General features: G+C 41.2%; 3 protein-coding genes and 1 long non-coding RNA gene across 8 annotated transcripts in view; 2 read left to right on the top strand and 2 right to left on the bottom strand.

The window, feature by feature from the left end:
* LOC132436230 (zinc finger protein 271) overlaps positions 1 to 34,428 on the bottom strand; it is a 51,082-nt gene extending 16,654 nt beyond the window's left edge. Inside the window, exons 1-4 of one of the 2 annotated variants that reach the window (XM_060028895.2) lie at positions 34,360 to 34,428; positions 32,552 to 33,045; positions 32,135 to 32,276; positions 28,472 to 29,463 (exon numbers count right to left, since the gene is read on the bottom strand). In XM_060028895.2, coding sequence (XP_059884878.2) covers positions 28,472 to 29,463; positions 32,135 to 32,276; positions 32,552 to 32,959 — 1,542 coding nt within the window. In that variant the 5' untranslated portion in view covers positions 32,960 to 33,045; positions 34,360 to 34,428. Of the gene's footprint in view, positions 1 to 3,745; positions 3,849 to 28,471; positions 29,464 to 32,134; positions 32,277 to 32,551; positions 33,046 to 34,359 lie in introns of those variants that run through there. The other variant, XM_069541330.1, reaches the window with a different exon arrangement.
* Positions 15,770 to 22,814, top strand: ZSCAN30 (zinc finger and SCAN domain containing 30). Its single transcript, XM_060028897.2, has 3 exons — positions 15,770 to 16,180; positions 16,456 to 16,594; positions 21,883 to 22,814. Exons 1-3 carry the CDS (start codon positions 15,773 to 15,775, stop codon positions 22,812 to 22,814), a joined length of 1,479 nt encoding a protein of 492 aa, XP_059884880.1. The 5' UTR covers positions 15,770 to 15,772.
* A 149-nt stretch (positions 34,429 to 34,577) lies between the features above and the next one.
* On the top strand, positions 34,578 to 101,359 carry LOC132436608 (uncharacterized). Its single transcript, XR_009521816.1, has 3 exons — positions 34,578 to 34,771; positions 44,175 to 44,257; positions 101,179 to 101,359. It is a non-coding gene; the product is annotated as an uncharacterized lncRNA (long non-coding RNA).
* Positions 101,360 to 127,923: 26,564 nt separating this feature from the next.
* Positions 127,924 to 287,263, bottom strand: MAPRE2 (microtubule associated protein RP/EB family member 2). Of its 4 annotated transcripts, none has more exons than XM_060028893.1 (8): positions 287,222 to 287,263; positions 259,945 to 260,006; positions 196,936 to 197,063; positions 165,723 to 165,868; positions 162,639 to 162,852; positions 141,205 to 141,344; positions 136,240 to 136,398; positions 127,924 to 128,130 (listed from the first exon to the last, which is right to left on the bottom strand). In XM_060028893.1, exons 3-8 carry the CDS (start codon positions 197,054 to 197,056, stop codon positions 128,056 to 128,058), a joined length of 855 nt encoding a protein of 284 aa, XP_059884876.1. In that variant the 5' UTR covers positions 197,057 to 197,063; positions 259,945 to 260,006; positions 287,222 to 287,263; the 3' UTR covers positions 127,924 to 128,055. The 4 variants fall into 4 exon arrangements, with proteins under 4 accessions (XP_059884876.1, XP_059884875.1, XP_059884874.1 ...); XM_060028892.1 differs by lacking the exon at positions 287,222 to 287,263 and adding an exon at positions 285,720 to 286,427; XM_060028891.1 differs by lacking the exons at positions 259,945 to 260,006; positions 287,222 to 287,263 and adding an exon at positions 225,783 to 226,049.
* Positions 287,264 to 288,358: the final 1,095 nt, after the last annotated feature.

The following is a 288,358-nucleotide window of genomic DNA, read 5'->3' as shown; positions in this document are numbered from 1 at the left end:
CATGCTCTGGAGACAAGGCCATAAGTGTAGCTGGACAACCTTTTGGTGAAGAGGTTGGATGTGTGATTCATGGATCCAATCAACCATCTCAACAGAAACCAGGAATAGAAATGGGATTATCCATAGGAAGGATCTGTGGAGGACCCTTGTATCCAATTGTGTGGATCCCCTGATATCCATGGAAGACCAACATGGCTCTTGAGAATGTTATAGCACCAGAAACAACACCGCCATCTTGGACCGATTTTTTTTTTTTTTTTTTTGGCTGTGCTGCAGGGCATGCAGGATTCTAGCTCCCTGACCAGGGATTGAACCCACGCCCCCTGCAGTGGAAGCGCAGGGTCTTAAGCACTGGACAACCAGGGAAATTCCTGACAGAGACAGGACAAAATAAAGGAAAGCTGTCAGACTTCTGGGATTCTACATCCAGGGAATGGACTACCCAGAGGGTGGGTCCACTACTGAGGGCTGAGACACCAAGGCCACCTCAGCTGAGAGTGGCTCAGGGGCCAATGGGACCTATGTGGCCCAGAGACTGGGGTTGATAGTGTTTTCACTGACCCAGAGGGCATATCAAGCCACAGAGTAATTTGGGAACTCTAAAATATTTAGAAATTAAACAACCCATATCTAAATAACCTATGGTTCAAAGAAGAAATCACAAGGGAAATTAGAAAATGTTTTATGCTGAATGAAAATGAAATGCAACATATAAAATTTTATAGGGTGCAGCTACAGCAGTGCTTAGAGGAAATTTTTTAGCTTTGAAATGCCTATACTAGAAAAGAAAATCTCGTATCAGTAACCTAAGTTTCCACCTTAAGAAACTTAAAAATGAAGAGCAAACTTAACAACAACCAAAACAAGCAGGAGGAAGGAAGTAATAATGATTTGAGTAGTAATTAATGAAATAAAAAGCAGAAAAACAATTTTAAAAAAAAAACCAAAATTTGGTTCTTTGAAAATACCAACAAAAATTGACAAGCCTTTACTAGACTGACCGAAGAAAAAAGAGAGATTAACAAAATCCGAAAAGAGGGGACATCACTACCAACCCTATAGAGATTTAAAGGGATTATTGTTATGCCAACACATTACACAACATAAGTGAAATGGGCAAATTACTAGAAATATACAAATTACTAAAACTGACTGGAAAAGAAATAGAAACTGTGAATAAATATATGAAAAGTAAAGAAATTGAGTTAGTGATAAAAATTTTTCTATCAAAGTAAAGCACAAAAGCACAGGCTCAGATGACTTCACTAGTGAATTCTATCAAACAGTTTAAGAATAATACCAATCCTTCACAATCTCTCCCAGAAAATAAGTGGGGCCAGTAATTACTCTGATACCAAAGCCAGCAAAGATATCATAGGAAAAGAAAACTACAGACCAATACCTCTAACAATATGGACACAAATATCTCAATCAAACAATAGTAAATTAAATTCCTTAATATAGTAATAAATTATACACCATAATCAAGTAGAATTTATCTTAGCAATACAAGGTTGGTTTAATATTCAAAAATAAATTAATGTACTTAGAGACTTAAATACTTCACTCTGAATAATGTTCACCAATAATAAAATGTCTGAGTGTTGGCATAATCACACAATATAATATTATTAGAAGTGAAAATGTACAGTGTATATCTATAAAACAATATGAACAAATTTCACAAACAATGTTGAAGTCTGACTTAAAAGAGTGCATACTGAGTTCCATTTATATAAAATACAAAAATAGGCAAGGCCAACCTATCGTGCTCAATGTTCAGTGTAGTCTATCTTTCAGGGCTAGAGGAGGGTAGCGGCTTGAGGAGAGCACAAGGGGGTTTTCTGAGGACTGATAATATCCTGTTTTTTTATCTGAGTGCTAGTAACATGAGTGTGTTCAGTTTGTGACAATTCAACAAACGGTACATGCACATATTTACTGGTAAAATCAGCATTACTAACTGATACTACTTGGCTGGTCTGCACTCAAAGCATGACAACATAGACCAAATGCACCATTTTTTATTATAATGCTTCATCTTATTTTCTGAGACCTATCCAGTCTTATTCTCGCCCTGTCAGCTATTCCTCTTTTCTTTTATCTTCAATTTTTCTCCCCACTCACACTTTACCTTTTTTCTACAAATATAATTAGGTCTCTACCCTCCTCAGAAAACAAAGAAACACCTTTCAATCCTGTTGCCTAGACCAACCAGTGTCCTCTCTTTTTCCTTCCTGCATTATCACATTTCTTAAAAGGAATTATTATCTATTCTCAGGGCCTTACCATACACTTCTTAACCCCTGGCAAGGACATTCCTCAGGTAACATCTCTCTCTGACCCTTCTTCTGCCCTTCGCCTTAATTCCAGCATCACCTTAGTTCTCATCATCTCCAGCTCTCTGGCACAACTCCTAGTCACCTGTTCCCTCTCCTGAGATGCTCTCCTGGCTTTGATGTTTGAACCAGCTGGGCCCAACTTCTCTGAGAAGCCCCTCTTCTTTACCAACTCTTCCTCTTCCCACCCCCAGGTACTAGTATTTCATAATTCCCTGTTTATTTTCCATAAGATCTCCCTTGGTAATGTCATTCCCTTCCCCATCTTCAATCATATTTTCAGATACTAGCAAATCTTGCTAAGTTCACATTTTTAACCACCTCTCCTCTTTTTTGCCCTTTAATCCTTTCTACAAAGTACTGTCAGATACTGCCCTGAAGTACAGTTCTGGCCATCTCACATATAAATGGTCTGCACCGTTCCTAAATGCTTTCCTAATTCCTTAGCCTGGCATTTGAAACTCTCCAAACTTGACCCCAACCCATCCCTTAGCCTAGGTTCCGGCCAACCAAGATGCTGGGCTAACTCCCCAGCGTGCCCTGTACGTCCCACCGCTGGGCTCTCGCTCCTGCCGCTCCCTACCTGGGAAACCTGCGCTCCTCCAAATCTCCGTTTTAGCCGGTCGGCAAGGCTCAGCTTGGGTACCGCATTCTACGGGAAATTACTGACCTTCTTTGGCTCGGCCCGGGTCCCCACGCCCTTGCAGTCGACGGTAGGGTTGATCTCCGCCTTGTCCCCTCGCCATGCCAGGGTACAGCCTCTTCCCCTACAGTCATCCCCGTAACTTTTAGAACTGTCATTGCAGACAGTCAACGTGTTTGTGGTGTGTGAATGTGATCTGGTCCTCCTCCCCAAATTTACAGATGATGGGTTCTATTTTTATCCCCTCGATGCTATACTAACCTCTATCTCTATTTCTTTTTTCCTCTTTCAGTCGCCCGTCAACCGTTTTCGACCTGGTGCTCTCCCCACCAGGTCCCACCCAGAGACGCGCTGCTCCTCCCGGACCCCGCACCGGTTCTCCGAACCCTGCCGCGCGCCCGCCACAGAGCTGCAGTCCTCCGGGCGGCCTAGAGGGGCGCGCCGCTCTCACTTCCGGCGCGCGCGGCCAGAGGCCGATCTGCTCCCCGCCTGGGGTCGGTCCCCGCAGCCCGCGGAGCGAAGGGTGAGTGTGGTGGTCCGGCAGCACGGCCCTGGGTGTTTCCCAAACCGCCCTTGACCGGCCTCGGCCTTCCTCGGCCCCGGGCAGAGCCTGCGGCTGCACCAGGTGGCCGCCCCTCGATGCTACCGTCCGTCCGCCCATCTGTCCATCAGCCCATCAGTCCGTCCGTTCATCTTTCATGCATTTGTCCGTTTGCCGGTTCATCTACCCGCCCTTGCGTCGACTGACTCCACAAGCACTTACCGGGCGCCTCCTGTGTGCCAGGCCGCTAGCAGAGGAGTCGGAGAGGCACGAATGGAATCTCTCCTCCCACTTCACGCGCCCAGAGATCGCTTTTGAGTCCGCTCTCAGCCGTCCTTATTGACTTCCCAGTCTAGGTTAGATTTTTTACCACTTTCAGAGCACTTTCTGCTCTCCCTTTTGTAGTTCTTATCACGATTAAATCAGGTAGTTCCGTGCGATTTTTGTTTGACATCTGCTTCTCCTTACTATTTTTAAGTTCTGTAATGCAGGGACACTGTTTATAACTCTTTGCTCAGTGCCTAGCACAGTGCCTGCACAAAGTAGACACTCAATAAATATTGTTAGAGAAATGTGCGAAAACCACAGGCTGTCCTTAGCAGTGCTCTTGGTTTGGTGGGGGAAGGCAGATGTGAAAGGGCAGTTCAGCAGAACACATCCAAGAGTATGGACTCTGGAGTCAGACCATGTGGTTTCAAAACAGTCCAGACTACATCACTTACTAGCCATGTGACCTGAGACAAATTACATAACTTCTCTGTTTCTCTTCTGTAAAACTGTAGAGCATAGAGTGCTATGAAGGTGAAATGAAGACACTTAAAACAGGTAGACAGCACTTTACTATGATAAAAGCTCAATTAGTGTTTAAGTAAGCAGACAATGCAGATACATTATACTGCAGTAAGCAGGATTGTCCAAAAGTGCCGTGGAGGTTCTTGGGTTGAATGGACTAAGAGGTAACTGGAACCAGGATCTTATCTCCCAGAGGTGCTTCCAGCCCCCCAACTGGGTTCCCTAGACAACTCCATAAACAACTGACACTTAAATCCACACTTCTGGTCCAAAGCAGTCAACTTATGCCACACATTGGATTGGGTGTATACCACACATTTGATTGGGTGATGGTGATACAGTGGTGAGCAAAAATGTTGGTGTAGCTTACAATCTAATCATGGAGAAGATATATATTACCCCAATAGTCCTACTGAAGTATATATACTGACAAAATGAGAGAGGTGCTCTGAGGGAAAGGAATGCAATTCTCTTTCATTGTGTCTCTCATGACTCCTTGACTGGCCCAGGGTTCTCAAGCCTGCCTACACAACAGAATCACTTGCGGAATGTTTTACAGATCTAAAACCCCACCCACAAGTTTCTAGCTCAGGCTGGGATGAGGCCCAGGCATCTGCAAAGTGAGGTGACTGCAGTCAAAGAAAGCCTCACCTTGGCTAAAGGATTTTGTTTTGTTTGTCTTTTATAATTTTTATTTTATACTGGAGTATAGTTGATTAACGATGTTTTGTTAATTTCAGGTGTACAGCAAAGTGATTCAGTTATACATATACCTGTATCCTTTATTTTTTTTTGGCTATCAGATTTTTTCACACACACACACACACACACACACACACACACACACTGTATTTTATTTTTACAAGAGATAAATAAACAGACACCAAGCATTGTAAATGGATGACCACAACAAAATCAACAATGATTCCAATTACCAAACACGAAATACTCATACTATGTCATAATATTGACATTCAGTCCAGTAATCCTCCACTGTAACAGCTCCTTTACTTTGCAGTGAAAATTGATTTGTATATTTTTTGCTTCTGAGTCCTTGTGGAATTTTTTTTTTAATATTCAAACAGAAAGTCACAAAAATTATAATCATCCTCATCAGTTCACTCGGTCCCATGTAATTAATTTTTTTTATCTTGATCTTTTGTTAGCACTTTTATGAATTCATCAATTTTCCATTAGGGTTCTGAAAATGCTTATTCATTCAGTTCAGCAATATAGTCAGTTACCAGAAACCTGTACTTGTCAGAGTCTTTCCCATGAATTCCTTGAACATGAAACCCTCTTATAGGAACATTTTTGCAAAAGCATCAGAGTACACCCAGAACTGTCTGTAAATGACAAAAGACTTAAGAATGACCACGGTTAAAGATTTGATGAAAGTTCATAATAATGCAATTGACAAGGAAATTTAGTTATTTCTGAGATATACATTTTAAAGTAATAACTAGAATTATGACATAAAATTATACTAGAACATATAAGATTTTTAGAATTTTCACGTAATGTCTGAAACAGTTATATTAACATATTTCCATACAAATAACCCAAAGAAAGTTTAGTATTAGTTGCTTTTTCTGTTTGTTTGTTTCTTTGTTTATACTGCAGTTTCTTATTAGTCATCAATTTTATACACATCAGTGTATACATGTCAATCCCAATCGCCCAATTCAGCACACCACCATCCCCACCCCACCGTGGTTTCCCCCCCTTGGTGTCCATATGTTTGTTCTCTACATCTGTGTCTCAACTTCTGCCCTGCAAACCGGTTCATCTGTACCATTTTTCTAGGTTCCACATACATGCGTTAATATACGATATTTGTTTTACTCTTTCTGACTTACTTCACTCTGTATGACAGTCTCTAGATCCATCCACATCTCTACAAATGACTCAGTTTTGTTCCTTTTGATGGCTGAGTAATATTCCATTGTATATATGTACCACATCGTCTTTATCCATTCATCTGTCGATGGGCATTTAGGTTGATTCCATGACCTGGCTATTGTAAATAGTGCTGCAATGAACATTGGGGTGCATGTGTCTTTTTGAATTATGGTTTTCTCTGGGTATATGCCCAATAGTGGGATTGCTGGATCATATGGTAATTCTACGTTTAGTTTTTTAAGGAACTTCCATACTGTTCTCTATAGTGGCTATCTGTATCAATTTATATTCCCACCAACAGTGCAAGAGGGTTCCCTTTTCTCCACACCCTCTCCAGCATTTGTTGTTTGTAGATTTTCTGATGATGCCCATTCTAACTGGTGTGAGGTGATACCTCATTGTAGTTTTGATTTGCATTTCTCTAATGATTAGTGATGTTGAGCATCTTTTCATGTGTTTATTGGCAATCCATATATCTTCTTTGGAGAAATGTCTATTTAGGTCTTTTGCCCATTTTTGGATTGGGTTGTTTGTTTTTATTAATATTGAGCTGCTTGAGCTGTTTATATATTTTGGAGATTAGTCCTTTGTCAGTTGCTTCATTTGCAAATATTTTCTCCCATTCTGAGGGTTGTCTTTTCATCTTGTTTATAGTTTCCTTTGCTGTGCAAAAGCTTTTAAGTTTCATTAGGTCCCATTTGTTCATTTTTGTTTTTATTTCCCTAGGAGGTGGGTCAAAAAGGATCTTGCTGTGATGTATGTCATAGAGTGTTCTGCCTATGTTTTCCTGTAAGAGTTTTATAGTGTCTGGCCTTACATTTAGGTCTTTAACCCATTTTGAGTTTCTTTTTGTATACAGTGTTAGAGAGTATTCTAATTTCATTCTTTTACATGTAGCTATCCAGTTTTCCCAGCACCACTTATTGAAGAGGCTGTCTTTTCTCCACTGTATATTCTTGCCTCCTTTATCAAAGATAAGGTGACCATATGTGCGTAGGTTTATCTCTGGGCTTTCTATCCTGTTCCATTGATCTATCTTTCTGTTTTTGTGCCAGTACCATACTGTCTTGATTACTGTAGCTTTGCAGTATAGTCTGAAGTCAGGGAGCCTGATTCCTCCAGCTCCGTTTTTCGTTCTCAAGATTGCTTTGACTATTCGGGGTCTTTTGTGTTTCCATACAAATTGTGAAATTTTTTGTTCAGGTTCTGTTAAAAAGGCCAGTGGTAGTTTGATAGGGATTGCGTTGAATCTGTAGGTTGCTTTGGATAGTAGAGTCATTTTCACAATGTTGATTCTTCCAATCCAAGAACATGGTATATCTCGCCATCTGTTGGTATCATCTTTAATTTCTTTCATCAGTGTCATAGTTTTCTGCATACAGGTCTTTTGTCTCCCTAGGTAGGTTTATTCCTAGGTATTTTATTCTTTTTGTGGCAATGGTAAATGGGAGTGTTTTCCATAATTTCTCTTTCAGATTTTTCATCATTAGTGTACAGGAATGCAAGAGATTTCTGTGCATTAATTTTGTATCCTGCAACTTTATCAGATTCATTGATTAGCTCTAGTAGTTTTCTGGTGGCATTTTTAGGATTCTTTATGTATAGTATCATGTCATCTGCAAACAGTGACAAGTTTTACTTCTTCTTTTCCCACTTCGATTCCTTTTATCTCTTTTTCTTCTCTGATTGCCATGGCTAGGACTTCCAAAACTATGTTGAATAGTAGTGGTGAGAATGGACATCCTTGTCTTGGTCCTGATCTTAGAGGAAATGGTTTCAGTTTTTCACCATTGAGAATGGTGTTTGCTGTGGGTTTTTCATATATGGCCTTTATTATGTTGAGGTAGGTTCCCTCTGTGCCCACTTTCTGGAGAATTTTTATCATAAATGGGTATTGAATTTTGTCAGAAGCTTTTTCTGCATCTATTGAGATGATCATATGGCTTTTATTCTTCAATTTGTTAATATGGTGTATCACATTGATTGATTTGCGTATATTGAAGAATCCTTGTATCCCTGGGATAAATCCCACTTGATCGTGGTGTATGATCATTTTAATGTGTTGTTGGATTGTGTTTGCTAGTATTTCGTTGAGGATTTTTGCATCTATATTCATCAATGCTATTGGTCTGTAATTTTCTTTTTTTGTAGTATCTTTCTCTCGTTTTGGTATCAGGGTGATGGTGGCCTCATAGAATGAGTTTGGGAGTGTTCCTTCCTCTGCAATTTTTTGGAAGAGTTTGAGAAGAATGGGTGTTAACTCTTCTCGAAATGTTTGATAGAATTCACCTGTGAAGCCATCTGGTCCTGGACTTTTGTTTGTAGGAAGATTTTTAATCACAGTTTCAATTTCCTTACTTGTGTTTGGTCTGTTCATATTTTCTATTTCTTCCTGCTTCAGTCTTGGAAGGTTATACCTTTCTAAGAATTTGTCCATTTCTTCCAGGTTGTCCATTTTATTGGCATAGAGTTGCTTGTAGTAGTCTCTTAGGATGCTTAGTATTTCTGCGGTGTCTATTGTAACTTCTCCTTTTTCATTTCTAATTTTATTGATTTGAGTCCTCTCCTCTTTTTCTTGATGAGTCTGGCTAATGGTTTGTCAATTTTGTTTATCTTCTCAAAGAACCAGATTTTAGTTTTATTGATCTTTGCTATTGTTTTCTTTGTTTCTATTTCATTTGTTTCTGCTGTGATTTTTATGATTTTTTTCCTTCTGCTAACTTTGGGTTTTGTTTGTTCTTCTTTCTCTACTTCCTTTATGTGTAAGGTTAGATTGTTTACTTGAGATTTTTCTTGTTTCTTTAGGTAGGCTTGTATAGCTATAAACTTCCCTCTTAGAACTGCTTTTGCTACATGCCATAGGTTTTGGATCATCGTGTTTTCATTGTCATTTGTCTGTAGGTATTTTTTGATTTCCTCTTTGGTTTCTTTAGTGATCTCTTGGTTATTTAGTAACGTATTGTTTAACCTCCATGTGTTTGTGCTTTTTATGTTTTTTTCCCTGTAATTCATTTCTAATCTCATAGCATTGTGGTCAAAAAAGATGCTTGATATGATTTCAATTTTCTTAGATTTACTGAGGCTGATTTGTGACCCAAGTTGTGATCTATCCTGGAGAATGTTCCATGTGCACTTGAGAAGAAAGTGTAATCTGCTGTTTTTGGATAGAATGTCCTATAAATATCAATTGAATCTATCTGGTCTATTTTGTCATTTAAAGCTTCTGTTTCCTTATTTATTTTCATTTTGGATGATCTGTCCATTGGTGTAAGTGAGGTGTTAAAGTCCCCCACTATTATTGTGTTACTGTCGATTTCCTCTTTTATAGCTGTTAGCAGTTGCCTTATGTATTGAAGTGCTCTTATGTTGGGTGCATATATATTTTTAATTGTTATATTTTCTTCTTGGATTGATCACCTGATCATTACGTAGTGTCCTTCCTTGTCTCTTGTAACATTCTTTATTTTAAAGTCTATTTTATCTGATATGAGTATAGCTACTCCAGCTTTCTTTTGATTTCCATTTGCATGGAATATCTTTTTCCATCCCCTCACTTTCAGTCTCTATGTGTCCCTAGGTCTGAAGTGGGTCTCTTGTAAACAGCATATATATGGGTCTTGTTTTTGTATCCATTCTGCGAGCTCGTGTCTTTTGGTTGGAGCATTTAATCCATTCACGTTTAAGGTAATTATCGATATGTATGTTCCTATGACCATTTTCTTAATTGTTTTGGGTTTGTTTTTGTAGGTCCTTTTCTTCTCTTGTGTTCCCCACTTAGAGAAGTTACTTTAGCATTTGTTGTAGAGCTACTTTGGTGGTGCTGAATTCTCTTAGCTTTTGCTTGTCTGTTAAGCTTTTGATTTCTCCATCGAATCTGAATGAGATCCTTGCCAGGTAGAGTAATCTTGGTTGTAGGTGCTTCCCTTTCATCACTTTATATCATTCCACTCCCTTATGGCTTGTAGAGTTTCTGCTGAGAAATCAGCTGTTAACCTTATGGGAGTTCCCTTGTATGTTATTTGTCGTTTTTCCCTTGCTGCTTTCAATAATTTTTCTTTGTGTTTCATTTTTGCCAATTTGATTACTATGTGTCTTGGCATGTTTCTCCTTGGGTTTATCCTGTATGGGACTCACTGCACTTTCTGGACTTGGGTGGCTATTTCCTTTCCCATGTTAGGGAGGTTTCGACTATAATCTCTTTAAATATTTCTTGTGTCCTTTCTAGCTCTCTTCTCCTTCTGGCACCCTAATAATGTGAATGTTGGTGCATTTAATATTGTCCCAGAAGAGTCTTAGGCTGTCTTCATTTCTTTTCTTTCTTTTTTCTTTAGTCTGTTCCGCAGCAGTGAATTACACCATTCTCTCTTCCAGGTTACTTATCTGTTCTTCTGCCTCAGTTATTCTGCTATTGATTCCTTCCAGTGTAGTTTTCATTTCAGTTATTGTATTGTTCATCTCTGTTTGTTCTTTAATTCTTCTAGGTCTTTGTTAAATATTTCTTGCATCTTCTCGATCTTTGCCTGCATTATTTTTCCGAGGTCCTAGATCATCTTCACTATCATTATTCTGAATTCTTTTTCTGGTAGGTTGCCTATCTCCACTTCATTTAGTTGTTTTTCTGGGGTTTTATCTTGTTCCTTCATCTGGTATATAGCCCTCTGCCTTTTCATCTTGTCTATCTTTCTGTGAATGTGGTTTTTGTTCCACAGGCTGCAGGATTGTAGTTCTTCTTGCTTCTGCTGTCTGCCCTCTGGTGGATGAGCTATCTAAGAGGCTTGATGGGAGGGACTTGTGGTGGGTAGAGCTGACTGTTGCTCTGGTAGGCAGAGCTCAGTAAAACTTTAATCCACTTGACTGTTGATGGGTGGGGCTGGGTTCCCTCCCTGTTGGTTGTTTGGCCTGAGGCAACCCAAAACTGGAGCGTAAGTGGGCTCTTTGGTGGGGCTAATGACAGACTCTGGGAGGGCTGACACCAAGTTGTCCTTCCCAGAACTTCTGCTGCCAGTGTCCTTGTCCCCACGGTGAAACAGAGCCACCCCCCGCCTCTGCAGGAGACCTTCCAACACTAGCAGGTAGGTCTGGGTCACTCTCCCCCGGGGTCACTGCTCCTTCCCCTGGGTCCCGATGTGCACACTACTTTATGTGTACCCTCCAAGAGTGGAGTCTCTGTTTCCCCCAGTCCTGTCGAAGTCCTGCAATCAATTCTCACTAGTGTTCAAAGTCTGATTCTCTAGGAATTCCTGCTCCCGTTGCCGGACCCCCAGTTGGGAAGCCTGACGTGGGACTCAGAACCTTAACTCTAGTGGGTGGACTTCTGTGGTATAAGTGTTTGCCAGTCTGTGAGTCACCCACCCACCAGTTATGGGATTTGATTTTACTGTGATTGCACCCCTCCTACCGTCTCACTGTGGCTTCTCCGTTGTCTTTGGATGTGGGGTATCTTTTTTGGTGAGTTCCAGTGTCTTCCTGTCGATGATTGTCCAGCAGCTAGTTGTGATTCTGGTGTTCTCACAAGAGGGAGTGAGAGCACGTCCTTCTACTCCACCGTCTTGGTTCCTCCTCCCCTGTATCTATTCTTTTTCAAATGCTTTTCCCATTAGGTTATTATAGAATATGGAGCAGAGTTCCCTGTGCTGTACAGTAGGTCCTTGTTGGTTATCTATTGTTTTTGTTTTTGTTTTTGCTTTTTCTTTTTTAAAACTAGTCAGAGGAACAGGATGAGATTTGCAATTTGAAGAAGTCACTGTGGTTACACTATAAATAGACTGTGGGTTATTGTACAGTGTAACAGGAAGGATAGTTGCTGGCATGAAGAAGGTGGTGGCAGAGATGGGAAAGAGCAGATTCTGGAAATAGGAAATAAAATCAATAGGACTTAATTTGCATTAAATACAGGAAGGAGGTATTAGGAATGCTTCCAGGTTTCTGGCAGTGCAGCCGTATTGTTGTTCCTACTTGCGAGAGGGGAATCACTGGGAGAGGAGCAGGTTGGGGTGGGAGGAATCATCAGTTGATCATGGATGTGCTGAGTTTGAGGTCCTTTTGAGAAATTCAAAAAGAGTTATGATGAGGCTTCCATGGTGGCACAGTGGTTAAGAATCCGCCTGCCAATGCAGGGGACACGGGTTCAAGCCCTGGTCCAGGAAGATCCCACATGCCACAGAGCAACTAAGCCCATGTGCCACGACTACTGAGCCTGAGCTCTAGAACCTGTGAGCCAGAACTGCTGAAGCCCGCACGCCTAGAGCCCATGCTTCGCAACAAGAGAAGCCACTGCAATGAGTAGCTCGTGCACCGCAACGAAGAGTAGCCCCCACTTGCTGCAACTAGAGAAAGCCCGCGCGCAGCAACAGAGACCCAACGCAGCCAATAAATAAATAAATAAATAAATTTTAACAAAAAGAAAAAGAGTTGTGATGGATGTGAGTCACAATGGATAAATAGGGCTGGAGCTCAGATGAGAGGTCCAGACTAGAGATCGATGGTAACCGAGGGTAAGGATGAGATTGCCTGGGAGAGCATGAGAACAGTGGTGGACTAAGGGCTAACCTGTGGACCTCTGATGTAAAGGAGGATGGACTTGCGAAGGAGATGGAGAAGGAACACCGATAATTCCTCAGCCCCCCAATGGAGGACAAGTTGCTGAGGCATAGTATTTATACTGATGCATAGATCTGACAATGCATCATCATGGGATTTCTTAAATGTCAATTGTTGTAATAAGAACTAAAGAAATGTATTTAGTATTTTCCAAATACTACAAAATTAAGCAGAAAAATGTCCCCAAGTTTCTCTGTGTTTAGGTTCCTCCTCTCATTATTCCTTAACTCTGCCAAGGCTCTGGCCCAGGGTTTTTACCCTGGCCGCACATCGGAAGCATTTGTGGCACTTATTGAAGCCCCACCCATGGAGATTCTGATTCAACAAGTCTGAGGGCCATGCATGGCTGTTTCTGAGCCATAGCCATGAGCCTGGCCTTTCTGAATCACCTGCAGTTTCCTCAGTGGGCCACATGCTCCTTGCCTGAATGACCTCCCTCTACAGCTCCACCCAGCTCACTCATACCAGACTCTGCTGAGATGGTTCCCCCAGGCAGTCAGTTCTTCCTGGTCTTAGTCATCTTACCGGGCTACCTTGTCTGCTTCCCTCCATCCTTGGATGTATTGCACTGTGTTTGCCTGTTTCCCTGTCACTTTCCCTTATTAAACTAGGAGTCCTTGAAGACAGACCTCTGAATCCTGAGAGTCCTGTTCAGTACACTGCCTAGCACATAGCTCAAATATTGTTGAGATAGTGGATGAAGGAATCCATTCCTCTTTCCTTTGTGCTGTCTCAGAACCTTGTGACTTAAAGTCAGGAAAAATTCTTCCGGGCTTCCCTGGTGGCACAGTGGTTAAGAATCCGCCTGCCAATGCAGTGGTCACAGGTTCGAGCCCTGGTCTGGGAAGTTCCCACATGCAGGTGGAGCAATTAAGCCCATGTGCCACAACTACTGAAGCCTGCACACCTAGAGCCCATGCTCTGCAATGAGAGAAGCCACTGCAATGAGAAACCTGCGCACCACAACGAAGAGTAGCCCCTGCTCTCCGCAACTAGAGAAAGCCCGTGCACAGCAACGAAGACCCAACACAGCCAAAAATAAATAAAGTAAATAAATTAAAATTAATAAATAAAGAACTAAACATTTTAAAAAAACAGAAAAATTCTTCCTTTTTTTGTACATTCACCCTGGCCATTCTCCATTACCTTTTCCTAACATTTTCACCCTTATTTTTTTATTTTTATTTTTTTTAGAAAGCAGATTTTTTTTTTTTTTTTTTTTTTTTTTTTTTTTTTGTGGTACGCGGGCCTCTCACTGTTGTGGCCTCTCCCGCTGCGGAGCACAGGCTCCGGATGCGCAGGCTCAGCAGCCATGGCTCACCGGCCTAGCCCCTCCGCGGCATGTGGGATCTTCCCGGACTGGGGCACGAACCCATGTCCCCTGCATCGGCAGGCGGCCTCTCAACCACTGCGCCACCAGGGAAGCCCTAGAAAGCAGATTTTTAAAATTTTTATATATTTATTTATTTATTTTTGGCTGCGTTGGGTCTTCGTTGCTGTGCGTGGGCTTTTTCTAGTTGTGGCGAGTGGGGGCTACTCTTCGTTACAGTGCGCGGGCTTCTCATTGCAGTGGCTTCTCTTGTTGCAGAGCACGGGCTGTAGGTGCACAGGCTTCAGTAGTTGTGGCACATGGGCTCTAGGGTGCAGGCTCAGTAGTTGTGGCACACGGGCTTAGTTGCTCCGCAGCATGTGAGATCTTCCTGGACCAGGGCTTGAACCTGTCTCCTGTATTGGCAGGTGGATTCTTAACCACTGTGCCACCAGGGAAGTCCTTCACCCTCATTCTTTTTTTTTCTTTTCTTTTTTTTTTTTTTTGCGGTATGCGGGCCTCTCACTGTTGTGGCCTCTCCCGTTGCGGAGCACAGGCTCCGGACGCGCAGGCTCAGTGGCCATGGCTCACGGGCCCAGCCGCTCCGCGGCATATGGGATCTTCCCAGACCGGGGCACGAACCTGTGTCCCCTGCATCGGCAGGCGGACTCTCAACCACTGCGCCACCAGGGAAGCCCCACCCTCATTCTTAATTTATAGTAGCAACCAAGATTGTCCTGGGCATTAACCCATTCTGTAATTTAAAAAAACAAGTGCTTTAGAGTTGGGCTACTCTAGGTTCATGTCTTGACTTTGCCATATACCAGTTTGGGGCCTTGGGCAAATTACTTAACTTTCAAGAACCTCAGTTTCCTCATCTGTAAAGTGGAGCTGATAATACATACCTATTAGTGTTATTTACAAGTGTCAAAAAATTGTATTTGTAAAGTGCCTGGCCCATAGTAGGTTTATTAAGTGCAAATTCCCTTCTTTGGGGAGACCCTATGGCTTAATAGAAAGAGCTAATAAGTCCTCTGGTTGCAGAGAGCCATTCTGCTGCTTACTGGCTGTGTGTTTTTGGTCCCCTTGTGATTCTCAGTAGCCTCATTTGGAAAATGGGCATAATTATGATTATCCTTATAGAATTATTAGGGAAATTATATTAAATTTATGTCAAGTATCTAGCTAGTGCTTGGCATCTAGTAGGTGCTCAGTAAAATGGTGGTTATTATTCTGAGAGCTGATAATATACTATAGTATTTTTCCTGATTTCCATGATTTATAAGCATTAGTTATTATCCCTAATGTTGTCTCTAACATTGTTACCAAAAGTTGAATTTATTTCGGTGGTACTTTAACTTTTCCGTTTTACATCCTGAGAAAAATCCTGAATCATCTATAAATGTATTATTTACACGGAAGCTCCCTTTTAGTCAGTTTTCTTTACAGTGCTACACTTGGTGGCAACGGGTTTTCAAACACCTGAATTTATATTCTAAACACATTTTTTTCTCTGTGTGATATTAGCATTGTCCACCTCAGGAGCTCTCTGGAGAACTGGAATTCAGAAAGAATCTCTCAGACACTAGACGTCCATCCCCTCCCCGCTTCAACTAGGCAGCCTCTTCAGACTATCTCTGCCCAGAATGGCAGGAAAGTCGGCAGCCTTGGTCTACCATGCTCCAAAAGAGCAGGAAGGACTCATAATTGTGAAGGTCGAAGAAGAAAATTATGTTTGGGGGCAGGACTTTGGCCTTCAGGGCAATGCCTATAGTCAGGAGGCCTTCCGCCAGCGGTTCAGGCAGTTCGGTTACTCTGACTCCGCGGGGCCCCGGGAGGCTCTGAACCGGCTCCGTGAGCTGTGCTGTCAGTGGCTGAGGCCAGAGGTGCATAGCAAGGAGCAGATCCTGGAGCTGCTGGTGCTGGAGCAGTTCCTGAGCATCCTGCCAGAGGAGCTGCAGACCTGGCTTCGAGAGAACCAACCAGGGAGTGGAGAGGAAGCCGTGGTGATGCTGGAGGAGCTGGAGAAAGAGCTTGACGAACCAAGGCAACAGGTAAGTAGGTGTTTTATTTGCTTGTTTTACCGACTGTAAGTTAATGAGGAAGCCATTCTGAGCGGCCTTGACTGGGCTTCCCGAGAATTATAAAATTTTTGTCCTTTGGGTTATTATTTGTGCACTGGGATCAAGTCACTAGAGCTTTTCGTCTTGTTGTTTTCTATCTAATCATCTGAATGAGTTTCTGATTCTGGCTGCCCTGCCCTGTTAATCTAGGGGTTTTCCTCTTGTATGTCCTCAGGATCATAGTGTTGGTACTTGATTACTCCTAGGACACAGCTCATGGCCAAGGAATGATCTGGAAGGAAATGACATCTGTGGAAGCACTGAAGTCGCTGAGTATCCAGCTCGAGCCCTTGGAGAACCAGGGCAAGAATGAGATTCAGGAGCCCCAGGGTTACTGTGAGAGAGGTGAGGCGCCACAGTCCATTGGGGGTTGAGGGCGGAGGTGAGGGCTTAAATCCGTGGCATGGGTCATTTTCTTAATAACTGCCTCTTATGACTGTCATTAAGTGCTGCGAAAAAGCCCCCTTGCCTAGAAATATTCTTCCATTGGCTCTGCCTAGAACCTGAAATTCCAATATAATTTCTAATTTGGGGTTAAGAATTAAGGTCTCTAATAAAATTCTCTAATAACCTCCATAATATTCAAAGAGCAGTATTCTGGTTTTTTAATATTATGGTCCTACTGACAAGGCAGTCCCTAAGATGGAGATGCATAATGTATCAATAAGAGAAACCACATAGTAACTTGAAAAGGGAAAATTTAATGTTAAGAATTATTAATTATGACAGAGGATTACTTACTAATTAGTTTTTAAAACCCCCATAAAGTATGCAGAAATAACACATACAGGGAGTCTCTAGGGTTGAGGCAGAGCGCCCAAGAAAGGAACAAATCTGCAAGAGGGTGCTGCATCTTCCCCCTCCCTTGGCAGAACTGAGATCCAGATCTTGTTGGAGAGGACACAGCTATGGCCCACTGGATGGAGATGTTCCCTGAGTGCTTGCTGGCAGATTTGCTGGGAAACTGCTCTTTGGGGTATGAAGGAAAGCCATTCATGGGTGGGGGGAAAGTGTGTGTTCTAGGGGGCAGAACTCACTGAGAAGCTACCCTCTGGGGTGCCAGGAGCGCCCCCCCCCACCATGGGGAGGTGCCATGACACAGAACTTGCTGCAAAGCCACCCTCAGGGATGGTGCCCCTGAAACTGATTGGCACTGCTGGGTCCCCCACACATTGCAGGGAAAAAGAGAGCACACCAGCACCAGGAAGAAAAGCCCCTTCCTCCTCCAGGGTCTGTTCAGCCCCTACTGTTAAAGTTCACATCGTTGTCAGCTGGCCAGGGAGAAGTGTAGCACAGGCAGGGCACTGAAGGGTGGATTTGAAGCTGACCAAAAGGGCTTTGATTATGTTATTGGCAAAATCATCCCTATGGGCAGCATGTACATCAGGCCTATTAACTTGTTCTCATTAACAAGTTTGTTACAGCCAACTACCCTTCTGATTTCATCTTTACCAAGCAATCTTATTAAATTCCTATGAAGCTTAGCTATAATAAAAACGTACATTAGTCTAATCTGGTCTGTGTGACAGTTAAATTACTCATTAATTTTTGTTATGGTTTTATTGCTCAGTTTCATGAGCTTGGCTAATGAGAGTTAACCCCAAGAGGTAAATCTATGCATTGTATGATGATAAAGTTAGGTTTATGAGGCCACAAGGTCAAGGGCTAGATCTTGGACCTTGGCATTCACCAAAGGTATCCATGCATCTGTACACTGAGACCTCCTAGGAAACTCCCTCCCAGCCCCGCCCCCCCCCACATCATTAGCCAAGTAAGCCCACTTAAATATTTTCCGCGTCAAGCAAAAACTACATTCAAGTGGATTTAAAAAAATCATCTCCTCAAGTCCCCTGCCTTAAAGTAGGTAAACATCTAAATCAGTTAGGGTCGATTACTTCTATTTCCTTCTTTTAAGGTCTTGAGGAACAGAGACTGTGCTGTAATTTTTTAAGTCGTTCTTGAGCTTTTCATACTGATATTTGTTGTGGCCTGAATTATGTCCCCCCAATTTCTATGTTGAAGCCCAGCCCCACCCAGTACCCCAAAATGTGACTGTATTTGAGATAGGGCTTTTAAAGAAGTAAATAAGTTAACATGCGATTGTTAGGTTGAGCCCTAATCCAATATGACGGTGTTCTTGTGAGAAGCGGAGATTGGACCATAACACAAATCGAGGGACAACCGTATAAGGACACAGTGGGAAGGAGCCACTGCAAGCCAAGGAGAGATAGACCTCAAATGACACCAAACCTGCCAACACCTTGATCTTGGACTTCCAGCCTCCAGAATTGTGAGAAAATAAATTTCTGTTGTTTAAGCCATCCAGTGTATGGTATTTTGTTACAGCAGGCAGACTGGCAAACTAAAACGGTATTAAACTTCTTCTCTGTGTCCATATGAACTACTTCCAGTTTTAATTTAATTCCATTTTATTTTATTTGTTTAGCAGAATCCTCATAAAACACACCTGTTCTTGAAGGTAATGAGTACACTGCCCTTTGACTTTCTTTTAACTAAGCATCTCACTGCCTCTGATTCCATCTGTGTTCCATCTCTCCGGTCATCACAGCTCATTCCTCTGGATGTGCTTCAGTTTCTCCACATTCATTTGAAGTACAGGCATAAAAAAATAAAGTACTCTAATGAAGATCTGGTCAATTTACAAGGTAGATTCACACACAGCCCCAACTCTTATTTGTTGCACTCTATATATTTTTATTTGTTTGCCCCTTCACAGTGGTATTATGTTGTTGACTCAATCAACTTATGGCCACAGTGATTCCATCTTCCAGCCTTCCTTGGCCTTAGCAAAATGTCCTCATCCTCCGTTTATGCCTGATTTCTAAGTATATGGTCTTGAATGGCCTTGACTGGGTTTCTGATAAATCTCATTATGCTGATCTTTTTTTAGTCTTGAGGGTCTTAGCTCCACCTCTGAAGAATTAATGTGGATCATTTCACATCTTTTACCTAGGTCAATAAGGATTAAATCATTGGAGGAATCCACCTTGATAGGATTGTAAGAGTTGCCATGTCATTTTTATAACCTTACACTCTTGGTTATATAATATAATATATAATTTTCCTTAGCTTCTTCACTAGCCTAGCAGTATGTTTTGCTAGAAGAAGAGCCTGAGATGGAGATTCGAGTGCAGGTGGTTTACTGAGGGCATGCTCCTCAGGAGAACTCTGTGATGGAGTGAGAGAGGTAGGGTTAGGAAGGGAAAAGATCAAGCAATGATATGGTCTCGGGTAAAACCTAGCCTTGGCTTAATCCATGAGGTGGGGCTTTGGGAGGACCCCCTGGAGCATAATTGTACTGCTGAGTTGTTCCTTCTTGAGGCGGGGTTGGGGGGCAGTGAGGGTGGAAGTAATTTCCTAGGCCAGGTGGCTTTCATCAGCCAGGGCAACGCTCCAGAGAAGAGGGAAGCTGTGGGTCGTTAGGAGCCAACACTCACAGCAGCTGGGGGAAGGAGGCACTGTGTTGGTGAAGGGGATCTGAGTGGGTAGTGGAGCATCATCTATATAGTATTAAGGCTGAATCATATTTGTCCATGTGCAATTAAAGGCCAAGTCCGAGTTAAGATGATTTTAGACCATACAGGTCACTGAAAAGGTAGGGAAGTAGTGGGATGGGGTGAGGGGATGTTATATAGAAGAGCTCTTCTACAGAGGAACCTGTGGCTTATTTCTCTTCCAAAGAGCTTCCTATAATCTGTACTCTGCCCTCCAGCATCTGGACTTTGGGCTTGATTGTAAATTATCATTCACTCTTGGAAGATATCAATTAGATTATTTGGATTATTTTTGTACCAATATTTCTAAATATTCAAGTAATCATCTCATATTCTACTTTTAATCTCTGTCATTTCCAGGAATTACTCTAGTTAACTGTTTATCCTAATTTTTAAAAATGTAATATACATATATAGTTGAAAGAATAAGAGTCTTGGTATTTTCCTGATCAATACATCTAAGGTCAAGATTTTTCCCTGGTCTCATAATTTGTCCTCATGTGATTATAGAATTTGAAGAAGTATTTTAAATCCTATAAATTACATTGCTTTTCTAATTTTCACAGCCCTAAATTTGTCCCTACACAATTTTATTGCCACTTTATACCCTTTATAATGTATACTCTTTATAATTTGACCTATTTACTACTTTCACAAGATTTCTCATTAGGTTGTCAGGTCTCTGACTTTAACCAAGTTGGTGCTTATTATTCTTCTGCCTTTTTTATATATTATGATTTTATTCATAAATTTTCCCTTTTTGAACGAGCATAGCCTTGAGTAATTTAAATTTCTATTTAAGATCCAAGAACAGTGTGAATTTTAGTGTTCTGTCCTGATCTAAGAGGCAGTGTTGTCCATCTGTGATTTCTGGTAAGGAGTGAGGAAAAGGGAAGCTGGATAGCCCCGTGCTTTGGTCAGGTAATCATTGTGAGCCTTTATTGTTGTGTTTGAAGTGTGATGAACTCCAAGAATATCAAAAAGAAGTAATTGTTTTTATAGAAAAACATGACTTTTCTGAAGCTAAATAAAAATGGTTTTTAAATTAATTTTTTTTTCTTAGTGCAACTACAGCCCTGCTTCCTTCCAGTAGGGAAAGCAGATGACATAGGGGGAAAGTGCAAGCCTTGATGTTAAGCATCTTTGTTAGAATCCTGACTCTACCAGTTATTAATTCTGTTCCCTTACCTCAGTGATATAGCCTCTCTGAGCCTTCGTTTCCTGATCTGTAAAATGCATATAAGTTTAGAGGGCTTTGGGGGGGACGAAAGTAACTTAACAGTTCTTCAGATTTTCTCCACTCAAAATAATTGAAGTTACCTCAGCCATCATCCAGTAGTCTCCTATTCTGAGTTACTAGAAATCTAAAAATGAGAGGGGCGTGTCATGTGAGAGCGGAAGGTTTGGCACCAGGCAGTCACATCTGCCTCTTGTTTCCATCCACCATCTTTGACCATTTATACATAAAAAAGTGAACATAGAAGACTCCCACCTGACCCCAGAATGAGTCAGGAACTCACAATATTACTTTTCTTATGCTCTGCATGTCTTATTCTATTTGCTTATAATCATTTGATCAACTTAGAACCTGCCAGAATCTGCAATTTACCTTTGTACCACCTACCTCTGTCCAATTCTAACCTCTAAAGCATTTCCTAATTGTATCTCCTGCTCTCCTATTTTTGTAGAAGCACTGCTGATTCAAGACTCTTAGACATCTGTCTTTATTCTAATTACTCTTTATCTCCTCTTTTCCTTTCCTTCACTACCTAAAAGCACATCTTCTCCTCTAACCCAAGATTGTCTCCCAGCTTCCTGGTCTCTCACTGCTACTCCTGTTTATCACTATCTCCTTTAACTAATTTCTTGCTCTGTTCACCATCCCTCCTTTCCAATGCTGACTCTCATTCTAGTCTATATTACTCTCTGAGGGTGCCAACTCTCCCTACCACAGGCCACTTTTCTAAATTCTAGGTTGGGAAGCTAGTTTTTAAGAGTTTTCTTTCTAATAGGTAAATACCTATTTCATTTGGTTTATTTTCTGTTTCTGCTACAGTAAGTTCTTTTCTTCCAACATGGGGAGCAAATGACACTTGCATTTTCTGTTCACATTTTTAGATGGCAAGCTGGTGGCTGACAAATTGTTGACAGCAAAGCAAGAAATGATTGAATGTGTGGCATCAGCAGCCATGATATCCTCAAGACGACTCCCTGGGGAAACTCCTTCAGGACAGGTAGTTGAAGAAGCTTTGGGAGGTCTGGACAATTTTGAGAAGCCAAAAGGAAGTGCTTCAGGGGACAAAATGTGTCAGCTCCCTTCCCAGGAAAGACATTTTAGCCTGACAAGCTTCAACAAGGAAATCTCCACAGAAGAGAGTGTCCTGGAATGTAATGAAGGTGAAGGAAGTCTCAGTCTGAACTCAAATGTTATAACACAACCGAGAATTCACGCTGGGGGAAAGCTCTATGAGTGCTTCGACTGTGGGAAAGCCTTTTGCCAGAGCTCAAAGCTGATTAGACATCAGAGAACTCATACTGGAGAGAGACCTTATGCATGTAAAGAATGTGGCAAAGCCTTTAGTCTGAGCTCAGACCTTGTTAGACATCAGAGAATTCATAGTGGTGAAAAACCCTACGAATGTTGTGAGTGTAGAAAAGCTTTCAGGGGCAGCTCAGAGCTCATCCGGCATCGGAGAATTCACACTGGAGAGAAACCTTATGAATGTGGTGAATGTGGGAGAGCTTTCAGCCGGAGCTCAGCCCTTATTCAGCATAAGAAAATTCACACTGGAGACAAAGGCTATGAATGTATTGAATGTGGTAAGGCTTTTGGTAGAAGCTCTATCCTTACTGAACATCAAAGAATTCACACTGGAGAGAAACCTTATGAATGTAATGAATGTGGAAAATCCTTCAATCAGAGCTCAGCCCTCACCCAGCACCAGAGAATCCACACTGGAGAAAAGCCTTATGAATGTAGTGAATGTAAGAAAACATTTAGGCATAGATCAGGCCTTATGCAGCATCAGAGAACTCACACCAGAGTTTAACTCTTTGGGTAAGAGTTGTACAACTATGAAATACTAGGAATTCACTTTGGGGGTGAATAATGGGATAAGTATATATGATATATATGTGATATAATGGGATATATGATATATATATATGCATGTGTGGCAGGGGAGTACCTAGCCTGGTCCATGAGTCACTAGAGGCTTCCTGGATATGACGAAATCTCAGTTGAGGCATAAAAGATGGGTAGAAGTTAGCCAGACCGAGGCAAGAAGGAAGAGAAGAATGTTACTGGCAGAGGTTATAGCACATGCAATGGCATGAACAGAGGATCTGGAGACATCCCTTCCTCTGAACTCTTCTCTCTGGCAGGAATTTTTTCTTGGGGGCCCCTGGTTCAGAAGCCAGGACAGGTGTTTGTTCCTCTCTTCCTATTTAGTCACTGAGTTGGGTGGCCTATCCCAGTTCTCTTGGAGTACTTAGGAGAATTAGAGTGATGGAAGACTTTGCTGCGTTGTATGGAAAAAGGCATGTTTGTACACCAAGGAAAGAATACATGTTGGAGGCTAGAGGGACAGTGGGGACTGAAGTGCTTGTGTCCCATGACCCTGGGGCCCAGGAAATGGCAAGCTGACAGGAACACGGGAATGGGAGGTCTGCCTTCCTCATTCCCTGTTCCCTCCTCTCATCACCAGACTCACAGATGCTAAGCTATGTGAGGGCAATGAATATTTATTGAATATTCCTCAAAACTCTACTTCTCCAATTTTTATTTTGGCAGTTTTAATTAACTCACAATTGCTGAGGGCAGTTAATACCTAAGAGGAAGTTTGAGTCCTCTTCTAAGATGTCCTGATTTCCCTTCCTGATACTGTCACTTCTGAAGAAGATGTGATAATCAAAGCTGTTGTGGGTAATAGGAGAGGTGAAATTAGGGAGACAGCTTTTGTGTCCAGAGGTTGTAGGATTATTAGTGAGGCCAGTCAGAAGTCTTAAAAGAGCCTTCAAATGGATAGAGAGTTGCCTTTTCCTATGGGTGACAATCAAATGATTTCATGTTTTTAATACCACTTAATGTTTTTTTTACTGATTGTGAATTAATTGTAAATGTTGATAGTACAGAAAATGAGAAAGTATAAATCACCCACGATCCCACCATCCATAGAAACTTTGTTAACATTTTGGAGTACTTCTAGTAGATTTTTTTTTACCCCCCAACCCTAATATATGTGTACTTTTTTTGGTGAAAATCTTGTTTGGTAAATCATTTTTAGTAACTGATTTTAACACTTATACTTTTGATTATATACTTCAACTGTTTATTAAAAAATTTTTTTTGAAGTATAGTTGACCTACAATGTGGTGTTAATTTCTTCTGTACAGCAAAGTGATTCAGTTATACATATATATATATATATATATATATATATATATATACATTCTTTTTTAATATTCTTTTCCATTATGATTTATCTCAGGATATTGAATATAGTTCCCTGTGCTATACAGTAGGACCTCATTGTTTATACTTTAACTATTTAGTATTAGAATGTAATACAAGACGTCTTCTAATAAATTTGAGTTTTAAGTTTTGCTTTGAAACTAATCATTCAGTAATAGGGAGCACCGTAACACGAATGGAGATGTGCTGGGAGAATGGGGGAAGGAGTTGTGGGAAGAAGGCAGGGAATTGGTGGTCTTAGCTTTGATTCCTGGGCCAAAACATGTCTGGAAACGATACCTAGTCCCTGGGGCTGCAGTTCACCAGGTGAAGTCACAAAATTGAGGGGACATCTGGAGCTGCACTGTGGTTGAAAGAACATGGGCATGAGAGCAAGTAGCCTCTACAAACAGAAGCATCGTCCACAAGAATCAGGACGCTTCCCCACCTTGGGAGCAAGAGCCTGGGAGAATGCCACAGCTTTCCCCTCCCCTCTCAGCAGGTCCTTAATAGACACACATGTGCAGGAACACCCCATGACCCTTTAGATCTATCATCATTTGTGCCTGCCAACAAGAGAGCTGTGAACGATAAAGTTACTGAGCAGCAACATCTGGTTTTGGGCCATCAGAGAGCAGGGGGTAGGTCTGCCTACCCCGCTCACCCTTCCTCTTGACTTTGCAGAAATGCTCTTCAGGTCAGTTCCTTCTGCATGGAAATGATTGGCAATCCTCCTTGCTCTGAGGATTCACTTTACGGGGCAAAAGAAGCAAAGTTGTTCACAGGGGGGCTTGGAGAGACCAAGGTCAGACTTGCTTAAATTTCTAATCCTCTCATCTGGACAGTGTTAACTGCAGCCTGTGGAAGTGAGGAGGGAGGAGTGGAGAGGTAGGAAACTGATATTAAGCACTTTGCCTAAATTCCACATCTTTTTAAATCCATGAATCTGCACAGGACCCATTTAAGGTAAACAGTGGACTGCCTCTATGCCAAGAGAAATGAGGGCTCTGAGCAGAAAGGAAAGGGATGGATTACTTTTCCTCAGGCAACTCTGGTGAAGGAAACAATTACCTTTGACATCCACCTACTTGGTGCCCCCCCTGTTTCATATAGACTGTTGAAGCTTTAACTGTAAGAGATCACCTACTTCAGCTTTCTTAAACTGAGGGTCCAGAGTTGTCAGGTGACTTGCTTATGGCTGCAGAATTCACGGAGAAGCACTAATGAGAACAGAAGTCTTCACTTCAAGGCTATTGCTTTTCTCAACTATAATCACTTTCATACAAATAACTTACATTTGCACAGAGATTTATAATTTGCACTTTTTTTTGTTGTTGTTGTACACTAGTCAGATGAGTATATCTGCCATTGTCACTTACCAGTTAGGAAGTCACAGATCAGTTAACGAGTTAGCTAACTGCCTAGGACTTGGAAGGCACAAAGATGCCATAGAAAGCACATGCTTTTCTTGATAATTTCTCAGCTATCCTGGGCTTCCAGTCCCTTTTAAACCTTTTTTTCTCTAACTTTAGAAATTTTAGGTATTTATTGTAGAAAAAATTGGAAGACACAAACACAAGAAAAAATTAAATCTCCTATAATCTTATTACTCAGATATAACCAGTATAGCATTAACATTATATATATTTCCAATATTTTTAATGCATAAATATATTTTTACACAAATCGTATTGTACATATCGTCTTATATTTTTACTTAAGATATGAACACTTTCTTATTTAATATTAATCAACATCACTTTTAACAGCTTTTAAGACTTTGTATACATTCATGATGGTTTCTGAAGCATACATTTCCAGGTAGAATTTTAAAGTCAAAAGGCAATGTTTAAGGCTTCTGGTATTGATTGCCACAGACAGCATCTGCTCACATCTCACCAGCAGCATTAGAGCCCCAATTTCCCTGAATCTTTGTTAGTTTTATGAGGGAAAAAAAGCGCCATCTCAACTCTTGCTTTAATATACATTTTTAATTCTAGCAAGGCTAATATTTACTGTCCATTGGCATTTATTCTTTTGTAATTTGCCTATCTAAGTACTACTTTTTTCTATTGGGACTTTTTCATGGGGAGATAGTACAGAGTAGTGGCTCCCCAGACACGTTCTGGATTCCTACTGCCTGGGTCTAAAGTCTGAGCTCACCACTTTGTAGCTACATAACCTTGAGTAAGCCATGACCTCAAGCCTTCATTTCTTCATCCGCAAACTATGGGCTGAGAAGTAATACATATACACAAAGCCCTTTGCAAGTACCTATTGTTTCTTACCGATATATGTAAGAACTCTCTATATAAAGAATATTTGCCTTTTGTAATATATGTTGTATCAATTCCTACTTAACATTTGTTTTGCCCTTTTCAGTTTGATTGGATCTTCCTCTGTGGAAGAGGAAAACGAGTTGAATAGCTTTACCACGCTATTTTGTTATTTAACCTAGCCCTTTCTTTTCTCACATTCTCTCCAAGCAGGGGCATCTAGTCCTCCTGCCATTCTTACTGGTTAGTACATGCTCATGCCCCAATAGAAGCATTACTTCTCTATTTATCCTCATGAAAACTCTTCCTATGTGCAGGACTCGAGATTCCCAAAGGCTTGAATTTTTGGTAAGGTGTGTTGTAACTCTGACCTATTAGGTATTTTAAATAACATGTCTTTCTGTTGCTGACTAACCTATACACCTTTCTGCATTGCACTGAGAAGCACCAGTCTAGGGATCCTTTTCCTGCTGGGTCCCTCAGAAGAGGGCAGTCTCTCTGGATGGACCGTGACTATTACTGTTATTTCCCTTTAGCATGGTCTTTAACAAAGTTCACAAGACTGAAATACTGCTGATATGACAAAACTGAACACATGTGAGGCGCCTGGAGAGTAACAGACCCAGCAGTGGAGGAAGTTTTTAGTGCCTGAGCCTAGGGGTGTGCACTAGGAACTGTGGGAGTACAGACCCAGAAACAAATGATACGGCAGCCGTAGCGGCTTCCGACCCAGAGCCTGGGGAGTTAGGAGGAAGCCGACAGAAGCGCTGGTCACATCTCAAGAACCAAAGGAGTCCTTATGTCTGCGAGGGTGAGATTTGGAACTCTTTAAGACTCTTAACTTCTAGACTGGGCTCTGCCCTCACCCACATGGAAGGCCTAACCTCCAGGCTGGACAAGGAAGCTACGTTTTAACCCTTCCCTGGGGTCATACAAACCAAGACAAAGCTCCTCACCACGCCATGCTCCAAGGACTCCAGGTTTTGTCTATTAACAAATTTCTCCACTGGCTCACGTTTCACTATAGGCACTGTAGTAAACAGAGATTCTGGCTACATGCATGCTTTTCCTACAGACAGGAATCCACTTCAAAAGGAACTCATAAAGGAATACTCCAGGCAAATTGGCCTTTTCCTTTCCTCAGATGTGCCAGACTTTCTTCCTGGCCGGCCTACCTTCCTGGCCACTCATCCTTCAGATAATTTTTCTCAGAAGCCTCCCCTGATCCAAGGTTGGGCCAGGTACTCCTTAACATCACACAGCACTGATCGTACCATAGTGTCACTGCCTGTTTGTGTTGTCCGTGAAACTGAAGGTATGGTCTTATTTTCCACTGTATCCCTAGTGCCTGGCACAAAGCAGCCACTCAAAAAATAACTGTTGGATAACTTAATTTGTATTTCCTTTTCACTATCTCACTTCTGGTCTGCCACGGGCTCAATAAGTCATCGATGAAACTGTTTCCCCATATCTTGCTGCCCTGCCACTGTTCTTAACTGGTCAGTACAATTTTTGCATTCCTGAGACAAAACGTCCCTCATACTCTCCACACCACCCTCCAAATCTGGCCCACTGACAATTAGATGCAGTGACAGAGTTGCTGTGCCCTTTGTGACATTCTCATGGAAAAAGATGTTTCAATGCTATAGTCCCATCTTTCACAGTTCCTGAGTATTCTTACTGGTAAGAGAAAGGTGGAAGCAATGATTCTTCTGTCTGCTCTTCTAATTAGTCACAGGAAAAGCTTTCAGGGGACAATGTGCATGAGCACTGGCAAGTGCTGTATAAAGTCAGATTGATTCGAGACCTAGTACTGTACAACCACCTCCATGGAGTCTTACTCCAAATTAAATTAAACCCTTTTGACTAACAAAGATAGAAGCCTGACTGAAGTATGTACAGTATTGATTGTATTCATAAGTCACTTTACAGTGTGGACTCTCTGATGGCGCATGAGGACTGATCTGTGCCTGAAAGCCTTCCCACATTCACTACATATGTAAGCCTCATCCCCAGAGTGGATTCTCTGATGTTGAACAAGGGCTGAGCTCCTTTTGAAGGTTTTGCCGCATTCATTACACTGATAAGGTTCCTCTCCACTGTGAATTCTCTGGTGTCTGATGAGGTTTGAGCTCAGACTGAAGGCTTTTCCACACTCACTACATTCATAGGGTTTCTCCCCACTATGTATTCTCTGATGGGTTATCAGCTCTGAGCTCTGCCTGAAAGCTTTTCCACACTCATTACATTCATAAGGTCTTTCTCCTGTATGAATTCGCTGGTGTCTAATAAGCTTTGAGCTTTGGCTAAAGGTTTTCCCACACTCATTACACTCGTAGGGTTTCTCACCAGTGTGAATTCTTTGATGGATAATGAGATATGAACTTTGACTGAATGCTTTGCCACATTCATTACATTTACAAGCTTTCTCACCAGTATGGATTTTCCGATGTCTAATGAGGGCTGAGCTCTGGTTGAAGGCCTTCCCACATTCACTACATTCATATGCTTTCTCACCACTATGAATTCTCTGATGAATAATAAGATAGGACCTCAAACTAAAGGCCTTCCCACACTGGCTACATTTGTACGGCTTTTCTCCAGTATGGATTCTCTGATGTTGTGTTAGAGCAGAATGCTGTTTGAAGCTGTGCCCGCATACATCACACCTGTAAGGTCTCTCTTCTGCAGGAACTTTCTGATACGTTATAGAGTTTGTATTTAGAATCAAGCTTCTCTGGGGCTCAGGATGGTCTTTGTTTCCTAGAGATTTGTGTGTGAAGATTACTTGACTAAAACTGCCCCCTTGGGAAGGGGATCTTCTTAATTTCTCCCCTGTAGCACTTCCTTGCTGCCACTCTGAACTGCTTTCATGTTCACTAATTCCTCCAAATGAAGGCTCCCGGGGAAGTCTTTGCGATTTCTCTCCTGAAATGTCCTTCTTTGTTGCTGATCCATTGTTCTCACAATCTGAAATGATAACAGCAAAAAACCAACTTTTTATTTCTCCACTTTCAATACTCCCTTTCTATGTGAGAGAAAATAGATGCTTCTACTTACAAACATAAAGCCATCTGCATGTATCTTTTCTTTAACTGGTCAAAATAGGGTCCTTCCTCCTTTCTAATACTAAGGCCTACATCTACAGTTTGAAATTTATCCTTTCCTGCTTCCTCTGAGACTTCAGTTGATCAGTTACCCACTATTCCTTTCCTATTGTTTTCAATCTCTTTCTCTGCTGACTCCTGTTCATCAGCATTTAAATAAATTCAAGTCTCTCTCATCTTTTTAAATCAAGCTCCTTGCCTACACATCTCCCTCATGCAACATCACTCCCACTGAGAATAAAGCTTCTTCAAACGGTTGTCGGTACTCGTTCCCATTCTGTAATCTGGTTTCTGCCATACCTGTGCACCTCCCACCCCCCAAACTACTCTCATCAAAATCAACTTCATAGTTGCTAAATCCAATGGCTTCTTTCTGGATCTTACTTAGTTGGCCTCTCTGTAGCACTGACACTGGGGACCACATCTTCCTTCCAGAGCCATTCTCTTCCAAATACATTAGCCTGATTTCTGTGGTTGTTCCTTCTTAGATTCAAGGTCAATCACTCGAACACAAGTTCCTCAGGGTTCTGTTCTGAGCTCTCATATATCCTCACTCCACCAACTCTCTATGTCCTAAGCTTCAATCACTACTTATGTTATAAGCTAATATCTCCCCAGATCCCCAATTCTATCCCAGTTCTATGAAGCTCTAGACTCTCGTATCCAATGCTAATTGGCCATATTACTTGTAAATATTTGACAAGCACCAAAATGTCCCAAACTAAACGCATCATCATATGTATTTTTTTCCCTTATGTTTTCCCACTTATATGAATAGCACCGCCATTAACCAAGTTGTTCAAGACCGAAACCTGAGTATCACCCTCAACTCCTCTCCCACATGCTCCACGTTTAACAATGACCAGCTACTGCAATTCAAGTTAAATGCAGAAGAACAGGAGTCAGCTGTGATCTTTCCCACCTCTCACCACAATACATCTTGATTTATTCACTGTGGCCACTTGGATTACAACTGTCTCTAACCAGACTCTACTCTTGCCTTCCTCAAATCCATTCCTGCTCTGCAACTGAGTCCTAAAACACAAATCTGATCATGTCACTCACTCGTCTAAAACCCTTCAACTGTTCCCCACTATACTGTGCAAACGAATGAGGATGACAGACACGTTTTCACAACCTGTGTCCCAGTTTCGTCTCTAGTTTCCCTCTAACCAGCTCTCCCCTAGGAGTTCTCTCTTCAAGTTAAATTGAATTACCTGCAATTCCCGGAATGGATTGTAATCTCTCACCTTCAGGATTTTGTGGACTTTGCTCATGTGATACTGTAATGTGGGAAATATAGATTTGGCCTCATCCCCAGTTCCTGGCACAGAGCTTTTAAAACCCCTGAAAATTTCCTCTGTGGTAGAGATGAGAAGGTGCCGGAGGTTATGCTAATGAGTTGACTCTTGGAGGGCAGGGCGGCTGGTTGATTAGAGTGTTAGAACTTTTGGACCCATCCTCTGACCTCCAGGGAGAGGGGCTGGAGATTGAGTTAATCAATCACCAATGGCCAATGATTTAATTAACAAAACCTCCATAAAAACCTTAAACAAAGGGGTTCAGAGAGCTTCAGGGATGGTGAATGCACCCAGGAGAGTGGTGAACCCCAAACTCCAGAGAGACAGAAGCTCCTGTGCTCAGGACCCTTCTGGACCTTGTGCTATGGACCTCTTCATCTGGCTGTTCATTTCTGTCCTTTATGATGAACAGGTAATGGTAAGTAAGGTGTTTCCCTGAATCCTGTGAGCCATTATAGCAAATTATGAAACCTGAGGAGGGGGTTGTGGAAGCACCAATTTGCAGCCATATCGGACAGAAGTGTGGATAATCTGGGGACTCATTACATGCAACTGGCATCTGATGTGGGAGGCAATCTCTTGGGACTGAAATCTTAACCTGTGGGGTCTGCACTGGTTCTGGGTAGTTAGTGTCAGAATTGCTTGATGGGAGGGAAAACCCCACATATGCAGTGTCAGAAATGTTGTGAGCAGAGAAACAGTTTTTCCCTTTAGCTCGGGAATCTCCTCCTCCCACCTATTTACCTGGCTTTCTTCTACTCAGAGTTCAAGTCCTAGCTTAGATGTCTCTCCCTCCAGGAAGTACTCCTTGGACCTCTAAGGTGGAGTTAGGGTGGGTGCCTTTATATGTGCCCCCATAGTACATTAATTATTCTGTAATTTACTACCCTATACTGTATTGTAATTGCCTTTTTGCTTGTCCACCACCCCATCTAGGCTTGAAAGTTCTTTCAGGATAGAGACCCAGTGCCTACCACAATACAGACGTGTATTAGCACCTTATTAAGTCATGAAATGAAGGAATAAGTGGATAAATGATGGGGAAACTGAAAGAAGGAGGGCTGACTGCAATGCATCAGGATTGCTGAATACAAAGGTGCTCAAGAGTGAGCACCTCCACTCGAGAATAATAAACGCGAGGCTCACATGGGGCATGCTGTAAAATGTTGTTAATTCTCTACCCTCAAGACCAGAGGCCTGATAACAGTTCCCAGATGAGTTTCTATTTCTTACCGCTTCTGGGGGAAAGGCAAGGTTTCCAGGGTTTCAGCTGTGTCTTTAAAGGCTGGAGTTCGATGTTTGTTAACTCCTGGGATGCTCCAAGACATGTCAAATCTGTCCATGGCACTGCTGGTCCCTGTGGACTAGCTGGGACCTGAAATCAGTAAAATTTGTGAGAAAATTTCTTTGTGAGAAAATCCCTAGGGAAAATGCTTAGTAAAAATCTCCAAGAGGTCACCGAAGACATCTCCAGGGATGACGGATAGGAACAAAAGAACTGTTTAAGGACAGAGACAGGTATGGCCCTGGTAGTCACTTCAGGGTTATGGTTCAGTAGAGACAAATTCTCACCCCATTCTTATGATGCCGCCACATGCTCCAGGAAGTAGATTCCTTTTCCCAAAACATATCACATCTCCCTGTTCTCACCTGCTGCCCTGGATCATCAAATTCCCTCTCCAAATCCTCCAACAGAGTCACAGCTTCCTCGCCACTTTTTGGACTGTGTTGCTGAACCCAGATCTGCAGCTCCTCAGGCAGGATGCTCAGGAACTGCTCCAGCACCAGCAGCTCCAGGATCTGCTCCTTCGTATGCAACTCTGGCCTCAGCCACTGACAGCAAAGCTCCTGGAGTCGGCCCAGAGCCTCCCGGGGCCCAGGTGTCTCCTGGTAGCAAAACTTTCTGAACTGCTGGCGAAACAATTCCTGGCAGGATCGGGTACTCCCATTCTGCTTAAGTTTCTGACCCCAAGAAAGGCTTTCTTCTACTTTCACTAGTATTAGCTCTTGTTCCTGAGAATTCTGAGGTACTGGGGTTGAAACTGCTCTGGATTCCATAGCCGTTCTGGGCTGAAACAGCTTAGCAAAAAGCTCACTACAACTGGGTCCTCTACTTCAGTTGCTTTTGAGTAATCTCTTCTTTCCTGAAGGATATAAAAGCACTGTTAACTTACAGCAGTGAAAATAAACCTCTAAGAGCTTACAATAATAAAGATCAGTCATCGCTCTAAGAACTTACAATAATAAAGATCAGTCATCGGAGTAATATACGGAAAGGGATCAGGTTTGAGACTGTAACTAAGTAATAATCAAATGACAAAACTAAAAATCACCTCATTCAACGTCTCTCATTTTGTAGAATTCCTACCACATTTATGCTATGAGAAATTATTTTAGAGGCAAAAGAATGCAATATTAACATGAATCACATATTGAGGAATTTCCTTTTCAATTCTCTTTCAATCCTGTTTGTATCAAGCAGAATAGTCTGTCTTTAACACCTTCTGAAGATGTTACTTACAGAATTCCCTTTTAAATAAACTATAGGCCTCAGACTTCCATAGGTAACAGTATCTAGCTAGGATTTGATATGCGGATTTTTAAACGTTTATTTTTAGTTACCTTTAACCTATGGCACATAATGGTGCTTTTCATTTAGGTAGTAATAAAACATTTTTAAAAATCCATATTAAACATGAGTTGATTTAAATAAAAACATTGTTGGACGTTTGCCATTTGATTAAATTTAGTATTTAATGCGCTTCTTCAACATTGAGGCACTTATTATGGGCTCTGTCCCGAGCCAGGTATTAAGATACAAAGGTTTTTGCTCGTGAATAAATGAGTCTACCTAGAAATTAACCAAGACGTATTTGTTAAATGCTTACCATGTGCGCAAATGTCAGATATTATAGAGACACAAAAGCAAAAACGTTAATCTCAACTCTCAAAAAGCTTAGAAGATAGGGGAGTAAACATTTTAAAAAGTGAAATATGGCAACAAATAATTGTTTTTAATTTTGTAATATATAGACCGATCATGATCTGATCTTTGGATGGGAGATTATTGATAGAAAGGTGTACCCCTGAATTAGCAAGACAGATCAGTACATCTGAACACTAACACTACAGTTAACTTTAGAGAACAGAATATTTAGCCTACAAATCCGTGGTTTATTAACCAGCCCTGCCGCACTAGCCTTTCTATTTTTATATCCCGGTTAAATCGCAGCATCTGCGAAATCACGGCGGTAGGGGAATAACTGCCCTTTCCGCTGGAAAGCAGGGACAGTGCTGGTCTCCTCTGCGTCCCCAGGACACTCGGAGACGCCGCCCGGACAAGGTGCCGAGACCCGGAGATGGGCAGGCCGAGGAGCGGGGCTCCTCCACCCAGCACCCACTGCCCCGGCCGCGCGCCCTCCCCGCCCCCGCTCCGTCTCAGGCCCCGTGTCCCTCACCGCGAAGCTCAGGAGCCGCCAGGGTACGAGCCCCGGACCTGCAGCTGCGAGCCACAAAGACCGGAAGTGCGCGCTCGCGGCCTTCCGCTCGCGCGCCCCCCCCCACCCCCGAACCTTCATCCGTCCCGCCCCGTGCTCACAGTCAGCCAATCAGCGCGTGACTCCGGCCCTCCCACCGCTTTCCCGGGGTGGCTGCGGGCCCCGTGGAGTATCGACGCCAGGGCTCGGATGCTCTAGAGGCGGGGATCTTAGGGGGACGTCGCCATCCCCTAGGGCACTGTTGCACGCCTCGGCCACCTCCTACCCTGGCTTTCTTCCTCCTGATTTGTGTCGTGTCATTTTCCTGTAATTCCTGTGCATTTCCCGTACTGCCGACAGAAGTAAACCCGTGGATGAACGCGCTGAACAAAAAGTAACAACCATTTATATTCCTTTTCCCTCTGCGTATCGTTTGAGCCTTCCAACTGCTCTGTGCGATAGCTATTTATGCTCATTTTACAGCCATAGACTCTGCCCAATGTCAGGCAACGTGTGACAAGAGACGCCGAAATCGCCGTAGTTCAAGGACACTCTGGGGCCCCAGACATTGCACCTCTAATGCAGGACTTTTCCATTTTTCACTGGAACTTAGCTGGCTTAAGTTCTATGGTTTATATTTTTCTTTGGCTGTTCAGTAGATTAAAAAATGGTGCCTCATTTTTTTTTTTTTTTGTGGTATGTGGGCCTCTCACTGTTGTGGCCTCTCCCGTTGCAGAGCACAGGCTCCGGACGCGCAGGCTCAGTGGCCATGGCTCACGGGCCTAGCCGCTCCGCGGCATGTGGGATCTTCCCGGACCGGGGCATGAACCCATGTCCCCTGCATCAGCAGGCGGACTCTCAACCACTGTGCCACCAGGGAAGCCCACCTCATATTTTCCTCACATGTTTACTGACCATTTATGGTTCTAAATGGAAATGGCTTTTCCCTTTTTTTTTTTTACATCTTTATTGGAGTATAATTGCTTTACAATGGTGTGTTAGTTTCTGCTTTATAACAAAGTGAATCAGTTATACATATACATATGTTCCCATATCCCTTCCCTCTTGCGTCTCCCTCCCTCCCACCCTCCCTATCCCACCCCTCTAGGTGGTCACAAAGCACTGAGCTGATCTCCCTGTGCTATGCGCTGCTTCCCACTAGCTATTTTACGTTTGGTAGTGTATATATGTCCATGCCACTCTCTCACTTTGTCACAGCTTACCCTTCCCCCTCCCCATATCATCAAGTCCATTCTCTAGTAGGTCTGTGTCTTTATTCCTGTCTTACCCCTAGGTTCTTCATGACTCTTTTTTTTCTTAGATTCCATATATATGTGTTAGAATATGGTATTTGTCTTTCACTTTCTCACTTACTTCACTCTGTATGACAGACTCTAGGTCCATCCACCTCGTTACAAATAGCTCAATTTCGTTCCTTTTTATGGCTGAGTAATAGTCCATTGTATATATGTGCCACATCTTCTTTATCCATTCATCCGATGATGGACACTTAGGTTGTTTCCATCTCCGGGCTATTGTAAATAGAGCTGCAGTGAACATTTTGGTACATGACTCTTATTGAATTATGGTTTGCTTAGGGTATATGCCCAGTAATGGGATTGCTGGGTCATGTGGTAGTTCTATTTGTAGTTTTTTAAGGAACCTCCATACTGTTCTCCATAATGGCTGTACCAATTCACATTCCCACCAGCAGTGCAAGAGTGTTCCCTTTTCTCCACACCCTCTCCAGTATTTATTATTTCTAGATTTTTTGATGGTGGCCATTCTGACTGGTGTGAGATGATATCTTGTTGTAGTTTTGATTTTCATTTCTCTAATGATTAATGATGTTGAGCATTCTTTCATGTGTTTGTTGGCAGTTGGTATATCTTCTTTGGAGGAATGTCTATTTAGGTCTTCTGCCCATTTTTGGATTGGGTTGTTTGTTTTTTTGTTATTGAGCTGCATGAGTTGCTTGTAAATTTTGGAGATTAATCCTTTGTCAGTTACTTCATTTGCAAATATTTTCTCCCATTCTGAGGGTTGTCTTTTGGTCTTGTTTATGGTTTCCTTTGCTGTGCAAGAGCTCTGAAGTTTCATTAGGTCCCATTTGTTTATTTTTGCTTTCACTTCCATTTCTCTAGAAGGTGGGTCAAAAAGGAACTTGCTGTGATTTATGTCATAGAGTGTTCTGCCTATGTTTTCCTCTAAGAGTTTGATAGTTTCTAGCCATACATTTAGGTCTTTAATCCATTTTGAGCTTATTTTTGTGTATGGTGTTAGGGAGTGATCTAATCTCATACTTTTACATGTACCTGTCCAGTTTTCCCAGCACCACTTATTGAAGAGGCTGTCCTTTACTCCACTGTACACTCCTGCCTCCTTTATCAAAGATAGGGTGACCATATGTGCGTGGGTTTATCTCTGGGCTTTCTATCCTGTTCCATTGATGTATCTTTCTGTTTTTGTGCCAGTACCATACTGTCTTGATTATTGTAGCTTTGTAGTATAGTCTGAAGTCAGGGAGCCTGATTCCTCCAGCTCCATTTTTTGTTCTAAAGATTGCTTTGGCTACTCGGGGTCTTTGGTGTTTCCATGCAAGTTGTGAAATTTTTTGTTCTAGTTCTGTGAAAAATGCCAGTGGTAGTTTGATAGGGATTGCATTGAATCTGTAGATTGCTTTGGGTAGTATAGTCATTTTCACAATGTTGATTCTTCCAATCTGAGAACATGGTATATCTCTCCATCTGTTTGTATCATCTTTAATTTCTTTCATCAGTGTCTTATAATTTTCTGCATACAGGTCTTTTGTCTCCTTAGATAGGTTTATTCCTAGATATTTTATTCTTTTTGTTGCAGTGGTAAATGGGAGTGTTTTCTTGACTTCACGTTCAGATTTTTCATCATTAGTGAATAGGAATGCCAGAGATTTCTGTGCATTAATTTTGTATCCTGCTACTTTACCAAATTCATTGATTAGCTCTAGTAGTTTCCTGGTAGCATCTTTAGGATTCTCTATGTATAGTATCATGTCATCTGCAAACAGTGACAGCTTTACTTCTTCTTTTCCGATTTGGATTCCTTTTATTTCCTTTTCTTCTCTGATTGCTGTGGCTAAAACTTCCAAAACTATGTTGAATAAGAGTGGTGAGAGTGGGCAACTTTGTCTTCTTCCTGATCTTAGTGGAAATGCTTTCAGTTTTTCACCATTGAGGACGATGTTGGCTGTGGGTTTGTCATATATGGCCTTTATTATGTTGAGGAAAGTTCCCTCTATGCCTACTTTCTGGAGGGTTTTTATTGTAAATGGGTGTTGAATTTTGTCGAAAACTTTCTATGCATCTATTGAGATGATCATATGGTTTTTCTCCTTCAATTTGTTAATAATGGTGTATCACATTGATTGATTTGCGTATATTGAAGAAACCTTGCATTCCTAGAATAAACCCCACTTGATCATGGTGTATGATCCTTTTAATGTGCTGTTGGATTCTGTTTGCTACTGTTTTGTTGAGGATTTTTGCATCTATGTTCATCAGTGATATTGGCCTGTAGTTTTCTTTCTTTGTGACATCCTTGTCTGGTTTTGGTATCAGGGTGATCGTGGCCTCATAGAATGAGTTTGGGAGTGTTCCTCCCTCTGCTATATTTTGGAAGAGTTTGAGGATAGGTGTTAGCTTTTCTCTAAATGTTTGAAAGAATTCGCCTGTGAAGCCATCTGGTCCTGGGCTTTTGTTTGTTGGAAGATTTTTAATTACAGTTTCAATTTCAGTGCTTGTGATTGGTCTATTCATATTTTCTATTTCTTCCTGATTCAGTCTTGGCAGGTTGTGCATTTCTAAGAATTTGTCCATTTCTTCCAGGTTGTCCATTTTATTGGCATAGAGTTGCTTGTAGTAATCTCTCATGATCTGTCGTACTTCTGCAGTGTCAGTTGTTACTTCTCCTTTTTCATTTCTAATTCTATTGATTTGAGTCTTCTCCCTTTTTCTCTTGATGAGTCTGGCTAATGGTTTATCAATTTGGTTTATCTTCTCAAAGAACCAGCTTTTAGTTTTATTGATCTTTGCTATCATTTCCTTCATTTCTTTTTCATTTATTTCTGATCTTATCTTTATGATTTCTTTCCTTCTGCTACCTCTGGGGTCTTTTTGTTCTTCTTTTTCTAATTGTTTAGGTGCAAGGTTAGGTTGTTTATTCGAGATGTTTTCTGTTTCTTAAGGTAGGATTTTATTGCTATAAACTTCCCTCTTAGAACTGCTTTTGCTGCATTCCATAGGTTTTGGGTTGTCGTGTCTCCATTGTCATTTGTTTCTAGGTATTTTTTTATTTCCTTTTTGATTTCTTCAGTGATCACTTCGTTATTAAGTAGTGTATTGTTTAGCCTCCATGTGTTTGTAGTTTTTACAGATCTTTTCCTGTAATTGATATCTAGTCTCATAGGGTTGTGGTCGGAAAAGATACTTGATACAATTTCAATTTTCTTAAATTTACCAAGGCTTGATTTGTGACCCAAGATATGATCTGTCCTGGAGAATGTTCCATGAGCACTTGAGAAAAATGTATATTCTGTTGTTTTCGGATGGAATGTCCTATAAATATCAATTAAGTCCATCTTGTTTAATGTATCATTTAGGGGTTGTGTTTCCTTATTTATTTTCATTTTGGATGATCTGTCCATTGGTGAAAGTGGGGTGTTAAAGTCCCCTACTATGAATGTGTTACTGTCGATTTCCCCTTTTATGGCTGTTAGTATTTGCCTTATGTATTGAGGTGCTCCTATGTTGGATGCATAAATATTACAATTGTTATATCTTCTTCTTGGATTGATCCCTTGATCCTTACGTAGTGTGCTCCTTTGTCTCTTGTAATAGTCTTTATTTTAAAGTCTATTTTGTCTGATGTGAGAATTGCTACTCCAGCTTTCTTTTGATTTCCATTTGCATGGAATATCTTTTTCCATCCCCTTATTTTCAGTCTGTATGTGTCTCTAGGTCTGAAGTGGGTCTCTTGTAGACAGCATATATATGGGTCTTGTTTTTGTAACCATTCAGCCAATCTGTGTCTTTTGGTGGAAGCATTTAATCCATTCACGTTTAAGGTAATTATCGATATGTATGTTCCTATTCCTACTTTCTTAATTGTTTTGGGTTTGTTATTGTTGGTCTTTTCCTTCTCTTGTGTTTCTTGCCTAGGGAAGATCCTTTAGCTTTTGTTGTAAAGCTGGTTTGGTGGTGCTGAACTCTATCAGCTTTTGCTTGTCTGTAAACGTTTTAATTTCTCCATCAAATCTGAATGAGATACTTGCTGGGTAGAGTAATCTTGGTTGTGGGTTTTTCTCCTTCATCACTTTAAATATGTCCTGCCCGTCCCTTCTGGCTTGCAGAGTTTCTGCTGAAAGATCAGCTGTTAACCTTATGGGGATTCCCTTGTGTGTTATTTGTTGTTTTTTTGTTTTCTTGCTGCTTTTAATATGTTTTCTTTGTATTTAATTTTTGACAGTGTGATTAATTTGTGTCTTGGCGTGTTTCTCCTTGGATTTATCTTGTATGGGACTCTCTGTGCTTCCTGGACTTGATTAACTATTTCCTTTCCCATATTAGGGATGTTTTCAACTATAATCTCTTCAAATATTTTCTCAGTCCCTTTCGTTTTCTCTTCTTCTTCTGGAACCCCTATAATTCGAATGTTGGTGTGTTTAATGTTGTCCCAGAGGTCTCTGAGACTGTCTTCAGTTCTTTTCATTCGTTTTTCTTTATTCTGCTCTGCAGTAGTTATTTCCACTACTTTATCTTCCAGGTCACTTATCCGTTCTTCTGCATGAGTTATTCTGCTATTGATCCCTTCTAGAGTATTTTTAATTTCATTTATTTTGCTGTTCATTGTTGCTTGTTTCATCTTTAGTTCTTCTTGGTCCTTGTTAAATGTTTCTTGCATTTTGTCTATTCTATTTCCAAGATTTTGGATCATCTTTACAATCATTATTCTGAATTCTTTTTCAGGTAGACTGCCTATTTCCTCTTCATTTGTTAGGCCTGGTGGGTTTTTATCTTGCTCCTTCATCTGCTGTGTGTTTTTGTGTCTTCTCATTTTGCTTATCTTACTGTGTTTGGGGTCTCCCTTTTGCAGGCTGCAGGTTCATAGTTCCCGTTGTTTTTGGTGTCTGTTTCCCAGTGGCTAAAGTTGGTTCAGTGGGCTGTGTAGGCTTCCTGGTGGAGGGGACTAGTGCCTGGGTTCTGGTGGATGAGGCTGGATCTTGTCTTTCTGGTGGGCAGGTCTACGTCTGGTGGTGTGTTTTGGGGTGCCTGTGAACTTCTTGTGATTTTAGGCAGCCTCTCTGCTAATGGGTGGTGTTGTGTTCCTGTCTTGCTAGTTGTTTGGCATAGGGTGTCCAGCACTGTAGCTTCCTGATCGTTGAGTGAAGCTGGGTGTTGGTGCTGAGATGGAGATCTCAGGGAAATTTTCACTGTTTGATATTACGTGGAGCTGGGAGGTCTCTTGTGGACCAGTGTCCTGAAGTTGGCTCTCCCACCTCAGAGGCACAGCACTGACTCCTGGCTGCAGCACCAAGAGCCTTTCATCCACATGGCTCAGAATAAAAGGGAGAAAAAGTAGAAAGAAAGAAAGAAGATAAAATAAAGTAAGGTAAAATAAAATGTTATTAAAATAAAAATTACTACAAAAAATTTTTTTAAAAAGTAAAAAAAAACGGACAGATAGAACCCTAGGACAAATGGTGAAAGCAAAGCTATACAAACAAAATCTCACACAGAAGCATACACATACACACTCACAAAAAGAGGAAAAGGGGAAAAAATAATAAATCTTGCTCTCAAAGTCCACCTCCTCAATTTGGGATGATTCGTTTTCTGTTCAGGTATTCCACAGATGCAGGGTCCATCAAGTTGATTGTGGAGCTTTAATCCACTGCTTCTGATGCTGCTGGGTGGGATTTCCCTTTCTCTTCTTTGCTCTCACAGCTCCCGGGGCTCAGCTTTGGATTTGGCCCCGCCTCTGCGTGTAGGTCGCCGGAGGGCGTCTGTTCTTCGCTCAGACAGGACGAGGTTAAAGGAGCCGCTGATTCGGGGGCTCTGACTCACTCAGGACGTGGGGAGCGAGGGGCACGATGCGGGGCGAGCCTGCGGTGGCAGAGGCCGGCGTGACGTTGCACCAGCCTGAGGGCCACCGTGCATTCTCCCGGGGAATTTGTCCCTGGATCCCGGGACCCTGGCAGTGGCGACCTGCACAGGCTCCCCGGAAGGGGGTGTGGACAGTGACCTGTGCTCACACACAGGCTTCTTGATGGCGGCAGCAACAGCCTTAGCGTCTCATGCCCGTCTCTGGGGTCCACGCTTTTAGCCGCGGCTCGCGCCCGTCTCTGGAGCTCCTTTAACCAGTGCTCTTAATCCCCTCTCCTCGCACACCAGGAAATAAAGAGGGAAGAAAAAGTCTCTTGCCTCTTCGGCAGGTCCAGACTTTTCCCCGGACTCCCTCCTGGCTAGCCGTGGTGCACTAACCCCTTCCGGCTGTGTTCACGCCGCTAGTCCTCTACCTGCGCTCCGACTGAAGCCCAAGCCTCAGCTCGCAGCCCTGCCCGCCCTGGTGGGTGAGCAGACAAGCCTCTCGGGCTGGTGAGTGCCGGTTGGCAACGATCCTCCGTGCGGGAATCTCTTCGCTTTGCCCTCTGCACCCCCGTTGCTGCGCTCTCATCTGCGGCGCCGAAGCTCCCCCGCTCCGCCACCCGCAGTCTACGCCCGCGAAAGGGCTTGCAGTGTGTGGATACCTTTCCTCCTTCACAGCTCCCTCTCACTGGTGCAGGTCCCGTCTCTGTTCTTTTGTCTCTGTTTTTTCTGTTTTCTTTTGCCCTACCCAGGTACGTGGGGAGTTTCTTGCCTTTTGGGAGGTCTAAGGGCTTCTTCCAGCGTTCAGTAGGTGTTCTGTAGGAGTTGTTCCACGTGTAGATGTATTTCTGATGTATCTGTGGGGAGGAAGGTGATCTCCTCGTCTTACTCTTCCGCCATCTTAATAAATCTCAGGCTTTTCCCATTTTTAAAATTGAGGTGTTACTATTTTTCTTTTGTATTTGAGAGAGGTTTTTATTTGCTGAGGATATGGACTCTCATTTGTTACAAATATTTCCCCTCTTATTAGTATTTAATTTTTTTGTAAATGTTAGTACAAGATGATACATGCATAGAAACACATTCTCCTTTGTGAGCTAAGACAATTAAAACACATATTTGGAAAAAAATATTCACTAGCATTCAGAGTGGCTCACTAAATAATTCTTAATCGTTGTGCACAGACTATGGTAATTTTACAAAGCAAGAGAACAAATAATACAACCTTGTGTTTCAGCTGTTGCTGCCTAACAAGGCCCTCCAATAGTTAGTGACTAAAAACAGCAGGTGTTTTATTGCTCAGAATTCTGTGGTCAGGAATTCAGACAGGGCTTAGCAGAGATGCTTTATGTGTCTGTCCTCTTGGCCTAATTGGGACTGGAAGGTCCAAGATGGTGTCACTCACATTGTTGTGGTCTTGGTGCTGCCTTTTGGCTGGAGTTACTTGATTCTCCTCCATAAAGTTTCTTTCCACGTAGTGGCCCATCATTCGGGAGTTAGCCTAGGCTTTCTTACGTCATCCTGGTTTCCAGCAGTGAAGCAGGAAGGGAAGATGCTTGATCTCTTAAGACCTAGGTCTGGAACTGGCATTATATTTATATATGCATAATACTTCTTCTGTATTCTGCTGGCAGGACTAGTCTCATGGGAAGCGTCTTGAAATAGACTACCTTTTAACAGGAAGAACAGCTTGAACATAGGAGGAAATTTAAGCAGTTATTGCATTCAAAATCTACCACACCTGGTTATATTGAGAAGTCTACTATTTAGGCGCGGAGCTATTGAGAGAGAGAAGAAATGCTCTCAATTGCAGTGGTAGAAAACCTTACTAAATATCCTTAAAGTTTAAGCCTTTTTATTACTTAACAAAGCTAGGTGCATGGAGGTCAGGCCATCCCCAGGGTTGGTTAATTCAATGAATTGACAATATTGTCAAGGACCCAGGTTCCTTCCCTCCTTTTGCTCCTCCGTCTTTAAGTGTGTTGGCTTGTTCTCCAGTCTGGTTTTCCTTATGGTCCTAAAATGGTCTCAGTTACAGATTACAGATAATACCCAGAGGCAAGAAAAGGGGGACACCCTTATATTCAGTCTCTTTTTAAGACTAAGGAAAACCTTTCCCCCCAGCAGATTTTCCCACATATCTCATTAGTTAAAATTGTTTCACCTGTTCATGCCTATCACTAACAAAGGGGTGAGGCCTCCAAGATAGGCTTGGCCAATTGAGATTCATATCCCAGCCTCTCCTGAAAGACACAGACAGTCTGGGGAAGGTGAACAAAATTAGGATTATGTCAAAAAGACAGAAAAAGGGGTTAGATAGATGAATAATGAGTGTGCAACAGTAGCATCTACTTCAGTAGGTAATCTTATTATAGGTAATAGGCCTATATGGGTAAGAAAGTGAGACACTTTGAAAAAATTCAAATTCCTATCATTCCTTACAAGATGGTACAGATATTTAAAATATAAAGCAGTTACTTAGTTGCAAGAGATGTAGACTAGAGATTTATAGCAAATTTCTAGGGCTTGGTTTAAATTCCTAGTGGGATAGCAACTGATTACTTTTAAGAGCCTTAGTTGACAATTTCCACTTACATAGTGTCTTAGCCCATTTTGCTATAACAAAAATACCATAGACTCAGTGGCTTATAAACAACATAAATTTATTTCTTACAGTTCTGGAGGTTGGGAAGTTATGATCAAGGCATCAGTAGATTCAGTGTCTGGTGAGGACCCACTTATTCATAAACTGGTGATTGGTGAGTAAAGCTATTTATTCAGTAAAGTCCAACTGCTTGAATTATGTAAATATCATTTAGCAATGCTATACTTCATGGTCTTCATCAAGTGAGGTAAACTTAACTGTAAACCACTGTTCAGTTGTAAAGATAAAGAAAATGGCTTCTGATGCTTAAAGGAAAATGTATCATTCTTTCACTCAGCAAATATTATTGAATATTAGTATATGTAAGAAAAGTGAGGGAATCAAATGAAATAAAAGATAAGTTTCCTCACTTCACTTAACAACTATAACACCTAGAGTATAAACTTCATGAGGGCAGGGGTTTTGTTTTTCTGTTGTCGTCTCCCCAGTATGACTAGCAAACAAATACACAAGAGAGAGCATTGGTTCTGTTAAAGTGATTCAATAAGGAGGTCGTTTGAGCGAGGTGGCTCTAATGCCTTGGCAGCCTGTATAAGCAAACCAAAACCTAAGCCAGAGTTGATTCGTGTAAATACCTCAAGGTCAAGAAAGTGAAACTTAAGAACAGCTAATCACGAAGAGCCAATTAGGCTTTCTCAAATGAGGCCATCACTTAAGCCATAGTCAATCAATTTCCTTGCTTCGCTTCCACGCCACGTCTGCTCTATAAACCCTTCGCTTTAGCTCCTGCAGTGGAGTGCTCCTAGCCATTTTCAGTTTGGTGCTGCCTGATTTGCTTTGATGTTTGCTCAAATACACTCTTCAAAATTTACATGATCCTTAGTTTACCTTTTAACAATACCAAAACTAGTGATAGTAATTGAAGGATTCAAAGACGTAGAATATTCAGAAAGGAAAATTTTGAATAATCTACTTAGACTCTTTATTTTAACCTAAGATTTATTTTAATCAGGTTTTGACAGACGTGCAGACAACAACCTTAGAAAGAAGAGTTTATGACTCACAGTTACCCAGAGGATGGTAGGCACCACGTGCCACATGGGGCCATACGGCGTCACTTACAGGGAGAAGTAGAGAGAACTGGGACTAAACCTTTGTTATAGTGCTGAGAAGAGCTAGGTGGGGATGTCTCCTACGGAGTGGGAAGCAGAACACACAGCTGATGCTTGTGATTGGAGGGTTTGTGACAGATTTCCGAATGCCTGATGGTGGAGGTGTTTGTAAAAAACCTTGCGTCATTAGCATGGCTCCATGACTCCAAGATGCCAAATCATTAATACAGAATATCAACAATAATTATTACACAATTAAATTCTATTACTGTTACTGTTATTTCACCAATTTAGCTTTGTATTTTTTTAGAGACATAATAGATGTATTAACAGAACAAGACAATGCTTATTTGTAGCACACAAGACAGTAAACAAAGGCCTTATTTACTGAGTTGTTTCTCTTTGCCTCAATGTCAAAGAAAGCCGTTGAGGTTGCTCATGAGGTACATTCTTTCATTTACCATGCCTAGAACAGAGATAAAGCTACAGACAGGCTCCTATTGTTGTTTACTTTTTCTTTTTTCCCTTTATGGGTTAACCACAATGACAGATCTCATCCTAGCTCTTAATCCTGCCAGCCACTTCGGAAAGATCTTCCACCAGGATTCTGTTCTGCCTTAGGGGTGATTCAACAAAGAAAGATACATTCTAAGATTGGGGGGGGGGGCGGGGAAAGGCAATGCCTTTCTAAATGAATGGATTATGAGTAATGAAAAGAACATCTCTACTAAAGAAGCTGAATGAAATATTTTCTAGTGGTTTTGTGGGTAGGAAACATTAAATTGTGGAGGGGAGGTTTTTGTTTTTGTTTTTAAAGCTGTAGGACTTAGGTGTTAAAAGGCACGTCATTTCATTATAACTGTTATTTGTGGTAAGCTGGACCTGTTTAAAAATCTAATTTGGTTGTCTTGAGCTTGTATTATTTACCTATATTCTTTTGTTGTTGTATTAATTGTTACTAGAAGGAGATTGATGTTTTAATTGAATTTTTAATCGAACAGTGAACTTATTGAATCTTCATTGGGTTTCTATTTGGCAACAATGAGAAGTTCATTTCTTTTAATCTTGTTAGGTAACATGGTGGGAAATGACTAATATATATACTACCCAGTATTACCTCTAGGCCTCCCAAATGCCAACATATACTTTTATTTAAAAAACATTTTTCAGGAGGTACAGTCCAGTTTGCTTACTTTTTCTGGATTTGTATTGCTTTTAAAAATTCCTTATTTTATATCATCTTTTTGTGACTGGGATTATACTGCTGCAGGTAATAACACTTTCATATTGAGTAAAAGAATTTAGAACAGAAAAAAAAAGGAAGTATGTATCCTTATCTCCACACTTCCATAATTCCCCAAAATCATACTTTAATGTAAAAGTAAGTGATAGCTTTAAAATTTTTCAGTATACTCTCTTCTTATTTATTAATCCAGTTTCCTCTTACCATTCCAGTGAAGTTGAACCTTAGAAGATAGTAACCTTGTAATTGCCAAATCCAGTGAACGCTTCTCAATCCTTATCCTTCCTGATAAGGACTCAAGCACTTTGTCACTGTTGACAGCCTATCCTTTTTTTTTTTTTTTTTTTTTTTAGTTTCTAGGGCACTGTTTTTCTCTACTACTCCAGCCGCGCGTTGCCTAGCTAGCTCCTCTTTACCACCTACTTCCTTCCTTCAGGCTTCTGCTGAGCTCATCTTCAACACTCTCCATATGTATTCCCTCTGTTGGGGGAGTGATTTCACTCTTCTACTCATACATAAATGATCTCCCAATTTGTATTTTCATTCCTGACTTGTTTACTAAAGGAAAACCATTTCTCTATTCATGACACTTCTGACACCAAATGTGTGGGTTTTCATTACCCAGCAATTCTCCAGTTCTCTGGGGACACAAACTAGCTGTCCTACAGTTTAATTCAGTTCTGACACTAACTACCCAGTCAGCACAGACCCCACAGGTTAAAGGTTGAGTCCCATAATACTGCCCCCAACTTGAGACAACAATTTTTTTTTTTTTCTTTTTTTTCGGTACGCGGGCCTCTCACTGTTGTGGCCTCTCCCGTTGCGGAGCACAGGCTCCGGACGCGCAGGCTCAGCGGCCATGGTTCACGGGCCTAGTCGCTCCGCAGCATGTGGGATCCTCCCGGACTGGGGCACGAACCCGTGTCGCCTGCATCGGCAGGCTGACTCTCAATCACTGCGCCACCAGGGAAGCCCCCGAGACAACAATTTTAAGTAGTGGGTTCCCAGCTTACCCACACTTCTGTCTGACTTGGCTATAAATTGGAGGTTCCCACAGTCCCTCCTGCACAGGTATGATAATTTGCTCTAACGGCTCACAGAACTCAGGGAAATACTTGACTTACTATTACTGATTTATTATAAAGGATACAAATGAACAGCCAGATGAAGATGTATATAGGGTGAGGTCAGGAAGGGTCTCAAGGTGTGGGAGCTTCTGTTCCCATAGAGTTTGGGTTGTGCCACCCTACTGGTAGCTTTCTGAACCCATCATTTAGGGTTTTTATGGAGGTTCCATTACAAAAGCATGATTGATTAAATCATCGACCACTGACGATTAACTGAATCCCTAGTCCCTCTCCTCTCCCTGGAGGTCGCTGGGTGAGGCTGAAAATTCCAGTCCTCTAATCATGTCGTTATTTTCTCTGGCAAACAGCCCTTCCAAGAGTCACTCCATTAGCATATACTCAGGTGTAGTTGAAAGGGGCTTATTATGAATAACAAAAGACACTCCTTTCACCCCACCAGTCAGGAAATTCCAGGGGGTTTAGGAGCTCTGTGTGAGGAACTGGGGATGAGGACCAAATATGTCTTTCTTATTATATCTACCAAGCCCCAAATCTTAATTTCCAACCTGTGAGGACATGTATCCTGGACAGTTTACCAATTCTTCAACATTCACACAGCCAAATCCGACTTGACTACCTTCCTTCATTTTTAATCTTATTAATAATTGTTATATTATGGAATTATTAGAATAATTACTTATTAACTTGCTTTTTTAACCTCGCACATCATGGCTAAGTAGAAATTTTAGGGCCAGTGGAAGGGACTGGAAAAAATTGGTCATTTAAAAACTTTGGTCGTATTGAGGCAGGAGATAGATGGGCCCCAGGCTGAGCAGCCAGAGTTTGTCCCCTGTGACAGATACTCCAAAATAGCAGGAGGGAGGAGAAACTGAGCCCTGCCCAGATAAGAGATAAAAGACCACATATTCCTCATTCTCCAAGTCAAGGAGACCTTCCTGACTACACAGGCGCAGAAAGTCTCCTTGGAGGTCAGTAAGGGAGGGGGCACCACCCCATAGTAAGTGATGCCAACCTACACATAGGCCTCTTTGCTAGAATCCATCTTGGCTAAGAGATGCACGCACACACGCACGCACGCACGCACGTGGGAGGACCCTGAGATATACCAAATACGGACTCAAAACCAGGCAAAGGAAGATGATTGGTCAAAGAAAACCCAGAAGAAATGCCCCATAAAAGTGATTCAAACTACCAAGAGGTGCAACTCCCTCTGAGCCCGCCCATGTGTCTATCCACAAGTACTCTTTTTCCTCCTAGTAAACACTTTGCTTGTTTCACTACTTTCCGTGTCTTTGTGGGAATTCATTTCTACAAAGCCGAAAGGCCAGGGCCTTGTCACTGACCACTGGTATAGTGGGTAGGATTCAGCACTCACTGCCGCGGCCTGACTTCAGTCTCTGGCTGGGAACCGAAATCCTACTTCAAGCTGCTGCGGGCCAAGGCCACCTGAGATCAGTATTGAATCATCATCTGAAGTAGCTCAAATTTGTCTTCTTTTCCTTTTTGCTGTTTTAATTCAAACCTTTATTATCTTTCTAGTAATAGCTTCTTAATCGATCTTGACTCACATCTGCCCTCTTACTCCGGTGCACCTTGCAGATTGCTGCCAGAGTCTTAACATGAATCTGATGATGTAATCATCCTATGTAGAAATCTTTGCTGCCTTGCTGTGTCCTCAGAATATAAGGTGCACACCATTACCACGCCATTCAGCATCTTCCTCCTTCTGACCCACAGTATTTTCTCTTGTATACTAGGGCATCAAAGCTGAGGCATCATCTCTCTCATCCTGCTCTCATCCTGCTCTGTTCAACATTTTGCCTTTGCAAGATGTCTTTAATAAGTTGTCTTTAATAACCTTTTTGCTTTTGGATGTAATCCTGAGCATCCTTCAAGGCTGCTTTATGTATTGTTTTCCCTTTGAAACCTTCCTCAGCACCCTAGGAAGGGCTCTGTTATGAGTTGCTCCTCTTGTATATGTCAGTATTCCTAGGATCTAGCAAAGCACTTTGAGCATACTGTTAGCTTCTTTTTAAAATTTGAAGTCCTTATTTTTAGAAACGATCCTTAAAAATGTAGTTTTTATTGCCATTTAGTTCTTTACCTGGTACATTTCCTTTGTTTGATTTCTTAGCAAACGAAACTAACATCATCATCACTGTCATCAACAGTTTGACAAACATTTAACAGATGTCTAGACTGCTTGCATGCAATTAGGGGGCAGAAAGATTTAACAGTTGGTCCTGCACCACCAGCTCAGTCAGCTCCGCGGTAGCCTTGAAGTGATGTTGCGTGATTGTACTTCTTCTAGTGCTGTGCTACCATACAGCCCATGGTGAGTCCTAGCAGAGACTGTGCACAGGAAGATGATGTGCTACTAAGTCTCCAAGTTTCATTTGAAATTCAAGGTCTACCCTGATGCACACTTCACACATTTCTAAGCTTAGTGGCTACTCCCTTATATAATTTTAAACAGGTCTCAAGTCAATTTTGCAGTTAAACAAGTCTAGTCAGTTTAGTTTTGTGTTTAAATAGCAACAGATTTCTCAGTCTCCTAGGAAACTGCATGGCAACTAGGAACTCTTTAAATATAGAGCATGCCAGGATCTCTTAAATCTTTAAAAGCAAGGACACTATTAATTAACAGTTTATATAGGTAAGCATGATGACATGGCAGAATGAAATAAAGCCAACTAATGACTGAATCTAACCAAACCAAACCAAGCAAACTCAAACAAGTAATTATTTATCTTTAATATCTAACTGGCCCAATATTTTACCATAATTTTATTATTCTATAAAAGGATCACATCCTACAGGTATAATAAAATATATAAAAATGTTGAATGTCAGTCAAACAGAAGTACCTATGCCATGGGATAAATTCTTCTGTTTTTACCGACTTGTATACTTGTACAAAGAATGAGTAATTTAAACGACCTTAAAACCCTCACTAGTTTTTGTAGTTATTTGATCGTATTATTGTTAGTATCTATGTTAATAATATAGATATATAAAGGGTTAGTATTATAAACTGTAAAAGTATATCACATAGTAATCATGTTTATTAGACTGAAAGGTCATCAAATGTGCATATGAGAGGTGTTCCATACTGCTCAAAGCATTCTTCAGTTTCTCTTATTCCCAAGCGCCCCTTGTTCCTTTACCTCTCTCCTCTCTGGCTTGGCAGGAACCTTGCTAGTTTGCGTTGTGTTACACCTGTTGTGAATTAACAAGCAGGTGATAATTAGCAACAGTGGTGACACTGGATCTAGCTGTAAAATGGTTGAAACCATCCAATGACCTCTACTGCTTTGGACATTCAGTTTGGTTGGAACCAGTAGAATAGCTAAATTTTTGTTTCCCACAGTCCAGCAATTCTTTAGTGGTTCTAAATACTCAGGAGAAACAGTCACAGGATTTTCGCGACGTTTTCCTGGAGCCTGCTGCCACCTCTTGGCCAGATAAAAGCAGGGCAGCTTTTGTAGGATCCCAGTGGAGCCTGCAGTACAATTAATTCCTCATTCCCACTAACATTTAATACTTTCTGAACAGAGTAATTTGGATTTTCAACATCTAGAGGATTCATCAAATATTTGAATTATAAATAAAAATCATATAACAGCCAAAGGGACCAAATAATCTGAAATACTTCCCACAGAGTTATACAAGGATGCTACAAAGGAGTAAACTCTATTACAGCTAATTTTGAATTATATAAACAGAAAGAAAATTAGCCTTGGAGAATTTTATAGTGAAACTCTTAAGGATCAATTCCTCTTATGCTTATTCAGTCTTATAAGTCTGTCATCTCTTTTTAACAGAGAAAGGTTTATCGCAGGACCAAAAGGGATGTCGGCTCCCCTGGCCCCGAGGGAGCCACCAACTGATAAACCTTTCTCTGTTCCAGACTCCGGCGTTTTGGTATTGTCTGGCGTCATTGGGCACACGGACTTGCATCTTGGTAACAAAAATATCAATAGAGTCAATATGTGCTACATCTAAATTTTTTGATATCTAATCAAATCAACAATGTCTATTAATCATCATCAAGCCAAACACTCTACTAGGTTCTGTGACTACTACAGTGAATAGAAGACAAAGGGTCCTGCCTTCTGGAAACCTGTATAGAGGGTGTCATGGAGACATCAACAGAATTCTAGAACACAGTAAGGTGCATTATACATAGAGTACTTTGGGAGCATGCGGGAGGAACTCTCAACCCCATCTTGGATTATGGAAAATAAAAGACAAAGCAGATTAATGTAAATAGTCTTTAATAGGCACACCAGTTTGCAGCTGACAAATACAGACAAATTTATGTCTCCCCTAACAAAAACTTAAGCCCCAGTTTTATATTGTCAGGTTTCTATCCAAAGTGTGTATTATTCATTGTAAATTTCCCTTTTTCTTCTCTCAAGGTAAAATACTTAAATTTGGAAAAATTGTGTACTCTTTCCATAGTTAAGATGTAAATCATTTAATAACTAAAGCTTAGAAATGACTAGAAGCTATGAAAGTTATATTTATAGTCTCTCTGGGTTTAACATTTAGTGTCTTAGGAATGATCACTTTTACTTTTTTATGATCACTTACCAATGTGGTAATCATGCTGCCCTCCCATTTTATAATTTAGGCTTATGTTCTGTAAAAAATTGCTTCTTTAAATAGATTTTTAGCTCTGTAGGTCTGAAAGCTTTAAGAATATAATTCCCTTCAGCTTTTAAATTTATTTTGTTTAAAATGAAAGGACAAGGAATACAGTGTAGAAGTTCCTCAGAAAACTAAAAATAGAATTACCACATGATCCAGCAGTCCCACTCCTGGGCATACACCCAGACAAAACTAATTTAAAAAGATACATGCACCCCAATGTTCATAGCAGCACTATTCACGATAGCCAAGACATGGAAGCAACCTAAATGTCCATTGACAGAGGAATGGATAAAGAAGATGTGGTACATATATACAATGGAATACTATTCAACCATAAAAATGAACAAAATAATGCCATTTGCAGCAACATGGATGCAACCAGAGATTATCATACTAAGTGAAGTAAGTCAGAAAGAGAAAGACAAATACCATATGATATCACTTATATGTGGAATCTAAAATGTGGCACAAATGAACCTATCTACAAAACAGAAACAGACTCACAGACATAGAGAACAGACTTCTGGTTGCCAAGGGGGAGGGGGTGGGAGAGGGAAGGACTGAAAGTGTGGGATTAGCAGATGTAAACTATTATATAAAGGATGGGTAAACAACAAGGTCCTACTGTATAGCATGGGGAACTATACTCAGTATCCTGTGATAAATCCTAATGGAAAAGAATATAAAGAAGAATGTCTGTATGTGTATCACTGAGTCACTGTGCTGTACAGCAGAGATTGCCACAACTTTGTAAATCAACTCTACTTCAATAAAAAAAAATTAAATAACATGAAAGTTATCAGTCTGGGATGAATGAATGAATGACTAAAATAAACAAGTACATAAGTAAACAAATGAATAAATAGGTAAACACACACAGTACACAGATGATAAGCTGTTGGAATATTTCTCTCAAACTTTAGGTTGCTGCTGTAGTAAACTGTAGCTCTTTGGTATTTCCTACTAGTCATCTTCCTACTGCAAAAGCTGCTTCCCCCACCCCTGCCAATTGTCCACCTTCATTGTTGTCTTTAAACAATATATTTTTTCTCTTTAAAATAGTGTGGCATTTCTAGACCTCAGAATTTCATAAAATTCAGTTGTTAATGCCTTTAAAATTTGCTAAAATACTTTTATGTTTGTTCCTATTTTTAAGTAAATTTAAACTAATTTCTTAGACTGTTGAGTGGGAAATCATTTTTCAGTATTTTGACTCAGGGGCTCTTGGTAGCATCTTAAGACCTCCCAGTCTCTGATTACGTGTTTATAAGAATATTTTCAGTCTATTCAAATTGCTTGGGATACCTTTTAATGGAGGTTAAAATGAATAAAATAATCTTTTCCTAATCTGCTTAAAAGTTGTTTTTAATCTAATATTTTGAACAGATAAATTTTTGAATGATTCAAAAAAGTAACAAAAAGTATAAAATGAAAAATTTTTTCTTATCTACTCAGTTCCCACCTACCTGCCTACCCCTGGATAGCCAATATAAGTGGTTTATTATATATCATTACAGAGTTTCTTTTTGCATATAAGCAATATATATATATATATTTATGTTTTCTTAAGTTACCCTTTACTCAAAAGGAAGCATACCATATATTCTGTTTTCACTTTACTTTAAAAAAAAAACTAATAATAGTTTTAATAATAGATACCTTTCTGTATTATTTAGCTGAAGAACTTTTCCATTTTTTCACAACTGCATAATATTCTATCATGTAAAATTTACTGAACTATAACTTAATCAGGTTATTGCTGATGGACATTTAGGTTGTTTCCAATTTTTTGCTGTTATAAACAGTGCTACAGGAATAACCAGGTATGTTTTTAGAGAGGATTATTGATCTTATTGTTTTCTGTGAATATTTTTCCTCATTTATTCTTTGCTTTTTTGCTTTTCTTCTTTTTTTTTGAGATTTTTTTGGTTTTGTTTTTGTCATGCGGAACTTTTTGATTTTATATAGTCAGTTTTGTTAATTGTTTCTTCTATGGCTTCTTTGTTTTGTATCATGGTAAGAAAAGCCTGCCTTACTGTAAGGTTAAAAAGAAGTTTCTATTTTCTTCTAGTACTTTCATTGCTTTATCTTCACACCTAAGTCTTTGATCCATTTAGAATTTATCCTGATGTAAAGTGTGGGTCTAACCTTTACTTCCAGGTGGCTGTCCAATTGTTACAACACAGTTTATTGAATATTCCAACTTTCCCTGACCAATTTCAGATAACACCCTTTTCATATACTTAACTCCCAAATGTATTTGATTTATTTCTTGGCTTTCTATTCTGTTCCTCTGGGTTTGTCTGGCTATATATGTGTCAGGTTTTCTAATTGCTTTTGATTAATTAAACAGTATGATTTTTGTTTGCTTTTGTTCAATAAATTATATGGCTAGTAAACATCCTGTGCTTTGGGAGGCATATTTTGATTCTCAAGGTAGGGTGTGAATAAAGTCAGAGAGTAGAACTGCCCATGCCTATCCTTGATATGCTCAGTGTCTAGTTCTCTTGTTTTCAGCCTGCAGGCCAACGTTTTCTTAGATGTGTTGGAGAGATGCTTAAAACATTTTATTAGTCATATGGGCTCCCTGATAAGAGCTGTATGATTTGGACATGAAGTAGATCGTGTAAATAATCAAAGATGAAAAGAGGACTTGATCTTGCCCAGCTCTACAACAAAGGAAAGTCAGAAATATGCAAATAATCACTTAGTACTCATAGAACAGTTTTTCTTATAATGTATTATTTCAGTTATTTCTTGCCATGACGTGGTAGATAATGTTATTTTGTTTAAGGATGACAAAACCAAGGCACAGATTGGTTAAATGAGCTCAAGTTCACACAGGGGGTGGTGGAGCCTGGATTTGAACTTAGGCAGAGCTTTTTCTTTGTTTTGTTTTGTTTTCGAGATAACTACAGATTCACAGGAAGCTGCAGAATAGTACAGAGAGGTCCTGTGTACCCTCTACTCAGTTTTCCCCAGTGATTACATAAGATGTAACATAACCACTGGGGAAACTAGATACAGGCATACTTCAGTTTATTATGTTTTGCAGATAATGTTTTTAACAAACTGAAGGTTTGTGGCAACGCTGCATTGAGCAAGTCTATCAGTGCCATTCTCCCAACAGCATTTGTTCACTTGGTGTCTCTGTGTCACATTTTGGTAATTCTTGCAATACTTCAAACTTTTCCATTATTATTATATTTGTTATGGTGATCTGTGATCAGTGATCTTTGATGTTACTATGGCAAAAAAATTACAACTCGTTGAAAGCTCAGATGATGGTTAGCATTTTTTTTTTTTTTTTTGCGGTACACGGGCCTCTCACTGCTGTGGCCTCTCCCATTGCGGAGCACAGGCTCCAGACGTGCAGGCCCAGCGGCCATGGCTCACGGGCCTAGCCGCTCTGCGGCACATGGGATCCTCCCGGACAGGGGCACAAACCCGAGTCCCCTGCATCAGCAGGCGGACTCTCAACCACTGCGCCACCAGGGAAGCCCGATGGTTAGCATTTTTAAGCAATAAAGTATTTTTTAAATTGAAGTATAGTTGATTTACAATGTTTTGTTAGTTTCTGGTGTACAGAAAAGTGATTCAGTCATATATATATATATATATATATACACACACACACATATTCTTTTTCATATTCTTTTCTATTACAGTTTATTACAGGATGTTGAATATAGTTCCCTGTGCTATACAGTAGGACCTTGTTGTTTATCTATTTTATATATAGTAGTTTGTATCTGCTAATCCCAAACTCCTAATTTATCCCTATCCCAACCCCTTTCCCCTTTGGTAACCATAAGTTTGTTTTCTGTGTCTGTGAGTCTGTTTCTGTTTTGTAAATAAGTTCATTTGTGTCATGTTTTACATTCCACATATAAGTGGTATCATATGGTATTTGTCTTTCTCTGTCAAACTTACTTCGCTTAGTATGATCATTTCTAGGTCCATCCATGTTGCTGCAAATGGCATTATTTCGTTCTTTTTTATGGATGAGTAGTATTCCACTGTGTATATGTACCACATCTTCTTTATCCATTTCTCTGTTGATGGCCATTTAGGTTGCTTCCATGTCTTGGCTATTGTAAACAGTGCTGCAGTGAACTTTGGTATCTTTTCAAATTTCAGTTTTCTCTGGATATACGCCCAGGAGTGGGATTGCTGGATCATATGGAGACTCTATTTTTAGTTTTTTAAGGAAACTCCATACTGCTCTCCATAGGGGCTGCACCAACTTACATTCCTACCAACAGGGTAGGAGAGTTCCCTTCTCTCCACACCCTCTCCAGCATTTGTTATTTGTAGACTTTTTAATGATGGCCATTCTGACTGGTGTGAGGTGGTACTTCATTGTAGTTTTGATCTGCATTTCTCTAATAATTAGCGATGTTGAGCATCTTTTCATGTGCTTTTTGGCCATCTGTCTTCTTTGGAGAAATGTCTGTTTAGGTTCTCTGCCCTTTTTTTTTTGATTGGGTTGTTTGTTTTTTTGTTATTGAGTTGTATGAGCTGTTTCTATATTTTGGAAATTAAGCCCTTGTCAGCAACATTGCTTGCAAATATTTTCTCCCAGTCTGTAGATTGTTTTTTGTTTTGTTTATGGTTTCCTTTGCTGTGCAAAAGCTTATAAGTTTGATTAGGTCCCATTTGTTTATTTTTGCTTTTCTTTCTAGTGCCTTGGGAGACTGACCTAAAAAACCATTGGTACGATTTATGTCAGAGAATGTTTTGCCTATGTTCTCTTCAGGAGTTTTGTGGTGTCATGTCTTATATTTAAGTCTTTAAGCCATTTTGAGTTTATTTTTGTGTATGGTATGAGGGTATGTTCTAAATTCATTGATTTACATGTGGCTGTCCAGCTTTCTCAACACCACTTGCTGAAGAGACTGTCTTTTCTTCATTGTATATTCTTGCCTCCTTTGTTGAAGATTAATTGCCTGTAGGTATGAGAGTTTATTTCTGGGCTCTGTATTCTGTTCCATTGATCCATATTTCTGTTTCTGTAAACAGTCAAGTATTTTTAAATTAAGGTGTACCTTTAAAAAAAATAATGCTGTTGCACACTTGAGAGACAACAGTATGGTGTAAACATAGCTTTTTAAAAAAAATTTGTATTGGAGTATAGTTGATTTACAATGTTGTGTTAGTTTCTGCTGTACAGCAAAGTGAATCAGTTATACATAATCATATATCCACTCTTTTTTAGATTCTGTTCCCATATAAGTCATTACAGAGTATTGAGTAGAATTCCCTGTGCTATACAGTAGGTTCTTATTAGTTATCTATTTTATATATAGTAGTGTGTATATGTCAATCCCAATCTCCCAATTTATCTCTCCCCCCCCAAACATAACTTTTATATGCACTGGGAAACTAAACAATTCATGACTCTCTTTGTTGCAATATTTGCTTTATTGTGGTGATCTGGAAGTGAACCTGCAATATCTCTGCAGTATGCCTATAAAAGGGTTACATCTTATGTAACCATGATACAATATTAATACTAGAAAACTGACATTGGTGCAATGTGTGTGTATAGTTCTATGCCATTCTATAACATGTAGATTTGTGTAACTGCCACTGCAATTAAGATACAGAACTATTCCTTTACTGCAAAGATTTCCCTAATACTATCCCTTTATAGGCATGCCCACCCCAACCCTAACCCTGGTAACTGCTAATCTGTTCTCCATATTTTTAATTTTGTCATTTTGAGAATGTTATATAAGTGGAAAAATATAGTATGTGACCTTCTGAGGACTTTTTTCACCCAGCATCATGACCTTGAGTGCCATCCAAGTTGTTGTATGCAGTTTGCTGCAGACAGCGTATATCTGGGTCACGGTTTTTATCCACTCTGCCAATCTCTGTTTAAGTGGGGAACTTAGACTATTTTCATTTAATGTAATTATTGATATCTTATAGCTTAAGTATTCATCTTATTTTTCATTTTCTGTTTGTTCTCTCTGTTTCTCCGTTTTGCCTTCCTGTGGGTTGCTAAAACATTCTTTGGAATTCCGTCTTAATTCATCTATAGTGTTTTGAGTGTATGTCTTTGTATAGCTTTCTGAGTGGTTGCTCTAGGCATTGTATTATGATACATAACTTATCACAGTCTACTGGTGTTGGCCTTTGCCATTTCAAATAAAGTATAGAAACCTTACCTCCACCATTTATAATGTAATTGTCTTAAATATTGATATTTCCTCTACTTACATTTAGAACCACATCAAATAATGCTATAATTTTTTTACTTCAACCATTAAACACAGTTTAGAAAACTCAAGAGGTGAAGGAATGTCTATTTTATTTACCTAAATTTTTACTCTTTTTGTTCTTTCTTCCTTCCTGATGTTCCAAGTTTCCTTCTTTTATCATTCCTTTCTGATTTAAGAACTTCTTTTAGCCATTCTTTAGGGTAGCCTGCTGGCAACAAATTCTCTTACTTTTCTTTCATCTGAGAATGTCTGATTTTCCTTTCATTCTTGAAGGATATTTTCATGGATATAGAGTTTTTTTCTTTCACTGCTGCAAGAATATTCAGAGTCTTCTTATGTGTGTTTTATATATAATGTCCCAGGATTTTAGCAATGCTTAGCAGGAGGATTAGGGAGAGGTACATTTATGCCGTCTTGTCTTGGAACCAGAAACCCATTGGGCAGTTTTTAATATTTAGTGTTATTTGTATTCAGATTTGGAAAATGGAGACTCCAGGAGTCATCCAACATGTAGTTGATTTTTTCAAATATTCTAGAATTATTGTCGGTGGTACTAAAATCATATGTCCTGTATATATAATGGAATATTACTCAGCCATAAAAAGGAACGAAATTGGGTCATTTGTAGAGACATGGATGGATCTAGAGACTGTCATACAGAGTAAAGTAAGAAAGAGAAAAACAAATATCATATATTAACACATACATATGGAATCTGAAAAAATTCGTTTAGACAATCTTATTTACAAAGCAGAAATAGAGACACAGATATAGAGAACAAACATATGGATACCAAGGGGGGAAAGCGGGAGGGGTGGTGGTGGTGGGATGAATTGGGAGATTGGGATTGACACTATTGATACTATGTATAAAACAGATAACTAATGAGAACCTACTGTATAGCTCAGGGAACTCTACTCAGTGTTCTGTGGTGACCTAAATGGGAAGGAAATCCAAAAACGAGGGGATATATGTATACGTATAGCTGATTCACTTTGCTGTACAGTAGAAACTAACACAATATTGTAAAGCAACTATACTCCAATAAAAATTTTTTAAAACATCATATGTCCTGAAGCCACCAGAAAATGATGTCAAGAACAAAGCTTAAGATATTGGATGCAAACTCTAGATGCATTTCTAAGAAGTGTACAATAATTTATTTACCAACAGAAAAAGATATTAGAGTACAAATAAAAAAGCCAGCTGAATATGTCCAGTGTTTGTCACTCAGTCTGTTTTAGATTGATTACTTTCTGGGAGCTTAATGGAATAACTCTTTGAGAAAGGAAAGGACTCCGTTCCAAAATTACGCGTGCAGGGTTTTAGTGAGACACACACTCATTAGTGTTGATTGGAGTTAAGTAACTCATATCACCTAGGGCATTTAGCTCACTTTGTTAGTGTCTAATCTGGTGCCAGACTCCCAAAAGGCCCTGAATTTGGCAAGGCCACAGTAAGATGAAATGCATAGCTGTTTCTTAAAAACAATAAACGCAGTCCAAGCTGTTCTCTATAAGTTTTAAGCTTAGATTTAATCAAGTCCAGCCAAAATTATTCCACCCAGGAGCTATTATCACATTCTTCCTTTTGAAAGCATCTAAAACCACGGAACTGTTGGCAGTCACATCCAATCCTTTAGAAACGAAAAATTCTTATAGCCTCCCAATTCCTAGCTCCAACTTCCTTTTCCTGTTTAACATGTTTGTGGAGTTATTTGGGAAAAAAGAGATTTGAGTTTTAATTTGTAAATCTTCAATTTAATGCAAGGTAACTTTCTGGTAATGAAAAGGATACTGAATCTGGGAGAAAAAGTAATTGGAAAGCTGGCTTACAAAGGGATTAATACAGATTTCTCTCTCTCTCTCTCTCTCTTTAGTTAGCAAAAGATAACATAAGAACAAAACCCAAGAGATAATGGCAGTAAACTCAGACTGACTTTAAGAACTACCAGTTTTTATTTATTTGAATACTTTTTGAGCTGAAAAACTCAAAGCTGGACTTAGCCATAATTCCCCCTCCCCCATCCAAATCTGTTTCTTCACCTTTTTTAAAATAGATGTTTACATGAAAAAGAAAATACTTAAAGATGTATATGTTCTACTAATACCTTGTCAGAACCATCTGTGGTTTTGTTTGGGATCTCTTTCTGTTTATGCAATAGCCACCTGCAGCTTAATAAACAGATACTTTTTAATTGGTTGGGCAGTTCACGTTAGGGAAGGCCTTTTAGAGCTGATCATGCGTGGTACAGGATGTGCTCATTCTAAACAAAGTTGAGAAATACATGGAAGCATGCTTTTGGCTCTTTCTTAAATCAGTACCCTGTTTCTCTTTCCTGAGTTCACCCATTTCTACCTATCCCGAGGCCTGATTGTACTTTCACAGGGCTGTCGGCAGATCTTTGCTACCATTAGCTTAAGGTATATATACAAAATGATTTAAGTAAGGTAAGGTTCCTCCCAATGTGTTTTGCTTTTTAAACAGGATCTTTGGAAGATAAAAAGGTGCTTTTCCTCTTCCACTCTGCCTGCCTGAGGCCAGAAGGAGTTAGTTAGCATGCCATCTTGAAGGAGTATGGACCCCTGGTCTGTGCCTGTTTGATATACACATTAGACTTTTTATGAATTATGGAAGCACTTCTGGGAGGAGAAGGGCTCCAACGTGAACAAATCACTGGAGTCTAGCCATCCGGGGCTCTCAAGGGAAGAGCTTAAGCTAAAGGCCTTCCCTCTCTGGGCCATCAATCCAAATCAAACAATAAATTGCAAGTGACCATCTGCTCTCTTAATCATGTGCTTCTTTCTTTCCTTGGGCAGGCTGTCATCCTCTGGTCTGGCCCCTTTTACTAATTAGCTGAAGCTTGATCTTTAGGTGAACCACAGTTTCATTTTATCCTGAATGGAATATGGGTTTATTTATTCTTCCACTTGGTTAAACCATTTGAGGGAAAATTTAAAAAATTGTTGTTACTCTGAAGTTTACAAAAGCTGGTTATTTAGAATCTGGGTTGATATTTTACTTTTGCTGGGTACCTTTGAATGCTCCCAAATGAATGGTTTTATTTTATTCCTTTTCTCAGCTTGGCAGTGAAAATGGTAATGTTTACGTTTACTGTTTTTTAGAGCTGGACAGTATTCTTTGTTGTTTATTAAGTTTATTAAGTAATACATATATATCACAAAGGATCTAGTTATATTGTATAAAGGCAAAGTTTAGATAACTGGTGCTAACAGTTTGGTATGCATCCTTTTGCTATGTTTATACGAATACAAGATGAACTCAGTATTTAAGTGTAGCAAAGCTATAAGGGAATATTTCTATAACGTGGTGGGGTGGAATATTGGAGTGAAGGAGGGGAGCTTTGTAGGCAAGATGGAAAACCCGGAAGCTTAAAGTCAGATCTGAACTACATTAAAAGTTGAACTTTCTGAAGACGATAACCAGTTTGGGAAGTTGTTTATGATTCCCAAACAGTTGAATGTTTATTTCACCAAGCACAGTGTTTTCAAGGTCCATCCATGTTGTAGCATATATCATGCCATTTAGGCAAGGAATTCCAGAGTCATGGGGACCTGGAGAATATTCTAGAATGGGGATGCTTTGTGCTAAGAGGAGTGGAGAGGAGGACCAGAGTGGGGGCTCAGGGTCCTCATACAGCACGTGAGGAGGAGCATTACGTTATTTATCGAAGCAAGTTATTAGAAATGTTGAACTGCCTAACAATAGAGGGGAGGTTGAGTGTATCCCCTTAATAAGAAGCCATAAACCACCAAAAACTTTAATCTTGGAGGTTATATAGCAACATGGAAAATGTTTATTGTGTATAAAATCCAATGTGAAATGTCCAGACTGTAAAATTGAATGGATACTATGACTTTAACTATAATACATAAAACAACAACTAAAGAAGTTCCACTTCTAGGAATGTATCCCACCAATATACTCTCATATCTGCATAAATATATGAGTACCAGAATGTTTGTTGTGGCATTGTTTGTAATAACAAAAATTACAAACAAGTGATTTGGTATTTTATAGGGACTGGGTAAATAAATTATGCTACATTGTACACTGAAATAACATGCAGGCATTAAAAAGAGTGAGGCAGCTTTAAATACCAATACGAATGCATCTCCAAGAAATATTTTAGGTGAAAAAAAAAAAGCAAGGTGCATATAATATACTCCTTTTGGTGTAAAAGAAAGGATTTTATATATATGAAAAAACAAGACTAGACGGGGATAATGCAAATGATAATAGTTTTAAGGTGGCAGGGATGTGCATGGTGATTTTTCTTCATTTTCTAAACATTCTTTAGTGCTTTTTTTTTTTTTTTTTTTTGTGGTACACGGACCTCTCACTGTTGTGGCCTCTCCCGTTGCGGAGCACAGGCTCTGGACGCACAGGCTCAGCGGCCATGGCTCACGGGCCCAGCCACTCCGCGGCACGTGGGATCTTCCCGGACCGGGGCACGAACCCATGTCCCCTGCATCGGCAGGCGGACTCTCAACCACTGCGCCACCAGGGAAGCCCTCTTTAGTGCTTTTTAACGTAAAAAGGAAGATTAAGGAAAAATGAATGCCTAAGCAGCCATGAGAGGGAGGTTTCATGGGCTTTAATCACCTCTTCTTGTGCTGCTGAATTCTGGCACTACTTAAATTTCAGCAGACTTGTTCATATCACAAGTCTTCATTGTCCCTGTTGTGTTCAGAGGCAGAGTGTTATGATTTGGCTTCTATTAATAGTCATTTAAACATTGAGTATGTCTGTACGTTATAAAATGATGAAAAATATGGTTTCTGAACCTCATTATTGGGTTGCACGATGTAGCTACACTCAAGAGAGAAGGCTGAATTCTAGAGAAATCTCTGGCTTTGGCTAAGATCTACGAAACGGTTCATTTCTGTTAATGATTTCTGGCACATTTCTTATGAACAAAATAAGGCACCTGGATGCTTTTTTTAGCTTTTCTAATTGAGCCTTAGCTTGCATCATTTTATCTTTAGATATTGTACTTCCTTTCATACCTACCCTTCTGACTCTTGATAACTGTTTGGTCCTAATAGAAGAATTAAGGCAGATAACTTCTACAACAAAAGGATCTGGTACTATTTTGAAAAGCCTGGGGTATTGTGGTGATAAAATCAATTAAATCTTCTGAGTTTCTTCATTCTCTGTGTTCTGCAAGACTTAGCAAACTCATAAATATCTATTATTGGCCTGCTTGGCTATATAGGTGACATTTCAAGGGCTAAGCTGGTACTTATTTCCTATTAGCAGCACCTATGGAAGTGCCTGACTTATTAGTCCATGTTAGCTTTCCAGTTGGTGCTAAATTTCTACCCTAGTCTTGCGTTCCAGTACTTTTAATTTTTTTCCAAATTCTTGGTAATAATTACATAAATAAATTACTCTTTTTTTTTGCACAGATGAAAAGGAAATGATCCTAGATTGATTAAATTTTATTCCAGGCACAGGCAAATTGTTTATGATTATAGCTTCCTTAATTGGCACATAAACTAACCTTTAACTGTAGCTTATCTCCTAAAAGATATGATTCATTAAAATTGGAGAAATTCTCTTGGTTTATGCTTACAGTTTTCATGTCCCCTTTGCTGATGCTTCATTCAAATTAGTAAGTAATCAGATTGCCAAGTTATGCTCACAACTGGTGTTCTAATTAGTTTGGGATGGCAGCTCATTCATTTGAACCCACATAATAAGCTGGGAAAAGGGTGTTATATTTTTGAATTGAATTGTTGTCTCAGATCAGAATTCTGTTGCATTTTTTACCTTCTAGTTTTTGAATTTAAAATCTCTCTATTCAAGAGACAGCACATTCTGTATATTTATTCTGTAAACTTTGCCGTTTTTTCCTCTAGGAGGTTATCAGATTGATAATGGAGAGAGTAAGACATTTTATAAGCAGAGTTCCTGACTGGTTTAAAAATTATGTCTTTTCCCTTGTAAAATTTGGCAGGCAGCAGAGTATGTTAAAAACAACATGGGTTTGAAGTAGGCCAAGGTTGGAATGCTAAAGTACTAATTACTAGTTACTTTCACACAAGTTACTAGATGTGTACATTGGCAAATTAAGCTTTCTAACACACAATTGCTTCAAATATAAAGTAGGCGTATAATCTTTGTCATGCTAGGAAGTTGTGAGACATTATAAGAGAATATATAAAACTCTGGCGTGTATGATTTTCAGTTTGGCCTTCAATTCAATAAATACATACTACATTCTCAATATCTCTTAAAAATAAATCTTCTTGATGACTTCTTTTTTTTTTTTTTTTTTTTAACTGCTCCACATGGCATGCGGGGATCTTGTTTCCCCAGCTAGGTCTCATACCCATGCCCCCTGCAGTGGAAGCTTGGAGTCCGAACCACTGGACCTCCAGGGAACTCCCCTTAATGACTTCTAAATAAAAGGATACGTCACAGAATACTGTGCTATAGTAAAAGAATAATTGATATTTTATCATCTGGAAACCTCTCTTATTCAGTATTTCTGCATATCTATTATATAATAACGATGATTAATGTTTATTAGTGTAACCCTGAGCCCAGAGGATCCTCCCAAATGATTAAAAATAGGGAATTCATATGATTTCCTCTTTAAGCATTTTTATTATGTTCTAATTCCTTAAAAGTCAGTAATCCAGTTGATTGGGTTTCCTTTTGGGTACAGGCAAAAAGTTCATGGTTTAATACTACGTATTACTTTTAACAATGATAAATATATATATGAAAACTATCTGCTGACTAGAATATAGCTTTTCATAATCATGCCAGATAACCAGTCCATTGAAAAGTACTAAGAATAACATAATAATACCACCCATTACCCAGTGCTTCCAATGTGCCAAACTCTTGTATGTTTCTCATCTGATCTCAACATCTAATCTTAACGTTAACTTGGACCACAAGGGATGTGTAGTATTATTCCAATTTCACAGATTAAGGAAGTCAGAGAGGTTAAATAAATTGTTCAAGGTCATACAGGAAGTGAGGGACAGAACACAGACTTGAGCCTATAGCTGTCTTACTTAGCCACCTTACTCCAAAGCTCGAGCTCTTAACCTCCGTGGAATTCTAGACTGCCTTTTATAACTAGCTTCTCCTTAGTCTTTTTCTTATGCCTTGTGGTCAAACCCCTTTCTCTGAATGATTCTGTGCTAGGAAAATGGATTGTGCCTTATTATTATGTGTTCTGATATACAAGTCAAGACTATTTCAGCAGGAGGGAAAATGTACTGGCAAGTAGCAAAACAACACCACATCTGTGAGGCTGATGGGGTAGAAAGGTCACACCAAACTTAGCATCATTGTTGAAGATGTGGGGGTTCAACAGTGTGGAAAGTCCATTGTGAGTCATTTCCCTATGTCATGGCCAGAATATAGTAATGGAAACGGTACATTTCACACCCAGTAGAAAACAAACTCAAAGAATGGGAGGGCTTGCTGGTAATATCTGCAGAGAGATGACCTGGCAACATTAACCTGTGACTGAGAAGGATTCTAATCTCTCAGTGGAGACACCCCTAAAGTTGGCAGCCATCTAGACTGTTGTATGTGGGATATGTGTTTTTTTTCTGGGCAGAGGGTCCAACAGCACTGTCAAGTTCTCTATGGTACTCATAATGAAAATAGTTAAGAATTAGCTCATCTAAATTTAGCCTTACAAAGTGATTTTAAAAAAGTTATAAAGATATAATTGAAGATACTTTCTGAGGATGTAATTATGTATGGTTTTATGTTAAGCACTCCAGATAAAGAGAACTTTATGGGCAATATTACCTAATGTTTAGGAGCAGTAAGTTTTGGAAGTCAGTGAGTGGGTTTGAATCATTATCACTGTCCTAGCCATTTCTAACTTAACTTCTGAGGCTCAACTTCCACATCTGTAAAATGGGAATAGTAATATATACTTCAGTGGGTTGTTATGGGGATTATATGAGGGAAATTGAATTATCTGAGCAAAGAAAAATATAAATTATCCAAATAGAGCAAACAGTATGATAAGGGTTCATAGGTATTCAGTACATGATTATAGTCAGAGTCCCATAGCCTTTATTTCAAAACTTAAAACAGCTAAGTGAATCTAGCCCATGTCCAGGACACAGAAAACATAACAAAAAGAGTAAATTAGTTTAAGTCAAGGAAAGTGACTTTTCAGCAAAATTGAGGCAGGAAGTGTGAGAGAAGGCAGAGAGTTTGTTGTAGATGAAGCAAATATCCAGGTTACCTTGGGAAGGCTGGGTGGAGGATTTAGGAGTGATCTGATTGAGCAGTTGCTGGAAGAATGTGATGCTGCTTTGAGGTTACCTCAGATGCAAGAGTGGGTCACACACCATAGGTACCATGTTCAGAGCTTCAGTGTTTAATTATGTAAATGACTTCTTGAGGGGATATTCCAGCTGCTTGCAAAGCCATGCCTCATTTATTATGTCATGAACACACACAAGCCCTCATATTGAAAAATATATTAGTTTGTAATTGGGGTGAGGGTGGGAGATGAAAAGGAAGGCCTTGATAACTAAAAATTCTCCAGAGGTCCCATTGCCCTTAACAACAGTCAGAAGACGGGCAGGCACAATCCTTCACCTCAAGCAGGAGAGAGACTCCTTCACAGGTCAGCTTTCCTCAGCCTGCTTTTAAAAGAAGGTGTTAGTACGATATAAAAGAAATGCACTTTCACAATAAAATTAAAAATTTCCCAACAGAAATTGAAGTAAGAGAAAATTTTTAATGACAATCAGCAATCTTCAAAACTTGAAGATGGAAACTAACATTTTAAATTAGCTATTTCCTTAATGTAATAATTTATATTAAATTTCCCAGCATGGAGCTTGGTACATAGTAGGCTTCACATATTTTTTTCTCCCCTGCCCTTTCATATCTTTCCTGTTCAATGAAAACTTCAGAACTCAGTAGGGAACCTGGTCACAATACTACAGTGGTGTTCTCTAATGAATGACAAGGCACATTTATGTGATAAAATATCTTTTTTTTAAAACTTTCAAAATATATCCTGCATAAGATTTTCGTGCCGTTTCAGAGCTAAACATTCTCTGTTCTCCAAGAATATGAAAGCTGAAGACTTTTAACAAATAGAAACGGGATTTTTTTTTTTTCTTTCTCTGCAGTAAAGGCCATAGAAAAGTTTATGGACTTGTCCTTGGCTTTTATGAATGGGACATGAAAACACCCACTTCCCTTTCCCAGAGACTGTTTCAGGGAAAACCTCTTTTCTCATTCTACTTATATTCTAAATCCTTACACAAAACTATTAATTTATATTTGCTGATTTGACTGAATGTATAATCTCAATCTTAAGGCATTTCAAGTTCTTTTTGGCAATCACAGGAAGTTTCCATGTTCTGAAAGGGATGTTCAGTTTACTTTCTTCTTTAATTATGAGTTTTTAAACCTATCAGAAGTGATACGTTTTGATTGAAAGGATATCTAGATACTATGATGGGGTGGTGAGGGACAATCAAATCATGAAGACTGTTCAGCAAGCAGCAAGTTAAAATTGACCTCCCGTCCTTGGTACTATCAGAACACCAATAGCCAGGATTTGTCTACTTTATTCAGATTTAAAGGGATAAATTCCAAACCTCATAGTAGTATCCCATTGCTTATAGTGACAAAGATCATTACTTTTCATCCAGATGACCCATAATTTTGTGTTATAAGAGGACTTTGGGCTAAATTTTTATATCTATAGTCATTAATTTTACATGAAACATGATAATTTTCTAGTGTTTTCTCTTGTTTTTTAAACAGCATATTTTAGTAGCACAGTATTGTCCCAAATTATCCCTTAGGGGACACAGTAACTTCTAGGCTTATAGCAAATTGGGAAAAGATGCTGGATAAAGATCTAGAAACCTTAATAAGGTGTCTGAGAACATCCAAATGCCAGGATAGATTTGGGACCCTCAGCGTCTCCCTGTGTTTCCCTTGTTAGAAGTCTCACATAGAACTATGATGAACCTGGGATCCACTTGGATGATAGTGGCAAAAGTAATCTGCTCTGGGTACCAGCCAGACTTGGAGAGCTTCAGGAGTCCCTGAAAGGGCGGATGAATTTTTGAGAGCTCTTATCACAGTTAAAAGCTCACAGGAGTGGGTGGCAAGCTGTGGTCTCTGTGGTCAGACTGTCTGGTTTCAAGTTCTAGTTCTGCCATTTACTGGTTGTACAACCCTGGGAAAGTTATTCAACCTCTCTGTGCCTTAGTTTTCTCATCTGTAAAGTGGGAAGATGATAACAGCAGAGTTGTTTCGAGGATTGAATAAATTAATTTTTAAAAAGCCAAATAGGGCCTGGGACATAGTAACTGTGCATGTTTAGAAAAGAAACTACCAGAGAAGAGGAAGATCAATATAGTCTAGAGCAGGAGGTGGTAAATTATCACCCGTAGGCCAAATCTGGCTTGCCTCTCTCTTTTTTTGTAAATAAAGTTTTATTGGAACACTGCTACACCTATTCATTTATGTATTGTCTATGGCTGTTTTCGTGATACAACAGAAGAGTTTAGTAGTTGTCACAGAGACCTAATGGCCTGCAAAATCTAAAATATTTACTATTTGGCCCTTCACAGGCTCTGAACTATGGTCTTCATTCTTTTACATTAGTGTATTTCCTTTATTCAATAGTAAATGCTTTTGCCACAGATCCAGCAAAAGTGCTTCCAGCCACTCTTTCCCTCTCCAAATGCGTGGGAGTCCGTAGGTCATGAAACTCCCACGAAGCAGCATATTATACCAAGCCAACAGGCCGCCCATGTCACAGAATGAATTGTGACTGGATCTTTTGTGGTGGTACTGTGGACCATTGAGACTAATATGACAATTACCTTCTGAGTATTTATGTGAGATAATTTAATTTTAGAGCTCATAAACAAGATCAGAGTTATGTGGTTTAACAAAAGGTCTCCTTATGTGTACATACTCTTGCCAAAAACATGATGAAATCCTGAAACACGGCAAACTTAATGTGCACTTTTAGATTTACATGTGGCAAACAGAATTGAGTAGCGTATCTGTTCGTAAATATTCCTGCTGCTATTAGCTATTAGGAGGCACTTGGGAAACCTGGATAGTTCTATTCAATATGAAAATGATTTCCTCCCTCACTGTGGAGCCCCCTCCCAGTAAATACACTCATACCAAAACCCTGCAGGTGATTTTTCTTTTTAAAATTTTATGTTCACTCGTACCTGGCCTTGCTTGCGCTGCCTGCTCATTGTAAAAGGAACTCCTGTCTTGAGGCTGCCCTGGTGCCGTGTCTTCCAGAGGCTCCAAAAGCATAGCAGGATACAAGAAAAGTTAAGTCTGTACTGGTACTAGGTTAAAAATCAGATTTGGTTTATTTACCTAACTTTTCAGGTAACTTTAACATTAAAAACAACCTTTTTTCTTTCAACCCAATTTGAAAACACCAGGCCCAGTCATGCCTACACGTCAACTGGAAAAGAATTGGTAGAGGAAAATGTGTTCAAATTAATTCAAAGTTATTGAAGAGATACACAACCACTCAGCAATGCACTGATAATCAGGGGCTTTTTTTTTTAAAGGAGATGGTTTTATTACCTTTGCTGACAGCAAAGGCCACCAGTGATCAGTTTGGTTCAGCAAGTACTTATTTAGTACAGATTCAGTACAAAGCTTGTGTGGCCATACTTCTTTAAATTAGATATAGTGGAACCAGTTTTCTAATTACCTGACTATAGATTCGAATAAAGATATTTTAGCAATTTTGATTTTTAAACATAATATATATAATATAAGCATTTAATCACTGTAAATATAATAGTATGTATGAAAAAAGGACGGTAGTCATCTTATGAAAAATGCATACTGTATAAAACCTCACTGATAATTAAAAGAAGCAGACCAAAATAAGATATCACTTTTTACTTACAGATTGGCAAAGTTTGATAATGTGCCATGTGTTGGGTATGAGGGGAAATGATGACTCCCATACACTGTTGGTGGAAGTTTAAATTTGACAAACCTTTTTGGAGGGCAGTTTGGCAATAGGTACGAAAATATATTCCTTTGACTCAGCAGTTCTGCTTCTAGGAGTTTATTCTACAGATATACTCACACATGTTCAAAGATACGTGTACAACGATATTCATTGCAGCACTGTTATAATGGTAAAAAGCTGAAAACAGCAGAATTTATAATGCATTTGTTATGGACTGAATTGTGTTCCCCCCAAATTCATATGTTGAAGTCCTAACCCCCAGTATCTTAGAATGTGACTATATTTGGAAATAGGGCCTTTAAAGAGGTGATTAAGTTGAAATGAGGTCATCAGGGTGGGGCCTTAATTCAATATGACTGGTGTCCTTATAAGAAGAGAAAGAGACCAGGGGGCACACACAGAGAGGAAAGGCCATGTGAAGACACAATGAGAAGGTAGCTGTCTGCAAGGCAAGGAGAGAGGCCTCAGGAGAAAACAAACCTATTGGCACCTTGATCTTGGACTTCTAGCCGCCAGAACTGTGAGAAAGTAAATTTCTGTTGTTTTAAGCCACCCGGTCTGTTGTATTTTATTGGGCAGCCCTGGCAAACCAATGCAGCATCCATCCAATGAAGTACTCTACAGTTTCAGTGTAAGGTATATTATCCTCCCATTTATTGGATTCAAAAACATTTTAAAGATATACTATGGTATGCTTGTATATTCATAAACATTTTGCAGTTTTTTGGGGGGAAAGTCCTCCTAGTGGGGCTTGGGAGTAGGTGAGGGAGGCTTTTATTTTTCATTATATACCATTTTGTATTGCTTGAATGTATTTCTAAGAACTTATAGGTTTTATAATAATAAAGCATCCGGTTAAAATAGATAAAAGCAAAACAACATTCTGCCTAGAATATGAATATTATTTGACAGATAGGGGATGGAGTACTCCCCACACACCATACATACTTATAGAATAGTGTTTGTTTTATTGTCGTTTTTTCCCATTGAATTTCAGCATTGAGGAATTTATCCTAAGGATAGGATCAGAGATAGGTAAAATGATAGATGTTCAAAGGTGCCCAATGTAGCTATGCTTATGAGAATGAAATATTGGGAATTTAAACAACAGGGTGTGGTGTAAGACCTAGAGTTAAGTTTCAAGATTATGTACTGCCTTCTGCTATATTTAAAATAGATAACCAACAAGGGCCTACTGTAGAGCACAGGGGACTCTTCTCAATATTATGTAATAACCTAAATAGGAAAAGAATTTGAAAAAGAATAGATACATGTATATGTATAACTGAATCACTTTGCTGTACACCTGAAACTAACACAAAATTGTTAATCAACGATATGCCAATATAAAATAAAAAGTTAAAAAAATAAATAAAAAGATGATGTGCTGCCTTGACATCTGAAACTGTGTGTGTGGAGAGGCTTGAATGGCTTAACTGCAAATCCCCCCCCCCACCCCCCCTGCCCAATTCTGCTCCCTCGGATAAGATACACTGGCCCAAACCTCTCCTTATCGGGGGGCCAGGCACAGTGCTGCTTATCCCTGAGTAGTGGGTTTCAGTTTCCTGCCAGTCTGCAGGATTATTCAGAGAAGCCAATGGCACCCTCCTGCAGGAACTAGGGGTCACCTCACCCTATTGTTTCAATGGAGCCTGCCTCTCACAGACCCTGCTTTTTCACTCTGTTCCTGGGGGGTAGCCCCCAGCCGGCTCCATGTGTTATGCAGTGTCTTCCCTGGGACGTGAGTATATGGGAGCAATAAACTGTTGTTGGTCTCATCAGTCCAGGTGTCATGTATCTGGCCATCCCTGTCACCCTAGGGCAGGAATCCCTCCCTCACCAGTGGGGTGAAGTGGAGGTAAATAAAACACAGGGGATTGATGAATTAAATTATGGTACATCCAAAAGCCAAAAGGCTATACAGTCATTAAAAATCTTGTAAAATATTTAATAATATGTAAAACTGCTTATAATATATTAGGCTTAATAAGTAAACACTTTGAGATGTTGTGTCATCTGTCAATCTCTTGGTGGTTTTGAGAACTAAATGGACACAGGGGACAGTACTTGGAGGAACAACAGAAAGTCCCCCAGGACTCCAAGAGTTTGATTAATGGTATCAGACTTTTAGACTGGAAATCCACGGAGGTCACTTCTTGCCCTGATGTGTTGACTCATCTGAAAAATGAAGAGGTTGGACCGCTTCCTTTTTTATCTCTGAGGTCTCTTCTAGCTGTAACATTGTGATTCTATAGGATCAGTTTCAAGGGGAATTGCATTCCAAGCAGCAATGTTAGAGTCACATTACAGTCCCCTGAGCGTAGTGACAGTACTTCCTGCATTGACACAGGGACCAGGGCCTCTTTTGGGACTGCTTGTGTATGTAAGACACACACACACACACACACACAACAGAGGCACACGTACAGTCTCTTTTCTACTCTCTGTCTTGGAGAATATATCAGTAATTACCTGCACACTAATATGCCTAGTCAAAAATTGGCTCTTGGGTCTCATGAAAGCCCAGGACCATCATTATGACGTGTCAGAGCATTCCACAGTGTTGGTTGGGAAATGGTACTCCAGGAATAGGGATACAGAAATAAGCCCTATTCCTAGGTATTTTTTCTTCTCACCATTTTTGCCTTTCAACATTCTAAAGAACTTGAGCAGAAATATTCATAGTAGTCTTTACTGCTTAGATTCTCATAAAAGAAAGACTAAAGCCCAGACAGTTGAGACCTAGAAAGGAAAAGCATATAATTTTTTGAGCGATCAAATTTCATTGGAAATGATTAATTTCAGAAGTATTTAAACTGATAATTCCATACCATAATATAACATGTAATATGATATAGAAGGGAATAAAGTAGTAAAGGGAAGGTGTAAGAAAACTATTTAACAGACTTGGATTCCAGGAGGCCCCACAGAGGTCAGAACTATTCTAAGGTAACACTGGAGCCCGTTTACATTTATCCTGGAGAGAGAAAACCTGAGATTCTCCAGTAATTTAGGAGGTAGTTTAACATGGTGGTTGAGAACATGATTTCTGGAGTCAGACTGTAATAGGGTCCCAACAGGAATCAAACTATACATTCAAATTAGGTTAATCTATGGAGGATTTAATTCAGGGACAGTTTACAAGGATAGAAATCCCATTGGATAGTGTGTACCCAGAGCTAGTAGCAATATAGCTGTTACCAGCTCTGGCTTGAAGGGATGAAGGAGTGGGGGCATTTGGCTCCTGGAACCCTTCAGGAGAGAATCATCTAGAGAGCCACGTCTTGAGAAGAGCAGTGATATCACTTGAGGGGCATAGAAACTTGAGGTGACTCCACAGGCAGGAAGCCCAGGGAATAAGCAGCCCAGCCTTAGTCTCCTTCTTCCCTCTGACCTCCTGCCTCGGCTCCTATGGGCTAAACAACTGCCATCCAGAAGGCAAGGAAGCCCATTGATGCGATTCACAGAGGTCAACCGCCTGGGTATAAAATTGGCACAATTTATCACATTGGTGCAGAGATTAGGGTGGAAGGTAGATCTGGGGGGGCAAACGAAGAGGTTCAGCGTGAAGACCCATCTGAGTTTGGGTTGAGGCCTTGCTAGTTCTTAGCTGTGTAACTTGGGGCAAGTTACTCGGTCCTCGTAAGCTTATTTCCCATATGTAAACTGGGCTTGATAATCCTATCCCAGAGTCATTGTAAGGTTTAAGTGAGCTAATTTAGGTCATGCTCTTTGTGTGATACTTCACTTGTAGAAATGAACAGTAAACGCCAGCTATTTTCGTTGTCATCACCATATCCTCCTCCTCCTCCACAGATCATGTTTCTCAATGCACGACTACCCTGGGTTTGATTTCAAGGATCTATTGACTAAGACAAGGATCCCTTAGGGGCGGGTTTGATCCCTTGCAGAGGGGAAGCAGTGTCTCACGCTGATTTTTATGTCCTTTCAAGCCAGGGCAACAGATTTATTGTTGAAATGACCTGATATTTAGTTACAAAAAGTTTTTTTCTTGTGAAGATAACTTTTAAGATCTATTCTCTAGGCAACTTTCAAATATGCAGTATGGTATTAACTATAGTCACCATGCTCTATATTACATCTCCAAGACTGGCTTATTTTATTTATTTATTATTATTTTTTTTGCGGTACGTGGGCCTCTCACTGTTGTGGCCTCTCCCGTTGCGGCCTCTCCCGTTGCGGAGCACAGGCTCCGGACGCGCAGGCTCAGCGGCCATGGCTCACGGGCCCAGCTGCTCCGCGGCATGTGGGATCTTCCCGGACCGGGGCACGAACCTGCATCCCCTGCATCGGCAGGCAGACTCTCAACCACTGCGCCACCAGGGAAGCCCTGGTTTATTTTATAACTGGAAATTTGTACCTCTGAACACTCTTAACCCCCCCTTTTTTTTTGTTTTTAATGTTTCATTTTACATGAATACATAATGTTGTCAGAATGTGATAATGTCTATTGTCTGGTAATAAGTTTGGAAAGTCCATCAGACACAAAATATCACCATAGCGGGGAAAAGGACAATCACTAAACATGTTAACTGCCATGATCCTTGGAATAGTTTCTGAAAAACTGTGTGAACTTTTTCTGGAGCCTACCTGTGTGCAATTCATTTTATTTTTGTTTAAAAATGTGCTGTTTTAAATTTGTGTTTAGAAAAGGTATCTGTGCATCTCATAATAAAACACAAAGTGAATAGTACATGACATTTCATTGAATGGGAAAACATTACCTTCTTGACAGTGAGTACAGCTTAATTCATCAGAGAAGGAAGATGTGTGAGAGAATTTCTTAGAGGAACATGTCTTTATAATTATGATTCCTTGGATTGTGGTTATTTTTATCATAACAACCATATATTGAAACCGTGTGAAATGAGCCAGTTAAAAATCAGGGTTCTGGGCCTCCAACTGAGGTGTCCTCCATTCACAGTTTGTCAAGTAAAGTTCTTATTACATAACCCCAAACGTCTATGGCAACAATATCCCATGATCTCTTCATACTCCCTCATAGCCTCAAAAAGTTACTATAACATGCTGCACTCGGGACCCAAGGATTAATATGTGTCTGAGACTTCCGTACTTTAGGAAGGTCAATTGAGAAGAAAGTCTTTTCATTTCATTTCATTTCATTTTTTAATTTCAGAGAGTACTAGTTATCCCATTGCCTTTGTTAGAACTGCTTAAGGGTTACACTGCCCTTTTTCACTTTAAACAGTTAATGTCAGAATGATACAAGAGGAAAGTAAAGGTTAAAAATGAAAATGTATGTCAATATTGCATGTTTCTTTTTCTAAGAATTCAAAATACTTTTCATGATGTATAATAATTTCATAAAATATCAGATTTTAAGTAAAATCCATGTTAATCCCCTTCCCTCACTCCTCAAACACACACACACACACACACACACACACACACACTCACGCACGCATACATACACACACATCATGTGCCAAAAGGGAAATCAGCCATTGTCCTTAGAAATGGTGCTGGTTTGGTTAACTAAAAACTCAAGTACATCCCAGACCTCATCCAGCGTCAAAGCTGAAATGTTGTGGAAAATCAACTCCAGAAGAGCATGGGAGATATTTCCTAACTTCACCAAAGTTTTTTTTTTTGTAATGGAAATCTATAGTAGTGATTCATACAGTCTCCAAATTGCAAATTGATTTCGTTCCAAAAGTTCACTTGTAAGCCAGTTGTCATCGCTCAGAACTCATTTTTCCATATAAGCAATGTTTTACTGTTCCGTTCCCAGGCTGGTTCCTGAAAGCTTATTTAACACATGTGCAATTGAGCAATGCTGCTCTAGACTTGCAGATTATTAGTACCTGAAGGATCTTCAGAGGTCTTCAAGTTGAGTAAAAACATTAACTCATACAAAGGATGGGAGAAGGTGAGTGACTTGTTTGGGGTTATCCAGCAGAGCCAGGACTGGATCCATGTCTGACTTTCAGGTTGTGACCTTTCCAGTGTCCTGTAATTTATAAAATTAGACCACTATTTACCAGCTTATATCTCTAAATAGTTTACTTCTGAATAAGTATGTATCGCTATAGCACTTAGAAAATGCTTTCCCACATAGTAGGCTCACAAAATCTTCACAACAATCCTATGAAGATGGTAGAGCAGATGGTCTTCCCATTTTAAGGGTAAAGACATGGAAGCTGAAAGAGGTGAAATAAAGTATCCGTCGACACACAATTAGGAAGTGGAGGACTTCGGACTCAAGCCCAGCTCTTCGGAGTCTGAGGCCGGTGTCTGCTCCTCCGTAGACATTCTGGCAGGAGTGCAGCCCAGGGCTCGCTTGCACACCAGGTGTCCCGAGCAGGGAATGGCAGCTGCTGTGCAGGCTGGAGGCTGGGTCAGTCCTGGAGCTGAGGGGCACCTGCCGAGGGAGGCTGCACCGCTGATGGGGCAGCAGAGGGGAGGAGAGAGGATGGGAGGGGAGATCAAGGGCTCCGGTGATGGTATAGCTTAGGGCAGTTCCCGGCGCCATGGTGGGGTGTAGGTGGTGCTCCGTGGCAGGAGGTTGAAATGAACGGGTGAGTTGTGCTTGTTGATCTGTTCACATCACTTTTCCTTAGGAACTGCCTATACATAAAGGTGAGCTTTAATATATCATCTAGCATATGGTCGACAGTTTAATTTTTTAAGTTTGTGTGGATTAGACCATAGTACCTTGATATAAGTAGGCACTTGTAACGTAAATCCTTATTGAATTAACCTAACTGGAATTAACCTAAAACTTCTTTATAAACAGATGAAATGGCTACAAAGTGCCTTAAAACAAAACCAAAACCAAAACCAAAACTAATCCCCGCTTGAAGAGCAAGTGCTTAACTGGGCAATATAAGCTAATAATTTTACTAAGTCTCCCTTTACAGCTTTATGGATTTTAACCACTACCTTTTTAGAAAGAAATATTTACCTATAAAAACAAACCTAATGAATATGGAAGAAAAATTGATGACGGCTACAGGGTTTTAAAGGCTCTAACATTTTTGAGCATTCTGAATGTGATTTTTTAAATTCCCTGAAAGGGAGAGCAAGAGAGAAAACTTTAGGAAGAGTGTGACTTTTCCCTGGCGTGTGTCACTGCTGCTTGCCACTCAGCCCTTCAACCTGCTGGATAAAGGTGTTGGCAGGTGTGGGTGTGGTTGGGAGCATGAAGATTCCTCCTGCCTGTTCAGTAGTAAAGATGGAGTCAGATTCCAATGTACACTGGTGGACTAAGGGGGGAAGAAATAAAGTCTGTAGCAGCAGCCTGCAGTCTGGAGGCTCGCTGCAGAACCGACAGTGCTTCCAGAACAACATCATGTTTCAGTGCCACGTGCCACATTTCTAAGCATTATGTCATGTCGGGATTTAATTTGCATTCCTCAGTGCTTAATTTTCATTGTGAGGGTCTGTTTGCTCACTGATGCTTTCAATTTATTACCCTCCTATTGCAAAATGTAGCACTCAAAGTTGCTGATCCTGTTAATGTCAGGAAAGGGAGGGGAAAACCCACATGGCAGGACATGGAACTAATTTATGAAATGATTGGAAACCTGCATCTGCCTTCTCCTTTATGTCATTCATTTTACCCCCCAACTTCTTTGTCCCACTCTTTCCTCTAATTTTTGGTTTTTTCTTGTTCTATATTCCTTTTACTTTCTCTAACTCTTGTCTTTCTCCATCTCCAGATTTCACCTTATCTCCTAGTTCTTTTTATGCCTCCTTTATATATATTCCTTCCTCTCCCACTCTCTCTTCTTATTCTTTGAGTCTCAGGATTCTTTCCCATTCCTCCTCCAGAACTCACGCACAGTTACCCCCTACCCACCTACTGTCTTTGGTTTATTCATTTTTCTTTCTTTGTCCGTAATAATGCTGTTTATTTTTAATTATGTCTTGTACTATAAGAAAGAGAGTCTGGTTCTAAGCTTGTGAGCTCTATCCTAAGGTGCCATTTGAGAAGAGGGGATAATTTTCACAATCTCATGGTCTAGGATTACTGAACCATCTCAGAGACATTGGAAAAAAGGTAGTGTATGCATCCAACATACTTGCCACATTTGCATTATTATGTCTGCTAATAATAACTATGTAATGATGAGTTACATCTACTTTGCAGGTCTTCCAACTTGGTTATGTACTAGTTCAAGCAAATGGCATAGTTTCTATTTTGGAGAGGCAAGGCAGCACAATATTGTGAGAAAAAACATGGACTTTTGAGTCAAACAGATGTGAATTTAAATTTTGGTTCTGCCCTTAATTAGCACTATAACATGGGCAAATTATTACCATCGTTATTGATTTTTTTAATTATGAAGTATCTGAAGCTCAGAAAGATGTATATACAATACCATGTTTAGCCACCATTGTAACTTTGTCAGATCTTATCATTTTGCCATATTAATTTCAGATCCCTTCCTTTTTTGTTAAGAAATAAAATGTTACAGCAATTACGTAGTTGCTCTGATTTGCAGTTTCTTCTACTCTGAAATGTGTCTAATTATATTTCTACTCCAGAGTCGTTAGAATTAAACAGCATGACATATCTAAAGGGTCTGCCGTATTTTAAGGCATGTAGACAAGTTGTTATGTAGACAATCATGAATAAATCACTTTAGTGGCCTTTTAAAAACTTCAAATGAATTAAAAAAAAAAAGACAACATAATTTTGCTAATTCTACGTAGGCCCTAACCTTGATTTTGTTACTAGAAAAATAAAGATGATTTTCTCTACCACTGACTTAGAAAAATAACTCCAAATTTAGTATTTCCTGAGTCTAAGTTTTTCTAAGTATTAAACTTTCACAAGTATTAGAATTTTTTTCTTCAACATCTTTATTGGAGTATAATTGCTTACAATGTTGTGTTAGTTTCTGCTGTATAACAAAGTCAATCAGCTATATGCATACGTATATCCCCATATCCCCTCCCTCTTTGTTTCCCTCCCGCCCTCCTTTATTTTTTAACACCTTTATTAGAGTATAATTGCTTCACAATGGTGTGTTAGTTTCTGCTGTATAACAAAGTGAATCAGCTATACATATACATACATCCCCATATCTCCTCCCTCTTGCGTCTCCCTCCCACCTTCCCTATCCCACCCCTCTAGGTGGTAACAAAGCACCAAGCTGATCTCCCTGTGCTATGCGGCTGCTTCGCACTAGCTATCTATTTTACATTTGGTAGTGTATATATGTCAATGCCACTCTTTCACTTGTCCCAGCTTACCCTTCCCCCTCCCCGTGTCCTCAAGTCCATTCTCTATATCTGCATCTTTATTCCTGTCCTGCCCCTAGGTTCTGCAGAACCTTTTTTTTTAGATTCCATATATATGTGTTAGCATATGGTATTTGTTTTTCTCTTTCTGACTTACTTCACTCTGTATGACAGTCCCTAGGTCCATCTACCTCACTACAAATAACTCAATATCGTTTATTTTTATGGCTGAGTAATATTCCATTGTATATATGTGCCACATCTTCTTTATCCATTCATCTGTCGATGGACACTTAGGTTGCTTCCATGTCCTAGCTATTGTAAACAGAGCTGCAATGAACATTATGGTGCATGACTCTTTTTGAATTATGGTTTTCTCAGGGTATATGCCCAGTAGTGGGATTGCTGGGTCGTATGGTAGTTCTATTTTTAGTTTTTAAAAGAACCTCCATACTGTTCTCCATAGTGGCTGTATCAATTTACATTCCCACCAACAGTGCAAGAGGGTTCCCTCTTCTCCACACCCTCTTATTGTTTGTAGCTTTTTTGATGATGGCCATTCTGACTGGTGTGAGGTGATACCTCATTGTAGTTTTGATTTGCATTTCTCTAATGAGTAGTGATACTAAGCATCTTTTCATGTGTTTGTTGACAATCTGTATATCTTCTTTGGAGAAATGTCTATTTAGGTCTTCTGCCCATTTTTGGATTGGGTTGTTTGTTTTTTTGATATTGACTTGCTTGTAAATTTGGGAGATTAATCCTTTGTCAGTTGCTTCATTTGCAAATATTTTCTCCCATTCTGAGGGTTGTCTTTTGGTCTTGTTTATGGTTTCCTTTTCTGTGCAAAAGTTTCTAAGTTTCATTAGGTCCCATTTGTTTATTTTTGTTTTTATTTCCATTTCTCTAGGAAGTGGGTCAAAAAGGATCTTGTTGTGATTTATGTCAAAGAGTGTTCTGCCTATGTTTTCCTCTAAGAGTTTTACAGTGTCTGGCCTTATATTTAGGTCTTTAATCCATTTTGAGTTTATTTTTGTATACGGTGTTAGGGAATGTTCTAATTTCATTCTGTTACATGTAGCTGTCCAGTTTTCCCAGCACCATTTATTGAAGAAGCCGTCTTTTCTCCATTGTATATTCTTGCCTACTTTATCAAAGATAAGATGACCATATGTGCGTGGGCTTTTCTCTGGGCTTTCTATCCTGTTCCATTGATCTATATTTCTGTTTTTGTGCCAGTATCATTCTGTCTTGATTACTGTAGCTTTGTAGTATAGTCTAAAGTCCAGGAGTCTGATTCCTCCAGCTCCGGTTTTCTTCCTCAAGATTGCTTTGGCTCTTCAGGGTCTTTTGTGTTTCCATACAGTTGTGAAATTTTTTGTTCTAGTTGTGTGAAAAATGCCATTGGTAGTTTGATAGGGATTGCATTGAATCTGTAAATTGCTTTGGGTAGTAGAGTCATTTTCACAATGTTGATTCTTCCAATGCAAGAACATGGTATATCTCTCCATCTATTTATATCATCTTTAATTTCTTTCATCAGTGTCTTATAATTTTCTGCATACAGGTCTTTTGTCTCCTTAGGTAGGTTTATTCCTAGGTATTTTATTATTTTTGTTGCAGTGGTAAATGGGAGTGTTTCCTTAATTTCTCTTTCAGATTTTTCATCATTAGTGTATAGGAATGCCAGAGATTTCTGTGCATTAATTTTGTATCCTGCTACTTTACCAAATTCATTGATTAACTCTAGTAGTTTTCTGGTAGCATCTTTAGGATTCTCTATGTATAGTATCATGTCATCTGCAAACAGTGACAGCTTTACTTCTTTTCCGATTTGGATTCCTTTTATTTCCTTTTCTTCTCTGATTGCTGTGGCTAAAACTTTCAAAACTATATTGAATAAGAGTGGTGAGAGTGGGCAACCTTGTCTTGTTCCTGATCTTAGAGGAAATGCTTTCAGTTTTTCACCATTGAGGATGATGTTGGCTGTGGGTTTGTCATATATGGCCTTTATTATGTTAAGGAAAGTTCCCTCTATGCCTACTTTCTGCAGGGTTTTTATCATAAATCGGTGTTGAATTTTTTCAAAAGCTTTTTCTGCATCTGTTGAGATGATCATATGGTTTTTCTCCTTCAATTTGTTAATATGGTTTATCACATTGATTTGCGTATATTGAAGAATCCTGGCATTCCTGGAATAAACCCCACTTGATCATGATGTAGGATCCTTTTAATGTGCTGTTGGATTCTGTTTGCTCATATTTTGTTGAGGATTTTTGCATCTATGTACATCAGTGATATTGGCCTGTAGTTTTCTTTCTTTGTGACATCCTTGTCTGGTTTTGGTATCAAGGTGATGGTGGCCTCGTAGAATGAATTTGGGAGTGTTCCTCCCTCTGCTATATTTTGGAAGAGTTTGAGAAGGATAGGTGTTAGGTCTTCTCTAAATGTTTGATAGAATTCGCCTGTGAAGCCATCTGGTCCTGGGCTTTTGTTTGTTGGAAGATTTTTAATCACAGTTTCAATTTCAGTGCTTGTGATTGGTCTGTTCATATTTTCTATTTCTTCCTGATTCAGTCTTGGCAGGTTGTGCATTTCTAAGAATTTGTCCGTTTCTTCCAGGTTGTCCATTTTATTGGCATAGAGTTGCTTGTAGTAATCTCTCATGATCTTTTGTATTTCTGCCGTGTCAGTTGTTACTTCTCCCTTTTCATTTCTAATTCTATTGATTTGAGTCTTCTCCCTTTTTTTCTTGATGAGTCTGGCTAGTGGTTTATCAAGTTTATCTTCTCAAAGAACCAGCTTTTAGTTTTATTGATCTTAGCTATTTTTTCCTTCATTTCTTTTCATTTATTTCTGATCTGATCTTTATGATTTCTTTCCTTCTGCTACCTTTGGGCCTTTTTTGTTCCTTTCTCTAATTTCTTTAGGTGTAAGGTTAGGTTGTTTCTTTGAGAAGTTTCTTGTTTCTTGAGGTAGGATTGTATTGCTGTAAACTTCCCTCTTAGAACTGCTTTTGCTGCATCCCGTAGGTTTTGGGTCATCGTGTTTTCATTGTCATTTGTTTCAAGGTATTTTTTGATTTCCTCTTTGATTTCTTCAGTGATCTCTTGGTTATTTAGTAGTGTATTTTTTAGCCTCTATGTGTTTCTATTTTTTACAGTTTTTTTTCTTGTAATTGATATCTAGTCTCATAGGGTTGTGGTCGGAAAAGATACTTGATACAATTTCAATTTTCTTAAATTTATCAAGGATTGATTTGTGACCCAAGATATGATCTATCCTGGAGAATGTTCCATGAGCACTTGAGAAGAAAGTGTATTGTGTTGTGTTTGGATTGAATGTCCTATAAATATCAATTAAGTCCATCTTGTTTAATGTGTTTAAAGCTTGTGTTTCCTTGTTTATTTTCATTTTGGATGATCTGTCCATTGGTGAAAGTGGGGTGTTAAAGTCCCCTACTATGAATGTGTTACTGTCGATTTCCCCTTTTATGGCTGTTAGTATTTGCCTTATGTATTGAGGTGCTGCTACTTTGGATGTGTAAATATTTACAATTGTTATATATTCTTCTGGATTGATCCCTTGATCATTATATAGTGTGCTTTTTTGTCTCTTGTAATAGTCTTTATTTTATTTTTAAGCATTTCCAATGACCCTCTTAATTCTTTTTTTTTAAATTAATGTTATTTATTTTTGCTGTTTTGGGTCTTCCTTTCAGTGCGTGGGCTTTCTCTAGTTGTGGCAAGCGGGGGCCACTCTTCATCGTGGTGCACAGGCCTCTCACTGTCGCGGCCTGTCTTGTTGCAGAGCACAGGCTCCAGACGCGCAGGCTCAGTAGTTGTGGCTCACAGGCCCAGTCGCTCCGCGGCATGCGGGATCCTCCCAGACCAGGGCTCGAACCCGTGCCCTCTGCATTAGCAGGCAGACTCTCAACCACTGCACCACCAGGGAAGCCCAATAGTCTTTATTTTAAAGTCTAGTTTGTTTGATATGAGAATTGCTACTCCAGCTTTCTTTTGATTTCCATTTGCATGGAATATCTTTTTCCATCCCCTCACTTTCAGTCTGTATGTGTCCCTATGTCTGAAGTGGGTCTCTTGTAGACAGCATATGTACAGGTCCTGTTTCTTTATCCATTCAGCCAGTCTGTGTCTTTTGGTTGGAGTATTTAATCTGTTTACATATAAGGTAATTAGCGATATGTATGTTCCTATTACCATTTTCTTAATTGTTTTGTGTTTGTTTTTGTAGGTCTTTTCCTTCTCTTGTGTTTCCTGCCTAGAGAAGTTCCTTTAGCACTTGTTGTAAAGCTTGTTTGGTGGTGCTGAATTCTCTTAATTTTTGCTTATGTGTAAAGGTTTTAATTTCTCCTTCATTCTGAATGAGATACTTGCTGGTTAGAGTAATCTTGGTTGTAGATTTTCCCCTTTCATCACTTTAAATATGTCCTGACACTCCCTTCTGGCTTGCAGAGTTTCTGCTGAAAGATCAGCTGTTACCCTTATGGGGATTCCCTTGTATGTTATTTGTTGCTTTTCCCTGCTGCTTTTAATATTTTTTCTTTGTATTTAATTTTGATAGTTTGATTTATATGTGTCTCGGCATGTTTCTCTTTGGGTTTATCCTGTGTGGTACTCTTTGTGCTTCCTGGGCTTGATTGACTATTTCCTTTCCCATGTTAGGGATGTTTTCAACTGTAATCTCTTCAAATATTTTCTCAGACCCTTTTTCTCTTCTTCTTCTGGCGCCCTGATAATTCACATGTTGGTGCATTTAATGTTGTCCCAGAGGTGTTTGAGACTGTCCTCAATTCTTTTCATTTTTTTCTTTATTCTGCTCCCTGGCAATTACTTCCGCTATTTTATCTTCTAGCTCACTTATCCATTCTTCTGCCTCAGTTATTCTGTTACTGATTCCTTCTAGGGTATTTTAAATTTCAGTAATTGTGTTGTTCATCACTGTTTGTTTGCTCTTGAGTTTTTCTAGGACTTTGTTACATGTTTCTTGTGTTTTCTCCATTCTGTTTCTGAGATTTTGGATCATCTTTACTATCATTACTCTGAATTCTTTTTCAGGTAGTTTGTCCAGTTCTTCTTCATTTATTTGGTCTTGTAGGTTTTTACCTCGCTCCTTCATCTATAACATATTTTTTTGTCATTTCATTTTTTTTTTTTGATGGGTGGTTCTGTATTCCTGTCTTACTGGTTGTTTGGCCTGAGATGTCCAGCACTGGAATTTGCAGGCTGTTGGATAGAGCTGGGTCTTGGTGCTGAGGTGAGGACCTCCAGGAGGCCTCACTCTGATTGATATTCCCTGGGGTCTGAGGTTCTCTGTTAGTCCAGCTGTTTGGACTCAGAGCTCCCACCTTAGGAGCTTGGGCCCGACCTCTGGCCTGGGCACCAAGATACCGCAAGCTTCATGGCGCAGTTGGAAAAAAAAAAAAGGAAGAAAGAAAGAAAAAAAGGAGTAGTACAATGTGAAAGAATAAAAAACAAAATAAAATTAGAAAGAAAAAATATATTAGGAAAAATAAAACTATAATTGAAACAACTGCAACAAGGTAAACTAAAAGCACAACAGAAAAAAGAAAGAAAAAGGGGGGGAACAAATGAAAACGAGAGAACAATAACGAAGTATAAAGAATAAAATAAAATTAGAAAAATAAAAGATTTTTTAGGAAAAATAAGAATATAAAAGAATCAACAACAATAAATCAACAAGGTAAAACAGAACCCCAATCTAAAAGGGGAAAAAAGAAAAAAAAAAAAAAAACCTTGGCCATGGGGGTGGAGTTTAGGTGGGTGTGGAACTTAGGCAGGGGTGGGGTTTTGGGTGGGGCGGGACCTAGGCAGTTGGTGGGGGGTGACATTTGAGTGTGGGGCAGGGCCTATGCAGGGCGAGGTTCAAGCACTTGGCTACTTTGTAAAAAGTGGAAGAGTTACTTTTCCTGGCACATGAGGTTTGAAAGTCTTTCTAAGTGAATTTTCCAGATGTTGGGATGGGAAGTGTTTCCTTCAGTAGTTGATTCTGCTGCAGCAGCAGCTGCCCTAAAATAAGCTGTTGTCCAGGCAGATGAGGAAAGAGTGTCCCAGGTGGGGAGAGGGTGGCACGTCAGGGAGGCGTGATTGCCAGGGAACCTAGGAGGATCACTGCCTAGAAAATGCTAAGGCTGTCTGAAACCAGCTAAGCAGTGGAAGCTTGTCATTAGTTTGTGTTTATTAAGTGCTTACTGAATGCCAGGTGCTATTCTATGCACTTGGGATTCAGGGATGAACCAACGGTCAAAAGCCCCTTTGTCATGGAGGTGACATTCAGAGGGACGTGGAGATGAGGAGATAATAAGTAAAAGAAATAAGTAAATTTATAGCATGTTAGAGGCAGTAAGTGCTATGGAGGGGAAAAAACAAAGGAGGGGAGGGGGTTAGGAAGTGCTGGGTGGGGGCACGGTTTACAATGGCTGCGGCTTTATTTAATATGTTCATTCATTTATTCAACAAACATTTGTTGAACAACCATGTTACCTGGGCCATCTGGGTAGTGTAGCAAGACAGTTCAGGATCAGAAGTTACTTAAGGCATTTCAACTTTTTAGGGTTAGGGAGGGCTTCTTGGAAGAGGAGACAGTTTTGTTCTGTTTTTTTTTCCTCTTTTTAAAAAAATTGAAGTATAGTTGATTTACAATGATTCAGGTGTACAGCAAAGTGATTCAGTTTATATATATGTATATTCTTTTTCAGATTATTTTTCATTATAGGTTACTACAAGGTACTGAATATAATTCCCTGTGCTATACAGTAAGTCCTTGTTGGTTATCTATTTTATGTATAGTAGGGTGTATCTGTTAATACCAAATTCCCGGTTTATCCCTCCTCTCCTCCCCCTTTGGTAACCATAAGTTTGTTTTCTATGTCTGTGCATCTATTTCTGTTTCATAAATAAGTTCATTTGTATCATTTTTTTAGATTCCACGTATACGTGATATCATATAATATTTGTCTTTCTCTGTCTGACTTACTTCACTTAGTATGATAATTTCTGGGTCCGTCCATGTTGCTGCAAATAGCATTATTTCATTCTTTATGGCTGAGTAATAGTCCATTGTATGTATGTATGTGTGTATATATATATATATATATATATATGTATGTACACACACACACACACATATACCACATCTTCTTTATGCATTAATCTGTTGATGAACATAAAGGTTGCTTCCATGTCTTGGCTATTGTAAATAGTGCTGCTATGAACGTTGCGATGCATGTATCTTTTTGAATTAGAATTTTCGTCTTTTCGGGATATACACCCAGGAGTGGGATTGCTGGATTATACGGCAACTCTATTTTCAGTTTTTAAAAGAACCTCCATACTGTTCTCCATAGTGGCTACACCAATTTACGGTTCCACCAACAGTGTAAGAGGGTTCCCTTTTCTCCACACCCTGTCCAGCATTTATTATGTGTAGGCTTTTTGGTGATGGCCATTCTGACCGGTGTGAGGTGGTACCTCATCGTAGTTTAGATTTGCATTTCGAGGAGACAGTGTTGAGTAATAATAAAGAGTTGGAATTGATGGGACATAACTGGAAGTTGGGGCTGACTGAGGCAAGGTATCCAGGACAAGGCCTGGTTCCGGCATGGCAAGCCGGGTGGCAGTGGTTCTGTCTCGTTCAGTCAGGGGATGCAGGAGGAGCTCGGTGGTTTGGGTGTGGTGATGAGCTCTGTCTAACGCCTTTGGGAATCTGGGGCAGTCGAATAGATGCGCTCACAGCAGAGAAGTCTGGCCTGGAGAAACCACGTGGTGCAGTGGGGGATTCCTGGCAGGTTGTCCAGAACGCATCGTGCTCATAAGCACAGCTCCCTTCTGTGCAGAATGACTTAGAAGACGAAAGGGATCTCACAGACTGCCTGGTGCACTCTTTTATGTGGGCCAGCCACAGATCTTTCTGTCCCTGCCCTTGTTCCCTTCTTATAATCTTACACCCACGCTTTAGGACTAATCTTTGGGGGAAATTAAGGAACCCTTGTTTAAGAGCTCAGGCAGGTCAGCCTTGTGGCCAGTCATACGCAGAACCTCAGCACCTATCACTTGCCTAGGACCTCGACCACCACACAATTTAATAACTGGGCCTTTATTTTCCCAGATTCTAAATCCTGTCCTGATACCAAGTCTTAGACACTCACTCCCTTAAGACTAGTTCCCTGCTTTGACCTTGATAGTTCAGTTCCGTTTATTCCTGAGCACTTGCAAAGTATCGAGCACCAAAGGAACCATGCAAGGTGCTGAGATTCAAAAATGAGTTAAACATGGTCCCTCACAGACCTACTGGAGAACGGACTTGAGGATATGGGGAGGGGGAAGGGTGAGCTGTGACAGGGCGAGAGAGAGTCATGGACGTATACACACTAACAAACGTAAGGTAGATAGCTAGTGGGAAGCAGCCGCATGGCACAGGGATATCGGCTCGGTGCTTTGTGACCGCCTGGAGGGGTGGGATAGGGAGGGTGGGAGGGAGGGAGACGCAAGAGGGAAGAGATATGGGAACATATGTATATGTATAACTGATTCACTTTGTTATAAAGCAGAAACTAACACACCATTGTAAAGCAATTATACCCCAATAAAGATGTTAAAAATAAATAAATAAATAAAAATTTAAAAAAAAAAAAAAACATGGTCCCTGCCTTTATGGAGCATATTAGTCTAGTAGGATAGCTGGTCAGATAAGCATGCAATGATGATACTGTATGATTTGGTATAATAATAGAAGGTTGTTTTCTGTCTAGAGGACGTACAGTTCTGCCGAGGAGTAGGGGTACTAAAACCCAATCCTGGCCTCAGAGCCACGTGTACCTGCTGTAAGGGTTCCCTGTTGGTGGCTTCCCAACACTATTCCTCACTCTGATTTTATAGGACTGACCCATCAGTGGCTCTAAGCATTCTTTTGGGAGCCTAGACACTGTGTTTTGCCTGGTGCCTCCACTGCCTTTCTCTACTAAAGACCTGAACTGAGCAGCCTGTGTCCCTTCCCTCTGTGCCCTCCCATCTCACTTTGACCTCATGTGTACACTAGTTCCTAGTCCCCATTCTTAACATGGAAATTAACCCATGTAAGAGTCTCAAATCTGTATCAGAATTTGAATCCATTGTCCTGGAGTCCTAGCACAGTGCTCCTCCCATGAAAGCTCCTGGCCACGTATTTGAAAGGATGATGAGGAATCTGCATTTTCAATAAATACAGTACGGTGGTTTTAAACACATCTGCAAATTCTTTGACATTCCTCCTATCAAAAGGTGGAATCTAATCCCCCTCTTTGAGTATGGACTGCCCTTTGTCATTTGATTTTAGAGAATAGAATGTGGCAGAATGACAGTGATTGACTTAAAAGGCTAGGTTAGAAGAGGTGACGTGGCTTATAGCTGGCTCTCTCTTGGGATGTTGGTGTGTGGGACCCAGATGCCATGTTGTGAGGAAGCCCAGGCCACACAGAAAGGCTTTGTGCTGTGGCTCTAGTCCAGCTAAGGTCCCAGCTGACAGCTAACTTCAACCACTGGACTTGTGATCAACGAGCCTTCAGATGCTTGCAGCTCTCAGCCTTTGTGCCATCTGAGATGGCTCTGAGTGAAACAGAAATGAGCTGTTCCTGTTGAGTTCTGACCAAACTGTATATAAGACACTAGCTTTTGCAGTGGTTTTTGATATAGCAGTAGATCATCAGAACACATAATAAACAGAATTACTGGTCATGTTAAAAGTTGTTTGTAAGGTATCTGAAACCTTGATTTTGCATAAGGAAGGCAAAGAAAAATAGCAAAACTGTTCCTTCTTGTACTAGAATTGTTTGATCATCTGTGAATCACACACATTTATAACATTCTTTTGAAGAACTAAATCCTTCTCAGCTTTTGTATGAGACTGATTTGTCTATTTGCAGTTAGTTATGCCTATCTCTACAAGTGATATAATTTCAGTAGATTCGAGCAGAAGGAGGCCAGTCTCTAGTTTCTTATGTGTTATTTTTTTAAAAAAACAGCTTTATTGAGGTATAATTGACATTCAATACTGTACATGTCTAAAGTATGTGCAGATAGTATTGATACATTTTGACCTATGTACACACTGGTGAAATCATCATTACAATCAAGATAATGAACATATCCATCACCTCCCAAAAGTTTCCGTATGACCCTTTGCAATCTCTCCCTCCTGAGAGATCTGAGGCAACCACGTTGATCTGTTTTCTGTCCCTGTAGATTAGTTTTCTAGCATTTCATATAAATGGAATCATATTTTTTATATATATATATTTGTCTTTTTTTATTCAGAATAATTATTTTAAGATTCCTCCTTGTGTTACATGTATCATTACTTCATTCTTTTTATTTCTCAGGAATATTCCATCATATGGATATATTACAATTTGTTTAACAATTCACCTGTGAGTGTGCATCTGGGTTGTTTCCAGGTTTTGGGTATTACAAATAGAACTGCTGTGAACATTTATGTACAAATCTTTGGGTGGAATGGCTGGATCATATGGCAGGTGTATATTTTACTTTTTAAGATATTAACAAATTGTTTTCCAAACTGGGTATACCATTCTACATTCTCACCAGCAGTGTATGAGTGTTTAAAGTTGCTCAGTTTACTGTCACCAACACTTGTTCCTGTGAATCTTGGTAATTTTAGCCATTCTAATAGGTGTGTAGTGGTGTCTCTTTGCTATTTTAATTTGTATTTCCCTAATTACTAATGATGTTGAGCATCCTTTCATGTACTTACTTGCTACTTGTATATCTTCTTTGATGATATCTGTTCACATCTTTTGTCTATATGTTTGTTGGATTGTTTGTGCTGTCATTTTGGAATTTTGAGAATTCTTTATATATTCTGGATACAAATCTTTTATAAGATAAATGCTTTGTGGGTATTTTCTTCCAGTCCGAGGACTGTCCTTTCATCTCTTAACAGGTTTTAGTTTTCATGAAGTCCAGTTTATCAATCTGTTTTCTTATGAATCATGCTTTTGACGTTGTAGCTAAGAAATCTTTGCCTAACCCAAGGTCATAAAGGTTTTCATATATGTTTTGTTTCTGAAGTTTTATCATTTTAGGTTTTACATTTAGGTCTGTGATACATTTAAAATTAATCTTTGTATATGGTGTGAAGTATTGATCTAAGTTCACTTCTTATGCATATTCTAGCACCATTTGTTGAAAAGATCCTTCCTCCACTGAATTGCTTTCACATCTTTGTTGAAAGTCAGTTGGCCATATATGTTTGGGCCTTTTTTATAAGCTCTTTAGGCATTTCCATCGATGCACTTGTTTATCTTCATGACAATACCACACCATCTTTATTACTGTAGCTTTATAACACCTTTTGAAATCAAGTAGTGTTAGTCCTTTAACTTTGTTCTTTAAAAACACTTTTTCTATTGTTATTCTGGATCCTTTGCAGTTCCATATGAATTTTATAATCATCTTGTCCTCGTCTGCAAAAAGTCAGCTGGGATTTTGATAGGAATTATGCTGAATCTATAGATCAATTTGGGGAGAGCTGCCTTCTGAATAGTATTGAGTCTTTTGACCCATAAACAATGAGCAGATTTCCAATCATTTAAGTGTTCTTTAATTTTTTCCAGCAATGTTTTATAGTTTCAGTGTATATATCTTTCAATGTATATATCTTTTATCATTGTGTAAAAGATGTTTATATACATCTTTTTTCATATTTTTGATGCTATTGTAAATGATATTTTATTTCAATTTCCAATTATTCATCACTAGTCTATAGGTACATAGAAATACAATTGATTTTGTACATTGCTTGTATCCTGCAGTGTTGTTAAATTCACCTATTAATTCTTGTAGCTTTAAAAAGTATTCCTTAGGATTTTCTACATAGAAAATTATGTCATATGCAAATGAACACTGTTTTACTTTTTGCTTTTTAAGCCAGATGCCTTTTATTCCTTTTCTTGCCTTATTAAACTGGCCAACATCTCCTGGGACATCCCACAAATGGATTTCCACTTGGAATTTCCCTCAGTCAGTAAGCTAGGTAAATCATAGGGCTCACCTCATTTGTTTCCTGTTTCTCAGGAATCACTGTCCACCACTGTGTGATATGCAGTATCTTGAAAACCATTGTTTCATACATTTTGTCTGTTTTTTGCTTTTATTTTTTAACCTTTCAGGTAGAAGGGTAAATCTGATCCTCGTTACTCTATGATGCTTGGAAGTGGAAGTTCTTATGTATTCTTAAAAAAAAAAAAGAAATTCATTTACAGGCTTTACTTTGACAGTAGAGTTCAGTGTTCAGTTTACTTAGCCTAAAATTTATCTTCTCTTTCACCCTTCAGACACCAGACCTGACATTACTTTCACTAAGAGATAGAGTGTTGTAATTAAAAGCTCAGATTTTCTTCCTCTTCATGAGACTTATCAACTTTCTGATATACTATATAGTTTGGTTATTTATTTTATTTATTTACTTTCTGTCCCTCCCCCTCCCAACAAGTGCTGTGAAGAAAAGGATTTTTGTCTGTTTGATTTCTGCTGAGAGTCAGATCCTAATTTGCCACTTTTACTAACTGGACTATATACTTCACCTCTCTCTGCCTCAGAATCATCATTTATAAAGTGGGAATAATAGTGCCCGTTCTCAATGTGTTGTTGTGAGGATTAAATGTGTTATGTATAGCACTCAGAACAGCGCATGGAATATAGTAAGTCATTTTTCTTAGAGATGTTACTGAATATTCCTCGCTAGAGATTGGACGGGGTAACAGGCGATGATAAACGCAAGCTCAGCTCTCTCAGGTCAGCCACCAGCCAGTAGCTCTTAACACAGTTTGGATGGGGGTGTATATTGGAATGATCCATTTACGTATGACTATTAGATTATGTGCAGACGTAATAGCTATCCTTTTCTGAATTAAAAAAATTGAACATTGACTATTAAATTAGTAAAAGGGCTCTGATGACCTAAAGGAAGTAAATAGTAAAATTGTGTGCTTTGTGACTCTCTGTTTCTCATCAGAAAAGTAGAGATATCTGAAATTCTTGTGTCTAGGTATGTTTTAGAATTCAGATATTTTTAGATTTTAGAAAGAAAAAGGTGCATATGTAGTCTATAATACATCGTATGTTACATCCCAGTAGAGCCTGGGACTGTGCCCTCAAATCCAACACATTAACTCATTTGGCAGCAAAATGTATGGACGTTCACACCAAGTGGATAAGTAAAGACTGTAAAAACCCAGTTTTGGTTCACATTAGGTTTTGCCACAAAAAGAGTTTCCTGTATACTTAGGAAAATACATTTGAGTTTTCAGAACTTTTAACTTTTAGAATTGTGGATGTGAATTATGGACCTTTTATCATAAGATTTGGGAGAGGATTAAATATATAAAGCACCTGGAATATAATAGGAACTCAATCAGTTATTACTACCATTGTTATTCATTGCCTCACTATTATTAGTAGGAAAATGTTGTAGTAGGATAGTATTGTAGTAGTAATTATTTCAAGACTGTAGAAGTATGCAAATAGAAAGAAAAATAGACAAATGGGATCTAATTAAACTCAAAAGCTTTTACACAGCAAAGGAAACCATAAATAAAATGAAAAGACAACCCACAGAATGGGAGAAAATATTTGCAAATGATGCAACTGACAAAGGATTAGTCTTCAAAATTTACCAATGGCTTATGTGGCTCAATACCATAAAACAAACAACCTGGACTTCCCTGGTGGCGTAGTGGTTGAGAATCTGCCTGCCAATGCAGGGGACATGGGTTCGATCCCTGGTCGGGGAAGATCCCACATACTGTGGAGCAACTAAGCCCACGCACCACAACTAGTGAGCCTGCACTCTAGAGCCCGCGAGCCACAGCTACTGAAGCCCACGCGGATAGAGCCCGTGCTCCGCAACAAAAGAAGCCGCCGCAGTGAGAAGCCAGTGCACCACAACAAAGAGTAGCCCACGCTCGCTGCAACTAGAAAGCCTGTGCGTGCAGCAACGAAGACCCAATGCAGCCAAAAAATTAATTAATTAATTAAAAAAAAACCCTCATAAAAAACAAAAAACAACCCAATCAAAAAATGGGCAGAGTGGGGCTTCCCTGGTGGCACAGTGGTTGAGAGTCTGCCTGCCAATGCAGGGGACACGAGTTTGTGCCCCGGTCCGGGAAGATCCCAGATGCCGCGGAGCGGCTGGGCCGGTGAGCCATGGCTGCTGACCCTGCGCGTCCGGAGCCTGTGCTCCGCAACGGGAGAGGCCACGGCAGTGAGAGGCCCGCATACCAAACAAACAAACAAAAAAAAAACAAAAAAAATGAAAGAAAAAAATGGGCAGAGGCCGTAAATAGACATTTCTCCAAAGAAGATATACAGATGGCAAAGAGGCACATGAAAAGATGTTCAACATCGCTAATTATTAGAGAAATGCAAATCAAAACTACAATAAGGTATCACCTCACACCAGTCAGAATGGTCATCATCAAAAAATCTACAAACAATAAATGCTGGAGAGGGTGTGGAAAAAAGGGAACCCTCCTACACTGTTGATGGGAATGTAAATTGGTGCAGTCACTATGGAGAACAGTGTGGAGGTTCCTTAAAAAACGAAAAATAGAGCTACCATATGATCCAGCAATCCTACTCCTGGGCATATATCTGGAGAAAAACTTGGTTCGAAAGTATGTATGTACCCCAAGGTTCATTGCAGCACTGTTTACAATAACCCAAGACATGGAAGCAACCTAAATGTCCATTTACAGATGAATGGATAAAGAAGATGTGGTACATATATACAATGGAATATTACTCAGCCATTAAAAAGAATGAAATACTGCCATTTGCAGCAACATGGATGGACCTGGAGATTATCATACTAAGCGAAGTAAGTCACACAGAGAAAGACAAATATCATACGGTATCACTTATATGCAGAATCTGAAAAAAAATGATACAAATGATCTTATTTACAACACAGAAACAGATTCACAGAACCTAGGGAATGAATTTATGGTTACCAGGGGAAGGGTGGGGGGAAGAGATTGATTGGGAATTTGGGATTGATATGTATACACTGCTATATTTAAAATAGACAACCAACAAGAACCTACTGTATAGCACACACACACACACACACACACACACACACACACACAAAAGACTATAAAAGTAAAGCCCTGTTAGAAATGTTACCCAGTTTTCTTGTTCATTCAAGCCAGGTTGAAACTATGGGTGGTGTTTTAGGGAGGGTTTAGATAGAAATAAAGGGACTGGGAAGCCCATTCTTCGTGGTCTTTCATACGTTTACTGGGGATGAGGCAGAGAGTCTGTTGATAAGTGTACATAGTGGAGGTGAGTAGGAGCTCTAGGTAGCATTGGTTCCCCAGATACTGGGAACTGCCTTTTTCCTCCTCCTCTTCCTCCTCCCCTTTCCCCTTCTCCTTCTCCTTCTTTTATGTACTCAGTCTCATGACTGTCATCTCATGAGACAAAGGAAATTACTTTAGCCATGGGCTAGAGGTTGAGGTTCACATGTAGGTGGTGGAAGCCTTGAACAAAGCGTTCTTGATCCTCTGAGAGTAAAGAGATCATTCATTATTGCCTGCATGGGGGAAGGTGAGACTCAAACTTAATGAGTTTGCATATTAATGAGTCTGCATATTAATGAGTCTGCATATTAATGCTAACAGCTTTCCAGTTACATTTTGGTCATTCACTGATTCAGTAGCACCTTGTTTTGCTCTTCTTTCCTGGATTTAGGTAATGAACAAACTGACCAACTTGGGGATTGCTAGGTTGGGGTAGGTTCCTAAGGAAGCTGGTAGACTTACGATTTTTCTGGTAGTCATCTTGTCTTAACTGGAGGGTAAGGTGGTTTATGAAAGCTGATGCCTGGTGCCTCAGAAATATCATAGACTTTGGAGTACTTTGAATCCTACCTACCTCCTCCTTTGTAAATGTGGGCAAGTCATTTAGCCTCTCTGAGCCTCAGTTTCATGAGACATAAAAATAAAAAGAACAACAGCTTCCTTAGAGTTGTGAGAGTTAAATGTGCAAATACCTAGTATATTCTCCAGTGCATAGCATGTGCCCCATTAAAAGTAGCTACATTATCTGTATAATTTCCTAATTTTTATCTAGTAAGAACGTGCTAAGAATGATCATTTGAATTTTCTTTATAGTTAAAAAATGATGATGAATTGTAACATGTGTGTTACTCTGGTGAGGGATGTTGATAATGGGTGAGGCTATGCATGTGTGGGGACAGAGGGTATATGGGACATCTCTGTACTTTCTGCCCAATTTTGCTGTGAACCTAAAACTGCTCTTAAAAATAAAGTCTATCAAACAGTAATAAAAATATTATGATGATGCAGTAACTGCAATAGCAGCTGTAGAGATATTCAGCATTATACAGTAAAACAGGTTATTTCTCAAATAATTTAGAACATGATGCTGCTGTGGAAAGAACCTGAGGTTCAGTAACAGAATACCTGGCTTCCAGCCTGAGTTTTACTGATTGTGTGAACTTGAACAAATCACTTAATTGAATTTATCTTTACTGTCAGTAAAATGAGGATTATGATGTAGACTTTGTCTACCTCCCAGGGCTGATGTGAAGATCAAATGAGGGAATCTATATGGAAGCATTGTGTAACACTCTGATATGTCATAGAAGGGATAGGGTTTGGGTTTTGTAAACTTATTCTTTTCCTTGCCTTTTTGGCAAAAGGACCCCGGGTTCTGATCCAAGGGAGAAGGGTTAATCATAGGGTAATAGCCTGCATTCAAACGGAGTCTCCTCCTCCTCATTTCCTGCCAAAGCAACATTTTGGTTAGAAGCAGGGGAATACTGTCACTGAACGCAGTGGGAAGAGGATAGGCAGGGAAGAGCCTTTAAAAATGAAGTAAATGAATAAAACACACAGAAATTCCCTATTTTGCCCTTTCTCATTTAGTACCTAGCTCATTTCTGGCAATGTATACCTGCTTCCCTCCTCCTGCTGGTGTTTTCATTTATGTAAATTTCTTTATTTCCTTTTATATAAATCAAATTAACAGTGACATTATTTGGAACATAGAGAATGCTTGCTGCTCTGTGCACTGAGTGGGCCAACTTGGCTATTGTAACCCCAGATCATAGTTTTTTCTTCCTGTACTATGTTGTCAAGTGGTTTTACTTTTATTCCAAGTGCTCTCCTTATTATAATAGCCCTTGAAAGGTAGCCTAGAGTTTCAGTGACGCTGACTTAATTACTAAAAGGCCCTGGGAAAGGCGGCCTGGCACAGTGGCAGGAGCACGGGTTTGGAATCCTCAGACCTGGCTTTGAATCCTGGCTCTGCCACTTGATAGCTTTGTGACATGAAAAGTCAAGTGACCTGTCTGAACCTCACCTTCCTCACGTGGAAAGTGAGGATAATACCCCTCTGCTTTTTAGGGTGGTTTATAATGGTTATAAATATTGGTTTGGCCAAAAAGTTCATTTGGGTTTTATGGAAAAAACCCAATAGCTTAGGACAGTACTCACTACAGGGAAGTCTGGTTTTTTTAATCCAGCTATAGGCAAGTCACGTAATGTTCCTGAGTGTCAGTCCACTCAGGTGTGACAAGGGGATCACAGCAATTCCTATCTACCAGGGTTATTCTGAAAATTAAAGATAATGGAATTAAAGTTCTGGGAAGTGGTGGGAACTGGCTCTTCTTAATGCTGCTTGTTCAGTGGCTGAGTTTGCAGCCAGAAGGACCTGGGTTTAAATCCTAATTCTGCCACTTAGCTCCTTTGAACATCTTCCCCTTAGAAAAATGGAGATAACATCTTCCTTGCATAGTTTTTGTGACGATTAGAGATAATGTATAGAAAACGTCTGGCACTTTGGTAAAACAGCTCAATAGATGCTAGGATTATATTGTAATATGCAGTATAAGTACATCACTAGGGTTTGATTTGCTAATTGTGATTCTTCCTTTACTGGAAAATATCCAGTAACTGACAGGAGTGTTTAAACTTTAACTCTTGTCTTTCTAGACCTGTGAGCATTGCAGCAATGGAAAAACCGAGTTCTTGATTTAGTTAAAGGAAGAAATGAGGCTGGGCAGATGGCATCTGGTCTGAAGGCGCAGTATGGGGAAAACAGTTGAAAGTTTTTCAGGCTCATGTGACAGTGGCCTCTGTTCTCACCCTCACACCTAGGAAAGGTCCAATAACCTGAGTCTCTCGGCCTCCAAGGGAATTAAGCTGAGTTTATTCCTGAAGTATAAACTTTCAAACAGTGGCTCTTTTTTTTTTTCCCTTTTAGAATATGGTTTGGAACCTGATGCCAAAGCTAAAAGGTTGATTGTATATTGAACCAGAAAGCTAGATAGCTGGTCCAGGTAACTCAAACCAGACATTTTTCTAAAATCTGAACCAATGGATTAAATTTAGTCATATAATTTTAATGGTTTTCTAAACTGTTTTTCTGCCTGTGTGGATCCAATTCAAACATATAATTGCCAATTAATAGTGCAGCATGTTCTCTGACTTTCGGCTTTGTAGACCAGCTTGCCTGTAGAAATTACAAGGCCGTTGTGCGATCCTCCCTCGTACTCAAAAGAGAGGATCTTTTTGATTCTAGAGTAGAAAGATGATTCCCTTATCCCCAGTTGAGTATCTTATCAGTGGAATGATTGTAAAGTAATAATTACAAAGTTGCTCTGGAATCAAGACAATCAGTTAAAGAAACCTCAGTTTCAGGGCACATTGTTGCAACCTGAATAATTTGAAAATGTGGATATCTAAACAGATCTCAGCTCAATTTACTGCATCCAAATAATGGGTGCATTGGTTTCCTAGGGCTGTCATAACAACGTACCATAAACTGGGTGGCTTAAAATAACAGAAACGTATCACTTCAGAGTTCTGGAGACAAAAATCAAAGTGTTGGCAGGATCGTGTTCCCTCTGAAGGCGCTAGAGTAGAGTTTGTTCCAGGCCTGTCTCTTAACTTCTGGTAGCCTCAGGCATCCCTTGCCTCACAGATCATCACTCCAGCCCTCTGTCCTCACATGGTGTTTTTCCTGTGTGTCTTCACAACATTTTCCCTCTGTGTATATCTGTTTCTGTGTCCAGATTTCCCCTTTTTATAAGGACACCATTCACATTGGATTAGGGCCCACCCTAATGCCCTTGAGGTCACATTCTGAGGTACTAGGGGTGAGGACTTTGACATCTCTTTCCTGGGGGACATGATTCACCCCATAATGATGGGCTTGGGTTTCTCACCAAAGAAAGCTTGTGAACTTTTCAGTATTCACCCCGTGACTAAGGGACTCTCTGCTAATGTCTCCCTCTCCATCAGATGCATCTCTTAAAGGCATGAAACGTTCACAAATTCCAGGGGCTATAGTTCTTACAGAATTTCTTGTAAGATAAAGAACTGAGAGTTTAGCTGTATGTATATATGACTTAAAATTTACAGAGTTGGCAAACAGAGATGCTGATGCAAATTTTTTTGTTGACTAAGTACATAAAAATCCATGGTCAATAGAGCAGAGCTAATGTAGAAAAGATTTAAGAGGAGGAGGATTTAAATTGGAGCTTGAAGTGAGGAAAAGAGGAATTTATATTGCTAGAGAGGTTGGGGAAAGTCAGTCTAAAAAGGGAACCGTGACACAGATAAAACTTCAGAGAATAGAATGGGCAAGTTGGTGGTCTGGTGGACTTTAGTCAATTAATATTCACCCAGTGTGTCTATATTCTAGGCCCTTGGAATATCTCAGTGAACAAAATATAAAAATCACTGCCCTCATGGAGCTTATACTCTTGGTGTATATGTGTGTGTTGTGGGAAGAAACAAAATAAATAAGTAAGTAAATATTAGAAGGTGATAAGTACTTTAGAGAAAGAAAAAAAATGTACGGTAGGGGAAAGAGGATTGGGAGTTGGGGAGAGGGTGGCTGCAATTTTAAGCAGGCATTCAGAGTGGGCCTCACTAAGAAGGAAACTGTTGAGCAAAGACTTGAAGAAGGTGAGGGGACCCTATGGCTCTCTGAGGGAAGAACATTCTAGAAAGAGAGAAGCACCAGTGCAAAGGACCTAAGGGAGGAACGTGCCTGAGATGTTTAAGGAACAGCAGGTGGCCTTTGTGATCAGAGCAGGTTGATCAAAGGGGAGAAGAAGGAAACCAGTCCATTGTGAGGACTTTTGTTTTTACCTGCGTGAAACAGGTAGTCTGGGTAGTCGTTACTGAGTTGATGCGGAGGAATGAAATGATATGACTGATGTTTAAAGAGGATCCCCTTGGCTATCCAGGGGACAAGGTTGGAAGCAGAGAGAGAATTTTGGAGGCCATTAGGTAACCCAGGTAAGAAATAATGGAGCCTGGATCAGGGTAGTACCTATGAAAGTGATAAGGAAACAGATTGGATCCTGGATATAAGGTTTTCTTGAGGGCTTTCTTACAGCCAATAGGATTTTCTGACAGATTGAATGTGGAGAGTGAGAGTCAAGTGTAACACTATAACTTGTCTTGAGCAACTGGAAGGATGGAGTTGTCATTAGCTGAGAACAGGAAGCCTTGTAGGGGCAGGGTGTTTGTGGGATGGCGTAGGGAGAAACTGGGACTTCCATTTGGGACACAGAAGTTTGAGATGTCTATTAGGCATCCAAATGGAGATATTAAACAGGCAGTTGTGTATGTAAGTCTGGAGTTCAGCAGAGAGGTTGGAGCTGAAAATATAAATTTGAGAGTCTCTGGAATATGAAGACGGGATGAACTCTCCAAGGTTGTGAGTGATGATAGAAAAGACATCCCAGGACTGAGCCCTGGGACCTTCCGACGTTAAAAGGAGAAAGAAGAAAAAGAGACTGAGAAGGAGTAACCAGTGAGGTAGAAAGAACAGCAATAGGATTTGTTTGACTAGCTGAGGGTTAATAATCTGTTGAGACAGGACAAGGGATAAGTTGGACTTGAAGACCAAGCATAGTCCCTAGATTCTTTTAGAGGCTGAAACTAAGGCATAACTTGATAAAAGATTTGTCTAAAATGACTTCATGGTAAATATCTCCTTCTAATCCCAGTCCCTTGATTCAATCAGAACCCTCATGGTTGAGGAAAATTTTGTAATGTGCAAGGTTTAGAGATATGTATCCCACTCTCCCATGGAATTCGATAGGAGAGGCTGTTTCATTCTGAGTTGTTCAGAGTAACAAATTCTTCATCTACTGGGTGTGTGTGTGTGTCTGTGTATGTATTTCTGATCAGTGGCATTTTAGAGAAGCATCCACAGAGCCACCAAAGTTAATAGGTCAGTATTACTTTCTTCAAACGTAGTTTTACTCACAAGCTTGATAAAGGCTAGAGGGTGCAGGCTCAAAAGCCAGACTTAAGGAAAGAGTTCCCTGAATCCTGTTTCTGGTCTCATGCTCTTTTGTTTTGGTTGAGATAATTTGTCTTGCTTGTTGATCTTTGACCTGAGACTTAGGGTTTTCTTTTTTGCAGGATGAAATTGAAGTTTGAAATTAAAGACCAGTAGATTCCAAAGGAGACCGAAATAATACCTTCGGAAGTTCAAGTGTGATGTAACAGTATACTAGAGAGGAAGACGTGGAAATTCAACAATATCACACAAGAGAGTTGAAGAATCAGAGGTGGTGGTTTGGCACCTCCTATGACACACAGATCCCAGGTGGGTCATCCCGAACTTGGAAAGAGAGCATGTAGTAGAATTTTCACTAATTTCTGTTTGTGGCTCTAGGGTAATTGCTGACTAAACTGATGCTTCAAATAAGTAACTAAGCGTTGGCATTTTATAGCCTTTGAAACTTGTTTTTAGACATTTTTTGGTCTTATTTCTCTGTTGCCTTTTTGATCTAAACTCTCAAACTCTTTCAGAACTGAAGCAGGAAATTTAGATTTAACCTCAAGAGTCAATGTTTTGTCTTGTGTCTCGTCTAATATAATACAGATGTGAAGATGGCTGTATTTTACTTGAACACTTATTGAATTTATGCCTTACTCCTTTCTCTTTCTAATGGGAAACAGTCTAACTCTAGTCCTCATTAAACTCAGAGAACCCAAGCTGTAATCTTGAGAATGTACATGGAGAGAAGATATATTTAGGTTATTTACTTAGGTTACAAAGCCTTAAACTGCTTCACTATTTGAGGAAAAATATCTCCTGTCTATGAAAGACAATGAGAAACAAAGAAAAATGTTAAAGATTTAAAAAGTGTTAAAGAATTGAAAAAATGGCCCTTCAAAATGCTCTTTTCTGACTAGAATGAGTGTCAGTTCATTACCTGGGCAGTCTGTACTGTAGTGAGATGTCCCTTTTGAACACTCTACATTCTAGCTTGACAATGACTATATTTCCTTTCTTTCTTTCTTTCTTTTTTTAAACATCTTTATTGCAGTATAATTGCTTTACAGTGTTGTGTTAGTTGCTGCTGTATAACAAAGTGAATCAACTATACGTATACATATATCCCCATATCCCTTCCCTCTTGCTTCTCCCTCCCGCCCTCCCTATTCCCACCCCTCTAGGTGGTCACAGAGCACGGAGCTGTTCTCCCTGTGCTATGCGGCTGCTTCCCACTAGCTACCTATTTTACATTTGGTAGTTCATATATGTCCATGCCACTCTCTCACTTTGTCCCACCTTACCCTTCCCCCTCCCCATGTCCTCAAGTCCATTCTCTACATTTGTGTCTTTATTCCTGTCCTTTCCCTAGGTTCTTCAGAACCATTTTTTTTTTTTAGATTCCATATATATGTGTTAGCATATGGTATTTGTTTTTCTCTTTCTGACTTACTTCACTCTGTACGACAGACTCTAGGTCCATCCACCTCACTACGAATAACTCAATTTCGTTTCGTTTTATGGCTGAGTAATATTCCATTGTATATACGTGCCACATCTCCTTTATCCGTTCATCTGTCGATGGACACAGGTTGCTTCCATGTCCTGGCTATTGTAAATAGTGCTGCAGTGAATGTGGTGGTACATGACTCTATTTGAATTATGGTTTTCTTAGGGTATATGCCCAGTAGTGGGATTGCTGAGTCATATGGTAATTCTATTTTTAGTTTTTTAAGGAACCTCCATACTGTTCTCCATAGTGGCTGTATCAATTTACATCCCCACCGACAGTGCAAGAGGGTTCCCTTTTCTCCACACCCTCTCCAGCATTTATTGTTTGTAGATTTTTTGATGATGACAATGCCTATATTTTCTATCTACAAAGCTAGTTCTCCCAAATTGTGCTATTCCAGAGAACTGCGCAGACTGAATATTTCAGCAACTTTGAGGTCACCATCTCAGCTTCCTGTGGCATAAATCTTCTGTAGGTCAGTTGGGCAGAGAAGGGCCCAACTTGTCCAGTGACTGTGATACAGACAATGACACCCAGCTCCTTTGGCCGAAGTGCTACATTTATCTATCAGTACTGATCCAACAATCTGAATTTTTTTTTCAGGTTGGTGGCAAATGTATTTCAGAGGGAAAAAATACTTCATAGTGTAGACGTGTAATGTGAGCTCATTTATATGGTTTAGGAATGATTTCTTCAGTGGCCCAGTGACCTGATCTGCTTCAACTAGTCTAAACATGTGTCACAATTATGTTTGTACCTCTCTTTGGATTTATTTGATTAGAGGCTTTCTTGTTGACTTGTGTTACAGGGGAAAATAAACACGTATCCCTGTCCTCAGACCAGTCACTGGTTTGTTTACTCTGATGGTTGCAACCAATCATGAAACAGAGCTCTCCAAAGATGGCATGGTGGCCTCTCCTAGGACATAGTGAGCTTTCGGTCGGTGTAACCAGGGACAGACACGACCCTGGCATGCAGCCAGGTGGCTTCATGGCCAGGGTCTTAGAAGGAGACTCATGACTGAAGGACCAGTTGGTCTAGATGGCTTCCACATCCCCTTCTCACTCCCAGCTGCTTTGATCAGTGCATTTGATTCAATCCTTTCAGGACTGACAGTATCTGGAGAGCTTGGTTAGTAAATGAACAGTTTGGAGTCATGTTTACATCTGGTCCATTGGGTGCCAGTGAACCAGCTAATAATCACATGTGTACACTTGGCCATGGTGTGGAGAATCAGCATTCTGTGAGAGGAACATTTAAAATCACTTTTTGTTTTGGCATTGACATTTTCTTTGAAATTTAAATTTTCTATCATGTCCTCATTAGAAATGCTGGGCATCTGATTTAAAAAAAAAACAAAAACCCCAAACAACCTATGTTAGCTGACACTTCTAAAGTAATATATATTTATAAATATATAAGAGTATAATAATAAAACTAATGATCATGTCAGCAGTACCACTACTGTGGCAGAATGCAATTTGGTATATCTGGTCAAGAATTATATTATTTTCTAATAAGACAGTAAAATATTTCTATTGTTGTCACTATGGTACACCTTACCATTGTGGAATTATAACAAATCCTCATTTGTTCCCTCCTCCCGATCCTGCCGTGTGTTCCTTGCTTTGCATAGACGTTGCATAACATTTACATGTAAGTTTAAACCTAGAATGGTGAACTAGAAGGTACTAGAGGAAAGAGTACGGAGCTGTTGGTTCAGATTGTTCTGGGTTTGAAACTCCGCTGTGAAACTCATCAGCTGTGTTGCATAGTTTCCAACTTCTTCGATTCTTTGGAAAAAGACCCTGGGCTTCATGAAATTCTGCTTGATGTACATCCTGTGTCCAGAGAGACATCGTTCATAAGAGGGACCGTTATTCCCAGTTGGGCCTGGGGCATTAGCGGGAACAAGGCGCAACAAAGTAGTTGAGAAGCGACAGCATCCTTTTTCATCTGTGTTATTGGCTTGTCCCTTGTTCAGTGGTTGATTGGAGATCAAAGGTGGAAGGGAAACCAGGGTGTGCTCAACAACAAGGATCTTGATGTTCTTGAAAGACAGTATTTAGCTCAAATACTTCTGTGTGGCAAAGATGAATGCATATTAGATTTCTGAGAGTTTTTGTGATGACCAGGAAGTCTTCTAGTCAGTATTTGTTTGTTTTTCTTTATAGGGCGTATCTGAAGAAAGCCCCAAAGAAAGATGGTTTTTATGAAGCTTTGCTCCTTTTGGTGTTTCCTGCCTTGTTTTCCTTCCTTACTCCAAGGGCAGCCTTGCTCTATGTGATGTATGACCAGGCAGCCCAGACTTCTTTTTTTCTTTTTAAAGGATTTGTTTGTTTATTTATTTATTTATGACTGCATTGGCTCTTCTTTGCTGCGCGCAGGCTTTCTCTAGTTGTGGCCAGTAGGGGGCTAGTCTTCAGTTGGGGTGCACAGGCTTCTCACTGTGGTGGCTTCTCTTGTTGCGGAGCACAGGTTCTAGGCATGCGGGCTTCAGTAGCTGTGGCTTGCGGGCTCTCTAGAGTGCAGGCTCAGTAGTTGTGGCGCATTGGCTTAGTTGCTCCACAGCATGTGGGATCTTCCTGGACCAGGGCTCGAACCCATGTCCCCTGCATTGGCAGGTGGATTCTTAACTGCTTTGCCACCAGGGAAACCCCAGACTTCTTATATTCATGTCTGGTGCTGCATTCTCCAGTGTGTCTGTAGAATCTCAAGGCCTTGCTAGTGTTGTTTCCCTGGCAAAGGCTCTTCCAAAGTGGAAGTGTGAGTTCTTGAACCAAGCTTGCTCTGACCAAGCCAGCCAGTATATACATTGCACATTTAGTGACGGCCTATCTTTTCAAAAGAGAGCTAGCTTCAGGCCTTCAGGTGCTGGGATGGCAAAAGTTATTTCAGGATGCCCTTCCCATATTTGATGATCCCACATCAAGACTTGGAATTTATATGGATTTATATATAGAAGATTCTCAAAACTAAAGTTCTTGGATGCAAGGAACTTGAATTTAAATCACGCGACTTATGTGTTTTGACATTCATACCTGCTGATGATCACCAATTGTTGTGTAAGATGACTTACGGAGGATCTAGCAAAATATACTCTGAATCATGTGACATTGCTGTTCTAATTTACAATTAATTTATCATGGCATGAATGACAGATTTTAATTAGTTTGGTTAATACAGGGGATGAGAAGTCATATAGTTCAGTAGAAGCATCAGAAGGACCCTCATATATGTGATCGTTTTTGTCAGACACACTGAATCAGTGAATTCTTTCCTTCTCTTTGGGAAGATGTTGCACTTGGGTGACATAGCGGGAAGCTCAGTGATGTTGGAGAATGTCTGTAGATAAAACTGATCTGTGTCCAAACCATTCCACTTGATAGGCAAGTGGCTTGGAGTTGCAAAGACTGGGGCTCCTAGAGCTGGAGATGGGTTCAGAGGAAGGGCAGGGCTGGCCTGGCCCTTGGGCTGCAGAGCACAGAGCCTTAGGAGATTGAACAACAGCATCTAGACCAAAGCTCGAGTCGGGTGCCAGACTAGGTGAAGGAGCAAACCAGAGTAGAGAGAGGAAGACTGGGCATGAGGCTATATAGCAAGGTATCTGAGGCCACTAGACCAAGAAAGTGAGGGTACAGGGCAGGCAGGAGGCAGAACACAAGGGCCTGGGTCAGGGTCTGACAACCTAGCTAATTGGAGAGCTATGTATAACCAGCTCACTCACTTGGCAGTGAGCATGTCTTAAGGCAAATGCACTGTGCAGAAGATCTGATCACCGGACACCCTAATTTTAATTCCTTGGGATCCCTGGGCTTGCAGATCTGACTCTTCTGGTTTTGGAAGAGTGAACTCTGGAAAATGGGTTATCCCCAAAGAAGCTGGGGAAATCTGACCCTTCCCTACTCTACCTTCCCTCACCAGTCAAAAAAAGTAGCAAACCTCATAGCAGGTCTCAGGAATGTTCATGGTTAATGGAAAATGCTGGAGAAGAGGTAGGAAATTTTGGTCCTTTATAACTGGTTTGAAGCTTTACATTCTGGCAGCTGAAGATGTATTGAGTCCTCATTCCCTGTCATCTGCTTTTGCTATTTGGCCTGCAATATCATGCATTTAATGCATGTCTACTCTTGAATTTTTGTATGGGCCTATAAATATTAGACGTTAACAGTGAAGGGGACAGGGACATTTTAGTGGAGTAAGCCGTTAGATGGTCTTGGTTTCCAGTTTCATTTCGTTAATTGATGGTCTGCTCATTTTAATCTGAAATACAAAGGAGCTATTGAAGTGGAGGAATGTTTTCATGTTCTCATATCAGAGCCACATGAGCAAAACATTAAAGAATAGTACTAGTTCAAATGGTTTCCAAATCAGTCACATTTCTCTATAATTTTCTCATTCTGATTCCTGTTTGTATTTTCTGTGGAGGCCAACTTGTGGTTGTCATAGCAATTCCTTTTTTCTACACGAATCTCTGATATTTTGATTTTTATTATTTGTACCTCATAGCAAGTCAAGATCTATTAAAATCTAAATATTTTCTTTAAAATAACCAGAATAGATCTTTAACCTTCACCTCATTACTCTTAATGTCTTTTGACCTCTGATTTATAGGATTTCTTAGGATTCTCTTTTGATGTAAGAAGAAATAGTCCCATGAACAGGGTGGTTTGAAGACGATGAAAGTCTGTGAGTCCTGGTACCCACCATTCTTCCCTTTGCTTTTAGCACCTTCAGCGGCTCTGAAGCCATTGGGTATTTCTATCATGGCTGTACACAGGTGGTCCTGGCTGAAATACCAAGAGTCTTTGCTGGATTTTGTTCCCTTTTCTTTCTCCCATCCTTATTATTTCCTTCCGTATGCTTTTAGATTTTTTTCCATGCAGTTTTCATGTATTGTTTTGACTCCACTAAAATTTTTCTATTAAAAAGTTTTGTTTGAAGCTGGCAATGATCCGATTCTTGTCAAATCCATAGCTTCTCAGAATTTACCATTGTACCTTTTCTGTGGCTTTGATATTGTTGACCAGTCAATCCTCCTTGAAGCTGTCTCCTCTGGGTTTTTTTTTTTTTCCTCTTTTTTGTCTTTCCATCTTCCCACCCATCCAGTGGCTATGTCATGAATACCGTGCAGGGTCCTGCATTGTTCTGGTTATCTGGCTTGGCCTTTCCCAACATCTCCTAGGCTCTTCTTTAGTTCCTGCTCCAAAAAGGAGCCCCTCATCCCAGGTTCTGCCTTGAACAGCTCCAGGTTCCACATGCGCTTCCTGGGTGGGCTTATTCACCCTCTGGATGCCACCTGTCATGAGAGAAGGCTAACTAACCCTCAAATCCATATCCCTGGTTTGGACCGCTCACCTCCACTGCAGTTCTCTGTCTCCAAAGAGCGATTGAGACATTGCAGGACATCTCCACTTTCAGGACCTGCCATCTAACAGTGGGTTCATATCTTCTCTCCCAGTTCCAACCTGGCTATTCTCAACTACCAGAGGCACTAGTTTCCTGCCAGTTGCCTAGCCTAAAAACCTTTAAATCTTTGACTCTTACTGTTTTGCATTTTCTATATCCAGTTTAATATGAATGGTCGCTACTATTGGGCTGGCCAAAAAGTTCGTTCGGACTTTTCCGTAAGATGCTACCCAAAACCCGAACGAACTTTTTGGCCAACCCAATAATTACTTCACAATACTTTTCCGATCCCAGCCTCTATGTTTACTGTCACCTTCTAATGTTACAGGTGAGGCCATGGAGCTTAGAGTGCTTCTTTGCCTCTTTATCAGTTACAACATAGAAAAGCCAGGACCTGATTTCCTGATTCAAATGCAAATCCCTGGTTGAAGACCATGGGTTTAGAGCAGTGGTTCTCACACTTAATGGTCTCAGACCCTATTTAGACTCAAGAAATATTGAAGACTCCAAAGAACTTTTATTTATATGGGTTATAGTTATTGATATTTATCATTTTAGAAACTAAAACTGGGAAGTTAAAAATACTAATCTTTTTAAAAAGCAATAATAAGCATTATATATGAACAAAGAATATTTTTACAAAAAATAACTTTTTTCAAAACAAAAACAGTGAGAAAAGTGATATTATTTTACATTTTTTTTGCAAATTTTCTTAAGGTCTGGCTTAGTAGAAGACAGTTGGACTGTTAAACCTGCTATTGCTGTGATGTCATCCTGTAACCCTGGGAAAGATCTGCTGTACACTGACTGGTGAAAGGATGGGAGTGAGAAAGGCAGATAACATCTTAATATCATCATGGAAATGATTTGATTTCAAGGACTCCCTGAAATGGTCTTGGAGATCTCCAAGGGTCTCAGGACCATATTTTGAGAATCACTGGCCTAGAGGGTTGCTAAGTCTTTTTCTGACTCAACATCTTCTTGTTCTTGTCATGACCTTTCCATTTTTGTTTTGAGGTTTATATAAGAAAAGTTCAAAGTCGAACATAATCATGTAATCAGAATCTAATATATATTGAGGAATTCAATCTCTAAAGCTTGAAAATACAGCATATGATGAAGTGGTAGCTTTTTAAGAATCATGATGTTAAATTTCCATGCTCATGACCAAGAGGTCACACTTCATTGTTTTCTCCAATTCTGTGTTCTCATCTCTCTAGTTCTTCTGACCACCTGGATTGTGATTTTCTTTAATATAAAGCTAAATTTTTGTTATTTGTGTTAATGGAGAGCAAAATGGAGATATAGGAAATAACTCTAAACTCTATCACGGCGCCTTTCCCCTTCTTTATTTGGTAATCAGTCATACACTGAGTTTTGCTCTGTGCTCAAACTGCTCAATGCTGGGATATTAAATCTATAGCCACAGTGGTCCCATCCCTGAATTCATACCTTGGTATGAACACAGGCTTAAACACCAGTAATCACAATATAATGTGTTAAGAGAGAAGACCTAACTCCTTCGAGAGAAACCTGTGGTGACACCAAGCAAGGTCATTCTCTCTTTTAAGACACTGCTAGATGAACAATGATCTCCAGTCCCCTTTTGGTCAAAAGAAACTGTTTGGAACATGTAGATCCAACGGTTTCCAGTGTTTAGTGTTGATCAGAAAGCTTATCATCTATCAGTTAACTGTGGAAACTTTTTTTTTTTTTTTGGCGGTACACGGGCCTCTCACTGTTGTGGCCTCTCCCGTTGCAGAGCACAGGCTTCGGACACGCAGGCTCAGCGGCCATGGCTCACGGGCCCAGCTGCTTCGCGGCATGTGGGAACCTCCCAGACCGGGGCACCAACCCGTGTCCCCTGCATCGGCAGGCGGACTCTCAACCACTGCACCACCAGGGAAGCCCAACTGTGGAAACTTTTATTCTTCTAGAGACTGAACATAAGCCAGAAGAGTATATCATGGTGGGTAGATTGTGGAGAGAGGAGGCAGGAATTTAAAGCTAGAAATGAAAATGGTGGTGATGGGGATCTGAAAAAAGCACTAGCGCAGGGACTGTCTCTGGATGGCTGCTTCCCTCTCTGGAGAACAGAGAGAGTATCACCTTTTCACACCACAATTCAGGCATGGATTGAGAGAAATAATACCACCACCACCACAACTGCTATTACTACTATTACTACACTACTAATTGTAGCAGGCAACAATGTACTGAGTACAGGCCTACCTCAGAGATATTTTGGGTTTGCTTCTAGACCACTGCAATAAAGTAGATATAGCAATAAGGTGAGTCACACAAATGTTTTTGGTTTCCCAGGGCATATAAAACTTATGTTTACACTACACTGTAGTCTATTAAGTGTGCAATAGCATTATGTCTAAAAAATGTACATGCTTTAAATAAAAATATTTTATTGCTAAAAAATGCTAACCGTCATCTGATAGGGTTGCCACACACCTTCAACTGTAAAATGCAATTATCTGCAAAGTGCAATAAATTGAATCACAATAAAACAAGGTATACCTGTACTGATTATGTGCCAGGCACAATGCTAAGCTCTTTGCATGCATTATTTTACTGATTGATTGAAGTATAGTTTATTTGCAATGTTGTATTAGTTTCTGCTATACAGCAAAGTGATTCAATTATACATATATATATATATATTCTTTTTTATATTCTTTTCCATTATGGCTTATCACAAAATACTGAATATACTTCCTTGTGCTATACAGTAGGACCTTATTCTGTATATAACAGTTTGCATCTGCTAACCCCAAACTCCCAATCCATCCCTCCCCCACACCCTCTCCCCCTTGGCAACCACAAGTCTGTTCTTTATGTCTGTGAGTCTGTTTCTGTTTTGTAGATATGTTCATTTGTGTCATATTTTAGATTCCACATATAAGTAATATCATATGGTATTTGTCTTTCTCTTTCTGATTTACTTCACTTAGTATGATAATCTCTAGGTCCATCCATGTTACTGCAAATGGCATTATTTCATTCTTTTTTATGGCTGAGTAATATTCCACTGTATATGTATACCACATCTTCTTTATCCATTCATCTGTCAATGGGCATTTAGGTTGTTTTCATGTCTTGGTTATTGTGAATAGTGCTGCTATGAACACAGGGGTGCATGTATCTTTTTGAATTATAGTTTAGTCCAGATACATGCCCAGGAGTGGGATTGCTGGATCATATGGCAACTCAATTATTAGTTTTTGAGGAACCTCCATACTGTTTTCCATAGTGGCTGCAACAACTTATATTCCTACCAACAGTGTAGGAGGGTTCCCTTTTCTCCATACCTTCCCCAGCGTTTGTTATTTGTAGACTTTTTAATGATGGCCATTCTGACTGGTGTGAGGTGGTACCTCATTGGCATGCAGTATTTTATTAAATCTTCATAACAACCCTCTGTAGAGGCAGTTTTCACTCACCAATAGGTGTATTGTGCACCTCCTCTGTATCAGCTCAGGGGGCTAGATGCTAGGGCCGGAATGTTGAGCCATACAGATACAGTCTATGTGGCTATGGTGCATGGAATTTAGTAGCGATGACAAGATTAGAAATTAGCCAAATAATTACACTGATAAGTATACATAGGTGATTATACACTGTGCTGAATGCTCACGTATGTAACTGTTATTTGTTGAGCACCTATGATGTGCTAGGCTGTGGCCATACAGCAGGGCTACCATTACTCTCCCTGTTCTAGATAAGCAAACTGAGTAAGTTTTAGCAAATGGCCAAAAAACTTGCCAGGCTTCAAAGATGGGTCCTTGTACACTGTTCTGGTAGATGAATCACTGAGCGCATGTTGGGGTGTCAGGGAACGGACCGCCTGCAGGGTCACCGCCTTTGCCGTGGTTGTCATCAGACGTGGCTAAAGCAGAATGTGCTGGTGGGTCTCACTAGGCAGTTGGGAGCTAAGATCCTGATGAATGTGGCAAGGCTAGGTTTTCCCCCTGGACATTCAGAAGTTGGGAATACGGAGAAAGGTGGACAGTGTGATTTCTATGTTGAAAGCGAAGAGCCAGTCCAGTGAGGTATGTTTTTAAAATTATCTCTGAACTGTTTTAAAAATGTATCCAAGGGACTTCCCTGGTGGTGCAGTGGTTGAGTCCACCTGCCAGTGCAGGGGACATGGGTTCAATCCCTGGTCCAGGAAGATCCCACATGCCATGGAGCAACTAAGCCCGTGCACCACAACTATTGAGCCTGTGCTCTAGAGCCCACGAGCCACAACTACTGAGCCCATGTGCTGCAACTACTGAAGCCCCCACGCCTAGAGCCTGTGTTCCGCAACAAGAAAAGCCACTGCAATGAGAAGCCCATGCACCGCAACGAAGAGTAGCCCCCACTTGACGCAACTAGAGAAAGCCTGCGCACAGCAATGAAGACCCAACACAGCCAAAAATAAATAAATAAATAATAAAATTTTAAAAATCACTAAAATGTATCCAAAGTATTTCCCATAAATAGTCTTTTGGAAATAGCCCAGGTTTTCTCAGTATAAGGAAGGCAGTTTCAGGGAAAGGAAGTTTTGGGGAGAGAGCAGCACAGAAAGAACAGGAAACTTGTATAGATAATGGAGACTTTTAGTGTGCTTCCTTTAGCCATAGCTGCCTCGCTGGTTACCTGGACGTGTGCTTGTTTGTTATTTTGATAGTGAGTGATCATCACATCAGAGCCCTTTCACTGGCTCTTTCTCCTGGCCCCATGGTCCTCTCTGCAGTTACAAGGCTTTTAGAAAGCCTAGAGGAATTGATACTTGTCCTGTTCACGGCGTCAAAAACTGTATCATGGGCTTCCCTGGTAGCGCAGTGGTTGAGAGTCCGCCTGCCGATGCAGGGGACGCGGGTTCGTGCCCCGGTCCAGGAAGATCCCACATGCCGCGGAGCGGCGGGGCCTATAAGCCATGGCCGCTGAGCCTGCGCGTCAGGAGCCTGTGCTCCGCAACGGGAGAGGCCACAACAGTAAGAGGCCCGCGTACCGCAAAAAACAACAACAACAACAACAAAAAAACAACAAAAAAAACTTGTATCATGTCCACTGCAGAGGGTGGGATGAGTATATGATCATTTTTTTCTTCTTAGGAGTGAAAAGAGGTGCCCGAAATGAGGTGGGCGCAGGTGAGCCTCCATGTCCTTATTGTTGAGAGGGGGGTTTAGGAAGATGGGTGTTGTATGTAAAGGGCACGTCCCTGTGGCCGCCACCTGCTCTCCTGCCCTGGGAGGGGATACCCTGAGTGGCAGCAGGTTGGGTAGATATGCCCGTTGGCTGGAAAGCTAGTAGAGGAGAGTGAAGGGAGAAAACAGAGATCATTGTTTAACTTGTGTTGAAAATTCACTTTGAACCTGTATGTATTTACTCTTCCTTATTTCATTTGCTCAGGAAGTGACCTCTGAGCATATAAGTGAGTGAGAAAAAACAAATTTAACTACCCATGAAAGTGACATTTCAATGCAAACAACATATTTTGAGCACTGACTATGGGTAGAGGGTAGCAGCCTCTAAAAGCAGAGTTTTGTTTCACATTTGACTTTTCTCCAAATGCCTCCAAGGTAGGAACACTAGGCCTCACTCAGGGAACTGTCCCTTCAGGGACTTGGGTTTTTGATTGTTATTTGTCGCGAGTCAGAATTTTTAAGCACCAGATTGGTCTGGCTCGTAGTCAGGCCATGTGGTCACTGGCAACCATAGGTTGACTGCCCCTGGGTTAGACGTCCACTCTGGACCATCGGCTGTGGCGGAGAGGGGGCAGGATTCTGTGGTATAATATACGGCTGCTAGGGCTGCTCCTGCAGGGGTGATGGGAGCAGTGGGCAGTAGTGAGATGTCTAGTACCAGGGTTGCAGTAGTATAATATCTATATTACCTCCCTCACAGGACTATCAAAGCCAAAACTAGTAACAGTAGCTACTATTTATTAACTATCTACTATGTGTAAGGTACTTTATACCTGTAATCTCATTTATTCTTCAAAACAAGTTTGCCAGGTAGGTTTTCTCTACATATTCAGAAGAGGAAATGGAGACTAAGAAATGGTATGCGGTCTGTTGAAAATCACACAGCTAGAAGTGGGGTGGCTGGGATTTGAATTCGGGTCAGAGCATTTTCAAAGCCTATTCTCTTTTTCCTCCACGCGGTTATTTGGGAAACTATTTTGCAACCCGTGAAGGGTTTTATAGATACAGTTAAGATTTTTATTAAAATATTATCCCTTCTTTCCCTGCAGACTTAGGTCTGGACTTAGTCCACTGACAGATGGTGTTTCCTATCTCTAGGATAATTTTGAGGGTTATGGGAGTAACAGCCAGTAGTTTCATATTTGCAATCTACACTGAAAACTGCCTTATCGGTAAATTGCCAAGAATAATAGAAAAAACAGAAACTCACAAGTCAGATCTTACAATGCTCTGGGGAAAACTGTGACCCTGCGCATGGGCCTCCTGCCTTCTCCATGAGCGGTGGGGTGGCCTGCACTTCCAGCCGTGTGCCGGCCAGGCTCCTCAGCCTTCAGCATGAACTGCTGCCCCACACCCAAGGTGGGCTGACTGTCAGGAAAGGGACTGGGTCTTGATAGGTAGCCTTCAGTCCTAGAGCTGCCCTCTAGTGCCGGTCAGGTCATAGAAGGGCACACTCTCTGCCCTGCAGGGTCCACCTCAGCCTCCACGGCAAGGAGTTGAACCGGTAGCAGCCCCACCACGCACGCTGTTCCTCTGGATACTCTTAATCCTGGGATGAAGCCCGAAACTCCGGGGGCTAGTTCCACGCACAGACAGTTTTGGTCCCTGGTAGACTAGTCTTTACTGAACTGAGTCTTGGCATTATGGCATCAGGGATAGTACTGATGATTAATAGGGACAGGCCAGTTAGACCGTTACTGTATTTGCTGTGAGATACTGTGAAAGTCAGGTTCCCTGCATCGTTAATTTCTTAGGAGGAGGAGCCATGGAGAAATGTCTCTTAGGCCTAAGTATATGTACTCCTAAGCAACTGATTTGTTTTCAGCTTATGGACACTTTGGAGTGATGATTACTTCCTCTCTGTGCTGGCAAGTAGGAAGGTCAGAGATAATTTTTCCCCCTTGGTCCTTGTAAAGTCTAGACCTTTAGGGCATGTGTGAGGCCACTGACATACTGCTGGCTTCATTGTTCCCTCCTTCTCTCTGATGTCCTCACTTATGTGTAATATACTGCTTTAAAAAATATGTGAACTGCTTCAGTTTACTTTCTATGGACTGAACCAGGTATGGATTCAGAGTGCCTCTTTAGAGTATTTGAGGGACAGTGATATGATATTTTAGTAGTAAAAAGTCACTGGTGACTGCTGCGTTTTGCCCATGGTTGGTGCTCAGCTTTTGAAAACAATTAAATTGGAGGAGAAAATAAAAACACTCTTCCCTTACCCCTGCCTTCTTTTTAGCTTAAAAATTTCTTATGGGTATATCTGAGGAAGAATTAGCAGCTTTCTTGGATATGTATTTTACATATAAAGAGAGCTGTGTTAGGTAATTTTTTTCTCCCTCTATTTCTCTTGAGGAGACAGTTGAGTGAGCCTTTGAACATATACACCTTTCCATGTAAAAAATGTGCCCAGGAATAAACACCCTTTCTGTGAAGCAGCAGCCACTTCCTGTTCTGGATTCCAGGGCATGGTTTCTCCCAAGGAGCAATGTTAATGGGCCAAATGACCAAAGGCCTTCATGGTTTTGTTTTTATTTTATTTTTTAACATATGCAGATTACATTTATTCCGCACTTACTATGTGGCACATGTGATACGTGTTCTGCTTATACTTTCTTTCTTTTTTATTTTAACATCTTTATTGGAGTATAATTGCTTTACAATGGTGTGTTAGTTTCTGCTGTATAACAAAGTGAATCAGCTATACATATATCTATATCCCCATATCCCTCCCTCTTCCGTCTCCCTCTGACCCTCCCTATCCCACCCCACTAGGTGGACACAAAGCACCAAGCTGATCTCCGTTGTGCTATGCGGCTGCTTCCCACTAGGTATGTATTTTACATTTGGTAGTCTATATATGTCCATGCCACTCTCACACCTCGTCCCAGCTTACCCTTCCCCCTCCCCGTGTCCTCAAGTCCGTTCTCTACATCTGTGTCTTTATTCCTGTCCTGCCCCTAGGTTTATGAGAACCTTTTTTTTTTCAGATTCCATATATATGTGTTAGCATATGGTATTTTTCTCTTTCTGACTTACTTCACTGTATATGACAGTCTGTAGGTCCATCCACCTCACTACAAATAACTCAATTTCGTTTCCTTTTATGGCTGAGTAATATTCCACTGTTATATGCGCCACATCTTCTTTATCCAATCATCTGTCGATGGACACTTAGGTTGCTTCCATGTCCTGGCTATTGTAATACAGCTGCAGTGAACATTTTGGTACATGACTCTTTTTGAATTCTGGTTTTCTCAGGGTATATGCCCAGCAGTGGGATTCTTGGGTCATATGGTAGTTCTATTTTTAGCTTCTTAAGGAACCTCCATACTGCTCTCCACAGTGGCTGCATTAGTTTACATTCCCACCAACAGTACAAGAGGGTTCCCTCTTCTCCACACCCTCTCCAGCATTTATTGTTTGTAGATTTTTTGTTAATGGCCATTCTGACCAGTGTGAGGTGATACCTCATTGTAGTTTTGATTTGCATTTCTCTAATGATTAGTGATACTAAGAATCCTTTCATGTGTTTGTTGGCAATCTGTATATCTTCTTTGGAGAAATGTCTATTTAGGTCTTCTGCCCATTTTTGGATTGGGTTGTTTGTTTTTTTGGTATTGAGCTGCATGAGCTGCTTGTAAATTTTGGAGATTAATCCTTTGTCAGTTACTTCATTTGCAAATACTCTCTCCCATTCTGAGGGTTGTCTTTTCATCTTGTTTATGGTTTCCTTTGCTGTGCAAAAGCTTTGAAGTTTCATTAGGTCCCATTTGTTTATTTTTGTTTTTATATCCATTACTCTAGGAGGTGGGTCAAAAAGGATCTTGCTGTGATTTATGTCATAGAGTGTTCTGCCTATGTTATCCTCTAAGAGTTTTATAGTGTCTGGCCTTACATTTAAGTCTTTAATCCATTTTGAGTTTATTTTTGGGTATGTGTTAGGGAGTGTGCTAATTTCATTCTTTTACATGTAGCTGTCCAGTTTTCCTAGCACCACTTGTTGAAGAGGCTGTGTTTTCTCCATTTTATATTCTTGCCTCCTTTATCAAAAATAAGGTGACCATGTGTGCGTGGGTTTATCTCTGGGCTTTCTATCCTGTTCCATTGATCTATATTTCTGTTTTTGTGCCAGTACCACACAGTCTTGATGACTGTAGCTTTGTAGTGTAGTCTGAAGTCAGGGAGCCTGATTCCTCCAGCTCTGGTTTTCTTTCTCAAGATTGCTTTGGCTATTCGGGGTCTTTTGTGTTTCCATGCAAATTGTGAAATTTTTTTTCTAGTTGTGTGAAAAATGCCATTGGTAGTTTGATAGGGATTGCATTGAATCTGTAGATTGCTTTGGGTAGTACAGTCATTTTCATAATGTTGATTCCTCCAAGAACATGGTATATCTCTCCATGTGTTTGTATCATCTTTAATTTCTTTCATCAGTGTCTTATAGTTTTCTGCATACAGGTCTTTTGTCTCCTTAGGTAGGTTTATTCCTAGGTATTTTATTATTTTTGTTGCAATGGTAAATGAGAGTTTCCTTAATTTCTCTTTCAGATTTTTCATCATTAATGTATAGGATGCAAGAGATTTCTGTGCATTAATTTTATATCCTGCTACTTTACCAAATTCATTGATTAACTCTAGTAGTTTTCTGGTAGCATCTTTAGGAATCTCTATGTATAGTATCATGTCATCTGCAAACAGTGACAGTTTTACTTCTTTTCCAATTTGGATTCCTTTTATTTCTTTTTCTTCTCTGACTGCTGTGGCTAAAGCTTCCAAAAGTATGTTGATTAATAGTGGTGACAGTTGGCAACCTTCTCTTGTTCCTGATCTTAGTGGAAATGGTTTCAGTTTTTCACCATTGAGAACGATGTTGGCTGTGGGTTTGCCTTATATGGCCTTTATTTTGTTGCAGTAAGTTCCCTCTATGCCTACTTTCTGGAGAGTTTTTATCATAAATGGGTGTTGAATTTTGTCAAAAGCTTTTTCTGCATCTATTGAGATGATCATATGGTTTTTCTCCTTCACTTTGTTAATATGGTTTTTCACATGGATTGATTTGCATATATTGAAGAATCCTTGCATTCCTGGGATAAACCCCACTTGATCATGGTGTATGATCCTTTTAATGTGCCGTTGGATTCTGTTTGCTAGTATTTTGTTGAGGAGTTTTGCATCTATGTTCATCAGAGATATTGGCCTGTAGTTTTCTTTTTTTGTGACATCTTTGTCTGGTTTTGGTATCAGGGTGATGGAGGCCTCATAGAATGAGTTTGGGAGTGTCCCTCCCTCTGCTATATTTTGGAAGAGTTTGAGAAGGATAGGTGTTAGCTCTTCTCTAAATGTTTGATAGAATTTGTCTGTGAAGCCATCTGGTCCTGGGCTTTTGTTTGTTGGAAGATTTTAAATCACAGTTTCAATTTCAGTGCTTGTGATTGGTCTGTTTATATTTTTTATTTCTTCCTGGTTCAGTCTCAGAAGGTTGTGCTTTTCTAAGAATGTGTCCATTTCTTGCAGGTTGTCCATTTTATTGGCATATTGTGACTTGTAGTAATCTCTCATGATCCTTTGTATTTCTGCAGTGTCAGTTCTTACTTCTCCTTTTTAATTTCTAATTCTGTTGATTTGAGTCTTCTCCCTTTTTGTCTTGATGAGTCTGGCTAGTGGTTTATCAATTTTGTTTATCTTCTCAAAGAACCAGCTGTTAGTTTTATTGATGTTAGCTATTGTTTTCTTCATTTATTTTTTATTTATTCCTGATTTGATCTTTATGATTTCTTTCCTTCTGCTAACTTTGGGGTTTTTTTGTTCTTCTTTCTCTAATTACTTTAGTTGTAAGGTTAGGTTGTTTGTTTGAGATGTTTCTTGTTTGTTGAGGTAGGATTGTATTGCTATAAACTTCCCTCTTAGAACTGCTTTTGCTGCATCCCATAGGTTTTGGGTCATCGTGTTTTCATTGTCATTTGTTTTTAGATATTTTTTTGATTTCCTCTTTGATTTCTTCAGTGATCTGTTGGTTATTTAGTAGTGTATTGTTTAGCCTTCATGTGTTTGTGTTTTCACAGATGTTTTCCTGTAATTGATATCTAGTCTCATAGAATTGTGGTCAGGGAAGCCCCAGTCTGTGTCTTTTGGTTGGAGCATTTAATCCATTTACATTTAAGGTAGTTATTGATATGTATGTTCCTATTACCATTTTCTTAATTGTTTTGGGTTTGTTATTGTAGATCTTTTCCTTCTCTGTGTTTCCTGCCTAGAGAAGTTCCTTTAGCATTTTTTGTAAAGCTGGTTTGGTGGTGCTGAATTCTCTTAGCTTTTGCTTGTCTGTAAAGGTTTTAATTTCTCTGTCAAACGTGAATGAGGGGCTTCCCTGGTGGCTCAGTGGTTGAGAGTCCACCTGCCGATGCAGGGGACATGGGTTCGTGCCCTGGTCCGGGAAGATCGAAGATCCCACATGCCATGGAGTGGCTGGGCCTGTGAGCCATGGCTGCTGAGCCTGTGCGTCCAGAGCCTGTGCTCTGCAACGGGAGAGGCCACAACAGTGAGAGGCCCGCGTACCGCAAAAAAAAAAAAAAAAAAAAAAAGTGAATGAGATCCTTGCTGGGTAGAGTAATCTTGGTTGTAGGTTTTTCTCTTTCATCACTTTGAACATGTCCTGCCATTCCCTTCTGGCTTGCAGAGTTTCTGCTGAAAGATCAGCTCTTAACCTTATGGGGATTCCCTTGTATGTTATTTGTTGCTTTTCCCTTGCTGGTTTTAATATTCTTTCTTTGTATTTAATTTTTGATAATTTGATTATTATGTGTTTTGGTGTGTTTGTCCTTGGATTTATCCTGTATGGGACACTCTTTGCTTCCTTGACTTGATTGACTATTTCCTTTCCCATATTAGGGAAGTTTTCAACTATAATCTCTTCAAATATTTTCTCAGTCCCTTTCTTTTTCTCTTCTTCTTCTGGGACCCCTATAATTCGAATGTTGGTGTGTTTAATGTTTTCCCAGAGGTCTCTGAGACTGTCCTCAATTCTTTTCATTCTTTTTTCTTTGTTCTGCTCTGCAGTAGTTATTTCCACTATTTTACCTTCCAGGTCACTTATTTGTTCTTCTGCCTCAGTTATTCTGCTACTGTTTCCTTCTAGAGAATTTTAAGTTTCATTTATTGTGTTGTTCATCATTGTTTGTTTGCTCTGTAGTTCTTTGTCCTTGTTAAATGTTTCTTGTAGTTTCTCCATTCTGTTTCCAAAGTTTTGGATAATCTTCACTATCATTACTCTGAATTCTGTTTCAGGTATACTGCCTATTTCCTCTTCATTTGTTAGTTCTTGTGGGTTTTTACCTTGGTCTTTCATCTGCTGTGTATTTCTCTGTCTTCTCATTTTGATTAACTTACCGTGTTTGCAGTCTCCTTTCTGCAGGCTGCAGGTTCGTAGTTCCCGTTGTTTTTGGTGTCTGCCTCCAGTGGGTAAGGCTGGTTCAGTGGGTTGTGTAGGCTTCTTGGCGGAGGGGACTTATGCCTGTGTTCTGGTGGATGAGGCTGGATCTTGTCTTTCTGGTGGGCAGGACTGCATCTGGTGGTGTGTTGGGGTGTCTGTAAACTTATTATGATTTTATGATTAGCAGAGACGCAGCCTCTCTGCTAATGGGTGGGGTTGTGTTCCTGTGTTGCTATTTATTTGGCATAGGGTGTCTAGCACTGTAGTTTGTTGGTCGTTGAGTGGAGCTGGGTCTTAGTGTTCAGATGGAGATCTCTGAGAGAGCTTTCGCCGTCTGATATTACGTGGGGCCGGGAGGACTCTGGTGGACCAATATCCTAAACTCGGCTCTCCCACCTCAGAGGCTCAGGCCTGACACCCGGCTGGAGCACCAAGACTGTCAGCCACCCGGCTCAGTAGAAAAGGGAGAAAAAAAAGGAAAGAAAGAAAGAAAAAATAAAATAAAATAAAGTTATTAAAAAATATATTATTAAAAATAAAAAGGTAGTAAAAAAAAAAAAGGGAGAGCAACCAAACCAAAAGACAAATCCACCAATGTTAACAAGCGCTAAAAACTATACTAAAAAAAAAAAAGAGACAGAACCCTAGGATAAATGGTAAAAGCAAAGCTATATAGACAAAACCACACAAAGAAGCATACACATACAGACCCTCAAAAGGAAAAAATATATATATATAAAAGGAAGAGAGCCACCAAATCAATAAACAAATCTACCAATGATAATAAGCTCTAAATACTAAACTAAGGTAAACATAAAACCAGAAACAAATTATGTGCAGAAAGCAAACCCCAAGTCTACAGTTGATCCCAAAGCCCACTGCCTCAATTTTGGGATGATTCATTGTCTATTCAGGTATTCCACAGATGCAGGGTACATCGAGTTGATTGTGGAGATTTAATCCACTGCTCCTGAGGCTGCTGGGAGAAATTCCCTTTCTCTTCTTTGTTCACACAGCTCCTGGGGTTCAGCTTTGGATTTGGCCCCGCCTCTGCGTGTAGGTCGCCTTAGGGCATCTGTTACCCACCCAGACAGGGCGGGGTTAAAGTAGCAGCTGATTAGGGGGCTCTGGCTCACTCAGGCCGTGGGGCGGGGGGGGGGGGGGGGGAGGTAGGGGTACGGAGTGCTGGGCGAGCCTGCAGCAGCAGAGGCTGGCGTGACGTTGCAACAGCCTTAGGCACACCGTGTGTTCTCCCCGGGAAGTTGTCCCTGGATCACGGGACCCTGGCAGTGGCGGGTTGTACAGGCTCCCAGGAGGGGAGGTGTGGATAGTTACCTGTGCTTGCACACAGGCTTCTTGGTGGCTGCAGCAGCAGCCTTAGCGTCTCATGCCCGTCTCCGGGGTCCGCGCTGATAGCCGCGGCTCGTGCCCGTCTCTGGAGCTCCTTTAAGCAGCGCTCTTAATCCCTTCTCCTTGCGCACCAGGAAACAAAGAGCGAAGAAAAAGTCTCCTGCCTCTTCGGCAGCTCCAGACTTTTCCCCAGACTCCCTCCCGGCTAGCTGTGGCACACTAATCCCCCTTCAGGCTGTGTTCACGCAGCCAACTCCAGTCCTCTCCCTGGGATCCGCCCACCGAAGCTGGAGCCTCAGCTCCCAGCCCCCACCTGTCCTGGCCGGCGGGTGAGCAGACAAGCCTCTCAGGCTGGTGAGTGCTGGTCGGCACCGATCCTCTGTGCGGGAATCTCTCCACTTTGCCCTCCACACCCCTGTTGCTGCGCTCTCCTCCGCGGCTCCGAAGATTACCCGCCCCCCGCCCACCTGCCGTCTCTGCCAGTGAAGGGGCTTCCTAGTGTGTGGAAGCTTTTCCTCCTTCACAGCTCCCTCCCAGAGGTGCAGGTCCCTTCCCTATTCTTTTGTCTCTGTTTATTCGTTTTTCTTTTGCCCTACCCAGGTACGTGGGGAGTTTCTTGCTTTTTGGGAAGTCTGAGGTCTTCTGACAGCTTTCAGTAGGTGTTCTGTAGGAGTTGTTCCGTATGTAGATATATTTTTGATGTATTTGTGGGGAGGAAGTTGATCTCCATGTCTTACTCCTCCACCATCTTGAAGCTCTCTCTGCCTCATGGTTTTTCGTTTTAAGCTCAGGTGACTGGACAGTGTCTATGTCTACAGGACAGGAAGGTCCCTGAACCTGTCTTTGAGACGGCTTAGCTTATGAGACATTTTCTTTCTCTGACATAACTTTCATGCTGGTAAAAAACTGTTCCATTGGTAGGAGGCTACATTTCACCTGCATCATAAATGTATCAGACTGGAAGAGAGTGTCCTAGTAGTAAGCTGTGAACTTGAATTAGACTAAAATTCTGAAATCATTTATGGGAACTTTTCATTACTTCTGTAATTTCTAAAGCCTCATTTAAATGGTCAGATTTGACCAATACATTTTAGTGAATAAGATAAATGTATCTTAAAAATTTTTTTTTTTTATAATATACAGGTAACCTTCAAGACTAAAAGGAATACCATAGTGTAAAATATGAGGGGCTCTTGCTACACAGAAAGAAATGTGTACTTTATTTTCTGAAAAAGAATGCATTTAGGTACTGGGCTAGTTGGTTATGAATAGCATCAATTCAAAGGTACATTATTAATGTGCTCTTGCTCTTTAAAAACAATTTACACCCTGTCTTGATAAAATAGTTACAAAATATAAAAAGAAACCTGTTTAAGAAATTAAAACTTGGCAAAAGGTTCAACATTTTAGGTCAGTGGAAAGAGAGAAAAAGGCATTCAACAAGTAAGCTCCAGCTGGGCGTTCCATTTTTTTGTTCCAATCCTAAACCCAACAGGAGGAGGCAAGGCCTTAGCAAATGCACCTTCTGTGTAAGCCCTACTGGGGTCCAGGTCACAGCCTGGGGGAAGGGTCTGCCCTTGGGCAGTCTTGTGAGCTGAAGTCCTGGTGCCATCTGAGGGTCAAGGGTTCAATGGATTTTACGCTTTGCCTTCTGTTAGGCAGTAAAGCCCGAGCTCTTCCGGTGAATGGAGAGTGTCTCATGAGTTCCCAGTTCAGCAAAACAGGAGCTGTTAGACATCCAGGGAGATGCTCTGTTCTCACACTTGGTGCTGTTTGGCGACTCAGTGACTATTTACTCATAATAGCAGCCTAAACGGTCACGGTGGCTGTGTTCTTGCCATTAAGAGGAAGCATAAGAAAGGTCAGAGAAATGAAGTTTGTGTTTAATTTTAGAGAACTGGCATCTTGTAACTCGAACTTAGTGTAAGTATATTAACTTTTTCCCCTTCCCTCTGGACTCATGGGCCTACCCATAATACCAGTAGGAACACCTCAAATTTTTATCGATGATCTCAGATTTAATAAAATGGAGCAAACATGCTATCTCACCACTTTTGAACTGTTTGTGATGTGTTTAGAGTCCACCAGTGTGCCTTTCAAGTAAAATGAATCACATGTATTCTTGAGTATTTGTGCACAAATGTCTAAGATCTAGTGTTTAAAACCCTAGGGTTGGTGAATTAAATGGAAACATGTGTGCTTTGAGTATGAGCTTTCCCAACCCAGGTAACGGCTCAGACTTCCATCACGTAAGTACCCTGTGGAGTAATGTGTAGGTGGAGAGCAGTGGTGGTAGCTTTATTTTCCTGCTTCTCTGCTTTTAAAAGGAAAAGGCCTAAAGGCAAATGAATGGAAAACAGTTGCCAGAGGACAGTACAGAAACAAAACTGGGCTCTAGGTGGTGCTTGAAAGCAGGTTCAGTAAGGCTGGCATCCTTCAGGGTAAAAGGGTGTCCGCTGAACCTCAGTAACCTGGAGGCTCCTGGGCAAAGTCTTCAACAGACTGTCGTCACCTGTTCTACAGGGTCTCCAGGAGGGCAGTGGGCCAGTTCAAATACATTTTTTCAGTTATTCCTGTAAGGTTGGTATTCCATTTATGTCTATAAATCATCACTGTTAAAGTCAGCAAACTGGTAGGCGGGGAGGGAGGAGAATACACTTAATCAAAGAGCTTTTGCCAATCACAGGTCGTGTTGCCACAAAGCTTTACATCGAAACACCTGCCTGCTTTTGCCCAGCCTTTGTGTTGTCCAGATGGAGCAGGTGAACCTGCAGGAGCGAGGCCTTTGTTTGCTTTGCAAGTGGAATGTTTCCTAAGGGAATGAATGGTGTATCTTTCTTTTTGGTAAGAAAATATTTTTGGCAGAGTTTTAGAAAGGTAGTACAGCTGCTACATTGGCTATCAAATACTAACCTGTAATTCCTGTTAAAACATTTGCCGTCAATAAAAACAAGGCCCCCCACCATGTAAATCATAATAAAATGTGGGATCTATGTGTGAATTTACATAAATAGCCAATTCGTATAACTGTGCTCACTCAAAACGAAACCTTTAGCATAAACATTTAAGACTCTATAGATCCAGGCCGATTTTAACATATACCTTTTTTTTTTTATTAAATATGTAAAAAGATAAATGCAAGTCAAGTTATTCACATATTCAGAGACAAAAAACTATTCTACCATGCGACAGTAGGTGGGTAATGTAAAATGAATGTGATACATCTGAATAAGACTTTTTCATCTATTATGTCATTACTTATCTATATTTATAATTAACAATACATATGTTTACATTCCTTTCAGTTTACATTTAATATATAACAAAAGCTTTATGGTGTACTATTTAGTAAAAGTAATTTGAATGCATATTAAACCTTAACGGAATAATGGGAATACTCACCAGGGAAGGGAGGAGTTCCTGGTTCCCTTCTGGAGTTTACTTCTCTCGGGTCAACAGGGTGTGTCTTTGTCTTTTCTTTTTCTGCTTTTCTGCTCTTTTCTCTTTACCCCCTGCTTCAATCACTTCCTACCTGATATGAGCAGTGGAAGTACTATAACCAGCTGCGGCGGGTGTGAAGGGGACTCCAAGACCGAAGTCTGGCTTCTGAGAGGGAGGAGCAGAGCACACACCAGGGGAGGCGTCTCGGCCCAGCATGACGACACGTGACGGGGTCCACAGAGGAAAGCACGCACTGGCTGCCGAGATAAGAGAATGACGGGGTAAAGCCATCAGGGAGAAAGGAGCAGTCCTGGGAAATGAGAGGTGGTCTGCACAGAAGCTGGGGTGCAGCCGAAGAGGACCGGGATACTTAGCTGTCAAAGATTCCCCAAAGCATCAGTGATGTCCCATGCGATGCAGGGCAATGGAAGACGTTTCAGATGTTGACAGAAAGAGAAGTATATAGCTCCTCTCTAAATAAATGAATAGTCTGCCCCAAGACTCCGGGAAGGAGAAGGAAGTAGGATGACTGGCGAAAGTTGTCTTTGCCAGATATATGGCCAGTGTGTTTGTAGCTGAGAAAGTTGGGGATTTGGGGAGGAACAGAGTGGCTGAGTGTCACTGGTGAGGCTTATGCACGTTACCCAGTAATCACGTGCACCCCCATGATGGGAGTGTGGTTCCCGATCCACCTGGCACTGGGTATTACTGACACGTCCAAGGCAAGCAAAGAACTGCCCAGGAACCACTGAAGGATCACCTGCATGGAATTATTTATTGTGCCTCTTTACAAGAGCTGTTTAGAAAGAAGGAAACTCAGTGAGTGCAACAGGCTTGGCGGGGCGGGGAGGGGGAGGGAGGGGGTGGGGACGACACACTGTTAAGCACGATGCTGCGTATAGCACGACCACTCCCTGCGACCAGGTGTGGGAGGATGTCACCGCCGAGAGCCAGGCCGTATTCCAGCCTGAGAGAAACGAGCTGCCGCTGTAGTGCAGAGCAAGCAGGAGAGAGAAGAAAGGGAAACCAAACCCCATGAAACATCTGTCCAGTTCTGCACAGTGTCCTGTAATAACCTCAAAAATACAAGCAATCTTTTTCACATGTTACTCAGTAAATACCACTCTGCCACAGAAGATTTATTTTGAGAAGACTTCTTTTGGTGGAAAGCTTCAATGCTAAAATTTAGGATTAGTATTTCATCAGTTAATAAAGAAATGTCAAAGCTTTATGATACATAATTCAGAAATTTATTTTAAGCTTTTCAATTAAGAGGAAAGTGGGGTGGGCACACTTGTTTGCTGTTTTTGTTGTACCTGCTAAGTCAAATAACAAGTGAAAGAAAATCTAAAGTCAGAAACCGAGTGAAATGAATGATCCAGGAAGGGAAACCATCTGTCAAAGGGCGGGGTGGGGAAGAGGCAAAGATTTGGAAAGATACTAAGAAAATGTGCAAATATTAGTTAAAAAAAATAAGGAATGCTTTTAATTCATTACTGTTTCCTCTGTTTATGAAGTGCCACGATTTAGCGAAGGTCAATGACAAGGAGGGCCATAGTATTGAAGAGGGGGAATTCTTTATTCCACAAGGCATTGGGAGTCAGATTTTCCTGTGCTGTCATTCCAGTGTCAACAGCAGACTTCAGAACCAGGATTCTCCCTTGGGCTTACGCGCCTATTCATAAGGTCTTCACTCCCAGCCTTCCAGCATGATGCGGGACCCTGCCGCCCGGGGCTGCACCCCCTGAAGTCATTCTTTAGTAGGAATCCCCTAGTGTGGATGAGAGGATCTGGGCTGAAACCCACAGGAGGAGGCAGGAGGACCTGTGCCCATGCAGACCCCCTCTGACTGCAGACAACTGATGATAGCTTTTGAGGAGAGTGGCTCCCCACCAAAGAGGACCCTGAGAAAGAAAAGAGCATGAGAATCTGGGTGGGGGGAGGCGAGGGAAAGGGCAAGCAGTTAGAGGGCCAAGTCGAGATGGTGTTTTCCTTGAGTGAATGTCTTTCAAAACTAACAACATACTGTGTGGTTGTCTAACATGCCGATGTCTGAACACTGCTGGGCCCTGACGTCCTAGTTTTGATTCCTTTTTTTTTTCCCTTTTGTTTGTGAGTAGAGGGAGAAACTGACTTGGTGTTTTTCCCCGTGAAATAAGTCACTGTCATATGGCTTTCATATCAAGTATCTCTTTCCCTTTGTTCCAATTTATTATCTGACCAAATTTATGTTCAGAGGTTAGACTTGCAAACATCAAAGCACCACAAATGTGTGTGACATCTAGTGACACTGGGTTGAGAAATGCCAATATAAATACCATATATCAAATTACCATTGTTTCACACCAGGATAAAAAGGGGGTGGGGTGGGGGTGGGGACAGTTGTTCTGGAAAGAAATGCAAAGAGCAGAACCAATCTCAAGCAGCCAGGTGGTGAAGTTGAAGGTATGTGACCCCGTGATGTCTTGGGGAGGCTGCCCACGGCCGCAGCTAGTGTGTCTTGGCGAAGGAAATGGGAACCGAGCGCGGTGGCTGGCATGGGCGCCGGCGCAGTGATGGGACAGCAGGCTGGGAACAACTGGTTTCTGATGAGCTTGAGGCCACAGGTGTTCCAATTCTCCAGAAGAAAAGTTCCCACCAGAACGGAAGTGTGGAGAGCTGCCGAGACGGTTCAGTACTCTTCCTGCTGCTGGGGCTGCTGTTCGTGGACTTGTTCCTCTGCTTCCGGCTCCTCCGGGTGGCCCTCCTGTGGGGCAGGGGGAGAGGTTTCAGCTGAAGCGGTTCACTGCCGGCAGCCCTGCAGCGTCCCCAGCCCCACCATCGCTGCACAGCACGGCATCGCCACGGCTTTTGCCACGCAAGTGCCTCCCCGCTCCCAGGAACGGCCCATTCTGGAGCGCGGCCAGCAGGCTTTAGGCACCACGTTTTCCTTCTGACCATTTTGGAAGGACGTCATCACAGAACATACGACATCCTTTCCCACCCGCTGTACGACAGTAAACCAGATGCAAAGACTCAAGAGCGTCACGATAACCACGAGTGAGCCTGCTGTGACACAGCACAGGGCCCCAGCCCCTGCAGTGTGTCTGATGGCTTCCTGTTTCCTGCCCTGAGGTCCTCCTCCTCACCTGGTAGCATGTCTGCTAAGCAGACTCCTTGTTATAATCTGTTACTCATCTGATGCAGAGAAGCAGCTCGTTAGAGTGGGTAGGTAAGGAAAGGACAATAACTATGGTTCTGGGTTGCCCCCAGCCAGACGGCGTCTCCAACAGGGGAGCTCAGGAGCTTGTACTCAGGGACTTCGGGACATCTATTTTGGGTATGTGAGGACTTTTTTTGCTTACTTTCTGATGGTTGAGGTGTTCCTCTACTTGGCTTCAAATGACCTATTTACTCACTTGCGTATAACCCGGGGAAGCACATCATGAACACAAAACTCCAGGGAACATAAACCCTGGTCAGCTATATCTGCCAATTCTTTTTTTTTTTTTAATCTCACAAAGGATAATTAGCTCTTTACTACCCAAGCAGAGGGAGCGTAGCTAATCAATAGGGCCGACTGCTCCCTCCAGAATGCACAATGCTTTTGCGATGCAGTTGGGAGCGTACGCTGGGACGTACAGACGTGCTTGTGTTCGCTTGCACTTTGCAAACGCCCCTTCTGTCTGGCCCGTATTCCCTTTAGCCAAGGACACACCCGTCAAGATCCAACTCAAATACAGCATCATTTCCCCCGATCCCTGAGCCAGGATTCTCTCCCTCCTCCTGCATTTTGCTTCTTCCTTGGCCTTAAAACTTTTGACTTGTAATCTTGTTTGTCTTGAACCTTGTGGCCTCATCCACTGGATCCTGAAGTCGGGATAGGGCCTCATCCATCTGTGTCAGACCTTGCTTACTGTACAACTCAATGCATGTGTGTGAGGAAGAAGACATCAGAGAGGGTGCACGAACAGATAACCGAGACTATCAGACAAGGTCACGTGCCGCTTGTCTTCTGAGAGGCAGCATAATGTCAAGGTTATAAGCATGGAACTGGAGTTCATCTCCCAGATCCATTATGTACAAGCTGGGTGACTTAACTGTTCTGTGCCTCGGTTTTCTCATCTGTACAAGTGGGAGATAGGACAAGAGTGCCCATTTACCAGAGTTTTCAATGAGTGCCATTGGTCAATGAACCAATCAATGGAGTCACTGAGTTCAACAGAGAGCCCTGAGTTAAAACAGGTGAAGTGCCTAGAACAGTGTTTGGCACATAACATAAGTGTGAGCTGTGATTCTTTTTTCTTGGTAACTCATTGGAATATGTTCTAGAAGTAAAAATAATTTTTTTAAAAATAGTCTTTTCTATGACAAGAGCAGAAAATGACATCGTATTGAAGACTTGGGCTCAAATCTAGCACCGTCCCTTACTGGCTGGGTGTCTTCAAGAAGCACATTATTTAATTTAATAAACATTAGCTCACCCCATGACCACACCCTGTCACATACCTAAAACTGCTCCACCTCTGAAATGTGAAGGCCCAAATCCTACTCTCCCTGCCCACATCCTGCTGCCCTTCGGGACACCTCGCTCCTTAATTCCTTAACCACGATGTCCTCTGACCTCAGAGCCCCAAGCCCCGCTTTGCTCCCGGCTCTGCCAGCTCGTCCCCGGGCCGGCCCTGCAGCATCCCCCACAAGCCTCTTTGCCCACCGCTCAGCACACGTGAGGGTGGTCCTCTCGGCTCAGTTAGTGCCTCAGGGACAGAGGTGCCCTCTTGGGAGCAGGAGAGCATCTCTTGCTGGGATAGAACAAGCGAGGAAGAGCCACCAGCCTCCCTCTAGTCCAGGGGCAAAGAAGGAAAGTCACGCTCATGGGAATTGACCAGGATGGTGGACCAGGAGCTCCGGGTGTCTGCTCTGCCGCACGCTCCTCCCCACGCCTTTCTCACTGCCTTCACCCCAGAACGGATCACTCCTCTGAGCTTTACATCCTTGAGTCATGCTTCCATCCGGTTGCACACTGCAGCCCTGTGTGTGTATGGGCGCGTGCTCGTGTGTCCCCACTGGCTGGCTCCACGGCTGCCTCTTCAGCCAGGCTCTGAGCCTCTGAGTCCCTTAAGGGGTAGAGATGTTGTTGTATTTGTCATCCTAACCTTTTAATGCCAGTGTGGTGCCTTCCGTATCATATTATCCAGACTTCAGCTGGTCTGAAGTGCACTTTTCTTACATAATCGTTTCTGTGAGTGTTAGGCTGCTGATGGGAAGATCGTCAGAAATGAGGATCTGTTTGACATTTTACAGAAAATCTTATTTGCTCACATCATGGACTGCGAGTTAACTGTGGGATAATGGATTTAATTCAGGACTGAGAGTCAGAAGATTTGGATTCAAGTAACTGTGGGCCTGTCAAACCAGCTGCGGGACAAGAAACGCACTAGATAAGGCTTCCCCTCGGGCTTCCTTTCCATACTTGATGAGCCAGGGGGTGGGTGTGGTGCCCTTGTCTCCAGCTGGCCAAGGGCAGCTCCCTCACTCACGGTGCACCGCTGTGAGGTCATGCATCTCATCTGCAGGAACTGCGGACCCCAGATCACTCTTATTGGGTACCGTGGCTATAAAGAACAAACGTCCTGGGTTACCAATGGATTGCTAATGTTTGGGGTTCAAATTAAGGTGCTCTGAAAGCCTGGCAGGACGCACCTGTAACTCTGAGGCAGCTGTAGCCCATCACCACTGGGAGGTCCCCACCCACGCGTGGAGGCAGTCACACATCAAAATGATCTTTCTCTTATGCCCCAGGCAAGACTAAGAAGAACTTAAACGCACAGGTGAGGAGGAGGCCAGGCGAAACCTAGGCCAAACATGTGACTAAAGCACTGGGGCGCCACCTACTTAATTAAGTCTAATATTTGCATATAAATCCACCCACAGCTGTGAGTGACGCTTTGGAGTTCCTTATTCTTATAATAACCATTAGAAGGAGAAGCAAGCAGGAAGACAGTACTGAAGAATGCTCTCGGCTACTGTGGGAGGAGAGCGGGGACAAAGGAGGGGAGGAGGGGGAGGGCCGTCAAGAAGCTGGGCTGCAGGGAGTGGGGAGGGGGCATGGCCCCCACCTTCCCAGATGTAGGAGGCAGCGCACAACAGGCTCATCTGCCGCCACTCACACCAGCGAGTCCGGCTGTTCTTTCCTCTCTGCTTTGTTCCTGCCATTTCCTCTGCTGAAAAAATACTCCCCCGTCTTACCTCTGTAACTGCTGACATTCCTAATCATCTTTCCATGGCCAACACAAATGTCATCTTCTCTGTGAAGTCCTTGCCTGTCCCTCCAGGCTGTCTTTATGTGCTCCCCACACAAGTTTATTTATGTCTCTATTACTGCGTTTATCACAACCTGACAAATTCCAGTTAGTGGTGTCCCTGTCTGTCTCAAGGGGACTGTGAGCTCTTCTAAGGCAGGGGCTGTGTCTGTTTTCTATAAACCCAATGCTGCGTCCAGTGACAGAAACGCAGGCTGAATTCAAAAGATGTGGGCTGAAGCGGGGAGTATCTTTAGGTCATTCGACAGTGGCTTCCGTGACAGGACCTCAGGAAACAAGTGTCTCTGTATTAGCAGGTGACCCTCAGCCTACAGATCCACAGGGCAGCAGCTAACCAACGACGTTAAGCCCAGACACCTGTGGCCCCTAGTTAAGTAGTAAAGATAATGAGAATCATAATGAGAGGCACTGGACGGCCAGCTGGCCATCTGCTCTGGAAACTTCCATTAGGTTTCTGTGACTGCAAACTGAACTGCCTCTGTTTACTTCCACACTCAAAACTCTCATCTGGATTTCTACATCTTCCAAACATGTTATCCTAGGATTGCTTGCTCAAGAGAATCAAAGACCAGACATCACTAAATAAAGACTGAAGGATGAGGCCTCTCCAGCGAATGCCTCCACCTGAAGTGTCAACGTCGGGTCCATCTGTGGTGAACTGAAGAGCAGGCACTCACTGCAGCCTCTGATTCCTCAGCACCCCTCTCATCTCCAGGAGGGAGGCAACCAACCAGAAATCTCTGCCTCTCAGATGTGCACAGAAGTCCGACCGGCGGCATCATGCATAAAGTACCGGCATTTTTTCCCAGACATCATGCCCCCCGTGGCTGCACGTCCACCTAGCACTGAAGTGTGTGAATGGCCTGAAAGCAGGACACAGTGTCAGGGTCAAGCACAGCGAGGGAAAAAGGAGGCTCCGAGAGCTTGCGGGTGGGTGCAGTGGCCCAGCAACCTCTGAGCACATTTTTTCCCAAGTGATGCCTTTCCTAGGCAAGCGTGGAAGCTTTTTAAAGGCTCACTGCCTCAATGGTAGAAGCTGGATAAGCTGGGAGGCTACCACAGAATCAGGACTCGCTACGCTTAGGGAGGGAGGCAAACGCTTGCGGCTCTAAGGTGTCTAGGACGGTTCCATGAACCTCCAGGAAGGGAAGCAGACAGCAGAGCAGGCCAGCCGCTCCTGAGCCTCTCGCCATCCGCCTCTGTAAGAAGTGTCATGTGTGTGCGTGTGCAGCATGGAAAATACCGTGCAGTGTCCAGGCACGTGGCAGACAGCCTTCGCCTTCTCTCTATATAGAAACCGAAGTTTAAAAAAATGGGTCTTGTCACATTCTAAACAAGGACGCTTGGCATATTCCAGCTTATTCTCTATAGAAAACTCAGCATAGCCTGATGTGTTTCTTTTGGAGCTGTCCAGACACAGAGTTGCATTAGAAGTTATCCTGGAATGAGAAGAATTAAGGCAGCAGCTGCATTTGAAGACTTTGCACTGGTAACCCACACGTGTTACGTTTGTGTTAAGTCTGTTTTCCCTTCCAGATTCCAGTAGCCTGGTTACTGCCTCTAAATCTCTTCCTGGACTTTGGATACTCCTTAGCTGACACTCAACAGTGATGCCACTGTCTCTCTCTCCTCCCTGCCACGTTTCTCTCTGTTTGATGACATCAGCACAGTGCCAGTCAGAACAACGAAGGTGGGTTTAGTGACACTACCCGCCAGAAAAAAATGGAGGTTCTTGCCGGATGCTGAATTAAACAGACTGCCCAGAGAAAGAGGCCAAGACAATACTTTTGAAGGTGTCAAACAACAAAACAAGGTGAAGGGAATTATTTGGAGAAAATCCAGGTAGGAATTTGACTGCTCGCTTCTTCACATACAGAACACGTGCAACTCAATACTGTCAATTAGACAAAGTCTGTCCTGCAGTTTCCCCCAAGAGGTACCGCCTTTACTTTTTCCCTTCCCCATGGCACCCAATATACTGAGAGGCAGGGAACACAGTCCTTAAGATTCTGGGCTCTGAGTTAGAGAAACCTGGGTAGTGACGGAGCTTATTAAAGATGGGTCATTGGGCTTCCCTGGTGGTGCAGTGGTTAAGAGTCCGCCTGCCAATGCAGGGGACACGGGTTCGTGACCCAGTCTGGGAAGATCCCACATGCCATGGAGCAGCTGGGCCCGTGAGCTATGGCCGCTGAGCCTGCGTGTCCGCAGTCTGTGCTCCGCAACGGGAGAGGCCACAACAGTGAGAGGCCCGCGTACCGCAAAAAAAAAAAAAAAAAAAAAAAGGGTCATTGAGCAAGTAATTTTTATCTGTAAAGCAGAGATAAGTAATAGTACACCACATAAGGATGTGGTGAGAAATATATATATAGAACATAAACGTAATATCTAGCACATGCTAAATGCTCAAGGTTAGCTATTACTACTATCATGTTCCCCATTTAAAAGGTGGCTCAGGCTTGGAGAAGGGAGGGCACGAACTCAGGACTCGAGTTCAAATGCAAATTACGCTGCTTATTCACTCGGGAACGTTATTTAACCTCTCGGCTGCCTTAGTTTCTCTCATCTATAAATGGGCTAACACACATATCTACCTAATAGGATTCTCCAGACAATTAAAGGAGCTGATACATGTAAAGCCCTTGGCCTTCCCCCTCATCTCCCATCCCAAGAGTTCGAGGAAAGGACCTGCTAAACCCATTAGTCTTAATGATTGATGATACTCTGAAGTATTACTTCTTTGAGGGGTGTGTGAGTTAACTGCCCATACACTGCAAGAATGGCTCTCTGAATCCAGGCCGCGGTAAGCTGGTGCTGGTGTGTGTGCTGGGGGTGTTGGAGATATAAATGGTCTAACAGAAGCTGAGTGTAGTCATCCAGGAAGACACTCCTGAACTCTCAGGAGGCAAGAGCTCTTGCCGAAGGCCAGCCCCACCTGCCATTAGCTAGGAATTCAGTGGCCCTGCCAACCTTTAATTTGGAGTTCACCTAACGGCGCTACCTCACGACGACTCCTCCTTTGGGACAAGATCTGGCTCGAGGTTAGCACCAGAAGGCTAGAGGTTAGCATCAGCAGGGAGATTCCATCCTGCAAGCCGCCTTGCTCCCGCGAGCGGGCACCGTCCCAGATGGGCAGCAGCACGGTTCACTCGGGCTCACGGGGCTGCTGCACAGAACTCATCGAATTCAGCCTCAAACAAGCTTGTGAAGAGAATAACCGTAACTCGTCTAGCGCTTGACAGAGGACAAAGCACTCTCTACATACAGAACATCATAAAAATGCCACTTTGGGTGGTGCAGATACACACACTACAAACCAACCTTTGGCTTCTTCCGTCAGATCTGAAAATACTGAGAATATTTTGTAAAGCCGTCGCTATCTCTGGGACCTGGGCAGGTGGGTCCCCAGAGCTTCAAGATCTATAGTGTGAGCTAACCGAGAAAGAGGTTTAAGAATATATACACATCTGGGGGAAACCAAAAAAGTGCTGGAGAGTCCCCAAACTCCAGTTTCTTACAGTTTAGGAAAATTTCAGAGCTAGGATTTTAATCTTACACGGAGTAAACAACTGCCTGGTATTCGGCTGAAATAAGATAAAAGTAAACTTGCTGGTGGCTTCCTATGTTCTGTGGAAATACCAACACACGTGCAACTCGACCACAGAGCCCTCAGGGCACCTGCAGGCCTCCTAATCACACCTACCCAAACATTTCCTCAGCCCCAACCTGGCAGCAGGACGCCTGCAACCCTGGCCTGTGCTCTCCTGCCTTTCACCGCGCCGCCCTCATGAAAGTGAAGCCCCACGGGGCTCCCACTGCGGCTGCCAGGGCCTCTCCCTGCCTGTCTGGGCGGACTTGGGGTGACCTGCCTTGGGCCCTGCCGTGTATCCTGCCCCTTCCCCTCCTCGCTTCCTGAGACTCATGTTCCTCCGCTGCTCCTCACGTCGGCTTTCCATGCGCGGACGGAGCCACATCCTGGGTCCCCCCCTCGGCACATCCACTCGTGGGGAGCAACCCTGGTGGGCAGGGCCTCCACAGAGGAGGCCTTCCAGAAGTATTTTTCCACAAAGGGCTGTCACACAATGCTGCTCTGTACTGGCAAAGTGTAACCAAGACAACCAGCTATGAAGGAAAAAACAGTTGTGGGACTTCTGGGGATGGGAAAAGCATCTAGATTAATTTTTCCTTTAACCACATTCTGATCTGTGTGAAGAATCTTTGCACACATTCTTACTGCTCATTTGCTCAGAGAGCTGAAAACCACTTGAGATTTGGCTGTGTAAGCCTGTTTTTCTCAATCGAAGCCCCCCGGTCCCCTGCCCCCAACAACTGGCAACCATCCGCGCATCTCTTCCCAGACTGATGAATGCAGGTCCCATAAGCATGGGTCAATGGATCACGACGATCGTGCTTATTCCTCTGGGAACATCACATGCACTGGCTGAGCTGCAAGCCTCACTGAGGTCCCAGGGCAGTATCTGAAGGCTCGGCGCCACTGCACTCTGACCAAGAGCATCACTCTGGGACACAAGCCTCAGGGCTCTGCTCACACTCACGTGTTCTTCCGAAGCGTAGAGGACTTCCATGAGTCGCTGCACGAGGTCATCGTTTTCCTGCCCGTGTTCCTGGCAGAGGAGCTCAATCTCTCTCAACTTTCCGAAGTAGAAATCCCTCTCCTTTTCCACGCCTTCAAGGGCAAGTTTTAACGAATGTACCTGTGAGAGAGGGAAGGTGGAAAAGAAAACCCTCAAACGACAGCATAAGAAATAAATGACCAACTGTGCTTGCGTATAAAGATGCGAAACATGAAAAGACAGATGTGCAAAAATAACCAACGTGCAGGTCCGGGGAGAGACGAGGGGCTGCTGTTGGAGCTTGAGCCTGGGCCCGAATGCCCAGCTTCAACAGCACACTTGTCACTCCTGTCAACCGACCGTTTATACCCAGAGGCCCGGGGATCCTTCTGCCCGAGACAGTTCCACCCGGGCTCCGAGTCAGCCTTCCTCTCCTGGTAACTAACCTGGGCTGGGGCACATCTTTCCCCCAACTTGTTCATCCTCTACAGGGAGGGGAGAGGCGAGAGCGGGAGGAGGGAGGGGAGGGGAGGGAGAGGCTGGCACTGTGGTCCCTTCAGACACGCTTTGCGGAACCTCCTTTCTTCACGTCACTTGAGAGCTGCCCTCAACTTTGGAGCCCTTCATACATGTTCCTGAACCAAACTAGACAAATGCTCCTACTGAGGGACTGGGGCGTGGCTGCACAAGGAAAACTGGGTGAGACTAAAAGCAGGCTGAGTGGATCTGCTTAATTCCTCTAGTTCTGGCTTCGAGCTCATCACGTGAAAGGCGGGAAGATGTGGAAGCTCCAGTCCCTCAGCGGAACAGCCCTCATTCCCTTTTTTCTCCCTTGATGCGGGTTCAAGGGCCTTGCAGCTTCTTACGGTGGTTACGGAGATGGCGCGGGTGAAGGGAAGAGGGCAAGGGTTGAGGCTGGCAGAGCCGTCACCTGGGCTGAAGAAACACCACAGGCAGTGTAGACAGATCTGGTCTCAAATTCCAGGCTGCAGGCCGAGCAGCTCCACACAGGCCCAAACCATCACCCCCTTCCTGCTCTCGGAGAATCCCTCAAGTTTTCTGAACCCTTTGATCATTTATATTTATGCAGAGAATATCTTTAGGAGGTGAATTAGGTCTTTCATGGTTCTCCTCAGGAGAAATCTCTCTTTCAGTATATGAAAAATCACCCTTCACAGATTTCCAAAGATTACACTTGGAGTGGAAAATCTCTCTGTTTCTAGTAACTCCGGGCCTTGGTACATGCTATTTATCTGTCTGGAGTTATTGACTCATTCAAACAGATACTCAGCACATGCAGTGGCCATCTCCTTGTGCACCTGGCAAACTTGTGTCCATCCAGTAAGACTCAAGGATATGGTTTTTCCTCAGAGTTAACCTCACTGATGCCCTCATGTAGCTGGTTACAAAGCAAAGGAGGATCAGTCGCTAACTTTTTTTTTTTTTTTTTTTTTTTTGGCCACGCCTTGCGGCTTGCAGGATCTTAGTTCCCTGACGAGGCACTGAACCTATGCCCCACTGCAGTGGAAGCACGGAGTCTTTAACCAGTGGACTGCCAGGGAATTCCCTCAGTCACTAACTTTCAACTCTTATTTCTGATAATACTATGGCTTGGACATTTGTAAAAACTGAAGGCAACCCAGTTGGCTGAATTCTAGAGGAAAGAAAACTGTTTCTTCTAGAACCTCCCCCCCACCCCGCCCAGACTCGACCACAGACCCATCTCAAGTCTGCACTGGTGCCACCAGCGGGTCTGTGGTAGTTTAGGTGTCTGCTGTCTGCCAGCTCCCCTTCCCTGTGTCGGGCAAGAAGGGTCTCTGGATGCCTCTGACCCACGGAAACCAGCCTTGTCAGCCTCTCAAGTGCTGTGGTCTGTACGGTGAACCAAGAGCTGAGGCTTTGTAGAAACACCCAGCCCAGGTTGGCCTGTGCTGCTATTCCAGATGCATGAGGTTAACAGATGCACAGCTATAAACTTTCCCTGGTAAAAACCAACAGGAGCTAAACTACTTGATGAAAGATCCGTTGGCAAATGGGATGCCATTTTCACAGTCCCACTCCGATGCCTCCTTGCTCCCGCACGTGTCAGAGCAGGAGCCTAAGCAGTGGAGGGGATGCTGGGGATGGACCCTTGAGAAAAGTCAAGGGGAAGTTCTCTTCTCCCAATTCTCTACCACTCAGGTGTCCACACACTGCAGATCCGCCCAGCCTTCCAGTCCGAGCCACGGACAGTGTCTGTGCGGGCTAACCAGGCCCCACTCTTCAGCCCCCGTGGTCCCCGAGCACAAGCAGGGACCCCATCCCACCACCTGTTTGCTCACCTACTCTCCAGAAACAACCCCTGATTATTTTAGTCATGTCTTCTCCTCCCCTGTCTTTTGGTTCATTTCTATCATTGAAATTCTCTAACACAGTGGTGCTTTCATAGCATGTCATGGGAGACTGCCCAAATCAAGGCATGAGGCCAAGTGAATGAGAATTCTTAAAGTTTACGGCACTGGTCACTTTGTCTATTACCACTGTAATTCAGTCTTTGGTCCGGGCATTTTTACTTGGCCCTTCCTCGTCTTCGTGTCCTCAATTCCAACACAGTGATGACTGTGTGTGGCTCCCCACCAGTTTTGGGGAGCACCCTGTAGGCTTCGGGGACAGAAAATGGAGGGAGCATTAACATAGCCTTGGAAATACAGCTGAAGGAGGCGCTCAGTAAACAGCTGGTGAATGAAGGCTTACAATGTAGGATGGGTCCGACCTTCCCTCTGGGGGACAGATGGAGGTACGGGGACACTCTCCTCCACGTGAATGCATGGGGGGACAGCCCGGGAGTGAGGCCTTTGGAAGTAATGAAGGAATTACAAGCAGGAGGAGGAAGGCCACTGGCATGTGCTTCTCCGTGTCTTCTCTAGAGTGGCATTTTGGATGGGACAGCAGTTTAGCTGAAGCATCGTAGAGGGCGGGGGCCCTTGGGGCTGTGTGTGTGATTGGAGAGCTACTGGGAGCCCAGAGCCAGCCCCAAGGACAGGAAGTGGGGCTGGTTGGCGAAGGCCGTAAGCGAGAGAGGGGCAGGCAGGATCTCGAGGTTCCAATGTGTTTCTACTTTGGGTTGGTGGTTTGGGAAACTGGGTGTGGTAGGGGTAGATGAAAAAACATTTGATAATAAAGATATCAAAAGAATTTGAGTCCTACGGAGAAAAGGGTTATAAATCTAAAGTATTACAGACCCACACCCGACTCTCTTCAGGTCTACTTGCTTAGAGCCTCAGGCATGTGGCCCAAGGCTAATTAGGGCTGTCCTAACTGCCTTTTTTTTAAAAAAAATTTTATTTATTTTTGGCCGCGTTGGGTCTTTGTTGCTGCTTGCGGGCTTTCTCTAGTTGCGGTGAGTGGGGGCTACTCTTCATTGCGGTGAGCGGCCTTCTCATTGTGGTGGCTTCTCTTGTTGCAGAGCATGGGCTCTAGGCACGCGGGCTTCAGTAGTTGCGGCTCACGGGCTCAGCAGCTGTGGCTCGCGGGCTCTAGAGCTCAGTCTCAGTACTAACTGCCTTTCATTCTAGAAGAACTCATTGCTGGAAATTGTATAAGGGCTCAAACTGAGAATAAGCAGGTAATTAGAACATTCCACAGTTTCTAAATCAAAGTCCTACGCAGCGATGACTTAAGGTTTTACCTTTTTCATTAAAGTGTTCAGAATTGTAAAGAAACACCCTAGTTAAGCAACTGCTTGCTTTTTAACTAGATTCTTGTTTGCAAATATACAACTATCTCAAAAACTGTTTCCAGACTCTTGCTGGCTCATCAAGAATCAGGTTAATCACCGGGATCTGCCCATGCCCAGTGAGTAGCTGGGAACAGCCTGGGCACCTGGGATAATGGCTCTTCTCCCAGGGGTGGGAGTGGCCAGGAGAAAAGACTCTCCTCCTGGGCTTCCCTGGTGGCGCAGTGGTTGAGAGTCCGCCTGCTGATGCAGGGGACACGGGTTCGTGCCCCCGGTCTGGGAAGATCCCACATGCCGCGGAGCAGCTAGGCCCGTGAGCCATGGCCGCTGAGCCTGTGCGTCCGGAGCCTGTGCTCCGCAACGGGAGAGGCCACAACAGTGAGAGGCCCGCGTACAGCAAAAAGACTCTCCTAACTCAGGGCAAGGGTGGGTGGTTTCTGCACTGGGCCCTATGCTACCAATTGTTTTATTACTTTTAAACTATGTATACTCTTGGGCAAAATTAGCTATTGTTAGTTAGAAAGCGCACCTAAGCTTTTATATTGAAAATTTCGAAGGCAGTAGACCTAGATTTACTGCAATCCTAGGGATATTAGATAAAAAGGCAAGTTCTATTTAACTGTGGCCTTTCTGATGCCCTATTCCTGGGTTCAGTGCTCCTGTGTGCTTTCACTCTTGCGGGAAGTGTTCGGCCATTTGGCTTTTGCTTGTGTAATACACAATGGTGTGTGGCTGCTATCTGTAAATTCTATGAGGGAAGAGAAGCTCTCTATCTTGCTGCCATTATATTATCAGCATCAAGTATAGTGTCTGTCACATCGAACAGGCTTAACAGATAGCTGCTGAAAGAAAGGAAGGAAGGAGGGAGACTAACCCCTGATGCCTTTAACACAATCTAGACTGGCTAGAAGTGGCCATGGTCTAGCCTGGAGCTCCTAACAGGCACTGAGGTGTACGGGAGGGCGAGGCTGGCCTGCATACCTGCATTTACCTAAAGCCGAGGCATCTGTCCCTCTGTCTCAATGTATAGCTTTGAGATTTGTGACTTAACATCTTTTATTCACAATGGGCCACTGATTATCTGCCCCAATAGTTCCTTTCATTCTTACTTGCTTGAAGCCACTGATTCCCGCCGCTTCCCTCCCCCTATCCCAAGCCCATAGGAGTTTGCTCATCTCACCCCCTGACACCTGTCACTGCTCCCAGAGACAGAGCTGGGGATGCCAAGTTACCTGTTCATTAAGCTGTATGACCTGTGTTTCTAAATCTCTATCAGATCTGGATGCTGAGCTGCTGGACGAAGCCCTTTTGGCTGATGAGGGACGAGAAGGTGTGGATCCTGGTTTAGATGCTGGACTTGATTTAGCCGCACCTGAAAGGACCCAGAATAAATTATGAATATTGGCAACATCAGAAATGCTTTTTAGGTATGTAGCAAAAGTGTGATATAAAAGGAATTTACTCAGACACAGAAGAGACACTGCCAGTGATCTCTTGCCAGCACAGAAGAAGCACAGATACGCTTAGAAAGAGTGTACTCGATAAAACGACAGAATCATCCTGGGCAACTTACTTAACCTTTCTGAGCACTGGTTGTTTTTCTCAAGTGACATGAGATTAATGCAGTTGTCCCTTCTCCCTCCAGAGAGATGAGAACAGATACAAAGGGATTTTAAGTTTGTTTGTTTTTTTTAAAGAGGAAAGGTTCTTTGATAAGCTCAGAGCATCACCATAATTGAATTTCTAAGACAGACCTTATAAGAGAGTAACACTTTAGGAGAAATATCAATGCACGTCTATTTTTTCCTCTTTTAATGTATTTCCTAGTTTTAGCCATTAAAAGAGTCTAGGAGCCATGATATCTCTGTAGCAACAGGCACTCCTGGTGCCCAAGTCCTGGTTTCTAAATGTTATTCTGCAATAAAAGGGCTTCTTGAGATATGATATGGCTGATTCCAGGGCTGGGGCAGGGAAAGGACAAGGTGGGCCTGGGACATCTCATGTCAAATAGCAAGGATGTGCTCAAGGATTAATGAATGTCAGGGGCCAGCCCAAAGGGGCTCCCAACTGGCCAGACTTGGACCATTTGCATACCAAAAAGAGTGGTGGCTGTAATGTATTACAATGCACTGAATAAATAAAAATCTAGTCCATAATGAGGGTAGGGGAGAGGGAGAATCCAAATATCTCCACAGAACACTGACAGCCAGTAAATGCTAAAGAAATGCTGGAAAAATCACAGTTTTGCAATACACATAACTGATTCAGGAAAGTTTCATCAACTGACTCTAAAACACTGAGAAGTGTCTGGAGGATGGGATGTTTACACGTGTCAAGGTGTTACCCTATAAGTTGCTTATAAAGGGTGAAAGATATGCCTTTACAACAGGGAAGCCTGAGGATTGGGACCTTAACCAAGTTATTCAGTAGCATCACTAATAATGATAGAAATTGGCAAAAAATAGGACCATTGATGTCAGGTAAGAACTCATCTACCTGAAGCTCAGCTCATGACAGGCTCTCACTATCTAGAACTTGACAGACACAGGAAATGGCCTCTGCAGCCAAAACAGATGGCACAAGATATATGCAGTGAAGTTTATACACTCCATGGGTTTAGAAATTCAGGGTCATTACTGGGGCCCAGCCACTCCCTCTTACTCAGAACAGCTCAGTCCGGTGTAGGTGCTCCCGCTGGCCCAATTCTCCACCACAGTCCCCCCCACTCTGCTCCTCTGGTTCTTGGAGGGCAAGGAACTCATCATACTCAGCTTTGCAACCTCAGTGCTTAGCACAGTACTTGGCGGAACACATATTTGATGAAGGAACAAATGTTTAAATACACGAACAAGTAAATAAAACCTGGTTGTATGGTTTCCAATTTTACAGTTTATTGGTACTAAGAGATTAGAAAAAGGCAGGCACCCTGGCAGCAGTTACAAGTTTCAACCAATCTCCTAATTACAAAGTAGCAAGCAGGAAGACTATAAAATTCCTATCTGTATGTCTTCAGAGTCGTGAGAGATGCAGAGTCATACACACCCTCAAGAAGCACTGACAGTAACATACCGTTTAAAATACATGCCTGTTATAAAGAAAGAAAGAATTCCTCTAAAAATACAGGGAAATGCCTAATATATGTAAAACTGAGGATGCTTAAGTTAGGAATGACTTAAAAAGTTTGAGTATTCAAACCTTCAGTGACCTGGAAACCTCAGGTCATGAAACCTTGTGCAGCGGAACTTCCCAAGTTGTCCAGAGAGCGGATGCTTTGCTTTGCTCAACAGCTGTGAGGAGGCTTCATCTCTGGAAAAGCCCAGAAAACACACTCCTGGACATAGCTTCCGTGTCCCATTGGCCAGCTTCTCTAACTCCACGCTAAGCCAACAGGGTAAAGGACACAGCGTGGAAAACAGCAGGAGAGGCAGGGCGAGGACGTGCTGACCTGACAAACAGCCTTCTCCAAGGGTGGCCACCAGCCAGCCTCGCTGGGGAAGCAGCTTTTGAAAAATCAAGTTACTTCAGACCTTTTCATGAGCACTCTGTCGTATTTTAATATAAAAATAGTCTAACAGAAAGTGGCTCAAAGACTGTCTATGACCAACCCCTCTTATTTACTAAATACGTATTTATTAAGTGCCTACCATGAGCCCTGTACTGGAAGTCCCTGCTCTACAGGAGCTCATGACCTGGTGGGAGTGGGTCATTTAAGAATGCCCACAGACAGAAAGACAAATACTCTATGTTATCACTTACATGTGGAATCTAAAAAATAAAGCAAATGAATGTATATTTAAAAAAAAAAAAAAAAAAAAAAAGCCCAGGCATGGCCACACTCAACATTCTCAGGAAAAAGGCAATGTTCTAGACATGACCACGGATTGGGATCGGGCTGTGTTCCCTCTGCCTGAAATTCTTCCTCCCCTCCTTTGAGTGACTATGTCTAACAGCCTTCAGGTCTCAGCTTAAATGTGGTGGCTCACACACCCTTCACACAGCACCCATCAACGGTAATGGTACAGTGATTTATTTAATGCCTACTTCTCCCATTAGACTTAATCTCCACGAGGTAGGAGTTGAGTCTGTTTTGTTTACTATTTTATGTTCCCAAGGCCAAGTACAATGCCTGACCCAGAGGAGACACTCAATAATAAGTTTTTATGACTCATGAAAGAACGCCTAGGACAGGCATCTATCCAGGGTAAAGATCCCAGGGGAAGCTCGAGGAGCTGATGCCAACCTCAAAGTCACTGACAGCAGGAGCCAGCAACACCTGAAGGAAACGAAACAAAACCCACCAGCCTCCCAGAAAGAGATCTCTTACTTGGTTTCAAGTTCACCTTCCATTATTACTTAGGCCCTGTATAGATGGAGTCAAGACAGTAGTTCATGTGGGTAAATTTAAATTCAGTCAGTAAACAGTTAACTCTGAGTAGGGAGGAGCAAGATGGTTTGTGCTGGGCTGTCCTATCCAAGCCTCTGCCATGCTTCCGTCCATGCCTCTTCTGAAGAGAACAGCTCTGGGGAAGGGGCTTCCCTAGACAGCAAGTGACCCACCCACCCAGCCTGGGCAAGCCTCCCCAAGCAGGTCAGCAGCTATGACGCGGCTGGTTGCAGGAGCTGAGCGAGGTCCACCAGACACACTCATGTTCTTATACTCTGCCTCACCCAGTCTCATGTAAATTTTCAAAGAAAAGCGTGGAAGGAATAGAAGCTGATTGCTTGTAAAACAAGGTTATCACTGATTATATTATCAGGACATCATCAAATGCAGCTTAGAAAAACCTGAAACGTTTGATATGAAGTTAAAGTAGAAGAGGTCATGGCAAGCCAAAGCCCCGTGTAAGACCAAGTTATCAGGGAAAGAAAGCCTAAAAATACGCAGAGGAAGCTGGCTGGGAGGGAAATGGGGTCACGGGAGATGCCGGGTGGCTCACGGCAGAGAGGCCAGAGCTGCTGCAGTTACTGACGCTGTCCCAGTTCCAGCTTTTTCCTGAAGAAACACATCCCTTGCTACTGACAGAGTCCAACTTTACTGTGGTTCACAGGGTCTCGGCATTAAAGTGGCATCTGTGTTTCACGGATCCTGTAAAGGTCAGCTGGGGTGCAGAGCCCCAGGTCCTTCAAACTGGCACACGTGCATGCAGGCTGTGGGTCTCTGAGACGAGAAAGATGAAAGCAGTGAGAGTCAGACCTGGCATCCCCCTGCTGCAGGGCAGGGAGGGGACAGTGGAGAAGAGGGGGTCTGGTCCACGCTCTACCCCCTATGCTCCCTACACGGGGGACAGACGAAAAGCTTCTGCCCCCAGAATATGGACAAAGAAGGGAAAACAAATTTGAAAAATTTAATAGCTCAATTAAGTAATTAGAATTTGAAATTTAAAATGAGAGGGGTTTTGAAATTCTGATTGTTTGGAAAGAAACTGATAATCGAGGGAAATGCATGTCTGATGAATGAGAATACAAGAGGTCAGCACCAAGTTAACTGTACATTTCTACCTTCTAACGAATAAACGCAAAGAAATGAAAGACCAGGAAAGACAGAGGGAGATCTTAGTATCTTCAGAGGTTAAAAGTTTTTAAAAACCACACAAAGCTCATTTTCAAAAGAATGTAAACTGAGCTCTTTGAATCCTCACAGGCTGCAATTTGATATGAACGTAATTGACCACTCACGGCTATCACGTGATTAAGGCTAAAATACTAAAATGTATAAAGATGAAAATGCAACCTTTTCTTCATTGTGTTGAATGATTTCATGGTTTAACTTATTAGAATAAATAATGATAGACAATATCCTATATTATATCATGCTCATTAGTCAGTTAAAAACTAGGTTTTTGTTTATTTGTTTTACAAGCCTTGCTACCTTCTTTCAAAACACCATACCCTAAGGAGTACCCAGCTTCTGGGGTGACAGATATTCTTTTTTCACTTACCCAGGCTGCTATAATAAGGATGTTATCAGAAAACTGTACAATGTCAGTAAATTTAACACTGATATAATACTTTTATGTAAATTAACATTCATATTCCATTTTTGTGAAGTGACCCAATAATGTCCTCTATAGTGTCTAATCCTGGTTTTAGACACTGAGGATCTCAAAAGCTGCCTTCATGCTTCCCTAAATGCCTCCAAGTCCACTGGTGATTTCACTACTGGGCCTTCCCATGCCTCTCTGCTCAACGAGGCTTACACGAAAAACATTTTACACAATAGCTTTTAAAGGGAGTACAGCTACTTTGGCAATAATAATAATAATACAGATAATAGATTTTTTTTTCCTGCAGCTATCAAACGTTTCAATTTTTTTGTCGAGCTGCATTTAATGATGTCCTGAAAATATAATTAGTGGTAGTCCTGTTTTACAAGAATCATTTTTCCTCAAGCTTTTCTCTCTCTCCACTAATTTCCCCTTTCAAAATAAAAAAGGAGTTTCAGAAGCAGCGGAAAGTAGACATAAATTCCTTGCAAGTCCCTATAATTCTCTGACTTTACCCATTGGATATGGACATGATTTACAATGCTAGTCTTTGAGCAGTTGTCTTAATTAATGCCTTCAGGAGTCGGGGTATAAATATGATGCTAAAACATTTTAAACCATAGTTGTAAAATACAAAGAGTGGCCTGATTCACTGCCTTAGTGAAGCCAGAGCACTGCTGTGTCTAATGTCAATAATTAGTAGCTTGCTTAATGTTTATGGAAAATGTGCCAACATTTTGGGCCTATGAGGCCCAATGAGTTCATAACGATGAAGCAAATAAAAGCACTTTATCCTTTTTTATACTTGGCTTTATCCTTCGCAGCCAGGGCTCTGATGGAATTTAGAAATTCTTCTCACATAATCTGCCGTATTCTTTCTGCCAAAATCATAAACAGAGGAGCTAAAAATATGACATTAATACTGTTGACAAGAACCACAGAGACATTAAGAACACACACACACTCAGGAAGCAACCACGCTTCTGGTCGTCCCCAGCTTCTTCCCTACTTTGAGAGCATCCCCCCAGCCCCCCGCCACGGAATTAAAAAGCCCATGGCGGGGAGTGGGAGGGATGAAATGGGTGAAGGGGATCAAAAGGTAAAGCTTCCAGTTATAAAATAAATAAGTCCTGGGATGTAATGTACAGCATGGCATTACACAGTTACAGTAATAATATAGTTAGTAATACTGTATTGCATATTTGAAAGTTGCTAAGAGAATAGAGCTTAAAAGTTCTCATCACAAGAGGAAAATAACTTGTAACTCTGTGTAGTGATGGTTGTTAACTAGATTTGTTGTGATGATCATTTTGTAATATATATAAACATTGAATCATTGTACACCTGAAACTAATAATTTTTTTGTTTTTTTAAATTTATTTTTTATACAGCAGGTTCTTATTAGTTATCTACTTTATACATATTAGTGTATATATGTCAATCCCAATCTCCCAATTCATCCCACCACCACCCCCTACCCTTGGTGTCCATACGTTTGTTCCCCCCTTGGTGTCCATACGTTTGTTCTCTACATCTGTGTCTCTATTTCTGCCTTGCAAACTGTGAAACTAATATAAGGTTATATGTCAATTATATATCAATAAAAACAAACCTAAAGCCCACAGAACTGAAACATGACAGAAGATACCTCGTACCTACACTGATTAATCATTTGTGGATGGACCTGACATCATTTCCTTATCCCCTTTAACTTGGCAAACAGGGTTTATTGTTTAACTGAGATATGAACCAGGTTAAAATAAATAAGTAAATAAGGCCACTGCTGGGGGAGAGGGTATGGGGTTGGACTGATGGAAAGAGACAATTCCCACAGGAAGAGGGTTTCCTAAGTGACTAAACTGACACCAGAGCTGTCACATGGCGGAATGACTAACAGCTCCCACACAACCCTGACCATCACAAATTCAAGATCTCACACTTTCCTTCGAAAATGCCTCCATACCTTCACTTTGTAGGTTCTGTAGTCTGCTCTGCCCTGAGAGCAAAAAAAAAAAAAAAAAAAAAACAAGAAAAACCCCACCTCAGGGCTTCCCTGGTGGCGCAGTTGAGAGTCCGCCTGCTGATGCAGGGGATGCGGGTTCGTGCCCCGGCCCGGGAAGATCCCACATGCCGCAGAGCGGCTGGGCCTGTGAGCCATGGCCGCTGAGCCTGCGCGTCCGGAGCCTGTGCTCCGCAACGGGAGAGGCCACAACAGTGAGAGGCCCGCGTACCGCAAAAAAACCCAAAAAAAACAAAACCCACCTCAGAGGCCAGTGTTGTGTCCAAATGGAACTTTAACAGGGGTTCTGGGATGCCCTGATTCATGAGGTCTTTAAGAGGGTGGCTCTTTTACTCTCAAATTAGTAGTTCAGAGCCCTTATGGCTTCTGTCCCACCAGAGCAGCCACTGGCAAAACTGGGCTCTTCCTTTTCGCCACTTTGGTGTCAGCTTATAAAAGTGGGCAGCTCCACTTCTGAGCAGCTTGGGGAGGGGCTCCACACAGCCGAGACTGAACCACATCAGTCCTGTGGGAATGAAGACCTGGTATGAACTGAGTGTCCTTCGTCTTCCCCGAGGGAGGCAGTGGTTAAGAGCGGGGGCGCCCTGCAGCCTGCAGCCTTCGTAGTAATCCTGGCTCTGCTGCTTGCTTGGTGGCGTGACTTTTGCTGCCACCCGGATTTCTTTATGTTCTACAGAGTCAGTAGCAGTGCCTCCTTCCCAGAGCTGGGAATAGCACCTGAGTTAATACACGGGAAGTTCCTACACAAGAGCCTGGCACACAGTAAGTGTACCCGATCATTACTACTCAGCAAACGAGGCCTGATTCAACTAATGACGAGAAAGCACACGGGTTTCCCATTTCTAGACACTAGCAAAATAAAAACTAAACTGCTGAAATAATAAGGAAATGAGACTCATTTTATTTAAAGAAAATCTTTATAAAGAAAATCTTTATAAAGAAAATCTTTATAAAAACTGGTTAACTCATAACCCACCAGTGGGCTCCCAGGCTTCGGTTCCCCCATTCCGCACTCTCTGTCTTGAGAACTGGTGGACTGTCACCCAAGTCTATGCGCGCCTTCTGAAATTTCCCCAATTCACTCATTCCTGCCGCAAGTATTTACTGCACCCCTACTGTGTACCTGGCAAGCTACAGGCACTTGGGATAGAACACTGAATGAAACACAAAAGACGCTGGGCCTTGTGGAATTTGCATTCTAACAGGGAAATTAGATAATAAACGATAACAATAATAAATTAATAAGTGACATAATAAACTAGAAAGTAAATGCCATGGAGAGAGGCACAGCAGGGCAGGGGTAAGGAGTGCTGGGTAGGGCTGGGTGAGTGGCGGTTTTAAACAGGAACTTCAGGGAAGGCCTGAGCACCCATCATGAGCCCCTCCAGTCTCAACCCCTCACTCAGAAGGGTCCACCCAGACCCTGAGTCCACCCAGAAGGACAGGGGTCAAAATGCCCAAGTCCCCTTGGTGACAGTCGTGCAGCAGCCCAGCAGGGATGCAAGGAGGCGAGATCCACACCGGGTGTGCGTGGGGCTCACCCCAGCTCACAGCCTCCCTTCTCACAGAAGACGACGTGTGTTGTAACAGCGCCATGGTTGCAACTTCCAGGATCCCTGCAGGGGACATGCCATTTACAGGAGTCACCTTGACTTCTTCAAGGCCTCGTTGGGAAAGTGAGATCTGAGCGAAGACCTGAGAGAGGTGCAGCTGGCCTTCCGGACGGCCAGGAGCAGAATATTCCAGGCAGAGGAAAGGCCCAGCGCCAGTGCCAAGGCGTGGCCTCGCCTGCTCGGGAGCAGGGGGAGCACGGGCGCCGCGGGAGGAGGGTGCAGGTCACCAAGGGCCTCACGGGCTACTGCTGGAGGCTGGCTTTCATTATGATGGAAAAGGGCAGCCATGGCAGGGTCCTGAGCAGAGTGACATGATCTGACTTGGGTTTTAGGAGGCCCCCTCTGCCAGCTGGGAGGCTACTGCAGTCATACCCCTGGGGACGAGCAGTGAGTGCTCAAGATGAGTTCCGGTTTTGGGAAAGCGTTTACAATGCTACAGTTTATAAAACCCTACGATATACCCTATAGAACAGGCACCAAATATCCAGGCATTTATCACAACTTAAGTTGTGCAACATCAACAGCAACTAAGAGACATTCTGGGATCAACAGCATCTGCTCTTGGTTCCAAGGGGACGGCTGAAGGAGGACGAGGCGGTGACAAGAGCTGTGAGTCAGCCGGTGTCCCTCCCAGCCTACTCCCAGCTCGGGGTCATCACACAGTGTGCTGACCGGCTCTGCCCTGCAAAAATATGCCAGGGAGCAACACCGACAGCCAGGGCCCAGAGCCCCAGTGCCGGAGGCTTCCCTGACCGGTGGCCACTGAGATGGGCGAGTGGGCCTGACTCAGCTGAGCATGTCCAGCCAGCGTGAGCATTCAAGAACTGAGCTACTTCTGCCCTGGTTACTGTCCCTGCTGGAGATGATGTGCTTATTTTTAGCCATCATGTGATTCTCCAATATTTTCCAGGCTCTGCTTGAGTCACTCTGGTTTTGGAGAATTTTTCAGAGGGAAAAAAAAAATGCAGGAAAGAACTCCTCATCTTAAAATTAGCTCAAATATTAAAAATTCTGATGTGTAAGAAGTTACACGAACATGGTATATATTTCTTTCGATAAGCTGACTTTTCACACCTCTCACACCCTGGTAGAGAATTAAGTGTGCTTTGAAACACATTAGGTGCCAAACAATTACTATCTTAGTTCAAATTCCTGTTTTTAAATTGTTCTCAGAGCAATTTTTCTCTAGAAACGGTGAGGTTCCCTCACCCCCGTGAAAACAAGATGCACCAGAATCCCAACAATAATTGAGGGGAACACTCCCTTGCCTGTTTGCTGCAGCAGTAAGGAAAGCTGGTGATTGAAAGAGTCCAACAAACTGAGACAGCCTGCTGAGAATAAAGACACACAGGCATCACCATGACAACAACATCACTGTGTCATGCATTCCTGGCATACATCAGTCATTTAAGCAAAAAGCTTACGAACGAAGACGGCCATTTCAGGGGAACACAACTATTCAGTTCCTTTATGATGTTCAGAGTCCTGCTGATTCCATTGGCAAGACCAAGTGTTTCAGGTTGTTTTGCTGATGGTGGGAAGTCTGCTGTGCTCCACTAACACTACCTTACCGGGACTCCCTTGCAAAGAGAGACAGTCTGAGGCCACAGAGCCGCTGGAGCTCGGGGAGGTGAGAATCAGAGCTGAGCCCCACTGGAATCATCCACTCTACTCTACTCCAGCTGGCTCCCGCTCCAGGCTTTCTGCTTCCCCCAACCATTGACCAAGCCAGAAACTGTGCATCATTTATCCTTGGCTTCCGCTGTCCTTCACCTCTCATATCCCATCACCATCAAGTTTTGTTGACTAAACCTGCTTAAAAGTCTCTATAACCCACATGGCCATGACCTTTATTCAGGCCACCTCCACTCCTACATGTTTGGCTGCAACAGCTTCTTAGCTGTTGTACTTAAAACCTTTCAGTGGGTTTCCCTGGTGGCACAGTGGTTGAGAGTCCGCCTGCCGATGCAGGGGATACGGGTTCCTGCCCCAGTCCAGGAAGATCCCACGTGCCGCGGAGCGGCTAGGCCTGTGAGCCATGGCCGCTGAGCCTGTGCGTCCGCAGCCTGTGCTCTGCAACGGGAGAGGCCACAACAGTGAGAGACCCGCGTACCGCAAAAAACAAAAACAAAAAACCTTTCAGTGACTCCCCAGAGTCCCCATGGTAAACTGTAAACTTCTGTGACTACAGAACTTAAGGTGACTGCGACATCTTCACTTCCTGCTATTCCCACCTTTGTGCAGTCCTCTCCCCTGGAATGTGGGTGGGACCTGTGGCTTGCTTCTAACCAACAGAATATGGGAAAGGGGATGGGATGTGACTCCCCTCATACGGAACCCAATTCAAAGGGAGTATAGGAAACTCTTCAGGTCAAAACTCTTTTCTATTCCTGCCCAACATACCAAGGGACAAAAAAAGGCACCAATGATAAAGAAAACTAGGCTCACTGGTGATCTGTGATGTTCTGCTCATGGAAACTGAAATAAATGGTAAGTTATGGCCTATCTGAGGTTTGACAAGTTTTATGGTGAGGCTGAGAAGCTAAATGCCAAGTTATTATATCTATGGAGAGAAAAGGAACGATCCATCACAGGAACACGTGCGGTTGAGTTGCAGAACTGGTTAATAGTTCAGCATGTAAAGGGAGCAGCTATATAAGAATGACCCAGTGTTGGTTATGAAAGGACCCGGCATTGTTTAAAAAAGGGCTAGGATGGCTTGCTTCCCAGGTGCAGCTGGGGCAACAATGGAGGCCCGTACCCTCTTCTGCAAAGTCCGCTGTGAGGGCACAGAGTATGACATGCTGAAATTCGGGCCAGTTTTGTCTGAAGCACTTACTCTTCACTTTGTAATCACCTAGACCATTAACTCAGAGAATTATCTGAATTGAAGGATTAAGAAATCAGAGATAAGTAATCCCACTAACCTAGGGCTCAGTTTTCTGGGCCTTATACACATTTCTACTTCGGGGCTGATAAGAGGCCTGGAACAAGTGGCTTAACGTTTCCTGCATTTACAAACATATATCAAATATAGTGACTCTCACCCAAGAGCCTATTGCAAGGATGACGGGAATGTTTTTGAACATTTAAAAATTATTGCTCTTGGGACTTCCCTGGTGGTGCAGTGGTTAAGAATCTGCCTGTCAATGCAGGGGACACAGGTTTGATCCCTGGTCCGAGAAGATCCCACATGCCGCGGAGCAAGTAAGCCCGTGCGCCACAACTACTGAGCCTGCGCTCTAGAGCCTGCGAGCTACAACTACTGAGGCCGGCGTGCCTACAGCCCATGCTCCGCAACAAGAGAAGCCACCGCAATGAGAAGCCCATGCACCACAACGAAGAGTAGTCCCCGCTCACGGCAACTAGAGAAAGCCCATGTGCAGCAACAAAGACCCAACGCAGCCAAAAATAAATAAGTAAATTTATTTTTAAAAAACCCTTAAAAAAATAAAAAATAAATAAAAATTATTGCTCTTTAAAAAAATAAATGCCATTTGAATAGAACAGCATGTGCTGTTTCAAACCTTTACAACAGTGGTCGCCAACTTTTTTGGCACCAGGGACCGGTTCCGTGGAAGACAATTTTTCCACGGACTGGGGGAGGGGGGGATGGTTTAGCAGTAATGTGACACTGGGGAGTGATGGGGAGCGGCTGTAAATACAGATGAAGCTTCGCCTGCCTGCCGCTCGCCTGCCGCTCACCTCCTGCTGTGCAGCCCGGTTCCTAACAGGCCACGGACTGCTACCAGTCTGTGGCCCGGGGGTTGGGGACCCCTGCTTTATAACACTGGAGGGCCTTTTATTTCCTCCATTCAGTATGCAATTTGAATTTCGTTTGTGAAAATTTACGCGGTTCAGTATAGTGTGGGGAGCAGATAAGAACATAACATAAGACCATATCCATGATATTTGAGAGGGGCAATATAATAATATAATGGTTAGAGAGCATCGGGCTCTGGAATCACAGGGTTCCCTATTTCCAGTGTGTGACCCTGATAAGTTGCTGAACCTCTCTGTGCCTCAGTTTCCTCAACTTTAAAATAGGGGTGTAATGGGAACTCTCTACCATTTAGGATTGTTGTGAAGCTAAACTGAGCTAACACAGGCTAAGTGTTTAGAACAATAGCTGGCATTTAGTATGTATTCAATACTTGCTCCCTCTATATTTGATGACTCCCTCTACATTTTAAATGTTTTCCTTTTCCCTAACTTCCATTAAAAATTCTATTCATATTAGATTTAGATTTTGAGAGTTACACAACAATAACACCACAACATTTTGTAGGTTTTGATCTCCAAGCTTGAAAAAATTCCGATTTAAAAAAAAACGAAACTCTGACATATTTTGATCCCCCAAAGCCAAAACAATTAAAAATTATAAACTGAATTAGTAAATTGTCTGTCAAAGGTGCTGTTTCCTTAAGCAAACTCATTGTGATGGAAATGAAAAATGCAGGGCTCTTCCTTGGAAGAAGCCCTTGGCCTCTTACACAGGCACTGCCAGAAGATTCCTATCTGAAGCTCCTGAATTCTTCATGACTCTTTGCTCCTCTCTGTGCCCAATATTCCAAACTCATAGATACTCAGTCTCCTGGCAAGGCAGAGCACTGCTCATATGTGATGCTGTGGTTTTATCAGTGTTATAGATACGGAAATGCCGTTTTAATTATTCTTCGAGGAGAAAAGTATCCCAACGCCTATCTTATATATTTCACATACGATAGATGTGTAACTGGAGGAACAAAACCACCAATACCCCTCCTCTCCTTCTAGGGAGTAGGGAATGTCATCTAAGAATTTAATTAATTGGACCATCATAATTTTTTCCCATTTTCTCCAGGCCTACTTGTAGCTAAGGGTATAGCCATTAACTGGTATGCAGCTTAGCAATGGGATGGTTTCTCAACATGAACAGGCGAAGGGCATGCAATGCTGATATAGGGCAGGGACTGAGTGAAAGATACATTGTTCAGATAATAAGGAGACGTGCTAACACCTATTTGAAAAGAAGTCTTGTTAATTACGGGACTGGTAAGAAAAATGCATTTCTTCCTTGTTATGAGTTGATATTGCATGATCTTTTAAAATTAACATTGGATCCTTGAAGTAAGTAGGTATAGGGATAGTACAGTATGTGGTTAGGTGACTGGGGACTGTGAGACAGCAGTACCAGGCAGATATACACTGGGAAGTTGTAAGAATAAATAGCCCTGACTTCTCTTTGATGGAGAGATCATGAAGGGACCAGAAAGGTGGCACTGCCTGTGCCTATCCTAACAGGGTTCTGGAAAGTAAATGCCATTATGGACTGCTTAAGTCTAAAGAGAAGACATGGGAAATATTCATTTCTTAGAGTAAATGATAGCTTTGGGGTGAGACTAACATTTATGTTTAAAGGGTGGAGTTTCTCAAAAGATAAATGAAGATTTGCATCCTGGCAATAATAAGGAAAAAGGTCTTGTATAATGGTACAGGCTTGAGGCCAAGGTTAGAACCCTTGAGTGAAATATAGCTTTTTGAGTACTTTTTACTTGGACTCTGAGTTAATACCTGTTACATCAGAAACATCAACACTCTGCAGAGCAATATAACAAAATCCAGAGTCTCCATAACATCACAATGTCTAGGACACAATCCAAAATTACTCAGCATATGAAGAGTCAGGAAATGGTGGAATTAGCAGACAAGAACTTTAAAGCAGCTATCATAACCATTCCCAGTCAGGTAAAGTATGCTCATAATAAATGAAAGATAGGCAATCTCAAGAGAGAAAGAAAAAAAATTAAAACTGAAAAAAAAAAGTTGAAATTTAAAAAATGCTCAGTAGTAGAATGTAGATGACAGAGGAAGAAGAGGGCTAACTTGAAGATACATTAATAGAAACCATCTAAACAATAGAGAGAATACTGGAAAAAAATGAGCCTCAGGGACCTGAGGGATAATTTCAAAAGCTCTAACATATGGAAAAATGAAGTCCCAGAAAAATAGGATAGAGAGAATGGAGCTGAAAGAAACTTGACAAAATAATGGCTGAAAATCTCCCAAATGTGGTAAAAGACATAAACTTATAGATTTAAGAAGTCTAATGAACTCCAAAACAAGATAAGTTCAAAGAGAACATCATAGCCACACTACTGAAACCCACAGATAAAGAGTCTTGACTGCATCCAGAGAAAAACAACTTATCATTATAGGGGAAGGTGATTAGAATGAGTATGCATTTCTTATCTCTAGAGGTCACAGATAGTGGAAAGATATCTTTAACAGGAGGGAGGGAGGAATAAAAGATCAGTCTGAATTCTTTACCTAGGAAAATTTTCTTTAAGAATGAAGGCGAGGGGCTTCCCTGGTGGTGCAGTGGTTGAGAGTCCGCCTGCCGATGCAGGGGACACGGGTTCGTGCCCCGGTCCGGGAAGATTCCACATGCCGCGGAGCGGCTGCGCCCGTGAGCCATGGCCACTGAGTCTGCGCATACGGAGCCTGTGCTCCGCAACAGGAGAGGCCGCAACAGTGAGAGGCCCGCGTACCACAAAAAAAAAAAAAAAAAAAAATTGAAGGTGAGGTCTTCCCTGGTGGCACAGTGGTTAAGAATCCATCTGCCAATGCAGGTGACACAGGTTCAAGCCCTGGTCCAGGAAGATCCCACATGCCGCGGAGCAACTAAGCCTGTGCCTCACAACTGCTGAGCCTACGCTCTAGAGCCTGCGAGCCACAACTACTGAAGCCCGCGCTCTACAACAAGAGAAGCCACCGCAATGAGAGGCCCGTGCATTGCAAGGAAGAGTAGCCCCCGCTCACCGCAACTAGAGAAAGCCCGCACACAGCAATGAAGACCCAACGCAGCCATAAATAAATAAATAATTAATTAAATTTAAAAAAAAAGTGTACTTTGATGCACAGAAGTTTAAAAAACAAAAGAATGAAGGTGAAATAAAGACATTCATAGAAAAAGGAAAACTAAAAGAATTTGTTGCCATTGCACCTGCTCTACAAGAAATGCTGAAGAAAGTTATTCAGTCTCAAGAGAAATTAAATTAGTAGGGAACTCAGATGTTCAGGAATGAATGAAGAACACTGGAAATGGTAAAAATATGAAAAATAAATAAGTTTTTTCTCTTAATAGCTTTAAAATTCATATGACTATTTAAAGCAGCATTGCCTAATAGAAATATAATGGGAACCATGTAAGTAAATATTTTCTAGTAGCCACATTAAAAAAAATCTTGAGATGAATTTTAATATATATGCAAAATGTACACAATATATGCAAATTATAATTTCTATGTGTAATCAATATAAAAATTATTAACTAGTTTTATATTTTTTCCCATACCAAGTCTTCTAAATTCAGCACACATTGTGTACCTGCAGCACATTTCAAGGCAGAATAAGCACATTTCAAGTGCTCACAAGCCACGATATCAGACAGTGCTGATTTAAAACAAAAGTTATAACACTGCCTCGTGGGGTTTATAATGTAATACATATGACAGCCAAAACAAACGACAGTGGAGGGAAGGGTTGCCAGGGTTCCACATTTTACACGAAATATTAAGTACACTGTGAAAAGGTAAGAATATATATGGTAATCGTTAGAACAGCCACTGGAAAAGAAAATCAATGCAAAGCGGTACCGTTAAAAAGGCAATGGATAAATTAAGATGGAATGCTAAAAAATATTTTTAAAATTCAGAAGACAACAGGAAAAAAGAAACGGAGAAACAAAAAACAAAGGGGACAAGCAGAAAACAAATGATAGATCTAAATCCAACCAAATCAATAATTACATTAACAATGGACTGTACGCTCCAATGTCCAGAGATTATCAGAATGAATAAAAAATGCAAGACCCAATTACATGCTGTTTATAAGAGACACACTTTAAATATAAAGACAAAGATAGGTGGAAATTTACCTGTTATGGAGAAAGATACACCGCGCAAACAGTAAGCATAAGAAAGCTGGAGTGGCTATATTAATAATTAGATAAAATAGACTTCAAGACAAAGAGTATTACCAAAGATAAAGAGGGAAGCCTTATAAAATACAAAGGTCAATTCATCAGCATGACTCAACAATCAGAAATATCTATGCATCTAACAACAGAGCCCTAAATACAGGAAACAAAAATTGAGAGAATTAAAGGGACAAACCGGTAATTCCACAATAAATGTTAACACTCTCTTTGCAGCAATTGTTAGAATGAGACAACAACAACAAATCAGTAAAAACAGAGATGATCTGAATAACACCATCCACTACCTTGATACTGATATTTCTAAAACACCATACGACCAACAACTGCAGAATGCATATTCTTTTCAAGTGACATTGACCAAGGGAGACCACATTCTGGGCCAGAAAATCAAGATCAGAACAAGGATAAAAAACCCCACTGTAAACTGCTACATTGCATTGCTTCTCTTAAAAAAAACCCCCCAAAACCCCCAAACTTTTGGGGAAAGTAAAAGCAACTCTTCTTTCCGCAAAGGTGATAGGCGATGCTTACTTAAATTTCAGGTACTCAAAGAATATGCAAACACTGGTAAACAAATAAAATCAATAAACATAATCACTTTGTTAAGGTTGTACGAACAGCCTTAGAGAACCCAAAATTAAAGATAATTAAGAGTGAGAGTATTCATATACTCAATACAGTTTTTGAAAGTCGCTGTTAGGATTTATTTAAATCTCCATGTAGGAATTTAATTATGATCATTCAAATGCTTTATTCTATTCAATTCTAATTCTTAGGTTGCTTCCTTTTTGAAATCATTTTTCTAGTATTTCTACTAATCTTATTTTGAGGCTACAATGCCTAAAGGAAAGTCCCTAAGGAAAAGAGAAAGCTCAGAATCAATTTCCATAGCAACTCTAAATCCATCACACTATATTTGTATATGGGAGTTTGATTTCAATGCATTAATATATGTGGATTTGCAACATGTCTAAGCTGTGGTTGCTATAGGAACCGCAACCTCAAATTTCGTTTTAAGTTTAGTTAAGTGCTCACACATAAAAACTGATCCCGCTGACAGCTATCTCGAGTTGCAGATATGGCTCATAGCAATAAATCTATAAACATCATGACTCACGATGACATATGCACTTAATAGATATCTGTCATTATAAAAATGTGTATTTTAACATATGCTCCTTGTTGGGAGATCAAAAGCAATTCAAGATGCAATTCCTCAGGATGTAGATAGAATAAGACTTGCCAGGCAGCCATCCACCCTTAGCGACAGCCTCTGCTCACGCTGAAGCTTGTTACGGCCCAGGTAAGTCACCCAGACTTACACACAGACACGGGTTCACACAGACACGGGTTCTATGGCTTCTCTGAATCCACGGAATACTGGTGTCTATACTGAAATGGCAGAAAAATCTAGCACGTTTTATAGTCAGGACATGCAAATGACTTTTAATATTAGTTTAAGGATATATTTGGAGAGAGAGAAAGCCACTGCAAAATGAACCAAATATCCCAAAGCCAAAAGGAAAAAATAATTAAAGACCATCTCCTGTTTTCGATTACACCAGACGTTGCTTGTTTCCACTGATACAGACGATTAACGGCCAAGGCCTAGAGATGGGCACAGAAATTACTGCTGAATGCTACTGACCTGGCATCACTGGGAGATGACTGGCATAGATATGTGACTTTCCCAGACAGCTGACCCTCACCTCATCAAGCACTTTAATTTGTCTTAAATTTTGGATGGACACAATCAGACTTATGTACGACGAGGATGGTCTCGAATGGTTTCAGACCAGAGGCAGACAGGCTAGTTTAGAGACTGTAAAATAATTCATGGGAGAGATGATTATAAATAGAAAATTAAAATCTTAAGAATTAGAAGGGAACTCTGAGTGTATCGATTAGTACATGCTGGTGTCATACAGATCTTGAGGGCTACTGAGAGACACGGAGCTCTTTCATTCAGCAATAGAGATCTCAGGCTGCTGGACTATTTATAAGGTTTCATTAAGAGTTTTTGGCTCTTCTTTGACTGATGTTCACATTTTGTAGTGCTATCAGTATACTCCTTGCCCTAATAAGATACACGCTGAGAAACCATATCCCCATGTTTGTTATAATTATATCCAAGTCAAGAAAGAGCAAATAAAGGGGGGTCGAGAAGTACAAGTTTCCAGTTATAAACTAAATAGGTCATGCGGGTGTGAAGTACAGCATGGGGAATATAGTCAATAATATCGTATCAACTTTGTATGGTACAGATGGTAACTGGAATCATTGTGGTGATCATTTTGCAATGGGTACAAATGCCAAATCACTATGTTGTACACCTGAAACTAATACAATGTGGTGTGTCAATTAGATGTCAATTTTAAAAATAACTAAATATATATAAAAGAAAGAGCAAACAGACTCTGGGTAAGTATTCTAGGAACTCTCCCTTGTGGAAAGAGTAAAGTGTATGAATTTTACAGCACAGATTTTACAACACCTATTCTGACTTTTAGAAGACATTTTGACTTACACTTTCTTGGCTGTTTTCCCAAGAGTCGGATACATGACCTCCAGAAAAAAATGAGGTCTCATTATATTTATAGGAGCCTTTCTCCTATTATAGCTTTTAAAACAATGTTCTACATGTGATGTATACCTTGCTAGAATTTTTTCAGTATAGTTTTACTACCCCACCATGTCCAAGAGTCAGAACATGTCTCATAAAAAACCGTATGACTGGTTTGACTTCTGGAAATATCCTTCCTCCTTGATTAAGACCAATGAGGTAAACATGGTCGAGGTATCAGGAACACAAGCCTTGGCAATACTGTCTTCCAGAACATTAAAAACCAGATTTATGATCTGCTGACTTTAATGTGTTTCCTGAGCTTTGTCACCAGAGAAGTTAAGCTCTGGAAACAACGTATTTCTTTTCCAGGTTCATGGACATTCTTTCTATCAAAATGGCACAAGTTTCTCTGTGGCTTTTGTGAAAGACAGATGAGGGAATTCCTTGAAAATGAGGCCAAGGCAGCATAATGACAGTTCTGTTTGGGGGCGGGGTGGGGTTAGAATGGTTGGTGCCAATTTAAGGACACGTTATGACTGTAGAAGAAAAATGTTCTGAGGCCTGTCCGGTTCCACTGCTGAAAACTTGAAAAAGTAGCAGCTGAGTTTCAAGATGAATCTGTACATCATTAGCAGCTGCAGAAAAAGAGCTTGCGGTGAGAGCTACCAGCTGCTCTTGGTTTTCGTACCTTCCTGTCCCCCAACTCCATCTGCCTGTGTCTCCCCAGCTCTGAAGGAGACACACCACTCCCCTTCTCTATCCTGGTCCTAGAATAATGACACTTTCTGACAAAAGCTGAAGGCCTGTTTGAACTGCAATAAACTTTTGTTCCCCAAACTCCCTGTGGCTTCATTTTTACCCAAACTCTTCCCAGCACTTCTGTTCTGAAAAAAGGTAAACATTCCCTTTCCTCGCCAAACCTCTTTCGATGCCCTTGACCCCATTTTTTCCCTCCAGCCTCAGGGTCATTGTTCCACCAGTTTCCCCTCCTTTTTCCTATTATTCCTTCTCACGGACCTTTCTCCCATCTTACAAACCTGCTCCTTGTGCCGTGTCCTAAAAGCAAACAAAATCAAATCGAGGACAATACTGTTCTCTCCCCAAGCTTACTTCCTAAAGCAACTGTCAGCTTTTCCCCCGACACCAACAAAATGTTTTTATTTCCTCCACTTATTCTCCTGATTTGGAGAAGGTGGAATCTCCTCTCGCATCACTTTCACGTTTGTGTGTCATGCCCTTGTTCATAAGCCGCTGCCATCTAGGTGTATGGATTCAGCATTTCTACAGACCAATTCTCTAAAGAACTCTTAATCACCTCCCAGGAGCCAGATTTCTTTCTTTGGCCTATTTTCAGGCTTCATCCTATCTGATCTCTCCAACAATTAATACTCAGCGCTGTTGGTGATCCCTCTTTCTAAAAACGTCCTACTGTTTGTTCTCTGATGTTGAGCTGGTTTTTCCCCTGATGTTCCTCCTTTTCTCAGCTTCCTCTTTTTCCTCTTGCCTCTTAAATGTATGTATTCCCAAAGATCTGTGCTTCGTTTAAGCGTATTTATTCTATGGCGTTGAAGTTGGATTTTTATGCTGTCTCAGTTTCCTTTCTCCAATTCCTCAGCCCCCTCCTGGACCCATCATTCCACTGAGTGACCCCAAAGGACCCTTCCAGTCCTCGTTGTACTTGACTCCTCAGCAGATTTAGACACTGGTGACCGTTCTGCTCCCTTCCTTCTATTTCCCTGACACGTCATTCCTTCATTTCTTTCAATCTTTCTGGTGTCTTCCCTGGTCCTATGTAAGCCCTTCCTTTTCTACCAAAACATGAAATGTTCAAGTTCCTCAGGGACTCTACCCTTCTCACTGGGGACTCACTTCCAGCTTCAATTACCTGGATATGGAAGACTCACCAATGTTTACCTCTAGCCGACACTTCCTTGAGTTCCAGACACATGTCCACACAGTTTAGTATTAGTCTTGTTATAATCATTTCTAATAATTCTCATTGGAAGTTGGGCATAAATAAGGAATTTGCATTCTTACAGAATTAAGGCTGTTGACTTAACAAGTGTGAACACTGGTGTTCAGGATGGAAACACATGGTTTCTGAGGATTTCATCGTTTACCTCTGCAGTGTCACAGCTGATGTTTATACTAATGACCCTCATTGGACAAGAACACATTCTGCTTGGTAAAGTCTGTTTTCTACACAAGAATGTTTGTAATGTATTTTAGAAAGATTTTTCTCTAAAATAGTTAAAACATTTTTTAAAGTTCTAGGTATTTATCCTCAGTGACTTCACTTTGGGATGAAGTTGGCTAAGTGAGGTCTTGCTGAATGTCATCACATAGAAATTGGCACTGCCCACACAGGAGACAGGATGGCTATTTCATGAATTTCCTCTGAAGGATTATAGATGATGATCTATATTTAAAAGTGTAAATTGGTTCACAGTACGGCGCAGGAGGGCCTGTGAAAGTGACTCTAGGATTTCATTGTTACGGTACCTGCTGTCGGGGAGTTTGCATGGTGAGACTTCTTGGGCAGGTTGAAGATCTGTTCGCCGGGGTCGGGAGGAGGAATTGCATCTTGCCCTTGTCGTGCTTCTACGGGGTCATACTCCTTGCCATCGTAGTTAGCATCATAGAACTTCTTAAACCACTGAATAAAATCCAGGTTGTCCTGGAAACGCCCTTTCACGAGCTTTTCCACTGGAATTACCTGCAATATAAAATCACCTGGTGAGTCACGACCCTCAGCCTTGTTTGTATTGAATACAACTGAAGTGTTCCCTAAATATAACCTTACATCCGCAATTCATGTCTGCTGGCCTCTCCCCCAGTGTCTTAGCCAGTGGTACTCCAGAATTCATATAATTTTTCATTATATTAAAGAAAAATTAAAATGTCGTAGTTGGTTCTCTTGGAATATTTAATACATCTGAACAAACCACACGAAACAAGGAATACCCTGAGCTGTCAAGAGGGGCGAATCCTCTTCGTAGAATGTTTATTGCCAAAGCATATCCCCCCCAAAACATGGGTCTGGGATGTTGTGCTGTTTCAAGGTTGAAAGGTTTTCCTTATTTCTTTGTAACACTTGGTCTAGCTGTGTTGGAATAAGCTCTTAAAAGGACTGTAGCTCTTAGAGAGTACGAATGAATAAGACTCAAGTCAATGAAAACTCACACTAATCTAACGGTTCCTATGAAACAAAATGAGCTTTCATGGAGTGTCTTTACAATGTAGAGAGACAAGCATAAAATAAAAACAACTAACCACAATACAGGGCTCAGTAATTCATGGGTTAAACTGGAGCACAGTTAATGTGCCGGGGGGTACATGTCTTAAACAGGTTTCTTTTTGTATTTTGTAACTATCTTATCAAGACTGGGTGTAAATTAAGTGTTTTTAAAGGGCAGTCTAAAGAGCCAATCAGTATTCCCTTTCGAGGTCTTTCTTTTCATTGTACTATTTAAGTATTTTCATGTTTTCTGACTTATAAGTTTTGTTTATGCTGGTATTGTGATTGTTTTAGAAAGTGCCTTCTTGGAGCATAAGGCCCTTTAATTAACATGCTACTATATTTTGCTCTCTGCCAAACGTGAACATTTATAAACAGTTTTAGATGATGATGATGCATTAGCCATTCAAAGCAGGCACTTAACTTCTGTTGACTTAACTTAGCAATTCCTATCAAAATGAAAGTTCCGGGGTCATAAGTTCAAAATCTGAGGTGGCGAGGAAATATTTGCACATGTGCTTCCCACGTGCTGTCACAGGCTATGACAAACATGAACAGGGATCACTGTCTCTATACCAGGATCTTTGGGTAGAATCATAGCATATTAAGCTAGAGAGGCCAACAAAGGTCATAAAGGTCAGTGTTCCTCCAGTACAAGAATTTTATCTTCAAATTTCTTTTTTTCTTTTTTTGGGACACACCGTGGCTTGCAGGATCCCAGTTCCCTAACACAGGATTGAACCTGTGCCCTCGGCAGTGAAAGCTGGGAGTCCTAACCACTGGTCTGCCAGGGAATTCCCTATCTTCAAATTTCTTAACAATGGCTGACCCACTCTCTTGAGTGTACACTTCTACGGAGATATGGAGTCCCCAACTTTGTTACATAGCAAGTTCCGTCAATAAACCTATGAATGGGTGTTTCTTTCCTTTTTGATCTAGAAGCATGTATAGAAAAATGATACAGAAGTGTACAGAGAAGTGATGCTAATAAGGAAGAAGAATCTATATAACTCTGGTTTTGAATAAATACAGAAGGAGCTAATTGGAAATTAACCACAGCAAAGGATATCAAGTTGAAAAGGAGTCAAAAAATTAAAATGTTAAAGAGGATATATGTTTTGCAATAAAAATTGTGAGAAAATGAGAAGCCAAAATTTTCTTAATATTTTGATAAGAATGCTTTGATTTAGGAAGATATTAATCGCATAAATTAAAAAATATATACAGTTCAGCAAACTTTTCTTTCCTTTTTAACCTCTATCTCTTATAACCGAAAATTTAAATTTTTTTTTTTTTTTTTTTTTTTTTTTTTGCGGTACGCGGGCCTCTCACTGCTGTGGCCTCTCCCGTTGCGGAGCACAGGCTCCGGACGCGCAGGCTCAGTGGCCATGGCTCACGGGCCCAGCTGTTCCACGGCATGTGGGATCTTCTCGGACCGGGGCACGAACCCTTGCATCGGCAGGCAGACTCTCAACCACTGCGCCACCAGGGAAGCCCCCAAATTTAAATTTTTATTTCCATAGCCTATTTATTGCTACTATCTATGAAAAGAAAACTTTCTATTTCTCCCCTGCTGTTTTTTCTCTTTTCCCTTATTCAAAATTCATTTCTTTCCAAACTGTTCACTCCAAGAGCTATATCCTAAATAAAGACTATGAACGTAATATGTACTTGAATAGCAGGAAACATGCAGAGCCTGAAGGGGCTTCAGCAATAGTCCTCTATGGGGGAAAAAGGACTCTAGTCTAACTTCATTTGTATCACTCTAGAATAAAATTATGAAGTTCAAAGTGGGTGAAAGAATATTTTATGGACATTGAGTGAGAATCTGAGTGTATATACTGGACACTTTAACATGCAGTCCTCGCTTTAATTTCATAACCACAGGGAAGGGGGTTTTAGTCCCATTTTACAGATGGGTAAACTCAGACTCAAATAATTTAAATAACTTGCTCAAGTCATGGTGCTGGGATTCAAACCCGTGCCATTTCTACCGTACTATGCTATTTCTTCAAAGAAACAAAACACACAAAGAACCACAGTGGCATCTGGCAAAGATAAAGATTTCTCATCTGCAATGCTAATACAGAATAACAACATTTCAGCATTCATAATTTCTGTTAGCGTTTTTAGTCTAATGGCTACAAGTTTAGAAATCTCCTCAAATAAAAACCTCATGCAAATATGGGAAGTGAGGGTTGGTGCTTTATGCCCAGTACAGGACCCAACCTACTATAGTGATGTCAAGATATATCCCATTGACACATTTTTGGATGTTTGCATCTCTGCATAAAAACCATTTTAAGCAAAGACAATGCATTTTATGGAGGTACAAGTGTGTCTCCTACCTTATCAACATTCATTCGCTTAAACGATGCTTGCAGAAGCTTAAAATTGTGAATGTACTCATGTTCCAACTTCGCTTGAAATTTTACTTTCTTCAAACTAATGCAGCCAGGGAAGAGCATGTCCATGAACTGGCAGTAGGCTGCTCCTGGAAAGAGACAAGAAAAGGACCAGTGTGAGTCTGACTGTACCACGTGCGACTGAGGACTGCTGGGCAGGAGGGAGCTGGGAGCCCAGAGCCCTCAGCCCTCCTGCCGTGTGTGCTCCTCTCCTCATTGCACCCACATCTCCTCATCCACCAGGGGAGGGTGCTGGTGGGCAGGGACGTGCCTTGATGCAGCTCCTGCCACTTCCCCATCCCTAACCACTGTGGTACCGATGCTGTTCACCAGAGCATCACCAGATTCCACAAACAGTGAACAGAACTTCATTCTTCAACACCAAGGAAATCAGTATATGAACAACTCTTCTTAGCTTCTATCAGAAAAAAAAGGAACATATTTTTCCTTCCATCTAGCTGCTACTGGCTCCAAATCATTAAAATACATAAGAGAAAAATAGCAGAAAATTTCAACATGAGCAAACTACATGAAATATGGAGCTCAAAAAAATATGCATACGCCGCCCGAGCTGTTTTATGTCCACCCTGCAAAATGACTGAGGTGAAACCGTTTAACGAAGCCAACTAACACCAAAAACAGTTGTATACCAATTTAATTTCAGTCCAGAGCAATGAGGTTCCTATATTAACATGAAGGATGGAGACATGGAGACTCTGAAACTTACAGAAGTTCAGAGTCATGCTAGTTATGACTGAGAAATAAAAATAACAGACATGTTCAATGAGTTCCCTGAGGAAACAGTCATAGAAAAAAGGATATTAGTAAGTCTTTCATACATATATATATAACTTTTATGCAGAACTCTTAGATCATAACAATATCAACTAGAAAATCCCATACATATCGACTCACAAAGGCTAAAGGCATTTAGAAATTCCAAGCCAGAATGATTATTTTTCTTTTACAAGTAGGAAAAGCAATTGAGTGGTGAGAATGGAACAAATGGCCATTTCTGTGTTCTTTCTTTCTTTGCTTCTCCAGATCTCTTGGTCTGTTTCTGTAACGTGTCAACGATATGCCTTTCTGAACATAAAGGGTTCTCCTCCATCCTTTGGTATCAAGGTTTCTGTGGGGAGCCTTTCATTCTGTTTGGGCGACTCACCTTTACGCAGGAAGAGCCCACTTGGTCTCTTGTGTCAAATAGATGTTGAGCATCCTTTACTGAGATAGGAATCCCAGGAAAGAGGGAACCAGATATTAAGAATCTAAAGGCTGCTACAACAGGAAATGGTGGGGCAACTCATTATTTGTAGGCAAGAGTATAAAGTGATGAAATATAGGCCACAATAAACATTACCTCCAGAATCCTTATATCTGTGATGCTTTCCTTTAGATGCCAATACCCTAAGTACAAACTGGTACTTTTGTAGTCAAGCAGATGGGTTCTCTTAAAAACAAGACAAAATAAAACAAACCAAAACAAAAAACACTGGAGGAGGTGAGAGAAGCATCAATCTTGGGGGGCATTCTTACAGCCATCATCCAATTATTCAGGTCCTCCTTTTGAAGCGCCACCAGATGGAGCCAATACCAAAAGCCATTCAACATGATTTTTATACAGATGGGGGTGTCTACACACAAGTGTCTCATTACCTGCTCTTTAAAGAGTTATTTTCACTTTTGTAGTGGTTAGCATAAAATTTACTTATGGAGACACCGGCATCTATGTGTTCGTACAAATCCAGCAAGCAAATCTTCCAAAATTAAAAAGCAATAACAGCTTTTGAAACAAACAAAAAAAACCCCACCAAACTGGAATACAGAGCGTGAAGGAAGAAATGAAAAATCATCGCTGGTCTCATCATCCAGAGAAAACCACTGTTAATATTCTGGCATATAACATTCTATTTTTTAAAAAATTTAACAGACCATGGTTCCCTTTCTGGATCATTAAATATTCGCTACTGACATTTTTAATGGCCGTCTGATTTTTATATCATGCTTAGCAACTTTCCCAAGCCAAGATTACATAAATATTCATGTGTATTTTCCTTAAGTACTTTTATGGTCTCAAGTTTCACATTTACATTCTGAATAGACGTGGAATTTATTTTGGCCTATGATATAAAGGACGGTTCTAATTTTAGTTATTCCAAATGTTAGTGGAAATTTTTGGCTCCCCAGCATTTGGACACCTTCCTATCTGACTTGATGCACCAGGGCCCTGCCTCTCACCACAGTACCGAAAGTGGGCAGATATCCCTTTCCCAACACCCAGGGTAAGATGCAGGCCTGTGACCTAGGCTCTGCCTTTGGATGCTCTTGCCCGGGTCTCAGAGTCTTAAGGGAGTGAGTGAAACATGCAGGGATCATTAGAAGTTGGTCATGGTGGCAGCGGTGGGATCTAGCAGATGCTTCAGGAGCACAGCAGTATCCTAACCATCCTAGTCCAGTGGCTCAAGGGAGGATCTACTCCTAGTTTCTTCACATCTTTTGGATGCTGTCACCTTCTGAGCTTGGTTCCCCACTGACTGTGAGAGCTGCCCAATGTGATTTCTGTAAATCTGTCTCTGCTTAAACTTGCCAGAATTATTTTCTGCTATTTTCAACCACAATTGCTGACTGATAAAATTAGCTAGGTGTTGAACACCATAATTTCATAGATAATCTATACTTTTCCCACTGAGGAATCACTAATTTTACTCTCTCTCTGACTTTCCAAATACATGCATTTAAAGTGTCTTCAAGGTTTTTTTTTGGGGGGGGGGCAGGTCCTGTCCCCATGATAGTTTCACAGTCTTCATTATTTAAATACATATATAATATGTATTACTATCTGTAGAATAATTTCTCCTCTCCTTTTTCTCAAAATTTTCTTAAATTCTGTCATGCATTCGTTCTTTCCATTATAATTTTGAATTATAATGGCATGAAGAAACTAGATCTTCATTCATGGCATGAAGAAACTAGATCTTAAAAATTTAGTCATTTATTGAGATAGCCTCATCCACCAGAGGGCAGACAGCAGAAGCAAGAAGAACTACAATCCAGCAGCCTGTGGAAAGAAAACCACATTGACAGAAAGACAGACAAAATGAAAAGACAGAGGGCTACGTACCAGATGAAGGAACAAGATAAAACCCCAGAAAAACAATTAAACGAAGTGGAGATAAACAACCTTCCAGAAAAATAGTTCAGAATAATGATAGTAAAGATGATCCAGGACCTAGGGAAAAGAATGGAGGCAAAGATGGAGAAAATGAAAGAAAGGTTTAACAAAGACCTAGAAGAATTAAAGAACAAACAAAGAGAGATGAACAATACAATAACTGAAATGAAAGATACACTAGAAGGAATCAATAGCAGAATAACTGAGGCAGAAGAATGGATAAGTGTCCTGGAAGACAGAATGGTGGAATACACTGCCACAGAACAGAAAAAGGAAAAATAATGAAAAGAAATGAAGACAGCCTAAGAGACCTCTGGGACAATATTAAATGCACCAACATTCACATTGTAGGGGTCCCAGAAGGAGAAGAGAGAGAGAAAGGACCAGAGAAAATATATGAAGAGATGATAGTTGAAAACATCACTAACATGGGAAAGGAAATAGCCACCCAAGTCCAGGAAGTGCAGAGTCCCAGGCAGGATAAAGCCAAGGAGAAATACAACGAGACACATAGTAATAAAATTGACAAAAATTAAAGACAAAGAAAAATTATTAAAAGCAACAAGGGAAAAACAACAAATAACATATAAGGGAACTCCCATAACGTTAACAGCTGATTTCTCAGCAGAAATTCTGCAAGCCAGAAGGGAGTGGCATGATATATTTAAAGTGATGAAAGGGAAGAACCTACAACCAAGATTACTCTACCCAGCAAGGATCTCATTCAGGTTCAACAGAGAAATCAAAAGCTTTACAGACAAGCAAAAGCTAAGAGAATTCAGCACCACCAAACCAGCTCTACAACAAATGCTAAAGGAACTTCTCTAAGTGGGAAACACAAGAGAAGAAAAGGACCTACAAAAAACTAACCCAAAACATTTAAGAAAATGGTAGCAGGAATATACATATCGATAATTACCTTAAATGTGAATGAATTAAATGCTCCAACCAAAAGACACAGGCTCACTGAATGGATACAAAAACAAAACCCATATATATGCTGTCTATAAGACACCCACTTCGGACCCAGGGACAAATACAGACTGAAAGTGAGGGGACGGAAAAGATATTCCATGCAAATAGAAATGAAAAGAAAGCTGGAGTAGCAATACTCATATCAGATAAAATAGACTTTAAAATAAAGAATGTTACAAGAGACAAAGAAGGACACTACTAATGATCAAAGGATCAATTCAAGAAGAGGATAAAACAATTATAAATATATATGCACCCAATATAGGAGCAGCTCAATACATAAGGCAACTGCTAACAGCTATAAAAGAGGAAATCGACAGTAACACAGTAATAGTGGGGGACTTTAACACCTCACTTACACCAACAGACAGATAATTCAGAAGAAAATTAATAAGGAAACACAAGCTTTAAATGACACAATGGACCAGATAGATTTAACTCATATTTATAGGACATTCCATCCAAAAACAGCAGATTACACTTTCTTCTCAAGTGCACATGTAACATTCTCTAGGAGAACGTACACACATCTTGGGTCACAAATCAAGCCTCAGTAAACTGAAGAAAACTGAAATCATATCAAGTATCTTTTCTGACCACAGCGCTATGAGGTTAGAAATCAATTACAGGGAAAAATAACATAAAAAACACAAACACATGGAGGCTAAACAATACGTTACTAAATAACCAAGAGATCACTAAAGAAATCAAAGAGGAAATAAAAAAATACCTAGAGACAAATGACAATGAAAACACGATGACCCAAAACCTATGGGATGCAGCAAAAGCAGTTCTAAGAGGGAAGTTTATAGCAATACAATCCTACCTCAAGAAAGAAGGAAAATCTCAAATAAACAATCTAACCGTACACCTAAAGGAAGTAGAGAAAAAAGAACAAACAAAACCCAAAGTTAGTAGAAGGAAAGAATCATAAAGATCAGAGCAGAAATAAATGAAATAGAAACAGAAAACAATAGCAAAGATCAATAAAACTAAAAGCTGGTTCTTTGAGAAGATAAACAAAATTGATAAACCTTTAGCCAGACTCATCAGGAAAAAGAGGGAGAGGACTCAAATCAATAAACTTAGAAAAGAAAAAGGAGAAGTTACAACAGACAACACAGAAATACAAAGCATCGTAAGAGACTACTACAAGCAACACTAAGCCAATAAAATGGACAACCTGGAAGACACGAACAAACTCTTAGAAAGGTATAACCTTCCAAGACTGAACCAGGAAGAAACAGAAAACATGAACAGACCAATCACAAGTAATGAAATTGAAACCATGATTAAAAACCTTCCAACAAACAAAACTCCAGTACCAGATGGCTCCACAGGTGAATTCTACCCAACATTTAAAGAGCTAATACCCATCCTTCTCAAACTCTTCCAAAAAACTGCAGACGAAGGAACACTCCCAAACTCATTCTACAAGGTCACCATCACCCTGATATCAAAACCAGACAAAGATACTACAAAAAAAAGAAAATTACAGACCAATATCACTGATGAATATAGATGCAAAAATCCTCAACAAAATACCAGCAAACAGAATCCAAATACACATTAAAAGGATCATACACCATGAATAAGTGGGATTTATTCCAGGGATACAAGGATTCTTCAATATACGCAAATCAATCAATGTGATACACCATATTAACAAACTGAAGAATAAAAACCATATGATCATCTCAGTAGATGCAGAAAAAGCTTTTGACAAAATTCAACACCCATTTATGATAATAACTCCCCAGAAAGTGGGCACAGAGGGAACCTACCTCAACATAATCAAGGCCATATACGACAAACCCACAGCAAACATCATTCTCAATGGTGAAAAACTGAAAGCATTTCCTCTAAGATCAGGAAAAGACAAGGATGTCCACTCTCACCACTATTATTCAACATAGTTTTGGAAGTCCTAGCCACAGCAATCAGAGAAGAAAAAGAAATAAAAGGAATACAAATTGGAAAAGAAGAAATAAAACTGTCACTGTTTGCACATGACATGATACTATACATAGACAATCCTAAAGGTGCCACCAGAAAACTACTAGAGCTAATCAATGAATCTGGTAAAGTTGCAGGATACAAAATTAATGCACAGAAATCTCTTGCATTCCTATACACTAACAACAAAAGATCAGAAAGAGAAATTAAGGAAACAATCCCATTCACCATTGCAACAAAAAGAATAAAATACCTAGGAATAAATCCACCTAAGGAGGTAAAAGACCTCTACTAGAAAACTATAAGACACTGATGAAAGAAATCAAAGATGACACAGATGGAGAGACACATACCATGTTCTTGCACTGGAAGAATCAATATTGTGAAAATGACTATACTACCCAAAGCAATCTACGGATTCAATGCAACCCCTATCAAATTACCAATGGCATTTTTTACAGAACTAGAACAAAAAATCTTAAAATTTGTATGGAGACACAAAAGACCCCGAAGAGCCAAAGCAGTCTTGAGGGGAAAAAACGGAGCCGGAGGAATCAGACTCCCTGACTTCAGACTATATTACAAAGCTACAGTAATCAAGACAATATGGTACTGGCAGAAAAACAGAAATGTAGATCAATGGAACAGGATTGAAAGCTCAGAATAAACTCATGCACATATGGTCACCTTATCTTTGATAAAAGAGGCAAGAATATACAATGGAGAAAAGACAGCCTCTTCAATAAGTAGTGCTGGAAAAACTGGACAGCTACATGTAAAAGAATTAAATCAGAACACTCCCTAACACCATACACAAAAATAAACTCAAAATGGATTCAAGACCTAAAAGTAAGACCGGACACTATAAAACTCTTAAAGGAAAACATAGGAAGAACACTCTGACATAAATCACAGCAAGATCTCTTTTGACCCACCTCCTAGACTAATGGAAATAAATACAAAAATAAACAAATGGGACCTAATGAAACTTAAAAGCTTTTGCACAGCAAAGGAAACTATAAACAAGATGAAAGACAATGCTCAGAATGGGAGAAAATATTTGCAAATGAATCAACAGACAAAGGATTAATCTCCAAAGTATATAAACAGCTCAGGCAGCTCAATATTAAAAAAACAAACAATGCAATCAATAAATGGACAGAAGATCTACACAGACATTTCTCAAAAGAAGACATACAGATGGCCAAGAGGCACATGAAAAGATGCTCAACATCACTAATTATTAGAGAAATGCATATCCAAACTACAATGAGGTATCACCTCACAGCAGTTAGAATGGGCATCATAGAAAATCTACAAACAACAAATGCTGGAGAGGGTGTGGAGAAAAGGGAACCCTCTTGCACTGTTGGTGGGAATGTAAATTGATAGTAGCCATTATAGAGAACAGTATGGAGGTTCCTCAAAAAACTAAAATAGAATCATCGAATGACCTAGCAATCCCACTACTGGGCATATATCCTGAGAAAACCATAATTCAAAATGACACATGCACCCCAATGTTCATTGCAGCTCTATTTACAATAGCCAGGTCATGGAAGCAACCTAAATGCCCATCAACAGACGAATGGATAAAGATGTGGTACATATATACAATGGAATATTACTCAGCCATGAAAAGGAATGAAATGGGGTCATTTGCAGAGATGTGGATGGACCTAGAGACTGTCATACAGATTGAAGTAAGTCAGAAAGAGATAAAGTAATATCGAATATTAACACATATATGTGAAATCTAGAAAAATGGTACAGATGAACCAGTTTACAAGGCAGAGACAGAGATGTAGAGACAGAGATGTAGAGATAGAGACAGAGATGTAGAGAACAAACGTATGGACACCAAGGCGGGGAAAGCGGGGTCGGCAGGGGGTGGTGGGATGAATTGGGAGGTTGGGCTTGACATATATACACTAATATGTATAAAATAGATAACTAAGAAGAACCTGCTGTTTAAAAAAATAAATTCAAAAAAATTTAATCATTTATTATGTAATGATAGAGGTTTATTGAAATATAATTCATATACCATAAAGTTCAATCTTTTAAAGTTTATAATTCAGTGGTTTTTAATATATTCACAGAATCATGCACCTATCACCACTCTCTAATTCCAGAAGATTCTCATTAGCCCCCCCCCCCCCAAACAAACCCCATACATATTAGCAGCCACTCTTGATTCTCTCCTCCCACCGGACCCTGGTAACCACTAATCTATTTTCTGTCTCTACAGATTTACTTATTTTGGCCATTTCATATAAATGCAATCATAAAATACGTGGCCTTTGTGTCTAGTTTCACTCACTTAGCAAAATCTTTCCCAGGTTCATCCATGTTGTGGCACATATCAGAATGTCATATTCCTTTTTATGGCTGAATAATATTCCATTGTATGAATGTAACACATTTTATTGATTGACTCATCAGTTGATGAACATTTGAGTTGTTTTCACTCTGGGGCTATTATTAGCAATGCTGCTATAAACATTCATGCAGATGATTTTGTGTGAACCTAATTTTCAATTCTCTTGGGATATACCTAGGAGTGGAAAATGGTACCACTGTGTTTTAACATTTTGAGGAACCGCCAGACTGTTTTCCAAAGCAAGTGCTCCATTTCACACTCCCACCAGCAACATATGAGGGTTCAAGTTTCTCCAGATCTTCACCAACACTTGTGTTTTTGATTCTAGCCATCCTAGTGTGTGTAAATTTTGATTTGATTTCCCTAATGGCTAATGATGTTGAACACCTTTTTCATATGCTTTTTTACCATTTGTATAACTTCTTTGGAGAAATGTTTATGCAAATCCTTTGCCCATTTTTAAAGTGGGTTAAATGCCTTTTTGTTGGTGAGTTATTAAGAGTTCTTTCTACATTTCGGATACAGGTCGCTTATCAGATATCTGATTTGCAAATATCTTCTCCTGTTCTGTGGACTGTCTTTTTCTTGATGGTATCCTTTGAAGCACAAAACTTTTTCATTTTGATGAAAACTTTATCCATTTTTTCTTTTGTTACTTGGCTTTCGTCACATCTAAGAAACCACTGCGTAATCCAAATGCATAATGATTTCACTTACATTTCTTCTAAAAGTTGTACAGTTTAGTTCTTACATTAAGGTCAATGATCCATTTTCAGTTATTTCTTCTATATGGTGTGAGGTTTGGATCCAAACTTCATTATTTTGCATGTGACCATTCAGTTATCCCAGCACCATTTAATTATCTTGGCACTCTTGTTAAAATCAATTCATTATAAATATATGGGTTTATTTCTGGACTCTCAGTTCTATTCCATCTATACACCTATCCTTGGGCCAGTAACACTGTCTTGATTACTGCAGGTCTGTAGTCAGTTTTGAAATCAAAAGTAGAAGTCCTGGAACTTTGTTCTTCCATTTGAAGATTGTTTCAGCTATTCTGGGTCCCACGAATTTACCTATTAATCTCAGAATCAGCTTGTCAATTTGTGTAAAAAGGTAGTTGACTACGTCTGCATCTCTATTCCTGCCCTGCAAAAAGGTTCATCTGTACCATTTTTCTAGATTCAACACAGACACGGGGTGGGAGGGAAGGGGCGAATGGGATGAATTGGGAGATAGGAATTGACATATATACACTACCATGTGTAAAACAGATAGCTAGTGGGAACCTGCGGTATAGCACAGGGAGCTCAGCTTGCTGCTCTGTGGTGATCTAGATGGCTGGGATGGGGGGTGGGGTGGGAGGGAGGTCCAAGAAGGAGGGGATATATGTATACATATAGCTGATTCACTTTGTTGTACAGCAGACACTAACACAACATTGTAAAGCAACTATACCCCAATTAAAAAAAGAAAAAGAAAAAAAACACAGAATGTTCTTTGTGGGGAAAAAAAAAAGTATGAGATTTTGACAGGGACTGAATTGAATCTAGAGATTAATCTGGGGAGTACTGCCATCTTAACAACATAAAGTTTTCCAATCCACGAACATGAGATATCTTTCCACTTAAGTTCCTCCAATGATATTTTAAAGTTTTTAGTATATAAGTCTTATACTTCTTTGTTAAATTTATTCCTATTGTATTCTCTTTAATGCTACTTTAAGTGGAATTGTACTCTTAATTTTATTTTTGGATAGTTAATTAATGTTAATAAGGTTGATTTTGGGGTACTGATCTTGTATCCACCAACCCTGCTTAACTGACTTATTAGTCGTAATAGTTTTTTGTAGGTTCCTTAGGATTTCTACATACAAGATCATGGCTCTGCAAACAGAGATAGTTTTACTTCTTTCTTTCTAAGCTGAATGCCTCATTTCTTTTTCTTGCCCAATTGCCCTGGCCAGAACCTCTAGTAAAATGTTGAATAGAAGTGCCAGGAGTGGACATCCTGTCCCGTTCCTTGTCTTAGTGCGGAAGCATCTATTCACTGCTAAGTATAATAGCTATGGGTTTTTCATAGATAGCATTATTATCACACTGAGGAAGTTTCCTTCTATTCCTAGTTTTAGTGTTTTTAATCATGAAAGGGTATTGAATTTTGTCAAATGCTTCTTTAAATATCCACTGAGAGTATCATGTGGCTTTTGTCCTTTATTCTATTAATATGGTGTATAACACTGATTGCTTTTCATATGTTAAGACAACCTTGCATTAATCCTGTTTGATCATGGTGCATAATCCTTTTTATATGTTGCTGAATTTATTCTGCTAGTATTTTGTTGAGGATTTTTACGTCTATATTCATGAGAGATACTGGTCTATAATTTTTTTGTGATGTCTTTGTTTGTTTGTTTGTTTTGGGCCACTCTGTGCCACATGTGGGATCTTAGTTCCCTAACCAGGGATCGAGCCCATGCCACCTGCATTGGAAGCACGGAGTCTTAACCAATGGACCGCCAGGGAAGTCCCTGGTTTTGTTATCAGGGTAATATTGGCCTCACAGAATGAGCTGTAAAGTGTTCCCCTCTCTTTTGCTTTTTGGAAGAGTTTTTAAAGGATTGGTGTTAGTTTTTCTTTAAATATTTGGTAGAATTCACCATTAAGTTATTTGGGTCTGGGCTTTTCTTTGTGGAAATTTGTATTGCAATTACTAATTCAATCTCTTGTTTTATAGGTCTATTCAGAATTTCTATTTAAGTAGTTTATGTCTTTCTAGGTATTTATCCATTTCATCTAGATTAGTGAAAATTATTGATTTTTAAACATTTACTTCTATTGTTACAGAGTTATTACTCATGAGTGCTAATAAATTTTCAGTTATGTCTCTGGTTTTCTAGGGCGAAATCAATGCAGAAAGTAATGCCTTTGTTATACCATATATACATGTATATGGTATACAAAAAATATGTACTAACTACCTTTCCAACCACCATGGAGATAATAAAAATGGTTTCCTTCTTTGATTAATATGATCAGTCATAATCATTGATTTCCTAATGTTGAATCATCTTTGCATTCTTAGACTAAGTCCTACTTGGTAATGTTTACAAAGTCTTCATTACAGTGCTGGTTTAGATTTGCACACTCATAAGTGAGACTGTGTGCAACATTTATTGTGTGCTTTTGTCTTATTTTCTTATGGCTCTTTTAAGTTTAAAAAATAAATATAAAATATGGGAGGGACTTCCCTGGTGGTGCAGTGGTTGGGAATCCGCCTGCCAATGCATGGGACACAGGTTCGAGCCCTGGTCCGGGAAGATCCCACAAGCCGTGGAGCAACTAAGCCCATGTGCCACAACTACTGAGCCTGCGCTCTAGAGTCCGTGAGCCACAACTACTGAGCCTGCATACCACAACTACTGAAGCCCACGCGCCTAGAGCCCGTGCTCCGCAACAGGAAAAGCCACCACAATGAGAAGCCCACACACCGCAATGAAGAGTAGCCCCCACACACCGCAACTAGAGAAAGCCTGCACGCAGCAACGAAGACCCAACGCAGCCAAAAATACATAAATAAGTAAATAAATAAATAAATTTTAAAAAATTAAATAAAAACTTGAGTGCTAAAGTTAAAAAAAATTTTGATTAGAATCCTAACTGCACAACTTGCTACCTGTATGTCCTGGGCTTTTCACACCTTCCCTATGCATTTCAGAGCCCCATGAGCATCAAATAAGCTGACTAATTTTTTCAATAAACAATGAAGAAAGGGTGGATCACATTAAGATTTCCAGTAAATGGTATGTTATATGATCATTTAGGTATAATATCGTATGCCATCTTCTAGAGTCAAAGGAGCCTCTGAGAATTTTTAAGAATTATCTTATTGACTTTGTGAACTATGCTAAAGATTTCTTGCTATTGCCTCTGGTTATGTCCATTTGGGTATTTTCAACTTCCATTCCTCAAATATCTAGTGCTTAAAGAGACATCAGGAAAAGGATACCTTGACATTAATTTTTGCTACTAAGAACATCATCAGTGGTTCTTGCAGAGCAGGAAACCACACTCAGGCATAACCTGAACAAGGCTGCCATGTTCTGATTCCCATCAAAGGTTGACCCGCCACCTCTTCTCTGGATCACGTCTCCCCTCCCATTCTCGTTGATGTCATTCCTGCAACTATCCTCACTCTCTCTTGCAATGTCAATTTCTTTCCATATGGACTGTTCTTAACATGTGCAAACATGCTCTAGTATCATGTGACTGACAAAATAAGATTAAAAAGCTTCCTTAACTCCACATGATCCATTAGCTATTATGCTATTTATCTCCTCCTATACACAGCAAAACTTGACAAAACTGTCTATTTCCATTGTTTCAGCTACCATTCAAATCAGTTCTGTTGTCTTCCAATCTTACCCTGTTCTGGTCAAGGCCACCAATAGCTTCTCTGTTACTGAATCTAACAGTCACTTTTCTTTCTTCATCCAACTCAACCTCTGAATAGTATTTGGCTCTGGTGACCACTCCCTCCTTGAAATTCTGTATTTTATTCCTTAATTAGACAAAATGGGTACCAACTAACTTGAAAATTCAGGAATCACTGCCATTGTCCTGAAAGTCTAGCCAGCCACAAATTAGAATGCTCCTCATTGAGAGGTGTAGAGATTTTGGGGTCATTTCATTAATCTCGCAATAATGTGGGCCTACATTTTACACAGATCCCACTTTCATCGAATTATGCCAAGGCTGCCGTTATTCATGTACTGCCCCTTGCTAAGGATTCCACAGTGGTTCCTATGAAACCACTACAAAATCCAAACTCCTTCCCTGGACTGCAGTGTCCTGTGACCAGGCCTCTGTCCACCTCTCCCTGGAAGCTCCTTTCATACTGGCTTCCTTCTTACTCCATGTTCTTGCTATTCAGATCAAGGCTTGGACGTCACTTCCCCAGAGAGGTCCTTCCTGACCATGCCATCTGAAGTCACCCTCCAGTTACTCTACCACCTCATCTAGTTTTACGTCTGGTATTTTACTGTTAACTCATATGTTGGTTTGTGGTTTACTGCCCCCCTCACTGGGATGTAGGTTTCAAGAGAGTCTGCACTTTAATCGATCTTGGTCCCCTCTGTATCCAAGCCTTTACTGCAGTACCTGCCATAGTGTGGGCTTCAATAAACATCCGGTTAATGAATGGAGGTCTACAAGTTGTGTAGCAGTTGAACCACAACAAGGGATGGTAAATGATAAAATTCTAATGTTACCAAAGTCCCAAATATGAGGTATTCCTGGAAGAGTTGCTACATATTCTTTTAAAAATTGATGGGGTATGAATACATTAAAAACAGAACAAAATAAAACAAGCAAACAAAAACCTAACCAAAACAAGAGCCACTCTGGAAATCAGTCTTCAGTAAAGTGAAAAATAAGCTTCAAAAGGCAAAATATTAGATATCACACCAAAGTAAAAGCATTCCAAATTGTAGGATGTTGTGTTCACCAAGAGATCAACTATGATGGGCTATGCTCTAAGCCTATCAGCTCAAGGTGCTACTGCAGTTATGAAGGTCAGCAAGATTCTGGAAATAATCAGGAAATGAGTAGAAAAAGGGAAAAGCTTCTGTCTTTGTACAGTGCCATGCTATGCCTGTGCCTATAGTCCTAAGGATGGTTTCAGTTGTTATACATCAAAAGTGACATAATGGAGCTGAAAAACTTGGGGATAGGAATCTAAAAGGAACAGTTGGGGCACTGTATAAAGGCAGAACTCAAAAATGAATCTCCACACTCAAAAGATTTGAGGATGTATGATTTCCGTGTATGAAATCATGAAAAGCAGGAGAAGACAAATCATCTCATTTTTAGCAGATCCCAGGACCTCAGGAGAAGAATATCAGGATAAACTGACATTTTTAAAAGGAAAATTTCAGATAACAAAAGGGAAAGGAAATATGACTTTATAAGTTTATGGACTGCATTATGCCAAGAAATATAAGAAATGAAAACACCTACATTTGTATAAAATCTATTAAAGCTTCCATATCTATTTTAAACATTCTGAACCCCACAGAGATAAGTATTTTTAATTATCATCATCCTATTTTAGAGACTTGGGAACAGGCTCAGAAAGTCATTCAGCTAACAAAAGTAACAAAAGTAGAATTTACACTCTGTTCTGAACTCCAGTTAAAATTTTTTTTTCTTCTTCTCTATGCTGCTTCTAGGGATTATAAAATTTTAGGGTTCAAAGAGAGTTTAGAAAATTTGCTAGATTAGAATTTTATAAGGAGTCACAAAGGAAACTGCAAGAGAACATATGAACCTTTCAGACTGACAGGAGGAGTGTCAGCCATACGTTTCCTCCTCATAGAACAATCCTGGGCTAGACAGATAGCTCATTAATCTGCTCCAAGGTCATGGTTTTATATTTTAGTATATATACTCATAATAACTTTATTTTACATATATAGTGTATATGTGTAAATATAATAAGCACATCCTTCCTCAATAATATATTACTATTCACTTTGTTGTACACCTGTAACTAATACAACATTGTAAGTCAACTATACTCCAATAAAAATTAAAATAAATAACATTCTATATTCCTTGAAAAAAAATATATTACTGCTGTCAAGATTTCACAGTACTCTCCCAGAAGTGGGACACAATCTGTGGAGAAGATATCAAGCTATTTTGGGTTCAGCCACGAACCGCTACTCAAATTGCCCATCTGATTTTCTCCCAGGCCAAATAAAACAAACAGCAGCCCTTATACAGAAAAGCCTATGTCACTGAGGTCTTCAGTTACTACTTTTCTACAATCTTACTTGGTACCGATGAAGGGTCAGAAGAAAAGAACGACAACGTCTATTCACTGGACACATCTATGCCATTATACCTTTAATTACAGAAATCATTACAGGCAAACAACTTTTTAAAAAGCTTATTCTCTCAAACTAATATCAGTGAGGACCAGGGAGGGAGCGGGAAGGATAGAGAACCAGACTGTCGGAACTTGGATCTAAGCCCCAATCATCTTGAACGGACTGTGACATGTCATCACACCCTTCTAAGCCAACAGTATTTCTAGCTGCAAAATGTCTGGTCTGGACAGATCTCTAAGCTCTAAAATTAGATGATTCTCTAATTCAAAGTCCATCACCAACTTGTCTTTTAAGGGATACTTGATATTTCTGCTAATTAGGATGCAACAATGTCTTTCATCCTCCCATGACTAAGACTTTTGCCAGCGCGCCTGCTTGTAGCCATCACCGTCCTTTGCCACAGTTGCTGTAGGAGCCAGGAGTACACAGCTGCACCTGGAGGGGTGCTCCCAGGAGCACCCAGTCATGCCCTTCCCAGATTATATCTTCCAGGTACTCCTCTCCGAGCTCTTGATATTAATACACTCAGCAACATAACCATATTTTCTGTCATCTTCAGCAGCTGACTATTAAATATCTTTCCTGTTAGAATATTGTTTTTACACATAATCACAAAATCATTTCAGTTCTGTTTTCGCATTAAGCCCCGTCTTTCCTGGAACTGATCTCACTGCAGAACTGCATATGTTACCAAAGTCCAAACCTCATGCTGAAGGCAGTATTTCCCTTTGGGAAATCAGGGCTTCCTAACGAGGAAAGTGAGGCTGCAAAACGCAGGGGTACATATTTCCAACACATCAGCAGAAATCGCTCTACCTACACAAACAGAAGGCTTGAAGAGCTTAATGGCAACTGTGAGATAATAATGCTCTGAAACATTAACATTTTAAAGGAATTTAAAATCCCAAACTTCAACTGCATTTTTCTAATACAACAAAAATATGCTGAAATTGGTAGTAGCTCTGTGCTGTTTTTATAGGCATCTTTCACATTCCTGGCATGAACAGCAGCTTCATAGCTTCAGTTACCACAGTATTATGTAACTCTGTGAAAGTGAACTTAGAACACTGTCTACTTCACCTGCCCCAAGTCACAAATGCAAAAATAAAGATCTGCAGTTCAGAAACATGGTTTCAACTGAGCTTCTTGCCGGGAATTCCCACGGTCCTCAACTGGGCTTCCTACTTCCTCTCACTGCTTGGAGTTATGTCAGAAACTTTTAATTCAAATTTTAAATGAGTCTCAAAGACAAATAGCTTTCAAACCAATTCCTTGAAGAGGAAAAGGAGTTAGAACCAGCAGGAAGATTTCAACTCCCGCAGACCTAGAGACAGAAGGCTTCTGTGGCTTGTGCCGAGTGCTGAAAGCATGCTCTCCGTGCCCTTCTCCACACTCAGAGGAAGCTGTCAAAGGACATTTTCATCACCTTTCTTTTATAGAAAAAGAAATAAGCCAGTAATCATTATTCCGGCAGATGGATTTTTAAGAGTATCAGCAGATATATTAAAAATCCTTGTTAAACCACGTGGCTGGGCTTTCATCTGATACATGCCCTCAAGTTTTACTGATTCATATGATATCAAACCTTTTTAAGAATCTTATACGGCTGCAGCAAATTGCAGATAAAGATACCAATGTTCCCTGTTCACAACCTGCCTTCAAAACCCAGGAGTACTTTTTAAAAAGTAACGTTACCTTTAAATCAGATTTTTATTAAGAGACTTGCAGAACAATGTTAAAAGGGACACCTTCCATACAGATAATCGATCAGATATTAAGATCAATGTACTGAGTTGATTTAGTGCTTCTTCATCAAAACATCATGGAAGAATGAAGACTGTTTTCCTCTATCTTTCAATAGGAAATTTCAATGTAGTAAAAATCTACATACCAAATAGCCCTTGATTAAGATTTAGGTACCAATATTTTTATTTAAAAAGTAAATTTTAGAGAAATAATTAGATGATAACAGATAGAAATACATAATACTCAGAACAGAGCTGGTACTTTAAGAGTGGTATTTGTGAAAATAATTTTCATAGAAATTAACTGCAACTCTATCTGTGTTGAAAACTGGAATGCAAAGCACGCTAAAGTCTAACTGGACTGTTTACAGTTGTTTTATTCAACGAAATCATAATTACCCTGTAACTTATCATCTTGCATTTGAGTGCCTTAGGGAAAAATATAAAACTCCAAATGTGCCTGTGGATGCAGACAAAGATTCAGTCAATTGAAACAAGAAAGAAATGGCAGAAATACGAAATCATCGTATTGGTCTGAAAGATTTCTTTTTAGCTGCTAATTGACGACCCAGAGCTGGGTGTTTGGTTTCACTTCTAGTTTCTAACACCAGTGATTTCCTTTAGGGTAACGTGCTCATCAAATTTTACCCAAACAAGCTGCCTGACATATGCAGCTTCGTACCATAAGATTTGGCTTCTACGTGGGAATCATGAATGAAGCAAGGGGGAGAGGCACTTGGCGCGCAGGCAGGAATGGTGTGCAGGACAAAATGTCACTGGCTCCCAGGGAGTCTGATACCGAAACTGGCAGCGAGACATACCGAAGGCTGAAGGCCTAGAATAGAGCTGAAGTTAGAATTTGGCATTCCAGACAGAGAAGGACAAGGAGGCACCGAAAAGCCTTTATTGTGAAAAACAAGGAAGAAAGGTACATATGAAACCCATTCCGAAGGGGTCAGTTTTCTCATTAGGGTGATCAAAACAGAAAGTTCTATAAAGCTGTAGTATCAGAGGATATAAACAGTTTCTCTGTGTCTCCATTCAGGTATTTTCACACATTTGTTTGTATTACCTCCTCTACTTGAATGGACAAAAAGTTTTTTCTTTAAGTACTGAAATTACATGTGTGACTATGTAAAAATGCAAGATTTAAATTAAGAAAAGCTTGAGGAGAAGGTAAGAATCTGAAAAGATAGATTTCCTATCTGATTTCTGTGGTTACAGGCTAAAGAAACGCCCACCTTTAGGTGGCACAGAGGGATGTCACTTTGTTTATGAATCAATGAAAAACCAATAAACCAACAACTACTTATTGAGGAATATGATTTTACTCTTAAAGGACCAAGGAATTTAGTTTTGAGAGACCAGAGAAACACACATGGAAAAACTAGCAAAAGTACAAAACAACTCTAAGTGTTAACCTATGAGACACAGAAATACTAAAGGAGTTAGTTAAAAAATTCTGCCCAATAAACTCCCCCAAAAGAGTAATCAATATTAACAAATGAAGTCAAGTCAAACTTGCATGGTCATTTCCAGTCCTCAAGGACCTTGACCTCTAATGTTGAGGTTACAGGTACTCAACGACCTTAAGACTTGAAGAGGGAGCACACAGAGTTTGTTGAAGGAATGGGCTGGAAGGTGGCGTTGGAGATGGTCCTCAAAGGAGGCATTCCAAGCAAAAATGGGGAATTACAACATCTGATGAAAGACGAGTTTGGGCAAATGCAGGCTATAGGTAGGGGAGTCATGGGGGTAGATGCTAGAAAGATGGTTGCAGCCAGACTGTTCAAGGCTTTAAAAGCAGCAGCTTAATTTAATTTGGTAGGTAGTGGGGAACCAATGCTTATTTCTTGGCACAAGTATCTTTAGAGAAGAGTCCTAAATTGTGCCATTTTAAAGCTCCAATTGTAAGAACATATCTATTTTAGGGACAAATGAGATTACAGATAAGTAAACTAAAGCTGTCCATCTACAGGTGAATGGATAAAGAAAATGTACACACACACACACACACTGGAATATTACTCAGCCATAAAAAAAGAATGAAATAATGCCATTTGCAGTAACATGGATGGACCTAGAGATTATCATATTAAGGGAAGTAAGTCACAAAGATAAATATCATATGATATCACTTATATGTGGAATCTAAAATATGACACAAATGAACTTATTTATGAAACAGAAACAGACTCACAGACATAGAGAACAGACTTGTGGCTGCCAAGGGGGAGGGAAGGATTGGGAGTTTGGGATTAGCAGAGGCAGACTATTATATATAGGATGGATAAACAAGGTCCTACTGTATAGCAGGGAACTATATTCGACATCCTGTGATAAACCATAATGGAAAAGAATATGAAAAAGAATATATATAACTGATCACTTCATTGTACAGCAGAAATTAACAGAACACTGTAAGTCAACTATACTTCAATAAAGTTTTTTTAAAAATCCCTAAAGGTTATAAACTTTTCCCAATTTTTCAGGGAATTTCTACTGAATCATTGCTCATATCATTCTATCAACAGTTCTATATGCAGGCCACTATGTGAACTCTGGGTATCATAGCTGATGAAGAGGCTTTTAGTATAGTGGAAGATGCAGTGGTGTGAACTGACCAGCATAAACCCGCAGTCCATTTCTACACTATGGACCACTCGCTCAGGTTGCCTTTTGAATGGCTAAAGTCACTGTCCCTGGGACTGAGAGCTGCAGGGTTCTTCCCAGATCAAAGCCATTTCACCTGCTTTCCAAGGCTTGCAGGTGAGGGTTTCTTCTCTACTGCCACTCCCCATCACATCCAGTCTACTGGCTCTCACCAATACCAGTACCAATACCAATACCATCCCCTATTTTCCAGAGGTAAGCACTCTTCCCCACAGCTCCCTGAGAGGAGGCCTAGAGGCCACAGAAAGCCCAGAAGGCCAGGGGTGGTACCAAAGGAAGCCCCCAGCAATTACAGAGGAACTACCACGCAACATTCATGCAGACTGTGATACCTAAGACAGTATTTTTCTATAAGAAATTGCTTTCTGTATATTTTGCTGGCTAACCCCAGAACACTTTGCTTTTCTAAGCACAATTCTAGTATTAGGAGGAACCCAAATTAGTATGAGGACTGTATAAGTATTTACTTCTGAGATTCAATCATATGATCACAGAATAAACAGAAAGGCTGGAATTTAACTTGAGTTAAAAAAAAAAGAACAAAAAAGGCAGGAAAGGAGTTTTTTTTAAACACTGAATTTAAACACAATTATGTGTAATTTTAAAGTTGCCATACACCATGAATTGTCATTACAAATGTAATCTAAAAGAAATCATAGTGGGGAAATGACCCTCCTTATGGAGGATGTCAAGAGGAACTGCAGGAAATTGTGCTGTCATGAGTTTCACATTTACATGCTTCTTATTGTCAAATAATTTGGTCATAAGAGCTTATGAGTGTTGATACTTGGATAAGAACAAACTTGCAAGGGAGGGGACAAATAAGAGAGGTAACTTGCAATCGGCCTGAATTATGTAATGGTTACAGGGTGGAAAAAAATCCAATCTGCGGAGTGATGGTTAGTTTAAGGGGTGCCAAGCAATTCAATTCTTCTGTTTCCAGGTATGTAATTCTAACATGCCCAAACATTTGACAGTGACTTCTGACACTCCTTTTTAAATAGTGTTTACATGGCTGATAAACTGTAAATTTAAAACACAATTTGGGAAAAAATAGGTTAGAAAAAATATTTCCTTTTGAAGAACAGCAGAACTCGAAGATGCTTGGCTTCATCATCTCAGTTGTGTAGAAACTGGACGGCCTACTACTGCTTCAGATATTCAGAGCACAGACTGCCCATTCGTGTTATAAGGCCATCTGATGGTGAGACAGGCTGGAGGACCAGGACTTTTTGTTCAGGGTCCTTGCTCCACCTTTGCTTTGCACTGGGGAAAGCTGAGAAAAAGGATCTTGAAAGCTCTGGATACAAATGTGTCAAAGGAGAACTTTGGTAGTAAAGGAATGGGTCCTAACTCAGTATAGTCTGTATTGCTTTTCGTACCTAGCTGTATCCCCAGATCCTGGCCCGCCTTCTGACACACTGTAGGCACTCAATAAATATCTGCTGACTTTAGGAATACATAAAGCGATATGTTAGAACATCAAAAAAATATCTGAATAGCACCTTTACTTGAAATCCCCAACTTTCTCTTCTCAGCCTGAATCTTATCTGTATGAAAAACCTAGTTAGGAGAGCATTTCAATTAAACTCCATTTCATAAATATTTATTGACCATCCACTAAATCTGCATGGCTGTTTGGCCAAAGACCCAAGAAGCTTTTCTAGGCTGACATCATTTCCCCTTTCTTCGAATACTACGGCATTTATTACCTGCCACTTCACTGCCCCCTCTTCTGCTGCCTTGAATCCTAACTTAGGTTTCAGAGTCTCATGTGCGCATGTACGTGCATAAAATGCTGCACCTTCTCTCTGCCTTGATCAAACGTTTTCTGCCTAAAATGTCACCTAAGTTTCTGCCTAAAATTTGCCACCTTTTACATTTGAACAGAAATTCCTCATTTGTTAAGTTTAGCCCAAACATCACCTCCTCTGTGGAGTTTTTCTGTTCCCAGTGCAGAATTAACTGTTTCACTATAATAGCTACAGAAGCCCCGCAGTAAGTTGGACTTGCATTTTAATTAGCGATCTCTCTTAGCTGACTGCTGGGTAACTCTTTAAGACCGGGGATGGGGTACAATTCATCTCTCTACTGGGCTGGCACAGTGTCCACTATGACTATAAACCACTGGCAGCTCTAGAATTTCCTCTATGGCAAACAGATACGGTAATAAGGGGACAGAACTGGATGGGAGACAGATGACTATTCTTAAATGTTGCACCAGCATGTCCCTTTGTACAAGACTGAGAAAACATCAACTTTTCATATGAAAGGAGTTGGAGAAGTACTGACAGAGGTGCTCAGCACAGCTACAGCAATCCAGGTTCACTGAACAGAATGAAATACATGGGAAACAGTGATTCCTTGAGTCGTAAATCCTTTGGGAGACCAAGCTGACAACGTTATCCTAGAAGATGTTCTTTTTTCTCAGTAGCATAGATATTGAGGAAATGAGGATGTTAATTGTCCTCTAAGGTCCAAGCTTATTAAAATAAGCCTGGGTTCAGCGTGAGGAAAGGGCCACATTCTTGGGCTTCAAATGTGCACGTGTCTCCAAGGAGCCATTATTTTGGTTACTGTTCCACTGACCAGGGATTATCCTGAGAGAACCGAATCGCTGCAGGTGGCAAACTTTCAGAGCCCCCTCATCTTGCTTGGAGGGCAAGAGAGTTTAGAGCAGGAGAGGAAGCAAGAAGAACAGACAGAGAGAAGGGGAGCCTCTTCCCCCACCCACTCTCAGCACGTAGAACTTGCTAAGAGCGGGAGCAAATGTATGTTTCTACTCGCATCTCGGCTACCTTTGGTAAGAAAGTTCTTGATGATGATACTAGGTCACAGTGTGCAATCAGCCGAATTACCAGATGTGTCTCATTACCTCAATTAGTAATTTAAAGGGTGGGGATGTGGACTTCTAACTCCTCTGTTCCTAGAGATGTTCAGTGGGCTCCTGATAAGTGGATATGGAAAAAAATCAAAAACGTGCACACGCACGCACCCCTCTTCCACATCTACAGCGGCTGCACACACGACGAACAAGGAGAGCGTAAGGCTGTGATCCAGGGAGGCCCCAGCTAGCATCAGCCGTGAACACTTGGCTTCTCTGGGCTTTTATCCCCTTATATAAAATAGGAATAAAAAAGTCCTATTCTTCTTCTGCACACAGTTGTTATAAGAATTAAAATAAATAATAAATATAAAAGCACAATGAAAATGCTAAAGGACGATACATAAAAGTTGAGGTCCTATGACATCATTTTGCCCCTAATGTACAAAACCATGTATTATGCGGCTGGTTAAAATAATTGGAGCTATAAAAATGAAGAGGATGGAAGGGGATTGTTTCAGCTATGAAATATGAATCTCCAAAATGCATGTTTGAGATTCAAAGGGCAAAGAACCAAAGAACAAAACGAGGTCCTTGGCCTCTCCTGCTAGCAAAGAAAGGGGATGAACACATTCCTAAGATCCTCCAGTTTATCGACTGAAAAACATTTGAGGGCTTCTCCAGTCCTTAAGTCTTTTCCCCAGATAAACATATGAGGTGCTTAAGTAATCCCAAATTCATTTATAAAAGGAAATGACTATTTTCCACCAATTTTCTACTCTTCCTGTTAAAGTCTTTAGATGATTTAAACTGAAGAGGAGAAAAGGGAAAGAAAAAAAATAGCAATATAAATACAAAATAATGTTTCATAAAGAATATATCCATCACATAAAGTAATAACATCTTTAGGAAAATCAAAATAACTTACAATGTGTTGGAACATACCTTTCTTTTTCCTTAAGATACTTGTTTTTAAAGATCTCGGTGAATGATTTCAAAATAAATGTATCATCATATGCTAAGCATCTTATCATAAAGCAAAGACAAAATCAGAGGAGAAGGAGCTCTAAAGGTTTCTGAAATTAGAATTATGAATCACAAAACCCAACATGTCCTTGGGCTCCAGCCCTATGATTCCCACACCCTTCACCAATATTTCTGGGGCCGTTGAGTCAGGGCTCCAGGCATAACACTAACGGAGTCAATGTTGGGGATTTGGAGATTCATTCCTTGGTCTAAGTCCTATACCCTCATCAGTATCATCTTCATCACCTGGACACACCCTACACTTCTTTTGATGACCTGCCCCCAGTACAACAATTCTCATTTCCAGACTCACAACCATGGACCCATTCATGGTTTTGGAGCAGGTGAAACCTGGCAGAGTCTTACTATAGTAGATTAGAAGAAAAAGAATCTGAACCCAAGGGGGGACTGCATGATAAAGATTTTGCGAATTAGTGATATACTTAAGAACCCTGAAGACAGGATTCATCTATGTCATCTGGGAATTTTCCCAGATAAGGGAAAACAGTAAAAGATGAACGTCTAGGATTTAATTAAGGGTACTGCCTTGTATAAATTCCTGCAATTATTAAATTGTGTGACTTTATTGAGAATTCTCAAAGGCAATCATGAAAATTTCTAATAACATGTCACCAGTTTGCTTTGTTCCTGTTAAGACACAATGTTAAGCTCATAGTGATTACATGTTCCTTGATTTTTTCTTAGTATATAAACTGCCAGTCTTCATTCCAGGTGATCTGTTTTCCTTCCCCTAGTTTATGGTGTTCATCTCTACTTAGGAGGGATTCCAGTAGAAATGGGTAAGAAAAGAAACGACACATCTGTAGGTCTGTCCCTCTGGAAAATACTAACGGAGTTGCCCGACACCTACTCAGTTAGAGGCCTGTCCAGTTATTGTATCACTGAGGACTGGCTTTACGGAACTGAAAATATTTGTTGCATTTCTTCCAAAGAACCGAGCAATTCTATGGTTTCTGAGAAAATCCCAGATGTACACACAGTTTCTTCAAAGAAATAGAGAAAAAACAATTTTCACATACTCATATGATATCATCCGGAAAAACTCTACATTTCTCTTAGAGAAACAACATACTTCACGTATTTAAGGGCTGGACCTAATAAAACACACATTATCCTGCGTCCTGGTCACTCCATGTGACTCAAGAGGAGGATTTCTGAGGTGTTTCACAAACTTTGGCCATTCTTCAGCCATTCTAAGGCAGCACCCACTAACTCCCAAAGAATCTGAAGGAAGGTGTTTCTCCACAGACTCGCTGTGTTCCCCACCTCTCCTTTGTAAGCTCAAAGCTCTTCCAAATCAGCACTGGCCACAGTGTGCTTTCTAGTTTTCTGCAGGACAGTGCCCTGCCACACTGAACTCTTAGAGGACCACGACCCCATCTTATTAATCCAGATCCCCGGGGCCTAGGCCAAAGAAGGGCTCAAAACGTGTGTAAATAAAAGTAAATTGATTGTCAGAACTTAATACAGTAATGAGACAGATGAAGAGATGGCTGACTGCTTTCAGCATCAATACATATGTGTGTGTGTGTGTGTGTGTGTGTGTGTGTGTATCAATGCATATATCATCTATGTAAAAAAACAAAATTTATAGGGGCAGTTGGATAAATGGAGGTGAATGCATACATTTTTTTCCACTATGGTATTTAGCATTACAAAATGCAGTAAACCACAACAAAAACACCAATTTATGTTTACTTTTGGTAACAAAGTAGCAAATATCTATAAACAAACATGTTTAGAAGGAAAAATATACTACTGTATCCCATATTCTGCTCAAAAACTAAACTCCCTTTCGACAGGTACATTAGTGGAGACACAGGAGTGTATTATCCACTGCAACAACTGAACCCATTGTTGGACTTCCCTCCCCACCTTTTTCCAGCTCACTTTTTTTCCCACACCCCTGCCCCGCTCGCCAATTAGTTGGTTTGCTGAGACCAAGCAAATGGATTTTAAAATTAACTTCAGCAAAATGAAATCAGAGAAAACCTGTCAGCAAAACCCCTAAAACCCCACCTCTCTACATAGTACATCGCAAATATGAATAATAGTCCGCTATAATACAATTACATCTGTAACAACAGTAACACAATCCAAGATGACTTAACTTTCTGAAAGCAAATAACAGTCTATGATTTTATAAAGCTAAGTAAGCTCTGGAGCTACCAGACATCGACGAAATATCCTTACTTGGTTTTAGTTCAAGAGAGCCAACTCTCTTGAGAAGGTCTACTAAATTTAGACTCTGAGCTGATTTCATCACTAACCTGTCCTCCTGACAGAGGTCTCTGTAGACAGGAGGAAGAAGGCATAGCGGACCCCATACTAGGGTGAGATCAACCTATTTCACAGGCACAGATGGCAGCCAAAAACGTCACAAAGAACGCTCTGCTGGGCTCAGAGCACCTGTCCTACAGGTCCCAGGCACGGCTGACAACCACATCTCTGAATCTTGCAGTGTTACTGTAAAGCCTAGCCCCTTCTGGGAGCCATGAAGGACTGAGAATTGTCATTTTTGACTATGATGTGACCAGCTGTATTCAGGAACTTTCCTGGAAGAAGAAAACACCAAAAACTTGATCCAAGACAAAGCCTGAAACAATGTGGAGAAGCACAAAATGAAGCTGAATCGAATCCTGATTTTTTATTTATTTAATTTATTTTGGCTGTGCCAGGTCTTAATTGTGGCACACGGACTCTTAGTTGCAGCACGCATGCGGGATCTAGTCCCCTGACCAGGGATCGAAGCCAGGCCCCCTACATTGGGAGCACAGAGTCTTACCCACTGGACCACCAGGGAAGTCCCTCTGTCTTTTTTTTTAATGCTAGTCAAGAAAAGATCTAAAAATTTCCATTATAAAAAAATGGTTTCATCCAAACCAAATTTTATTCAAATACTAAAATGAAAATCACTGAGCTGTTATAACTAGCCTAGTGACAGTACTGGAATCTGAGCATCAGTGGTTTGCTTGTGCTGTGGACAGAGCGGGGAGGAGGAAAGGAAGGTGGCACGGAGAGAAGGGCAGGCTGCCTCTCTAGCCTCTCTCTCCCATGCATGGGAGAGTCGCTCGTCAGGTGCCCACTGGCCAAGCTCTGGCAGCGACCCAGCAGTGGACCAATGGCTCTGCTGCCTGCATCCCAGTTTAGGGGAGAGGACTGGGACACAGAAAAATGGATGTCAGAAAAAAGTTTCCAAGGAAATTTGTATGTTAGAGCAGAGGATGGCGGGTGAAGAGGCAAAGGAAAGATACATTCCTTCCACTCCCAACCAACTCCCTGCCTCATTTCTTTTCACTCTTCTGCTCCAGATAGCTCACTACCTTTCCTATCATCTCCAATATGGTACCTCGAGTCACTAAAGTGGATTTATAACCACACTGCCCATTCTCTCTCTCTTTGAAAAAAATTTTTTATTTAAAAATTTTCATTTTTCTCTTAACTATATGTCCATTCTCTCTCTTGAATCCCTTATAAAATATCTAGTAAACTGGTTTGAGCCGGTACTAAAGTAAAACCAAAATGTGTCACCCCACAAAAAGCCCTAAACATTTTATTAGGCAATTGAACTAAACACATGAAATATTTTTAAGCCAAACAAATCTGGTATTTCATGTGGTTCAATCCCCCATCCCAACGTGGGAAATCCACAAATATTCATTTTCAAATCAAATGTAGATAAGCCGTATACTGTCATATTATTATAGGCAGTTTTTATACCCATTGACAGCCTGTTCATTTATACAGTCCAGCTTTTCACTTGAAACGTAAAGGTTGCTGTTCACAAGAAATGAATGCGAACTAGATATGCATATGACTGTATGACCCAGATTTCATGTCCAAAGACAATTTCATAAGGTTACATCCTTGGGATAAAATTAAGAGGAGAAAAGAGTCAGTTTCATTCTTTTGCAACTTACTGCAACGTGTTTCTAAGTGTTAAACCTCATACCATCTCTCCTTTAAAAAGCTTTTAAAATGCTTAGATGGAAACAAATGAGATGTTATATAAAGGCAGAAATTTCTGCAGAAAAACGCACACACACGTGAAGCAGTATTTCAGTTCTTTATGAGCTAAAGGAAGCTGATGTTAGTTTTAATATTAGCTGGAGGGCAATCTCTTAGCTGGAAATTTAAAAAAAAGAAATAGGAAATAATGCAAATGGGGGAAAAATGCCAAAGGGGGACTGCTAGGATTGGAACATAAACATTTAGGAAAAAGAGTAAGGAACAATTTTCTTGAACAAGAAAAAAAATCAGTTAAATACGTGAAGGTATTTTTGTGTATGTTTTTCCACAACACACTGCTAAAATAATATCACACAGAGTAAACTAAAGAAATTAAAATGAAACTGAAAGGAAAAGATATTTTCCAAGAAATCTGACTGACTACTCATTAAGTATGCTGAGGATAAATCATTTAGGTCACCAATATTTTGTTTTGTTCTTATCCTAATAGCATTGTCCTAGCTGCCTTCAATGTCTTCTAGAACAAAGAAGGGTATAAATAAATAAATTCATAAATAAATAAAAAGATAGCACTTCCTGCTAAATGCAATTGCTGAAGGCAAGAGAAAAGTCACAGACTAAATTATGAATGAGGACATCGTGCCAGATAAATTTTGGATGTTTTAACTTTACTTTTAGTGGTTTGGAGTTTCTCTAAGATGCACTGCAAGCTCTTGGCTGTAGCACAGAAGTACTTGGGATGCTTGTTAGAATGCACACTTTAGGCTTCACACATCCAGAGACACTGATTTAGAAGGTGAATGAACCCAAGAATCTGCATTCTTAAGCAGCTTCTCAGAAGATTATAAATGCACATGGGCCGCAGTTCACACTCTGATGAAACTACTGCCGAAAATAAAAGACATGTCTCTCTACTGTGGACATTGACATGTTTTTGAGCCAAAAAAACCCACAGAAAAACAAAAAAATATCCAAAAAACAAAAAACCAAGACAAACAAAAGAACGTATTTCAATAAAGAAAGGAACCTTTAAATATAATTTAAATAAATATATATTTAAATATTCTTCTGACCCATCAACCTTGTAACCTTAGGTAACTAGTGAGTTATCCTAACGGAAATTATCTATTCTCATGATCAAAATGGTTTCTACAGGTTTCATCAAGCCACGCTGGATAGCAACATAGCTACATACGACTATAAAATGCACACCAATGCTTTCTTTAAGGAAACTGTACAAGAACTCTTCACAGATGCTACCAAAATTTTTGTTGGATTTGGCTTATGTGAAATTTGAAAGATATGCAAAGAAATTTTACATATTTATATAAATAATAGGTACACACACATACACACACATATATACGCACACATACACTCCAGCATTTATTACTGCTGTATCTAAAAATTCGAATTTGCTTCTCATTTCATTTGTCAGCAAAAACTCCCCAAGTACATTACATAGGAAGCTCCTCATGGGCTCCTTCAACACTTTAGACCCATGACTGGCGATTTTCTCTATGACTCTTTTTCTTATCTCCTTCCTTCCTGTGTCTCTTTTTCTTTGATAACCAACCCCATGACCCTTATCCACAGGTACATACAGCCACTTTATGGGAAAGATACACAGTTTTGTCTTTGCCCCACAGCAGTTTCCAACTGATTTTCATTCATCCCAATATGACCATTTCTGACGGAAGAGTATGTGTCAGGCCGTATGGAGAAACAGACGCACAAGTACAATATAAAGTGGTACTTGCTATTAACAGAAAAGGGATGGCTAATAACAGAAAACACTCTGGGTTGCATTTCCCTCCAGCAAATTAAAAATAACATATTAGAGAGCTCCAGAACGCACAGCAAGAACGGCACCAGAAAACTTGACTGCGTGGAGATTTGCAGTTGAGGAGCGTGCAACAGGGGCTGTTTCTGTTAGTAACTTTTAGAAGTCATTTCGAGAGGCCAACAACACATATCTGGGGTGTCATCATATTCTAAGTCAGCTTTTCTCTAGCTCGTACTGCAGGGCAAAGAACTGGCTGGTTAGCATCCATTATTGACCTCACAAATCACAGTATTGATATTAGAGGGCTGGGCGCAGAAAGGGTGGGTGAGGCAATGCCTAGGTTCTGGCCACCCTCACCATCTTGCTCGTGAGAAAATGGTGATGGGAGAAAAGGTGTCAGCAGATGGGAAGTCTGTCCGCTAGTCGATTCTAATCCAGTCTAGATGTGGAGAACAGAGAGTGTATTCACTGGGGGGTGGGATTCGGGCACATCGGAGAGTGACTAGTGCGGGCGTTGCAAATTCTGACGGCACCGCATGAAATCCTTCTACACGCGACCCACTGAGAAAGCCAGCAGAACGCCCTTCTGCTGCCCCAACACCACTGCACCAGCTCTATCTGATGACTATTTTGCACCTATCGTGTCTCGTGGGATTTCACATGAATACATTTCAGTAATAGTTTCTAGTAACACCATATCCGGTCAGAGCCAGAGGCAGAGAGGAAATCTCTTACCTGTTAGTTCACAAGAAGAAAATACTTTCTGTTCCCGAAGGAAGACTATTTCTTTGATAAATACTCTAACCTAAGAATGAATTACTTTACTAGTGACATGTTCTTTAACAAGCTCCTACTTTATCATTAAAGTCAAATCTTTTTTTTTTTTTTAAAACAAGTTTAGCTCAATACGCATTTCCTGCAGACCTACTTTATAGCAGGCAGGCAGGGTGCCACCGCCGACACATGACAAAGGATGAAACACAGTCCTGTCCTCAAGGGCTCTGGGTACCTTCAGGGGAGTAAGAGCTGGACCTTCCAACGCAGTGCGGCATGCATTATTCTGCAAGGGTGGGCACAGCGCTCCATGAACACTGTGGAGCCTGGGAGACCTGGGGAACCCTTGGGGGGGGGGTGACAACCGAGTTGGATTTTAAAGTGTGAATTAGATTTTACTGCAAATGAAAAGAAGGGCAAAGGGAGACTGAAAAAAAGCTGTGGGACGCAAAAGGGAAGGAGTCTTTAGGGAACAAAGAGTATTTTGTGGGACTGAGGCACAGGGGAGAGAGATGTGGAGGATGATGACACCAAGGAGATGCGTTGCAGCCAGAACAGAAAGGACCTTATCAGCCACATCAAGGAGTGGATTTTATCCTGTAGGAAGGACAATGTGCAGCCTGGAAGGTTTTTAAGGAGAGGTGTTGCAGGACCCAATCTGCATATTAGGAGGAGACATGTGGTGGCTGACAGGGGGTGACGGAGAAGAGGCTGGGAGACCAGTTACAGAGCTTAAGCGAGACCATTCATAACATGTGTCGTGGAGGCTCGATGCTCTTAGGTGGCCATCATTTTCCCCATATGTTCTTCAGTTATATCTGGGCTTTCCCCCTTTAATTACATATCAATACGGATACATATATTTTTTCCTATCCAAAATACATCATCTGTGGTCCACAGAATCCCATTCCACACGATAGGGAGTAAACGTTTATGTAAATACTTAAAAGGGTCTCTTACCTGAACAAAGCTGTTCCACTTTCGTGTAGTTTAGAGACACTATGTCATTAACCCAGGCAATGATGTCATGTCGGCTCATAGTCTCCTGGGTTATCGAGGTAGAATACACGTTGACTGCCATTCCCCAGCTAGAAAAAACAAACAAAGTTTATTTACCTACAAGGAAAAAAGTAACTCAGAAAGATGACAGACATCCATTCAAGCTCTGGATCCCTGACAGAACTCTAAGGCTTGTAAAAGTCCTGCTCTGGCTAAGCCCTTTCTCTTCCCTTTGTCTCTGTTCTACGTGTTTGCTATAATATGGTTAAATCTCATATATTGTTCGTGCAGGATCATTTTTTGTCTCCCTCAACTTGACTCAAATGTTCTTCAGGTTCTGAGATTCCTAATCTCTCATGTAATTTAGTGAGTCACTTAGAAGGTAAGTTGGGGAATTCCCTGGTGGTCCAGTGGTTAGGACTCCACGCTCTGACTGCCAAGGGCCTGGGTTCTATCCCTGGATGGGGAACTAAGATCCCATGAGCCATGCGGCCCAGGCAAAAAAAAAAAAAAAAAGAAAGTGAATATTTTTTATCAGCTTTAGAGAAAAGGAAATTCACTTTAGAAACAGGTTACAAATACACTCCATTAGAAAAAAAATCCTTGGGACTTCCCTGGTGGCACAGTGGTTAAGAATCCACCTGCCAATGCGGGGGACATGGGTTCTAGCCCTGGTCCGGGAAGATCCCACATGCCGCGGAGCAGCTAAGCCTGTGCGCCACAACTACTGAGCCCACATGCCACAACTACAGAAGCCCGCATGCCTAGAGCCCATGCTCCGCAACAAGAGAAGCCACCACAATGAGAAGCCCGCACACCGCAGTGAAAAGTAGCCCCCACTCGCCGCAACTAGAGAAAGCCTGCGTGCAGCAATGAAGATCAAACACAGCCAAAAATAAATAAATAAATTTATTAAAAAAAAAAAGAAGAAGAAAAGTCCTCACCTGATAATCTCTATCAGTCTCTAAAAGCTTTGGATAAGCCTTGAAAAAAAATATATACAAAAAGTATTTGGATAATCTGGAAGTCCTGCCTGACTGCACAAGTCTTCCTTTCAGCTATGATTGTTAATATACTCCTTCTGACCATTTCATGACACTTACCATTTCCCCCAACTTTTCGCAGGAGGAGCACACATTGGCCATAGAAAAGGTAACAGAAAAGGTTTGTTTTGCTTAAAATGCTTTGATAGCTAGAGTTTGGTGTAATTGGTCTCCTTTTCTTAATTAATAAACTTTATTTTTTAGAGCAGCTTTAGGTTCACTGCAAAATTGAGTGGAATGTACAGAGTTTTCCCACATACCCCCCTGTCCTCCACTGGTCCCCTCCAATCTCCCCAACCGGCTGGTACGTGTTAAAATTGGTGAACCTACAATGATACATTATCACCCAGGTTCCATAGTTTACATTAGGTTCACTCTTGGTGTTATACATTGTGCAGGCTGTGACGAATGTACAGTGCCGTGTATCCACCACTGTAGTACCATACAGAATAGCGTCAGTGCCCTAAAAATCCTCTGTGCTCTGCTGATTCATCCCTCCCTCCCACCATTCCTGGAAAACACTGATTTCTTTTAATGTCTCCATAGTTTTACCTTTTCCAGAATGTCACATAGTTGGAACCACAGACTGGCTTCCTTCAGTAATGCACATTTAAAGTGCCTCCATGCCTTTTCATGGCTTGAGAGCTCACTTCTTTTTAGCGCTGAATAATACTGCACTGTCTCAATGTACCACTCACCTACTGAAAGACATCTTGGTTGCCATCAAGTTTTGGCAATTATGAATAAAGCTGCTACAAATATACATGAGCAGGTTTTTATAAGTGTTCATTCATTTGGGTAAATACCAAACAGCATGACTAATGGGTTGCAATGGTAAGAGTATGTTCAATTTTATAAGAAATTACCAAACTGTCTTGCAAAGTTGCTGCACCGTTTTGCATTCCCAACAGCAATGAATGAAAGTTACTATAGACTAGTTTGCATTTTCTAGAATTTTCTATAAATAGAATCACATAGTATATACATTTGTATGGCTTCTTTCATAAAACCGTGAGATCCATGCTGCACTGTATATCAGTAGTTCACACCTTTTCATTGCTGAGTAGTGTTCCATTGTATGTATATATTGAGTTTGTTTATTCATTTACCTGTTGATGGACATTTGGGCTGTTTACAGTTTGGGGTTATTATAAATAAAGTCATTATGAACATTAAAAAAAAAGCAAGTTCTGGGACTTCCCTGGTGGCGCAGTGGTTGAGAATCCGCCCGCCGGTGCACGGGACACAGGATCAATCCCTGGTCTGGGGGGGATCCTGCATGCCACGGAGCAACTAGGCCCGTGCGCCTGCGCTCTGAAGCCCGTGAGCCACGACTGCTGGGCCCGCGCGCCTGGAGCGCGTGCTCTGCAGCAGGGGAGACCACCACGGTGGGAGGCCTGCGCACCAGCAGCGAAGGGTGGCCCCCACTCGTCGCAGCTGGAGGGGGCCCACGTGCAGTAGCGGGGACCCAACGCAGCCAAAAAATAAAATAAAATAAAATAAATAAATAAATAAAGGAAAGTTCCTGTTGCTTCATATCCTCACCAAAATTTGGTATTGTCGGTATTTTGGATTTTGGCCGTTCTAATAGGTGTACAGTGGTAACAAATTCTTTTTAATATTTAAACCTGGTTGAAATTTTGCAATTTTACTAATTTTGTACAATTATACCACACATAATTTTTTATAAAATGTGTGTATATATATATATATATACACTTCTATTTTGAAAGTTTTCTGATATATGCAAAAGGAGAGAGAACAGAATAACAAATCAGTTGTGTTCACTTCTTGGTTTCAACAATTATCTATACTTGGCCAATCTTGTTTCATTTATATTGCCATCAACACTCCCATCCTCCCACCCTCCATCTCCCAAGCCAGATTACTTTGAAGTAAATGCCAAGCATTATATGATCTCACCTCTAAGTATTTTTGTATGTGTCTCTAAAAGATAAGGACATTAAAAAGAAAACAAAACAACAGCATTATCATACCTAAAAATAAAATTTCTTAATACCATCAAATATGCATTATAATTGTTTCAATTTGTTTGAATCTGAATTCAAATAAAATTCATACATTGTGATTCTTTGATATGTACTTTCTTTTATCTATAGGTTTCTTCTCCATTTCTAACATTTCCCTTGCATTTAAAAAAACTGTTATTGAAGGAATGGGTTGTTTGTCTTGTAGAATTTCCACAATCTAGATTTTTCTCGCTGCATTCCATTGGTGCCTTTTAACATATTCTTCTCTCCCTTGTATTCCCAGAAACTGGTAATTTGACCTAGAAGCTTGCTCTGATTCAAGTTCTAATGGAGGAGAGGGGACAAGACTATTTCATGCAGTGTTTCAACTTCCATCAGGAGACACATACTGTCTGATTGACTCCTTAAGTGATATAGTTAGCCATTGATGGTATCTGCCTAGGTCCAACTCTTTAGAGACTTCAAAGTGATATTCTATTATTCATTCTTTTTTCTTAAATTGAAGTATAGTTGATTTATAATGTATACATCAAAGTGATTCAGTCATACATACATACATATATATCCCTATGTATTCTTTTCAGATTCTTTTCCATTATAGGTTATTTCAAGTTATTGAATATATTTCCCTGTGCTCTACAGTAGGTCCCTGTCGTTTATCTATTTTATACTTACTAGTGTGTACATGTTAATCCCAAACTCCTAATTTATCCCTCCCCCTGCCCCTTTTCCCTTTGGTAACCATGAGTTTGTTTTCCATGTCTGTGAGTATGTTTCTGTTTTGTAAATAAGTTCAGTTGCATTTTTTTTTTTTTAGATTCCACATGTAAGTGACATCATGTGATATTTGTCTTTCTCTGTCAGACTTACTCCACTTAGTGTGATAATCTCTAGTTCCATCCATGTTGCTGCAAATGGCATTATTTCATTTTTTATGGCTGAGTAATATTTCATTTTATACACACACACCCCCACACACCCCCCCACACACCCCCACACCTGTCGATGGACACTTAGGTTGCTTCCATGTCTTGGCTATTATAAGTAGTGCTGCTATGAACAATGGGGTCCATGGATCTTTTCGAATTAGAGTTTTCCTCTTTCCTGGATATATGCCCAGGAGTGTTATTGCTGGATCATATGGTAACTTTATTTTTAGTTTTTTAAGGAACCTCCATATTGTTCTCCATAGTGGCTGCACCAATTTACATTCCCACCAACAGTGTAGGAGGGTTCCCTTTTCCCTACACCCTGTCCAGCATTTATTATTTGTAGACTTCTTGTTGATGGCCATTCTGACCAGTGTGAGGTGGTACCTAATTGTAGTTTTGACTTGCATTTCTCTAATAATGAACAATGGTGAACATCTTTTCATGTGCCTATTGGCCATCTATATGTCTTCTTTGGAGAAATGTCTATTTAGATCTTCTGCTCATTTTGTATTGGGTTGTTTGTTTTTTGATATTGAGCTACATGAGCTGTTTGTATATTTAGGAAATTAAGCCCTTGTCAGTTGCATTGTTTGCAAATCTTTTCTCCCATTGTATTTTCGTTTTGTTTATGGTTTCCTTTGCTGTGCAAAAGCTTATAAGTTTGATTAGGTCCCATTTGTTTATTTTTGCTTTTACTTCTATTACCTCAGGAGACTGATCTAAGAAGGTATTGCTATGATTTATGTCAGAGAATGTTTTGCCTATATTCTCTTCTAAGAGCTTTATAGTGTCACATCTTATATTTAAGTCTTTAAGCCATCTTGGGTTTATTTATTTTTTATAAATTTATTTATTTATTTTTGGCTGCGTTGGGTCTTTGTTGCTGTGTGTGGGCTTTTTCTAATTGTGGTGAGCGGGGCCTACTCTTCATTGTGGTGCACGGGCTTCTCATCGCAGTGGCTTCTCTTGTTGCAAAGTACAGGCTCTAGGTGCATGGGATTCAGTAGTTGTGGCACGTGGGCTCAGTAGTTGTGGCTCGCAGGCTCTAGAGCACAGGTTCAGTAGTGGTGGCGCACGGGCTTAGTTGCTCTGTGGCATGTGGGATCTTCCTGGACCAGGGCTTGAACCCCTGTCCCCTGCATTGGCAGGGAGATTCTTAACCACTGCGCCACCAGGAAAGTCTGAGTTTATTTTTGTGTATGGTGTAAGAGAGTGTTCTAACTTCACTGATTTACATGCGGCTGTTCAGCTTTCCTAACACCACTTGCTAAAGAGACTGTCTTTTCTCCATTTTATATTCTTGCCTCCTTTGTCGAACACTAGTTAACCGTAGGTATATGGGTTTATTTCTGGGCTCTCTATTCTGTTCCATTGATCCATATGTCTGTTTTTGTGCCAATACCACACTGTTTTGATTACTGTAGCTTTGTAGTATTGTCTGAAATCCATGAGGGTTATGCCTCCAGCTTTGTTCTTTTTCCTCAGGATTGCTTTGGCAATTCTGGGTCTTTTGTGATTCCATATAAGTTTTAGGATTATTTGTTCTAGTTGTGTGAAAAATGTCATGGGTAATTTGATAGGGATGGCATTAAATCTGTAGATTGCTTTGGGTAGTATGGCCATTTTAATAATATTAATTCTTCCAATCCAAGAGCATGAGCTACCTTTCCATTTCTTTGAATGATCTTCAATTTCCTTTATCAATGTTTTATAGCTCTTAGCCTGTAAGTCTCTAACCTCCTTGGTCAGTTTTATTCCTAAGTCTTTTTATTTTTGATGCAATTTTAAAAGGGATTTCTTTTTCTTTCTCTTTCTGATACTTCATTATTAGTGTAAAAAAGCACAACAGATTTCTGTATATAAATCTTGTATCCTGATACCTTGCTGAATTTGTTTATCAGTTCTAATAGTTTTTGTGTGGAGTCTTTAGGGTTTTCTATAGAGAGTTTCATGTCATCTGCATATAATGACAATTGTATCACTTCCCTTCCAATTTGGACTTTTATTTCTTTTTCTTGTCCAACTGCTGTGGCTAGGCCTTCCAATACTATGTTGAATAGAAGTGGTGAGAGTGGGCACCTTGCCTTGTTCCAGAATTTAGTGGAAAGGTTTTCAGCTTTTCACTGTTGAGTGTCATGTTGGCTGTGGGTTTGTCATAAATAGCTTCTATTATGTTGAAATACGTTCCCTCTATACCCATTTAGGTGAGAGTTTTTATCATGAATGGATGTTGAATTTCATCAAATACTTTCCCTGCATCTATTGAAATGATCATGTGGTTTTTGTCTTTTCTTTTGTTGATGTGGTGTATCACACTAATTGATTTGCACATGTTGAACCATCCTCATGACCCTAGGATGAATCCAACTTGATCATGGTGTATGATCCTTTTCATGTGTTGTTGGATCCAGTTTGCTAATATATTGTTGAGGATTTCCTCATCTACATTCATCAAAGATATTGGCCTGTAATTTTCTTTTTTGGTAGTGTCTTTGTCTGGTTTTGGCATCAGGGTGATGGTGGTTTCATAGAATGACTTAGGGAGTGTTCCCTCTTCTTCAGTCTTTTGGAAGAATCTGTGAAGGATCAGTATAAGTTCTTTTTTGCATGTTTGGTAGAATTCCCCAGTGAAGACATCTGGTCCTGGACTTGTGTTTTCAGGGAGTTTTTTAAATTACAGATTCTATTTAACTTCTAGTGATCGGTCTGTGCAAAGTATCTACTTCTTCTTGATTCAGTTTGGGTGAGCTGTATGTTTCTAGAAACTTGTCCATTTCTTCTAGGTTGTCCAATCTGGTGGCATATAATTGTTCATACTATTCTCTTATGATTTTTTGTATTTCTGCAGTATTGGTTGTTATTTCTCCTCTTTCATTTCTTATTTTGTTTATTTGAATCCTCTCTCTTTTCTTCTATTCATTCTTGATTTATTAGCTAGAATAATTCTACAAACAGAAATTTGCCCTTTGAGATACTGAGCATATAGGAAAGGCAAGATAGATGCCCGATTCTTTCCTTTTATTTACAGATTTTCAAAACAATGAGGTAAGTTCCTAATATTCTCCAAACACGACCAATGAGGTTTTTATTTTTTAAGTGTAATTATGAACTCATGGATTTAAACACATTTGATACGTTTCAATCCAATGCAGTTTATGCCTTTATTCAAACTGGTTTCTAGGTTCTTTTGAGAAGATCCTAGTAGTCTTTGCTAACTTCCCTGCTTTCTGGTATGACAAAATGCTTCAGGCTTGACTTGTACCTTTGCTGCCTTAGACCTAAAACCAGTCATTTCTCCAAGGATTCCTTATTCCTTTGGTCATAAATGGTATTTAGAGATAATATTTTTAAGCAGGACTATATAGGACAGAAAAATCTAGTCTTACGGGTTTTACACAAAAATCTATACATTTATGAAACAGTTGTGTTTGGAATTCTTATTAATCCTAAAGCAACAAAAATCTGCTTTTTACTTAAAGTGCTAAGTAAAGATTTTATTATTATTATTATTATTTTTTAATTGTTAACATGTTTTAATTTCTCGATTTTTCTACATATTGCTTTGCCTACTTTTTTTTTTTAAACATCTTTATTGGGGCATAATTGCTTTACAATGGTGTGTTAGTTTCTGCTTTATAACAAAGTGAATCAGTTATACATATACATATGTTCCCATATCTCTTCCCTCTTGTGTCTCCCTCCCTCCCACCCTCCCTATCCCACCCCTCCAGGCGGTCACATATAGGTATAAAAATAAATATCCACCCATCCCCAGAAGCACCCTTGTCTCTAGATTCTCTTGCCCTGAAGATCTAAAAAAACTCATGTCACTGACATCCCAGATAATGTGACTACAGTAACTGCTTTTCCATAACATTATTAAAAGGTTTTTCATTTTTTGGTTAATAACTTCCACTGTTTTCTTTAGTCTATCACTTAGTAAACAAAACCATTTGCTTTTAGTTACTAGTCAATTTTTAAAATCAACTATGTATATTACATAAAACCTCAGAAAAAAATTCAAAATTTTAAGTGTTTTGGACAGTCTGGTATAATTTTCACATACTGGCATAACTTTTGGCAGTTCGCATACTTTTCTAATGGCTTTGCCTATAGGCAGTAGTGAGAAGCTTTTGCTTTACCAGGCGATGTATTGATGGAGGAGGAGGCACCAAGGCCCAGAATTGTGCCAGATGGCATTAAGCCAAGTTGGGATGAAATTTTTGCTCTAGATGACTTAAAAACAAAACTAAACGCAAAGTGGGACAGACACAATCAGATCTGTGTTTTAGAAAGATAATCCATATATAAGTGAGTAAAGATGTTCTGTGGTTAAATAGAAAGAAAGGTACAACCAAAGGGCAGGTAGAAGAGTTATGATAGCTTTTAAAAAATCCATAAGAACAAGGAAGCAAGTCATTTGCTGCAGGTTCTGTCGATGAATCACACTCTTTTCTGCACCTTTATTGACAACGTTCACCAAAGGACAACAATCCTTTCATATCAAGACAGTCGGCTCACAACAGCAAGCAAAGCATTATCTGCCTTCAAGGAGCTCATTAAGATGACCAGGTAAACAGTGGAATAGCACCTGATTTTTGCTTTATGAATACTCCAGTTAATTAGTTACTAGACTCACCACTCTAACCTCTACCACATCCCCATCTCCATCTGACACAACTGCAATCCCTAGAAACCCTGCAGTAAAAACAACCATTGTTAAGGGACCTGTGGGAAAACTAGGATAGAGGACAGACTAAGGGTGAACCAGTCAAGGTTAGGAACAGTTCCTTACATTTTCTAAAATAAAACATTAACAACACATTAAACAGATTTCCATACCTACTTCAAATTAACAGCAATGGACTCAACACAGTTAATTTCTATTTACCATCCATGCTGATTAGAATATTCTTATCATCGATCTTGCTCCGAATTTTACCAAGATACTTCTAAATTCATTTCACTTTGTGGTTATCTCTCACTCCCTTTATTAGTTCCCCATCCAAATGTGTGGCACCTTCAGGTTTTAGGAGGGAGAGCTGAGTCCTGATTCTCTCTCTGCGGAGAGGGAAGTGCTCTTCCCAACCTCTAGTAAGTCAGGGGGCAGCTAACGTGGAAAAAGAATTCTATTCCTGCTCTGCCCATCCACTTTTTTCTCCCCCTAATTCCTTCAGAAAAAAGAAAACTTTTTCTTTCTACAGGTGCAACTTCAATACCTTCAAGCCTAAATTATTCAAGTTGACTCAACAGTTTGTAGAAGAAAATTTGTATTTTTCTAAATGTTAAACTCAGGGTTGGTGGAGTTTAACAGTCTTAGCTCTTCTGTAGATATCCACTAGAATCTGAAGATTTCCTTATAATTTCCTGGATGTCAACCTATATTACAATATAAAGGTGAAAGTACTGGTCCCTGCTTATTCTTCAGAAGTGTTGTGTGGATAACAAAAGGAAGTTTTCTATCATTTTAGAGTTAAAGTGATTCCATGCTTCCGTTTTGATTCTTGAAAAAATCCCATGAGGGGAGCCGGTCAGGAACTGTATTCTTCCCTGACAAATGTGGATTCCTAGTCCTTTTGAAGGTATGAATTAAAACACTTTGAAATATTAATTTTTTTAAAATGTACTGAGTAATTTCCAGAGACTCAGGCAAGCAAAGTAAGTGGCTACGAAAGGTAAGGTAATACCGAATGCTACAGAATAAGGAGCCAATGCACTGTGCATGGTTTATTCTGTTTGGATCTTCAGCGTTATATCTTCCACAGAAATAACTGTTTATTCTTCGATGACCTGACATCTGTTCTTTAGAACAAGCATTTCTCTCATTGTCATCCTTGTAAAAAAGGAAGTCAAAGCACTGTCCTCTTATTTGTGGCTTTCAGTCGGAACTTTAACCAGATCACTATGTGTTTAAAACCTGGTAAGTACAAAAGCACTGAGAGCAGTAGGTAAGGGACAATTTTCTGGCATGTCAGTCTCTGGGTCACATATTTTGAAAATGGCATTGAAATTTTATTTTAAAATGAATTTGCACAGCAGAAATTTTACAAAATGAATTTGCATCCATTGCTTCTTCTTGAAAGTAAACCAATAATCAGCATATAGTTTACACAATTTCTGTGAATGTCCAAATACCTTTCTGGGAAGCTGGCACTCTCTCTCTCTCTTCTGGGAAGCTGGCGCTCTCCCTCTCCCTCTCTCTCTCTCTCTCTCTCTCTCTCTCTCTCTCTATATATATATATATATATATATATATATATATATATGTATGTGTGTGTATATATATATATGTATGTATATATATTTTATTTTTACAAGTGAGAGAAACAAAAACACAGAAAAATGAAAATCCCTTCATACCTCGAGCAGGTGAAGTCGTATTTCTGGCTTGTCTGTGGATAGTGACCACTGACACATGTGACTTCAGAAAAAGGCCAGCCTCAGGCTGAGGGCCAGTGTGTTGATTTTGCCCCATTTCAATCTTGTATTCAGCACTTGGGGGTGCGGGCAGGAAACGTACGGCAAGTTTATGCCTTGCAGCAGTCGCTCAGCCATAGAAATGAGAAATTACATTTCTGCTACTGAAACAAAAGGAATTTTATGGACTGAGACTTGAGCTCACCTACTGAACAAAGCCTGGATAAAGACTTGGCAAGCCCCGAACTGTGGAAACCAAAACATGGATTCTACCACCTTACTAGTCATGGGCCCCTAAACCAGTTACAAAATAGTCCACAGTTGTGTCCAAGAACAAACTGGGCAAGGTTTATTCATTATTCCAGAGGAGTGTCTCTTCAAAATGTAGCAAACACGTAAAATGTCATAGCTAGCATTATAGGTGCCCTTCAACTGGAATTATTTCTTATGTAATTCATTTCATCTCTCCGCCCCACCCTTACCAATAGACCACAGCCACACTGTGTACATTTAAGGGGAAACATGACTGATCACTCCATTTGGAGGAAAACGCAGTGTTTTTTCAGCAGGGCTCACAATAAACCAGGTGTCTCAGGACCCTGGCTCTGATGCTGTTTTGGGTGCGTGGCTGTAAGGAGAGGGGCTTGAGAAATTAATTTTGGGACTGAGGCATATGGAACCTATTTTGATTTTGATTTTTTTTTTCACAACTATCGTCTGAGTTTGCCAGAATTCCCAAGTTTAGACACGACCATCTGCAGAAGAACTGCCTTCCGTAAGTGGTTGACTTCTGTCTGCTGCTCTGTAAGTAGGCTCTGTTTGGCTTTGATTTACCCCAAACGCATTTTGAAGCTGAACCTTTAAAAGCCAACCCCCCCCGCTCCCCCACCCCACCCCACACACCCTGACTTAAGTTACTTTCTTTATTTCATTCCCTAAAGGAGTCTATACACAACTGGAAATTTCATGTTCAATATAAAATGTTCTGTAAATTCACCGCCCCCCCCATGGCAATATACTCTGTTCACACAATTTTGCGCTGACAACTGACAACTATACTCATGTCTGTGACCATCTTTCTTCTCTCTCTCTCATAACAATCTGTATTTTCACTGGGGGAAGTAATCCACCTCCACCAGCCTAAGACCGACACAGGCAATCTACCCTCTACCCAGTTACAAAACAAAGAACAGACTGGAAAAGAGGTATGAAGAATAATGGCATTTTTCTTTCACCTGGGAAACACATCTTTGAGCTTGGGCACATAAGGATTTCTGAAGTCCATTAATCATCTATAATCTGAGTGGTTTCTTAAGTAACGTCTAAAGGTATCAATGCTTCGTAGGAAGCCATGTCCTGCTGACCAAAACGGCTCTGAAGTCTCCATATATGTCAGGGTGGAAAAGTACCTGTGAGTCACAAGAACACTTTCTTTACCAATCACTGGACTTTCGCTTGGTCTAGGTCAAGGCCTCACCTTTAATTCCCTTCCCACAGGGCTGTTCTTTGGTTCATATTTTTTAACATTGTCAAGGTTGGCCTGTTCCTACATACTAGGTAAAGGGAGGTGCATTATTTCAAACACACTCGTAAATGTGGCTTTTTACTCAGAAAGAAATTTGGGGGGGGGTCATCCTAACAGAAATAGCCATTTTGCAAACACTTCTATGGACCCACAAGTATTATGATAAGAGTTTAAAAAGAGATCAAGACAATCACTGATCTAAAAATGAATTATTTCCTTCTCTTACAAGTGGCATCTTTCTAAAGTAACCTGTAAATATACACTGAAGAAAAGAAGTGTATATTTATACCCACTGATTAAATATGGAGACAAAGGAAGGAAGTCCAAAAGTTGTTCATCAACCTGAGGGGGGATGAAGAGATTGGGTCCCAATGGCAGACACTCACTTAAATGTCAGAGTTTTCCTCTGCAAAGCTTTGTAACAACAGAAATAGATTCTGCGTGAGTGTCTGCTTCCTGGCTCCCTCCTCACAAAAGGCTGATGTGAAATCCCTGTGGCTGTCCCTGATAATGAACTGGGCATCCGTTGGGAGTAACTGGTAAGTGTCCCCTGAACCAGAAACTTCTCCGCCTTTCAGCTGTGCATAATTCATTCTCCAGATTCAATACCTTGAGGGGGAGGATTTAAACATCTCACCAAAGAAAGAGTATCTCCAGATAATTCTCGATTCATCATTTGCTCTTTATTTGCGACCCAGAATATGGGGGCAGGGGGACAGTATTTGGTTGGGGAGGGAGATCAGGATGGAGGGAAGCTGGAGTCACAGAGGGTCTCTGAAAGACAAACACTGACAAGATGAAATCTCCCTGGAGAGACATTCTGGAAACTGTACTGAGTTTCATTGAAAATTGGGTATTAAGGCGTCCACTTAACTTGTGGAATAATTGATGGCTGCATGGACTCTAGGGCTGGGAGGGGAATTTCAGGGGTCATTTATTGTCTTCAGGTAATAATAACACACTTAAGCCACCGTGGGCAGATGTGCATCTGTTTTATTTTTACAGGGCTCTACGACTGTCTTACGGGATGAGACAGACAACGCAAAACGGACTCTTCCAGGCACCAACCCTCCCCAGAGAGCTCAGCGGGGGCAGAGGCCTGGGTGCAGTACTAACTTGAGACAAGGACAGCAGAGAAGCATCAAGATACACCCACAATTATAAAATGCATATATTTTATTAAAACACAGGATGTGAAATATACTCATTTTTCCTCGAAATTAGGCTATTCACCATTTAGAGCTAGTGAAGAAAACCAGTGTAAAAGAACTTTAATACTAAGCTGCTTAGAGAAACATTGCATAAAATATGAGTTTTATCAGAGGGCACATTAGCCTGCTCTTTATTCCAGGCTCTTCCAAGCGGCCTACCATTGCGACTATTAACGTGCCCTTCGTCAGCATCCACCGCTTGATGATAATGCTTTTAATTGTGGCGCAAAGCTCCATGTCGTCTCACAATCAGAGGTCCTGCCTCCAGCTAATCATTGCCGTCTCCCAGAGAGAATGAACAGAAAATAATACCCTTTTGCAGGGTGTCCATCCCATCTACCATTAACTGTTCCTTTTAAAAACAGAGATCAAGCTCCTTCCTGCCACACCACCAAGTATTCCAAGGACTATTTTTTAAAAACAGAATATGATTACAACAGATTTCTCCAACCGCCTGCAAAAGGAGACTCTCTAACTAGCCTTGAAAATCAACCTCCACTTAACAGCCTTGTGGATATCTGCGTGAACCCCACCAGGTACTATTCAGTCGGTGGCTCCTTACCTTGGCTACCCCCAATATTGTAAGGAGATGAAACAGAAATGCAATTTTCAAGATGGCATACACGTATAAGTATAACGGAGTCACTTTGCTGTACACCTGAAACTAACATAACATTGTAGATCAACTAGACTTCAATAAATTACAAAACAAAAAAACACTCCTGCATGGCTCCACCCCCTAAGGTCCAGAGAGTGGTTGTTTAGCTTGTCTGAGATTTTGAGGTCATGCTGAATGATGAAAGACATAGACGATTTGTGTTCATTTATTCAATGTGTTAAAATTGCATGCTAAGTAAAATATTAATTGATTTGTTAAAAAAAAAAAACCCAGCATATAAAGGGTTTGGGTTTTTAAATTCAGAATTAACAGTCAATTGCTACGGCCCTGAAATGACTTGGAAACTTGGCTCTTATCCAAGGAGTGAAGAAATTTGGGAATTCTAAAAGTTTTTTGTGGCATTCATAACATTCACGGACATGAATGAAATTCAACTGCGTATAACGGAAGCAAAAAGTTTAAAGCCATAAGCACACATACACACACACACACACACACACACACACACACACACACACGCCATATGGTCAGAAATGCAACTGATTATAACTGATTACATTTGCCTAAATGTCCATCTGTTTCAAACAGTGAGTGGCTTGGTCCATGCTCTGAAAATAACTTCAATGACCCAGAGCTCATTCCCATGCCACAGGCTTGGCTGGCCTCCTCAGGGCACCAACTTTTGCCCAGTCCCCCCGCCCCTCCTCAACTTGGCTCCGGGTACATCCACTCGATCTGGACCATATGCCTTCTGTTTAACTTTCCTAGCCCTACTTGGCCCTGTTCCTTCTCACCCTGACCTTAGCTCTCTCCCATGATCCTAAGTCATTTCCAGTCCCAAGCCTCCCCCACCCCGCATGACCTCGGGTCAACCCTTCAGGGCATGGGTGCTGCTGCCACCATGGTGGGCGGTCATGCTCAGTTGCTAATGCCCCCTGCATAAAACCAGGTGCGTAAGACGTAGCAGAAGAGTATGTGATGACTGCATGAACACACCACCAATACCAGGCAAAGCCGGGAGGGGGGCAAATTTTGTTAGAAGTGTCCCCCACCTCCGGTTCTGAACTATTTTGTGCTCTCGGTGGTGCTGATTCCTCCTCAGGTACTTCTCATCCTCAGCTGTGTGACTTCCTGAAAACTTCGCGTAATAAAAAACAAATGAGGGACGACAGCTTCAACGCTGATCCTTAGGGATAATTGGGGCTCAAGGTCTTAGCGAAGGAAGGGGTCATTCCCAGCACTTGGCACCATGGGTTACATCTCATGCTTCAGGTTCAGCTCAAATGTCACCTTCTCAGCAAGCCCTCCCTGACCACACTCTAAAGTGGCCTCCTCCAGGTACTCCTCCACCACCTGTTCTTTCCTCCGTGATACTAACACAAGCTGTGATTATCCCGTTAGTTTACTGTCTGTCCGCTACCTCTTGCCCTAATGAAGTTAGCTCTATGAAGGCAGGTTCTTTATAGAATACATTTTGTTACCGTGTGTCTCCTATGTCTAGAGCAGTGCCTGGGACATAGTGGGTGCACAGTAAATAAAACCCGAATGGATGCATGTGAGGGAGAATTTCGTGGGGAGGAGAAAGTTACAGGGTTCCCAAAATCACGCCATGTAAGCCAACTGTCAATACACGTCTCTAGTCCTGTGTGAGATGGTCAGGTGAGGATAAATTAGGGTTGAGTGAACTAAAGGACTCTGGTGTCTGCTGTCTAAAAGAAAGAAGGGAGTAGAGAAACATGCCATTCTTCATGTCTCCAACACCAGGATGAAAAGCGCACTCACTATTTGTACACATTTCAGCTTCATGAGACCGCTGATCTGGCTTCTAACCCCAGAGCTACCACCAACCAGCTAGGCGAACTTGGGCACATGTGCCTAACCTCTTTGGATCTCCTTTCCTTCCCAGGAGTACGTAGTTAACACTCATCTTCTCATTTAGTCTTCACGACAATGCTATGCGACAGCTACTGCATTTCTGCCATGACGGAGGAGAAGGTACACAGACTCGGGGAGGGTTAGGCACTCGCCCAGTCACACTTATTAAATGCAAGAGCTGGGATCTGGACCCAGGGCTGATTCCAGGAATCCTGCCCTCAACCAAGTCCCTTTCTGCTCTCGGGTTTTATGATGTCACGAGAGTAAGTGAGAAGAAGACAGACCTCCAAGTGTGAATACCACTGTGGCCTTGAATAAAAACCATTTTTCCTTTTTTAGTCCTCATTGTACATTTCCCCTTTAACCAAGATGACCTTTTAACATAAGTTTTCCTGAAGAAGAGCCTGAAATGGAGAGATTTGGGTAACTAGTTTTACTCAGTTTAATGCTGGGAATGAGTTTTGGCTCAAAAACCTGCCAGCTGTAACATAAGCCATGCTAATATTTCAGGAATCACCGCGTTTTGCATTTCTAGTTACTACGTATCTTGGACTCAAGTCTCTCAATTTTCTTTCTGTGGTAGCTTAGTCAAAATGGACAGAGACCACGTACACTATTACTGCTTATAATTTTTTTCAACTAATAAAAGGCTTCAGATTGATGTCTTGACTATGTGTTTAAAAAAACCAATTTCTTAAAAAACAAATACCAAACACAGATCTCTGGGTATCTCACTCTTAGAGACTGGTGCCTATCCAAAGGTCTGTATTTACACTGTGGCAAAATTCATTTTTAAATTTCCGAGAACATTCTGAAACGGAAATGGAAACTGAAGTACCAATAAAATTAAGCCCAAAAGAAAAAGGGAAGTACAGGCCAGTGTTAAACTATGTCCCAGTGAATTTAACTCTAAAATGGACGATATACACCCACATACCCCCAGCCCTGTCCTTGCCACCCACTCTTCTTAATTCTTTCCTTAAACTTCTTAAATACCACCTTTAGTTGACAAGGTACTGATTGGCTTTGTACCTCAAACCCACTCCCCAACCCCAGAGGACATCCTGTGAATTACATCCAAGATGGCTGCAAGTCATGAGCACAGGAAATGGAAATTTCTGTCTAAGATTAGTCATGTTCAACCAAACTGGTGTAGCAGTGAGGAAATACTATCAAAACTTGGAGCACTATTTCATCACCAGTTTCCCAGGCCATCATTCCCCAAACTTCCTTTCCCAGGTGAAATGATTCATTTAGGCCAGAGAATAAACTCCCCGCTATCTGCCTACAGTTCTACCCCAGAGTCAGTGTTCATCCTTCTTTCCCCTTCCCTGGTTTCCTGCTACTCTTGTCTGGGCAACCAAACACCAATCCTATCTGCCTTGTATTGGAGTATTAAAGTTTTGTTTGTTTGTCTGTTTTAAGCCAATAAACTCATTTACTATTTATTTATGAGAATGAAGAAAGGGCTGATAGACTTGCATCAAAATACCCAACAGCCCCTGACAAAAATCAGTTCACACACACACACACACACACACACACACACACACTCGCTCTTAACCTGCAGTACCTCTCCACTCTCCTATCTGCTGCCTTTTCACAGGTCAAAAGTTAAAACATTTCCAGCCATCAGTGTAAGAACACTATGGTTCTCAAAAGGAAGTGCAGGTACTGAGCATGTGAGGAAAAAGTGGATAAGAACTGTGGCATGTTCAAACTGAATCAGGTACAGAAATACCAGAGGGGCAGATACACAGTCAGACCCTTGGGTTTAGGAAAGAGTTGGATGTATAGCAGTTACTTGAATTGAAGCCTCCTGTTTTGATTCTGCAGTTCTACGGTATGAGGCCCCCCAGGAGCAAAGGACAAAATTTAATATACTGTTGTAGGTTAACAAACGCGGGGGATTGTGGTCCCTGCTGAATTTGGAATGTTTTGTTAAACGTGGGATAAAGACAGAAAAATAACAGTTGATTGATGAGCACTCAGAAATTATTAAGGGAAAGGAAATTACTAATGAGAAGACTTTATGAACAACTTGACTAAATAGAGGTGTTACTAGAGACAGGAAAGTCTAAAGGCATTCGGGGAGTAAATGACGTGAGTTCCAGAGTGAATGTGTATGTTAAAAACTGACCAGTATTTGAGTCAATTTGAATGGATGAAATTTGGCAAAGTGCCTCCCCATCCTGCCCCCATGCCTAGTTTCTAGGTTCCTAAGATTAATTTAACTTAGAGACTTTAAAACATATTTTAAAAATGAATTTGAATTCAGCAACTGAGTATAATTGTAACTTTTTTTTTTTTTGCGGTACGCGGGCCTCTCACTGTTGTGGCCTCTCCCGCCGCGGAGCACAGGCTCCGGATGCGCAGGCTCAGCGGCCATGGCTCACGGGCCCAGCCACTCCGCGGCATGTGGGGTCCTCCCGGACCGGGGCACGAACCCGTGTCCCCTGCATCGGCAGGCGGACTCTCAACCACTGCGCCACCAGGGAAGCCCAGGTCCTATAATTCTTTAGGTGATTTTGGAGCGAGGTTTAGTTGTTTGCTAGTTATTGTCCTTAAAGCCAAATGGACACCATCGGTTCTGGGCTCCCTTGTTAACAGGAAAGGAAGCAAGCAATCATCTTATAAAAAAAAAAGTCATGTTCTTGGCCATCGTAAACTAAGGGAATCACAGGATGTCCTGTTGAGTGGTATTTGGCTTCCTTTCATGGAACAACCTCAATTAAAGCAAAAAGAACACTTTCAACTCTCAACTGATCCTCGAGTGGCTGTAACTTGCTCAGTCCTAAACAGAACACAGAAAATAATCATCCATGACCTAGACAGCAAGAGATTACTGCCATCATAGAAGCAGTAATTCAGCTGAAATCTGGCCTCACGGTTTTGCAATGAAATGAATAAGTGACAGATGAAAGAGGTTGCACTCGAAATCTACTAGTAGACCTATGGCATTTGTGAAGTCACAAGTGACCTTTATTTTATAGTATCTTTGGGTTTTGAAACATATGTGGTTAAGAAATTCGGTTTTCAGCTGCAAAGATTCTGGAAGCCAAGCATTCCTACCCTTTCAAAAATCACAAGGGCCCTCAGCAGATCCTTTCAGGTAAACCTAGGACCTTACTGAGCTTTTGCTTCCCAGTTTCTAAACTCTACTTGATGCAATTTCTCCTTAGGGGTTTTGAGAAGTCAGGAGCCAAACTGGCAACAACAACAGAAGTGCCAGATTAGACAGAATGAAAAGGAGTGAGCAAGATTTAAAAAAAAAAAAAAAAAAAAAGGGCGGGGGAGGCATGTAATGCTTTGATTATCCTGGGCAAAATTTCGAAAGTATGAAAATGGCTCCTTGCTCTCTTTAAAGAAGAAAACGTTTCTACACACATTTTCCTTTTAAATTCAATAGCAGAAAGTTTCATACAGCGTTAAGGGAACACTCAATAGAAAGAAAAGAGTATCTACAGAATTACAGGGTTCTTCCCCACAGAGTTAAAAGAGCATCTCATATCTATCAAGGCCCCAAAGAAAACACAGCTCCAAAATTTAACTCTTTAATATAACTTTTTAAGTGGATTTAGTGGTTTTTCCCTGAGTTAATATAATGATCCTGTTATTATTTTGCAGTCTTTTTTAATAGAATCATTTAATATATATTTACTAAGAGCTGGACCTAATTGCTAGAAAAGGCAGTGGGGATAAAGAACACGTAGAAAAAACTATTCTTTTTCTTGAGAGGTATTATATTCAGGTTAAAAACACAAGACTCAAACCCATTAAAATCTAAGTCAAGACTATATTATAGTATCTAGGTTATACTTTTTATAATCCTCTTATAACAATAAACCAACTAATTTTTTTAAACAGGCAAAGCATCTGAACACACACTCCACTAAAGAATATACACAAATGGCCAATAAACACATAAAAGACACCGAACATCATTAATCATCAAAAAAACATAACTTAAAATCTCAACAGTATACCTGTACGCATCTGTAAGGATGGCCAAATTGAAAACACTGACAATACCAAGTGCTGACAAGGATGTGAAGCCACTGGAACTCTCCTATGCTTCTGGTAGAAATGTGAAATGGTACAACCACATTGGACAACTATTTGCAGTTTCTTAAGTTTCTTAAACACCAATGATATTACCCAAACATTCCACTCCTAGATATTTACCTCAGAGAAATGAAAACATTTGCTCCACAAAGATTTATACATGAATATTCATAGAAGTTTTATTCATAATTGCCAAGAACTGTAATCAACCCAAATGTTCACAAGCTGGTAAATGATAAAATATGGTATAGCCATACAGTGGAATACTACTCAGCCACAAAAAGTAATGATGTGCTGGTAAACCCAACGTGGATGAATCTCAAAATCATTACGCCGAGTAAAAGAAGTCAGACACTAAAGAGTACAATTTGTATGATTCCATTTGTATAAAATGTAGTCTAATTTACAGGGACAGAAAGCAGAGCAGTGGTTGCCTGGGGCTGTGGACAGAAGACATATGAACTGCAAAGGGTACCAGGAATCTTTTGGGAGTGATGGCTTCAAAGGCATACATACCACCAATACTCATGGAATCATATACTTTAAATGGATACAGTTTACGGTATGTAAAATTAATTCTTAATAGAGTTGGTAAGGTGGGGGACAGCACAGTATAATTTGTTTGAATTTTTCCCAGACTGAATTTGAACTTTTAATGAACATCTGCTATGTGCCAAGTATTGTAACACGTACCGACGACACAAAGGTCATAGCTAATTATAAAGACAGGGTAAAAGGGTACATTGAAATTACAAGCAACAGTACTAGCTAACATTTTTAAAGGCATTTACTTTTGCACCATTCACTGCTTGGTATACTTTATATTCCGTATCTCATTTAAGTCCTCATTAAGAACTGTGAGGTTGATGCTATTATTATTTCCATTAGCACATTAGGAAAATGAGGCTTAGAGAGGCTAAAAAATTCACCCTGGATGAAACGGTTAGAAAGGGGTGGCAGAGTGTCTCAGGCCAGAGACCAAGCTTTGCCTGCTACCGCTCCCTGCTTCTCTGAGCAGCAATCTGGGACTTTGAGAGCCCCAGTTGGTCTTACTGGGGGGTACACTAAGTTTTGAATGGGAGGTGAGGTAGCAGTGACACTCATCACACAGCCTGCAATGCATGTTCACACTGACATCTTAAAGTCGGTGATATGACAATGCTATCTGCCTGTCAGAAATTCCAGGGAAAGACAAACCGGCTTCCCAAACACCAAACCTGCTTTTCCGTTTATTGTGTGTTGCCAGCCCCTCTAAGGGGTGTTGGAAAGACTTACAGGTCCCCATGCCTTCCTGTCCTCAGCCCCCTGCCTAGGCGGCTGATGACTCTCATCTCTTTTTCCTTCTCTCTGGAGAATACGTGCTGGAGGGACAGATGTACTAGGCCCCCAGAAACAGAAAGAGATGGGAAGCCAGGGGGGAAGGGGAGGGGCTGACACATCCACCCCAAGAAGCCCTCATCCTGCGCTCCCCTCTCCACCCCACGGCACCCACCAATCACTCCCTCTTCCGCTTACTCCTTTTCTAGCAGAGACCTTGGCTCACGAGCCCCGCAAGCTTTCTACTTCGTGGCTGCCGCCGGTGAGCAGCAGGTCCCTATAGCTGGGATAATGTATTCAAAGCTCTCCTATTGTTTCTTCTTAATTGGTCAGTCTCCATGGGATCCACTCAGCCTTCACCCAGACGGGCGGGGGAGGGGCTGGTGAATGCAGATGGCCTGTTTCCTAGCTGGTGTCTAGCACGACCGCGGGGGGTCCCATCAAGGCCAGATATTGCTCAATAACTTCCATAAGGGGGCGAGTCAGACTCAGAGCTGGGGGCGGGAGGTGGGGCTTGGGGCAGAGGACAGCAGCAGAGTGGCTAAGAAATGGCCATAACCCGCAATCTCACATTTTTAAGGGCCCCTGCACAATACCTGACACACACCAGGTGCTCAATAAATGAGCAGAGAAACACCCAAAGCGGATACTGACAAAGAATCCTCACAGAAGATTATTTTGCAGTTAGTGCAAGATTCCTGTTGCATACTAAGCAGGCTGGCCGCATCACAAAAAAAGAACGATACCGATCACGCTCCGATGGCCTCTGGGGGAAAGGAAACAAAACATGGACTATGCATTGCTATGTGTGAAACCTCAAGGGGCGGATGCTGTGCGAGCACGTTTCATCTGTGATTTGCGACGTTTTAAAGGGCGGTACTTGCGTTAGGCAAATCTTTAATATCATCCATGTGACTTCAACAAGTCCATGATATTTTGAGATGCTTCCCAACACACTTCAGCATGTACAACTCACTGTTAAAAATCAAAACTCATTTAATTTTTAAAATGCTACTAAGGTGTTAAATGAAACACCATTGATTGATTAGGTAGTGCATTTACATAGTCGTAAGCTTTTTTGTTAAACAAAGAAAGGTACCCAGGGACGGTCTGTACAGTTCCACTGCGATTAGTCTATATTCCTTCAGTTTCTCCATGCACATCAAGGAAATATGAATATATAAATTTTCTTTACATAAAAGTTAGAATACTGTACTATTTTAAACATAGTGATGGTCAGTACAAATATAAAACTTGGCGGATCAAAAGAGATAAGCCTTTTACTTTTCCCCAAGTGACTACCTTCCCACCACGTAGGTCACTCAACAATGCTCAAACCTGTGCCTTGGGGCTGTATAAAAACTTATACACAGAGGTCGTGGTAGGGAACACACACACTCAAACATAGCTTTTATTTACATGCGCCATTTCTAACAGCTTCTGAAAATTACAGGAGTGGTAATTTTGCCCTGGCCGAGCATCAGCACAAGAATCACAGAATTACTTTCTTGGGGTCAGAGGTACCTCTTCACCTCAGATTTCTTCCGTCAAGCACTGCCTTCCTGCCTGCTGTCCCCAATACTAGAGGCTTTTCAAGAAGGGGCTTTGCACGATTTATCTCTGAATTCAAGTGCCTGGCATGGAGCCTGGCGTACAGAAGGAACCCCGTAAGTTTGCTGAAAGAACAGATTCTTAGACTGCCGGAATTCTCGCTTAAATTTTGTTGTTGTTATTGTTGTTTGCAATATGCGGGCCTCTCACTGTTGTGGCCTCTCCCGTTGCGGAGCACAGGCTCCGGATGTGCAGGCTCAGCGGCCATGGCCCACGGGCCCAGCCGCTCCACAGCATGTGGGATCTTCCCGGACCGGGGCACGAACCCGTGTCCTCTGCATCGGCAGGCGGACTCTCAACCACTGCGCCACCAGGGAAGCCCTGGCTTAAATTTTAATACAACAATAATTGTGTAATTATTTAAAGAGTGGAAATTTAAAAGATTTTATTATTAATAACCTGAAAACACGTTTTGGCTTTCCAAAATGACAAAATGGAAGTAGACTGGGGTGGGGGAAGAGGAGCCCATGTTAGTGGCTGCGCCTTCTCCTGATTTGCTGAGCACCAAATGCAAACCTTGCGCGGACCCAGGCGGGCTCTTGCATGAGGGGAGACTACTGTTTGTAACCAAAGTAGAACTGTGAACCCAAGAACGACGCCCTGAGATGTCAATGCCGCTGGCATTTTTGACAAATTACCTTTCAGGGCTTTGCCAGGGTAGGCTCTCTTAAGAACAAAGAATTAATGTGTTATAAAAGAAAAATAAACACTACTTCTAGGAAAAATAAAACAGTGTGCCTCATAGGAAGAGCACTGTCATGTTACGGATGATGTAACAAGCACTGGCTATAAACCTCGGGACCAATTCTATACGCAAGATCCCAAGTTTTACAGACTTCTGCCAATGCACACTCTATAACGCGTGCTCTTCATTTTCAAGTCTCTTGCCCTACTCCTCTTCTGTTCCACGTCATAACCCAAATCTGGCTCTTTGGGCACATTTTACCTGCCCGAAGCAAATGAGGTCTAGAAAAAAGACAAAGACTGAGCTCTAGTTACACTTCCTTTACTAGATACATTACACAAAAGCATCCATCACTAAAAGCAGCCATCAACTTGACCATCCCATGCATCTATCACCACCTTCCGCTCCTTCAGAAAAAACAAGATAACGCTTTAAGTCAGTCCTGGTTCAAGTGAGTAAAATTCGAATTAGCCTGGGGAGTTTGGGAGGATCAAAATAGTGTAAACTCTATACAACAGCCATCTCTTTAGCCCGGTAACTATGAAGCGGGCATCTGTAAATACAGAAGCCACCATCTGACCTAAGTACCAAACCCGTTCTGGGAAGAAGTTGCCCTGATTGGTTCTACTGAGGGAAAGATGACTTGAGCCAGGAACATCTACCTACACTAGAGCTGGAGAGTTCTCTCTGCTAGAGCAAGCTAAGTATTCGCTAGGAATTCTGGGCTCTGCAGGGTGGGGCACTGGAGGATTCCATTTTCCTTTCAACTCTCACTGCAAAACGGGAGATCAATTCCAGCACGCACCTCTGTTTTTACTATGTTGTCTTCCAATTAATGTGCTTTCAATGGCTTTCTATTTTCAAGTCTGGTCACCTGCCTGCCTTCCAATGCTCCTGCCCTGCTCTCCGCTTCTGCCCAATACGTGCCTTGCCAGGCCCATGAAAATTCTGATTCTCAAGTCTGCACTCTCTTTTCACCCAAATTGTTGGTCTCCACCAGTGTCTCTTAGCTCCCTACAGCACACTGGCCTGGAGGGTGTCTTTTTCTACTTTGAGTCACTGTGGGCTCAGGAAGCGCGATCCACTTTTGCTATCAGACCAAGCCAAACATTCACAACAAAGTAAACCTGTTACAAAATGAACAGCTCACACATCTGACTTTGAAATAGAACTCAAGGTCCTTGAAGGCACATCTGGCAGAGAGCTTGGCCAGAGTACGACTCTCAAGTGTTTGTCAAATTAATTCCCCAAGCCAAACGGAATATTTAGATTAGTCCTGATATTTCCCCCTCCGCTGACCTAAGGGATTATTCATTGCAGCTTCAAGAGGTCTCTGTATATACAGGAAAGATACTGCGTATGGAAATCAACCTCCTAAATTCAGAGGACCATCTCAAACCACTGTTCTACTAAGATAATGTACCGTAAAGAGATAAGACCAGTGACAACCACTGCTGAGCAGGGGTGAGCCTCTCACCAAGGGCACCAGGAAGACCATCCCCTTAGCAGACGCCCTGACAAAGGACCCTGAAAAGAAGTTCAAAAATTGGGCACCTAATAATCAAAGCATCAAGTACCCTTTAAAAATACTAAGAAAAATGTAAAGGACAAAAATCACTTTTTCAAAAACCTCCTATGACAGTAGTAAACCCAGATGATACTAATATATACATAATGGAGACGTATGAAGGAGACTTCTGCTGTCTGCAGCTCCTATTCAGGGGAATGTGATCTGAAGTCTACATTCTGGTTAAAGTGAGGCGTGTTGCAACAGCTTCTATTAAACAGAACACGCTTTCACAACTATCTTTTGTGCACATGCGTGTGCACACACACACACATTATTTCTTTTTGTTTTCCTTACCACAAGTTCATTTTTCAAAACTGGCAAAGTTGGATGTCAGAGCCAATGTTTTAGGCTTAAGTTTTCGTTGTGCTTTTCTTTACAGTCCATTGCCTGGGGCCAAGTAATTTATTATTATTTTTTTAAGTATTCAGAAACACATGCTACTGTAGTTCCGTGTTCTAACACCCATGTGGAACCAGTCCTCTGGACTTATACATTCATTCTTAAAAGCCTGGAGTATGCAAACAAAGATGCAGTGGGCAGAGGGCCAGTTAATAAATTTCATTTCCTACGAGCATCTGCATGAAACAGAGCTATAGAGAGTCGCCCCTCCCAGCAGAGCAAGAGCTCGACTTGTTCGCTCTGTGAATTAAACAGTCACCTCAGATGGCCCACACCACATTTATTTTTTAGGCAGCTCTTAAAATATATGGATTTCTATCGCTCATAAATGCAATGAGGAAGCTGGGCCTGAGAAGGCGATCACACAGGAGTGGACGTGAGCCGTGGAAACACGTCCAGTCAGCTCTGCTGAGCCATTTTTGCCCTTGCTCTTTTCAATTGAAATTGCTAATGGAAGGGTAATTTTCTAAAGGAAACTTGCTCTGCTAATCGAAGTGCACTCTGTTTCAATAATGATTTACCACCCCCTCTAGTTCAGTCTGTAAAAATGGGTTCTGTTTATACCAAGAGATACCTGGATCAAGATATCTGGGTTGTGAACCATATTTGATCCTTATTTATAAACAATCTCGTGCACATATTATGACAATAATGTCTCCTCCTGGGAAGAGTGACCACTTGCCCCCAGATGGGGCTGGAAAGAACAGTCTTGTTCTCTGGGTGTCTGCTTCTCCTCTCACCTGTGCTCCCAGCCAGGTGAGGGGTGTTCTTGTCCTGCAGTACCTGGAAGAGTCCCCTTTCAGTAATAACTGCGCTCATCTTATATCTACATACCTCTTAAGATGGTGTTTGTTTTAAATATTTGAAGTTAACTTCACAAAAACTTTTATAAGAATGTGATGAGAGAGTCTATATGTAATAAGAAAAGGTAGAAAATAAAGCCAAAGATTGAAGGACCTGCTGCGGCCCTACCTAGAAGTCAGTAAAGGAACCACAAAGAGAATTCCCTGTGATACTCCCAGGGCTCTCAGCTGACTCAGGCCCCTCCGTGGCACTCCAACAGAACTCTCAAGCTCACCTCATCGTTGGGGGCCAAAATGAACCTACAGCCAAAGTAAAACTTATGTGGTTAAATCTCTCCTCTGGCTTTCAAATCGCCTTCCAAGTTTCCTCAGCAATTAAATGGCAATATTACTCCAGCCTCAGGACGCCAAAATAATTATGGAACACTTCCTGGATAGAAAAACGTGTCACATTTTTCCTTCCCCTCCACCCCTCCAAAAAAATAAGTGGTAGTTATACTACGTTGGTCATCCACTTTGAAAGAAAAACAGACCAAGGAAAATATCAAGTGTGTCTGTCTCCATGTGCACTCTTTACATAACACGATACAAATGTAATTTTGGAGTCTTCTTTCATTTAACCTATGACATCTCTCACTATAGCATCCAATACTCCTATTATATTAAATACAAAGGTGATGATGCTCTTAGTGACTTAAGATTTTGCTCAGTCAGATCTTTATTCAAATTCAGTTTTGTTTTTCACATAATTTCAGGTACCATACAGGGACTCAGACAGCAAACTGGAAATAGTTCAGGAAATGGAAATAATAACTTGGACTGAATTTAAAAGGTGAATAAATTTTTATTTTAAAGCAATAATTCATCAACAAAAGGTAGCATTTAACCTTTCTACCAAATGATTTTTCCACTGCCATTGCAAGTTCGCTCATATGACTAATAAAACCCAACCAGGCAACCGCCTTCGTTCGGCCCATGTGGTAAAATTCGAACTCTGTCTTAAAAACAACTGCTACCTAAGTGCCAGAGGTGAAATCACTGAAGAAATATGGGCTTCAAATTTATCACCTATAAGAGCAGTTTAAATAAGTGCGGTTTAAAAGCAACTCAGAGTTTTTGTTTTTGTTTTTAAATTCTACTTTAAGCTTTGGAATGTCCAGAGAAAGGTGGAGAGAAGTAAAGGAGAGAAGGGACCCAAAGTTCCAGTCTCATGGGTCTCCAAAAGGAGAGTCCCAGAGGTTGTGGACCAATTTTGGTTTATATTAAGCAAATTTATATTAACCAATTTTGGTTTATATTAAGTGCTTGGTTTAACCAGCACTTGGAATCTCTAAGGATGCCATGTCAACATATTACTTGGAACCATAGGCATGAGATTTTGGTGACCTCATGGGCACAGCCAAAATTAACTCCCACTATTTATGTAACTGCCAGAGATGACAGGGCAAAGATTGCTTATAATTTTTTTTTTTTTCAGTCAGCTCATAGCATTTCTTTGGTCAAAGAGAGAGGATGTGGGGGTACTTTCGGCTCTATTTTTAAAATATGCAATATTTACACACACACAGACTAGTCTGCCCATAATACCATTTGAATGTTTAGATGAAGGCATTAAAAAAAAAAAGTTATTTCCTGTTGCTCGCTGAGAGGATGCATTTCAGAGGTATGTGCGCTCTGCCTCAAAGCAAAAGCATTGTTAGCGGTTATCAAGGTAACATTTAAAAATAACTACCCCAGTACAAAAGAACTTCAGAGGAAATATGAGCGAAGCTATCAGTCTCCCTTAAAGTCTGGCCTTGAGCTGCATTAGACTCTAGCTGCATTCTCCATTACATTGTTATCCTTATCAAACAATGCAAACAATTTTAATGAGCTTATCTACTAGAACATATTGCCAGATATGCTAATGTAAAAATGATGCCAACCGTACAGGCTGCCTCATTAATCAAAAGGCTCACAACACAATGACCAAGATCAGTCCCATCCTCAAATCAGACCTCAGCAAAATACCAGGAATTACCTTCCTACTGTAAATAAGAAGGGCGGGCTCCCCCACCCATGCGGAGGCCATAAACTCCTAAGAAAATGCATAACGGCACCCAGTTCTTTTCAGGTCCATTGCAGTCCAGTCTCTTTCTAATAAACCTTGGGTTCTATGGAGAAAATTTTGATGAATGTCTGACACCGTGACCTCTGCTGTCAATCCTTGCACCAATCAGCGAGCAGAATTCTTACAAAGCTCCATCAATCTGGCGGTTCAACATCACAGACTGCAGCTTAATCTAGAGGATTCCATCTTTCCTGCACACACGCACACCAGGGCAAGCGCAAACCTTTTCCTCACCATCCTCCTGGTTCCCTGTCTTCAGGCACAGCCTACCTCATGGTTCCTTTAAAATCTAAAAAGGAAGGAGGAAAGGAAGTGCTCCAGCCTGTCTCCCTTTGGAGAGGGGGAGAAAATTGCTTGCATTTTTAAATCAATGTGGAAGGAAAGAGATGGAGGGAGACCCCTTGCAGGCAGCAAACCTATTCACAAAATGCTTTCCATCTGCAATCGGGAAGCCTCCGTGCACACCCAACATGACACATGGAAACAGATAGCAAATAATCACAACCGCCTTTACAAACGCCCGTCTGCAGCCGGGTCCGGGGGCAGCGTCTGCTCCATTATATAACGGGCGGACTTCCGCGCGCCCGCCCGCCGCGGTCCCCCGCCCGGCGCCGCTCCCGTGCCAGCCCCATTACCTGTAGGAACGCTCCCCGCGCACTGTGTGCTTCCGGAAAGGAATGATGGTCCCGTTATCCTGGATGATGTCGTTGTTGTTCTCGCCATTTGGGGACAGGGTTTGGGTCGGCCCGGGCATTGGCGCACTCCCGAGGATGGAAACAAACCGCTGTGGGCTGGCTGGTGAGGAAGGTGGCTGCGTCTCGCCTTCCCGCTCGCCTGCTCCTCGCGCAGACCGCGCCTGCCGCCTGCTCGCTGCTCGCAGCTCCCTTCTCCTCTTCGGATCCCGCCCCGCCCTCTCGAGGCCCGCCCTCCCGGCTGCTGACGTCAAAGCGCCGGCAGCAGCACCCTGGTCACGTGGCCCGGCCCATCCCCATAGCAACCCGCTAACTCATCACCTCGTCTTGATTAGCGCTGGGCCCCGGCGTGACCACGCCAGCGGCTCCAAGCAGGCACCCGGGCAGGCCTACATCTGGCATGTAAAACCCCAGGCCACCCCCGGCCCCCCTCGCAGACTCGCCTGGGTCTGAAAACCAGCTCTTCCTCTAACCATTTCCTTTCCAACCCGAGCTCCCACTGCAGCTGTGTACACAAAAGAACGATTCAGGCAGAGGGGTGTGGGAGACCCTTTAACTCCTTCGATACCAAGTTCTTGTGTCATGAAAATTAAACTCCGTCTGGTTTCAGAAAAATATAAGACGACCTGGTAGCCTCCTTCTAGAAAGTATATCAGACTAAGGGGTTAAAACTTCCAGGTTCCTCCCCCATTCTCCAAACAGCAGCAGCCGCCTCCCCGAAAGTAGCCCCAAACCTGAAAAGCTAAGAGGAAGCTGCATTTCCTTCTAATCAATATACCTTTACGTTAATAATGAGAAGATCAAAGATTGCAAATTAAGAGATTTTCTGCACAAAAGAATCCCCAGAGTTAAAAAAAAAAAAAAAGATAACCACCATTTTAGAACATCATGATTACACACGACCTCCCAATTCAAATTCTTATACTGTCTCCTGATACACATAATTAAATCCTTGTCATGTATTTTATTTCCTTTGAATTAAACACGTGAAAATCCAATTTAGTATTTGGAGGCTCTCAACATTCAAGCTGTTCTGTATCATTGCAATGGAGCTTTCAAATACATTGGCTAGGAGCCAGGTACTATTATTATTACCATCCCTATTTTAAAGATGAGTAAACTAGTGAGATTAAGCAACATGCTCAAGGTCACACAGCCAGGAAGTAGTGAACTGGAACTTCAAAATGACATGCTTTTATCAATGTGATTGGACAGTGGTGGTCTATGTTTAATGTGAACTCATAAATGTTATAGATCAAGGTAAGAATCAAGTACTTTATGTACTTCTCAACATGACCACTGTGAAAAGAGAGCCGTGAATAGAATTGCTAGTACTGTGCAAAGTGTATGGATTAGATTATAAATTCTGAACAGATTCCAGATGTGTCCAGTGCTTTCCTTCAGAAAGAAGAAGGGAGTTTGAAGGATTCTCTGCTTATCAAAAGTGGTCTCTGACCCTTTGTGGGGTGGGAAAGGAAGGAGAATTGGAATGTAAAAGACAGCATAAATATATGTCGCAGAAAGTACTAGGCTCATGCCTTCACATCATTGTATGGCTTACCAGCTTTATCATTTTGTGATACAGATGTTAAAACAAGTAAAAAAATTTGTCATTCCTGACAATTCTCCAGCATATTTCCCTGGTAATAAGTTATTTCTGGCATCAAGCTCCTAGAATTAGAGTCAAATGGTTTACAACCCAGATGGTAATGATAATCTTAAATAAGGGGGCATTTTTTCCTATTCTGAATTCTCCTTTTGAACTGTATTTTAATAATTTTATTTTCTACTTTCTCCAGTGAATTCACAGTGCACAAGTTGATTCCTTCATCCATATCTCAACTGCCATGAGAATTTTTTTTCATACAATAAGGATCCAATTCTGACCTAAGACTTCACAAGGTACAACAGACAAATATCTGAGTACAAGAGATACACAGCAAGCCTCACATTGCACAGTGAGCTAAAGGGGCATGAGAGTGTAGTTACTGCTACAAAGATCAACACTTCCTCTTACTATTTCTGTTACTTGACCCATGGCTGTTAATTTCCTTACTAATTTGTTCCTCTTCACAAAAGCTTCCCCTTTCTTTGGGAACAGTCTGAAGTTAAAAGGCACAGTCTACAAATCAAATATTTAATGTTTTCCGCATACATTCTCTCATTTGGGGCTCTTTTGAATAGCTTTCTTTTCCATGATCCCATATTTAAGTAATAGGTTACATAACTGGTGTTATCCTAGGGACTATGTTTGCCAGAATTTGAATGTATATATAGATCATTGGTTATACCAACTAATTTTGTGGAGAGAATACTCCCACTGTTTCTGGGCTGTCCATGAAAAAGAGGCCTATGGCCAGGAATTTGGGTGAATGGGCTGAAAGGGGAGGGGTAGTGAGGCAGGTGGAGGAGGTACCTAAGAGCCTTGTAAGTCTTCCTCCAGGACTGCTCTGAACCACACCACTCTAAAGGGACCCAGAGAGCCCCCAGAGACTTGTGATTACCCTCCGAGATGCAGGGGTAACAGGGGTAATAATTTGAAAATATTAAACAGATGTGTTTTCATTCCTCTCCCCATAAATCAGGTTACCTGGCAGCCATTCTCCAGTTTAGCCCTGGGGAGAAGGGGAAGGCACATTCCACTTTGGGAAGGAGGATGCTAGGACAGAGAGAAACGCCAAACAGGCAGGAAGAGGGCCGGGAGAGTACCCTTTCCAACCCCAAGGTTGGAAAGAAGCAGGTGGAAGTGGGAAAAAGCAGAATCTCCCACCTCCGGGACCCTGAAGGGAGACGTTAGAGAGGTTTTGGCTTTGTTCTCAGCCTAAGGGAATTTCTTTTGCCTAATGAGGCAGAAGTCCCATTTGAGACTCTGGGAAGAGATGGCTTTCAAAGAATGTCTCCCCAACACCTTCCTCCCCAATCGAGGTGCAGCCTCATCACACTAAAATCGGTGGCTTGGTACAGTTAAGCAGAGAACCCAGGGAGAGAGGAGGACATCTAAAAGACTGAATATTCACGCAAGAGATTGAGCGCTCCAAAGACAGTCTAAACTGGAAGAGGCTGTAATACTGTGAACTTTTTAAAACCTTTCATTTCCCGTCCCCCTCAGCGGGGCCAAGAGAGTCGCACAGATCACATACACACAAATAAGCTAAAATGTCTCGTGTACATCTGACTGTAGGTTAAGGTTTGTCTTATGTACACAGACGTATCTAAAATAAAGTATATCCAGATCACCATCCTACATCTCCAACTGCCCCGTAGAGAAATGGCTCCTCTTACGAAGCATCATGGATAGAAGCTGGGGCTCTGGCATCAGGCAGACTTGGGTCCCTGGCCTGGTTTCACCACCTGCGGGCTATGTGACCCTAGCAAGTTACTCTGCATCTCTAAGATTTAGTTTCCTCATCTATGAAGTAGGTGTAATAATGCTGGTTTCATAGTGTTGCCGTGAAGATTAAATTACATAATACAGTTGAAGCAACTGACATAGTCTCTGGCCTATAGCAAATGGTCTTTAGTGGTAGATGCTATTTTTAAACAATAAGTTAAGCATACTCTGAAATGTTCATTCACTCATTCACTTGACACATATAGCTGGATTTCTTGTGTACTACAAGCTGGTAACATAAGAAGAAAAGTCCCAGGCTCTGTCCTCAAGGAAGTCAGAGCTGTAGACGAGCAAGAGGAAAATGTTGGCAATTATGACACAACATGATGCTGTGATAACGGCACCATACAGTGTGATATAGAGCCATAGAAGATGAGCACCTAATTCAGAATGGAAACTGGGACGTAGGTCTGAAAAGTTTCCCCAAGGAGCTATTACTTAAGCCTTGGGTGAGTAATAATTATAACCTTTTTTGTTCACTTTCTCTGTGCTAAACAGAATACAAGATCCCTTAGGGAGGGGCTTCCACTGCTTTGCCCACTGCTATTATCTTTGGTTCTCAGCATAAGGGCTGGTAGGTAGTAGGCACTACATGAATACATAATTCACTGATTCAACAAATATCTGATTTGATTCTTACAATGACCCTAATGATGAAATTGAGGCTCAAAGAGCAAAAGCAACTTGTCCAGGATGTCTTGGCCCCAAAGTTGACACGCTTCTCCACTAGGCTCTACTGTCATTTAAAAGAGGAACAGTAGTGTAGAGGGGAGACAAAGGGCTTCTCAAGCAGATATACTTAGGTACAGAGGTACGAAAGGGTGTGATATCCCTGGGAGACAGCAAGTTGTTTAGTATGGATGGAAAACAGAATGCACGATGGCAGAGGACAGGGCCAGGACCAGGTGCAGGAGGGGCTGTGGCCAAGCTATGAAGCTTGACCTTCACTCTGAAGGTGTTTTGGAACCATGAAGTGCTTTAGGAAGGGAAATTCACGGTGAAATTTGCATATCAAGAAGGTCTGATGCTGCAGTAGCATAGAAGACATGTTGGAGTATTTATTTGTTTGTTTGTTTATTTTTGGCTTCGTTGGGTCTTCGTTGCTTGCTGCGCACAGGCCCTCTCCAGCTGCAGCGAGCGGGGGCCACTCTTCATTGCGGTGCGTGGACTTCTCATTGTGGTGGCTTCTCTTGTTGTGGAGTACGGGCTCTAGGTGCATGGGCTTCAGTAGCTGTGTCACGTGGACTCAGTAGTTGTGGCTCTCGGGGTCTAGAGAGCAGGCTCAGTAGTTGTGGCGCACGGGCCTAGTTGCTCCGCGGCATGTGGGATCTTCCCAGACCAGGGCTCGAATCTGCGTCCCCCACGCTGGCAGGTGGATTCTTAACCACTGCGCCACACAGGAAGTCCCATGTTGGAGATCAAAATGCATCAAACAGGGATGAAGGCCTAAACTTAGACAGGAGCCAAGGGGTTGTAGGAGCAAGCACAGATCTGAGATATTCAGAGGGAATAACTGCTATGATTTGTTGGACTAAATGGATGTGGGCACGATGTTGATGGGGATTAAGGGTGGGCAGTGAAGGAGAAAGATATTTCAAGTGAATCCTAAGTTTGTGGCTTGGGTGACCAAGGGGATAACGATATCATTCATCAGGATGGGAAATACATGGGCTTCCCTGGTGGCACAGTGGTTGAGAGTCCGCCTGCTGATGCAGGGGACACGGGTTCGTGCCCTGGTCCGGGAAGATCCCACATGTTGTGGAGCGGCTGGGCCCATGAGCCATGGCCGCTGAGCCTGTGCGTCCGGAGCCTGTGCTCCGCAGCGGGAGAGGCCACAACAGTGAGAGGCCCACGTACCACACACACACAAAAAAAGATGGGAAATACAGATTGAATTGTCCTTCTGGAAGAGAGATTCTCATAGCATGTTTTGGACATAGAGAAGTACCTATAGGACATCCTAGTGGTGACAATGATTGGTCACCAGGCTTCACATGCAGTGGGTGTTCGTTAAGTATTTGTTGAATAAGGGAACATGTGGGTCTTTGAACGTATATGTTTCACTTGGAGATACATATGATTTGGAGGAAATTGTCTCATGGCTGATCATTGAAGCTGAGGGTGTGGATGCCCTCACTCAAGGAGAAAGAGAAGGCCTGGGATGGAACTCTCTAAAAGCTGAGTGATAAAAAAGAAGCCTGCAAAGAGACGGCAAAGGATTTGGCTCGATGGGGCCAGTCACGAGAGGGAGTGGTTTCACTGGGCCCAGGGGAGAAGTGAGTATCAGAGAGGAGGGAGGTGTCTCTTGGGCCAGATGTGTTTGAATCAGATAAGGGCAGAGAATGGGACTTCCCTGGCGGTCCCGTGGTTAGGGCTCCACGCTTCCACTGCAGGGGGCACGGGTTCAATCCCTGGTTGGGGAACTAAGATCCTGCATGCTGCGAGGAGCGCCCAAAAAAACAAACAAAAAACAGATGAGGGCACAGAAGTGTTGACTGGATTTGATAAGGTGCTCTCAAAGGTATTTTTAAGAGATTGAATTTCAGATCAGACCCATCAGTGATTACTGAAGAAAATAAAGAAATCTTCAACAAGTAGGGAAACTGTAATTCTTAGCAAGATCACTAGTATTCTGACCTAACAAATATACTGAAGGAATGAGGTGACATTAAATTACAGGTCATGTATATATTGTCAGCAACTAACTAGCATCAACAAGTATTTGCACTAAAAAGCTCTCGGCAGTATTGGAGGAGCCAATATGTTCATTAACGAGCACTTGTTAGGCACCAGGTGTGTCCCCTTCTATGGGGTCAAGACCCACCCTTCCCCCCAAAAGTCAAACGAATATTTACAATGTGTGTTTGGAGAGCAGGATTATTAAGGCAGACCCAGAGCCAGAGCAACGAGCGAAAAAGGAAACCAGCCGCCGTCCCAGTCCACAGGCACAATCAAGGAAGATGGAACTGGGCACCAACCCAGATTTTAATTTTCCAAGTTCCTAGGTTATAGCACAGTCCTGTTTCTCTTGAGGTTTAGGCCAGAGAGCACCGATAATTGCATCCTGGCAGAAATCATTGTCTATTTCTCCAACATGTGAGGTTTGTCTAAAACAGGGATTTTGCATTGCGTTGGATTTGAGAAATCCAAAATACAACAGTAGAGAAGATGTGAAATCATCAGCCAGGAATGGATGCTAATCCTGATTCCATCCCAGCAGTACCTGCTCCTCACGAATGCCTTTTCCAAGTTAAAATGTGTTCACTGAAGCTGATAATCACTGCTGTCAAAGGCATTCACAGCTGTCACACCACCTTAGATGGAGGGAGGGGAGCTTCCTTAGATTGTTATCGCCTCTGAATGCAGACAGAAGATTCCACTTAGCAGTCACCACTGCTGCCCTGGGACAAGCAATTTTCCCATGCATATGTCTTGGTATTTTCCAGCAGGGAATGGCAGGGACAGGTTATCAATCAGTGGCTTAAAATATGCTCCACACCCAAAATGACAGCAGTGAATAAATACATGATTGGCCAGCCAGCGGCGTTGGCTCTGAAATCGCATCGGTGGCATAGAGATGTACTTGAGAGTGGTCCTTGCTCGCTACTTTCACCCTGAGGCATAGAAGATTTTATTAGTTCTTTCTTTAGATCTGATGAGAATTCTATAATATGTATATGCCTCCTGGCTTTTAGTAATAGCGTTTTATTTAGGAAAAATTGGTAAATGTTTTCCCCCAGATGAAGAATGCCCTCCTTCAAAACCAACCTGAGCAGGTGGACTCTTCCAGGATTGACTTTTGAGATTACTTGTATTTGAAGATTATTTATCAGCCACAATTATAGCTAGGCCGATATGTCCACAAGGCAGAGTTTTGCAAGCCTCCTTCCTATTTGCTAGTAAAAAAGCAAGGTTTCTGTAATGTCAAAATATAGAACGTGCCATTGCTTAAGGGAAGATTTCTCTGTGTGTTGGAATTTGCTTTCTAATTCGCTTTTTCTTGGATTTTCTCGAGGTTGGACTTAATTTTGTGGAATAACTCACAGAACATGATGGGAACGCAATTCACAAACTTGCAGAACATTATGATTTCTGTAACCAATCAAATCTGTGCAATTTAAGGTTTCACTCTATTAAGTAAAAATGTGCTTCTGAATTATACCATCTTGTTAAACTGAAGAAGTTTAAATATGTTTTCCATTAAAATACAATGTGATAAATGTTATAATTGAAGAATGTATTAAGTAGCACAGGAATATAGAAAAGAAAGCAACCATGACTGGAGAGACAGGAAAAGCTTCACCAAGGCCATGATATTTGTACTGGGGCTCAGTCATTCACTCAACACGCATTTACTGAACACCTACTACATGCTAGGAATAACGGGTGCTGGAGAGCCAGAAATGAGCAAAACAGGCAAAATTCTCTGCCCTCGTGAATCTTATACTTGAGTGTGTGATGTGTGTGTTGTTGGGTAGGAGGGTGGTTGTAGGAGGTGAGGGTAGAAAAGATTGCAGTGACCAGAATGTACAGGGCTTTGAACGGCCATTGTGAGGACTTTGGCTTAAAACCAAAGTTAGGAGCCATCACTCTGCAGCAGGCTTCACAGTATCTATTGGTCCAGATGCAGAATCCTCTCCAGCAACAAAGACAACGATAACAACAACACCTAATATTTACTGGGTACTTTTTAGGGACCAAGTGCTGTGTTTCAATTGGGTAGGTATTTTTAATCCTCACAGAAACTTATGAGGAAAGGGGGATTTTAAGTCCTGTTTGTCAGAGGAGGCAGCTAGTTAAATAACTTAGCCAGTTCATCAGCCAGGAAGTGGCAAAGCTGGGCGTGAACACACCCGCCAGGCATCAAAGCTGTCATCCTTGTTCACTAGCTCAGGCTGCCTTCCACTAGGGTCTGATAAAACCTGGGTGCAAGAATGCAGAATCTAGGGCTGGGGAGCAGCAGGGTTGAGACGTTAGGACATGGAAGCAAGAGAAGGTAGACCGCTGCCCGGAAGGCAATTCAGTCTAGGGAGCGAGGAAGTAACGCCAGGAAAAGGGTGGCGAACGAGAGAATAAGGTGGGTGGGAATGAGAGGTAGGATAAGAGAGCAGTATTCATGGCAGTAAGGGATGGAGACTGGAAGGATAGGAGTTGTAAATTATGGTTAAGGAGGGCTTCCCTGGTGGCGCAGTGGTTAAGAATCTGCCCGCTAACGCGGGGACACGGGTTCGAGCCCTGGTCCAGGAAGATCCCACATGCCGCGGAGCAACTAAGCCCGTGTGCCACAGCTACTGAGCCTGCGCACCTAGTACCCGTGCTCTGCAACTAGAGAAGCCACCGCAATGAGAAACCCGCGCACCGCAACGAAGAGCAGCCCTCGCTTGCCGCAACTAGAGAAAGCCCGCCCACAGCAACGAAAACCCAACATAGTCAAAATAAATAAATAAGTAATAAAATAAAAGATACTAAAAAAAAAGTTATGGTTAAGGGAGAGGGAGGGAGGAGGAGATACCACAACTGGGGGTTAACGGTATATGTGATTAGTAGGGAAAATTAATTTTCTTACCCTTATTTATAGCGATTAACTATTTTCTTTTTCTGAGTAAGCCTCAACCATCAATATACATTTCTTTGATATCTTCTGGAGGGGAGAGGAGACCACAGGCATTTTTTGGTATTTGTTTTCAAAGCTGAAATCTGCTTTCATTTTCACTATGCTAAGACTGTGACAATTCAACCCTCCAACGCTAGACATGCCTAGTCGAACGTTCTTACCGAAATGTGTCCATGCCCAAGTTCATGAAATTCCTTTACCTCCTTCCCCTATTTTATTTCCACGTTTAAACAAAACAGGTCTTGATGAACGGGCTGGGTAGGACAACTGAGAAAGAATAAAAGGCACCTTGGGCTCGGTTGAGGGGCAAAGGAAAGGAAGGGGCAAATGTTACCATCAACAAGTAAATTATCTTCCAGAAGCCTCACAAGCTTTCAAGAGACAATTTCTTTAGGGCTATCAAAAGTTAACTAGCCCACTGGACTTTATTTCTGATTTTGATATTAAAAAGTACCAACTGAGTAAAGAGACTCCTTAATATAAATTCAAAGCCAAGGTGGAGGGATGGGAAGACAGGAGTTCTAACAGGTACCAGTGGCCTCTAGAGTTTCAGAGCTACTCAGGACCTAGGCCACCCATGGCAGGGACACTGGGAGGGAGGGTGTTCCTGAGCCTGGGGCTTCTCTGACAAGGCTGGTGTGTGGGGGGCAGAACTACGGCTCACGGGTGGCTCCTCAACAGCGTGTCAAGTGAACATGAGGCCAGCAGCTGGGAAGCAGTGTGAGTAATGGAAGAGAAATTCCCCAATTTCTGACCTCATCCAAATAAAATTTTTAAAAAGAAAATTAAAAAAGCTTACTTCATTAAAAAAGAGAGGGAGAGAATGCAACTGGAAATCATGAATTAAGATCTAAGTCTCCATAAGAAATGTTTTAATTAGCACTTACGTTTTGTTTACTCAAGAGCTTATAATGCCAAGTGTCTTTTCTCAATTCACACTCGCTATAGGGCATGAGCATGAGGGGTCCAACTACAGAGTATAGCACATAAAAGCATGAAGGCTTACCTTCAAGTAGCTTCCACTTAATTTCTATGTGAAGGAATCAGACTCCTAGGAAATCCAAAGGGATCTTAACATATAGGGAACCACGATGAGTTAACAGTCAGCTGAGAGAGCGAGATCAATTCTTGGGATTAACTCCTCACACAGCCTGCCTTTCATACCCTCCCCCAAAGGCCCATCTCCAGTCTCTTCAATGAGGATGTCATAAGCCTTCAAAGAGGCAGCAATGGAATCAATATGAATGAGACATAATGGCATGTAGTGCAAAAAGCATGTCTAGTGCATTTCTATTATTTTTGTCTTCCCCTCCTTCTTCTGGGAACTATTCCTTCAAACCTTGTGATTCTAGTAAAGCTTGCCAATTATAATATTCCATCCTCCCAGACCTAAAGATTGGTTCAAGGTTAGGTCTGTGACCCAAGCCAGGCCACTGAATATTTCTCTAGGATTAAAAAAAATTAGAACTGCAGTAGGTGTGTTTTCGAGGTGGGATGTGGGAGACGGTATCTTCCTTACTGAAGATACCACTTTAGAATTAATATAGTATACCGTTAGGCAATAAAAATAAATAACAGGCATCCAAATCAGAAAGGAAGAAGTAAAACTGTCACTATTTGCAGATAGCATGATATAGTACATAGAAAACCCCAAAGACTCCACCAAAAAACTGTTAGAACTAATAAATGCAGTAAAGTTGCAGGATACAAAACCAATATACAAAAACCTGTGGCATTTTTACGCACTAATAGTGAACCGTTAAGAAAACAATCCCACTACAATTGCATTAAAAATAATAAAGGAATAAATCTAACAAAGTAGGTGAAAGACGTGTACATTGGAAAGTGTGATGAAAGAAATTGAAAGAATTAAAGAATACGCAAATAAATGTAAAGATATTCCACGCTCGTGGATTGGAAGAATATTGTTAAAACGTCCATATTATCCAAAGCAATCTGCAGATGCAATGTAATCCCTATCAAACTACCAATGGCACTTTTCCCAGAAATAAATAAACAATCCTAAAATTTGTATGAAACCACAAAAAATCCCAAATAACCAAAGCAGCTTGAGAAAGAGGAACAAAGCTGGAGGTACGTGCCCCAATTTCAAACAAGATTACAAAGCTATAGTAATCAAGACAGTATGGTATTGGCATAAAAACAGATTCAAAGATCAGTGGAACAGAATATATAGTCCAGAAATAAACCCATAAATACATGGTCAATTAATTTATGCAAGGGAGCCAAGAATACACAATAGGGAAAGACACTCTCTTCAATAAATGGTGTTGGGAAAACTGGACAGCCACACGCAAGAGAATGAAACTGGACCACTATCTTATGCTATAAACAAAAGTTAACTTAAAATGGTTTAAAGGGACTTCCCTGGTGGCTCAGTGGTTAAGAATCCGCCTGCCAATGCAGGGGATATGGGAAGATCCCACATGCCACGGAGCAAATAAGCCTGTGCGCTACAACTACTGAGCCTGTGCTCTAGAGACCGCGAGCCACAACTACTGAAGCCCACGTGCCTAGAGCCCATGCTCTGCAGCAAGAGAAGCCACCACAGTGACAAGACTGTGCACCTCAACGAAGAGTAGCCACCACTCACCGCAACTAGAGAAAGCCCGCGTGCAGTAACCAAGACCCAATGCAGGCACAAACATACACACACAAAATTAATTAATCAATTAATTTAAAGAAATGGATTAAAGACTTGAACATAAGACCTGAAACTATAAAACTCTCAGAAGAAAACATAGTTAGTAAGCTCCTTGACATCAGTCTTGGTGGTGATTTTTTGAATTTGACTCCGAAAACAAAGGTAACAAAAGCACAAATAAGTGGGACTGCATCAAACTAAAAAACTTCTGCACAGGAGAGGAAGCCATCCACAAAATGAAAAGGCAACCTACCAAATGGGAGAAAATACTTGCAAATCATACATCTGATAGGGGTTAATAACCAAAATATATAGGGAACTCATACAACTCAATGGGAAAAAGAAACCAGCAACATGGTTTTTTAAAAATGGGCAGAGGATCTGAATAGACATTTTTCCAAAGAAGACATCCAGATGACCAACAGGTACATGAAAAGCTGCTCAATATCACTAATCATCAGGGAAATGCAAATCAAAATCACAGTGAGATATCACCTCACACCTGTTAGAACGGCTATTATAAAAAAATAAGCGTTGGTGAGACTGGAGAAAAGGGAATGCTCACGCACCGTTGGAGGGAAAGTAAGACTGGTGCAGCCACGATGGAAAACAGTACGGAGTTTCCTCAAAAAATTAAAAATAGAATCACCATATGATCTAGCAATTACACTCTGGGTATTTACCTGAAGGAAACAAAAACACTAACTCGAAAAGATATGTGCACCTCCATATTTACAGCAGCATTATTTACAGTAGCCAAAACATGGAAGCAACCTGAGTGCTCATCAACAGATGAATGGATAAAGAAAACTGGCTCGCATGAGCATGTGTGTGTGCGTGCACGTGCGCGCGCGCACACACACACGCGCACACACACACGCGCGCACACACAAATATTATTCAGCCATAGTGAAGAAGGAAACCTTGCCATTTGCAACAAAACAGATGGACCTTGTGGGCATTATGCTAAGTGAAATAAGTCAGACAGAGAAAGACAAATTCCATATAATCTCAATTATACGTGGAAACTGCCCCCCCAACAAAACGACAAATTCAAACTCATAGACACAAAGAACAGATTGGTGGTTGCCAGAGGTGGGGGGTGAGGGGTGGGTTTAATGGGTGAAGGGGGCCAAAAGGTACAAACTTCCAGTTACAAAATAAGTAAGTGCTGGGGATGTAATGTACAGCACGGTGCCTATAGTTAATAATACTGTATCGTATATTTGAAAGTTGCTAAGAGAGTACATCTTAAAAGTTCTCATCACAAGAAAAATATTTGGAACTGTGTGGTGACGGATGTTAACTAGACTTACTGTGGTGATCATGTCACAATGTATACAAATATTGAATTGCTGTGCTGTACACCTGAAACTAGTATGTTATGTCAACGATATCTCAATTAGAACATAAAGTGTAGTACAAATTGTACATTTACTATATTTTTCACAGAAGAGAAGTGAAAAGAGGTCATGGTTTGGATCCATACAGACTTGGATTTGAAATCAGACGCTGGTTCTTAACAAGTTGAGTAACCTTGGACAATTACTTCTCCCAGCCTCAGTTTCTTCATCCGTAATGGGGGTACTAAGATTTACAAAGTAATATTTTGAGATATAAAGCTAGGTTCCCACTTTGTGCACTGGGGCCATAATTTTTTTTTGAATTTTATTTTATTTACTTTTTATACAGCAGGTTCTTATTAGGTATCTATTTTATACATATTACTTTATATATGTCAATCCCAATCTCCCAATTCATCCCACCACCACCAACCTCCCAGCCACTTTCCCCCGTTGGTGTCCATACATTTGTTCTCTACATCTGTGTCTCTATTTCTGCCCTGCGAACCAGTTCATCTGTACCGTTTTTCTAGGTTCCACATATATGTGTTAATATACGATATTTGTTTTTCTCTTTCTGACTTACTTCACTCTGTATGACAGTTTCTAGATCCATCCACGTCTCTACAAATGACCCAATTTTGTTTGTTTTCATGGCTGAGTAATATTCCATTGTATATATGTACCACATCTTCTTTATCCATTCATCTGTCGTTGAGCATTTAGATTGCTTCCATGACCTGGCTACTGTAAATAGTGCTGCAATGAACATTGGGGTGCATGTGTCTTTTTGAATTATGGTTTTCTCAGGGTATATGCCCAGTAGTGGGATTGCTGGGTCATATGGTAATTCTATTAGTTTTTTAAGGAACCTCCATACTGTTCTCCATAGTGACTGTATCAATTTACATTCCCACCAACAGTGCAAGAGGGTTCCCTTTTCTCCACACCCTCTCCAGCATTTGTTGTTTGTAGATTTTCTGATGATGATCATTCTAACTGGTGTGAGGTGATACCTCATTGTAGTTTTGATTTTCATTTCTCTAATAATTAGTGATGTTGAGCAGCTTTTCATGTGCTTCTTGGTCATCTGTATGTCTTTGGAGAAATGTGTATTTAGGTCTCCTGCCCAATTTTTTTTTTTTTTTTTTTGTGATACACGGGCCTCTCACAGTTGTGGCCTCTCCCGCCGTGGAGCACAGGCTCTGGACGTGCAGGCTCAGCGGGCATGGCCCACTGGCCCAGCCACTCCACAGCATGTGGGATCCTTCCAGACAGGGGCACGAACCCATGTTCCCTGCATTGGCAGGCGGACTCCCAACCACCGCGCCACCAGGGAAGCCCTCCTGCCCATTTTTTGATTGGGTTGTTTGTTCTTTTAATATTGAGCTGCTTGAACTGTTTATATATTTTTGAGATTAATCCTTTGTCCACTGATTCACTTGCAAATATTTTCTCCCATTCTGAGGGTTGTCTTTTCATCTTGTTTATGGTTTCCTTTGCTGTACAAAAGCTTTGAAGTTTCATTAGGTCCCATTTGTTTATTTTTGTTTTTATTTCCATTACTCTAGGAGGTGGATCAAAAAAGGTCTTGCTGTGATTTATGTCAGAGTGTTCTTCCTATGTTTTCCTTGAAGAGTTTTATAGTGTCTGGCCTTACATTTAGGTCTCGAATCTATTTTGAGTTTATTTTTGTGTATGGTGTTATGGAGTGTTCTAATTTCATTCTTTTACATGTAGCTGTCCAGTTTTCCCAGCACCACTTATTGAAGAGACTGTCTTTTCTCCATTGTATATCCTTCCCTCCTTTGTCATAGATTAGTTGACCATAGGTGCATGGGTTTATCCCTGGGCTTTCTATCCTGTTCCATTGATCTATATTTCTGTTTTTATGCCAGTACCATATTGTCTTGATTAAAGTAGCTTTGTAGTATAGTCTGAAGTCAGGGAGTCTGATTCCTCCAGCTCAGGTTTTTTCCCTCAAGACTGCTTTGGCTATTCAGGGGCTTTTTGTGTCTCCATACAAATTTTAAGATTTTTTGTTCTAGTTCTGTAAAAAATGCCATTGATAATTTGATAGGGGTTGCATTGAATCTGTAGATTGCTTTGGGTAGTATAGTCATTTTCACAGTATTGATTCTTCCAATTCAAGAACATGGTATATCTCTCTATCTGTTTGTGTCATCTTTGATTTCTTTCATCAGTGTCTTATAGTTTTCTGAGTATAGGTCTTTTACCTCCTTAGGTAGGTTTATTCTTAGGTATTTTATTCTTTTTGTTGCAATGGTGAATGGGATTGTTTCCCTAATTTCTCTTTCTGATCTTTTGTTATTAGTGTATAGGAATGCAAGAGATTTCTGTGCATTAATTTTGTATCCTGCAACTTTACCAAATTCATTGATTAGCTCTAGCAGTTTTCTGGTGGCATCTTTAGGATTCTCTATGTATAGTATCATGTCATCTGCAAACAGTGACAGTTCTAGTTCTTCTTTTCCAATTTGTAACAGCAATCATTTTGTTATCTCTTGTTATTCTGGAGGCTGACTGGGCTCAGCTAGGTGGTTGTCACTTATCTCTCACACAATTGTAATTAGAAGGTGGCTGACTACTGAAGTCATCTTAATGCTTCTTCAGTCTCACAACTGGTGGTTAATGTTGCCTTTTGGTTGGGACCTCAGCTGGGGCTCTGGCAGAACACCTACACAGACCACTCCTTGTGGCCTGGGCTCCCTCACAGCATGGTGGCTGGGTTCCCAGCACTCTGATCCCTAAAGAGAGGGCAGAAGTGCATGGCAGTTTTAAATCTAGTCTTAGAAGTCACAGACCATAACTTCTGTCATACTTTGCTGGTCAAGGCAACCACTGAAGTCCATCAAGATTCAAGAGGGGGCTTCCCTGGTGGTGCAGTGGTTGAGAGTCCGCCTGCCGATGCCGGGGACACGGGTTCGTGCCCCAGTCCGGGAAGATCCCACATGCCGCAGAGTGGCTAGGCCCGTGAGCCATGGTCGCTAAGCCTGCGCATCTGGAGCCTGTGCTCTGCAACGGGAGAGGTCACAACAGTGAGAGGCCCGCGTACCGCAAAAAAAAAAAAAAAAAAAAAAAAAGATTCAAGAGGAAGGGATATTGACTTCATTGATATGCTCAGTGGGAGGAATATCAACATTACACTGTAAGGGAAACATGTGGATGTACTGTGGCAGCCAGCTTTGGGAAATGCATTCTGCCACACACACCCTGCTTCACCTTCTTCTCCCTATTTCTTCAGCATGGGGTTGTTACAGCAGGAATTCCAGGGAAGAAAAGAATCAGGGCTGAAGCACTAATTTTCAAAATAGACTTTTAATCCCACGGCAAATAGGATAAGCTGAAGACATTAGTGAGCCTCAGAAGTTTGATTTACAATGATGAAAGGCTTAAGATCCTTGAATGACTCAGAACCTAAAGTTCATGCCATCAGTCATAGGACTCCATGACTAGTTGGAGACAATTGAGGTAGAGGTTGGTGAGTATCCCTGAGAGGAATCCTGCCCTATGTCCAGCCACACCCCAAGCTGGCTTGGGAATTTACAAATAGAGGGAACCTGTTCTTTTTCATACCTGGAGCCCTGAGGGATGGGAAAGCCACACAGAAGTTCCTGACTCACCACAGCACAAGGAAAGGAGAGGACAGATGTTGGTGAAGGGTTTCGGGTGACACCAATTTTTCTTCAAAGCTGCCCAATATTTCCAGGGAAGGAGGGAGAACACACCTGACCCCGTGCGGTAGTGACAGAAACGTCAGCAGCAAAGAATAGGCCTGTGTACTGACGAGCCAGTTTTCCTGATGGACAGCTGTCATGAGAGCAACTCAAAAAATCAAATCTCCACTCAGGTTTCCAGAAGTACCTCGTAAAAATGTGGTGTGATGTCTACAGTCATCGCCGCCTTCTCTCACTTACTGAAGAAGCAGACCAGAGGCAGAAGCAGAAATTAGGTTGGCGCCATTGGTTTGGACAATTCACAGTGCATTTAACGAGGAAGATTCTCCCCTACTTGGCTCCCTCTCTTTCCGCATCTCCTGCTTGAACAGACTCAAATCCAGCAATCAGTTTTGAATCCTCAGCTTTTTGCCCACCCTTCCTCCCCATCTCTCTGATTCGGTCACTTACCTGTTCATTTCACAATGTGGCATTTAGGCCCCTCCCACTTCTGACACCCCTACTGTGGACGTTATGCCTGGCTTGAGAGACTCCGGAGGGGTTTCCTTGCTTCCTGATGCTCCTCTCCGTGCTTCTGACGTATCGACACGACATCTACCTTTTCTCCCTTCTTTTCCAAAAGTCTTCAATGGCTCCCTATCACTTTCAGGATGAAAATTCCACGTTTTACTTTTGGCGCTTAGGCCCTACACAATCTAACTACCCTTAGAAACGTAACCTCCACCACATATGGTAAGAGAGGAATTTAACCTGGTTAACTCTTAACCAGGAATGCTAGTTCTGCCTCCTGGTATCAGCAGAAGAAAAGACTTCCTCTACACGTAATTAGCGGAGAGAAGCACGTAACCGTTCCGATTGCGAGTCCTTTACAAATGTTCCTGTAGAAATAGATTCTTCCATGTGATTATTGTATTGGACTAGGTTCAGTGGGACTGCGAGACCTCTAAGCTACCACTTTAAAATAACTCAGCTTGCTTCATCATAGAGCTCGGAAGACGAGATAAACTTGGTCAGATGAATTATGATGTAAATGTAACAGTATCTGAGTTGTCCTCGCAGCGTCCCTGTCCATCCAGGACGAGGAGAGAGAGCCAGGAACATTCAGCTACTGCCATCTCATCCTTACAATTGTTCTGACTAATCAGATTACATCACTGAAGTCCAAATCACTCTGCGTTCAGCAAATTAAAATATCAGCTGAAAAATTCATAAGGCGATTATTGCTTAGAAGAAATAAAGAATTGTAGGGTTGCTATTTCCTACTGCTGCTTAGAACATTCAAAGTTCCTCAGAGGCTGGATGACAGGTCCAAAGAAAAGGCTCTTCGGCCGGTCACTTACATTTGGACACAACCCGTTAAACAGCAGACTCACATTCTGCACACAAAACACTCAACTCAGGGTGAAGGAAATCATTCCCCAAACGGCCTCCTCCCACATTTGCAATATTTGAGGAGAGTTCCTGAAGTCTGGACACAGTGCTGTGGAGCTGAGCCAATAAACTTCACAGCGGTTACGAAACAGCTGCAAATCCATGCTTATGTCATGCTTTGTACAAATACTATATAAAGGACACATTCAGATCAAGAGAAGAAATATGGCTTTGCTAGTGTTAAAGCAAGATGCTCGATTTCACTAGGAAGATTTAAGAAGAACCTCCAATGTTTCCTAATTATGTGGTTCTAAAATGTATAGTTAACCTGGATTACTTTTATTTTATTTTCTCCATTTCCCCTCCTCCAAGCCAAAGAATCATTTACTTCCACCCTTTAAATTCATCACTCTAGCCATTGACAACATGGAGGGAAAAAACCCAACCACAACCCCAAACAAAAAGAATCTGTCCAAACTCTCAGAGCCTCTTCACACTGACTTTACCTGGCAAAAGACAGTGCCTTATAGTGATGAGAGATGCTGCTGTCCATAATATTGTCTGTGGTACAAAGATACTAAATTTACTGAAAAGACATTTTCTTGATTCCTTTCGAATGTCAGGCAAATGTAAGAGCCAAATTTTCTGCATAATTTTACACACGATTATAATTCTTTCCAAAATGGGAAATGGAGGTCAAGTGAACTTTTGGATCCTGTTTCACAGATCTTAGTAAATTTTATTAATCTTGAGATTCTTATTTTCATTTGCTGAAGAAAAGCAAGTTATGTAGTTATCAGAAAACATGTTTGTTTGTATAAAATGCTTTGTTCTACTGCAGTCTAAAAAAAGTGGTATTTATAGCCAAAAGCTTTCAACAAAGGATATTCCACGAGTGAGGGATGAGGTCAGGGTGTGAATGAAGGAAGAGGGACGTGAAGAGTTCGTAATTTACGTAAAAACCTTTAGTGAATAGGATCAAGCCCAGGAAGCTGCTAAAATTCCAGCTCATGGTAGCAGAGGAAGATTAGAAGCTTATTGAAAACTCAACAAATATTCTGAGCCCTGGGACTTTGAGAACTTCTAATGTAATAAAATGTGAGCACTTTCCCTCTGCCACAGATCAAATCATTGAAAGAGATCTGATCTAACAGTACACACAGTTAGCCTGAAGCATCAATTCTTGGTTGTGTATATGAAAGTTCTGACCAAAAAATGATGTTATTAACTTATTCTTTACTGTAGCCTATAGTGGTTCTTTAGTGTAATATATTTGGCATTTATGATTAAATAAAAAATATTTGGGTTATCATATTCTTATTATGATAAATATTCGACCATATTATAAATATCACCTAATAAAATGCTACATTTTCACCTTTCAACTAGCCTGGAGACATACCACTGGGTAAGAAACAGCAAGGTAATGATAAGTTTAAAAATAAGTATATTATCCTGGGTATCATTTTGTCAGTAGCTTCAGTGTAGATTACCTTGTAAAGATATTCACGAAGTGTGAAAATATCATATATCTTTGCTTCACCCTTTTAAAAAAAAATCTGTCCTATTCAAATATCTGCACAACCACCAAATGCTATCAATTCTTCTCAAATTGCCTCAACATTTTTTGTTTGTTTGTTTTGGATTTTTGTTTTGTTTTTTTTTGTTTCCATCAAATCTGTGTCCCCTGAGAGGCAGAGAAATGTGATAGCTTCTGGGAGTCTTCCTGGCTAAACTCGTTCCTTCCAATCCATTCTATATATAAGAATAGTTATTTGTAGTTTATAAAAGTAATATGCACACGTTAAACATCGGAGGACTACAGAATGTATAATATTAAATGTGTAGTTAATGTTTTTTTAAACTATGTTTAGCTCTTGTGAGGTTACAATTGTATCTCTAAAAATTCAGCCGTTTTTATTCTTGATTTATCAACATAGTATCTATTTTCTACTATAAAAGAAATTCGACATACTTCTATTAACTTTCTTCTCTCAATTATTGTTAATATTTAAAGTTGTTCCAGTGGTTACCTTTACAACTTCAAGCAATATCCTTAAAATTTCTTGACTCATTCCAAGGAATATTACTTATTAACTCTTCATTTGATATGTTTCTTCTCAACTTTCCACTTTTATTTATTTTTTATTTATTTATTTATTTATTTATTTATTTATTTATTTATTTATTTGCGGTACACGGGCCTCTCACTGTTGTGGCCTCTCCCATTGCGGAGCACAGGATCCGGACGCGCAGGCTCAGAGGCCATGGCTCACGGGCCCAGCCGCTCTGCGGCATGTGGGATCTTCCCGGACCGGGGAACGAACCTGCGTCCCCTGCATCGGCAGGCGGACTCTCAACCACTGCGCCACCAGGGAAGCCCTTTTCCTAGACATTTTAACAATTTTTTTTTTGGACAGAAGAAATATATACCATCATCTCATGATAAAAAATACTCAGATTCTAAATCTAGATATATATAATAGAATGACTTTTTTTTCTGTAAGACATTCATCATGGAACCCACTATCTAATTTGGATCAACTGATTTGATATTACTGATGGCATCCTGATATTTCTTATAATTGGACTCTTCCATTAGTTCCATAATTTTTTGGATGTTAATTTATCCTTTATTTTATTCTCTTGTATTTTCCTGGACTACATCTTCAAGTTGTTTTTTGAGAGGCTAAGAGAAGTATTCAGGGCTTTTCATGTCTGAAAATGTCTATTTGTTCTCATACTTTATTCTCAGTTGGGCTGAGTACAGAACCATGGTTTCAAAACCAATCCCCTCTGAACTTTGAACACATGGTTCCACTGTCTCCCAGTCTCCAGTATTATGTATCAAAGTTTATGCCATTCAGCTGATCGCTCTTCTGTGGGTAATGCTCTCATTGTCTGACTTTTCACCCCAGAAGCTCTAAATCTCTTTTATCCTGAACTTTCACCAACACGGGTTTGAGATTTTTATATTTATTTTACTCAATGGTCAGTAGCCTCTCTTAATCTGAATCCTTATGTCTTTATTTCTTTCTCTCCAATGTCTCTACTTTTCCTTTTTTTTTTTTAAACATCTTTATTGGAGTATAATTGCTTTACAATGGTGTGTTAGTTTCTGCTTTATAACAAAGTGAATCAGTTATACATATACATATGTTCCCATATCTCTTCCCTCTTGCGTCTCCCTCCCTCCCTATCCCACCCCTCCAGGCGGTCAAAAAGCACCGAGCCGATATCCCTGTGCCATGCGGCTGCTTCCCACTAGCTATCTACCTTACGTTTGTTAGTGTATATATGTCCATGTCTACTTTTCCTTTAAGGGCTCTTCTTAACCTTGAACTTCAAGATCACCTTTCCATATCACTAATACTTTTCTTACATTTTCCATCTTCTCATCTTTTGCTCTATACTCCGGAATACTCTTTAGCTACATTCAGGAAGTCTTTCTCTTGATTTTTAGTTTGCAGGAACTCATGTTTTCTAACTGCTTCTTATCCATAGCTACTCTTCTTTTGAAAAGGGGGTAGTGAAGTTTAATAGATGCAATACTTTTCATACTGTCTAAGGATAGTAATTAGATTTTTTTGTTGTTTTCTTCTATCCTCAGAATTATTTTATCTGGATTATAATAATTCTGTGAATGATTTCATCTCCTTTTTTCATTTTTCTTTTGATTAAAAAAATTACCTAGCAATATAGTCCTATCTCTTTCTATCTTCTAGAAGTTTGTCAATTTCTGGTCCTCATTCATGTTTCCAGAATTGCCATGCTTTTATTCTTTTTAAATTTTATTTCAAATGAAGATCTGGAGAGAAGGGAAACAACCGTGTAGACTACCATCTTAAAACTAATTTTTCCATAGAGTATTGCATCATGTTCAATATTTCCTACTATCTAAAATGTAAAGTTTAAATAACAGTCTGGTATTTGGGAATTGGTACGGTTAGAGCCCAGCTTGTCTTTCTTCTTAACCCTCCGTTTATCACATTAAAGAATCAGTCATCCCCTTACCCCATTGAGAGGGGTTATGCTCTGTTCCCTGTATCTTCTGACTGTTGCCTGCAGTGTCCTTTTTCCTCTTTTTTTATTTTAATGTAATCATATTTTACAAAGGTAGGCTCAGCTCAAAGTCTGCCTCTTCTGACGTCTTTATGAGCATCCTAAGATGGCCAACGTTCTGTATTACTTAAAAACATTTGAGTTCTGTACAAATGATTGTTCTTTGAGCCAGCAATGTCAGTTTTTTCAACCAAAATTTTATCTACTATTGATATTTTTTGGACCCTAAAGTCCGAAATAATTTTACCTAAGTGGGATTAACTTTTAAAAGCAAATGTTTCATGTTTTGATATCTTACTATACAATAAAAATATCAATGTTTTGATGAGATGCAGCTTAAAAAATAGTGCGCCTGAGTTAGGCAATTTTTATTATACATTGTTTTCTTGATCAGGTGGTAAGAGTAGTTGGATATTCTTCTTTCAAGACAACTGTATAGCATTGCTATGGTGTAATTACACAATGTTCCAAGCACTCAGTTTTTTTTTTTTTTTTTTTTTTTTTTGCCGTACGCGGGCCACTCACTGTTGTGGTCTCTCCCATTGCGGAGCACAGGATCCGGACGCGCAGGCTCAGCGGCCATGGCTCATGGGCCCAGCCCCTCCGCGGCATGTGGGATCTTCCCGGACCGGGGTACGAACCCGGGTCCCCTGCATCGGCAGGCGGACTCTCAACCACTGCGCCACCAGGGAAGCCCATCAGCTCATATTTTTTGACAGACCAAGCAAAGTTTCTAAGCCAGGCACGGGAAAAAGACGCTAATGGTTCAGTCCAGCTTATAAGCCAAAGTAATGCTGCGTAAGTGGCATTACCTCACACAAATCTGAAACATCTCTCTCCCCAAGAGCAAAAGTACAGTTAGAGACACAAGAATCCCATGAGAGAAACTCTACCAGGCAGGTATTATATAGCCTAGTCATTGCCTTGAAAAATAACAGAACAACACCTCAGCAGTTTGAAACGTCACGGTCCAGTAAAGGTTTAACACCGTATTCCAAAGCAGAAGTATGAAGTACTGGAAAATAAAAAATCCTCATGGCCTAGAATTTAGTCCTCTAGGGAGGCACTCTGAGGCTTATCCTAGCCTTGACTGTTCATGTTCCCTAATATAGTTTGATATCAACTTGATCACCTGTGATTCATTTGAAAGGATTTCTTGAAGACTCAAACATGACTAACTTTAGAACAGAGACAAACACGTCAGTGCATGCATTTTAGGCAGAATGATATTTGAGGTGAGGGATGCTGAAAATCTGTTATCCGCAAGTCACTGGGCAACCTGATTCCAAGCCAGTTTTATAGACTATACAGAATTCAAGAAGCATATATTACGTAACTAATGTCTGGGAGAGGGGGTGGTAATTAAAATAGAATGCATCATCTGTTGCTCTTGAGAATATCACGTTTTAGAAGTTAAAAATTACATATGTGAAAAATTTGTTTAAAATCCAAGGTAATATCCAATTAGGAATTCCACAGTATAATAACTATTCACAGGGGATGTGGAAACACACAGATAGGAGACTTCCAGCCGGGGTATTAACCAACCAATTATGATCTATAGGTTTAAGACCTGCCGAAGTTAGTTTTTAAACAGACTCTACACATCAAACAATGGAAGGTTGGAATAATAATGGTAAGTCGACTCTAAATACTATTGTATAGATATTAACACTGTGATCATGAGTATGTGTGGCAGCATGGAAACTGCTCATGACAAAGTGAAATAAAAAGCAGTGTCCTAAAGTATATGCACAAGGTTTGCTTATAACTATGTCAAATTATATGAAGGGGGGCATTTGTTAGGGTAGGATCATAGGTGATTGCTTTTCATGATTTCCACCATTATTTTCAATAGTGGACATTTTGGAAATGCCATAGAAGTAGAAGAAAATATACACGTAAGAGACATGTGAGAAGGCAGGCAGCATTTGAACTCTGGGAGATGTTTGATTAGATGACTGTAGATAATCTAACCTACCTCTCGTAAGATATATCATAAATATATAGAAGTACCAGGAAGCCTGAGACTTTGCTGTGATGGTAACTAAGCTGTTGGGATCTGTCTTTATTTCTTGAGTCAGTCCGAATGACTGTACATCTATGACACTAATAGTTGTATTTCTATGGGGGGCGTAAGCTACAATCAACATAACTGAAGTGGTAGGGGGTAGGGAGGGCAGGGAGGAGAGGTGGCACACAGGTACAACTTCTGAGATAATTGGATTAAACACACACACACACACACACACACACACACGGAATTAAAGTCTGTGAGTACTGCTTGTGGAAATAACTTTGGATTCACACCTGCTTGCATTCGCATCTGTCTCTACCACTTACTATGTGCCTTGAACAAGCCAGTCATCTCTCTGAAAACTCAATTTTCTCATTTCTAAAAAAGCAGAAACAAGGTTCACAGCGGACATATATGATAACCGAGATATTAATGTGTGAAGTTGCTAGCCGGGTATTTGTACACAGTAGGCATTAAGTTTGTTCTCTCTCCCACACTTTTCTTTGTACACAGGACTCCGGTGTTCAGGTATCAGAGATAAAATTCAGGTAGAAATGAAGGTGACTCTCCCCTAGCAGTAGGTTGTTTTCAGATCTTGCCCCCTCCCCCATGCTTACCCTCACATGGGCCAGCGTCCCTAGGCTATAACCAACTTGATGGCAGAATGAGGCCAGGCCAGAATTGTTTGGCCATCAAACACCAGAGTGAGTTTCCTGGGTTAGCTCTGCTTGTATGCTGCATTTAAATTTTCTGTACTGTCTAATCTGGCTTCTAGAAATGGACGGTCCTATACAGTACCACTGGCCACATGTGGCTATTTACATTGAATTAAAATGAAATAAAGTAATAAAATCTTCCTTAATCACATAGCCACATCTCAAATATTCAATGGGCACATATGCCTAGGGGCTCCCCAAATAGTTGGTATAGATAGAACATTTTTATCACTACAGAACATTTAGAACTCTGCTCTGAAGCTGTGGGGTATCAGTGGGAAAAAGAAATGTCATAGGCTTCGTACTCATCATCTTCGTTCATTAATTCTTTGATTTTTTAATGACTTTCAGGCCAGAAAAATAAACTTAGAGAGTGAAGCCAGGTAGAAGAAACATATTTCCTGATTAGGGGGCCTCAGTATATACAAGCATTCCAGGCACCAGCCTATGAGACATCAATTGCATTCTTTCCACATACCACAGCCCACTTGTAAAGAAAATTGTGATAAGATATGTCAACCTCAGAGTAATTTAAGTGACACTTTTGCCAGCAAAAATGAGTATTTCTTAACCAGATCCTGGTGCTCTATGCATAAGGCAGAAATCTCCTCTAGGGAGATTTCAATCTATTAACGGTTTGTCAAGCAGTTCGGCAGTTTTATTTCTTCACACAATGCAATGGTTGCCTGTGGCGCCACCAATGACAGGCAATACAGGTTTGTGAATGGGAGATGTGACACCAAACTACTCAATAAGCTGTTCAAAGTTTCATTCTGAACCAATCGAATGTTAATTAAGGGTGGCCCCCAACAATCTATTCTGTCAGCAGGGGACCCTCGTGAGTTAGTTACAATCCCTGTACAAATATCGAACTCATAAACCAAACAATCAAGAGCTCTTAACCCAGTCATTTGGCTCCTGCAACATTTTAAAAAGAAAGAATAAAGCATTTGCCCACTTGAAAGTAAACATATTGTCCTTGAGATCAATTTCATGTTTCCCCAAAAAGGAACCCTTATAAAGTTTTCATCTACTCACCTACATATGCCTTGTTTGAACTGTTGAACCCTGCTGGGGGGCAGGGGGAAGAGGCACCCTGCCTAGAAGATCAGCACAACTATAAATTCATGCCCTCCACACCTGAGTGGGTGTCAATGTTTCCAGGTCATCCTTCTGCTTCCCTACTCAGCACTCTGTCATTATTCACAAACCAGCAATTTCAATACTTTTTCAGTTTCTTTAGATCTCTGACCTTTCCACCTTCCCTCCCCCCTCAGCAGATAGCCTTGTCCTTGACTTCAGAGGGTAATTGAAGCCATTAGACAAGAATTTAAGTTTCCTGCCCCCAAACCTACACATTTACCTGCACGGTAGTCATCTTATTCTGTTTCGGGCTTATTTAAAGCTGCCCTCTCCACGCCTCCATTTCCCCCTTACTCCTCAGCTTCCATGCTGGGTTCCACATTGACCACGAGATTGAAATCGTCATCACCAAGATCACTAACAACCTTCTGCTTGCTAAACCAATAGGCACTTTTAGTCATTATCTTACTTAACCTCTGTGGAACATTTGGGTTTATCAATCCTTGGCTTTTGCTCAGTCTTGAAATGCTATTTTCCCTTGGCTTCCATGAGAGCATATACAACTGGTCTTTTCCCCATGTTTCTAGCTAAGCATTATCAGTCTCTCTCTCTCACTGTAGTAAAATACATATAACATAGAACTTACCATTTTAACCACTTAAGTGTAGAGTTCAGTGAAGTGGCTACTCTAGGTACCTCATATAAGTGGAATCATACAGTACTTGTTTTTTTGTGACGTTTCACCTAACATAACGTCCTCAAGGTTCATCCATGTTGTAGCATGTAGCAGAATTACCTTCCTTTTTTAAGGCTGAATAATATTCCACTGTATGTATAAACCATATTTGGTTTATCCGTTCATCTGTCGATGGACATCTTGGTTGCCTTTGGCTATTGTGAATAATGCTGCTATAACCTACCCCTTAAATATTGGTGATCTTCAAGGTTCTGTTCTCCTTGGACAGTTTTACCGAGATTCACAGCTTACTGCTTACATGCTAGTGACTCCAAAAACTATACTTGTGGTTCATTTTTCCCTCTTTTGGGATTCAGATCCCAAATCTCTATATACATACTCTTGGATGTCATGGGCACCCTCAACTCAACATATTTAATACCGAGTTTCTGATTCTTGCCATCGCACTTTCAGTGTTCCCTCAACCCTGTGTTTCCTATCTCAGTAAATACCACTAGAGCTCCCACTTACTTATATCAGGCACCTGGGCATCATCCTCTGCAAACCGCAGCACTGCCATTGGCGGAGCTCCCAGGGAAGCCCACTGAACTCCACGGTTGCCAGGTGACTACTTCTTACTTTGACATCCCTGAAGGGGGTCCCGAAGGATAATGAGTGCTTTGGCGAAAGACCCCTCTCCATTAGTCCCCTCTCTACACACCCTGTATTCCCTATAGCCCTTACCTGACTTTTCCTTCTCAGCACTGAAATAGGCTTACCACATAGCAAGCACTCAATACACGTGTTGAATGAATGAATTAGACCTTGACCTCTCCCTTACCCATGCTGGCTATTTTGCTTTCTAAACTATACTCAAACCCACCTACTTCTCTCTACCCCAGCTGCCACCATCAGCTAATCTAGATGCTCATCAACATCCTCCACTTTGTGTCTCCACTTCTAATCTTATCCCCTCCCGATCACTTTCATACAGTTGCCAGAGTGACCATCCTAAGATAAAAATGATAGAAGTTTTACTTCTCTACTTAAAACACCTCAACCATCACTTTCAGGATAACAACTCAAAGTTCTTCACTGGCCTCACAGGGCCCTTCCTGATCTGCTTGTCCATCCAACCCTCCTTTTGACTACTCCCTTGATGCTGCAGCTCGTTACTGAATGTCTTTCAATTTTGCTAAAATGTCATATGCTTCTCTTATCTTCTTTCCAGGTCTTTGAAGATGCTACTCTTTCTGCCCAAACAATCCCTCATTCCCTGCAGTCCCCCTCTCCCCAACATCTGCTAGTTCCTCCTTTTTCTTTGGGTCTTAGATGAGATGTCACTCCCTCTTGGAAGCCCCATCTGACCTCCCTGCACCAGTCGTGGCTTTGCTGTCACTGCTAGGAGGATCACAGGATGCCATGGGAGCCCCTACCATAGCCGTTAGCACCCTGTAGAGGAAGTTGCCTGTCTTATTAGTGTCCGCTATGGTGGGTCATAGCTCCATCAGTGTTGAGACCCTGACTTTCTTGCCCAAAACATACCCTCGGCACCTTGCATGGTGATGGGGCCATGGTAGAAGCTTCATATTTACTATGTAATCCTCCAAAAATAATTTGACTTGGGACATTTCAAACATCCAGAAAAGCAGAAAAAATTGTATAATAGCATAACGTACACCATACCCACCAGCTATGTTCTGTAGTTAACATTTAGCCATATTTTCTTCATCTAATCATCTTTCTCTCTTTGACAAATCATTTTGAAATAAGTCATGGAGAAAATGAATGAATTCTAAGTCTCACCAACATGTTCACAGACCACATAAAATAAGCTACTGAAGAAAAGGATAAAGAACCACGAATAAAAACCTTTAAATCTCTACTTAACTGTAGTCCAGTGAAATTCAGAAATGAGAACATTGAGCTGTGCACCAGATACTTTTTTATGAATGTACTCTCACTCCATCATTTAATTCTCCTGAGTCTTACAAGGTCACCTCATTAATAAACAAAAGGAAATCTGTCAAGAACCTGTAGCTCCAGGAGGTAAAGGAGAAAGAAAATAAACATTTGCTGAGTGCCCATAATATATCCAACACTTAATGTTACTGCCAATTATTCTCACAACAAACTCAAGATGTAAAAACTCAGTGAGGTCAAGTTATTTGCCCAGAATCGAAGGGAGGTAAATGGCTGATGCAGGAATTTGTTCCAAGTTCCCTCTCTTTCTACCACTATTCATTACTTTTAAAATTAAAAATATTTACTTTAACATTATTTTTTGCTGTGGTCCGAGAGGGGTAAAACACATATTGCTTCTACAGGCACAAGGAATGCTTAGGCTAACACTTTTTAGTTCTTTTTGCTTCGGTGGTATAGAGGTGGCAGAAGAAATGACAGCAGTGAATATGGCACAAGAGCATGTGAGAGTCAGAAGCCAGGGTTCTGGTGCCGTGGCATTGTCACCAAATGTCTGACACTAGGCTAGTCACCCAACTCTCTTCACAAAGAACGTGCATCTGTCAGATGAGTGAGTTGGATTAGATTATTACTGAGGTTCCTTCCAGCTGTTAGAAAACAAAACACCCATGAAACCCTGTACTTCTTAGTGCTTTGCTTCAGTCATCAGCTGGTGAGGGCCAGGATGTAGGTCTTGCTGATCCCAGCCTTAGGCTCTGTGCATTCTCAGTTAATATGCCCACTGGGGGAACCAGCTGTAAATGTAGGCCAATTTTAATTGGAATGTTGGTCAGTACAACTAGAGTAACCTTCAAACTTCCAGAAGCAGATCTCCCACAGATTCTGACCCAATAACTGACGATGAAGACGGTGCCAAAAGAGGAGCCAGGGAAAAGCTCCTCTTCAAAGAAAACCCTGGTTTCATCCCTACCTCCATGTGTATCCTCTGCTAGATAAGCCATCCCACCGATCACACTTACAATTTTATTTTTAAAGGCTGTCTACTCCACTAGAGAGTAAGCTTTGAGAGCTCTGTCTGTTCCCCTTTATATCCCGAGCTTGTAGCACAGGACTTGGCATGTAGTTGTCAATCAAGACATGCTTATGGAATGAAGGGCAAACCTCACCATCTCCAAGCATCCCAATCCAATTTACCTTCAAAGTTTGGCTCCGATGCCATTTCTACCTCCCCTCACCCCTCCCAAATGCCTTCATATTTTAACTATATTTCTCCTATGGTGTGTCTCATCTTGTGTATTTTATTACAGTTATTTACTAGGTATCTTAGCTCCCCAGTAAGGTCAAATTCAGACAGAAGCTATCTTCTGCTCACCATTAAAATCTTACAATACACAGTTCATAACAGGCACTCAATAAATGTTTCTGGAAGGAGCACATCATTTATATATTGATACATATATGTTTACATATACACACACACACGAAGTAATTGGCACAGTTCTTTACATATAGAAGACATTCAATAAATATTATTGAATAAATTGCTACTTCTCACAAAGTTGTGGTGAGCCTAATACCCTCAAACTGTAAACACTTGTAAAGTACTCCAAACCTTTTAAGAAAAGATATGGGGGGCTTCCCTGGTGATACCCAGGTGGTTGGGAATCCACCTGCCAATGCCAGGGGACACAGGTTCGAGCCCTGGTCCGGAAAGATCCCACATGCCACGGAGCAACAAAAGCCTGTGTGCCACAACTACTGAAGCCCGCGTGCCTAGAGCCCGTGCTCTGCAACAAGAGAAGCCGTTGCAATGAGAAGCCTGCGCACCGCAATGAAGAGTAGCCCCGGCTAACCGTAACTAGAGAAAGCCCGCGCACAGCAACAAAGACCCAACGCAGCCAAAAGTAAAATAAATTAAAAAAAAAAAAAACATGTGGTAAACTAGATTAAAAGTCATACAAATGGTCATAGCCTTGGATAATAATCTTCTGGGATTTTGTCCTAAGGAAATAAACAAAACCAAAGAAAAAACAAACAACTAAACTGAACCAACCAAAACAATAACAAAGTCTACAAAAAATTTAGTATAGCATTTTTTAGTGAAAAATTAGAAGATATTTTATGGCACATTGATACAACATAATACTATTCTAATGATTGTTCTGATGACTCATGAAAGACGCTTGTGATTAATATCAAATAAAACACAAAATTCACATGTGCTGTGTTATCCACTATAGAAAAACAGGAATACTTAAGGGAATAGCAAATATGCAAAAAAAAAAAAAAGAAAAGAAAAGAAAGAAAAATAGTTATTTTGGGGTGGTATTGTTATGGGCGATTTTTTTCCCTTAAAGTTTCCTTTAAATTTATTATTTTTATAATAAAAATTCTGGTAGAATCAACATAAAAGTTTCCTTAATGTGGCTGTATTTCCTATAGACAGTTATTTAGTGAGGACCAAAGCATAAATTACAATGTCTGTTAATAGCTATCGCTCCAGTATTTGACACTAGGACTCAAGTGATACCTGAGTAGGGATGCTATTCTGTGTCAGGAGGTACAAAGCACAGGCACGGTGTGCAGGTGCAGGAACAGATTTGGACGAGAAGAAAGCAGTTAGACCCAGCAAAGGAATCTTGGGAACCACACAACTGATGATGAAATTGCTCACTCAAGGAAACTATTAATACTAGCTTCCGAGAGGGTTAAATGAGGAGGCTGCAACCCAGAAGGGATATGAAGAGAAGGGAGAAGAATGAGGATGGCCGTCTTCTTGGTTCTCCACCATTTCCTATTTCCTTACTGTCTACTATCTCAGACAAGGCTGTATACCCTGCCAGCCAGCTGCTGGCTGCCTGTTTTTGTAAATAAAGTTTTATTGGAAGCCAGCCAAACCCATTCATTTATGTTTATTATGTTTTCACGCTACAATGAATTGAATAGCTGTGACAGAGACTGTACGACCAACAAAGCAGAAAACTATTTACTATGTGGCTCTTTACAGAAAAAGAATTTGTCCCATAGCCCCATATATATAAGGAGGTTTATACACAGACACCTAATTTAGATATCAGGCCATCTTTTTCTATTACTTTTTCTTCAAACATGCCAGCTTGGAAGATAAATTATACAATCACCTTATTATCCAGACAGAATTTTGAGGGTGAAAGGGGGTGGTAAAGATGATATTCCAGGACAGCAGAAGTTAACTAGGACTGTCCTGGACACCAGATATATAGGCCCCCTCCTAGGGCACACGAGTGGGTTTCAAAGGGCACTCAGTGCCTGTCCAGGGACTACTTTTTTTTTTTTTAATGAAGTATAGTTTATTTACAATGTTGTGTTAATTTCTGTTGTACATCAAAATGATTCAATTATACATATATATATACACATCCTTTTTCAAAAATATTCTTTTGCATTATGGTTCATCATAGGATTTTTTTTATTTTTTCTTTTTGCGGTATGCGGGCCTCTCACTGTTGTGGCCTCTCCCGTTTCGGAGCACAGGCTCCAGACGCGCAGGCTCAGCAGCCATGGCTCACGGGCCCAGCCGCTCCGCGGCATGTGGGATCTTCCCGGACTGGGACACGAACCCGTGTCCCCTGCATCGGCAGGTGGACTCTCAACCACTGAGCTACCAGGGAAGCCCCATCATAGGATATTGAATATAGTTTCTCATGCTATATAGTAGGACCTTGGTTATCCATTCTGTATATAATAGCTTACATCTGCTAATCCCAACCTCCCACTCCATCCCTCCCCCAACCCCCTCCCCCTTAGCAACCACAAGTCTGCTCTCTATATCCATGAGTCTGTTTCTGTTTCATAGATAGGTTCATTTGTGTCATATTTTAGATTCCACATATAAGTGATATCATATGGTATTCATCTTTCTCTTTCTGACTTACTTCACTTAGTATGATAATCTCTAGTTGCATCCATGTTGCTGCAAATGGCATTATTTCATTCTTTTTATGGCTGAGTAGTATTCCATTGTAAATATAATACGTACTACATCTTCTTTATCCATTCATCTGACGATTGACATTTAGGTTGTCTCCATGTCCTGGCTATTGTGAACAGTGCTGCTATGAACTTAGGGGCTCATGTATCTTTTTGAATTATAGTTTTGTCTGGAAATATGCCCAGGAGTGGGATTGCTGGATCATATGGTAATTCTGTTTTTAGTTTTCTGAGGAACCTTCATACTGTTTTCCATAGTGCAGCCACTTACATTCCCATCAACAGTGTCTGAGGGTTCTGTTCAGGGACTGCTTTTACGTGCACATGGAAAGCTCAGGCGGCTCCTCTTATTGGTTCTTCCTATTTCAGTTGCCCTCAGATGCCTTTCTACTTCCCTCTCTCTGTCCCAGCTCTGTCCTAGAGCCAGTTCTGATTGTTGAAGAGGGCAGCTCTTTGGGCACCACTCAGGGTACATAGAGCATCTCTACTTTCATTAGAGCAAAAGGGGCAAAGTTTACTCATCCTATTTAAATAAACCTTAATTATTTCAAATCATTACAAATAAGAATTTTGTACCTGTAAATTTCACTTGGTTTACTATCTAGGCAACTCCTTAAAATTCTACTCTTCTTTAGAATTTTCTGTTTCTCTTCTCAAATAATTCATTTAAAAATGACCATCAATCATAGCATTTATCACAAAGAGATGCCAAGACAAATATGGTATATTACCCATTGATTTGAGCTTTTAAGACTCACCAATACTGTTTGGAGAATTATTGAAGAATGAAGTTTCTAATGTTATCCTTCCAGAATGATAAACAAAAGAAAACAACACATACCCCCCACACACCTATTTTCCCCCTAGTAAAAATTTCGATGCTGTGGGCAAAAAGTAAAACAAAATATGTTTACAGCACCCTTAATGAAATCTAGGACTTTACACTTTGTGAGACTGTTCTCGGTGTGAACAATAAATAGCTCAAATCTTTGAAACCGCACTGGATGGCTTTCCAAATATTGCCATCTGGTGGAATTTCAGTTAATTGTTCCTTTGTTCTAGTGAGCTCCTGGAATAGTAGATGGAACACCAGTGGGAAACAACAGAAGGTCAAATGATTTTGTCTCAAACACAAATCCCACACTGAAAAAATGAGGCTTCCCGAGCTTTCATCTCCTTTAAGATGCCCACCTCTACTGTAAAGCCAACAGAGCAGTTGCCTGGATTTTTAACAAATAATCCCTTCTTCATAATTAGAAATGTCATGAGGTCATTTGACTATATCTTAAAATTCTCTCACTTCACTTCTCACCAATAAGATCTCCAAAGTTAAACTTTAACTGGCTTGAGCATTTTTAGAGGAATTGCGGATAACAGTTAATTAGCCCTTAGTACATACGGGAAATGGAATGTAGTTTGAAAAACAATGTTTTAATGAAGCATGTTTACTCGAATACTCGCTTTAACTGTATAATGGAATTTTGAAAATAAATTTGTTACAAAGGCATTAATAATACGCACTCCAATTTCATCTGTAAACAGGGAGTCATGCAACATAATTTACGTTGAAATCTTACCTTGAGCATCCAGGCTCTCTCCCTGGCTGTCGAGAAGAAATGTTCCTCTGAGAAACAGGATACTGGGATCGTAAAAATGAAAAGAAAAAAAGCATTTACTGTGCTGAAAACATCAGAGCAAAGGGTTGTTTAGTTCATTGGGTGTGGCCAGCAATGGAAGAGAAAATTAAAAAGCACACATCCAAATTCGGTTGACTTTATCATATAAGAGAGTAACTCAGCCAAACAACAGGGTTGTCAGCTACATTATTATATCAGTTCTTGGGTTGATTAATCATAGTTTGAGAGTATTTAGATAATGTCAGTCCTATGAAGAGAATTTTTTTTACCCTCCCCCCCATAGCCTCATGTGATGAGAATCATGTGTTAGCAGATAACCCAAGGAACCAATGTCCCCAGTGAGGTATCAAATGCCAACGTCAATTAAAGTATTGACTTTCCCAAACTTGGGTTAATCTGCAGACTTTATATCTAGTATCAACACAGGCTTATTCTTCTAGTTAAAAGATGTGTTTAGGGACTTCCCTGGTGGCACAGTCGTTAAGACTCCGTGCTCCCAAGGTGGGGGGCCTGGGTTTGATGCCTGGTCAGGGAACTTGGTCCCACATGCATGCTGCAACTAAGGAGCCCACGTACCGCAACTAAGGAGCCTGCATGGCCCAACTAAGACCCGGCGCAACCAAATAAATAAATATTTTAAAAAAGATGTGCTTAATTTTAACAGGACAAGCATTGCCAGGATCAAACTTCAAAATATATACACCATCAAGGAATTATTTACTTTCTTTATATGAATGTGCTATTTATCTTCAAAACATGCTCTGACTAAATGATAAGACAATAAATTGATGAAGGACAGGTCCAATTCCAGAGGTTGAGACATGTGTGTGAGCTGTGGGTTTTGAGGGGCCCAGTTTGGGGGTGGGGTGGATGATAACTGGGGAGGCTGCTTGTGGCTCAAGCAGTTGCTCCTAAAAGGGACCCAAGATGCAGATGTGTGTGAGCCTTAGTGGTCTTCCCACCACACCCAAGAAACAGACTAGAAAGGACCCCTCTCCACCTGCCACCTAAGCCCTCACCCTGCACATTGCTCTTCCGTGTTTTCTGTAAATGGCCATTTCAGAAATGCCTTTGGTGTTTGTTTAGTTTAACATCAATTGTATAAAAATAAAGTATTTGTGGCAGATCCAACACAATGTGATTAATCCCAGACATAGTTCTGGAGATGCCACTGGGAGAAAGATTTTAAGAAAGGGAAGAGGTGGGCATTTTATTTTTATTTATTTTAAGAAAGGGAAGAGGGAGGCATTAAATATATATATATTTTTTTTTTCTTTTAATAAGAGAAAGAGGAGATGGTGAAAGGAAATAAATGCAAATAACAAAATGTAAGTGCTGAGAGAATAAACAAAGGCGATAGCTGAATTTTCAATGTTATACCATTCAATAAGGGAGTTCAAAAGTAATTCATAGAATTTGGCTTGTATAAAAATCAGAAAATTTAACGTGGATGGTTTCAAGAACTGACCTCGGATAAGCTGACAATTTATTCCCTTCAGATAGAACAGGTAGAATTTCTTCACATATTTTACAGAATTTAATTTTATGAGTGTTTCACATTTTTCCCATAATTTAATGAGAGTTGATAATACTAAAAAAATCAGGTTTAAAAAAATCTGTTCCCATCCATGTCAGTTTCTTTTCCTAAGTCCATCTTTGAGATATTTTAACTGAATCAGAATAAAATTTTCATTTGCCCTCTTTATTTAACTAGTACCAGTAGCTACGTTACTAGGCGAAGTATTGGCTACCAAGCTAGGAAGCAAGAGTATAAGTTTCCTAGTTTATCTGTAAACCAGATAATTAGCCCTTAGAAAATTCGGGACCAGCTGTATACAACTGGTCTTTTCTGTTCTGACAACAAGAGCCCGTTGCTAACATTCTCAACAGCTGCGATGGATCAGTTTGGAGAAGAATGAGACCGTTTATTGAATACCCCTGCACAAGTCATTTGACATATTTTATCTAATTTAATACTCAAAACCATCTTATTACAAATGAAAAAACAGAGGCTCAGAGCAGTGGAGCAGTTTCCCAATATCATGCAGCTCAACGAACAAGCTCTAACTGAGTCTGACAGACTCTGCTGTTTTGTCCACACAACACCACGTTAAAAGCCAGGCCTCTGACATTGATTTGAGACACCTGGAGAGCTCTTGGTCTACTCCTGGGATGTGGTAGGTGCTCAATAATGCATGGCCTTGTGAGGGTGGAGGTCTAGGGTCCCCACTGGTGGGGATGGCAGGGAAGGCAAACAGTGTTTTCTGTGCTGCCTGGCATAAGCAGAGCAGTTATTGTCTCTAAGTTTCACACTTTTTAAAAAGACGAACTCAAAATAGGTCACTATGTACATGTGAAATGCAGAACTATGAAACTTTTAGAAAAAATTAAAACAGGAGAAAAGCTTTGGGATCTAGGGCCTGACAAAGAGTTTTAAGTTTTTGACAACAAAAACCACAATCCATGCAAGGAAAAAATGGATAAATTGGACTTCATCAAAATTAAGAACTGTTGTCCATTGGGTGTAAATATAAGGTGTAATTAGGAGAAAATATCTGCAGACCACATATCTGACAAAGGACAAGTATCTAGAATAAGTTAAGAACCCTCAAAACTCAGCTAAAAAAACCAAACAATTAGGAAATGGGCAAAAGACACTGACAGACATTTCACTGAGGAGGATATACAGATAGCAGATGAAATGATATTCAATGTCATTAGCCATTAGGTAAGTGAAAAAAACAAAACCATAATGAGAGATCACTAGACATTTATCAGAAGGGCCAAAATAAGGACAAGTAACAATCGGAAATTCTGATGAGGATGAGAAGAAACTAGACCATTCATATATTGCTTGTGAGGATATAAAATGGTTCAGCTACCCTAGAAAACATTGGACTGTTGTAAAAAACAAAAGAAAACAAAACCAAAAATGAACTACCATACAACCCACCAAAAACATTGGACTGTTGTAAAAAACAAAAGAAAACAAAACCAAAAATGCAAGTACCATACAACCCACCAACGATACTCTTGGCATTTTTCCAGAAAATTTAAAACTCTTCTTTATTAGCAGATTTATTCATAGTAGCCAAAATTGAGACAACACTGATGTCCTTTCACAGGTTAATGGTTAAACAAACCAGTAGATCCATAAAATGGAATGCTACTAATCAATTAAAGAAAAGAACTACTGATACCTGCAAAATCCTGGATCAATCGCCAGAGAATTACGCTGAGTGAAAAAAGCCAGTCCATAGGTTAGATACCGTATGATTCCATTTAGCTAACGTTCTTGAAATTAGAAAACCACAGAAAGGGAGTAGAGACTAGTGGTTGCCAGGGGTTGAGGAGGGAGTCGGGGCTGGAGGGAAGAGGCTGTGATTATAAAAGGGCAACACTAGGTACCTTTGTGGTGACAGAAACATTCTGTACCTTGCACATGTATCAATGTCAATTACCTGGTTGTGACCCTGTACATAGAGCTTCCAGATGTTACCATCGAGGGGGAAACTGAGCAGAGGGTACAGAGGTCTCTCTGTATTGTTTCTTATAGCTACATGTTAACGTACAATTGTTTCAAATTAAAAAGTTTAACTTAAAAAAAAATCAGGAGATTGGACAGCAACTAGAATTGAGCAAGATACCTCCTTTCTTTTTGGTTTTTTTTTAACCTTTTCAGAGAAGAACAAAAGCCTCAAGGCAGTGGACCAGTTGGGTCAGGAATTTGTTCCATGTTGCGCAGATCCGAGAAAAATAATCTCTCACCCACAACTTTAGCATTCAGAACTCATGCCAAGCATTCGCTGTCCAGTCTTGCCTGTCTTGGAATCTTCTCTGCTGTTATGCTCTCTTGCTCCTACATTTACCTTCCCAACCTTAAAATTCAAAATACTGACACAAATACACACACCCAAAACCAGAAATGACTTCTAAATGGCAGTGTGATACGCTCTGCATTTTGGAAACCATCTCTTATACTTTCGAGTTCATGCTTTCCATAAATTTTCAAAATTCCCACATCTTATTGGCACAGGAATAGAATTTCATCCTTTGTGGTTCGTTGATGACAAGGCAGGTGTTCTCTATTCTAACTTGGGCCACACACTAAATAAGGCTCTAACTGTAATCACCCCACGAAGAGGAGCTGGCGGACTTTCCCTTCACCTTAGGAGAGACCCCATTGACTTTTCCCATTTTGAGCACTAGGCAGCCCTCAGAAACGAACAGCCATAAGCCAGCTGCCTTCCCCTGGCCTGTCTGTTGGATTTGTTTTCCTTAAAAAGACCAAATAGCTTTGTTAGGATAAGAGTCATGACATGGTCGGACTCTTTTAACAAAGCACATTTTGTTTTCCCTCAACCTCTGGAAATTTCAAATCCTCTTTCTTTGAACAAACTCAGAATTCTGGCATCCCATGTGTGGGGCACAGCAGAACTTCTGTCCCAGCTCCAAAATCACCCCCAAAGGCTGCTTCCTCGTCTGGCCATAAAACCGCAGGCACATAACGAATACATCAGAATGAAAACAGAGTTGTAAAAATATTGCCAATCATGCCATACCATTGAAAGGAAGAGTTCTTTTTTCAATGCTACGTATCTAGCCAACGAGGCATCTGCTCAATGCAAGGTTAAAGCATTCTCCTTGCAAAGAGCCAGGAATTATAGCCTCCTGCCAGCTGCTCCTAGCTTTTCGGAGAAGAGAACGCTGCTGGGATCTGAACCTAGGTTTTCCTACCAGGAGTTAACTCAGCTATCTTTGGATCTTCAGAATAAGCTGTATCTTGAATTCCAAACTCCCCGTAGCAGCTTGGAGATACTGAATCACTCCAGTTGTAGATCACAGTCTTTAGTGTGGGAGGTCCACAGCTTTCTAGGAATAAAGCAGCTTGTAAGCAGCTTGGGAGCAGAAGGTCACAGAGGATGACTCCTTACACAGATCCTAGTTGATGTCAGCCTTCCAAAGTGCCCTCCACCAACCACTGCCTCAATTAGGGGTCTCCAGTTGGGCTCAGGGCCTTCCCAGAGGCACCGGAGAGAGGCCAAGAGCCTGCCCAGTTCAACTCCCTCAGGGGACCAGAGGCATGACTGCCGGGAAGCAAAGAGCTGAGCACACACCAGGGAAACCAAACCCAAATGAGGTTATCTGGCAAGAAAATGTCAAACTGCACCGAATCTTGGGTATTGGATACGGTACAACGCATTCCTTGACTTAAGAAAGGCAGACTACAAATGACCCATATTGTATATAAAAGGGCTTTTGAAAAATTGTAGTTGGCTGATAAAGGGATTTTGGGGGGATATATTAAGAATGGTAATGATGTTATAGACTTCTTATGGTCGTGTGATTTGGGCTTCTATAAAAATAAGAGAATCCCAAGAGACTATTTTATAATTAAATAAAAATTCAGTTCTTTTCATACAAACTGGGCCTAACCCTCTCTTCTAGAATACTCCTTGATCCATCTGCTACTACCTACAGAAGTAGACAGATTGACCTTTCTATTCTAGAATAGGCATAGTGTTAATGTATAAAAGAAATTTTAAAAAATGACATGAGACAAACTACATGAGAAATACCACATTCACTGTACTTCTGTGAAATATTTTTGATAACTATTTTTCACTTATCCTTTTATCCACTTTAAATCAGATATCCTTGAAAATAGAGTAGCTGGAGTAGAAGAACGCCTCCTTTGCTCGTAAGTATGAACGATAAGGAAATGTAGCAGAATGTTCATGAAGCAGGAAAGCAGCACAGAGAATGGTATCAGATTCACTTAGAGTCCAGGGTTCGAGCTTATTGCTCAGATCACACTGAAAACTGGAACCCTGCTTTACACGTGTCCTGGCTGTAGTTTGTTATTCCTTTGACCACCCAAAGAAGGAACGCAGTAACATGTTAAAAGTGTAAAAAGGGTAATATGAAATCTAAATAAGACTTCGGCAATGGCAAGAGCGTTGCTAAGATCTCCCTCAAAAGATGGATAGTCATTGTCTAATTTGTGCGGAAATCTTTTCAAACTCTAACATTTTCAGCAGAGTCTGTTAGAAGTCTTGGTAAGTGGACAGAACTTGTTAAAATGTGCAGGAATTTTTGCATAGCCTTTGCCCATGAGTTTTCTGTTTGAGCCATGTGGTCCCTAGAATGCTGATCTGGCAACAACTAACACTGCTCGTGGGATCCCAGCTGTGGGGTTTGGTTTACAGAGGAGTCCACTTATGAACCGTTTGGGGGCTGTCTTAGTAACTAGATTCCTTGATGGAGAAATTCATGCTGAATTCCACTCACCTGGGAAATAACCTAGTGAAGTTCTAGAGCAGAAGCTAATTTTCTTCATAATTGTTTTTTCCCTAACCAATCTATCATGGGCAATAAATCCAGGTAAAATATCCAACTTGAAAATATAGTTGGACTATTTGCAGATGATGATACCATACACAGAGAATCCTAAAGATGTTACCAGAAAACTACTAGAGCTAATCATTGAATTTGGTAAAGTAGCAGGATACAAAATTAATGCACAGAAATCTCTTGCATTCCTATACACTAATGATGAAAAATCTGAAACAGAAAGTAAGGAAATACTTTAATTTACCATTGCAACAAAAATAATAAAATACCTAGGAATAAACCTACCTAAGGAATAAACCTAATAATAAAATACCTAGGAATAAACCTACCTAAGGAATAAACCTACCTAAGGAGACAATAAACCTACCTAAGGAAACAGAAAGTAAGGAAATACTTTAATTTACCATTGCAACAAAAATAATAAAATACCTAGGAATAAACCTACCTAAGGAGACCTAAGGAGACCTGTATGCAGAAAACTATAAGACACTGATGAAAGAAATTAAAGACGATACAAACAGACAGAGAGATATACCATGTTCTTAGATTGGAAGAATCAACATTGTGAAAATGACCATATTGCCCAAAGCAATCTACAGATTCAATACAATCTCTATCAAACTACCAACGGCATTTTTCACAGAACTAGAACAAAAAATTTCACAATTTGTATGGAAACACAAAAGACCCCGACTAGTCAAAGCAATCTTGAGAAAGAAAAACAGAGCTGGACGAATCAGGCTTCCTGACTTCAGACTATACTACAAAGCTACAGTAATCAAGACAGTGTGGTACTGGCACAAAGACAGAAATATAGATCAATGGAACAGGATAGATAGCCCAGAGATAAATCCATGCACATATGGTCACCTTATCTTTGATAAAGGAGGCAAGAATATACAATGGAGAAAAGACAGTCTCTTCAATAAGTGGTGCTGGGAAAACTGGATAGCTACGTGTAAAAGAATGAAATTAGAATACTCTCTAACACTGTATACGAAAAGAAACTCAAAATGGGTTAAAGACCTAAATGTAAGGCCAGACACTATAAAACTCTTACAGGAAAACATAGGCAGAACACTCTATGACATACATCACAGCAAGATCCTTTTTGACCCACCTCCTAGGGAAATAAAAACAAAAATGAACAAATGGGACCTAATGAAACTTAAAAGCTTTTGCACAGCAAAGGAAACTATAAACAAGATGAAAAGACAACTCTCAGAACGGGAGAAAATATTTGCAAACGAAGCAACTGACAAAGGACTAATCTCCAAAATATATAAACAGCTCAAGCAGCTCAATATTAATAAAAACAAACAACCCAATCCAAAAATGGGCAAAAGACCTAAATAGACATTTCTCCAAAGAAGATATACAGATTGCCAATAAACACATGAAAAGATGCTCAACATCACTAAGCATTAGAGAAATGCAAATCAAAAGTACAATGAGGTATCACCTCACACAGGTCAGGATGGCCATCATCAAAAAATCTACAAACAATAAATGCTGGAGAGGGTGTGGAGAAAAAGCGAACCATCTTGCATTGTTGGTGGGAATGTAAACTGATAGAGCCACTATGGAGAACAGTACGGAGGTTCCTCAAAAAACTAAAAATAGAACTACCATATGACCCAGCAACCGCACTACTGGGCATATACCCTGAGAAAACCATAATTAAAAAAGAGTCATGCACCACAGTGTTCATTGCAGCTCTATTTACAATAGCCAGGACATGGAAGCAACCTAAGTGTCCATCGACAGATGAATGGATAAAGAAGATGTGGCACATATATACAATGGAATATTATTCGGCCATAAAAAGAAACGAAATTGGGTTATTTGTAATGAGGTGGATGGACGTACAGTCTGTCATACAGAGTGAAGTCAGAAAGAGAAAAACAAATACCATATGCTAACATATATATATGGAATCTAAAAGAAAAAAAATGGTTATGAAGAACCTAGGGGCAGGACAGGAATAAAGACGCAGATGTAGAGAATGGACTTGAGGATACAGGGGGGCATGGGTGGAGGGTAAGCTGGGACGAAGTGAGATAGTGGCATGGACATATATACACTACCAAACGTAAGGTAGATAGCTAGTGGGAAGCAGCTGCATAGCACAGGGAGATCAGCTTTGCGCTGTGTGACCATCTAGAGGGGTGGGATAGAGAGGGTGGGATAGAGAGGGTGGGAGAGAGATGCAAGAGGAAGGGGATATGGGGATATATGTATACGTATAGCTGATTCACTTTGTTATACAGCAGAAACTAACACAACGTTGTTAAGCAATTATACTCCAATAAAGATGTTAAAAAAATAAAGGGGAATAATAATAAAAATATATATATAGTCAGTTCCAGGAAAATACAATACGGTTCCAGGACCGTCCATGGATACCAAAGTCCACAGATGCTCAAGTCCCTTATACACAATGGTGCAGTTGGCCTTCCATGTCTGCAGGTTCTGCATCCGTGGATTCAATCAACCGTGTATTGAATTTGATCCAGAGGCTGACTATTCCTTAAAGCCTTTTCTTTTCTTTTCATCGTTATACATGTCTATAGCTCTTAATTTTGCAAGATTCTTTCACATATACCAGGGGTCTCCAACCCCCGGGCCGCAGACTGCTACCGGTGTGCGGTCTGCTAGGAACCGGGTGGTACAGCAGGAGGTGAGTGGCGAGTGAGCAAGTGAAGCTTCATCTGCCGTTCCCCATGGCTCACATTACTGCCTGAACCAAGCACCCCTGCCCCGTGGAAAAATTGTCTTCCACGAAACCGGTCCCTAGTGCCAAAAAGGTTGGGGACCACTGACATATACCATCTCACCTAGATCTTGAAATCATAATTCTTCTACTGCTAGAGGTTCACTCTGCTTGCTTTTCGGCTCGCTGCTTTTCCTCCTTTGTATCTTTCCTTAGGAACTCTCATCTCGTACCAAGTTGCAGAGCCAAACTTCTAATTCAGAGTTTTTTCATTATTGTCTCCCTCCCTCACCACCTGTCCACAGGGAGGTTTGAAAGATTTTTTCTGTGCCATACTACCCCTTACCCTAAAGAAATTAAATACAAAGGAATAGGATTTTGTTAGGGTTGCGTCTTGGAGGGCCACAGTCCATTCTAATACCCAATTGTCATTGCGTTGACATGGCATGCTCTGATTCAATTGAGCAAACATCCATTATGGGGCATCTCCTAAGTGCCAGGGCCATGCTGAGAGGTAGGGATACTCTGTCAGTTACAAAACTTTTTTTTTGCATAAGCCGAGAAAAAAAAAAGAGGACCGCTGATCCCATTCTTCAGATGAAGAAACTGAGGCTCAGCGAGCTTGTGTGTTGTAGGAGATCACACAGCTAGTAAAGGACAGAGCTGGGATCCAAACTCTGTCTGGTTCCAAATCGCATGCTTTCCTATAAATCCATTCTGACCCATTCTACCTTTTCCTTCTCTTACGTGAGGCGTCCTTTGCATATTGTTTTAAAATTCAATTTCATATATTTGAAGCAACAGGGCACCAAGTATTGACCATCTTTCAGTTTTTTTCTTTCCACATGAAGTTCCTATTCATTCACTTGTTCAACACTTATTGAGCCCATAACAACAGCTACTACTTACACACAGCAAGTGTGCATCGGGTGCTGCGCTACGTATGTCACAGGCATCAGCTCATTTACTCCCAATAACCCTGTGCAGGGTGCTATTTTTATTCCTATTTTATAGGTACATGAACTGAGCTTTGTGGCGGGGCTGGGATTCAAACTCAGATTTGTGGATCTCAGAGCTGGAGCTCTTGAGTGCCACCTATACACCTATTTTATCCCAGGCATTATGCAAGGTGCTGAGGCTCTAATACACAGTGCAGCCCCCAAGGCACTTACAGACACAATAATTATATCATGGGGCTGTGAACGCAATGATTGACGGGGCGCATGGAACAAAGGGGAAAAATGTACGACTGCTGTCCTCTTGGATATTATGTAGTTTGAGTTTTTCAAGAGTCACCTGGAAATCCTGTTAGTTCCGATTATGTTTTGATAGATCTTGGGTAAGGTCTGAGGCCACCTTTCTAAAAACCTCTAGATGATGCTGCTGCTGCTGATCTGGGGGCCACACTTTGAGTTGCAAGGTCTCTCCACCTCTGAGCTCTTTTCACAATCTGCTGGGTGGTAATCTAGCCTGTGCTTAGTCAGATGGGCCACTCAGTCTATTTCAACTGGGATCATCTGAACAACTTACAGCTCAGACCTTGTTATCCAGGACAGATCAAAGCAAAATTAAGGAGGTAAATTCCATCCTTGGGGTACCCCATCATTTTCCTCTTGCTTCTCCTCTCTCTTCACATCCCTAATCTCCCAGGGGTCATGTACACATCCAGAGTTTTAGGTCTTTAGAGAAAGCTCTCTCATTTCCAAGATGATACATACTTAATTGAATAATGAATCTGTGTAAATGTGTTACAGTGTGATAATAACAGACATTTGTTATTTCTTCTCTGCTGATCTGAATGGCTGGTTCTGAATCTTGTTACATGAGCAGCCTCAATGAAGCCACTGTTATTTTTCTCGTGTGTAGACCATTGATTCAGGTGACGCCACATCCAGTGTGCTAGAGAGTCAGGATGACGCTCGGACGACCTGCCAGACACTGGCAGAAGTATACAAGGAGCTAAAAGCTTAACTTTGCAAATACTAAGGATCTCCACAACACTACAGTGTACCTGGACCATCGTTCTGCCTCAAAGCGTCAGGTTCAAAGGGATTTTTTTAAAAAAATGTCTTTATTGGAGTATAACTGCTTTACAATGCTGTGTTACAAAGTGACTTTTGAGATTGCCAGCACTCTCTAACAACACTCCTGGGCGAATCAGGGCCTTGCTAGCTGCACTTGCATTTTCAAACTGAGGGAAAAGAAGTGACCATCAAGGTCTGAGTATCGGGAGACTTCATTTGCGGTCGACTGTGTACTAAAAATGGATTTGTCAACCAGTTTTTTTGAAACCCCATGCATCTTTCCATGGGAAATACAAAGAGGCTAGAGGTTAAGATGTTGTTATAATTCAGTACCTTTATGGGTTAAAGGGACCACTGAGGGCTACTCAGAGAATCCGACTATCATTTGTAAATCTGCCTGGTGGAAGGAACATTGGACCTGGGATAACATTCCCTGAGGTTGAGGTTTTCCCAATTGTGTGGCTTTGGGCATGCCATTTAAACTCTCGGCCCTAAGTTTTATGGTTTTCTGTAAAGTGCAGCTACTGAGTGTTGCTGCTATGCGTAAAACTTCTTTAGCAACTGTAAATTTCTAGGTAAATGGAAAATACTTATGTTTATCATTATTACTGTTAAATAACTGAATTTGAACACATATCCCTCATCAACTGGGTCTGAGTATTAATTAGATTGTCAGGAAATATCAAAATAATATCGACTCTAGGGAAACCCAATAGCTTAAACAGAATGGGAGAGAAAGCCTGAATGAAAGAGATCTTGTAGGCGTGGCCTGGATGAAAGGGACCCGAAGGAATCCTTTCAGCAGGACCCTTACTGGCCCTTCTGACACCTATTTTGCTGCCTTTTTTGGAGGGGGCTGTAGTCTGTGACCTCAGCAAACCCCACATTTTGACTATCACCTCTCTAAGGTTGGCAGCCAAGGGAAAAACAAAACTTTATCTTTTGACCCCAAGTGGAACTTTTCTTGTAGAACCCTAGCTCATAAGACTGTTGGAGGGGTTTCAGGCTTTGTAGATATCACTTCATTTCATGCAGTGCTCATGTAATAGTCTCATTTCTTTCAAGTCTTTTGGATCCTGAGAGGCTTATTTTTCTGCCTTATTGTTCCTCCCCACCCCACAAAGTCCTTCCTGTCTGCTCCTCAAGGGGACTGCCAATGCTGAGCTGTTAGCTGAGCACCTTAACGAGGACCGTGTGCTCAAGAACCAGGAGGATGCTTAGATGACCCGCCAAACACTGTCAAAGCAAACAATGAGCTGAAAAAAAAAAAAAACCAACTTTAAGACTCTGAAATTACTAAGTTTTTAGTAGGAGAAGTCTCCATGCCTCAGTTTTTCATCTAGAAAAATAATGGGATTTAAATGAGATGACTGCCAAGGCTACGTGTGGCTCTAAAAATAGAGTTGACCCTTGAACAAGGTCGGTATTAATCCGAGTATAACTTACAGTCGGCCCTCTGTATCCAAGGTTCCTCTACATCCGGGGAGTCAACCAGCCAGGGACCATGCCGTACCGTAGTATTTACTGTTGCAAAATCTCCAAGTATAAGTGGACCCATGCGGTTCAAACCCACATTGTTCAAGGGTCAACTGTACTTGGCATAATGAAGGGTCAATCCAACTTGGCATCATGAAAAGCATACAGAGAGTTAGGTACCGATTTTGTGAGACCATCTCTGCCAGAACCCACTGATGATGCCAGACCTCCTAGATGGGTGGAACACACCTGCTGGGTTTATTCCCACCAGGAGTGGGAAGGCATCCAACGGCCGTGTCTCCAGAGTCCGGCATGCAGTGACACTATGGGCCGGTCAGGGGAAGGCTTTGTTCATCATAAACCCCTCCTCAAGCACCATCTGGCATTAATGATGGTACCATAAGACAACAGTGGCAATGATTTTTACCTCTGGCCACAAATGTTGACGTTTGGCCTATCTACTTTTTCTAGCACACAACTGCAGTCTTATAAAAGGGAACGTCCTTTGTACCATGGGATGCAGGCTTTTTTGTCTTTGCCTGTATCTGGGGGCAGCACAATATAACTCAATGCTAGACTGAGTCTGTGTCTCTGCTTTACCCGTGTCCTCCCTTCCCTCTAACAGGATGTGATTATATGACATCTCCATATCTCAGCCCAAGCTGATTGGTGGAGAGATGACCCAATGCCAATGACCACATGCACAGGGAAAAGTGAGCGCGGGAGGGTTTCCGAGTGGACGCTTTATAAAATGCATCCGCTCTGCTAGAAATCCCATTGCTTTCCTATTTTGGCGAGCTGCAATGGCATTCTCTGTATGTTAAGTGGAAGTTTGAATCTTACCACTGCATCTGCCTGTTACGACTTAACTCGATCATTCGATGTGCTAGTGGATTATCAAAACTATTTTCCTCATGTTTTGAACAATGTGTAGATTCTCCAGAGGAAAAAGAAAATACAGTCCTCAGTGCATTTTCTACGGTATTGTATTCTAAGAAAGCTGGGTTAACAACAACCTTTCAGAGCACTGGGATATCTTGTGGGGAAAGGATAAGTTAAAGACAAGAGCCCCTCTTTACTGATGAGTTGGGGCCACAGGTGAGTTGAGCTGTTTTGGATTGCCCTTTGAGCAGAACTGGGACAAGAACCAGGTCCTCTGACAATCAGTTTAAACTGACTTATTGTTAATAATAAAAACAATAAGGACAGGGCTTCCCTGGTGGCACAGTGATTGAGAGTCCGCCTGCTGATGCAGGGGACGCGGGTTCGTGCCCCGGTCCGGGAAGATCCCACATGCCGCGGAGCGGCTGGGCCCGTGAGCCATGGCCGCTGAGCCTGCGCTCTGGAGCCTGTGCTCCGCAACAGGAGAGGCCACAACAGTGAGAGGCCCGCATACCGCAAAAAAACAAAAGAAAACAATAAGGACAAAGTTATGCCTAACTTGCAAAGATTTTAAGAGAAGATCCTTGTTTGAATAGGAGGTTAATTAGAGACAACTATTTTTTTGGTCTTAACTCAGGTTTACTTTTCTTCTGAATATTTTGGTAGCTGTTGCTGCTGCTTCTTTGTTTATCATCTTTCTGGTTCTTCACATCTGGAATAATTTTAACTTACTCTTTTAATGTTTTAATCTCTAGAGCCTCTACTCATGATCATTAGTAACAAACATTTGTATCGTTTTTCGGATAGAGAAATCAAGGTGTAAAACTCTCTCAACCAAATTCATACAAAATTATTAACATAATCAAAGTCCAAGGTTAGTAACAAGGTTATTTAACATTTTAAAACAAACCCCCCAAATGTGAAAAACAAACAAAAAATGCACGTAGCTTTCAGAATCCAAAAGCAACCCTTAAAACACCACCAAGCCTCACAAGGATATGTTAAAAATCGCTTTCCTCTGGGATGGGACACAACTACCACGGGAAAATATGACTCAGATGGACCTAGGCTTGATGTTACAGCATGTAGAACACACGATTGTTCTGCCCATCCTGCATGGCTCACCTGCGTCAGATTACTCAACAAGGTACACTCTGAAGGCATCAGATGACTTACAAACCCCACCCAAGGTCCAAAGTCTGGGCAAATTACCATGAATAGTATCATCACAGACACTCAGGTAAGCAGTTTGGGACAGAAAGACAACCTCATACACTCTTCCACAAGGGATAAACCTAACTCAGATTCACCATTCCTCTGGAGTTGGTGTCTGTGGTGATGCGTAAGTACAGGGCTAGACTCCCAAGCGGGGTGGGGCAAGCCAAACATTCTTTTTTTTTTTTAATAAATGTATTTATTTTTGGCTGCATTGGGTCTTTGTTTCTGCGCGCAGGCTTTTCTCTAGTTGTGGCGAGCGGGGGCTACTCTTTGTTGCAGTGCTCAACGCTTCAGTAGTTGTGGCACACGGGCTCAGTAGTTGTGGTTTGCAGGCTCTAGAGCACAGGCTCAGTAGTTGTGGCGCACAATTGCTCCACGGCATGTGGGATCTTCCCGGACCAGGGCTCGAACCCGTGTCCCCTGCATTGGCAAGTGGATTCTTAACCACTGCGCCACCAGGGAAGTCCCACACATTCTTGGACATAATTATACTCCTTGTGGTCTGTGTGGCTAATTGTGAGAGCTGTTGGTAAGCAGTACCAGGAGCCTCTCGTTCCTTTCAAATATGACGAACAATAGCCCTGCAGGACAGATGCTCCTTGTTTCTGGGTACAGTTTGATTCCAAAGCCTTAATCAGTTTCCTGCTACTTCAAAACAGCAGCCTCCAGGGCTGAGCCTCCCTCCATCAGATTGTCCATCCCCACGTTCACGAAACACTCCTTCCACCATGAAGACTTAGTGGTTCATGAATACAGTGGAAGCTCCCCATGCTTCAGGTGTTGCTTAGTTTGAATGTGAGTTTAGAAACATCGGTATAGATGTACCTGCACTTTGTCTACAATTTAAAAACAAACATTTGAAAAGAAAAATCGCCAGGGTAGCAGTTTAGTTTTGCTCTGAATGTAGGGGGTGGATGAAATTTGTCATAGATGAGATGCAGGATGGGGGAGAAAAGTCCAACCTGAGATTTTTTTTTTTTTTTGGCTGCACCTCGCGGCACGCAGAACTTCCTCCACCAGGGATCCAACCCGCGCCCCCTGCAGAGGAAGCACGGAGTCCTAACCCCTGAACCACCAGGGAAGCCCCATCCTGAGTTTTTTTTTTTTTTTTTTTTTTTGCAGTACGTGGGCCTCTCACTGCTGTGGCCTCTCCCGTTGCGGAGCACAGGCTCCGGACGCGCAGGCTCAGCGGCCATGGCTCACGGGCCCAGCCGCTCCGTGGCATGTGGGATCTTCCCGGACCGGGGCACGAACCCATGTCCCCTGCATCGGCAGGCGGACTCTCAACCACTGCGCCACCAGGGAAGCCCCTGAGATTTTTATAGATTAAAAAATGTGATTTTTTTAAATGGAAAAGCGTATGATTCAAGACAAAACTATTGTAACATCTGTCAGAGTTAGACGTTGTTTTGCAGCATTCCACTATCTATCTTTTCTATCACCTACTAGTGTTCCGTATCTTTTCCCGTCAGATAACCAGTATCTATCTCTCGCTAAACACTTACCCAGACCTGCCAGCTGCTCCACCTTCAAACCGAGGGTAAAGCGCGATTCCTCTCAGAGGTGTTGGTGTTTAATAGATATTAATATTTTAAGTAAAAGAAATAAAGTTCCAGCAGTGGACTTTCAGAAATTACTTGCAGACAGAGAATCATCCCCCACCCCATAAGTTTTCCATAATAAAGACTGCAACAAACGGGACCCCCAAACTGCAGGCCAATGGCCAAAAGAGCCCTACCTGAGTACCCCATTTCCCAGTAGGAAGAAAAACTTACTTCTGCATTTCTTCATCTGCGAAAGCAGTGGTGTTGGAAAACAATGAAACAATTCCAAATATAAAACTCTTACATGTCAAGTGCTGCACCAGGACCCGGGGATGTGGCGATGACTACGCATCCATCACCATCTCCAACCAGTTTATGTGCTGGGGAGGCCCACGTGGGGGGAATTAAAGGGCAACCGCAAGGATCCACCTAACTTGTCCTGGATGGGAGGACCAGTGGGAGGTGGTGGGAAGCAACGGTTAGGAGCTTAGGAAAGACTTTCCAGAACAATGTTTCTCAAATTTAACCCACAACAATGACACCTGTGGATCTTATTAAAGGAAAGATTCTGATGGAGAATGTCTGGGGTGGAGCCTGAGCTTGGGCATTTATAAGATGCTCCACTGGTCCCGGGAGAACACTTTGAGGGGTGGGGACCTAAAAGGATTAACACCTGTGGTAAGACAAAGGCTGGAAAACGCATCCCAGGCAAGGCATCCCAGACAGAGGAACGTGCCAAGACACTGAAGCTAGAAACACTGTTGAATATGGGAAACAACATTCAACATGCTAAGGAAAATTTCAGGCGAAATATGGTTGAATGCGAACACAGACAATAAGAGCTTTGCACAAAAATAAAAACAGATTTGTGATAGTTGCATGAAGGTGGTAAGATGAGAAGCGCTTCCCCTCACGCCCCTCCCTCATCTTCTTCAGACCCTCACTAATGAATTTGTTTCTGTAATGAATTTATTAAAACAACAACAAAACAAATGAGTTTCTCCTCCATGGGCTGCGGGGGGTGGGTAGAATTCTGCACTGGGGTTCCTTTAACAAAATGACCAGGCAGCTTCTTCCAATCTTGGATTATGTGATTGTTTGACACCAAGCTACTTAATAACTGATTACAACAATTACATAGCGATGTGCTTATGATGACAACATAAAAACGTGTTTTCAAAGGACTAATATTTTATTTTAAAAGTTAATTAAAAATACTGAAATGCGTTTTTATAACCCATTAGAAAATGTTTCCTGGGAAAAAAAATGCAGGAGGAATTGTATAGAATTCTGGCAGCAAAAAGCCTTGTGTCATTTGACTTCACAGAGCCATGAGTGGTACCCTGATAAGGAATTCATTGCTTGGTTCCCCAGGACACGTCGCTGTCCCCAGCCAGGAGGAGAACTTTAAGTTTCTGTGGCGAAGAAGGGAGAGTTGTGCTGGCCATGGACATCAAGCTGCATGTCTATGAGATATGTGCTCGATGGTTCCATAGATGGCGCCGTTAAAATGACCACCACCTTTCTTCCAGATCAGGCATGTTGTAGGAGACCACATCATGTAGTATTTAGTCAACGGCCAGCCGTGTCTGAAGCGGGTCACTAAACAAATCATACTACCACAGCACCATACACAACACAGTCATCACGAAAACCCACACATAGAATTATCTAATTTGATCCTTACAAGAATCTTGTGCGGCTTCCCTGGGGGCGCAGTGGTTGAGAATCCGCCTGCCAATGCAGGGGACACGGGTTCGATCCCTGGTCCGGGAAGATCCCACATGCGGCTGAGCAATGAAGTCTGTGCCTCACAACTACTGAGCCTGTGCTCTAGAGCCCGCGAGCCACAACTACTGAGCCCGTGTGCCACAACTACTGAGCCTGTGTGCCACAACTACTGAAGCCCACACGCCTAGAGCCCGTGCTCCACAACTAGAGAAGCCACCGCAATGAGAAGCCCACGCACCGCAACGAAGAGCAGTCCTCACTCGCCACAACTAGAGAAAGCCTGCGTGCAGCAATGAAGACCAAAGGCAGCCAAAAATAAATAAATAAATTTATATATAAAAAAAAGAATCTTGTGAGACAATTCAGACCCTACAGTCTCTATTTGACAGACGAGGAACAGTTTGAGGGATGGTGATGAAGGATGTTAAGGTCTCCAAAATCACCAAGTCCCGTCAGCTGCAGAACTGGTTATAAACATCAGGCCTTCTGATGTACTCGCTCCAACATCTCTAATTCTTCCTAAGATACAACCCTATAACATCTAAAAAACAAGCAGGCAAGCATAGAGAAGGAAGGTTTTTGAACTCAAAAGGGATTAAGATCTATGGGACCTTTTAAATTACTTTTTAAAACTTAGAATTTCATAAGTGTAGTTTGGAATTTGCCATAGCTCCAAACTGTATGTCCTTTGTTCAGCTTTAGAGGAACCTAGGGATACCATGAATGTGTGGTGTTGGATTACAAATATTCTTATGTAAGTTGCAATAAATGAAGTAACAAAGCACGAAAAAGATTTATTGGTGATTTGAGGGCCAGGAACTATTTGTCACTTAATTCATTCAAGGGCAACCCAGAATGTTTTAATAGGCTGTTGAATTAGTTCTAGTGAGTCTTTTTTAAACTTACATTTGTCTTATTTTATTACATATGCTCATTATGAAACAATATTAGAAATGGTCATTTAGAATTTTCATATGAATAAAATAGAAATACAATAGTTGCCTATCTTGAAGATATTTGATCAAAATAAACCATTCCTTCCTGTGTGTTAAAAGAAACAGTTTCTTAAGGATTATTGCAACGTGATATTAAACATAAAGACCAATTTATGGTGAAAAAGTGGATCCTTTAGTTCAGGGCTTCTCAAACTTTAAGGTGTATACGAATCACTTATGGATCTTGTTAAAGTGAAGATTCTGATTGAGAAGGTCTGGGGTGGAGCCCAAAATTCTGCATTTCAAGGCATCCCAGGAGATGCTGATGCTACAGGTCCCAGGACCTCGCTTGACTAGCAAGGCATCATTGGAATCACCTGAGACTGAACTTCAATCAACAATGTCCTGTGGACATGGTTAATGGGTTTCTCAGGTTACCCCAATTGAGCTAATAATTTACCCATTAAAGTATCTACTTTATTAAAAAGTCTGTGAAAGAATAGAAAGTACCTTAAGATATCTTACAAATAAAAAATTGCTAACTTTCGAGATCTGGCTTTACTTTTTATTTCCCTTCTTAATTAAGCAAAATGTGCAGAAAACTTCCGATAATGGCTTGAGTTTTCTCTTTAGTAGGTGAAGGCAGCTCAGATATTTTATTAACCCAGAAATAGAGTCTCCGATCAGATATTTTACAGACCAGGAAAGCTAGTCATTTTGAGATTATGAGATAAAAGTAGGATTGTGAAATTTAGCAAAAACAAAAAGAGAAAACAAAAATAAAACTTCAATCAACCACCATCAAAAAGATGGGATGCCCAGTTAAATTTGAAATTTAGATAAGATTAATTTTTTCAGTATGAGAATACCCCATGCAATATATGGGACATACTTATACTAAAAAAAAAAAAATCACTGTTAAACTGAAATTCAGATTTAACTGGGCGTCCTGTGTTTTATGCAGCAACCATTGCTAAAAACATACCCTGGATTCTAACTTACATTTAGGTGTTAAGGGAGCAGATGCTGGGATGAAGAATTAACAGACCCACTGACAGTGTTGCTTAAACATTCCAGCTGCACAGAGAATTGCTTTCTGGACTTGGCAATACCACATGGAGTACTTGGCTATTACAGCTGTTGATTCATGGAAATTCCTTTTAAGAGATTTGTGCCCAAAAGACCACACTTAAAAAAAATCATGATAGAGGGCAAGCTGGAAGTGAAGCTAACAGGAGTCTCATATCAATAGCTTCCTTTCTGGGGAAGGACCAGGTGGTGCAAAGCAGGAAAGTGTTTCTTCTAGTTGGCTGTCTTTTCCACTTCTGGAGAACTGAAGATGCTCAGCGGGAAAATGGAGATCGTGGTTTCTTACACTCATGAGAAGTTCTTAATACATCACATTTTGGCAGGGTGGTTAGATTTAACATTATTTTCGAAGGAAGGAAAGTGTAAGGTGATTGCAGGCACTCTCTCCCTTCTTGCTTATCAGTTGCTGAAAGCCGACTTAACCAGCTTTTAAAGACGGTAATTTAGTCCTCTGATTTCACTTTTAAGTATGACAGCCAATAAAAAGTTTCAGATACTTTAGCAAAAAAAACAGGAATTACCTCATTTTCCAGCTGCCTTTTCTTGCTTATTTTCCCTTCTACTGACTTTAAATATCAATAGCATTCCTGCCATGATGTTTATGATTAACTCTAAGTTAGAACCAAGGTTTGTGTGTTAGCAAAATGCTTTTGAGTGCTTTGCCCCTGCTTAAGCAATTGACAATTATGAATTCCCTATTCTGGTAAAAATATAGTCAATCCAATTAGTTCCTAATTTTAGGAACTACTTTGGAGAGAACTATGAGTGATATATGTACGGCAGACACTATATCAAACAAAATGTATTTCATAAAAAAATTTAGTGAAATCTAAATGATGATAAGGGTGGAAAGTTAATTTCACTTGGACTAGTTCCTTACCCAGTCAGCACAGGAGTTAGACAATCTGTCTTCTGTTGTCTCCCTCCTCCCCTTCCACAATTACTCCTGTCAGGAACACTAGTGGGTTAAGTTACCTTGGAAGTTAGTTGCCTACAAGCCATTACTACCAATAGCCCTAGGGTGGGACTAAATACACTTACAATCTGTTTTAGTTTTCAGAAATGATTTACCTGACCTCAGGCACCTCAAAATTTACATTACTTATAATGCAGTGTTTGATTTTTTTGGTCTCTAAATTGCAGGTGTACTGATTCTGGAAGGGATGAAGAGGACACAAATTATATATAACCCTTAAAATTGCTCTATTAATCTAAGTGAAACTCACTTGCAAATAGCCTGTGACATTAACAAGTCATCAAAAAGAGGAAGTTCTCTGAACTGAAGGAAATTTTATGAGAGGCAACACTTACAGTAAAAAATTAAGACAAGTTCCTATCAATGTAGGTGTCCTTTCAAATATTCCTTCTAGAATCTTAAGAGTAATCTGTCCAGCCTTGAGCAGAAGGCATATAATTTGAATTTCTGGATCATAATTGATCTGTTTTTGAATTTAGAAATTTCAAACTAAATTGTCCATGGCATACTGTCAGCCTTTAGTGATAAAAGTGACTATATGTATATCTGCTTATTACCTAATGATCATTGCCTTTGTAAGTAGCAAGCAATTTACCTTAAATGTATACTTTAGAAGAGTGGTGCTATTTCCCCAAGCAGCAAGTTTCCACATCATGTTTTAAGTGTATGAAGTGACAGTCAATGAAAAACATCTAAATCTGAATAGATCCTCAAATTATGCATTAATATACTAAACCAAATAAGAATATAAACGCCCTCCTAGGGTGGAAGAAAAGGAAGTTTCTACGGCTAAAGAATTGAGGCAAGTGTGACCATGGGCTTGTTGTCAAGGGTATGTTTTCCTATTTTCTAGAGTTCTGGCAACAGTGATGTAGCTCAATGTAAGTTAGTATTGCACTGTTTGGGCTGTTTAGGTTCAGAAGTTTTACAGCTGACCACATCACTAAAATTCACATATTATTTAGAAATGTACTGCTTTTGCAAATATACTCAACAGGGGAGTAAATACACAGAAAAGGGGAATGTGAAACTAAACTATCTTTGGAGATTAGTTGACCTATGTTTGGAAACAAAATTTTTCCCCTTCTCTAAAGGGGAAAAAACTGAAAAAATACCAAGGTTTTCAGTGAGCAAATTCTCATTTAAAACAGAAGTATATTGAGTTGGAATAAACCCAGGGTCTGCAAACCTTGACTGTAAATATTCAGTAAATATTTCAGGTGTTGTGGCCCATACAGTCTTCGGTGCAACTATTCTATTCCACTGCAGCAGGACAAAAGCAGCCACGGGCAACATATATGTAAGTATGACTGTAGTCCAACAAAACTATTTTGGACACTTACATTTGAATTTCACATGATTTTCCAGGGTCCACAAATGTTTTTCTTCTTTTGCTCTATTTTCAACCATTAAAAAATACAAAAACCAATCTTAATTCATAGGCTATACAAAAAGAGACATTGGGTCATAGGTGGCTGATCCCTGATCGAGTTTGCTGATCTGTTGATGGACTCATGGGTTTCAACTCAACCTAAGCTTAATGCCATTGCATGAAGTTTGTCAGTAGTCATTTCTGAAGTGCGTAGATTATTAGGTCTGTTGGAAGCAAATTTACCGATAATTCTATTCTATGAGGCTCTGATGTAACAAACCACAATTTTGAATACTTCTCTTAAAATGTGTGGTTATAGATTTGGAGCAAAAATCTTGTGCAATTAACAGATTTGAAATACTTTAGCCAGATTGTCCTGATTAAGGAGAATCAATTCACTTTAAACACTTGGGATGGTTGCAGGTGAACACGTAAAAGAGTTGGGTGTGTTCTTTGTGGTCTCCAGTAAGTGAATGCTGCTGAGAGCCTCCTGTGAATGGCATGTGCTGCCAGGAAGACAGTGAAGCATCCGTTGAAGGACTATTTAGTAAAGATGCTGTACCGGGCATTTACGCTTTTGCTGGATGATACGACTGACATTTAAGAACCCTCATACAAGTTAGAAATTCTTACTTTGCTTCTCTGGATAAGAAGCCAACGATGTGGCTCCAATCGTTTGGGGTTGGCCTAGTTCAAAGGTTGATAACTTGAGAATAAATGAGAGCATGATATAGGTGAAGAGTTTCTCCTACTTTAAGAAGGGATGATATAATTAGAACTGAGCTTGCCTACCCAAAACCTCCAGACAAGATTACATCAAAGCTAGTCAAGAAATAGCAGGATGATAGACCAGACCCTGGAAAAGGAGTGAGGGCTCCAGATTTCTCCCCACTTTGAAGATCATTTAATTTCTGGACCTGTGCTATTTGGCACATGGGAATACTATCTACCCAACTGTGTTTAGGCCCTGATAGGTTAATAAGATCAATGGGCTGTATAAATTTAAGGTAATAAGACTGGGTGGTTCTCATCTGTTCTCAAAAACTTCAGAGCTTCTAAAGCTGAGGCTATACCCTTTCTTTGTACCTCGCCCTCTTGGGCTACTTGTAAATATCACAGAGCTAGGTTTGTACTATCCTCTCATGAACAGTTTCTGATTTATCTGAATTCGTCCCATTTTTCTAGACTATGTTTCAGCCTTTCAGTATCTTACACCTTCCCTAAAAGGAGTTGAAATTTCAGAAGTGCATTCCCAGAGAATTTTCTCAGCTACACAGAAATGAGAACGGGTCCATTTACATCATTTTGGCTTTTGGAAATTCTTATTAACATTTATTTTTGCTGGTATCCAGCAAGGAATACATCCAAATTTCCATTTTTAAATATGCTGGATATTTAAATATATTTGCGCTATTTTTAATGTAGGTAGAAGACAATAAAAGCTGTCTAACTATTAATCTGCCATTTATCCTACTCTGAAACAACTCTCCTAGCTTAATTGGTTCCTTTTGGAAAAAATACGTGTTTTTTCCATAATAATGGGTAGAGAGTGAAATTTTCATGAAGTGAATCTTGGATCCATGAGACTGTAGTTAAGTATATAACAATTATTAGTTATTCTCAGGATGCTAAATTGTTTTATGTAAAAATGTAAGCAAACAAGTGAGCTACCATTTTATGGCTCTTAAGAACGGTAACAGAACTTTGGCTCCTACATATCCAGAATGTCTGTCTTGGAAAAAAATAAAAATGAATGTACTCAGGATGCTTTGCTTATAAATATTCTCCCCACCTTCTGATAATGTTCAGTACAAACACAAAAGGCCTGTGCTCTGTGCTATAGGGGCTGCAGACATTAAAGACCCCTTCTAGATAACAGAATACCAAGCAGGGTACATAGGTGTTATGAGGGGTTCAAATAAAGTTCAACAGCTGATGATATTGAATGCTTTTTATGTGATAGGCATGGTTGTTCCCCCTTAAAGAAACTGAGAATGCAGAAGAAAGCGTTTAGGCAAGAGAGTTATGATGATATAAAGAATAATGAGGAAAAGAGAGATAACTGAAGTTAATAGTAATAAAAATAAGTATTTCATAAACTGTGTATATCTATAAATAGGCTATCTTATTAGGATCATGCCTGAGGATGATTTTTTTTTAAGCAAGAAACCTTTGGTTAATAACATAAGATTCCTCGTAAAATGTTAGATGTAACCATTTCTATTTAAATAGATCCTTTAATTTACCTCTGAATGTGTAATCAGTTATTTGACTTTTTTGTATTCAAAATTGGTTTTGCAAATTCATCCTCTCTGTTTCGCATAATTGAAATAACCCAAACTACTTTCCAACATTTTTTTTTTCTACATGCCTCTCACCAAGGAAATTACAAGACGTCTATCTAGTTGGCTTTGTGTTTTACAGGGCTGGAAAAGGGAGCGGCTCAAACAAGCAAACAGATCCTGATCACATATTCAAAAGTGCTTTCAAAGGAGTGGAGTAGTGGGTGTCAATAAGCTACTCCACGTAATTACTTCCTATTCTCAGGATCCGCCTTTGAGTGCAGGCTTCTGACTCACCAGGCTGCTCCAAGTTAGTTTCTGCTGGGTTTCCCCACTGCCTGCTACACGTGAATCACCTCTGGAATGAAGTTTCTCCCGTATCCTTAACAACCGTGCAGAAACCAGGCACTGACAGTGAACTTCGATCTTTCCACTAAGAACCAGACCCTAGGCTGAGAGGGTGAAAAATGATGTGGCAGGTACCACCGCCAGCCAAGCTGCCAGATGACAGTCCCCGCGACCCCAGGCATTGGTCAGCAGCACTCCAGTTTCAGTGTGGTTTTCCCCACCCTCCCAGGTAGTTAAACTGGCGTCTTGTCTTGCAGCTTGCAGCTGCCGGCCACTGACCTCTGCCCTTGCCTCACTGGTTCTCAAATTTGGCTGCACAATGGAATCACCTGGAGATTAACACACACACACAAACACACCCCACAACACACCACCACAACAACCCCAAACCTCACTGTCATCTCAAAACAGTCTAATTATGGTTTGGGATGAGATATGGACATCAGGATTTTTCAAAGTTCCCCAGGCAGAAAAATTTGGGAACCTTTGCGTTGAAGAAGCATTGTTCTTCCCACGCAAGTGAAACTTGCCAGTTGAGCTTACCTAACGACCACTCGGTGGGCTCCCAACCCCCATATCTTGGAGATCTATTGACAGCCCCTAACCGGTATCTTAATTAATTTGGCAGCAAAGAACGCTAGCAAAGCAAGGGTCATTTCCAGAATGGAAGGTTGGCAAGGACCCCTGCCCCTGCCCCCCACCCTTGCTAAAAACTAAGCTAAATTTAGTGCTTAAGCGAAGCATCTCAAACGTTGCTATTCTTTCGGTTACCTTCTGATCTCTGTTCTGTTTCATTCCACAGTGTATTGTTCGGCAAAGTTGGAAGGCTCGGGTCCTTCAGATTGGAAGCAGGTGCTGCGTCAAACCTCAATCGAGAGGGGACTGCACTCTTCACCTCGCTGGGACCTGCCCGCCGCGTCGCAGTGCGGCCCCCAGGGCAGATACTATGCTAATCAAGAAAGTTCTTCCGTCTCCTCGCGGGCGGGTGGGTGCAGGTTTGAACACTTAACCCTTGATTTTACGTGACTGCACTACAGTGCGTTTAGTAACCTCCTCTTGCCTAGCGGGTCTGGACCACATTCCATGTTTTTGGAAAAGAAGAGGATGTGCGCAAGAGATGGAGAAACCCGCAGGGAGGGTACAGCAGTGTTGGCTGGTGCCCGGGCGAAGGGGCGGCTAATGTTTGGAATATTAATTACTCTACGCGCTACTGACCCAGCGAGGACCAGCAGAAGGGGTCTGGGGGTTAAGACAAAGGCTCCTCCTGAGCTGCAGCGCCCCTGCCTCCGAGGTTACAGCTCTGCCCTCTGCACTGGGCGGCCCTTGGCACGGGACTGGCAAAGTGACTCAAGGCGTGACCTAGTCCACTGGCCCTTTCGGGGTCTCAAAGTCTGCATGACCGAGCGCTCCGGGTTCAGAAGGGAGGGTCTTTCTGTGCCCACCCCTCCTGCCCGCCCTTTGTGGGATTTGTGGTCACTGCCCAGTCCTTTGAAGGGTGGACTGAAGAATTTCTTACTTAAACAGAATGGGGAGTCGCTGAGTTGCTCCCGCCCTGAGCGCAGGGTGCTCCTTGCAGAAAACCACTTGCGATCAGAATAATAACCCGCTCTCTTTCCCACCCATCCGGCTCCCGCGTCCCGGGCGCCGGGAGCACAGGCGGGAACCGGAGTCGGAATGGAGAGGTGGGGCTGCTCTTCGCTGGAGAAGCCCCGGGGGAGGCAGCTGGGCTGGGGGGGGGGGGGCGGTCCAAGGTTTGATCCCCAGCCGGCTGTCGCCCGTGCGCTGCACTTCCTGGTCTGCCCCGAAGCGCACAGCCCCGGCCAGCGCCCCTAGTTCTCAGTCCCCGCGCCCCAACTCCGTCGCCTTGAGGTCCGCGCGCTGCGGGCGCGCACTCGCAAGACCCCCTCCTTCTCCAGCGCCAAGAGTCCTGGCCAGCCCGGCTCTCAACCCCCGAGCCGGTCCACTTTGCCTCTGCCAGCGTGGCAGCCCTGATTCCCTCCCCTTTCCCGGGGTGCGCAGCTCTGGGGCCCCGAAGGAGGGATGTGGCCCGCAGGAGCGCAGCGGATGCACACCCAGGGGCCCCGGCGCCGACCCCTGCACAACTTCTTGCTGGGCTTGGAGACCCCCGGTCCCGCCGGCTGAGCGACTGGCGGACTGCAGCCCCCAGGCGGCGGAAGGAGGCGCGGCCAGCGTCTGACCTGGGAGGGACTGCGCCAGGCCTGGGGGTGTCCGGGTGCGCCAGGGCGGTACCGCTTTAAATGCACTTGACTCACCTGCTCCGGCGCCGTCGCCTCCTTCCTCTACTGACAGCTGGGGGCTTTGTTTTCTCCACCCACCCGTCCGGTCGCGCTCCGCCCCCTCCGCCACACGTGACTCGCCGCCTGCCACCGCCGCCGCCCGGCGGGGCCACCCGTGACAGCCCGGCCAGGGCCACCCCTTCCCGGGGGGTGCGGGGTGCAAGTGGGGACCGCCGCCGCAGACAGGCCTGGGCAGGTCGGAGGCGACCCGCCGGCGGGTCAGTCCCTAACGCTGGTTAGGGCCCTAGGAAGCCAGGGTGAGTTGGTGACAAGGAATAAAGTGGTAGCCGGTGAAAGGAGCCGAACTGTTGGGCCCCAGCCGAGAGGGAGGAGGCCGGCGCGGCTCAGAAAGGGGACTTAAGAGGCGACCCCACACCCTGAATGAAGTACCTGTAACTGGGGGCCTGCACACCAACCGGCTTGCATCTGCTTTTTGCACCAAGTGTTTGTACTCATACCTGGGGAACAATGGATACTGCAGAGCAAACTAGTTTTGTCCTGAACATTATTAATTAAACTAGGCAATTCTAAGCTGAACAATATGATAAACAATGTAATAAGTAATAGCAAGTTCTACTGAGGTTTGAAATCTGCTTGTTGGTGCTGGTTGAGATCTGGATTCTGTTTGGGAAATGGAATCAGGCTGGAGGCGCTAACTCCAGATTATCGATGTGGGCACTTGTCCACCTGGAAGAGCACACGGAGTTTTAATGAAATGAATTGAGAAAATGTTCTGGCTTCAGGACCCAGCTCCATATCTGCTGCTTTTGGAAGTGGTCCTGACTGTTGCTGATCTCCAGTGTTTGAAACTGCAAGAACCTGTTGTCTGAATCCTTCCTTTTGCCCTTGGAGAACACACATATACCTTTGTTCTCCCCCAAATTGCAACTCGGGAGAAAGCTTGTCCCCATCTCCCCAGCATCCATTAAAGTGAAGTCTGCAGAGTGGAGTGACTTTGCTCTGTGCTTCCCAAACTTTAATGTGCAGAGGGATCGTCTGGGGGCCTTGTTAAAACCAAATTCTGTTTGAGTGGGTCTGAGGTTGGACCTGAGAGTCTGTATTTTTGCAAACTCTTAGGTAACATCAGTGTTGCTGGTTTGAGGACCACACTTT

This window comes from Delphinus delphis, chromosome 13 (genome assembly GCF_949987515.2).
Source record: "Delphinus delphis chromosome 13, mDelDel1.2, whole genome shotgun sequence".
NCBI classification, from domain to species: Eukaryota; Metazoa; Chordata; class Mammalia; order Artiodactyla; family Delphinidae; genus Delphinus; species Delphinus delphis.
This window is presented reverse-complemented; position numbering and strand designations above follow the sequence as displayed.

Excerpts from the sequence above, each read along its gene's own strand:
- ZSCAN30 (XM_060028897.2), top strand. The coding sequence starts at position 15,773 with ATGGCAGGAAAGTCGGCAGCCTTGGTCTACCATGCTCCAAAAGAGCAG. Across the intron at positions 16,181-16,455 it reads TTGACGAACCAAGGCAACAG|GACACAGCTCATGGCCAAGG; the intron begins GTAAGTAGGTGT and ends GATTACTCCTAG. Across the intron at positions 16,595-21,882 it reads CCAGGGTTACTGTGAGAGAG|ATGGCAAGCTGGTGGCTGAC; the intron begins GTGAGGCGCCAC and ends TCACATTTTTAG.
- MAPRE2 (XM_060028891.1), bottom strand. The coding sequence starts at position 225,901 with ATGCCCGGGCCGACCCAAACCCTGTCCCCAAATGGCGAGAACAACAAC. Across the intron at positions 165,869-196,935 it reads AGTGGAACAGCTTTGTTCAG|GAGCAGCCTACTGCCAGTTC; the intron begins GTAAGAGACCCT and ends GTCTCTTTCCAG. Across the intron at positions 141,345-162,638 it reads TGCAAACTCCCCGACAGCAG|GTGCGGCTAAATCAAGTCCA; the intron begins GTACCGTAACAA and ends GGGTCCTTTCAG.